A 218,379-nucleotide genomic window follows, 5' to 3' on the forward strand; every position below is an offset into this window, starting at 1 on the left:
TCCCCTCCCTCCCCCATATCCCCCCATATCCACTCCTCCTCTGTTTCCCCGCTTTAAAAAAAAAAAAAGTATCTTATTTTCCTGTTGTAATTGTGTGGGAAGCTTACTGCCTCCGTCTGCTAACCTAGGACTTATCCTGGAAGCTTCTAGCCCCCATACAATCTAATCTAGGCATACAATGTTTTCAGTCTCTCATATTTACTGTTAAAGAAACCTGTCCTTTCTAGCTCTTTCTGAACTCTGGCTGGCTGGTTCAACTCAGCTGTTCTGGCTCAAACTCCTTTCCAAGCTGACTGATTCAATCTGGCTTCTCTCTCTGCCCTGACTAAATTGTTCTGCTTGGCCTCCAAAAACTCTGGCAATAAGTTTTAATCTTCTGGCTCCTTCTCTTCTCTGTAGCATTCTGTTTTCACCTGTGTGAAGCTTGTTCTCTCTCTGCAACCTGTGTCTGTACCACTGTCCTGGTAAAGAAAGATTGTGCTCTCTGTCTCTCTGTCTCTCTGTCTCTGTCTCTGTCTCTGTCTCTGTCTCTGTCTCTCTCTCCCTCTCCCTTCTCCCCTCTCTCTTTCTCTGCACTGCTCCCTCTTATAACCTTTCTTTCCTCTCTCTTTTGGTGATAGTTAGACACATCCTATTCTGTCAAATCTTTCTCTGATTCGTCACTTTGTCTGCCACTCAATCAGACATCACTTTCAAACATGGTGCTTCCTTCTACAAACTAACTTTACCTTCATTGTTTGGAATCAAAGGTGTGTACTAAGTGTGTGTCTCTATTCCAGTTAGACTAACCATGTTGCTGGATTAAAATTCCTCTACAAATATGTGTGTGTGCATCTGTAAGTATGTGCATGTGACTGTAGGTGTGAATTCAGAAGATGGTGTCAGATCCCCTGGAGCTAGAGTTACAGGTAGTTGCGAGTCACCTGACTTGGATATTGGGAACTAAAGTCTGGTCTTCTGGAAGAGCTGTTGTAAGCTCTCTTATTCACTGAGCCATCTCTCAAGTTCTTGTAGAATTTATAGCACATTTCTTCTAATCAAATATACCAACCCTTGTGTAATTTCACAGTTCTGAAAGAGAGAAACATGGGAACATGTATATTATTTCAGGCTGGGAGATGGGAGAAAGCTTGAGGTGAGCTCCAAAGGCAAGTGTTGACCAGGTGATGAAGGAGGGTTCTAGACAGGGGATGTGGCTTAATTAAAGGGTTATGGGGCAGGAGGGAACAGGCAGAAAAAAATTCCGGCACTACCAAGTTTCATGAGGGAAATACATTTTAAGAGGTCAGACCATGATTTGTTTTTTAAAATACTCTTTAAAAGATTTATTTATTTTATGTGTGTGCTGTTTTGCCTGCCTGTATGTCTGTATACCACATGAGTGTAGTGTCCACTGAAGCCAGAGAGTGCGTTGGATCCCCTGGGACTGGAGCTACAGATTTTTGTGAGCCACCATGCAGTGCTGGGAATCAAACCCAGGTCCTCTGCAAGAGCAGTCACTGATCTTCAAATGATGCACAATTTTGATGCTAAAGAAGTCAAAGTAATTAGAAGTTATCAAAAAGTTTTGCAGCACTTGATCTCAGCCAAGAGGCATAGGAACAATCTGATGCGTTTCTCTGGGTATCCTTGGCTGGCTTCTATTCTTTCAGCACACTGAATATTTGATCCTATTGCCTTGTGATTTCCATTGGTTTTGATGGAAAAAAAATTCATCTTTTAATCTTATTAGAGTCCTTTTGTATGTATGTGAGGAGTGGCTTGGTTTTTTTTTTTCTCTTTTTCTTGATCTTTCAGTGTTTTTGCCACGATGGGTCTGCATGTGCATCTTGTTGTCTTTGTCCTGCTAGGAACCTGTTGCATTTCTTAAGTTATACAGGCCTTTGATCCTCTGCTCATTTATTTTTCATTGTTTCCCCTCTGTCTCTCCTTTTGTCATATAATCTCTATCATCCATCTCACATTTGCCAACTCATCTTCAGCTCGTTCTTATCTACCCTAATGGGCTATTAAGGCCCTCTGGTGAAACTCTAAATTCAGTCACTGTACTGCCCAAATTCAGACCTACAACTCTCCACTTGGGTCTTTTTAAACTCTCCACTGGTACTCTATTATAATATCCATCTTCATGGGACATACTTTCCTACCCTTGTTTTCTCTCTAGTATGGATACCACATGCTCTCTCTCTCTCTCTCTCTCTCTCTCTCTCTCTCTCTCACCCTCTCCCCCCCCCATGTGTGTGTGTGTGTGTGTGTGTGTCTTCGTGAGGACTTAGTACACATCTCAGACTAGTCATTTCCTCCCTCACCCGGAAGTTGTTTTTCCGGTTTAGTGACTTGCCTGGATTGTTTTAATGAGGTCAGTTTTAGTTATCGGGTGAAGCCCTTAGCCTCACTCCTCAGAGGGCTTCCAGAGCATGAACACGCGTGGTCACCATGGATGGCAGTAGCCTCTGCTGGGCTTTTGACTCTTTTCCTGATCTCTCTGTTAAGCTGCCTGCCTTTGTGAGACTCTACTAATTGCCAGCTGATTGCTTTATTGCTTTTGACAAAGCTCTGGAACATAATTTGCCTGAAAATCTAATCCAATTAAACCTCATCCTTCCGGTAGCCACTGAGTACAGTGTCTAAAGTCTGTTCTGAGCCCAAGAAGGTTCTTGTTTGCTGGTTCCTCTTCCCCTCTCCTGTAAACCACTTGGCCTGTGGTTTAGTGTTGTGTCCTATGGGACTACCAACCTTCCCTCAAATGTTTACAGCCAAAATATCCATTATTTCTGAGATATTCTTTAGGCTTGAATTTCCCCCAAACTCTTGTGAATGAGGTGGTTCCTTTGGACAGAGTGTGGGCACTTTGTCTGTCAGGACCTGCTTCCACTGGGCAAAATTTCTGAGCCCTGCTCTGAAAGTAGCCTAAGGACTAGAGACAGCCTTTTTTGAACTGACTGATACCATTCTTCTGTGCTCAGGGTGCAAGATGGGAGCAGTAGTGTCTGATCTTATATCGCTTCTCCTTCCTTGACACCTCCACCATACAAACTGAACAGAAGACTTTGAGAACCCCATCAGCATGCTATGTGTATGACAGAGCCACTACTGTAGGGGGGAGCTGGAGAGAGAAAAGAAACCTCTGAGGGCTTAGCCCCTCAGACTTTCCGGGAGCAGACTCTGCGGTTCAGGGCTGTGAGGTTAGTGACATTACTGTCCTACCACACTGGAGTGAAACCAGGGAGGTCCATTTTCTTAGGGGTGTTTGACCAAAATGGGGTTCCTGTCGCACAAATCACATGCAAAGAGAAGATGGAAAGAGCCAAGGCCCAGAATGTCTGCTGTTCTTCCTAAGACCTGGCAGACTGTCTTTATTAAATGTGTCTTCATTTTCTAGGTGTCCCTAAGACAAGTAGATGGACATTTTAATATCCCGTTTATTAGCAGTAGCAGATTCTCTGCAAAATTGCTCCTTCCTCAGAGCTATTCCAGAAGTAGAAATACTGGGTTTTAAGCATAAGGAAGGCATCCCTCTGATGGTTGGCAGTGAGGAAAGTATGTCAGTGGAAGATCTGGGTGCAAGCAGAAATGCCAGCTAAAGACACCCAGATAGCTCAGTGGGTAAAGGAGCCTGGTATGAAGCTGGATCCCGAGTTAGATCTGCAGGTCCCCGGTGGTCGGAGGAGAGAGCTGACTCCTGCAAGTTGTCCTCTGACCCCCACATGCAGGCTGGAGTCTGTATTTTTTCAGAGGGATCACCTCAACTGAGTCAGAAAAGCTTCACAGAAAGAAAACATTTCGTCAGGAGTTGAAGGGTGATGCTCATAACACTATGCAGGCAAGGAAATGAAATCTCAGACTCAGCCTACTACTAATTACTTTTCTAGACAAAAGCAACAGTTTTAATTAGTAGAATGTCTCTGAAATATTGGTTGAATTTTAACATTAATAAGTTTATCTTCATTCCTTCCGTTGGTGTCCTTAAATAGAAATCAAGGATGGAAATGAGCAGATTTGCCCAGATCTGGGCAGTCACAATGTTCTGAGAGTCTTTGCACCCATGAAGGAAAATCTGCAAGGAGAAAACCATGAAAGGAACAAAGCGCTCTCCCTGCCTGCCGTATGTTACACTTGAACCAAGACCGACCAAAGCACTTAATTAGGATCATGTGGTCATGCCCCTTTACCCTTGAACTTCATGCACATCAAACTATAGCTTAGAAAGGGACAGAGGAGAAAAAGATTTTATTGAGCAAATAATCATTAGTTTTGTCTTTGGCAAAAGTTTCAAAGTTCAGAAACATTCAAATGAACAAGCATCGACCTGGTCTCCTGACCTCTTCCTGTAGTTACTTGATTTCTAAGAACGATTTCCATTTCTTATTCCTTTTTGAAATAGATTGACTGTCCTAGGTTTTATGAAGTGTTTGGACACTACTTGATGCACATAGGAAAATGCATTTACCTGCAAAGCATCGTGTAGTGTGAGACATTACTCAAAGCTTAAGGGTCCCGGGTTCCAGACAAAATTTTGTCAGGCCTACAGTTTATAAAGGGCATTTTAAAAATTCTTATTTATTCTTCATAATTTTGAGAATGTCAGCCTTATCTGACTTGTGAAGAAATTGGGCTTTTCTTTTCACCCTTTTCAGGGAATCAAGGGGAAACGCTAAGACTCCTTCTCCCTCCAGAGTGTTAGTAACCTACTGTAGCACAAAGAAGTTGAATATAATAAAGGAAAAATCAAAGACTGGGTACTTGTCTTCCTGAGACTGAGTCTCTAAGGAGGGACCCACTTACTCCAGGAAATACGGAGTGCCAAAGGGTCCTGCCTCATCCCAACACCAGATGCTCAAAGATTATTGCTGTCCACCAAGCCTAAGAGAGAGATTTATATATATATTATTTATTTTATTTTATTTTATTTTAGTTTAGTTTAGTTTATTTTATTTTATATGTGTGGTTGTTTCTCCTGCTTGCACCTCTATGTACCACATACATGCAGTTCCACAGAGGTCAGAAGAGGGAGTTAGATACCATGGAACTGGAGTTACAGACAGATGCTGGGGATCAAATCCAGGTCCTCTCCAAGAGTAGTCAATGCACTTAAACAAATGAGTCACGACTTCAGGCCCAGATAAAATATTTTAACAAGTTAGCCCTGCTCAGACTTGCAGTCAACATTCTCGTCACGGAATTTGACAGGTTAAAAAAAATGCACCTTCTGAACTGATTTTTCAAAGGTCTTCAGTGTCTTTGAACACCCAGCATAATCGTTTCCTTTCTAGGAAAAGACCTCCGTGCTAGATTAGGCTAAAGTTCTCTGCATTTAATTGTGTATGTGTATGTGCATGGTGCAATGTTACAAAAGACTGAACTTTCGCAAATGCTTTAGTACTGAGCTATAATCATAACTCTCTTTTGGCTTGTGTATTTTCAGACAGGGTCTTCTCTCCCTACAGTGCCCAGGCTGGCTTTAAGCTTTCTAAATTGTTAGAATTAAAGGCCCCACCAGGCCCAGCCTTCACCCACACACACACACCACAAAACTAGTAGTACACATTATATATATGTGTGTGTGTGTGTGTGTGTGTGTGTGTGTGTGTGTGTGTGTATGTATATACAAACCTCAAGAACTAGAACGAAGAACCTTTAGAAATTATGGAACAGACAGAATTTCTGATGTTGGAATTATGAGACCAAAGTTATAAAATGGCTATACTTAAGACAACTGCACCTACTAATTTGTTGTTGTTGTTGTTTTCAAGTAGCTGGGAAATGAAGCATTTTAAGAAATCCCCACAGAGATGTCATTGACTGCTAGAGAAAAGTGACAAGACACAAGAAAGCACAAAAGAAATCTAACATTTTAAAAAGAATGAACGTCCCCATAAACGGAAATTACAATAGTTGAAATTAAATACTCAATAACGTATTAAACATAATTGAAGGCAGAATAATTGGAGTAAAAATAGGTTAGTTAAAATTACCCAAAATGTGACAAGAGATAAAAGTATAAAAACTATGACCACTAGGAGGCCCAAGGCTAGAATGGGAAAGTCTGTGCAGGTTCCACAGGGGACAGAGCGGCTGTAATTCCTCCCGTGTCTCTTTATTTTTATGATAAAGTTATTTAAACACACATGAAAGAAAAAAGCAAAGAATATGCTATAAAGCCCATATGTCCACTCCCCAGACACCAGTTGTAAAAGCTCTGCCACATTTGTTCATTTCCTTTCATTGTTGATGTATTTTAGAGCCGTTCCCAGAAGTCACATCATGTTGCTCTTGGAGGCGGTATTTGAATACTGAAATGCTGGAACTTTTCTAAAGCGAGCAAAAGATACCATGTACAGAGCCCTAAGCCCCAGCCTTGCCTGATCAGGGTCAGGAAAATAAAATCACATTGAAGCATCTTTTCAGAAACCTGAGAAAAATGAGAGAAACTATGACAAGAAGCCATTAACTTGCTTAAGGCTCATGGATGGCTGAATCACTTTCAGGGCTACACAGCTTCAAGCTCGCCATCTTTTTCCAGCACTAAGCCACCATAGTGAAGGCCCCTTAGTGAATTCCATTCAGAGAATTCTTAATCTTTTTTAAGTGTCTTTAACACTTTTACTTCTGTGATTGTGTGTGTGTGTGTGTGTGTGTGTGTGTGTGTGTGTGTGTGTGTGTGTGTAGGTGCATACAGAGGCCAGAAGAGGGTATTGATGGACTAGCTTGGGCATACAGGTAGCTGTAAGCTACCTGGCTTTGGTGCTGGGAACTGAGCACTGGTCCTCTATAAGAGCTCTTCACTGCTGAGCCATTTCTCCAGCCCCAAGAATTTATATCTTCATATCTTCCTTCAGAATCAGGACCAGAAAGGACTCATATCCAACCTTTTACTGTTCTATTCTTACCAAAGGATTAAGACCAAGCAGGTACCTCACAGCTTGTGGCTTTAAGTAATTATTTTTACAAATGGGAAAACCAGGCCCTCCTAAGAAAGGAGACTTAGTGAGGCTCACAGCTAGTGGGTTATACTAGTAATTTTTCTTATTGCTATGTTTAAATACCTTCTCTCCCTCTCCCCGCTGTGTGTGTGTGTGTTGGTACACACATATGGAAAATATAGATATATTTTGAGGCAGGGTTTCTTTGTGTAGCCCTGGCTGTACTGGAATTTGTTCTATAGGCCAGGCTGACCTCAAACTCACAGAGATCTGCCTGCCTCTGCCTCCTGAATATAGAAAATAAATTTAAAGGAAAAGTACCAGAAGCTACATAAGAAAGGAGATACTGAGCTGGTCCATGACTTCAGAGGGAACATTTTGTCATGGAGGGAAAAACACAGTGGCTGATGTGTCCCTACCCAACCAGGTGGGAGCAAGTGTGCCTCACATCTCGGCGGGCCAAGGTCTAGAACAAAACCCTCAGGCAGGTATGGCCATCAAGGCCCACTTATTGTGGTAGCTGAAGCCCAGGCACAAGGTTCAACAACAGGCCCAGCCACTGAGGACAAACTCCCCAAATACGCAAAACTAGAGGAGATCTTTTAGACTGAAACCATAGCAACTATTTTTGCTTAAATTTCCAGAAAGCTTCAGTTTATGGTAGAAATTGTTAGCAATTTCTAAATTTTCTGAAGTAAGATAGCTATGAGGAAGATATTTAATTTTAAAAAATTTTATTTATTATTGGCTATGACCTGATCCATGTGCCTGAGCACCATTGTGCATGCGTGGAGGTATAGGACAGTTTGCTGTGAATCAATTCTCTCCTTCCAGTATGGGCTCCAGAGATTAAACCCAGGCCATCAGACTTGTATTGCAACTCACTTCCTGGCCATGTTGTTAACCCAAGAAGTATTTGTTGTTTTTTGGTCTGATTTGTTTTTGTTGTTGTTGTTGTGGTGGTGGTGGTTGGTTGGTTGGTTGGTTTTGAGACAGGGTGTCATTATGTAGCTCTTGATCTGGAATTCAGTATGTAGACCAGTCTGGCCTTGGACTCAGTCTGTCCCTTCTTCCTGGGTGCTGATTAAAGGCATGCACCATGACATCCTGATAAGAAGTCTTTTAAATGCTAACCTCCAGGGGCTGGAGAGATGGCTGAGTGGTTGGGAGCACCAGCCCTCCGGGTGAGGACCTGGCTCCAGTTCCCAACACACACAAAATATCTCATAACCATTTGTAACTCTAGTCCCAGGGGATTCAACACCCTCCTCTGGCCTCTGGCGTCACTGCATACACATGGTGCACAGACACACATACATAACCAAAACATCCATGCACACAAAATATAATAATAATAATAATAATAATAATAATAATAATAATAATAATAATAAATGTTTTAAAATACTACATCTGACTGGAAAAAAAAGTAGGCCTCTTTAAATATTTCTTGACTGTCCTAATGACAGAAATTGGATGAACTTAAAAAAAAAAACAATCAGAGAAGCAAATGAATACCTCTCTGGTAAATTTAGGAGTTATCAGAGTTGATGGAGATAAGCCATTATTGGTTGAGGATTAAAGGGACTATGGGATGTGTACGCTGCCATTTATTTACAGCATAAACCAGAGACTGTTGGAAGGGATGAACTCAGTGACGGACGGGTCAAAGGTCACCAAAAATTACCACTTCCAAATACTTATTTTCAAATTTCTAGAAGTCACTCATAGTTACAGAATTTTTAGAAAATATATCTAATAAAAACCATCAGCAGCTAATTGTCGGCCAACATAAAGATACTACCGTTCCCTGCTCGTCTTATACCTGCCCACATAAGGGCTTTATAACCACTGTGGTAAACATCCTCACGCATCAATCTCTGCACAGAGCCTGTAATTTCCTTTGAGTAAATTTTTGTAAGTGAGGTTATAAAAAATAAGAACTTCCTAAGGCTCGTGATATATTACCAAATTGACATTCAGAAAGGTTGTAACAATTTGTATTCCTAAGAACTTTATTTAGCACAAAAAAAAATCATGAAATCCAGTGCATTGGCATTTCGTCATTCGAGACCAATTGAGCATGTGAGGATTCTCATGCAGACAGTGAGAATTATGTTTTAGAAGTATCCACAATGACCAGAGAATGCCACAATGTAGCATTCGGCTTGAAAAGTATTGTGCAAAATGGCATTATACGCAAATGAAATCTAATTTTGTATTTAAAGAAGTCCATCTATATCCAGCTCTACTCTATCTCTATATTTATATTGATCTATATTATTTTTATCTCGGGAAGCAGGAAGAGAAATTGAAAGGAAATGTACTAAATGGTTGACGATGGTCAGGAGGGGACAAGGAATACCAGCCCACAGATTTGTTAAGAGATTGGGCCTTAGCTCCCAGATTTTCAGCTTGCAGCTTTAGGCCTGCATACATATGACTTCTTTAGATCTCGGTTATCTCTTTTAGAGAAAGAATGATAAAGGGAGGATGCTAGAAAGGAGGGAAAGTGGTAGGCAGAAAGAGAAGACAACTGTGAAAATGAAGTACCTCACAGGTTCAGAATGAGGATTAGCAGGAGCAGAGGTGCACCTCCTGATACACAGTAAACGATCACCAATGGGTTGTTATTGTTTATTGTCACCTGTATACATTTAAAGATTCTGTTGTATATTGTATTAATTAAAAAGCATTTACTGGGGCTGGAGACACACTTAGTAAAGTATTTGCCATGCAAGTGTGAGCACCTGCTTGCTTACCTCCAGCTGAAAACTGGGCACAGCAGTGCAACACTGTAACCACAGAGCTCAGGAGGCAGAGGAGCAGATCAGATGCCTGGAGCTCACGGGATGGACACTTTAGACAAGTGGTGAGCTGGCTCCCTGAAAAGCACCACCTCCAAACACAAGGCAGAGAGGCTGAAGACCTGGTGTGTGGGTTGAGAGCACATACTGCTCTTGCAGAGGACCTGAGTTTGGTTTCCATGTTGGGAGGCTCACAACAGCCTGGAACTTAAGCTCGAGGACTCTGATGGCCCCTTCTAACTCCACGGGAATTTGCACTCAAAAGAGGGGGCACACATGATTCTTCTTTGAAAAGATGATAATTCTCCACTTTGAGTTTGCATTTCCCTGTTGTTGGCCTCCCAAAAGGCTCATTGGATGAAGGCTTGGATCATGAAAGCTATGACTTGCTTTGTGATTTAATCTCTTCAAGGACCCGCAATTGAACGCACTGCGGGAGGCAGAAGAACTTGTGGTTTGTGGGGTCTGATGGAAGGACTTTAAAGGATGTCTTGTTTTCTACCTCAGCTTTTCTGCCTCCTGTCCATTACAAGCTGAAAAGATTTGCTCTCAGCCAGCCTCCTACCAGCATGTTCTGTGTCACTGCATACTGGCCTAGAAGCAACAGAGCCAAGTGACCATGGGATAAAATATCTCAATCCAGGCGCCAGAAGTTGCTTTCTCAGACATTTTGGCATAGCAATGAAAAGCCAATTGGCATATCTTTGTTTATCATTCTGAAAACATAAAGAATACAGCCTTAGGAGCTTCCCTGGTTTCAAGGACTTATAGTGGAACAATAGTTTACATACAGTGAGTACTTACTGTCTACCATGAACTATGGAATGGCAATCCAAGGCAGGGGGCATAGGGGGGTGTCAATGGCTAGCCTGGGGCAAAATGGGGGGGCAGTATGGTCTGCTGAGAACTTGAAAAACAAAACAGGCATGTCTAACATCAGTTCAATAACTTGTTCAGTAACCATACACTTTAATTCAGGAAAACATGCATTATGCTAGTCAAGGTGTACAGCTATAATCCTCACTATTTGGGAGGCAGAGGCAGGGGATCATGAGTTCAGGGATTGGCTAGGCTATCTAGTGAGTTCAAGGTCATCTGAGCAGCTTGGAAAGACCCTCTGAATGGATAGATAGATAGATAGATAGATGATGGATGGATAGATACATAGATACATAGATATATACATAGATAGATATGTAGATAGGTACATAGATAGGTAGATAGATTCATAGAAATGTACATAGATAGGTACATAGATAGATAGATAGATACATAGATAGATAGATAGATAGATGTATCTCAGTGGTAGAGAATTTGCCTAGCATGTATTAATCTATGGGCTCAAATCCCACAACTGAAGAGAAAAATTGGAAAGACTGTAATTTCTAAAACTGAAATGTATTCTTTTGTGTTCGGAATGAGGACCCTATGCACCTCCATCTTCCATTCCCAGCTGATTGTGTTCTTCTAAATTGTTAATATCTTAGGAAAAGTGAAAAATGAATTAAAATGATCATGGTTGATAATAAAATTGCAAGGCCAGTGGATTAAAAGTGGTCTACAGCTCATAAGCCACTGCTGGAGGGCACACTGCTGGACCCTTGGGGGCATCCTCCCTCATCCTGAGGATGCCTGTCATTTGCAGAAGGACCCCACAGTCTGTGATTTGCAGAGCTGCTGACATCTTTCTGACTCCAGATCCCCAATGCAACTGGCACATCAGGGTGTTTGAGTTTTTTGTTTGTTTGTTTGTTTGTTTGTTTGAGTTTTTAAGAAGAAAGGAAATGAGGGAGACAGAGGCGGGGAGCTTCAGGCTCAGGCGTGCCCTGCTTGAGGAACCTTGGGTCTGAGACTGTAAGCCATCTCTACCAATATTCTTTTGAGGGACAGTCCAGGGGCCTGAATGAGCTTATGTACCCTTCTGAGGAGGCAATTTATGTTTCTTTCCCAGGAGGGAAGAATTACATTGAGCTTCTAAATAAGATGTTTTTCTTCTGTCACTTAGTCATTTTAATCCACATTTATCTTTCTTGGAAATAATATCGAGGACTAACTATCAGTGTTTGAAGAGGATGGGATGGAGGACCAAGTGGCCTGCTCACAGGTTGATCCCACAAGCATCATGTTCACACGCTATGTGTGCCTTGACATTCACCTGCGAGGCATGCTCCAGTGGTTACAGTGTTTTAAAATGTGAAACCACACAGAAGTCGCACCTCTGGCTCCCCTGCAGTAGTTTCCTTTCCTTTCCTGTGGAGTCATGAGTGAGCTGGGCTGGGCAACTGAAGATGAAGAAATCTGAGATGTCAGGGGAAGGATTGGTGAGAGGGTTGGTCAGGCTTAATCGCTGGGAGTGTTGAGAGCAGACAACTGAAGTCTCTGCTCTGGCTGCATTTCAATCAGAACCTGAGGAGAGGGAAAAACAGACAAGCAAACAAAACACACAAACACACCAATCCATGGAAGGCCTTGCGTTTCTAGGAATATATATGAATGAGACAGAAAGGGGGCAGAGAGAGGAAATGATGAGAACAGAGAATTTGGGCCAGCAAGATGGCTTCATGGCTAGAGGCACTTGTGGTCAACCCTGATGACCCGAGTTCAGCCCAGACACATGTGGTGGAAGGACAGAAGTGACGCCTTGAAGTTGTCCTCTGACTTTCACACGAATATGCCCATACTAAATAAATAACTGTAAAAGATGTTTTAAAAAGAACTGAGACTTCATCAGCTTTAAGGACATGATGTTCGTTGACAGTCCTTGTACTTTCCTCACAAACGTCTAATGAGAATCTTCTTCTTCCTCACTGAGAGGCAGGGGGATGACTTAGCAGACGAGCTAAAGGGACCCATAAGGTGGCTGAAAAATGGATACACTAACTCACCCTGGTCAATCACAGAAGTCTTAGAACCATAGGGCTGCTGTCTCCTCAAACCATAGTCAATTACACCCCAGACAGGACTATGATATTGTGAAGAGAACCGCAGTGGATAAGGGTATAGGCGCTGGGGTCTGAAGGTCTGGATTTGGATGATAGTCCTGCTGTTCTCTAGATATTAGACCAATCCGTGTACGGGAAATTCAGTCTGGATAAATTGTTACTTTTTCTTTCTTCTTTTGTCCTAAAGAAGAGGGAAGTGGACCTGGTGACTCTGAAAGGCTCCTCTCTGCCCACTGCAGTGATCCGATGTTTCTCATTCTTGCTTCTCCTCTGCCCTCAGGATGTGATAACTACATTGCCGTAAAATGTTTTTCTGATTGATCTCAGACAGGCCAGAGCAGGACAAACAGATAGGCATTTTTTTTTCTGAAAATGCAGAGATGATGGTGTGAAAACTTGACATTAGCCTCTTTTTTCCACTTTTGAAGAAGCCAAAACCAACACTGTCCAGAAGGGAGCCCGAGGAGGCTAGTGACAGTCATGAGCGGGCCCTCTGGGATGGGAAGAGCATGTCGTTTTTGCTTTAGTACTTTCTAAAACCGTGTTTTTACATGCCTACAACTAGCTGAAGTCCCGGGAGTGAGAGAGCAAAGCTGTCAGGCCAGCAGCATCTTAATTATGGAGATTAGAAATATTTTATGCAATTGACACAGACTCTTCAAAATTATATAGCATTAGGGAAAATGACTGTCTAGCACCAGTGAGAAAGGAAGAAAAGCGCTCAGAGAAAGAATAGGTGAATTTTGACAGTTTGTCCAATAAAATAATGCTAGTTAGCACAGGAAACTTTAAAAACAGACTCATGCTAGAGCTTCCGTTGCCTGACACAAATCTCTTAACAGGACTACAGGGAAGCCAGGAGTGACAGGAGCTAAGCTTCCTATTGCCAGTCCAGCCAGACCACACAGCCTCCTCCTCCAGTTCCCCTGCTTCATTCTGCAATGTCACACTCCCCCTGGGCTCCCAGCTATTGGAGCTCTTGGGAACTGAGTGACTGGGCAATTAAGTCAGGCTGGCTTTCCGGGGGAGCCTGTGCCCTTTGCTCAGGGTAAGAAATATCAGTTAGAATCCCCAAAGTGCTGCCTTGCTATGTGTTCTCAAAAAGTCTAATTACTTCCCATGACCTAGCAATTTCCTGCTGGGCACAGGAGCATCTGCTGCTGTAAGAACTGAGGCCCACTGAGAGCATCCTGGAGCCTGGATGCTTTGGTAAAGAATGTGGAGGACACCATCAATCACACTTAAGCATCCTTCTGTTGTATTGAACAGGAGCTGATGAGCAGGGTCACTGTTTCAGCACCTACTGTTTTTATTATTTAATCTCTTCTCTTTGTAGTCTTTCTTGGGGTGATATCACAGTGATTACTCTTGAGTTGCTCTGGTCAACATCATCTGGGTCCTGTTGTCCATTGAAAATGCAAATCCCATAGCCTTTAGATGTCACAGGGTCACATAGATGGATGACACTGGTTCCTGTGAGAGGACACTACCAGGGTCTACCAGGGCTGTTGGTAGAGTGTTTGCCTAGCACATACAAAGCCCTGGGTTTGATCCACCAGGTGTTATGGTACATGTGTGTAATCTGAGTTTATGGTACATGTGTATAATCTGAGTATTTGAGGAGGCAGGAGAATTAGAGGATTAAAGGTCATTCCCCACAACATAGTAAGTTTGAGGCTACCCTAATATACATGAAGTTTGGTTACAAACAAGCAAAATACTCAGTGAATACTCTTCACTCATAATCTTCACAGTTTTATGGAACATTTGAAACTCCCTTCCTTCTGTCCACATAGTGAATTCAAGGCTAGCCAGGGACACATGAGTTCATGTAGCAGTGGGGTGGTGTAGACTGAGTCAACAGGAAGACCTGAAAACATAGCTTCCCATCGCATATGTTCTTTTGACAATATGACTGTGACATTGCTTCCATCCTTTTCTTGAATCTGAACAGGCCTGTGACTGTTATAAAAAGTTATGTCATGTGCTTCCTGAGGTTATGAAAAGTAACACTGTGTCGACCTTACTCCTCCTGGAAAGCTTGTTCTTGGAACCTAGACACTGTGCCCCAAGACAGCCCAGGTCACAAGGCAAAGCCCCAAGTAGGTATTTTGGCTGATAGCCAACAGCTAGTACCAGCTGCCAGGCTTTTCTGACTGTGGAAACCTCAAGATAATTCCTGCCCTATCTGCTATCTGGTGCAGCCATGGGAGAGCTGCCCAAGTGAGATTTGCCAGGCTGAGTCTACCCAGCTGGCAGACTGCAGAAAGACAGTAACAAATGATGACTGTTGGAAGTCACTGGCCTTTAGTTTGTGGTGCAACAATGTATAACTGAGACCTTGCACGATCCTACTCACTCCTTAGCCTACATCTTTGCCTGTGTCGTTTTCTACCTAAGCAATCTTTTTTGTGCACTCCTTGCACTCTCCAGTTAGCCAAAGCTACTTGTTTAGCTTAAAGGCCGCTTCTTCCATGAGGCCTTTCTTAATCATAGGATTTAAGTGTCCTCTCTTATTTCTCTGCCTACAGGACAGTTAAATCCCTGCTTCTGCCCTCTCCAGGATCCTAGCAGTCTCACAGACATTTTATCAGAATAACTTTTGAATCATTTGAACAACAGTAGATGCTTTTGCTAAAAGTATCATCTATAGATAATTCAGGAAGTGTTGACCTGTATGATAGACTTTTCCTGGGGAGACCCAACATACTCCTGTTCTCGTCCCAGAAAGGGGAGCCTATGGCAGACCAATTGCACCAATATCTGATTTGGTGGACCAATGGGTTTTTATCAGTGTTACTAAATGGAGAACAAGCGAGGAATTACTTTCAAAGGAGCAGAAATGGCTCAAAAGCATCTGTGCCAAGCATACCCCAATGTGGGTTATTGTCTTAGTCAGAGTTTCTAGTCCTGCGCAAACATCATGACCAAGAAGCAAGCTGGGGATGAAAGGGTTTATTCAGCTTACACTTCCATGCTGCTGTTCATCACTAAAGGAAGTCAGGACTGGAACTCAAGCAGCTCAGGAAGCAGGAGCTGATGCAGAGGTCATGAAGGGATATTTCTTATTGGCTTGCTCAGCCTGCTCTCTTATAGAACCCAAGAATACCAGCCCAGGGATGGCACCACCCACAAGGGGCCCTCCTCCCTTGATCACTAATTGAGAAAATACCCCTCAGCTGGATCTCATGGAAGCACTTCCACAACTAAAGCTTCTTTCTCTGTGATAACTCCAGCCTGTGTCAAGTTGACACACAGAACCAGCCAGTACAGTGATGAACCCTCAAAATCACTACCCTGGAGATCCAGGGCTCTTGCAAGCAACGCTGTAGTGTCAACTTCTTTTTCTTTGATCAGTAGTTTGACTGGTCAGAGTATCATCCACACTAATAGGGACCTTAAGAATCTTAGGATTTTTAAAATGTATTATTATCTTTTTTAATTAAATGTTTTGTACCTCCCTTTATGTGCCGAGGCTTCTTAGGCTCCCTTTCCTTCCTGGAGCAAATGCTTCAGTTATGAGGGGATGATGCAATTAGACTGAACAGGCCTTAAAGCAATCTCCACTTTTGTCTGGTTCTGCCTTTGCCCTGGTTTATCCCTGATATTCTTTTAAGAGAGTCCCCCTGAATTCTTCTTCGGAAATGTAGTCCCTAACAGGACAATGCCAGAAGGTGGAGTCTTCTGGGAGTTGTTTATGTCATATGGGCTGTGTCCTCCTGAATGGATTCATTCCACTGAAGAGAGTGAGTTCACTCTCTCCTACTCTCTGTGGCCATGTGAGCATGCAGTATTCACTGCACTTTGCCCTTTTGCTTTCTACCATGTAAAGATGCAGAAGGAAGACTCTCACCAGATACCAATGCCATAATCTCAGACATCCCAGTCTCAGAAAATAACGAACAATAAATTCCTGTTCTAAATTAATTAGTCTCAGGTGATTCGTTATAGCAACACAAAACAGACTATTGGAAATTTCATCTCTTCTGCAAAGGCATTTACAATGAAAAGATCAGTATAAATTCCTTATGGATTCATACATACACACATGCACACACATATTTATGATGGTATCTCATCATAATACTGATTATTAACTTACTTTGATAGTTGCGGTGGTTTGAACGACAGTGGTCACCAGAAGCTTGGTCACTAGCAGGTAGAACTATTTTGAGAAAGAATTAGGAAGTGTGGGCTTGCTGGAGAAGATGTGTCATGAGGGGGTGGGCTTTGAGATTTCAAAAGGCCACAGCAGGCCTAGTTCCTCCCTCTTTGCCTACGTGTTGCAGTTAAGGGATCCATTTAAGTTCTTAGCTACTGCCCCACGGCTGTGCCTGCCTGTCTGCTGCCATGTTCTCTGCCAGGACAACCCCTCTGAAACTATAAGCACAAAATTAAATGCTTTTTAAAAAAATGTAAATTTGTTTGGTTATGGTGTCTCTTCACAGCAACAGAACAGTAACAGCAACAGTAACAGTAACAGATAATGATAGACTGCAACCATGGAGTAGGTGTATTATCATTGTACCAAGTCCGTGTCAGTGGATATGGACTGCAACATTTAGTTTGCCTTTACACTTATATAGTATTCCCTATTATTTTGGCAAATACATAACCAGTCTTTTATACTATGGAAGTTTAGGTTTTTCTCAATTTTCCTTTATTAAAAACACTGGATTGTGATGGGACATCCCCAGGGAAAAAACTGCTTAGTTAGAAGAAATGTAGCTTTTAAATTTTATATAGATTCTTAAATTCCTCTCCAGGAAGAGAGCCATATTTATACCCCCATCAATCGTGGATAGTGTGCTATGATATTCCCCGATGCTGGTTATTATTAAGCTTTTAAATCGTCACCAGTTTGTTAGGTGAGGAATGATATCCTCTAATTTTTTTAACGTACAGTTTTATGATCAGGGAGACTGAGCAGCTCTTCACATTTTATTAGTCCTTGTATTTCTTTCGCTGTGGCATGCTCTAGCTGCCTTTTCTTTTTAAATGGGAATTCATGTGCATTTCATAAACCTCTTATATGGACTCTGCTAATATTTATGTTTGTTTGTGTTCACTTGTGTTATCATTTGCATCAAGCAATGTAAAAATGTTTATGTAGTTAATTTTTAATCTATCTTTTGATAAAGTACCGGGATACATTGTTTCCCAGAGAAATGTCCTCTATTTAAAATTAGACATATTGGACTTGAGATGGTTGATATTCTGAGTGAGCCTGATCCCTAGACGCTTCATGGTGGAAGGAGGGCACTGATTCCTGGAAGTTGTCATCCATCAGGGTTCCAGATGCATTCGGAAGCCCAAATACATACACACCCACACTCTAAATAAATAAATAAATAAATAAATAAATAAATAAATAAATAAATAATAAACAAATAAAGGTAATTTTTACATTTAAAAAGGACACACTTAAAACATTTTATAGGAAAACATACTTTTAAAAAGGAAGCCTTTAAAATTTGAGAAGAGCTTCCTTTGAAGTACTTATGATATATTTTAAAAAGTATTTTTTTATTCCAAGAAACTCATTGACAAAATATTTTTATTCATAAATATTTCCAGGTGTCAAATTAGATTTTGTTATCTGGTACACCGTGGGAACATGTATGATGGAGGTAAGAATGTAAGAGTAATTAGGAAAAAAATTAATATAACAATTTCCATAGGCAAAACAAATCAATCCTCCCTCCCACTTTCATAAGGATTTCTTTTGGCTCATAGTTTTAAGGTACAGTCCTCCATGAAGGGATGGGGAGGTTGCAGGTTTCTTGAGCTAGCTGGTCACATTGCCTGGGCCCCCCACAATCAGGAAGCAGAGAGTGATGGATGTTGGCACTCCGTTCACTCTCCTTTTTATTCAGTCTGGGACCCCAGCCAGTGAAGTGTTGCTGCTTGCAGTTAAGGAGGGCTTGCTCATTTCACAGACAGGGCTAGAAACTTGATTGATTTTAAATCCCACCAAGTTGACACTTTGTATCAACCATCACAGGAAAGAAGTGTATCTTCTGGCACAGCAAACATGCTAATATTGACTTCTGTCTTCCTTTTCTTATTCCTTCTCTGTCCTGAGTTACCACTACATCACGTTTTTTCCATTATGGTAAATTGCATGTGACATAAACCTACTGCCTTAACCATCTACAGTGCACAGTTGGGAAGGCGAGGCAGTGGCTTCGGGTCATCAGCACCACCTCCTTTCATTTGTCCAACCGGAACTCCATGCCTATTACAAGCCCCACCCTGCATTTATTTTCTGTCATGGTGACTGTTCTGACAGTGTCCCGTGTATACGTGGACTTGGGTGATCTTTGCCCTTTATGACTGACTCGCTTTACTTTGCGCATTGCCCTGTTTTCTCCTGTATCTAGCGGATGTTAGAATTCCTAGTCCTGTGGAGATGGGGACCACAGTGCAAACAAGAATGGGAAAGACTGGGGTACATTCCGCGGTGGGCCTTCTCTGAGCGGCTGCAACATGCACGCTTACCCCTCTTGCTGTGTTTAAACTGTACTCTAATTCTTGTCTTAACACCACCCCCTTGCCCTTTACTAGAATGTAGGTGATTTTAAAGCCTGGGTCTTTCTCTACCTTGGAATTTGGTTATTATATAGGCTTAATAAACATATTATTAAATAAATTGTTTCCCTATTCATTAGATTGTCCCCTTCCTTTTCCGTTTAGTATTCACAACCTTGACTCTATTTCTCCTACTTTCTCACCTCACAACCCCCAATACTGCCCTACCAACAGTATACTTAGGTTAGTAACAGCTTTAATCCTAAGGGCTGATATTTTGGTCCATGCCACCTTATCAAAATCACTTACAGTTAGCTAAGAAGTCAATTTTAAAAATTGAGATATTTTGCCCCTTTAAACAAAAGTTTACAGTCAATAGTTTGTAGAGAACATATCTATGTTATCTGATCTTGCAGTAAAAAACCCAAGTGAAACAATAAATGAAATTCAGAGTTTATATTGGTATATGCTTGGCCCAGGGAGTGGCACTATTAGGAGGTGTGGTCTTGTTGGAGTAGGTGTGCCACTGTGGGTGTGGGCTTTAAGATCCTAGTTCTAGCTGCCTGGAAGCCAGTATTCTCCTAGCAGCCTTCAGATGAAGATGTAGCACTCTCAGCTCCTCCTGCACCATGCCTGCCTGGATGCTGCCATGCTCCCACCTTGATGATAAAAGGACTGAACCTCTGAACCTGTAAGCCAGCCCCAATTCAATGTTGTCCTTATAAGAGTTGCCCTGGTCATGGTGTCAGTTCATAGCAATAAAACCGTACTGAGACAGAGTTATACAGTAACACTGGAAGAACATAAACTTACCAATGTGGGCAGGTAGAGTTATGGAGCGAAGGAATTAGCAATCTCTAGACTTGTCAGAACGATGATACCCTTTTAAGTCCAAATTCAGGAGAGAGCGTCCCCAGAAGGTCTTTCACTCTTGAACTTACCTGAGAAGCTGAAATACATTTCTGAGGTCTCAAACAGAATCTGCTCTTGGCTCTCTGGTAATGAATGAACAGTTACAGCCTTCGGTTACAATTAGTTTTTGATTCAGGAGCATTTCCCAGGGGTGATCTGTGAATGCTCTTAGCGAGGTTGGTGAGGCAGACCTGGGAGCTGGAGCTCAACTGAAGGGATTGTGCTCCTGTGGGAGATAGCTGGGAACACAGCATGTTAGAATGTAACACAGCCAGATGTAACAAATGCCACATTTTTTAAATTAGAGGGTTGAGTGGGTGTCCACACACACACACACACACACACACACACACCACTCACATATACATACAAATCCATTTATATTTATGACATTCTCCCCTCCTCCACCTTAAGCCTGACCTCATGTGAACAATGAGTCAGGCTTTACTGAAATCATTGGAAAGACCATTAGTTCTGTATTTCCCTTCAGTGAGTGACCAGCGCTGTGCCTCCCTCTGAGTCTGGAAACCGTGGAACTCACACGGCCAATTATGCAATACTAGACTATTGGGAAGCATTTCCGGCTGGCTCAGCTGGTGATCTGATTTTACCCTGCAGCATCAAGATTGATAGGCCTTATAATTTTATCCTGGTTAGTGTAGATGGTGTTCTTATGTAACTCGAAAAAAAAAAATCAAACCTCCCTGTTTCTGAAAACAAAAACCCTGCACCCTTTTAGAGAGCTTTTACCTCATGATGTCTCAAGGTAGTGAGATCCGTGCCCTGAGCTTTGGCTAGGGTAAAAAAAAGAGTTTCCTCATTTCTGAATTTCCTGTAATTTAATTCCACTGAATGCTGTGTGCTGGTTTATGAGGAAGACTGAAAAGAACAGAGCAGTAAAGCTTCCCTCTAAATCACATTTTCCCCCTGGTTTGGGAGACTGAACTCAGCACTGCACTGGCTTGAGCCTCACTCTGCCCTCCTAAATCCCTGCATCCAGGAGGCTTCTCTGGGTACCAGGGGGGAGGAGAAAGAGACTTACTCTTCAAAGGTACTGAATATCAATTTAGGAGCCCTCAGTTTCTCTCCTGCTAATGAAAGAGTGTAATTTTACAGCATCACATTCATATGCATACATAATTAGTGTGTTTATGAAATACCCTGCAGAACCTCAGAAGGCCTGGTTCCACTACTTAAAGGGAGGAGCACAATGGAGTGTGCTCAGACTGGGCTATTCATCTATCATCCATGGCAGTGAAACAAACAAACAAACAAACAGCCAAACAACCAAACACACCACGGTTGGTTCTATGAAGCGCTGACGAGGCCAGCCACAGATCCAACTACTTCTACATTCCAATGATAAAATAAGCTCGAGCTACTACATGGAACAACTGTGCTAGCCAGAGATTTTTATAATCTGAGAGAAAAGCTCCCATCTTGACTTGCTAAGAGAGACAACTCCTCTTTCCTTGATTATAAAGAAGGAAGACAGATGGCTTCTTGTTTAAGACTGTAATTTCAGCATCCTCCCTCAGTTAAAAACAAGATGTCCTTTTCTGGCTTTGAGGGAAAATCTCAAGGGAGGGATTTTTATTCCTGGCTGTATTGAATAATTCAACACACACCCCAGAGAGCACAGGGAGATATACAAAGAAGAAAATACTTCCCCTTGTTCTCAGGGAGTTTACAATCTTACCGAGGAGTTTATGAACAGAATTGGGACGCACAGCAATGCATGCTTCATTTCTTCATTTCTAGCGAATGACCCAATGGTTACCCAGAGGGAAGTCACTTCGAAGTCACTCATCCTGTGCCCAGGAAAGAAGAGTCAAACGGCAGAAGACTCAAGGCTCTCCAGTAGCTGCTGAGTGCGTATTCACTGACCTATCTGCTGCTTACCCACATTATTTAATCTTACCAACACTCTGCAGCCATCCTGCTATCAGGACTGCACAGAGGAAGATGAGGTTCGGAGGAACAAGGCATCCTTACCCGCAGACCCAGGAAATGGTAATGCAGAACACCAACTAGGGACTTCTCTTTAGTCTTTTTGTCTTTTTTGGTCTCCATTCCATTCCCCTCCTACCGACTGCATTCCCTAACCCCAGCCCCATGTGTAGATTTCTCCTTTTCATCCACATATAATCACCTTCCCCTTTGAGTTTGAGTCACCTTGAAATCTGTCAGCATTTCTGGGAGTTTCACTCTGGTGTCTTTGCAAAGAAACCTTTCGCTTCCAGTCTTTGTGACACGTTGACAATATGAAATCAGACCAGAAGGTTTATGAGTGTTAGGTACAGGCACGTTTCCGTGACAGTTAACCATGACCTTGTTTATTCTCGCCATTTTTAAACTGTTCTCACTTCACACTATTTCTAAAGACTTTCTGGCATAGGAAATTTCTTAAAGGTTGTGCATGTCTAACTTGTTGCTACCCCACCGCATATTAATACAGTTTTTTTTTTTTAAATAGGAGAGTAGCAACTTTGCCTTTTATTGCCTGTTTAATTTTAGTGCCAATAAATTTCTGGACTGTAATATAGTGACTGTCTTGGTAAATGTTTTAAATATGAATTGATGCGTGTTTATCTGTGTGCTCACGCTACCTTGTGTTAGAAAGTTTAGTGAAGATCCAACATGGCTTTGACTTGGGGCCTGGAGTCCTAACCTCCCCTCGCATTTCTGGCTCTTTTGCTACAATTTCCAGTTGGGTGCTCTCACTTGTCGGCCTCCTTCAAGGCTTAGTGTCCACGTCAACAAAATGGGAACAGGTGCAACAGATTATTTTTTTCCCCCTCTTCCATCACCCATTCCTTCTCCGTGGGAGGTTTTGCATGTACTCTCTTCTGGGTAACGCAAGCAGTCGCCAGAGCCCTAAAAAGCTTCGGGTCAGTGACCTCGGTCGCGTGCCCACCCGGGAGAAGGAGCGACCCTCGGTGACCTCCCCGTGCCTCGCGCGTCCGGAAACGAGTCGGCAGCATTTCGTCTGCGAGCCCGCGGGGTCCACGGGAGCTTCGGCCTCAGACGCCCTCTTCGCCCCGAGGCAGAGCTCGGCCTCGGTGCCACCGCGAAATGGGCCCGGCGCCGCGCAGGCTCCGGCGCGCGCCCAAGGGCCCGGCCTCGTTCTGGCTGCTGTCGCCCCGCCGTCCGCGCGGCGCGGCGCTGCACTGGGGGCGGGGAGTCTGATGGGAGACGCGCGCGGCGCCGAGGAGGAGGCGGCTGCAGCCCGGGAGAGGGAGCGGGAGAGGGACTGGGCGCGGGTGGTGGGAGGCGGGGGCCAGGGGGAGGTGCCGCCGCCGCCGCCCGCCCCTTTCCGCTGGGGAGCAGCTGCAGCAGCAGGAGCGGAGCCGGAGCCGCGCAGCCGCCACCGCCGCCACCGCTGCCGCCGCCGCCGGGGGATGTGGCCGGCGCCTGCCCCGAACCGCGCCGCCTCCTGAGTTCTTGCTGCCGCCGCCGCCGCTGCCGTCGCCGCCGAGTCCTGCGGGGCCAGGCCGCGCCCTCCCCGGGCGCCAGCCGGCTCGCATGCCGAGGGGCTCCGGGGCGTAGCTGCGCGCCCGGCGCCGCCTCCGGGCTCCTCCGGCCCCGCCATGGGCTGCTGCAGCTCCGCCTCCGCCGCGCAGGTGAGGGGCTCCCGCCTCCCGGCCGCCCGCCCGGATGCCACCCCGCGCTGTGAGCGCCCGCGGAGCCGTGCCCTCCGCGCCCCTGCGGTGCCCTGCGCCCCTCTGGTCCCCGCCGATCCCTGCGCTCCGTGCCTGGCCCCCAGTGCCCGCTGCGTTCCCTCCCCCGCTTTCGCACCTGAGCGGCCCGTCCCGCCTGTCTGCAGGTAGAGGTGCCCCGGGCGCCCGATCTGCCGGGGAAGGCTTACCCTTCCCTCGCCTTGGGGCCCGTCTGCCTGCTCCCCACCTCCGCCGAGCCCCCCGTCTGCCACCCACAGACTGTTTTCCGTGTCCCCAGAAGGTGCACCCCAGATTGGGCTCTTCACCTCTCTTCCACCTTATTCCAGTTTGGGCTCCATTTAATAAGCTGCCCATTTCCCCCCGGCCTGCGGTCCCCTTGGCCGGGATCAGATGCCTCAGTGGGTCCCCGTTGCCCTTCCAGGGCCCATTTCACAGATCCCACCCGCTCGTTACCCATCCCATCCCCCCTCTGTGCCTTGACCCCGGGCACCGCGGCTTCTCGGCGCACCGAGGCCCCTGCGGGAGCGCGGAGACTGGGCTGGGAAGGAGATTGGGCACCTGGTGGGTGACGGGAGCGTTACGGAAACTCCCTCTTTGTTGCCAGTGTAACAGGAGGAAGAGGTGCCGAATTTAGTTTTTCTGTGGGCACTGGCTGGATGTTGTCGCTGAGGGCTGAGATGCAGAGATTTCTCTCAGCTGCCACCCTGCCCCCATCCAAATTTCGCCAGCCGCCTTCTTTTTCCGATCAGAGCCTTTAACCTGGGTGGAAATGTTTGGACAACTGTGTAAGGATCAGATGTAATAGAACTTGACTGCTGGCCACTAATAACTGAGAGGACCTGTTTGTAAATTACCTAATTTAGTGGATTAGTGAGTGTATTTACAAATACGATAAAAAGCAATCAGGAATACTGCATCAAACTGTCTGGTGGTGGTGTATGAAAAATAGGCTCTGACAACGCCTGGGATGTTTCTCCACAGTTTCATTAGCGTAGAATTTAACAGTAGTCTGTGATTTGTTTGTGTGGTGGTGGTGGTGGGGAGAAGTATGTGCTTGCTTCTAGAAATAAAGACTGGTTGGTTCTTGGCAAAGAAAAAAAATGCTAGTTTTGGGGGAAAATTCCTCTAGCGATGTAGCATCTGTGACACAGAAGTGTTTGGTGCTAAGTGACTATATATAACTCAGTTTTAAATAACCTGCATACTTGTTCTGAAAAATCTGAGATCTGTCACAGAAAAAACTAGAACTGGAGACAAGTGGAAGATGTTTATGGCTTATTAGACATTGATCCTGTTTGTCCAGTACTTAGGCTGACTGGTTTAGTTAGCTAAACCTTGTTCAGTTAGGATAGCAAAGAAAAACCATGCGGCTGCTGTTAAGGAAGGCTGGATCAGGGCTTTCATATTAGCGTGTAGAGGTGTAGAAAAACATACCTTTCAACTGGTTGGGGATTTAGGCAGGGGGTGGCCATCTATTAATAGTTGGGCATTGCTCGTCTGATAGTTGTTTATGTAGAGTTTTCAGCAAAAAGAGTCTTTCACTTTACCCTTCTTTTCAGAATTGGGTTACTGTGCATGCTCATTTGGTGGTGAAACGCCTTTAAGACAGCAAAGTATTGATAGTGTATGGATGGCTTGTTCAGTGCATGAAAGATCGTGCTAGTGCGGAGGGATGGGCTCTGCACCAAAAGGCCACTGTAGATGCGCAGGGGTCGTGGGGTTGTCTGCCTCCACACTGTGGTGTTACAGAATGCTTCCTCTCCCCTTCCCCCTTCTCACAGCCACTGTTTCCTGCATGTTCTACAGACAAGATTCCTGTCATGCACCTGGGGGTGTGCTTCCGCCCCCTCCCCTGTGGATTTCTGTAACCAATCAGCAGTTGTCAACATGCTTTGAGTTCAGCGTTAGGGACTTGAAGTGTTCAGTGGAGCATTGAGGCAGGTTTTTATGTTCAGGGGCTCGCCATCATTTTTTTTTTCTTCCTATTTTAGATATTTTTTCTTCCCCATCATTTTCATTTCTAAAGTGTTCTCAGTCCCCTGACGTTTCTAACACTCAGCTCTGAAGCATCAAGCATCTAGAATGCTCTTGTGTTTATGTGTGTTGTGTTGAAATAAAATAGGGGTACAACCTTAAATGTTCTCTAGATGCAAAGCTGCGCATTCCTGAGCTGATCTTAGAGGTCATGAGTGTATTTTCAGGCAGAATATGTTTGGTTCTGCTTTCTACTGAGCTGTGAGTTTCTTGAGTGTAGAATCTGCTTCCCTCCCCCGTCTTATCTTTCCATTTATGCAGTGCCTCACTGTAAGCTACAGAGCTGCTCAGCTGCAGTTGTTGAATGGACTGCATACGTAAGTTTGAACACGTGGCTAGCAAGTCACTGATTGCGAAAACCCAACCCTGATCAGTGTAATGCAGTTTCCATGGTTTGATCATCTAATTCCACCAGACTATCCTCTCCTGAACTCAAACCCCAACTTTGTGAAGTTAACATTTCCCGTGGGAGCCCACATTTATTCCTCTTCTGTCCATAGCACCCCTGGATTGTAAGATGGAGCACCGCTCCTCCTTCTCGCCTGACATTTCGCTCAGTGTGTGCATTTGCTTTAGTCGGTGCAGTGACTGTAGCATCTTAAAAGACTCCGCGTGCAAGCTCTGATGATACCCTGAATAGCCAGTCAAAATACGGGACTCAGAGGTATCACCAGGAACTTTGAAGCTAGATTTTATCAGTGTGTGTAAAGTACACTTTATTTTTGTGCACGAGCTGGGTGTCGAAGTATCGTTTCTTCCCCTCCTAGTCTTTTACTGCGTTGCAGATGCTCATAAATTAGTTTATGGTCTTCTGGACTTTGATCCTTTGTAGTCTAGATACTATTTTTTTCCCTTGGCCATAACTGGGTATCGTGATTTCCCATCAAAATAATTATTCCACTTTGAGAATTAAAATTAAATTAAAAATAAAATAATTATTGAAATATATTCTATGAGGCATTTCACTGCCAAGGAAGCAAATTATTTGCAAAATAATCTGTACAGTATTAGACATGTTTAGGGAACGTGTCTGGTAACACCGGTGCTTATAGAACTCATAGGGTAATTTTTCTCTGGCTTATGTAATAGCCATTACACATTGATGGAAATTGCTCAAAACAAGCCCAATACATGATACTCTTTGCCCAAAAGTCTGCTCGAAGGGAGCGTCAAAGTCTGGAGTTTCTGTTTACAGCATTATCCTCCATAAGAGTGTTAAAATTTCTCCCCATCTGTCCATAATTAGTTTCTTCTGCTATAACCTGCTATACATAATTTCTGTTCTTGTAATGTTAAACTTCAAAGTTCCCTTGTAAATCTTCAGATTTATTAAATGTACTTTCCCATTGACAAACCTGTGTAAATGAAGGGAGTTTGTGAAAGATTACTTAGCAAATTGCTCTGTGTCTTTGTCCTTAATGGCTAGATCATTATTTCTCACAGCAGTGCTTTAGAGGCAAGGAGATTTCTCAAGTCTTTGAGATTCTGCGTCCTCCTTCTAACCTCAGAATTGGACCAAGCTAGAGAGACAGAAAGGGAGGGGGTGGGGGGAGTAGAGGGGAGAGAGAGAGAGAGAGAGAGAGAGAGAGAGAGAGAGAGAGAGAGAGAGAGAGAGAGAGAGAGACATTCGCACAGACTTTCCAGTTGAGACTACCTGTTGTGGACCTCAGTTTAGAAAACTCTTGGTAACTGTCATGTCCTAAGCCCTTGAAACTGAGGGTGACATCTTTAACTGCCATTCCTTAATTGCTTAGCCATGCTGCCTTAAAAACAATCGGGAGTATTTACTCAGTACTATTTGACTGTCTTATAATACTTTTCTAATGCTGTATTCTCACCTGCTTTGTAGAATTTAAAGTCAGGTGATAGAAAAGAAATTGAAGGATTAGTGGAATCACTGACAGAGACTAAATTGTTCATGATCTGGGAAGTAAACTTCATTTAGAAGCATAAACAATCATGCCAGAAATATGTAAGACAAGCTGTGTCGGTGGTCAGGCCTATAATCTAAGCACTCAGAAGGCTGGAGGTTTGCTACAAATTCAGTGGCAGTGAAAATATCCAGGCCAGTCTGGGCTACATAGCAAACTCTTGCCTCTAGCAAACAGACTCCCAGTTTGTTAAAAGTTAATGTCAGAATTGTCTGGGAAATAATATTGAGGTAGTATGTTATTATTTTCAGAGTCATTTTTTTGTTCTTGTGTCCGTAGTAATTCAGATTGTTTTACCTTCCATGTTACAACTGAAGAAATGGAGACTTGGAGATTCAGAAAGTGGCTATAGTAACAGAGATGCCCATTCACTGGTTAAAACTTCTGCCAGCATTTTCTGCATCTGCCTTGTGTGCTTTTTCAGTGTTCACACACATAGTTGCTAAATCTGAAGTTGCTATGCACTTTCTTTTCTTCTTTTTTTAATCTGCAAGAAAAGGTCAACTTTGTATCAAAGAATTTCCAAGTTATGTACCACTTTGATCCACCTGCAGTTCGGAAGTGGGGAGGGCCATTGTGTGCTCAGGCCTTATCCAGCGGGAGGGAATCGGTGCAGACTTAACAAGGCCTGGTCATACTTTCTGATGTGTTAGCATTGTAATTTAAAAATGCTACGGACAAGGGAAGAGTATTGCCTATACACACTTTGCTACTGGTTTGGTCCCCTTCCCCATTGCCCCATGCTCTCTCCTCATTAGAGTATCAAGGAAGAAGGAACTCTTTGGGTTTGTAGGTTCGGGCTGCGTTTCATAGACTGCAAGAGATGCAAGACATAAAGCAGCATCACTCTCTTCTTACTCTGTTGATCCAAACTGCAACTCAGAAACATGAAGTAGTCAGGCCAGAGAACTATGTTGTGAGGTTGTTGGCTCTTTATATCTTAATTATTCTCAACTTTGACTACACATTAGAACTTGTCAATGCCTGGGGCTCACTCCTGGAGATTCAGGTTTAACTGGTTCAGTGGTGCTGCCTGGGCATCAACATTTTGAAGAGACCCAGTGGTGATTGAGAGAATCACCTTTGTCTAGGCAGTTTCATCCCCAGTGGTTTCAATTACAGCCTGTGAGGATAGTTCCCAGACTGAATCACCTCGTTGAAACAAGCCTCTTCTGACCTGTTACTAGCAACAGATTGACTGGAACATTGTGCAGATACTCAGCTCGCATATTTAACACTCGAGTTGGACTCCAGATTTGTCCGCATCCCATGAGTCACGGAATGACAACAGTAGTTGTGGGGATATGAAGCCTTAGTCACGAAGAGACCGTCTTCTGTTCTTCCAGGCCCATCACTCTATCTTGCCCGGGCTCACTGCCACCCTCCTAGCTAAGCGCCATCTCCGGGCAGTACCTTGTGACCTTTTGGGCTGCCATCTCCTCTTTCTCCATATTGTGGCCTTAATCATCTTTGAACAGTTTGAGCTGATTGGCTGTGATCCTCTCCGACTTAAAATCATTTAGTGGTTCTGATTACTCTGGGGACGAAGACTAGATTCTCCTGGCATCAACAAGATGGACGGGTGCCCTCTGTGCCTACTTTCTAGCCTCCCTCCCCTCAGTGTCTCAGACTCAGGATTCATCAGGAGGTCCTAATGCCTTACTCTCACAGCCTTTCCACCTATGCTCACTTGTGGAGAAGGCTTCTTGCTCCTCTCTCTCTGTGGCCTTTGACTGGTTATCTTCAGTTGCATCCTAAAATTCACTTTTTAGAAGACTTTTCTGATCCTTCAGTGCAGGCCATGTCTCCTCATTAAACTCTCCATTGCCTTGGATTTTTCCCTTTGACCATGTAATAGCAGTAAGCACATAATTATAGTCACTATTGATGTCTAGATTGTGCGTCTGCCTACCTTAGCCTATGGATACAGTCTGACCTGCTAACCTGTTTTTATATGGCTTGCAAGCAGAGTACGACGGTAACATTTTTTGATGAGGTGATCAAGACAAACCGGGTGAGGTGAATAAAAAGAGAAGAATATTGCTTCATGAGAAGTGTATAAAATTTGGATGTCCTTCTTCCAAAGTAAGATTTTGTTGTGACCCAGCTGGACCTCCTGTCTGCAGCTGCTTCACTGTGCTCAGTGGAGAGGACAGTGGTTCTCAGAGAGCTGCACATAGGACCAGTGTCAGTTAACTCTGGGTCCTTCACATGGAACGCTGCTGACTCTCCTCCGTCCTGGGCCGATGGAAAGATGATCGTTTCTGCCTGTGTGTCCCTGCTGGGCACTGCTGGGCTGACACTGATGCACAGAGGTTCTTGGACGTTTGTGAACAATGTGCATATGCATTCTTCCTACCAGTGGGTGGAGATAAATTACTTTACCAGCTCCACTCTTTAAATTTCAATACGGACTCTTCTTAAGAAAAATTCTTTAGAGGAAGTCCCAACACATTTCAACTGTTTCACTGGACAGGCTGTGGTAAATCCTGTGGTTCATGGCTGGCTTAAAACATAATGTCTTCCCTTTTGCTACTTTTTGTTTCTTTATTTAAAGTAGAGGATGTAAAGGTGTAAATGCGAGGTGAGGCCAGTGGACAGTGTCCAGTGTCTGCCTTTGTGCTTGACACGGTCCTCGATCGCTGGGAAAGGCTGGTGGTGTGAGCCAGCCACGGCCAGGTCAGTCCTCACTCGCTGGGAAAGGCTGGTGGTGTGAGCCAGTCACAGCACCAGCTTCTCTCCACACTTTTCACTTGGGCTTTAGGAGTTGAACTCCGCTTTTGATGCTGACAAGGCAGGCGCGTTACAGGCGAGCCCATCTCCCCATCTCATCTTATTTTCAAGGTTGCCAGCTCTATAATGAATGCAAAGCACATGTTATTCCTCTGTACATTTGTATAATGTCAAGGAAAGAAAATAGCATGAAGACAGAAAAATTGAAAAGAGCAGTAACCTTCAGGACAGACTCTTAAGTAACAGATGGGATTGCTTGCTTTATTTGTGGTACTGTGGTAACATGAGCAAGTTTCCTCATTGTAAGTCACTTAGAGTAATGTAGCCATAAGAAGTAAATAACAAATCACCCTTAAATCCAAATGCTGGAAACATTAAACAAAATGTATTCTTTCCTGTTCAGTCCGGAGAGGGGGTTGGTTCTCAGTGTGTTCAGTGGCTCCATGATGACTCCTAAAAGCAAGTAGTGAGGATGTATCTCTTTCCTTGTTTCTGTTCTGTCTCTTTGTCCCACTGGTAGTTCAGGCTGGCTTCAGACTCACACGTCTCCCTCAGCCTTCTGAGTCCTGGATTGCTGGTATGAGCAGCCACACCCTGCTTTCCCTTCTGTTGTCTTAGGGAAGGAAAGGGGTTAGGGGTTTTAGGTTAGCCCCATTTCCTGATCTGGAGATGGCTGTGTCTTTCCAGAAGGACTTTTTCTGACAATCTCCACTGGCTTTTCTTGGTGGGAATTAGGGAAGGTTATAGTTCCTATTTCTATATAGTGTCTAGTAGGGTGAAAAAAAAAAAAAAAGACACAGTAGTTGGTCCAGTCTGCAGCACACATGTCCCAGGATAGCTATGAATGGAGCACACACAAAATCATGAACTTACAGAATGCACTGTAAGATTTGTGTGTGTGTTTGATAATTGTGCAGTTCTCCAGTGTGAACTCTATAGATGGCAACAACATGTTGCAATGTCAGAAGGTTGGATATACCTGGTGGACTAACCAGAATTTCCCTTTAAGTCAGGTAGGGGCAAAGTCCCACCAGTAGGATGGACAGCTGTAAGTGGGAGGGCCCATTGTGGAGGGATGACTGGGTAAGGAGAGGAGCCTTAGGAACCCTAGGAAAGTAGCAGCTAGTAGCTCTGCTGGTCTCTTCTCTCTGTGAAATCCTTCTCATAGTGTAGTTCCAACAGACACCTCGTACAATCCCCTTCTTACCTCATCTTTGGCAGCCAGGGCTGTAGCCACTACTGAAGCCCCTTCCTTTCTCCTTTACCACGCCTGCTGCCCCTTTCTCAGCTGACAGAAGGACAGCTTCAGTCAAGAACTCCTGAGGTTGGAGTATGGTTACATAGTTGATTCCGGTTCCTCGGAGAATGGTCCCAGGAGGGCCTGAAGGTTGGAAGAGCTTCTTCCATTCCCACCCTCTCACCCTTCCGTCCCTACCCATCAGAATTCTTTCATCTGCTGCTGCACTCTAGCTTCTGTCCGATTAGGAGTCATTTTTCCTCTTTAACACTCCTGAAACTTAATTTTCCGTCTGTTTCTTTCTACTTCTCCCTGATAAACTTTAGAGCTGTGGTATTGAGCAGAAAGTAAGATTAGAGCCAGAAAGCAGAGTACCTCTTAGTATTTTATTTACCTGCCTAATTTCAGGGTTTTTTTTTCCTTCTTATCGGACCAGTGAGTATGAAGATTTATATTATTTAGAATATCCCTACAATAGAAAGTGGTCTCTCTGCACACCAAATATAGCTCTGTAATAAGTAAAATTTTGGAAATGGAAGTAAACAGCTAATGTGTAAAAATGTTCAATTTTGTTACGACTCAGGCTTTAGGAGGGGGGGCACCCCTTTATGCCAGTGACCTTGATATGAGTTAACAGAATAATATTAATTGCCTCTGTGGTTTTGACTCAAATAGACTTTATTGATTTGCTGAATAAATTGGAGTACCCCCTTGGGGTACTGCTTGACAACCCATACTAAAAGCCATTTCAGAAAGTCTTTGACCTCCCCTAGTAATCCACAGTAGTCGGGTGGCATGCAGAGGTGCTTTAGCGTTGGCGTTGGTCGCTTATTTATTTACTGTGGGTGAGTGTATGCATGTGGAGGTCAGAGACGAGCTATGGAGTCAGTCCTCCCTACCATGTGGCCTCCTCAGATTGAAGTCGGGTTGTCAGGCTTGGTGGCAGGTGCCTTAATCTGTTGAGCTATCGCATGGGTCCTATTGTGTTATTTATAATAGCAAAGGAGTTCAGGTTTAACTGTTATATTTCTGATAAAAAAACCTTTTCTTCCTTTTTAAAATATACAGTCCATTTGCATTTGGTATCTTGGACTTGGCCACTGCCCACTAAATCCTCCCTTAGTGGGTAAGTGGTGGCTGGCCTGCTTCCAAGGTTTTCATCCCTCCGCCGGGAGCCTGTGAGAACCAGAGCAGTGAGCACCATTATAAACCGGAAGGAGCATGGGGGCTGCCAGACTGCAGGCTTGGATTTCAGTCCCAAGACCGGGTCACTCTTTGGGCTGACTTCTTAGGTTATTGGTACGCTGGTCTCACCAGAAGAAGATGGAAACAAGAGTAACTTCATGGACTTATGTCAAACTATACAAATGATTAAAAAAAATCTCAGAAGTTTCCATAGTAACGTAAACTGAAAAGCCTCCTGTCCCCCATCCTCCCATTAAAAAGGCAGTCTCTGATTTGAGACGTTGGAATATGGACTCTGGATCCAGTAATATTCCATAATATTGGGGGATGAGTGCTAAGAGTAATAGACAGATTCCAGGTTGGCACTGAGGAGCTGAGGGGGTGAGGAAGCAGGGGTGAGCAGTTGGCTTCCTGAACGTGACTTTTCACCTGGCCTGGATTGAGAGGTGAGAGAAGGGAGAAGGAAGAAAGAACAGGAGTGGAAAGGAGGCTTGGGCCAGAGCGGGCGGAGAGAGCCGTGACTTCCTGCACGTCAGTATGGTGAGAGACGGCAAGGGAGGGTGCTCATGTGGGAATGGATGGGAAATGCCTCCACAGGGTATTTACAGAAGACCTGCATATGGGGGAGAAATGCAAGGCAGAGGCTGCAGAGGAAACTGAAGAGACCTTGTGGAGCTGGAGAAGGGCTTCCCTGCCTGAATAGGGACTTGAGAAGTGATAGGGCCTGTTTTGATTGGCGGTCAGAACGCCTGTGGACTGGCGTGAAGTAGTTGTGATTGATAGGTTGGGACTTGATGGGGCTAGTAAGTGGGGTAAGGAAGGACAGTTGAGTTTTGTTGGGGCTCAGTTGAAGTGGTACTGTTCTTGGCGCCTCTGGCTAGTGCATCTAGTTAACTGATGGTTTTGGAACAGCTTTACACCATGAGCAGGGAGGAGCTTCAAGTCTGGGTGGTTCCCAAGGGGCTGGGGAAGGCACTAACAGAGGAAAGGTTTGTTTTGGAAACTGTTTTGGGAGATAAAGATCTCGTGGGAGAAGGCACAGAGCCTGGGGCAGCTCGCGCTCTCTCTCTCTCTCTCTCTCTCTCTCTCTCTCTCTCTCTCTCTCTCTCTCTTTTTGCACAAAGGGAACTGGACAATAGCTTGCTTACCTCTTGATGGATCCAAGATCGCAGTCTGGAAGCAAGGCACTATCTATCCCTCAAAGATCCACCTTCAGTGACTCACCCTCAGTGACCAGTCTCTGCCTAACAGGCGCCACAGCCTTTCAGAATAGCACTCCCCTATGGGGATCAGACATTCAGACTGCCAGTTATGTCTGTATGTTGACTGAAGGGCTTAGGTTACACATTTCCTATTTTCAATTGAAGGTGGGTAGCTGAGTTAGCTGCAGTTTATAGATGTAACAGGCTCGGGAAAGGTTGGGTAGCTACCCCAGTACCACCTGGTAGTATAAAACCAAGTTCTGAGAGCATTTCCTGTTCCTTCATCTTCTCTGTACTTTGTATCAAGAATTACTACTTAGGAGGTGGATGGCTGTACCTTAGATATGCCATTCTTGTTATGTGAGCTCAGAGATTAAGCGTGCTATTTATTCTTTTGAAAATGTGGGGGGAGGGCACTGAGAGCAGGTAAAGGGACCCTGTGAACAATATCCTGAAGCACACATGGTGTGAGGAGAGAAGCAGTGCCTGCAGATTGCCTTCTGGCCTCCATCAGGTGCTGTGGCATTGCTGCCCCTCCCTCCCCTCTCCCCCCTCCCCCCCGATAAATTTAAAATATATTACATATTAAATTTTAAAAAGTGTATGTTGGGTAATGTATAAAAACTTGGAGCAGTGTCAGTGTGAGTACCTTTTATAAAACTTGAGAGCCAGTGGCTGTATTTCCTCCTGGGACTTCCGTGTTTTCTTCTGAGAACTTAGGTCTGAGAAAGTTTATCACGGAAGTAGATTTGTTACTATGACTGTGGTCTTGTATTTCCCCCAGAACTCCCTGGTTCTTTCTAGCATCCCTGCTTATTTATTTATTTATTTTTTTTAGCTTACTGGATTTTTTTCTTTTTTTTCCTTTTTTTTAGCTTACTGGATTGTTTGTGTTTTGAGACAGTTGCCACTGGTCAATAAGATTTTATTAGGAAGTTTTGGAAACACTAGTTTAAGAAGGCACTTCATTTTTAAAGTGAGTGGAATTCCAGTTTGGTGGGACTTTAAACCTTTGTAAAATACAGTTTAATTTGAGAGTAAACCAGGAACAAGTGGAAACAATTATTTCTCTTTTGTTTCTAAGAATCAACAGAGCCTGAGACTCCCAGTGCTGCTACTTAGTGTTGGCTCTTGCCAGGTAGGGGTTGTTCATATTCTGTCTGGCTCACTTAGAGATACAGATTACTTCTGCAAGAACACCCTGAGCACCCCTAACGCAGGTGCTCCTGAAGTTTGGAGGCTTCGGAGGCTTTGGAGGCTTATGCAGTGTTCCTCCACGGAGGTGTTTGCAATCAGAAAAGCTGAGAACTCCTTACTACCTCAGCCTTCTCCTTGCCCCACCCTGAGGAGTCATAGTACATGTTAACATAGTAAAAGGACATTCCCTCCCCCACTTCCCTGGTCTGCACTGGTCTTATCTATACTGTAAATACTTTTCTGTTTACACCATCCATCCTGAATCTGTAGAGTTCACTTTGAAAAACCTGATGGAGATGTTGCTTTTCAGTTCCATGATCCTGAGTAACAACAAAGATGGATGTGGTAAAGCAATAAGGAAGTTGTTGGAGGGGCTGGGGTGATGGCTCAGTGGTTAAGGGCACTGCATAGTCTTACAGAGGACGTACATGGGCAGCTGACACCATCTGTATGTAACTCCAGCTCCAGGGGACCCAATGACCTTTCCTCCAAGGGCACTGTGTGCATGTGGTACACGGGCATACACGCAAGCAAAACACCTGTATATGTGAAATAAAAACATAAAAAAAATTTAAAAGAAGAAATTCGTTGGGTCAGATAAGAGCTTCCCTCCCCTAACACACAGATTTTTAAAGTCTGAGTACATTAGATGTGACGTCACTTAAGTTCTTCTCTCCTTCCTTTTCCTCCCCATACCTTTTCTCTGTTAAACTTAATTTTCCTTTTTTTTTTTTTTTTTTTTTGTTTTGTTTTTCAAAACAGGATCCTCTCTATATACGTTGGCCACCCTGGGCTCTGTAGACTGGACTGATCTTGAATTCAGATCCACCTGCTTCTCCCTCCCAAGTGCTGGGATTAAAGCCCTGTGCCACCATGCCAGACAAAACATTTTATTGTTTTAATTTTATATGTATAGATATCTTGCCTCATGTATGTCTATGTGCCACAGGCATGCCTGGTGCCCAGGGAACTCAGAAGAGGGTGCTGGATCTCCTCGGACTGGAATTACAGATGGTTATGTGGTTGCTGGGAATTGAGCCCAGGTCCTCTGGAAGAGCAGTCCATGCTCTTAAGCGCTGAGCCATCTCTCCAGCCCTCAGTTTTAACTTTTAAACGTGTGCGGGTGGCAGACCACTTTCAGGAGTCGTCCGGCTTGCATCCGTCCGGCAGGTGTCTTTAACCACCTGAACTCTCGCCAGCCTCTCCTGCTCACACTGGTCTTGAGTTGACAGTGCTCTTGTGTGTTGGGGTGACAGGCATGGGAAAGCATGGCCCTGCCTTCATTGTTCCTTCTTTGGGTGGTTTGAGGTTTCCAGCTGTGAGTTCGATGTATTTCATTGACCAAAATATCTTTGATGGAAAAATTAAAGAGAGGTGGGAGGGTTATGATTGAGAGCTTATAGTTTTAGAGCAGTGGTTATCAACCCATGAGTCTTGACCCCTTTGGGAGTTGCATATCATACTATATATCAGATATTTACATTATGATCCATAACTAAAAAAATTACAGTTATGAAGTAACAGTGGGTTAATTTTTATGTTTTGATGTTTTGGCACAAGGCTTCTCTGTGTAGTCTTGTCTGTTCTAGAATTCACACTGTAGACCAGGCTGGCCTTGAATTCAGCACCTAAAGGTGTGCACCACCATGTCTGGCTTCTATGAATAATTGTACGGTTGGGGATCACCACAACATGAGGAACTGTATTAAAGGTCACAGCATTAGGAAGGTTTTAGAGGGTCAGTCATCATGGCTGGTATGGCAAAGCTGAACAGAGCAGTTCAGATCATGGCAGGCCGGAGGTGGAGAAAGGGGGATCTAAGTCCCTGGCCGGCCTTCCCCTACTCCACTACCAGCCCATGGGAGGTGCTCCCCACAAACATGCTGGGCCTTTTCTCTGCAAACTCACAGGCATACACAGAGGTGTGCTTTACCTAATTTTCAGGGGATTTTGAACTCCATGAAGTTTGCAATAAAGACTAACCATCACACCAAGGAAATTATGGATGGCAAGTGGGTTATAAAAGAAACCTTAACTACACAGCCTCAGAATCTAAACTGCTATGGAAGTGTCTAGGCCAGTGGTTCTCAACCTTCCTAATGCTGTGACCCTGTAATACAGTTCCTCATGTTGTATGGCCCCCGAACTATAAAATTTCCATCACTACTTCATAACTGTAATTTTGCTACTCTTATGAATCATAATATAAATATCTGTTTTCTGATGATTTTAGGAGACCCCCATGAAAGGATAGTTTGATTCCCCTGAGTTGAGAACTACTGATCTAAACCAAAAGCAGGGGTGGGGGTCTAGCTGTATGTCTTCGGGGGTTTTCTTCTTTCCTTCAGGTTTACCTCCAAGACACTAGTGGCAGTTATACTGACTAATTAACTTTGCAGATACCACCTGGAAGGGACCTGCTGATCAAAGCTCTCTCATTCTATAATGAGTGGAAGGCAGGCTTGATGTTAGATGGGCCCCAGCCAGTAATAAATTACCACGCATGTGGAGGGAGGTGAGGGTGTTTGACGACTAAAACCTTAGTTTATGATGCTAATGATATTTACCAATATGAACATTAAATATAACTTGTCAGTTGTGGAAAATGGAATGGAAGCTGAAAATTAAAATAATGAACTCTTAAGGAAGGTATTGATTATAGCCAGTGGATCTTGGGGAAGAGCAGCATATTACAGAGCCCTCTGGACCTCACCAAAACCTAGGTATAGCAGGTACATTGGCACGTGTCAGTCGTTTTAAGAATGTGGTTCTCCTTTCCCATCCCTATCAGCATGTCCTGTTCCTGGCCCACTATGCAGAAGAACATGAGGAAGCCATTTCCTCAGTACTTTTGTCTGAAGTGCCACCAACGGGGTGGGCAGCAGTAGAGTGGCAGGAATGACTTGTCTCTGATGTGGGTAGGAATAAGGAATTTCCCAGAGTAGAAAGAAGATGTGGAAGAGAAAACATCAATCAGAAATGTCATAAAATAGAAAGGAGCTTGCGAGTTGGCCGCGTGTGTTGGTTCTGCTGAGCTTTATTGACTTGTGCTGCTCGGTGGGCTCAACTAAACATCAAGACCTTTTCTCTGAAAGTAGACAGTGCTGTGTCCATGTGACTTTTTGTTGCTGGCCCTGATTCTGTTGGCGCCATTAGCCAGATACAGTGAAAAGCAGCCATTAGCCTGCAAGTGTGCCAGAGTTGCATGTGTGTACCAGTATGTGTTTGGAAATTAAAACAATCCTCAGACTGTTTCAGTACAGTAACCATTCCTGAATGCCTTTAAAGGGGATACAGCGGAGGGAAGGAGAAGGGGCCTTCGGCAGGGTTCCTGAGTTCAATCTCTGTCTTAGCTTAGCATCGTTCTGGTGTGTGTATGCGGGAGGGAACAGAATGGAGAGGAAGGGGTGCGTGATACCTTGCTTCAAGAAAATAAAAAAATAAGAGAAAAGGGAAAATTTGTTGTTATTGTTGACTAGTCTGGTCACCTTTGCTGCTTTTATCCATTTGACTGGATCACAGATCTCTGTCTTGTCACTACCAAGAGCTCAACTGCTCATGTCATGGTCCCTAAGTCTTTGGCATATTGGGTACAGTGCCTGCTTAATGATTCTGAGCCACGGAACCACAGAGTCCCGGCACCCAGTGTTTCCCACCGTTTACACTGGATACCACCTTGTCTATCTTCCTGCCACCTTCCGCTCAGACATATTCTCTCTCCTGCCTGGGTTTATACCTTGCCTGCTTCCAGGTATATATTAGGTTCTTTGGAACCACATGTAAATATATTTAGGTGAATAATCAAGAGGTGAGTATTGTTAGACATGGTGCAGAAGGAAGCAGAGGTGTACCAGGTGCCCAAGCTTCCCCTAGGAACAGTGTCTAGTCCTGTCTGGGCATGGCGCTTATTCAGAGAAAGCCGTCACATAGAAGTTTTCTACAAACATCAAACACTGGCTGGTGCTAACAGAGTTAGCACTGAGGTAGCTGTGAATTTTATATCATGTCTACTAAATGAGTTTGGTTGAGGCTCTGCATAAATTCTTCTAGCCACTGAGAACTGACTGCTTCTTGTCGGAGCAGCCAGCTCTTTTCCCAGTTATTAGAAACCCTTGTTTCATGGCCGAGCTTATGTCCTTGTAACTTTATTGTTGGCCCTGACTTTTGTCACACAGAATGACAAACTGAAACCAGCCTTGAATGTTTGCCAAGTTTTATGTGTATGTCTCTTTGTATTTTAAATGTAAAAACCTGTCATATAAAAAAGTCATGCTTCTACAGTTTTTGTTGTTCTAGACTCCCTTTTCTTTATGATCTGTTTAAAAAAATTACATAGTGATGTTATATTATTTTATATGCATATCATCTATATCTGAAAAAGACTATATACATACACATTTTAAAATACTAAGCATATTTAGTATTTGTCTTCTATTTTTAAAACTTTATTGTTTTTAATTGTGGTTATATGTGTGCTCCTGTGACGGGGTGTGTGTATGTGAGTGCAGGTGCCCAGGGAGGCCAGATGCAGTCGAGGTCCTGAGGCTGGAGTTACAAGAGGTTGTGAGTCACCTGATGTGGTGCTGGAACAGAAATCAGGTTCTCTGTGGGATCAGAACTTGCTCTTGTCTGCCGAGCCATCTCTCTATGTGCTTGTCATTTAAAGCAAGAAATGTGGCCTCTCTCCCTCCATCTTCCACTGTCCTGAGGCCATTGTTTTGAGTCCTTTGGGTCAGTTCATGCTCTGCCTCTAGCACGCATGTGCGATGCCCCCTCATTCTTCAGTTCTCAGCATCAGTGTCCCTCGGGGAGATGAAGACTGAGCACACCCTTCCTGTGGGCACCCTTGTTCTGCTGTGGAATGTTATGGCTTTGGATTAATGTTCAGTCCTTACATCATGACTAAGTAAGTGCTCTCAGCTGAATCATGGAGGATTTGGTGATTTGTTGTCCTCGGGGGTAAATGTTGTCTTGTTCTGCTCTTTGTTTGGTTGTCTTTGCACGCATGACTAATTGGCTTCTCAGTGTTCACCTAGTTGACTAACTCCGAATTCTCCAAGCTCTGGTTTTCAGGCTCTTTCTGCTTGACTTATTTCCCCACTTCCCTCATTAGAGTGATATACTGAAAATACTGGTCACCCAGTATTGTTTCTGGACCTGTCTGTCTCTTTATGTACAATAATGTTATCATTTGGTATATAAGTATTGAGAATCATTTACTACATAATCTAGGCTGGCCTGTAACTCCCTATCCTACCCAGCCTTCAGAAGAGTTAGGATAAGCACGCACCACCATGTCTCTGTGGGCTGCTTCCTCTGTTACTGTGTGGCCTTTATCTCTTCTGGCTAAGTTTGGATTGAATTGCTGGATAGGAAGATAATTACAACATGTGCTTTGAGATACCTTTTAGCTGCCACCCCCTCCCCGTCCTGTGTGTGTTTGCCAGTAAGCTGAGTTTCTTTAGAACTATTATTGAAGAATATATAATTATCATTTATTTGTCTTAAAGATTTGTTGATTTACTGAGTTGATAGTACTGGATTCTTTCCTAGTTTTTATTTATCTATTCTTTTACTCAGATGTATTCTTATGCAGCAAAACTTTTAATACTTGTACTTTTTTCTTATTTTTTTGACCCAAGGTTTCTCTCTTTTTAAAATAACATGTGCTTGTATGTGTGTGCATGAGTGTATGTGTATATGTGTGTGTTTATGTGCACCATGATCATGCAGTTGCCTTCAGAGTTCCTGGAGCTGGAGTTATGGGTGGTTGTGAACTATCTGCTGAGAACTGAACCCAGGTCCTCTGCAAAAATAAGTATTCATAATTGTTGAACTAGGTCTCCAGCTCATGTTTTATTCTTATAAGTTGCTAATATTTAAGTAAAATTCTAGGTTGTAAGTTAATTTAAAAAAAAATATGAATATGGTAGTTTGGGGCACTCAAACCTAGGACCTTAACACATGCAAAACAAGAACTGATCTTCATTCCATTTTTTCTCCCAATATTTTATGTATTATTTCATTTTCAGAGGCTAAAGAGCCAAGATTACTTAGTAAACAAATGAGCTGGAATTGTAGTGCCAATTTTTGTTATTTCATTATTTTTTAAGTGCCATGAATTCCACTTAAGATTGATGAATGGCTTACTGGGTAATTGGGGAAAAGATGTCAAATGGGTCTTCCCCATCTGTTCAGAGGAAAACAGACACAGAGTTCTGGGAGTCCTTGTAGTCCACACCTGTAAGTGGGTTACCAAAGTCAGTTGTTCCACAGCCTTACTACATCAGAGTGACTCAAGATGGTTTTATTATCTTTTATTTTCAACAGTGACATTGTCAAAGGGCCTCTTTTATATTTCCTTTGCGGTTCTAGAAATTGACCCCAGAGCTTCAAAACTGCTCAGCGTATATTCTCACTGAGCTACATACTCCAAGTCAACAGTGACAGTGCCATTTTCAATGGGGGTTTCCTGTTTGTCATAAACTATTACTGTTGGCTGATTGCGCTTAGGGTGTGAGTTCATTTCGACTGGAGTAAGAGTTATTGAGATACATTTCTAGGATGTAGTTGATGAGTTAGCGGAGGTTGGGTCTCACTGCTTAGTTTCTGGTGCAGACTGGAGAGGAATGGGCTTTGCTCTGCTCTTACTAACGCATGTGAGCTGTACTTTCCCTTTCTTGGCTTCCCAATTCTGATTTAATAGGTACCTCTGGTTTGGACAAAGAATCTATATGTCAGCTACATTGCTGGGCTCATATGCCATTTCACGGTAGACGATTTGTGTAAAATTGTGTCTGAGTGGTACCTTCACTGAATCAGGGATCTCAAAGCTTGGAGTCTATGGTTAGTAGACGCCTGGCTCTTTACCTGTAGTCACAGAGCCTGGTAGTCACACCAGTGCATATGTCCCCATAGCCTGCTCACCACTTTGGGTGTTGCTCTGCAATTATTGATTTTGTTTTGTTTTGTTTTCTTCAGGATCATGTGACTATTTTTCTTGTTCTGAGAAATAATAATACTAAGGTATCTTCCTGGTTTTGAAAGCTCCCTAGGAACCAGACAGTATTTTTTAAGTGGTGTGAACCCCTCCATCCTGTGGTGTTCAGTGTTTTATCCATGTCTACATAGCCACATGACAATGGCTAATTCTCGGAGTCCGTACTTCTGTCTGTGTCTGGCTGTGTGGTATCATGCTGACAGCCATGCTGGAGTAGGAGCACCAGCACTGGGTTAAGGGTTGTCAAGGCCGCCTCAGCAGACCCTTCACCCCTCATCAGAGCGCCGACCTCCCTTCTAAGCTGTGTAAGCTTCCTCGTAATTACTTCTATTTTGTTTAGCAATTTATCATCCTCTTCTTTCAGCATTGTATTTAAAATTCCCTCTGGATTTTGCCATCATTTTACTCATCTGATTTTTTTTTTTCTTTTAAACTAAGAAAGGACCATTCTCAGGGCATGGTGGCCTCTTCAGAAAAGCATCTGCTCCAGCCTTGCTGCTTTTAATTATGATGTCCTTATTTAGAAGGTTTCTTCATTCTATCCAAACAGTCTTCTGGTGAGTCAGCATATATCCTTTCCTCTCAGGAAACTTTAATCTGTAATCCACAGGATCTAGGATCCTGCCTAGAATGTCATAATAATACAGCCGTGTTCTGTAGGGCATGCTTTGGGGCACTTTGTGTCCCCCGTAGTGGACATGGTTCTCCGGCATGTTCATGCTTACCAGGTATCCTCTGCTGTGTGCAATGCTGTGTATTTTCTGTGTGTTATGGCCCTTCCTACCAGGGTTACAGGTAAGGAATCAAGACGCACAGGCTAAGTGAGCTGTCCACGGGCCTGTGCGAGCCTCTTTGTGGTAGGGGTAGGCCTGGCTGACAAGTTTGCCAAGCTTCAAGCAATGCTCTCTATACCCTGCCATGGTATATGCAGAAAATCGCTGCACGTCTGCCTCACACTTCTTCCTAACAACCAGGAAAATTAAGAATCTGTTTTTCTCTGAACATGGGGTCTTTCCTGAGAGAGATTCACTCGCTGCCCATGTTCATAGGTCTAGGTTGTGTGTGCCAACAACTTAAAGTTCTTGAACACAATAGTGACACAGATGTATGTTGGCCTTTTATGTGTGAAGGAGAATGGAATGGGAGTAAGGCAGAAATGATCGAGTCCCATGGGTCCACAGAAGAGATGAATGTCTCTGCTGGGAGGAGTTGGGTGGTCCTCAAAGTCACCATCTTTCTGAGACTTGACGGAAGGGTTGACATCAGAAGGAAGATTATATTTAGGGTTTCAACTTCGGAGAATGGAGCTCACATTACTCACTAGTCAGGAAACACTGGGAATCAGCCAGTGTTTCTGACGTCTCTTTATTTGATAGCACAGAACCGTAATGGTTCATTAGAAGACTTAAAAATAACAAAACCAACTGCATGCGAGTCCTTTAGCATTGTACCTAGGATATTAAAGACCCAGGAAGGATGAGTCAACATAATTTTATTAATGAGGAAGGAGCCCGAGGGAGCTTGAGAGTAGCTATTGAATTTGTGGAAGATTGAGTCCTTCGGGAACTTAGCATGTTGAATAGTGGGCTCTACCTTGAAAAGCAGATGAGAATTAGTGGCTTCAGTACATCCTTTGTCTTGCAAGATTCTGCTTTCTCTTCTTCAAAGAGTGGGGGAGTCATTAGAGTGTTGTCGATTAGGTCTAATTTTATTTCAGCAGATGTTATAGGCTGATCTCAGGGAAACTAGAGCAGAGATGAATAGGGGTTGGGGAGTCAGGGCTCTGGCCAGTGACTCAGTGGATGGGGGAGAACTGTTCATACTATGGGGGAGAACTATGCAGGAGGTGGTGGGGATGGAGATGGAGCAGGACTGTGAAAGCTTGTATGAGTAGGAGTGGTTTCCCATTCTCTCAGCTCCAGACACATTAACACCCAAATTCATTTGTTTAATCGGATTATAAAATCTTTATATACTCCTTACTAAGATTGAGAAAACAAAATAGTTACTCATAGTTCTAGCAAGTAGAGATAACTACTATACACTTTAACTTTGTTTTAGAGCCCAGTATGGTAGCGTCTAGCACTTGGGAGGCTGAGGCAGGAGGATTACCCTGACTTCGAGGTCACCTTTGGCTCCACAGTGATTTCCAAGGCACTGTGAGTTAGTGAGACCCTGTCTCAGGACAGCAATGCAAAGCAGTGCTGGTGAGGTGGCTTTGTGGGTAAAAACATTTGCTGCACGAAGCTGGCTCCGGACTCTAATCCCAGGGTCCCACAGACTTGTGAACATTGTCTTCTCACTCACACAGCGATTTGGGTGTGCCCCTCTCCTGTGATAGTAAGAATAAAATCATTAAAAATGTTTTAATAAAAAACCCAATGTCTTCCAAATTTAGAAGTCCTCCACACCCATTGTTAAGTTTAAGACATGGCTTATTCTGACTGAAAGTCTATGCATATGTAATTGTTGTTGTAAATTTGAGGCAACTTTCCTGTATTTATGCACCAGTGGGTCTATATTTTGTTGAGATAGAGAAGTGAAAGGTTTTTGTTCTTCAGATATATCTGTTTTTGGCAGTTCACACGCTGAGAAACCCTGTTTTCTGCGTTCTGTGATCTGGATTAAAGAGTTGAAATGACATTGATTTTTGTGACACTGGCTTTTCTTTAATGCTTCACCTTCAACATTTTAGTTTGGCTTCAGGATTAGAACCCTATTGTAACTTTTGCTTCCAATTCATTGCATACATACCGAGAACAAGTTAGCACACACAGTATTCCTGTGTGTGTCTTCCATCTAGCTTCTTACAGTCATTGCTGGAATGTTTACTAAAACTAAGACATTAATAGTTGGCATTCCACCGTTCACACGACTGGCCTGGAATTCGCAGTGTAGCCCAGGCTGACCTCATTCAGGACCCTCTTGGCCCTGGCTTCCTGAAAGCTAGAGTTAGAAGGGCGAGTCACCATGCAGATGTTTGATTCCTTAATAACAACCAAAACAGATTTGTGATATTATGATTTCAAAATGACTAAATAATCACTTTAGAAAGTAATTTAGTAAACTTGTCTTCTACTAAAGCACAAGTTCAGCGACTCCCATGCAAAGTCTAGCCTAGTCATAGAACATTGCTTACCAAGTGGTAACAAAGTATCATCTACAGCTATAGGGGGGATTATCAGCCAAGCATACCTTGTCTTGCCACAACTTTGGCTTAACCAGGTGGTGTCACCCTCTGGCCTTATCTCTGTCTGGGTGTCCTGGATTGTAAGCGCATTGTGAAGCTGAGTGCACAGCAGCTGCTTTAGGATAGCACCAAGCTTAGGATGCGTCTTCAGAGTGTCATGGGTACCACCTTTGTTTTGGGCCGATTTTGCTTTCAGCTCTTGCAGTTCATAAAAATCCTAACACTACCACTGTGATAAGTGCTTGGTAATTCAGCCCTGTCCCCAAGGGTTGTGCCTCAGAGGCAAACACAAACAGTAAGAGTGTGACAGTTCTTACAAAAATTAGTGGCCTTTTGAAACTGACTTCTGGGAAAGCTTTTGTTTTTCAATTCTGGGAATCCACTGGGCCTGGGGGCCTGGTTAACTGTGGGAAGTACAGTCTCTCACATGTCCAGTGCGAACCAGAATATTCAGATGTCTTGTCATGTCATGGAAGAACAATCTTGTTAGTCATCAGGGGCTCAGACAAGTCCAGCCACTCAAAGCCCTTTAATTCCAAGTGTCCTTGATCTACAGAAGCAGCTTTATAAATCTCCTGAACAAGTTTTCACAACTTAGCTGTATGTCTGGAGTAAAATAAAGCCCACTTCCACGCCTCATCTTCTTCCAGATTCTTGCTGCATTTGTTGTGATTAAGGTGACAGCCTCAAGAGGCACAGTCTTAAGCTGTCAATTCCTTCATCATCTTGTACAGTGATTCAGTGAGTAGAAATTGAGCGTCTTCATCTGCTAGGAACTATTTTACATGCTTGGGATACAGCACAGAATACCAAGGTGATCTTCCAGACTAGAAGGAGCTATGACTAGGTAAGATACCGTAATTTAGCTGACAAAGATCTGCACTGTGTGGAGAAAAGTGAGCTATGAAGAAAGAGGGTGAGAGGTTCTGTGTGCCGTGTGTGTGTGTGCGTGTGCGTGTGCGTGTGTGTGTGCGTGCGCACTCATGCACACATTTTACAGAAGGGCGTTCAGGAAAAGCCTCCCTGAAATGAAGAGACAAACTAGGTTGATAGCCAGGAAATGAAGGACAGTAAGTCAAAATTGAAGAGGCAGAACTACATTTGAGAGGAGAAAGATCAGTAAGAACGCCAGCGTGACTGGACAGCTTGAGGTACCAGGGACCTCGGATGCTTTGCATCCTATAAAAACATCATCTTTTCATGGCTGGAGAGATGTCTCAGTGGTTGAGAGCTATGATTGCTTTCAGAGGACCCACCCTGGGTGTCTCACAAGTCCCTCTGACTCTGGCTCCCAGGGATCTAAGGCTATCTTCTAGCTTTCACAGGTACTTACATGAACCTGGCATATGCACATGAAAATAAATGCTTTCTTAAGACTGAAATTTTAATGTGTTTGAATTTTTAATGACTATGGACATTTTAATGTTTTGTCTCATTATTTATCTATCTATCTATCATCTATCTATTCATCCATCTATTCATCCATCTATCTGTTTACCTATCAGATATCAGAGTACCCTGTAGTAAGCAGTAGATGGCATCAATCCAAATTGATTCTATGAGGGATTCAAATCTTTCTGCTGCCATACTATGTAGGAAAGCCTGGAATAACTCCATATGGGCAGACTCAGGCACTGGAAACAATAGGGTTGATGGGAAAATAGAGTTAGGATAGAACACTAAACCAAGAAAGTTTAAAGAAATTCCAGAAATTGCTAAAAATAAGAATGAATAAACAAGTACCGTGAGTTACCCTGTTGTTTATCAGGCTCACATTGGGGAAGTCTGTGTCCTCTTACATCATGGCATCCTGTGTCCTTTGGGAAGGAAGTCTTGCTTCTGATGCATCATGTCATAAGAGACAAAGGGCTGATCTAGTGCACAACCTTATTAGTTCAGACAGGGAGGAAGGCCTGGGCATCTTCTTTTGCATCTGCAGCCCATAATGAAAAGAAGTCAGTGGTCTGAAACCACTGAATTGGTCACCACATAAGCTACAGTAAGTCATTTCTGTAGATTTTCAGCCATCCTCCAATCCCAGGTTATCTTCTGTTGCCACGGCTTTCTCTTTAATAATTGTGAAAAAAAAACTTATCTCTGTTTGAAAGCATGAGCATGCTGGGAAAAGTCTCCTGGGAGTCAGTGTGACCTTATGACATGTGTTGCCAGTTGGGTGTGAGGCTGAAACACTGGCAGAGCCGACTGGTCAGCTGCCCTTGTTGTTTCTTAGGTCTGACCTGCAGCCAGGACCTGCTTCTTGCTGCTTTTGTTATTCCTGTTAAATAGATACTCAGGGACTGCAGATATGGTTCAGTTGTAACATACTGGTCTAGCAACTATGCACGTGACGTGGATGGGCCTGGCCTGAGTTTTATTCCTCATACTGCTCATGAAGATATATGGACAATTAGCAAGATATACCCTAATATTAGTTTAATAGTGTGAAGAGAGGTGTAATAGTGTATGTTCATAAGTCTAGCACTTGAGAGACTGAGGCAGAAGAACTGCAGGTTCAAGGCTAGCCTGGAGTATTTAAACTTCAAGACTATTCTGGGTCACTAATGACTTGATATCTCAAAACAAAACAGATGTGGAAAAAAAAAACCCAACGTCTGTTTTAAAAGCCATTTTAAAAAAATCATATCCACACCAATAGTGTTGTGTTGGGGCTGGCAGTGCTCAGCGACTTGAAGCACGGCTGCTTTTCCAGAGGACATCTCAATTCCCAGCAACCACAGTGGCAGCTCTTAACTGTCTACAATGCCAGTCCCAGGGGACCTTGTGCTCTCTGTTGGTCTCTACAGGCAGTGCACACATATGGTACACAGACAGATGTTCTCACAAACTCATACACATAACATTAAATAAATATCAAAAAATTTAAAATATCTAAAACCCATTGATACATCTTTAATAAGACCCACTTGTTAGGCAAGTTAATGTATTGGACAATGAGGACTTAGTTTACGTTAGATATTTATACTGAGATTATTACCACCATTAACATTGTTCTAGAAGATTAATTAGTGCAGTAAGCCATAAAGCCAAGAACAAGAAGAATGACTGTAAGAGATGACTTAGGAAACAAAACCAGCTACAGTTACTAATAAGCTCCTTGGAACACAGTAGTCTGCATGTGTGCTTAAGAAGGAGTTGCTTATTAAAGGAGCCATTGTGAATCCACAAACCGTTCATTAGTTATTAGATTTAGTTAAAGCCTTTTGATAAGTTAAAATGTGAATCATAGTAAGTCCTATGAAATAGACAACAGATAGAGATGGTATCAAATAGCCAAGGGACTTAAAAGCAGTGAGGGAAAAATCTGAAGTCAGACCGATTTGACTATGCAGAACTTTATTTCTACATAACAAATTGGATGGTAAAGTGAGTCACAGTATGCAATCTATTGGAGTTTTCCCAAAGGAATTAAAAAATCCAAAACTGTCAGTTGTGGTGGCTCACACACCTGTTACTCAGGCACTTAGGTCCTGGAGGCAAGATTTATTTATTTATTTTGATAGGGTTTCTCTGTGTAGCCCTGGCTGTCCTGGAGCTAGCCAGGCTGGCCTTGAACTCAGAGATCTGCCTAGCTCTGCCTCCTGGGCCACCACTGCCTGGCTGGTTATTTTGTTTGTTTTGTTCTTTTCCCCTTCCCTTTGAATTTACCTTCCATTGTGGGAAGTAGGATTCTATTGGCTTTCTGTAGAATTTATTTGCATGCTGGGTGTGATACTGCTGACGTCCTGTAATAGTTTGAAGGCTGTTCCAGGGTATCATTACTTTGGTAGTTGCTTTTAAGGGACTAATGGAGATAGATCTTAAAACAGAATGGGGTTTGTAATGGACACAGAGAGGCCTGACTGCACCCAGGGGTGGGGGGTGGTTTCCAGGGTATGAACTAGTTAGTGTCAGTGCCTGAGACTAGTTTTGGTGAGAGTCAAAAATGTCTTCTTAGGGGTGGGGCATTTTAATGACTAATTATGGAGACTGACAGCTGCTTGTATTTTTAAAGCACTTATTTACTCTAGTTTGATCTTTTGCCCCTCCCCTCTCCCCGTAATAACAGGATTAGTGCCTGTCACTTACAGGTCTATTAATTTAATGACTCAATGTTCCTCCTCACTTACTTGGGAATTTCTAGACTTTTCTTCTGGGTATGCTTTTAATCACTTTATAGATCTCTAGCTGGTTTGTACTGCAGAGCTTGTGATGTAAGCATGTATTCTCTGGGAAGCATTTATGCTGCAGAGACCAATGACTCTCAGAGCTAGGAGGGACTGAGTTGTCTTCTCATACCAGTGTTGATCTTAGGGTTTCCTTTGTCATGTTCTTTGCCTTGAGTAATCTGTTGGCTCTTGAGTCTTGGTAGTTCAATTTTAACACTAAAGGGGGCGTAAAGGTTTTGGGATAATGTGATAATATCACATCTGATAGTTCCATGACCAATCAAAATAGTCATCTTTTGGGTAGCTGGAGGCCAGCTGGTTGCCTGGTGATGAAGTATTGTTCAGAGTCAAGGTGCTCTTTGACATCAGCCTAACTTTGAGCTCCCGTGGGAAGAGGATAGTAATGTAAATAGATTCAGAGTGCATTCCTGTGTTCTCAGGGCTTCCGTCTTCAAGGGTAAGGATGTGTGTGTTGGATGTTGATGGAGAAACCGTCTGTATACAGGTACCAACTTCTCCAGCAGTTGCACAGAAGCCATTTACAACAGTCTTCCTTCAGGCAGGCATGCCCAGCCTTTTGGCATTGAAACACACCATCGTCAACCACAAGGTTCACATTTGAGGACTGCACAATTAAGTAACAAAAAGACAACCATACACATAAAGGCATCATAATGTTCTAAGTAGTTTACATGTTCGTGTTGTGCTTCATTCATAGCTGTCCTGGGATACTGCTTCTTGGCCACACACTGAGTGAGGTTTCAGGTTTACCATGCAAGGCACCAAAGGCTGTCAACAGACTTGACCAAGTGTCACTGACTTAACGATTCACCAAGCCCTGGGCATTTGAGATTCATGATTTTACTAATACACTAAGTATGCATCTATCTGTCAGTATATGCAGTCAGCATCAGAAAGTTCATGTGTCCATCCTGAAGGATAATTTATTAAAGACTTAACTAACTACAGATTAGAAAAATTTTACCTGTGAGGCCAGCATGAAGACCAAGCCAAATTACTTTAATTATTTAATCCCACTTTACCCCAGGCTTTCTCTGTGTAACACTGGCTGACCTTAAACTCACTCTGTTGACCAGGCTGCCCTCGATTTCAGAGATCCACCTGCCTCTGCCTCCCAAATTCTAAGATTAAAGGCGTGTGTCACTACTACCTGGTTCAGAATTATTTACTTTTAATTGATAGACAGTCTTGTTTGTTTGGTTCTTTTTGTCTTGTTTTTTTCCCCATGACAGGGTTTCTCTGGATGGCCCTGGCTGTCCTGAAACTCCCTCTGTAGACCAGGCTGGCCTTGAACTCCAATGGATCCACTTGCCTCTGGCTCCCAAGTGCTAGGACTAAAGGCATGTGGTACCACCTCCTGGCTTAGAATGATTTACTTTTAATTGGTAAACAGAGTTTTAAATAAAATCCAGTCTAATGAAGTCCTTCACCACCCCACCTCATGAGAGAATGAGGCTAACAACTTAGTCTGTCTCACTCCAGAGGCATTGTATAGGCATTGTCTTCTATTCTACAGTTCCATTTTCAGTAGCCCTCAGGTTTTGTTGCACACACTGTTTGTCAACTTGGGGGCAGCCAGAAGACAGGGAAAGGCTGGCTGACTACATGAAATCAAATAAAGGAGAGTAGGCTAGGTGATTCAGAGCACAGTCCAATTTTCTACAGCTGTTTAACCACCATCCAGATTTACTATGGCACATTGGCTTTTGGTCACTTTAAGATGACATTTCTAACCCTACATGGATCTATCTTTTAAATTCTTTGTAACTTTGACATCTTTTCCTCTTTGTAATGCCTACAAAGAGATTGGAGGATTCTAAGAAAATGAGCACTTTAGCTAGTAAATCTAGTAACTTAGGAGTTTTTAAAAACCCAAACCAAACCAACTAAACAATATAAGAGCTTTAAAGGTGGCTCAATGGTTAAGAGCATGTGTACTGCTGTTGTTGAAGAACTGAATTCAGTTCCTGGCACCCGGCGTCAGGTGGCTCACAACAGCCTCCTAACTCCAGTGCCAAGGGACCTGATGTTTCTGTGCCTCCATGGGCTCCAGCACAGGTACATACCCACACAAAGATTCACACTTGGAAATTAAAACTTTGAAGGGGAAGGCTTTCATCAGATGAGGCACTTCCGCTTTTATCTATGTGACATAGCTGCATGAGTAGTGCTCCCTCAAGCTCACATGTAGTCAGGACTTCACATGTTTTTTTTCTCTTCCTGAAGTGCAGACACAGAGTAGATGCTGCAAATGGCCAGGAGACAACAGTCTGCTTCCACTTGTGAAACACCACTGTAGTGTTTTCTTCAAATGACAAGAGTAATTATTTGAACTTTTGGGAATTACCTATGAAATCAAAACATAAAATGCGTTACCATGTTTTCTTGGTTAGAATCTATAGCTTTCTTATAATAAAAGATCTAGCTGTATAATATGTGATCAAGAGCTTTTTATGCATTTCCTTTCCCTGTCCCCCACACCCCACCACAATTCTGCATAGTGTATTCCACAGTCACTGGGTAGAGTAGCCATGGTTTGTCTGCTTAACAGAACAGAATGGCTGTGGGTCTGGGGTCCAAATACTTACTTTGCTGTACAGTAGAACTTACTGTGCTAAATAAGCATATTACTTAACACCCCTGTCCTTCATCAGTAAAACAGGAAATCACTGACCTTATGAGTTTGTTGTGCAGATTAAATGAGTTATTATAAAGTACTTGGCATATGAAGTATATTCATTAATACTAGCTGTAGTGTGTAAAGTTTGTATGTATGGCACTATACAGGCATGTTAATACATGTATTAAGGCAGATTACTTTGGTACTGTGTCTGATTATGTTTGATTCATGACTTTTGTCACCTCAAATAATTGTATGCATTTAGTTCTTAGTACCACAAAAGGAAAAATTATGTGCAATTTTGTCTGTCATCTTACCAGTGAGTTCTTGTGTGAACTCAAATGGATCGTGTTATAAGAAGGAAGCTGGGGAAAGGTAGGATCTAGAAATGGCTTGTTAGGAAGAGGAAAATGGCCCAAAGGCGAGGCTCACATGATGCCTTCTCTTGCTCCAGCTTAGCTCTTTTCCTGTGGTAATGATCAATCACTGACCAAAGGAATAGATTCTGAAAATCATTACATTAATTATGGGTTTCAGAATTAGTGTTTCCTTTGACTTTCATTAAAACTTTAAGACCTTCCAACATACGCACACCCCAGAGCATGACGCACACACCTACAGCTGTGCTTGTTGCTTTCTTGATCCTTAACCAGTCAGTGTAGATGGATGGGGAGTAAGATTCGGAAAGCGCTCAGCTCCCATGTTGGACATCATTTGAAAGTGGCTGTTCTTGACCGCAGTTGTCTGAACAGTTGTGCACTCATCTGTTTCTTCTTGGCTTTGCAAGCCTGAGTTTTACTTGATGTTACATCAGGGGAACATCTCCCAGGTGTTTGGGATGAGTATTTGTGGGAGTTCCCTTTCTGTGATGTCCCCTAGGGAAGTTTCCCATACTGCATTGAGAAGGGGTATCCGGAGTGATGGAGAAGTCCTGGGGAAGAGAAGCTGGAGTTTGAGCTGTGTGGGGGCCCTTTCCCTCTCGGTACCAGCTTTCTCTCCTAACATTCCTGCCCTTCATTCTCCAGGAAGAGTCTTGCTTTTGCCTAGGCTATTTTTAGCATGAAGCTTTCTAATGAACTTTGAAGTGTTCTGATCTGTCTTCAGTGTCAGGTAGATTAACTTAAACATTTCATTCTGATGGTTTTGCTGTTGTGTCTCTTTGTAGTTAACTTTTATACCAAGAAAGTAGAAAAAGACTAATCTGGAGAAGTGGGAGCCAATATTCTCTCTCTTTCTTCCATGATTAAATGGTATTAATGAATCTTGAGATGGAAAGTACATTTATAAGTCAGATCTAGTCTCCTCCTTTTCCATGACTTTCATATTTGCATTATTGTTTTACATAGCTCTCAAGCCTGAGTATAGATTGAATTTCATCCCATGTTTTTATGCAACCTTTATCATAATCATTTTTATGTTACTATGCAGATTTCTTAATTATTTTTATGATTGCTTAATATACCATTTTCATATTGAACAGTTTTCTATTGTCTAGCTAATTTCTAATTATTTCTCATAATATAACATTGCACTGAGCATATTATGCACAGCTATTATACTGTTGTAGATTATTTCATTTGGGTTCTTGAAGTATATTGCCAAATTACTTTCTGAAAGTGACTAACCAGTTCATATTACTGTGTTAACATAGCTTTTAACAATGTTGCCAGCCTTTGGTGTGAATGGTTTTCAGCAGAAGTATTTACCTAACCACAGCCCTTGTAACCATGGTTTTTAGAAATATAGTAAGACATGTGTGGACAAGAGATTCAGCAGTTAGGAGTGCCCACTGCCTTTACAGAGGACCCATGGTTAGTCCCCAGAACCCAGGCTGTATCACTCATTACCACCTGGAACTCCAGCACCAGGAGCGCTGAGTTCCTCTTCTCTCTCTCTCTCTCTCTCTCTCTCTCTCTCTCTCTCTCTCTCTCTCACACACACACACACACACACACACACATACACACACACACAAACACACAGACACACACACAAACACACACACCCCAATAACACTCCAGTATCATCATCATCATCATCATCATCATCATCATCATCATCATCATCTTTAAAAAGAAATACAGTGAGTGAGGCTATGCTGTTTTCATCCTAATTTCCCAGAGAATCTGTGACTCTGGGTGAGTTTCACTATAAAGGCTTAGAGAAGTTGTCTACAAAACCTAGACTTAGGGGGACTGAAGAGATGCGTCAGCAGTTAGGAGCACTGGCTGCTTTTCCAGAGGACCTGGATTTGATTCCTAGCACCTACCTAATGGCTCTTAACTATCTGGAACTCTAGTCCAGGGGATCTGATGCCCTTTTCTGCTCTCTGTGAGCACCAGGCACACACATGGTGCATAGTCATATATGCAGCCAAAACACATGTACTTATAAAATTTTAAAAAATTTCTAAAAAAAATCTAGACCTTATTTACCACTATTTATGAAAATCTAGACTTTATTTTCTGATATAACCATTATTGAACATGTGAGAAATGCAGCTGTAGGAAAAGGAGCCAGCCTGTGGTACAATGGGAATTATCTGCTGCTGGAGAGGCAGGGAGGACGTTTGCCTTACAACATCTCATCCTGTGTTTAAGAGATCTAGCCTTGCTGATTCATTCATTGTTACTCAGAGCCTACAATGTGACAGCCTTTCCTCCACCCATGAGGGTGTAGCAGTAAACAAAATCATCAACAAGTCCTGGCCCCACTGTGAGACAGGAAAAAAAAAATCAATGCGGATTCAGCTGTCTAAGGGAAATTCGGTACACGTTGTTTTAGACTGGGATTTTTTTTGGGGGGGGGGAAATGTTTCAGCGGATATATATATATATATATACACACACACATATATACACATATACATATATATATACATACACACACACACACACACACACACACACACATATGGCTGACTTCTGTTTGAAGCAGACATGTTGTCTGTCCTTACCCTCCAGAAACTCATAATGTACCAGGAAATAATTATATAGACTAGTAATTGCTGTGGTGGTTATGCTCTCACACAGAGATTGGTCAGAGAGAGATAAAGGAAAGGAACCTAACTTACACTCGGGTGGGGTGGTTCCTAAATTTCTTTTTCAGTATGGGAAGGATATGGTGCCTGTGTACATTCTTGTCACTGGGCCGAGCTACAGTTCTGTCCATGGCTACTGTGGACTGAAAACATCTTCATTGATTAAATGCCTAAGTTTAGCTTAAGTCGTAAATTTACTCACCTACACCTACGTGCTTTCTTATGATTATGTGATTTTTATGTTGCCTCTCATAGGTTACTGGAGCGTCCCAAAACACTTCCATTATGGATAGGAAGCACAATTGGAATAAGAATCTTTTTTTTTTAATGCCTGTGAAAAAAAAATTTTTTTTTAAGTTACAGGATAGCATGTAAACCCAGGAGTCTGGAGACGAGTCACACCATGGGTCACTTCTGGGTGACTTAAGGCTATTGAAAAACACAAGGTAGTTACAGTACAGTCCATAACAGTAGCAAAAATATAGTTATGAAGTAGTAACATAAATAATTTTATGGTTGGGGGTCGCCCATACTTGAGGACGTGTATTAAATGGCCACCGCTTTTAGGAGTGTTGCAAACCCCTGGGAGATGTTTGGTTTTATCTGTCCATCCTGGACATCATTAGCTACTGAGGAAGTTTTAATATCTGTAGGCTGTAATAGGAGTCAAATGGATCCCATAATACAATTTTAGGAGATTAACTTTACTTTTTGAACATTGCTTCAGACTGATTCAAAGGAAAGAGATGCTGGTAATAATACCACCGGAGGATTGGAGGCAGCTATGGCCTGTGGATGCTAGAGGTAGAAGGTGTGGTTAGTTAGCAGTGTTGCAGAGACCATTAACCTGGTGTCTGCCAAGCACTTATCACGTGCAAGGATGGATAGTCAACCAAGAAGGCAAGGAACAGACCCAAGGTTCTTTTTCTAAGAGGACTTGGAGGTATCATGACGTTGGTGACATACCTCCCTGAGATCTTTGTGTCACTACATACAGCTCAGAAAGTAACTCTAACTTGCCTTTTCCTTAGACACTGAGTGCTTCTGGCCTAGCATAAAGTTCATGAACTAAGAAAAGTAGTTAGACACAGATGCCCGTATCTTTCCACTCAGTGTATCTTATTACTGTTAACTGCCTGTTAAAAATCGGGCTTTGATTTTCACCTTCACAATATAAATTGCTGCTACCAGGCTTAGCAAATGAAGCAGATGTACTAAGGTAAATGTAACTAGTTACACACCCCAGGTCCTTGACCGCGCTTACCCACAGGCCAGGCAATGTCTTTCAGAAATCCTATTATGAGATTTTATTTTCAGGTGCTATGAGCACAAGGCTGAAAGCCTCCATGTGGTATTCCTCCCGACTCCATCACGCCTGCTCACCCTATTGAAAACTGCCAAAGCGATGCACATCAGTTCTTTTATTCTTTTGTTACTACTCTGTGCAAAGCAAAGCATCTTGGGGGGATTTAATGATGCAGTTCGTCCTTGGAGGGAGCTTTGGGAGAATCTGAGTACACAATTCTTTGTCTTTAATACTAGAGGCTTTTGTGTAAGGCAGATTGACAGGAGCCAGATTAAGCCCTCATAGGTAGGCTGGTATTGCCACATAAGAGCCTGAGTCACACACATTTCCTTTGTAGCAGTAACCACTGATAGCAACATCTCTGGTGTGTTTTAGGGATGTACCAAGGGGCAGTAGAAACTAGAGCAGAGCTTTGGAACTATCAGGCCATCTTGGAAATGGCTTGTTTAAGCCAGGAAATAAGGGTGATGTTCATGTTAAAATTTTAGAAAAAGTTGCAAATTACCCCGATAGCCCGGGGATCTGTGCCAGTTGAAGGCCACACCAGAGCTAGCACTGCCATCGGTAGGCATGACTGGCTTTTCACTGTAACCTGGGCAAGGCAGCAGCAGCAGATATGTGCTGTCAAGGTTAAAGCAGTAGACAGGATGGGTGGTTGTCCAGTGTGTGCTTGTCATTACATACTGCTTCAGGTATTACATACCTGCTTCAGGTATTACACACCGGCGTCATGCTCCTTGGCCTGACCTGTGTGCATCTAAGCATGTGCACATGACCACTACATGGATAACCCAGATTCTGCTTCCATCCCAAAGTTTGGGTACTTTGTTATAGGTGATGGATGTCCAAACACCTCCTGGCTGTGATTTGTCTTGTATTTCCTTGCAGGCTTAACCTCCCCTCATCCTCTAGGCTGGTGGCACTCAGTGCCAAAGAAGAGAGCTCCTGGCTTAGGTCCAGGTTGTAGCAACCCTTGATGTATGGGACCAGCCAGTACGTAATTCAGGGTTAATAGGTATCTCACCAGTGACATGTACGTGAAAATACTGTTCAGGTTGCGTGGTAAATACAGTCCTTGGCTACGGGTTAAGAAAACAGAAGCTATTTTTCCTCATTTCTAGATTCTTTTCCTAAATGAAGACAAAAACCTATAAGCATATAAAAAATCCAGAGAGATAGCCAACTTAGTGTTTCTATTTGTTTTCTACTAAACATTTGTGAGGGAAAATAAAATTCTTACTTGGCAGTGGATGGTTCTCTGTCATAGTCCACAAGAATTTTTAGTGTGTTTGGAGGTATGTGGCACATTCCGTTTCAGACGCCAAAGGATGATTTCAGGGTTTACGTCAGTATGCGAGCTGCAGAAGTTTACCAGGTGATTCCGTCAGGACACTGTCCCAGTGGCTCGCTCGCTGTCTGTGGTTTCGCATTGGCTCTCAATCCCCTCTGCGTTGGCATTGTTTGCTGTGTCCCAGTGCTTGGTTTATGCCTCTGCCACTAACCGAGAGCCCAGTAAGGGCAGGAGGTGTCTAGCCTGTCTCACAATCACAGACACAGGTGTGTAGTGTTCAGTGCTTAGGGGGAGCCATCGAAATGCGGAGGATACCATCACACGGTCAGACACAGGTTAGCTGACCTGTTGGTGGTATGTTTGCTATTTGAAACTATGCTTATAGAAACATGGCCTTTGATAAAGGGGGTTTCAGAGCCTGGAATGATATGTTATGATATTGCTTTAGGAATCTTTTGGGAAGCTTTTCATGTCTGTCCTACTTTAGGGTAAAATTTACACACAGTAGATACAATACAAATGGGGGACAGAGGACATTCGGTCTTTGTCTTTAGCTGTTACCTGGGCCTTTTCCACATGGAGAGTTTACCCTTTTTCATTCTCCATATTTGAGACCTGGTTGGCGCTTTTAAAATCCAGATTGTTGCCTCTGCCAGTCTGATCTTTTTATAGCTTCTTAATCCTTTTTGCTCTGCCTAATTCTATGAGGTAGATTCCTATCTACCAGCCCTCTCTCGGCCATGGCCTGCCCTGTTGAACCTAATGCTCTCCAGGCACTTCTGACTCTTAGTTAACCAAGCTAACTAGTTACAGCTTAGCACTTGCCAACATTTCTGTGTGTTGATGTTAGCTACAAATAAGTTCCCTGAATATATTTCTCTATGAAATAACAGTAAAAGTTGAGTTAAAACTTTATGTGGGTTGATATCTTAAAGAAAATTCATATCCTTCAAATAGCTCATCGGCTTCTTGGGAGGTGATTGGTTCAGCTCTTAGAGTTTGGGGTCAATATAGGGTCAGTCATACAGTTGTTTATAACTTTGATGTTTCTAAGAGGTACCGCAGAAACGAAAACATTAGATACCCATGCAGTATAAAATGTAGGAATGTAACATAACGGTGCCAAGCCTCATCCTTTCCTAGCTTTAAGGATATGAAACATAAATAATATGATGAATGACATCTCTGGTCTGGCATAGAAGAACATATACACCTTTTTTTATGTAGTATCTCTGTGAGTGTGCTTACACGTGCACACTTACCTGCTATGTTTGTCTTATTTGGCATAGATTTCTGACTCCTTAGATCTGTGCTTTGATTTCTTTTATTATTTTTAGAAACTTTTCAGTTACTGTGTCTTTTCCTCCCATCTTCCTTTTGTTCCTGCTCTATGTATGTTAGATCATGTCATCTTTGTCATAACCTTTGAGTGGTGTCCTTCTGATCTCTGAGTTGGAATTCTTCTCTGTTTGTGTTGAGTACCTTGACATTACTCATCACTTGCTTGGCCATATTCACTTACAGATAAACCCGACTGGGCTTATTTTAGATTGTTTTTTAAATGTTCAGTATTACTTGGAGAATTTCTCTGCATTATTCTCTCTCTGCTAGAGTTTGAGAACTCAGGGTTCAGTGAAGCTTTCCCTCAGCCTTTGTTTCCTTTCCTAAATAATAGAACAGTGGAGACTGTATAATACTGACAGGGATGTTTTGAGGATTGAAAGAGGTTGTGGGTATAGTAGGAGACTTTGCTGAGACCTTTCCTTTCTCCCTCCTGGTCTCAGCCACTCATTAAAGGGTGACTCTGCATGGTTGCTTGGTTCTGTGTAGTTCCTAAGTGGTAAGATTTTGTGAGAGGAGAAAGACCTAACATTTATGGACAGTCTATATTAGTTTCCTGTAGAATCTGATGAAAGAATAAAACTCACGTTTTAAAAGTGCGCCTGCAGCACATTTTCTGGGTCTGTACAAGATGTTAATTGGAAGAAACAGATAGCATTAAATCCAGTTGTCACTTGGCTACGTCTGTTAAAAAAATCATTAAAATTTTTCAACTGTTCGGGCTTCTTGGCTTGCTTGAGAAATTTCATGGCTCATAATATGCCTCACTCAGTTTCTCTGCACTTACAAGACGGTAACATTATCAGCCTGGTTTCTGACTATTTGCAATGAGAAGAATTGCTAATGCTACTTACTGCCTGCTAATAGGAGGATTTAGCAGTCTTACTGCAGTTGACTTTGGAGTCACGGACTTGGAATTGAAATCCTGGCTACACAACTCTGAACAAGCAACCTTGGACTGCTTATTTAATTTCAGAGGCCAACTTTGTTCATCTTTGGAGCAAGGATGGTACCTACATCAGCAAGACGAGTGTGTGTAAGGCTTTAGGTATAGGAATTTCTGCTTAATAAGAAACCAGACATTGGTAGCATTATAAATGGCAGCCAGAATGAAATATCCTGCCATTAGACCAGTCTTTCAATATAACTAAAGGGGAAAGAGACCTTTCCCCTTTATACCTTTTTATGAAAAAGGTATCCTTCTTATACCTTTTATGAAAAAAGGTCACATTGTAAACAAAGAGTAACAATTAGGAGGGTGTTAAACTGAAAAGAGAATATTGATGTGTGATAAAAATAACCAAGAATCCAGTGCTTCTGAGTGACAGACACAGCCATGAAGCCTGCTATCCTCCTCAGGGATGTCTCCTTTGTTACAGTGTGTGACCCAGCTGCCCTTTTGTGTTTTTGCTCTCCCTGGATTCTGTCACCATCTTTTCTTTGTAGCTCTTATCCGTCCTCCTCATATTTAATAGAGATTTGTTATGTATTTGGCACAGCAGTGGCTTACAACAGTTCGAACTGTTGAGTCTTTGTATTTGTTTTGTCATAGTGAAGTTTTTATGTTATAGATGGAAACTTAAGCAGTAGCAAACTGAATGTTGATCTGAAAATGAGTGCAGACGAAGAAAGTACATCAGTCTGAGGCTCTGTCCCTCCTATGCATTAGGTTTAAGACAAACAATAGTGTTTTCCAGTAGAGCTATTGCTTTCTAAATTACTATGGAGTAAATTTAGAGGAATGAATTTTGGAGGTCTCTGTGTCCATGACTAATTTTCCTGCAGTGGGCACTATTCAAGACTGAAATTATTTAATACAAAGAATCATTCTTTATTCACACAGTGAGCTGCTGTTTTCCCAAGTACAGACCACAATTCAGGCATTTGAACAACATAAGAAGAATGTTACTTTGTAGCTGTTTTTCTTGTCATCCCAAAAAGTTGCACCAAAGTACAAATCCTTAGATTTGTAGAGTTGGAAATAGCCTAAGAGATCCAGTTTCTCTTTCCCTGCCATTCAGGGAGATGAAGCAGTTTATCTGAAGTCAGCTAGTTAATAACAGAGTCAGGGAGAGGAGTCCATATCTGTAGTTCCACAGGCTGCACTCCTCTGGAGGAAACTGCCTACTCATTCCTAGGTCCCACCCCTAGTTAGAGTCCTCGGGTAAGAGTTTTTTCCATGACTAGTTTTCTTTGGTTTTCTTGTGTGGGTGTCTGGGAATAAGCTAACAGCATTTCTGTTGTAACGATTGAACAGTAAGGCATAAGGAGATGTTTGTCTTTAAAGGCAGTTATTTATTTATCCGTATGTGGCATATAATGTGTGTGGTGTTTGTGAGCATGTGAAGGTCAGAGACTAACATCTGAGGTCTTCCTCAATCACTCTGGACAACACACACACACACACACACACACACACACACACACACCATTCTTTTATGTGCATGTGCTATACACAGCATGCATGTAGCGGTCAAAGAAGACCTTGAGGGAATCAGTTCTCTCCTCACATGTGGATCCTGGGGGTTGAATTGAGTTCAGCACATGTTGTGGCAGGAACCTTTGTCCATGGGGCTCTCCATCTTATTTTCGGAGACACAGTCTCATACTGAATCTGAAAATCCCCAATTCAACAAGACTTGCTGATGGCAAGTGCCGCAGATCGTCTTGTCTTGGTCTGTCCCCCAGTAGGATTACAGGTGCACCCCGGCACACCTGGCGTTTTTTACACATGTGCTGACAATCCAACTCAGGTCTTTATGTTTGTACACAGGCACTTCACCAAAGGGTCCTTCTTTCCATCTCAGATGCGGCTATTTTTTTTTAAATATTTACTCATTTTATGTATATGAATACCTGCACGTGTGTATGTGTGCCACGTGCCCATGGAAGTCAGAAGAATGTGTTGACTCTTTTGGAACTGGAGTTAGGGATGGTTTTGAGAAACTGCATAGGTGCTGGGAGCAGAACTCAGGTCCTTGTAGGCAGCTATTTTAATGTGAGCTTCTTCACCTTGAACTCTGGATTCCTAAGAAAATCATGTTAATATGTGTGTATATTTTAAGAGAAGAATCTGGAATTTTTATCAAAGGATATATAGATTAGATTGCTAGTGTGGAACCATTAAAGGCCTCTGCCTACTTCTTTCAGGGACCTTTTCCCTGACTTGTTTTGCTTTTGTTTTTGTTTTGACGTACTGTCACTTGTATATATGTTCTCAGGGCTGACCGTTGTCTGGACAGTCCATTGGTGTGCTCTCAGGGGCAGATCCTGTCTCCTGCTGTCGGCTTTCCACAGTTGCCTGTGTGAGGCCTCCTGGCTTATTAAAGGCTGCCTTCTCCTTTCCTTCCCTGCTCCATTTTTAGGGTAAGGTATGAAATTTAGGGATGTTTGCACCTTAGAGAGTTCAGGAGAGTTAATTCTGTTGTAGTTTGATTTAAAAAGGATGTGAGGGCTGACCTAAGACTGATGTACTTAAAAAAAAAAAAAAAAGAAAAAAAAAAGAAAAAAGGAATTGGAATTCCAGTCAATACTTTGCAAATTAATGGTCAGAATGACTCTACTTCTCTAGTCAGGAACTCTCTGTTTGAACTAGAAATATTTGTATTTTCTAGGAACACTGTGAAAATCCTAGGATGGTAGTTGAGGAGTTGCTCAGGTCTATGTAGAAAAAAAAATGAATATTTCCTTCTTGAATTGTATTTAATTTAGACAAATGTACCTCTTAAGAATTTATTTAGCTGGTCAGTGGTGGTGCATGCCTTTAATCCCAGAACTTGGGAGGCAGAGGCAGGAGGATTTCTGAGTTTGAGGCCAGCCTGGTCTACAGAGTGAGTTCTAGGACAGCCAGAGCTACACAGAGAAACCCTGTCTTGGGAAAAAAAAAAAAAAAAGGTTTTTTTTGATAGGCTTTCTTCCCAAAATGGAACATAGAGAAAGCATGTTCTCATAAGTTTATTTGTCTAGCATCTGGATATAAGAAAAGCTCACACAAATGCAAGAGCATGTTCATTTGTTTGTTCATTTCAGGAAGCCCCCATTGAGAACATATTCATGTTTAGGCTTGTCTCGATTGATGGGAAAGAAGAGGTCTTATCTTTTGCTGCTCCCAGTGTGCTACAAATATAGGCTACCTAAGAATAAGGATCCCGGACTAGGCACATAGCTTAGTTGCTAGGTGATTGCCCAGTATGCACCACGCCTTGAGTTTGATCTCTAGCATCACATAAGCCAGCTGTAATTCTAACACTCAAGATACAGAAATAGAAGCAGAAGGATTAGGAATCCAAGGCCATCCTTAGCTACCTAAAGAGTCCCAAGACCAGCCTGGGCTACATTAGACATTGTTTTAAAAGAGGAATAGAAAAGAGTAACAATTCAGCATCCTAAATATTTCAGTGGAGTAGCACAGAAACTTTCCATGTTAGTTCCTTGACTGTCAGGGGGAGAAGTGGGACCAGAGCCACTGTGATGTTGGCCATAGAAGCCAGGATTGACTTCACAAAGACATTATCCAGCAAAAATTGGATAGGAATGGTGGGTAGGAACCGTGTGTTTGTTCCTTCCCAGTTTCAATGAAAACTGGCACTTACCATGTTCTCTTACTTTGTGTTTTGTATTAGAGCTCCAAACGAGAGTGGAAGCCCCTGGAGGACCGTAGCTGCACAGACATACCATGGCTGCTGCTCTTTGTTCTCTTCTGCATTGGGATGGTAAGGACACTCATGCTAACCACACCTCAACTCTGGATGCAAGGGAATGAGGGGGCGGGGCAGAGTGAGACCTTCCAATGTATCTGTGTGTGTGTGTGTGTGTGTGTGTGTGTGTATGTGTGTGTGTGTGTACCTCATTTCGTCCCTCCTGTTTATAGCCGGGATGTTGGAGGGTCTAAGGAGCCATCAAGGGGGGTTATTTTCCTTTTAATACGGGTCAGCAGTATTTGGTATCCTTTTGCTATTTTTCTTATGTTTTGTTTTATTTTATTTGTATGAAAACTGAGATGAAAATGAAGAAACCAATGGGAGTCTTAGCTCCTTCACCCAACCCTTTGTGAGAGCCGGAATCCTGAGAACCAACTCCTCCAGTCACACAAGCCTCGTGGCTGGCTATCTTTGGGCCAGTCCCTTTTTTCCCAAGGGACTTGTCATTCCTTTAGGAAAGTGAATGTTAGCTATCTGACACTTTGAACTCTCATAGTTCTGAGTTCTTCCTCCACGGAAAGAGTCTGCCCAGGGCTTTGTCCCTTCTGTCAGTCCTAGGCCCCAGCCTACCAGCCAGTGTGATGCGCGCATCTCCCTGACAGCAGTCAAGACATCTGCCGATTGTGTTCTTGGTAGAGAAGATGAGAATGGGAGTCCATGCAAGGCGACGGGTCTGTGGCACACCTGCTCTGCCTTGCCAAAATTTGGCATTCATGGATAGGGTTGCCGCCAGGGTGCTAGGCTCCAAAATAATAGACTACAGCTTTAGCACTGACTGGTGTTTGGAGCTTTGTGCGGTATAGGAATGCTCATCTGGCTGGTCACCCCCAGTTAATTGATTACAACATGAAACCTAAAGAGGAAGCAGAGAGAGGACCACCCTTAGGCCTTGTGGCAGTGAGCGGAGGAGCTGCTTACCAGCTCTGTACTTAGTGCTTTCTGTTACCTTTCTGTCTTCTGGGGAACCGCACAGCGCGTCTTTCTCCATCCCATAGTCTCTAACTCAGAATGCAGCCTCACTGTCTGCAGCAGCCCAGGTCTTAAAAGGTGCATTTTTAGTCCTGTCTTCTTACCCTTTCTATACCTGTTCCTTTTGGAAGTATTGCTTTTTGTCTGTAATAAAAGTTTTTAAGATTCTTGTCTCTCTGTATACCATCATGTAAGCTCATAGCCACAGCTGTAGTCAAGGTTCTAGCCCCCCCCAGCAGTGGAAAAGAAAACTACATTTGAATGTGATATTGATAAGCTCTGGAAAATAAGCAGTATTTATTTTAAAGATAAAAGTACATTTTCACCAAAATAAGGATACATAGGAAAGGTCAAAATGCTAACTCTGGCCTTATGAGCTATTGTTCAAGAATTTGCTTACTTTAGTAAAATGACATCAGATATTCAACATGTGTAAATATTCACAAAGAACATGGAAAGATTCTGGAACATGGAGAAACCAGCCTACAGCTTTTTCACACCTATTGTAACCCCAGGATAAATAGCAACTGACCTTCAAAATTATGTTTGTAAAAACATGTGCCATGCCACCCAAGGTGCTTTTGATTTTCTGTGCTCAAATAGCAGAGGAAAGTGCAATCATTAATGTTAATAGACTGATTTGGGAGTTACTTGAGCATTAGGAGCTATTTACTGAAATGTTTTAATGCAATGGTAATTAATATAATGTTGATTTCATCATGATGGTAATTAAGACCCACTGTGTGTGCTTTTAAATACAGGCACAGCATTATTTATTTTGGAGTGAATCTTTAAATAGGTTACTTTCTCATGGAATTGAGCTGATATCAAGTAGTGAAGGATGGATGGAAGGACTCTAAACGTTCCGCTGCCCATCTCACAAGCACGGCTAAGGTTCATAGTTTTGCTTCTGGTTCTGGATTTTGTTTTATATGGTTTTTCATTCACCCTGTTGGAATTTCATTCCATAGTAAACCATATTCCAGATGCTCAGGGTTCAAAGTGTTACCCAAATTTTAAAAACATTTGGAGGGCGATTGAGAAGGCTCAGTGGGCAAAGGAGCCCTCTGCTAAGCCTGGTGAATGAGAAAGGCCTGCAGGACTCACGTGGTAGAAGGAGAGAACTGATTCTCTCAAGCTGTCCTCTGGCCTTCTTGTGCATGTATGCAGCGTGTACAAAGAAAGGCAAAATTTTAACATGGAAATATTGGTACATATAATGTGTAAAGTACCTCTGGGATGGAACCCAAATCTAAACATAGAATTCCTTCATATTTCATATATACCTTATAGCCATACTCTGCAGTAATTTTATGTAGTTTTGGCTGCAGCTCATCAGAGGAGGTCACACGTGGAATTTTCCACGTGTCCCATGTTGGTGCTCAGAAAGCTTCAAATCTTGGTGCATTTTAGATTTTTTTAGGGTTTCAGATGGGAAATGTGTAATCTGGATTCATTTGTATTTTAATTTTTTTTGAACAATGTTCTTCACTAGTGTTAGAATTCTTCATTTATTGTTTTATTTTATTTATGTATGCTTTCCTTGCATGTATTTTGGGTACCACACATGTGCCAGGTGCTGGCAGAAATTTGAAGTGTGTCAGGTCACCTGGAGCTGGAGTTACAGATGGTTGTGAGCTCCCACATGGGTGCTGGGAGTTGACCCTCGGTCCTCTGCAAGAGCAACAAATGCTTTTTAATCCCCAGGGTTCTCTCTCTGGCCCCAGCTGGAATTTTAAAATGAACACTCAACAAGCATTTGTTGAGCATTGTTAATCTGTGTCATTCTCTGAGTTATCCAGTGAGATAGAGTTTAGACCCATGTATCCATAAGTTATATTAAATATTAGCCTGTCTACTAAGTGGCAGGGATAGGAAATTTCTAAATTCTTTTCAGCGCCTGGCCCTGCTTGCTTCTTTTGTAAACTGTTTGCTGGTTCACTTGTAGACTGGGGTTCAGACCTTAGCTTTATCTCCTTAATTGCCTGATGCATAGTGGTTTCCTGGATATTTTCACCCACCTTCATTACTAATCTTTTATTTGCATCTGCTTGTCATGATTTACTATTTGTTCTCTAGTTACAAGGTTTTTAGCGCTTGAATTGTCAAGAACATACAGTGGTTTTCAAAGTAAATTGTTATCAGTCTTCTTGAGCTGCTATCATTCATGATTTGATTTAATTTTGGGGGGGGAAGAGGGAGGTGCAAAATCTTATTGGCAGGCTGGGCCTCAATTCATAATCTTCTGGGCGTAGCTTCCTGTGTGCTGGGTTTACAGGCATGTGCTGCTGTGTCTGGCCCCTGCTGGGCTGGGATTTGCACTCCTGCTTCTGCCAGAATCTGTTACCATCATATCTGGCATAACCTTGCACTTCCAAATTCCTGTGCTTCAATTCTACCTGTACACAACAGTCATCTGGAATTTTTGTTTAGAAATCTCACCTCTCAGTAACCATTAGTAATTATGCCATAATCTCTGGGGTGCTAATGATTAGCTGAGGTGGAGGAGAGTCTGCTCTGTGCTCTGACAGTCATAGAAAGGATTTGCGAAGCTGTGACATGATTGGGGTTTAGAAGGGGGACTCTGGTTCTAGTGTTACGGTGGCTTGGAAGATGGAAGACATTGTAGGGAGAACACTTTGGAGACTAGGACAGCAGTCCAAATAAGTGACGACAAACTCAAAACGTAGTGCTTTTAAAAAAGAAGAAAAAGAAGAGATGAAAGAAGCAGGGTTGGTAAGGTCTGCCAGTTGTAACTGTGGTAAGTAGGACCAGTAACATTTACCAGTGGTAACATTTATCAGTGGTTACCATGTGCGGCAGGGAGAGTCAAGTCAGCCTGACTGAGGTTTTTGCTCTAGCGATTCTGGGTAGAACCTTTCAGTTTACATGCTAACCCATTCCCCTTAGATTCCCAATCGTGGTTTCTGTCCTTACCAAGAATAGGTACCTAATTTTATGCTTCCCAAACCATTCCTTGGTAAAAATGGCTTGGGCCAGCTAACAGGCCTGGTCGTCTTGTGAAAATACATGTGAAAGAGGGACTAGAGTCAGGAGATGAGCTTACCACAAAAGGGCAGGAACAGGAGGAGTGTCCACAGTGCAAATGAGTCATCTCTGCTTATTGTAGGGTAGACATAGTCGTGGTTGGACATATAGAAATACACGTCTGTAGAACATAGACATGTATACTATATTGATCACATCTCAGGTTTTACAGATTAAGGAAACCAAGTCACAACTCTATTCAATAAGTGATCGAAGATTTTACAGTGGCATCCTTGGTCCCAGGAGGAAAAAGGTCTTGATAGAATCACTTTGTTGCTTGGCATCAGGAACAACAGGAGATGTGTTTGTCTACAACGTGGAGCTTTGGAACAGAGTTAACTTATTTTCCAGCTGGTGTCTGACTGACTGAACAGATCAGCCATATTTCTTCCTTGACATGCACTTAGGAAGTTAGGGGTAGGGCGAGGCAGGAAGCCTGCAAGAAAGAGATCAAAGAACTTTTAATTCAAGTTTCCACATGCAGCCTGCGGATACTGTTGCTCTAGATGGAGAGCATCTAGATGCTTTCTATCACCATAGATGGTGTGTGGGGAAAGCAGAGTGACTCGGGAAACATGGAAAGAGAGCGTGGCTTTGGGACATGGAGAATTTCTGAAGAATACACCATCTTGAACTTGAGGTTCAAATTTCGGAGACAGGTCTGAGTCTGAGCTGGTATATAGGTTCTGCGGTACGGGGCCTTTAAAATTCTCTAGTATTAGTGTAGCTCCCCGGGCATGATGTCTCCACCAAGCACACTAACTGTGGGTGAGCGTGTGAGAGAAAGTCCGTGTTAATGCTGAGTTAGTTACCAGTTTGAGGCTGTTTTCGGCCAGGATCATAGAGTAAAAGACAGTTTGTAGAAAATTACTAGAGGGATTTTGGCCCAGGTGACTATCAGTTTTTGTGAAGTTCATTTTCTTTTCTATTCTTTATAAAAATAGTGTTAAACAGGCATGTAGAATATAATTCACCATTTTGATTTTGGTTTTTCTTTTACTTTTGAGACAGGATCTGTAGTCTAGGGTGGCCTTCCATTCCACAATCTTCCTGCCTCGACCCCGGAGTGCCGGAACCTGAGACTGCAAACCCGTACTGCCATGCACAGTACCACTTCAACAATTTTAAAGTGTACACTTTAGCTAAATACATTTTTTTAAATTATTTATTTATTTATTATATGTAAATACACTGTAGCTGTCTTCAGACACACCAGAAGAGGGCATCAGATCTCATTATGGATGGTTGTGAGCCACCATGTGGTTGCTGGGACTTGAACTCAGGACCTCTGGAAGAACAGACAGTGCTCTTAACCGCTGAGCCATCTCTCCAGCCCAGCTAAATACATTTTAATCTACATTTCCCCTATCTCTGTAGTGAATTATATATTAATAAATTATATTCTGCAATTAGACCTATAAGTTCCTCCGCTTCCCCCTCACCCACCTTTCTATAGCATTTGGGATGTGGAAGAACTTGGAAAAGACTTTAGTTCAGTTTTCTACACTAGTATGGACATAGGCCTGAGAATTCTGTTTCTGAGGCACTCTCGTGCTAAAGGCAGGGTCAGGACTCTGTTCCTTGTCTGGCTTTGTTGCTGATTGTTTTTCTTTTCTTCCTTTCTCTGTTTCTGTCTCTGTGAAACTTGAGTCTTAGATTGGGTTTCCATCCCTCTGCTTCCCTTGTTTTCTTTTCCTTTAAGAATATTCTGGTTCCTTTATGGTATCTTTTGCCTTTGCATATACTTAAAAAAAATGCTTATTGTGTAGAAGTTTCTGAGACTTGTCAAACATTTTTCTTCCTCTTAGAACAATGCATTCTATTAAACTTTAAAGGAATCTGCAAATTTAGTGTACCTACAAAAGCGTTGTTTGCATAAGTATGCCTTTGTACCGGGGGCCTTCTAATCTGACTTTATCTGCTAGATCCATGTATCCCTCTCAGCTCTGGGATTTTTGGAAGAGGAGGAACCGAAACCAAGTATTATCCCACTGCTTTCAAAGTGTGGTTTTGGGGAGACCAACCCGCCCTGATCGCCAGCAATAGTGTGTGGTGTTTGAGAAGAGCTGGGCGGGTGTGTGGCTGTGAACTGCGACTCATCCCTCATGCACTATTTTGGGATATTCACATTCTCCTCTTCCTCCTCACCTCAGGTTTTTGTTGAACCCCCCTCGCCCCCCACCTAGTGAAGACCATCTGCTCTGCTCAGTGGCTTAGTTAGAATGTAGGTGTGAAAACCAAACACGCACTTGACAGAAAGTTTATCCTGATGGTGCACAAGTCTAAGCAAAAATCTTATTCAAGTAACGTTAGCCCTGTGACAGGGGAGCAGTAGTTTCTTGGCTGCCAGTCGTCCTCCCTCCTTTATAGCTAGCACCCAGGTCCTGTCTGTGACGCCTGGCCCTCAGCTCTAGGCCTTTGTCTGTTTTCAGTTACCTAGTTTTGAGAGCGGTCCATCTGTGCCTCTTCATGCCCTCAGGGTAGCAGCTGCCAAAGCTCTTCAAAAGCTTGAATGTTTTCATCAGGTTCCCTTTCTTAGTAACAGTGGTTGTGTTTTGCTCCACATTGGCAAGCCTTTCTCCTCCTAAACATTCTCATCTCTGGTGTTGTTTCCTACTGCTGGACGCCTTCTCCCTCCTCTTTCTGGAACACCATTAAAGTATTGACTGTACTCTGAAAGCTTTCTCCCACCCTGTTTTAATTTCATGCACTCTGTTTCCTTTTTTCTCTTCTGAAATGATATCATTGCCCTTTGGATTTGTGTGTTTTTTTTTATAAAGAGGTGGGAGCTTCAATTAGATTTGGCCTCAGTCTGCACTGTCAGTGCGTGAGCCAAGTGGGAAGTCCTTAGGATAATGGGCGTGGTTTCCTTTATTATCTGTTGCCTCACCCTTGCAGCTTCTCATACTCTCTGCTCTAGTGCCTCTGAAAGCTTCTAAGAACTTTAAATGACCTGTGTGAAAATGTGACAGTGTCCCATTTTAGCATATATATGTGACACAGTTTATACCCAGCCGTGCCCCATAGGACACGTAAAGGGTAGGAACCCGCCCTGTGGAATATCATATGGAACTGTTCTAGAGCAATCAGGAGGGGAAATCAGAAACCATCTAGAGGAATCTGTAGCAACATTCCTATCAGATCTAGGAGAATGAAAGCTGTAAGTAACAAAAGACAAACAAAACCTTTCAGTTAGCCATTTTGCTGCTCCGGACAAGTAAAGTTTAATTGTGATCCGAAAGTGTTTTTGTATAATAACAAAAATACCAGCATTATTACTCATTTTTTTTTTGCCCCTGCCTCACAAAATTTTGTTTGTTCTGACATAAGTAACACAACGAGCGGGTTTTGTCACTTCTTGGTACTGATGTCAGCCTCTGCAGGCCACACTTACCATTCATATTTACGACTGATAGCTTCTACATATTGACCAGCTCTCATCATTATGCTGAGGGTGGATGCGCTCGCTCAGCGTTAGAGGTGAGGAGAGCAGAGTGGGAGTTGGTGCTTGCATCAAAGGTACCCAGGCAGTGAGTGTAGGGAGAGTCCAGGGATTGAGCTCATTTAGTACCTGTGTTACTCCGTGATCTTCCTTAGTGCCCTTCTGTTGTTATAACAAGTTCTTGATATAACAATGCTAAGTCTCACTTAGCATTGACTTGAAGTCCACAGTGGTTTTTTTTTTTTTGTTTGTTTGTTTGTTTTGTTTCAGTGTATAGTGGAGAGGAGAGGAGACGGAGCAGGGCAACAGGGGAGTGAAAACAAGTGGGCAACCCTCAACGCTTTGAGGGGTGTGGCACTAGCACTAGCTTTTATCTTACCTAGGCATCTACTTCCTATTATTGTCTCCATCAGCCTTTGGGTTAAGGGATTTTAATCTCAGTTAGTGGAAGGGGAAATTTAGGCTTGGAGGATTAAGCAACTTTGACCAAAGTCATATTCAACATTGATAACACAAGAGTTTGTATAACTCCAAAGTTCAGAGTCTCTCCCTTGCACATGCTCTGGCTTCTTTCTTTCTTTCTTTCTTTCTTTCTTTCTTTCTTTCTTTCTTTCTTTCTTTCTCATTCAGTAGCCATCTTTAACAAATTATCTCATTCCAGTGACACTAAAAAAAATCATTTGTTGAAAATATTGGTGCTGTTTACTATGGGCTTAAGTTAGAACAATCAATGCACGTGTTCAAATGAGCACAAGATAAAAAATATGAAAGAAAGCCTGACATCACTTGATCACGGCTCTTTGAGACATCAAACATTTATAGCTCTTTGAATCTTTATGCCCAATTTCTCTTCCTTTTTGTTTCTTTTTTTTTTGTTGTTTTTTGGATAACTTTTTTTATTAGATATTTGCTTTATTTACATTTCAAATGTTATCCCCTTTCCTTGTTTCCCTTCCAAAAACCCCCTATCCCATCCCTCCCTTGGCCTGATTATTAACCCATCCACTTCCTGTCCTGGCATTCCCCTACCCTGGGACAATGAGCCTTCACAGGTTCGAGGGCCTCTCCTCATTGATGTCTGACCAGGCCATCCTCTGGTACACATGTGGCTGGAGCCATGGGTCCCTCCATGTGTGCTCTTTGGTTGGTGGTTTAGTACCTGGGATCTCTGGGGGTACTGGTTGGTTCATACTGTTGTTCTCCTGTGGGGCTGCAAACCCCTTCAGCTCCTTGCGTCCTTTCTCCAGCTCCCCCACTGGGGACCCTGTGCTCAGTTCAATGTTGGCTGATAGCATTCCCCTCTATATTTGTCCGGCACTGGCAGAGCCTCTATGGAAACAGCTACATCAGGCTCCTGTCTGTTCTCTGGTTTCTAAAATGGTATATGAGCTGTTGATGAAGCTCTTACCATGGTGCCCTTCAAGCCCTATCCCAGCTTGAGGAGCTATATATACTCTGTGTCCACTTGTCAGGTGAGTCAATTGAGGTAGAAAGTTGATCAGACACTAGGAAATTGGGCATGGGTTCTGTTTTGAGGCCACTTTCTCACAGAGGGGTTTTAGAAGTTTCTACGGAACAGAGCTGTGTTCTAATCTCATTACCTGTACAATGGAAGTCAGAAGAGCTATCAAGAAATATGCGAGTTGTTAGAATTTTTTAAACTTTTAAGGTAAGGATTTGTAAAGGGAAAAATGCTTTCCTCTGAGGACTTGCCCGAGACTGTAGCATACACTTGTGCAGCCTGAGATCCAACAGCATCATTTAGATAATAATCACTGGTAACCATCTCTGCCTACTTAACCTGACTGAAGAGAGTAGAAACTGGCACTCTTGCTGACTAGGTCCATCCCTCCATCCCTAGTAGAGCCATTTTCCGCCATCCCTGGTCTTGCTCTTCTTCTTCCCAGTGGGCTGTGGTAGACTGCTTTACTGTGACCAGCCCCTGTCTGAGTCAGCCAGCACAGGGTAGTCCCGTCCCCAGTGTCTGCGGACTTGCCTTTGGGGCCAGGGTGAAGCCCATTCCCATTAAATGAGTGACTTTTGCAGTACTGGAAGCCAGTGCCTCCTTACCTTCTCTCCGCTCTCCAGTATTAAGAGCGAGCTTCATGGTGTAAGACTTGGGTCTTATATAGTTTTGTTGCAGGAAGAACAAAGTGTTGTGCTCACAGAGGTGATATTGGTCCAAACTGTGCATACTGTTGTTCTCTGGATTTTAACCACCATTTATCCTTTGTTGTTCATTTAGTAGATCTGCTTTATGACCATGTAAACTAAAGAATGACTACAGTTGTCTGTGATGCTCCATGATGCTCTTTACTGGCTTTTGTGGCTCTGGTTAACTTATTTAAACCTCTCCAGGCCTGAGCTTCTTCCTCAGGAGAAGGAGACACTGTATGATAAATCCCCTGTGTGCAGTCTAGCTCCGAGTGGGTGTTCAATATGGAGGCACTACCACGCATGCCACAAAATGCAAAGGCGATCCCAAGATGTGGAAGATTGGGATTGGTTTTTTTCCAATAGCAAATGGTATTCCCCTGTGGACTTCATGCTGTTCCTATGCAGTCCGGGGGGAAAGAGTGTAATGGTGTTTGCTATAAGGGAATATAGCTCTTTATCCCCTTCAGCAGACAAAAGAAACTCATTATCGTATCAAGTGGTGACTGTTGCTGTTGAAATGGTTTATTTGTGTGTGTTTCTTTTCTGTTTCTTTTCTAGGGATTTATTTGTGGCTTTTCAGTAGCAACAGGTGCAGCAGCAAGACTAGTGTCAGGATACGACAGCTATGGAAATATCTGTGGGCAGAGAAATGCAAAACTGGAAGCAATACCGAACAGTGGTTTGGACCACACCCACCGGAAGTGAGTAGACCCTTGCGTGGTCAACTGTCTGGAAGCTTTGTGGGAAGCATGGGATGGCATGATTCTTTTTGAACCTTAAATATAGTGTCTTCGGGATATTTTCATATACTTTCTATAGAGTGACTTTTTGTTTTGTTTTGCTTTTTAAATGGGTATTTAATCACTGCTGCTTTCATTTAACAAATACATTCTCCAGGAAACAAATTTAACTGCCTTGTTAAATGGTCCACCTTGTGGTTTTAGTGGATTAGAAAAAGCCTTGATTTGAAAGGGTCACTTTTGTGCTCTGTCTTCCCATTAGCCTTTAGGTTATGTTCTACTCCTTAACCCAGAAAACAAGCTAATATTCTCTATATTCAGATTATACTTAATGTAAGACAGAAGAATGAAAATGGATATCGAAGCCTTAAGGTTAGAAAGTAATATTTTGTGATGCAAGTATTTAAGTCTTTCCAGTTCTATAAAAGCTACATCTTCCTTGACAGACTGAGATAATTATTTTGGGCTCTTAGTATTCATCTTCAAGATGTCATGAAATTCCTGACCTTAATTGTCCTTACTCTTCAAGAGTTATTATTTTATTTCTAATGTCAATGGGAAGACACATTTCATCCAGTAAACACATCATATGTAGGATTGCTGTATGACTTTTCAGGCTGTGATTGTGTATACCATCAAACTTTATTACGCTATTTTAAGTCAAACCAGGTCTTCAGAATAAACAAAACTAATTGTACAGTAACAAGGTTAATTAGTCTAGCACACTTTCTAGGAAATGTCAGAGTAGATTGTAACAACTTGTGATTTTATGACTCTGTTGGTTAAATCTTGGGGCTCTTCTGTATAAGATGAATTTGATGATTTTACAAACTTGAAGAACTTTGATTAGTTATCCTTTCTTAGAGACAGTCCTTTGAATGAAGAAGAGATTGTGCAGGTCAAATAAAGTTCTATGCAACAACAAGGAGTATATGCATAGCTTCTCACAGTTGACAAGCATTTATCCCTCTGCAAGGCAGGAGTAGCAAAGGCTTAGCTAAGGTGACCCTCAAGGCCCTGTGGCTGGTGGGTGGGTAGTGGAGGATCCAGTGCAGCCTGTGAGCATCTTGTTGCCTGTGACTTTTGCTACCCTACCTAAACTCCAGAAATGGGCTGTGATACCAGCCCCCACCCAGATTACCCTGAATCCATGGATACATACATATGTTGCTCAATTTCAACTTGCCTTATTGGCTCAATTGCTGGGCATTATTGAACTCCCAAGGCTAGTGTGCCCTCCCAATACTCTTAGCTTAGCACCTTAAATCTGTCTTCAGCTTTAGTTGCTCAGTTACCTTAGTCCCAGCTCAACATCTCTAACTTTCTGCCTGTAAAAGCAGCCTGTGGCTGGTGAATTCTCCCTCCCTCTCTCTCCTATGTCTCTTGCCTGTGGGGACCCACAAGTCCCGCCTATTCCTTCCTCCCAGGAGTTGTCCAATGACTTCTTTACTAATAGATCAAGAACCAATTGGGGAACAGGACCTTAGCATCAGAACCTCCCCTACAGGTCACTTTCTGTGTCCAATAAAACAAAACCAAACCAAACCAAAAACTCTTCTTCCAGACATAAATTGAACATAATCATGTAAATTACAAAGTATGATATACAATTAACATCCTGCCCTTTATATTTGTTAATTAGATAAAGTACTCTACCATCATTCCTAACTTAACAAATTATGATTCTATCCCTGGATTATGTTTAGACTTTAGCCTGTAATGCCATCTGTAAACAATCTATCTTTTTGGTGGACTTTTTATTTTGAAATAATTTTGGCTATGTAGAAGTGGAATAGCTTCAATTTATTTTATTAGATAGCACCTGTGTCATAAGATGTTAACATTCCCAGTGCTATTAAAATGGACCGAATATATGAGACTTATCAACTGAGGGCATAGGAAAGAGAGGGTTTCTTGCTTTAATCCACTGTCCTTATGGCCTGCTTTGTGACTTGCCAGTGACTCTGCACATGTATTTACCATAGATGTGTAGGTTCGATTCACTATATTTAACCCTGTGGTGTTCATCTACCTGGTGGGAGAGGCAGATTCCAAATCTTCTGGCTAGTTAAATACACACTGGCCTCTGGCAAACAGAAATTATGCATCATTCTGAAAAAGAGTTACTTTTTTCTGAATATTTACCTTAGTCAAAAGCCATTTGTGTTTAATCGTGGGGGAAATTGTTTTTCCAAGTAGTTTTTTCTTAACTCATGTATACATATTGAACATGCATTTTGTGCACTTTTTTAAGCTTCTTGTTTATTTGTTTGTTTGTTTTGAGTCATGGTCTCACCGTGTAGGACGGGCTGGCTTCAAGTTTTCAATGTAGAGCAGGATGGCTTTGAAATCATGGAGATCCACCTGCCTTATCCTCCCTAGTGCTGGGATTCGAAGGTGTTCACCACCATACCCACTTCTGTATTTTTGGCCCCTGCTTGGTCTCCTCTGCACTATTACCTTTTCAATATAATCTAGCCAAGTATCTCTATGGATGGTAATGATTTGTGGGACTGGTAGAATTTTGGATATCCATTTTCAGGTAAGTCTACATATTGGGAATGTAAATGCAACAGTCTTCATGGAAAGCCATTCAGCAATATGCATTAATAATTTTAAAATATTCAGATCCTCCAACCCAGTAATTTTCTCCGTAGAGTGAAGTTACTTACTCTTTCACAACCACTGAATGCACTGCCTGCTTCAGCCTGACACTGAGCTGGGCTCTAACCTAGTGATGAGAAGATGGCATTCCTTGTCTGCTTTAGCTCAGCCGGTCCTCTTCTTTTTTCCTGCCATGTGTGCTGGCTGCCTCTTTCTGTAGTCCCTCCTTATCCTCATGGCTTCACTGAACTCTGGTCCTTCCACAGTTGATGCAGCACTCTCACACCTGTGTGGTGGGCTGACGCCTGGATTTTTTGTCCTAACCCTCTCCCAAGCCCGTATTACAGTGCCTGGTCCTTATTTGACCTTCATGTGCATTTGTTGAATAATGCAGCAACAAATCCTCTAAAACCCTTTCATGAATATTATTTCTTCTATTAGGATTTTTTCCTCTTTCCATTCATAACGTAGCTAAATTCTACTCATCCTTCGTCTCTCAGCAGAAAGGTCACTTCACAGAGAAGCTGTCTTTGGATTTACAAATTAAACTGTGAGTCTGACATTCTGCCTATGGAATGAAGGAGGCACCCATCACAATTTTAACTAGCCATTTAAAAGTACACTCTCCTTGTGGCCTGTAACATATATAAATATACTTTTTTCTTCTTTTAATAATTCATCAGAGGGGCAGCTCTACTAAATGCCATGAAGGCAGTGGGGTCTGTTCTTTTCAGCAGTGCATCCTTGGAGCCCAGCTCAGTGTCAGGCTGAAGCAGGCAATGCATTCAGTGGTTGCTGAATGAGTAAATAAGTTCACTCTACTGAGAGAATCACGGGGTTGGAGGATCTGAATATTTTAAGATTATTAATGTGTATTGCTGAATGGCTTTCCATGAAGACTGTTGCATTTACATTCCCACCAACAGTGTCTGAGATTGCTTTATCTTAGGCAGTATTATTAGTTTTTATTCTTTACTAATTTGATAAGCCACAGAATAGTTCTTTATAGTTTTAATTTGCATGCTTTTGGTTATTAATATGCGTGAAGTCCCCTCCTCTCCACTTGTTAGCCTCTCATGACAACTATTGTTCTTAGCGTATCTATTCTTGGTCTTCTTATCTGTAATCAGCTCTGTCCTTTCTACTGTGATAGGATTAAGTTCTTGAAAATAGGGCTTTTATTTTGCCATTTTCCTCTTCAAGAGCCTTTGCTTTCCTGCTGTGGTCTATAGTATGAAAGATGAGCCCACTCAGCCCCTGCCCTTGCAGGCCTTTAGAGAGCTGGGCCCATTTCACCTACCCAGTCCTCTCCCACTGTCCTTCAGTGTAGCGTTATTACCCTGGCATTTGATTGATGCCACTTCTGTGCTTTTGCTTCCGCCTGTGTGCTTATCTGAATCTCTGAAACACTTATGCCAGGTCTCACAGATGACCTTTTTGTGAAGTGTTTCAAAATAACACTATCCTGTTGTAAGCTTCCTTTTCTGTGATTGCCTGAACTTTCCTGCCTCGTACTCGTTATTCTATTGCTTTCAGTTAGCTCCCTAATTATATTGTGTTTCTCATCTGTCTTTTAATTACTGGTTGCTAGGTAACAGATTCATAAATTTAGTGGCTTAAAGTGAGACACATATGTCAGTGTCTGATGTTTCAGAAGTTTATATGTAGGTTGCTGTGGTGGCAGTTTATTCCATCAGAACCAATGAACAGCATCTAGAGAATCTTCTAGAACACTGGAAGCTACACCTCTATGTAGTATAATTATGCTTGCTGTGGAAATTACACTCTGTGCTGCAATTGTGGAAGTGATGGATGTCATCTTTGCCATTTTTCTGCTGGTGACACACAAATTTCAGGTCCCACTCAAACTCAAGGAAAAGAGAATTTTATAAGGACATGAACAAAAGCATCAGGATTAAGAGAGGCCTCCAGGACTTTGTCTGGTGCTCTGCTACACTCTGACTTCTGGGAATTGTAGTTTTCAGATCTGAGTATGTCTCTTCCTTGATGAGGGCTTATTTACTTGTAATTATCATGGAAGGAGGAGAGTCAGGAGAGAGATGGGTGAGGGGAACAGATCTGTTTTATTTTAACCAAATGTTTAAGGTGCCCAAGATGACTATAACAATTTTCTTATTAGCAAAGCAAAATCTATTTATTGATTTTTCTAGTTATGAATTTTCCCTCCCAAGAATACTTTGCACCTGATAGTGTATTTCTTATAGAAACAAAGTTGCACAGAGAGCTGCCTCACCATGTTTATGAGATCCAGGAAAGCCTCAACTTCAGATGGAATTAGATTAATTTCTGAGTTGCATGCTTAGGAAACTAAGACAATCCTGCATACAAGCAAAATCAGATTTTAGCCCAAGTCTGGATCAATTCAGATAAAATTTTCTGATGTAGAACCATGGAGTTCTAAAATGGGAGATTTATTTATCTAATAACAGCCTGCCAAACACTTGTGAACAGAGAGTGATTTACCTTGTAGCTAAGCTATGGTGGTGATACTACACATCATGGGTTGGGTTTAGAGCCAGACTTTTGATTGTAGGGAGTGGGTGGTGACCTGATTGGCAACTTCAAAAATAGACTTCTATATGGTCTAATTTGGCCCATAATTTTTTGATTTATAGCATATAAGCATTCTTAGACTGTATTTGAAAGTTATCGCTATCATTATTATTAAAAAGTAGGATATTAGCTTTACAGGCTGCTCTATCGCTTAGGCCTCTGGTGATGGCCAGATATCAGTGTCATCGTATTATGATGGGATATATGTTGGGAAGAGAAACATCCGACAACAGGAGTGCTGGTAGAGAGCATGCCCCTTACCTTGCGTGTCAGTGCGGGCAGAGCAGGATGCATTAGCTTTTGTCAGATACTGATACAAGGGGTCTCACTTTGCTGGCCTCTGTGAGGAGGCTTGAGGTAGTGGGGTGGGCTTGGCGCTTCCAGAACAAATATTCTCACGTCCTGGCACCCAGAGGAGAGGGGCCTGTGGCTCTTAGTGTAGGGAAGGGAGGGCATGTTCTTAGCTGTTCTGATTGAGGTATTCAGTTGTGAAAACTTTGCCTTCCTTCCTATACAAGATCTTGCTTAGTGTCAACTTGCTTTGTTATTCTAAGAAGTTGCCCCAGTGTATCTTTCTTACTAGTATTGATTTCTTTTATAGGTTCTGAAGAGGTGTTTTCTCATATATCTAATTTTCATCTTTCAGTCTTTCCTCTGAAGAAGCTATTAAAGTTCAAGTTACAGACCCCTTAATAGCCTCTCAGATTTGAGATAATCTGTGTTAACAGGGTGCAAGGAATTAAAGGTCTGAGGAGGGGTTGGCATATGTGTGTGGATTGTCAATATGGGGAAGTAAATAGGGGGAACAGCTTATTTGTTGTTGCCTTCTTCAATTTTTTTTTTGCATAATTTTATAGGAGATGGAGTGAAAACAACCAGAATGCAAGGAATTTATCTTAGTTGTGCTTCTTTTCACTGTAAGCTAGCGGCTTATCATGTCTGTGCTTGCAAAGGGCCTTGAGATCATGCAGTCTGTTCATTATATGAGTAAAGGACCTTGCATCTTGGAAATATGAGTAACTTGATGGAGACATGTAAATATACTCCTCTATATCCTCCATTGAATTGTTCCAGTTTTTGGAACATTACAACAGTAAATGTTCCATATACTCTAGCACATACTGAAACTAGTTCTGTTTACATCCTTCTTATAAATGGCAGAGTATTTGCTTATAAGCTGTGTATGTCCTTCTGTACACTTACCCATCTCTAAATTATTTATAGTGCTTTATACTAAGGAGCTATTACACTGTTGTTCAGAGAATAGTAAGAAAATTAATTCTGAATATTACAATATAGATGCATTCTATCTTTCTATCTATCCATCCATACATACATCCATACATCTGCCCACCACTACCCGACTGTCTGCCAGTCTGTCTGTCTATCTGTCTGTCTCTCTGTCTGTCTGTCTACCTACCTACCTACCTACCTACCTACCTGGTCTGTGTGTGGTTAGGCAAACATGCATGGAGACCAAGGCTCTACTCATCTTCTACCCAGTGTCCCCGTCTTAAGATTTGTTCTGTGGTGTCTTCTGTGAGCATACAGTGATTCTAGGTTTGTACCTTTTTTTCTCTCAACATTTAAAGGGAACATAGAAGGAAGCAGGTCATGTAAAGTCATAAACTTGGAGACCTTTGAAAGTGACCAACTCCATAAGGTTTTAAAGAACTTGAAGGCACTCACCAGTTCTTTATCCAAGGGAGACAATGTGAGCTGAGGTGATGGACCACATTATTTTTACTCCATACTTGGAGGGTTTTTTGTTTTACTGTTTGCATGTTTTTGTTATTTGTACAAACATATCATATGGTCCTTAAGTAGGATAGTTGTTTCATGAGTACTGTTCTTGTTTTGGAGAAATGTTATGGTTTTTGTTTTGTTTTGTTTTTTAAGGACTCTAAAGTCCACTGGTTGTCCTTAAAGATTAGATGTTCTGCATCATCTACTGCACACTCCTCCTCAGGATGTGAACTTGTGTAAAAGATTATATGGGGAGCTAGTGACAATATTCTGCTGTGTAGGATGTTTTCATTCACTAAATGATTGCATGCTTTCTGGAGCTGTACATTGTCACACACCCTTCCATTCTCCAGAGAATGGTTTTCTTTAGTAAATCAATGTGTTAAAAACATGCTTTGGTTGTTGCTGCTGTTTTGTTTCTGAGACAGTCTTGCTGTATAGGCCCGCTGACCTCATCCAGTCCCTCTGCCTCAGCCTCCCGAGTGCTGGGATTATAGTTGTGTGCCTTTTTGCCTGGTGTAATTTACATCTCTTGGGGAAACTTTATCAAGAGTTTTCAAATCTTTGTTTTTTAAAATATTTATTTATTTAGTGTATGTAAGTACACCGTTGCTGTCTTCAGACACACCAGAAGAGTGCATCTGATCCCATTACAGATGGTTGTGAGCCACCATGTGGTTGCTGGGAATTGAATTCAGGACCTCTGGAAGAACAGTCAGGGCTCTTACTGAGCCATCTCTCCAGCCTGAGTTTTCAAGTCTTGTTCACTGAAAATTATTGGCCCTATTTAAAAAAAGAAAAAAGAATACAGGTAAAATTTGATTAAAAGGGTGATTTAAAATTCAACTCTTTGTGCTTAAAACAAACACTTTTCTTCTCCGTCCCTGTTGACTTGACCTAGATTGCTGTGTACTCACGGGATTTTATTCACCTTTCTTGAAAATTCTGGCTGGGCCTAGTGGCACGAGCCCTTAATCCTAGCATGTCAGAGGCAGAGGCATGCAGATCTCTGTGAGTTCCAGGTCAGCCTGGTTACATAGTGAGCTCAGGCTAGCCACAGCTATTAGAGAGACTCTGTCTCCATCTGGTCTGCCCCACCACGGCCAAATGTCCCCCCCCCCCTTTGGGACTCTGCAGTTAAGGATTGCTCTTCCAGAGGCCCTACGTTTAATTCCTAGCACTACAACCTTCTATACCTGAAGTCCCCTGGGATCCAATGCCCTCTTCTGATGTGCAGACACACACACAGACAAAACATTTACATTTAGTAAATAAATAACTACATAAATATATGAGTGAATAACAATTTTTTTTAATTCTAGTTATTTTATTTAGCCCTTAGCCTACATTCATTGAAAATCAGTTGTGTGTTATAAGCTATTTCTAGTGATAATAAAATAGGAAGTAGCCTAAATGCCTGAAGAAAAGGAGCATTTGGTTCAATTCAATTATTTCCTGGTGAACTTTTTCTTGTTGTTTGTTTGTTTGTTTGTTTGTTTTTGTGGGGTTTGTTTTTGGCTCAGAGTCTAAATCCAGGTGTTTAAACTCTCCATATACTCTTGAGCTACATAGACATATTTTTTTATTTCATGGAAATTGTAAACTGGTGAAACTAGTAGACCTTCATAAAATCATGCAACCACAGAGGCAATTGCTGGAAGCGTAGCCAAAGGGATGTTTTAGGGCTCAGGAGCTTACAATGGGAGAACAGGTCTGAGACCCAGTGGCCCCACGTAAGGGTGGGGCTGGCCCTGTGCATGGAATGTCCATGTATAGTATTAAGGAAAAAATGTCAATTTTATATTGCATAGAGACCAGTTTTATAGATACTTGTATGAATGTACAAGTTAGTTATAGAATGACACAGAAATCTTAATGCTGTCATTGAACAATGGGTAGATTTTATTTTCTCTAAGTTATTTCTTTACACATGAAGTGTATTGTGTGCATTAAATTAACAACAGAGGCAGTCATAGCCCTATCCTTGAAGAGCTCCCATTTTAGCGAGGAAGACAAATGCAGACGTGAACAATGGCAGACACTCCATCCTGCGCCAGTGCTAGCCATCGACACCTTGTGGCTCTGCTGTCCTGGGTTCCCATCACAACTGCTGAAGAGAGGAAAGTAGGGCAGCTGGATGGAAGGAGCAGGAACACCTTTATTTCAGTTTACTTACTGCTGTTGCAATAGGACGCTGTAACCTAGTGATTGAAAGCAATGGGGTTCTATAAACCAGAAGTTGGTAGCTTTGCTGCTTCTCTATTCCGGGCTTCCTAGGCTAGACTCAAAGCCTTGCCCTTCTGGCTGATCTGGGGAATGAGTCACCTTCCCACCACATCCTCCTTCCAAGAATTCAGCTCCATGTGGCTTTAGGACTCAGGTTTTGTTTCCCTACGTATTACAATACGCAAGGAGTCATTTTCTTTCAGTGCCTACCATGAACCTGTATCTGTAGCTCATGATGCCTTGCTCCAGTGAAAGCCTTTCCATTATGAGCCTTCCCTCAGGACAGCTTCTTGGTTGTAGGTTAAAGAGCCTCAGCCAGAGATGGAGGAGGTCTTAGGAACAGGATCATTTTAATCAGATGTAGAGCCCCAGGTTCTTAGGGTGAGGTTCAGTTCAGGCTTACAGTCTGTCAGGTTGGTGTAATCACAGCCCAAGCTAATGCAAGGTGAGGGCTGGTATATATGGAGGGAACGTCCACCTATCCCTGGCGTTGAAGCAGCTTGAAGGTGAGGTGGGGTACAACTATGCCTTGTACTGGAGCTTAAGTTTTACAGGGTTCTTCAGAGCAACCCAGCAGCTTACCTGTGTGCTTTCACAGTTAGTGTAACTAGGAGGATATATTCTTAGTCTGTGATATGTTCTCAGTTTTGAGCATTTTCCTTTGCTTTGAAGGAAATCACCAACCCCATTCTCCCATCAGGATGCTTATAGATGCCAACCTTAGATGGCTGCCTCTCTCCTAGTTTAGCATAAAATGAAAAGAAACACCCTAGATAGACCTTAAATGAACCTGCATTTGTAGACTTTCTATACCACAAACATCATCAGCATTCAGAAATGGTAATACTTATGATCAAATTGAAACTTGTTTTATCATTTATGCAATTTCCCCACTCATTTCTTCTCATACAAAATGTTAGAAGTTGGAAAAATCTAGATTTTCAAAAGGCAAGTTTTGGAGGCATATTTGGAAAATAATTTTTGTTATATTTTATGATCCCATTATTTCTTAGCTTTAATTAAAAATGTAAGTTCTAGTGAGATTCTGCCCACTGTCATAATACTTGCTGTGACTAATACTGTTAGCAGTCCGGGAAGGACACCAACTATATACTTATCTTTAGGGAATGCAAGAGGTGGAAATGGAACCGTTTACAGATTCTAATTAGGAAAGTGTAAAGCTACTTAGGATTAGATTGCATGAATGCAGCTCAGTAAGGTAGGGCGGTTAGGGCCCTTTATATAAAGCAGGACTAGTGTACACACTTGCTATAGCTAAGTTAGGCAGCTGGGGTACAAGCTTCATCTGTTGGCTCCAGGTTCACTGGTACCATACGCATTTGATTTTTAAAGTAAAAAAGAAAAAATTTGAGAGACCTTTATAACATATTGGATTAATCATTAACCACTAACTAGGAGTTTCATAGACGTGGTTTTAAACCTGTCCAGGGTGTGTATGTACCTGGATCTGAATTGAGGGCACAGGGGGGGCTTAAAGGCATGCAGTATTTCCATGATGATCTGTACACATCCACACACGCCCACACACGCCCACACACGTCCACACACGTCCACATCCAGATGTGGGTGAAGAACTCACTAATTACTCCTGGGCTCAAGAATTTGCCAGAACTCACAAAAGTCACAGATAGCTACCATAGTCATGCTTCCAGTGCATTCCACATAGGGGATAGGGGGAAGCCGAGAAAAGGAGTCCGTTCTTATCTATGGAAAGAAGGGAGCAAGGTGGAGTTGAAGCACACCACTTGCCTGTTGGTGGTGTGTAAGATACGGGGCATGGGCAACTAGGAAGTTCACGTCAACCCTGGTGCTTACCATTTCCTTGTCTTTGTAGTGTAGATGACTCAGTCTTCAGGTCTTCACATGCAGGTCACATGGATACCACCTGATCCCAGTCTCCTCATCTGCAGAAAGATGTTGGTCTTTCTAGAATAATCTCTATGCTGTAGGGGTTTTACACTATTTGCCGTCATCATAAATCATCTTGTAAGGCCATGTGCCATGACCCAAGACCCAGTTAAACAAAGACACTCCTCTAAGATACAGAGACTAACTCCCAGAAACCAAGAGCAAAGTTTGGCTCTCTCTCTCTCTCTGAATAAAGTTGAATTCCTACCTACTACCAGTGCTATAGGTTAAATAGGATTTTGCAAAGAACATTTTGAAGAAGTTTTAGATATTTTATTTTATGGTTTTATTGAAGTATAATTTACATATAATAAAATAACATACCTATTTAGAATGCTGGTGAATATATACACTTAAGCTCTGTACTGGCTGGTTTTGTGTGTCAACTTCACACGGGCTGGAGTTATCACAGAGAAAGGAGCTTCAGTTGAGGAAATGCCTCCATAAGATCCAGCTGTGGGCATTTTCTCAATTAGTGATCAAGGAGGGGAGGCCTATTGTGGTGCCATCCCTGGGCTGGTAGTCTTGGGTTCTATAAGAAAGCAAGCTGAGATATTCAATTAAAAAAAAAAACTTATAAAGTATACTTTGAAAGTTAACGCATGTAGACTTCCTATTTGGGGAATGGACTTACCAGTAAATGCGAATCTATCACAAAAAAAAAAAAAAAATGAAAGAAAGAAGGAAAAGGAAAGGAAAGAAAGAAAGCTGAGCGAGCCAGTAAATAACATCAGCTCCTGCTTCCTGACCTGCTTGAGTTCCAGTCCTGACCTCCTTTGGTGATGAGCAGCAGTGTGAAGTGTAAGCTGGATAAACCCCTTCCTCCCCAACTTGCTTTTTTTTTTTTTGGTTTATTTGAGACAGGGTTTCTCTGTGCAGCCCTGGCCATCCTGGAACTCACTCTGTAGACCAGGCTGGCCTCAACTCAGAAATCCACCTGCCTCTGCCTCCCTGAGGACTGGGATTACAGGCGTGCGCCACCTCCGTTGGGCTCCCAATTTGCTTCTTGATCAAGATGTTAGTATAGGAATAGAAACCCTGACTAAGACAAGCACTGTCCACAATGATCCACATCTCTTTCATTGATAGAAAATAACTTTTTGCTCCTTTATAGTTAGCCCCTCCTCTATCCTAACTAACCACAGTGGCTGGTGATCTGCTTTTTGTCAATACAATTTTACTTTTTTTTCCCCTTTTCTTTTGTTTTCTTTTCTTTTTCTTTTTTTTTTTTTTTTGGATTCTTCAACATGAAAGCATGTGATATGTAGTGTTTGTCTATATCTTTTTTTCCTGTTTATTTTTCTTTTATCAATACAAATACCACCATACCTGGATTGCTTTTTGACTGTTTTAAACACAGCATAAAAATTTTACTAAAATTCATCCATACTTTATAAATATGCCAATAATTTATTCCTTTTAAAATTGCTAGGTGATATTTCATTGTGTGACTGTATTATATTTTATTTATTGAACTTTTTTTTAATTAAAAGCTACTCTCTTACCATCATGAGTAAATGCTGGTTTGGAAGCTTGTGGACACAGTTTTATAAGGACACATCTATATTTCAGTGCTCTTGGGTGGATGCTAGGATTTGAATGGTTCACACTATTTCAGTGGTTGCGCCATTGCATCTCTCTTAGGAAAGTGGGAGGGTTCTAATTGCTGTGTCTCCCCGAGGTGTTCTGTGTTGTCTATTTTTAGATATTCGAGTGGGTGTATAATGGTGCCTCATTGTCTTGTGGTTATAACTCCCTTTTCATTTTTCATTTTTATTTTCTGAATTCCCATACTCTTAATGACCAGTGATGCTGAACTTCTTTTAAAGCAGTGACTGACAGTTCACCTGTCTTTTGTGTAGTAGCCTTTCACACATTTTTAAAGCAATTAGGTTTTGATAAAAGAATTTCAAGAATGACATATAATCTCAATACAAGTCCTTTATGATCTGAATATATGACCTTTTCTGGTTACCTATTTTTGGTGATATTTTCTGTAGTCTGAGTTTTATTTATCCTTTTGGTTTTTGGGGAAAATTTGTGTATGTGTGTGTGTGTGTGTGTGTGTGCGCGCGCGCGCGCGCGCACACGGAGTGCTCATGCATGCACGTGTCAGATCCCATGCTGCTGAATTACAGATAGTTAGTTACCAGTTACTAGGTGTGGGCGCTAGGAGTTAAAGTTAGGTCCTCTGTAACAGCAGCAAGTGTTCTTAACCACCGAGTCATCTCTTTCCAGTGCCCTCTTTTGTTTTTTTCAATGGCATGTGTCTGGGGGGCTAGAGGTCCATCGTGGGTAGTGTTTCTCATGAGGGTTCTTTCTCCTCTCTTCTCCTTTCCTCTCCCTTCTCCTCCTCTCCTCCCCTCCCTTCCTCTCCTCCCCTCCCCTCCTCTCCTTCCCTCCCCTTCCCTTCCTCCCTCCCTTTCTTCCTTCTTCCTCTTCCTCCTCCTTTTCCTCTTCCTCCTTATTCTTATTCTCATCCTTTTTAAGATATGGTCTTTTGCTAGGGCCATTAAACTAGGGTTGAGATTGCAAGGCTTTGCTTTGCTTTGCTTTGCTTTGCTTTGCTTTGCCTTGTTTTTAGCCACTGTGAGCTGTGCTGTGGACTGATCTCAGACCTTCAGGATTGTGTGGCAGACACTTTACCCACTGAGCCATCTCCCTAGCTTTCCTAATCATATCTTTTAATAAGAAAAGGTTTTCAATTTTGATCATTTTTTTAGTGTTTTGTGCTATTTTCTGTTCTAATAATTTATTACTTTACCCCCAAATCACAAAGATTTTTCTCTGCTTTATTTAAGATCTTTTAATTAAGTTCTTATCTTTGTGGGTACTTTTAGACAATTTAGGTGGTGTGAAAAAGAGACAGGATTGATTCCCCTGCCCCAAAGAAAGATGCAGGTGTCCTAGCAGAATTTATCAGAAAGAATTGTCTTTCACATTGGCATTTTTTGTTGAAAATTCAAACTTGAAGGCATAATAGAAGTCTTGAGTAGGGGCAACTACCAAGGTTATGTAGTCTTTGCTACCAAAGTTATGTGCCATTGTTTTAAATAACTAGTTACAGCAAACACATAAAAAATAACTGGAATGTATGTACCCCATTAGAGAGAAAAATTATACAAGGGATATAATACTGTTTAGGAACTGCAACAAAACATGCCCTAAACAAGATTTTAGAATTGCAAGTTATAAAACATATGCCTAAACAAATTCAGGCATTTATTTTATTATTATGCTAAAATATAATGAAAAAATATAATGCTTATTTTTTACAGTAAAGTCTATCTGTACCATCACATATTATGCATATTTATATATTGCCAAGTGCAGAGAATTATAATATTTTAATAGAAGGAAAGCAGAACAATAATAGACATCAAATCTCCTCCTAGTGGGTAGTCTTAACACAGTAAATACAACAATACAACCAAAGTTAATTTATAGACTTAATACAGTACCGGTTTAAAACCCCAGTGAGATGGTAAATTAATCCTGGTTGATGGTATAAATCATAAAGAGCAGATAAGATTTTTCTCAAGTGAGGAATGCTTTTACAAAATTATTCTTATTCTCAAAATAATTTCAGAGCATTAAAAGAAAGTGCATATATTGTAAGACAATGGACTGGTACCTGAGAGGAAGAGATTGAGCCATGCAGGAGGTGTGTCTGAGAGGGTAGACCAGATGTCTAGGCTAAGTGTAGTTGCTGAAATTGAGTATCAAAGGAACTGTGAATTTTCTGGCTTCGAAAACAGAAAGAGAAGCTTGTGGGTTTCACTAGAGGCTAAAAACCCCAAAGCCACCAGGCAAAGATTGTAAATAACATAAATGTACTAGGTGTAAAGACCCTAGGAGATAAAGGGTACTTTGGACTCCATACATAGTGGTTTTGTGTGGCTCTAGCTCAGATATAGAATATAGGTAGAGAAGTCTTTGATAATAGGATTGTTTTTCTTTTTATGTGTATGTGTGATGTGTATATAATCATGTTCTTGGGTGGGGGACACATGTGTGAGTATGTGCATATGTATGTGTGCATACTCACACCCGTGCATGTGTACATGGAAGTCCAAGGTTGGTGTTGGGAGGGAGTCTTCCATCTTATTCTTTGAGACAAGTTCTCAGTTGAAACCAGAGTTCATTTATATAGTGTCATTAGCTTACTCTAAGAATCCTGTGTGTCTGTCTTTGAAGGGTGGAGCTATAAGTAGACTAGCATGCCTACAAGCTGTTTTATGTAGATTCCGGGATCTGAACTCTGAACTCTGGTCCTCTGACTTTTACAGCAAGACTTTAACTGTTTTGAGTCATTGCCCCAGCCCACTTTTTAACTGAGGCCAGGTAACTGTTAACAGGTTAAAGAAGAGTGAGGAGAACATAGAGGGCCTGCCAATCTTCTGATTTTTATTTTAAATGTATTTTTAGATTTATGTATATAAGTGTTTTACATAAATATATGTCTATGTATCACATGTGTGTGTGGTACCCATAGAAGTCAGGAGAAAGTGTTAGATCCCCTGAACTGGAATTATGGAGGACTGTGAGTTGCCATAGGGGTGCCTATGGTGCCTATGTCAGGTCTTCCACAAGAACAAGTACTGTTAACCTCTGAGCCATCTTTCCAGCTCTGACTTTTTTAAATGTTGGCACTTGGAGGGGTGGAGGGGTGACTCACTTACCTAGTAGGTCCAAGGCTCAAGTTCATCTCCACCCTTAGAAATAACAAAACAATCAACTGTTGGCAATTGTTGTGCTGGCCAGATAAGACATGAGACTTGAGGATTTCTCATAAAGGTTCTGTATTTATAGTTGCTATTGTTATATTCTTTCTAGGGAAGCAAAGGGTGGAGGGCTTTCTAGACAAAATCATGTTCTAAGATTACATTCTAAGAACTGTCTAATTGTAGGTCCTTACAATCATGGAGACAGAATGTGGAAGTGATATACTAAAACCCAAGAGAAGTAGAATATGTGAAAGCAAGAGTCATTTAACAACAAAAAAATTAAATTCAAAATATTGGGCTGGATATGATGAATACTACATTCAGAACTATTTTAATCTCATACCATACAAACTAAATTCCAGATGGATTAAATATTTTGAAATGATTATTGTATGTCATTGAAGAGGGGATAATTTGTACATTGTTGAAGCAATAAAGAAATTAAATCATACCAAGGTTGGCATCTTCAATTATGAAAATTTTGATTCTCTAATAAAAAAGATAAAAGCAATACAAAGGAAAGAGCATTTTCAATTTTTCTGTGATGAGTTGAATTGTTCATGCAATTGAGGGTATCTTTACAGGTAGATCCATCGGAGAGGTAATTGAGGAAGAAAGAGTTTGCCTTGTAGGAAATAGCAACAATAATTTTTTGCTCAAAAAGTCTTGTTGGTAGTATGAACATGCAGTGGTGTTGTATGAATGTTGAACGAATGTAATAGTGATTTTGAGCCTTAGCACAGTACCTGGCAAATGTTTGTTATTTGTGGTCTTCATTATCATCATCATCTTTTAAAGGAGGTTTGGAAGTTGTTGGTGCTTCTGTTTTTGATCCAGATGGGAAAGCTTTTAGCCCATGTGTATGTTGCTTACAAAGCTCTTTTCCATATCTTGCCCCATTGATTCTCACTCTAGCCCTGAGAAGTATTTCAATTTTTCTCAGTGAATGCTTTCAGGATTTACTCTTCCACAGTTACAGAGTCAGTTTGGTCTTCTCAACATCTGTAATTGCTCTCCCTATAAAATCAACTCAACTGAGTTGAAACCCCCTATTCTGGCAGCAAGCCTGTCTTCCGAGTACACACATGTTTTGCTTTGTTTCCTTGTTACATCTATTCTTCAGCCTCTGATCCTTTGCTCCTATATTGTCTTCTAAATGAGCTTTTGTCCTCTCTCATCCTTACTATTTAGCTTTTTTCTTATAGTATTTTTCATAGTATTGCAACAATATTGATTGCTCCATTATTCTCTCTTTGGTACAAATGGATAAAAGTCTGTGATGGGCAAGAGAATCAAGGGACATCTTTCCAAAGGAACTGAAAGGCAATATGCACACATAGGCTTGTGAAAGATGTTGAACACCATTAGCCATCAGCGAAATGCAAGGCAGAACTGCAAAGCAGTTACACCTTTCTCTTCCACTAGAACAGTGATAATTTAAAATTATTTCATTGTATGGCTATATAACAATTTGGTTATCCATTCATCAGTTGGTACACATTTTTAAATATGCACAAGGATTTAGAGAAATTGGAGACCCATGTATTACAATGGGAGTTTAAAATGGAATATCTGCCTTGGTAGACATGGACTATTTCTCAAAATGTCAAACATAGTTTCTCTATGGCCTAGAAAGTCTACTACTTGAAACCTACTTAAAAGAAATAAAGACATACGTACACACAGAGGCATATGTATGAATGTTGATAGCAATATAATTGATAATAGCTCTCAAAAGAGAAAAATGATGCAGATTTGCATCAACTGATGTATAGATAACAAAACTGTGGTATAGCCATACAATGGAATAGTATGCATAATCAGAATGAAATATTGAAACATACACTGAAGCATGATGAGCTTTGAACTCATGCGAAGTAGGGGTAGGCAATACAGAGAACTGAGCAATGACGGTTAGTAGATATGGAGGTTCCTTAGGGATGAAAATACTTCAGAATTAGATTTTTTTGATAAACAATTCAGTAATATATACTTAAAAACATTGACCTGGCTAAACCCAGGGGTACATGTGATAGCCCATGTGGTAGAGGTAAAGGGGGGCCATTGGGCCTCCCCATAGTCACAGACCCTAGGCCTCCCTCCCCATAGTCACAGTCTTTAGCCTACCTATAGTCACAGCAGGCTACAGGTGAGAAAGGTGAGGAGGCTTAGGTAAAAGGAGGATCCCTTGAGCCAAGGGATTTGAGAGCAGCCACTGCAACTTAGTAAGACCCTTAGTGCGTCTTAAAGGAAAGCAGAACAGTTTGCACAGGTAAAGTCTTCACTGAGAAAAAGACAAAATCCTTTGGCATTGTTGCATGACATAATAGTATTTTTTGTTGTGAGTGTTGTGAGAATTTTCCCTTCTGACCATGGTATTGACAGCAAATTTAGGTTTGGTACGTTGTTAAATGGAAAAATTATTTTTGATAGTTCTCAGGAGATGTTTTTATAAAGTATTTATTTTCTTATCCCTCTCTTTGCACATGAGACAGGTCTTGGATTTATTCTAACATGTATCCTCTCTGCTTTGTTTAGATTTATTTTGTTTCGTGTGTGCAGGTGTGCCTGTATAGCTGATGGAGGTCAGAAGAGGCCATTAGAGCCCATGGAATTAGAATAAAGGATGGTTGTAAACCACCCTGTGGGTGTTGGGAACTGCCTCTGGGTTCTCCAGCATATTTTTTCCCCTTTTTTTGGTACATGTGTAAGTAGGAGGAAGACATTGAAGCTACATAGACTTGATTTTGTCTCTGGGTTCTCCATTTGCACGTCTTTGTTGGTAACTAATATATCAAGGGCACCAAACTGGGGCTTTCTAAAGGTGGGCATAGTGTTGTTTATCCTCTGAGTTCTACATGTCTTCCTGAGTATAGTGTCCCTTTTGTCTACGACTTCTGAGACAGTCTTGCTGTGTAACTCAAACTGTTTCAGGGGTTACATTCTCCAGTCTCTACCTTTGTGAGTGCTAGGATTGTTAGCATCGACCACAGTGCTCAAGTTGTTTTGTTTTGTTTTTAGTGGAGCAGGGTTACAAACCATAATGGCCCAGCCATCCTGGTCACATTGGGATATTCTTGTCTTCCTTATCACGTCATCATGGTGTCTTTCTTGCTTCTGAGGATGAGTGAAATCCATTCTCAGCCTAACCTCATTGCTTGGTACAAATCCTTCAGCCTCCTTCCCGCCTATTAGTCACCTGTTGTTCCAGCTTCAGGATGAGCTCCACTCTCCTGCCTCTGACACCTTTAAGGCCCACCATCAAGTTGCAGCGCCCTCCTGAGCCTCTGCATCCTTCACTGCAGTCCACACCAACTGTTCCAACCTTCCGTGGTCTCTTCTCTGTGGCCAGCCACACCTGCTCTGCTTTGGCTCCCCTCCCCCCACACCTGAATGACTGGTGTTTTTTAGTTGTCTACTCTCTAGATCCCTCCCATGACATTTCAGAGACCCATTTGAACCTTCTGTGCTGGCCTCTTTGTCCTGGCGACACATTTACATTGCTTATAGCTCCTTTGTCTCTGTGCCCTGGAGGCAGGGAAGGGAGACCACTCTTTTTGTTGTTTTGGTTTGGTTTCTGAGATAGGATCTTGCTAGGCTGTCTTTGAACTTCAGACTTTCTGGCTCAACTTCCCAAGTACTGGGATTAGAAGTATGAGCCACAAGCCTGCCTAGAAAGTATGGGCATATTTATAATTATATTGTTTACTTACCTCTGTATCTGGCAGAGAGCATGTTTAAAATTTTTATGTTGAGTAATAGTATTTCGACCTTAAATATCTTCTCCTCTACTTGTTTCCACCTCATCTTTACCTAGCAAAATGTATACAACTACCATCTTTTTAGTGATTCCATAAATGATTATGGATTCCTTTTTCACTCCAGGCATTATTTACATACTGAGGATATAGAAGTGGACTAAATAGCCAACCAGCTCTGCTCTCCTAGAGTTGATTTCTAGTGGTGGAGATAGATAATAAAACAGATAAATGAGTGGAAGTATTGAGGGGCAGTTCTCTCTCTGTGTCTGTCTCTCTGTCTTTGTCTCTCTTTCTTCCCCCCCCCCCCCCCCCCGTGTGTGTGTGTGTGTGTGTGTGTGTGTGTGTGTGTGTGTGTGTGTGTGTGTGTGTGTTGGGGGGGGGCAGGGTTTCACAGTCTACTTTAGGTTGACCTAAGATTAGCACTTTCTAGTCTTAGCCCCTGCGGTTTCCTGATGCACTGCACTATCATTGGTCACCACTTAAAGCTCCTCTTCCTAATGCTGCCACAGTGATCAATCTCAAGGTGTGTTTTATTGTTATCTTTGTTTTTTAGTGTTTTTTGCTTGAGCTGAGCGGGTATTGAACCTTTGAATAGGAGCTAAGCAAGTGCTGTACATCCCTACCCTTGGACATGGAATCTTGAGGGACAGATATTGAAACTGTAGAAGTACACGTGTTTATGGGCAGAGGGGAATTGTTGCAACCATCATACAACCTCCTAGATCACTATCTATACTTAGTCACTGTGCCCAGCCAGTCTGTCTTAATTTTGAGGGGTTCCAGAATGTTAGGGGCCAGGCATGTTTTAGTTAATGGTGTGCTGTTGTAGTTAGCTTGGTTAGTTAACTTAGTTTGAGTATGCTAACTATAGTTCTGTAGGCCAAATAAGATGGCCCTCCTTGGGACACTTGGCTCCTGGCCTGGTATAATGCCTGGACTTGCCTTGCTGCAGTCTTCCCTCCCCCTACATGGAAGTAAGAGGTCTCTTTGGGCAGAACTCTTCCGAGGGTGGGTGGAGAACAGATCCTCAAGCTCTCTGTAGCCTGCATTTAGCAACAGCAGAAGGCCTGCATGGCTGTTACTTAGCAGTAGCAGAAGGCCTGCATCGCTGCTGTGTATTTCCTTTTGGTGACTTACTAAGGGCAACATGCTCCACAGAAGGGGGCTATACATTATAAACTGATTCCAGGTAATAATTGGACAAATGATCAGACTCCGTTTTTATTCCCCTCTGGGGAAGGCATGTGTCAGGACTCACTAAAGCGGAAGCCTCCGAGGGGCTTTGCTGGCCGCTTTAGTGCCGCAGTGCTTGATTAGAGAGGAGAGAAGCCAAATCTGGCAGGAGGCGGCCAGCAGACCTGGTATCTGTTTGCCACCTCTTGCTCCAAAAAAGCCTTACTGCAGAGTTGCCATGGCAGCAGGAGGCAATTTAATGGCAAGGGCTCATCTCTGGATCTGCACTGCTGTGCCCCAGCCTTTCCCTCTGGCCTTCAATTTGATCGGCTGGTTACACCAGGGCCTTACTGAGATGTGTCCTTGTAACTACACATTGCCTTATGGAGCAGTGTGCGATCCCCTGACTTCTCAGGACAGCCACCTCTTTATCCTCGCTTCTCCTTGGCACATCTCTTTGATGTTCCACCCTAGAGTCATCCCTATCCGATTATTTGCAGTCCCTTAAATATGCTCTTTCATGCTTCTGTGCTTTTAGGCATGCGGTTTCCTCTGCCCGGAGTGCTCCCTTCCCCGTCTGTCTGGAAAATTCCTACTCAGTTTCAAAATGCAGCTCGGATTCCTCCTGCCCCCACCTCCCGCGTGCTTCTCTCACCGTCTTTCCTCCTTGCAGATCTGTACAACCTCCACAGCCGTTTCAACCTCATCACACGTCAGTCACGTGGGCTTGAAATGACTGGTTGTACTCCTGCCTGTTTTTCTGTAGTCCGTAACTTATTTGCATTCTAAATTTGTGTTTTGTGGATTTTTGCATTGAAAGGGAGTAAATATGTAGCAATGTTTGTGGAATAATGGGACGCTTTTTGTGGATTAAGTCCTGTTTAATGCTTATCCTTTGAGTGCTGTTCCCTACAAGGGTAAACCACTGCATTGTGAATAGGTGGAGTTCCTTCTGCTCTGGACCTGATGGACCAGACAGCCATCAACCTGTCACTGACTGTCCGTGTCCTGTCTTTCCTGTTGGGATCAGAGAGAACAACCCTTGTGGGTCAGACTTTAGGTCTATGGGATCTCCAGTTATCACCCACCATCTGGATCCTTCTGTTGGCTGTTGAATTGCAGTGTTCTGAGGACACAGCCTCTGAGGCTTTGTGAAATACAGTACGTCATTTTCTCTACCTTGTCCTCTTCTTGGTGAGGACAGTAAAAGCCAGATAGAGGTTTAAGCTGCCTTTAAACGTGCAGCAGCATCTAATTGGGTTTCATCTTCTCGCTCCGAGCACGGCTTTTCAAGTTACCCCTTCCTTTCCTGTGGCTCTTTTCCTCTTCCTGACCTTCTGTGGTTTATCACTCGCCCTTCACTGTTGCTGTTCTCGGGTGTGGTGCACGTGTCCTCCTGTTTACTGTGCAGACACGCTGCTTTACGTGGGGATTCTTCCCTTTCTTTCCTCCTGGACAGAATTTGGTGTTGTATTTCTAGACTTTCAAGTTAAAGTAGATTGGCCTCATATCTTCCTCAAATGACCCCAGAAGCCACCAGAACTGAGCGTGTGCTTATACACCCTCCCCCACCACGGTCTCTCTACAGCTTCCTTTGTGGGGCAGCCTGAACACTTTGTGGCTTGTCTCCTGTCGCCATTGCCCTTGTTTGTTTTCGGCCTGGCCTTGAACAGCTGAGCCATCTCTCCAGCCCCCATCACACTTTTAAGTTCGAGGCTCACCCGGGTGTTTGGCAGTTCCCCTTGCCAGTGTCTTTTCTGGACCACCTACCCGAGCAGGCCGCTCGTGTGCATACTGGATGCGCCAGTGCCTGCAGGTGTCCAGGCTGTTCAGTTTCTGAAGTATTCTTCTCATTGTTTTTCGCCTTCCGCCCATCCTCATGAGTGGTATTTTATTCTAGGTCCTATAATGGATGTGAAACTTAAACAAAGCTGTTTCTAAGTTATTAATAGATTTCAGCTTCTACAACATGCCTCGTCCTCGTTCCTGACACAGGCTGCTGATGGTGGAATTAGGATGGGCTTTGAGATGGATAGTATTTTGTTGCTTCTTACCTACCCTGTGTCTCTGAAAAATACTCTCTGTAGCTGTCCGTTAACTGCAGTTTAGTTTCCCTTCTCTTCATGTTAAGCATTCTAAAATGGAATGGCAGTTCTTTGGCGCTATGGATTGCAGGGGGTTTTTTGTTTTTTATTTTGTTTTGGTATTTTATTGTACTATTGTGGGTACTATTTATTTTTTCCTATGAGTACATACCTAGAAGAAAGTTTAATTAATAAATCAGATGCAGAAAGAAACTGACAATAACTAACCATGCAATAGAGTAGCCATACCAATAACTACAATAAAAATGACTCAAAATATATATATATATTATCTATTTATGAAAGTTTCCATTTGCTGTTCCCTGACTTTGTGGCTGTTCCTGCAGCCACAGGTAGCTGACTCCACAGGAAATGAAACTGAAAAGGGAGACTACTCAAGTCCCACCTGCTGGTGCTAGCCTAATTTGTAAATAGAGTTGATAGCTTCCTTCACTGTGAAAGGGGGAGCAAGCTTTCCATCATCCAAAAGACATTAACACAGTTAGAACCTAGGGCCTGTAAGGAGCTCTTCATAGTGTGTGTATGTGTGAATTGGATCTAATATGTTCTTAGGTCGGAACTAGGGTGTGGGTGCATGCTAAGTGTGTGTCATTAGCATACATTTCTGAAGATGCTATTTAAAATTGTATTTTGCTTGTATGTGTTATAGGTTTTCAGAAACCATACTCTTACGATATAATCAGCAATATTAGTTTGATAGTGCTAAATATACATTGTAGGATTCTGCTCACCTTCTTATCCCATTTCTGGTTGCCTGACCACCTGCTCTGAGGGCTGCTTATCTTCCCAAGCCTCTTGACCCAATGGCATCTATGCAGATTTTTCTCCCAAATGAAAAGTAAATCGTAGTATTGTAGTTTTATTTTGAGGCTATCCCAGACTAAGTTGAGTGGAGTTGCTAACTATCAAATGCAGGCTTTGTAAAAGTCAGGTGTTTTCTGTGTGAAACCAACAAGAACTATCATGTACACACTGTCTGTTAATGTGTGCACCATCAGTGACCTTAAAGTAGACTAGAGAGTAAATGGCATGTAGTGTTTAAAATACAGAAACTGAGGCTAAGAAGGGAAGATGCTTTTTTTAAGTTAGGCCAAAGAAGTATTGTAGGGAGGCCTAGAAACTGAGGAGAGTGCATACCTGTGATCTCATCTGCTTGAGAGGCCAAAGCAGGTAAAAAAACAAAAACAAAACAAAATAAAAAACAACAAAACAAAAAAAACCAAACAAAAAAAACAGAACACAGGTTCAGGTCTGTATAACTAAGGCACAGTACAAGGTTGCCATCTACTCAAGTACAAATACTATGGTGTTTCAGAGGATAAACTAGGGCTGTAAAAATACAGCTAGGGCAGGTTTAGCATTGGGAAGCTGTCTATTCTCAGGAGATCATCTTTCTTAGAGCCTTGTCCCAGCTGGGAGGCCTGGCAGCCTCTGCCTTTTTTCACTTGTCTCTAGTCTAATTTCTCCTGTCATGTATTTTTCCAGATCCTTCTTAGGGCATCGTTTATCACTAAGAACTGTGTATTCAGTGACTCCTCAGCCCACATTCCGCTGCCTTCATAGAAACACACCACACTATTGTGTGAAACTAATGTGTTCACAGAGTTTTTTAGTGTGTCTGGCACATGAGTATTCATTAAACACTGGCTGCATCCATTACTGATATCATAAATGGTACTTATTATTGCCTGTGCCGGCAAGCTAGTTGATACACCCTTTTTCAGAGTCCCAAGTGTTCCCTGCCCAGAATCTAGCTTTGTGCAGTCCATTGTCTGTGGTCCTAGGAACAGACACGCTGAGTCACATGCGTGGGACAGATGGTTGGAAAATTAGTGAGAGGTTGCTTGTTCCAGCCAAGGAACCATTCTCTTCGTGCCTGCCTGTACTAACTACCTCCTTGTTTGCAGCCATGGACGTGGTCCATGAACCCTGCTTCCAAACCACATCTGCCTTCTTTGCGTTCCTTTTATCTTTTGGAACATTAGTGATTTTAGAGTCTCTAGGAGCGTGTAGATTTGTAGTGCAGCTTGTGATTCTGCTTCCTGCTGGGCCCCTGAATGGTCTTCTGGCTGCACTGTCTGTGTAGTGTTAGGGCTCCATCTGTGAGGGCCTCTCTGGAACCTTCTGCATTGTTTCCCCTACCCTGGTATTCTTAAATAGTGCCTGTTTCACCTGCACACTGACTTTATTCTTTTGCTTTTAGATTTTGTACCTAGTCCTGTTTCTTCATTAGATTGTAGCCAAAGACTGGAAAAAGTAATTACCTCATTCTTATGGTTAGTTGTATTTGGGGTGTATGTTGGGGTAGTTTGTGGGAAAGGACATTGACTTTGTAAAATTTGCCATGGACTGGGGGGGGGGGGGGATGTACCAGGGCTGTGATTAAAGAACTCTGTGCCAAATAAGACATTCCTCCTTGCACTCCCTCCACAGTGTGAAATGCTAGTCACTATTTATCTTGTTGGAGGATGTGTGGGCATCATTTTCTCTTGGACAGGTTATAATACACACCTGCTGTCCTTATCTTCTCTTTGATTCTATTTGTTAAATCCTGTGATTTCCACCTAAGCTTTGCTTTAAGAAATATTATTGTATAAAAATACCTAGGATATAATTTAGGATATATGAATTATTTTTATATAACTGCTATGATATTTTTAAAATATATAGGAAAGGTATTGTGGCTATTCCAATTAAAATGTAATCTGCATTATTTTTAGCAAACGGGAACCCTGAAAAGGAAGGACGTTTTAGAGGACTGTGATGTTGTTGTATATCTTTATAGTTTCCATTCATATCAGTGTATATTCATTAATACACTTATTTTCATTTTGATAATAATATCCATTAACCAAAGTTTGTAGTTTCCATGGCAACTGTAATGTATGTTAAATCACAACATTGGGATGTTCTAATAGTATTTGGTACGAGTTTAACAAAGCAAGAAAATGATGATTTCCAATGATGAAATCTGTACATTATAAAGTGTAAATATTAGGAAAAGAAATTGTGAAAACTATTAATTCCTTCAATTACTCCATTCTTTTTGTAAGCATTATAAGTCATTGTTTTCAAACCCTTCACTGATGGTTCTATTTGAGGATTGTGTAGGTCAGTGGAGTCTGACCTTTGTTTTGGGGCTTGGTTGAGTATGCGGTGAACCATATGTATTTTGCAAAATAATATCTTGGTTCTTTTTTCCGTGCTTTAGGTATGTGTTCTTTCTGGACCCATGCAATCTGGACTTGATAAACAGGAAGATCAAGTCTATAGCACTGTGTGTAGCAGCATGTCCCCGACAGGAGTTGAAAACCTTGAGTGACGTCCAGAAGTTTGCAGAGATCAATGGTGAGATTTTAGACTGTCCAAATTGATCACCTGGGCCCCTATGCTCACAGTTAAATGCTCTATGTCTGCATTTCAGTATACACTTGTCCTCAAACTAAATATGTTATAAAACAGCCTTAAAGAGAAAAACTAAAGCTGAAGTGATTTTAGATTTCCTAGTTTAAAATATGCGAGTACCAACTCAGGAGATTATTAACTCTAGAATTGCTGGGTATAGTGGTCGTGACTGTAATCCCAGCTTCTCGGGAGGCTGAAGCAGAAGGATTGCTTAGCCTAAGTGCAGGCTCACTTAGACAATATAGCAAAGTCTCTTGTCTTAAAAAACAAAGCAGAAATAGGTTATTTCACACCTTTGTTTAAAAAAAAAAAGAAAAAAAAAAAGGAAAACAGTAGAATGTCCCCAGGATGGGGTGATTCCCAGGGAAATTCTGAGTAGGTCCTTGGGATATGCAAATCTGTATTTTTTTAACTAAGTGCTTCAGGTGCTTTTGGTACAACCTATTGGCTACTTTTGGTTTTATTGTTTTGAGATAGGATCTTTCCTGAACTGATCACATGAACTGATGGATGATCCTCTTGTCTTAACCAGTAGAGCTGAGTGAGTGCTGAAATGTCAGGTGAATCTAAGCTTGCTGTGATGAGGTGTGCTATAGAATAACTCAGAATTATTAGTATACTCTATGTAAAGTTCAGGTTTCCCCTTCATTTCAAGTTTTGTTTAAATCTCACGATCTGTCTTTCCTCCCTTCCCCACTTAGTCAATGTTTAATCTGCAGTTAACAGTATAATATATGCATGTGTAAAGTGAATGGTGAAAGTTACAGGAAATGAATGTAAAGAACTATAATCAAGTTTCTGCCGTCGGTTCTTTTTCAGTGTGCTGGTGCACATATAATTTTATGTTCTGCTCTTAAGTTTAACGTTGCATCATGACCTTTTCTCAGAATAGTTTGGAGGATCTTTGAGGTTAAAAGACTGGGATTAGTAGCGAATACCAGCAGAGCCAGTTCACTGCACTCAGCTCTGCTCTTTGGAAATTCTCATTTCCAGGTCCTGTCCTCAATTCTGCATGGGTTGCTGCAGTTCTCTATAGAGTATTTTTAAAATTACTCTTTGTATAGCACTGCATGCTAATGCCCCCTCTGGCTCATGTTTTGAACTTCCCTGAGGTTCCGTGCTTGTGTTTTGTGTGAAGGGCTTCTTATGCCTTCCTGCTTGCCTAAATCCAAGGCTGGTGATAGGTCCCTTGAACAACTTGTTGACTCAGATATTTACCCCATGTAATGTGTAGCTGACTAAGACAGGCCTGGAGCCATAACCATGCCTATCCCAGCCTGGCTTCAGATCCTTCCAGACAGGATGCTGGTCCTCTGAAGGGAAGAAGAGGAGTGATGTTCCTGAACTACCGCCTCATGCCCTTAATATAGAGAGCCGAAAAGGCATGGAGTACTGAGGATATGGAGTCCCACTCAGATTCTGTCACTGGCTTCATAAGAAGAGATAGAAGAGCTTTCTGAGCCCAGCCGTTGGCATCCAAATAAAAGTGAGGGTGTGTGAAGAGCACTGAATACGTGGTGGGCACTGAAGACCTCAGTTTCTGTGCCCATGTCTGATCCCTTCTTTGCCTTGCTAAGCCCTGTGCCACAGTTGTCAGCCCTGTAACTTACCATACCCTGTCTTAGGTATAGAGTACTGTTCCTTAGACGCATGTACCTGGGTTCCTTAGACAGGTATAGGTGATGTAGTTCACTGGGTAAAAGTACAGGCTCTCAGGTAAATGATTTGGATTCAACTGTTGATTCTTCAACTTCGTAGCCTTGAGACTTAATATGTCGTTTGGCCTCTGCAAGCCCCATGGCTGTCATATAGGACCATGCTGTACCTACCTCATTTGGATTTTTGTGACAAATCAATAAGAAAAATATTTTAAACTTTAGCTGGTAAAATGCTGCTGACAGTTGGTGTTAGCAGCCACCCACTCCATTATCCTTCTCTCAGTGGAATGTTAGAGTCTCTCCACATCCAGTCTCCCCATCAGTTCCTTAGATACAGCTGCTATGAACAGTTACTATCAGTGCTCAGGGTTTTCAGTCAGTACTGTTCAGAACTCATCAGTGGTAAAAGATTAAGAAGTCTGTATATTTTATATGACACTTGGAGCTATGGTCTAATCTTAAACTGTCTTCCAATGTGTCCTCTCAAACATACTGGATGTGAGTTTTGGTGCCTTGAACCTGAGGTACCAGGTACTCCAGGAGTACCAAGTAAAGGCCCTCTGTGTGACCACCTCGTGTAATTTATTGAAGAGACATGCCTTGTGTCTTTCTCTGGTGTGTTTCATTTCTAGGCCAATATCCTTTTAAGTAAAAGTGATCGTGAGTGTGGTTTATTCCTATCTACCTTAAGAAGACGCTGACAGTGGAGTTGGTAGCTTTGCATCCCAGAAGTATTAATCAATAAATATTTTAGCAAATAGCAAGCACCCTTGGGCTTAGGAGCTGGTTGGTATAAAGAATGATAAAAGAATCTGGGCTTGATGTATGCCTATATTCCCAAGCCTTGAGAGGTAAGGGGTGAGGATGGTGAATTCCATGGCACGGTGGGCTACATGGTGAGCTCCTGATTCATAATATGTAACAGTAATAGTAAGAACAAACGCACGGTAGAGGATGGGGACAGCAGTAACTTTAGTTGGAAAGCATAAAAACATCATTAAAATTCCAAGAGAGGAAACTTTGGGTATACATAGCCATACCTGCTGTAATAGTGATCCCTGAATTGGAATTCCTGGATTTCTCTAAAGAGCCTACATTGTCCTTCAGATTGGTAACACAAAACTGGAGCTGACAAGTTGTAATTCATTGGTACCATCATCACCAAAGTAGTCCTCTCTCCTGTCTTGCCTTAGTACCCCCTCTTTGGTCTATTGTAATTTATACTCTTGTTGGTGTCTATGCTTCCGTAGACAATCTCTAGGAAGTAATGGCCCTTTGAGCTCTCATTTACGGACCTCAAAATTACTTTCAGAGAGGAGCTTTCTGTAAGAGATGATGCAGGTGTAAGTGAAAATTTTTCCAGTCTCTAGGAGGGAATAATTAAAGCCCGTGAAAGATCTTAGTTAAAACTGTTAGAACAAAAGTAGGCAAAGGCCTTGGGATTGGATTTCACATTACTTTCTTGAATGGATCCACATTGCACCAGAAGCATAAGAAACAAAAGAAGAAAGTAGAATAGTATGATGTGTTTTACACAACCAGACCTGGTGACGTGTGCCTGTAATCTTAGCACCTAGGGGTGCTGAGGAAGGAGGATTGGCATAGTGTAGCATGGGTTACATCGCAAAACCTTCTCAAAAAGAAAAAAAAAAGACCAAATCTCAAACTGTTATGCAAGAAGGCATAAAAATCAGCAGAGTTTAAACAGAAGAAAATATTTGCAAGTCTTCTATCTGGTCTGTGGTTCCTATCAGACCACATCACAGCTATCTCAGTGCTCAGGTTTCAGTCAGCACTACTCTATGGCCCAGAAATGCTGTATGTCTTATCTGGCACTCAGATTTATAGTTTAGTCTTGAACTTCCTTTTAATATGTCCTCTCAAATATACTGGCTATGAGCATGCATACGTGCATGCGTGCGTGCATGCGTGCGTGCGTGCCTTTAAGATCCACCATTTAAAAGACCACATCATTGATGGACTTATAGAGAAATCAGCTGTTGGCCCTGCTGATGGGGGTACAGTATAGTGTGGCTACTGTGGAAACGTGGGGTGCTCTTAAATCAGCAGTGTCCCCTTTACCTATCTATTTGAAAGAACTGAAAACAGGATCAGAAGAAATAGTTGCATAACCACGGTCCATATGTTATCCACCAGTCAAGAGGCAGAAATAGCTGGAGTGTCCACGGATGGGTTACCAGATCAAGAAAAATTTTAAGCTGAGCATGGTGTCTCATGTCTCAAAAAACAAATGAAGAAAGAGGTGTGATAATATGCATATGAAGAAACTCTTTTGCTTGAAGGGAAAAAGTAAATCCAGTCATAGGCTACAGTTGTTCATGGCCGGGCTAAGGGTGTCACGCTAAGAGAAATAAGCCCTCCGCAGGACAAACACTTGGAAAATCCACATATTTGAAACCCATAGCGTAGGCAAGTTCATCAAGGGGGGAAGTAGACTGGTTGATGGTAGGGATAGGATGGGGGGGGGTACTGTTTGATGAGCAAAGGGTTACATGTTTTCAAGAGGAAGTTGTAGGAGTGGATGGTGGAGTTGGTTGTAAACTCTGTGATTACACTGAACGTCACTGGCTGTGTAGCCACAGAGAACATTCTAATTTACACGGTATGTGCATTTTATTGTAATTTTAAAACATCTTCTTGAAAGAAAAAGATCATGTGTAAGTTACTTTTGGGATGGAGAGGTTAGAAGACAAGTCTGGAAGTAGATGGTTGTGTGGAGGAGGTACTGCTGTATTGCAGAGATCTTTAAAAGTCGGCAGAAACATCTAGATACCTGTCAAGTATACTCTCTGAAATGTAAATTGGGTAATAAATGTGTAAATGTAAATTTCTTATGGCCCGTAATTCGTATGTGACACGACTCTCACAAATACATAATGCTAGCTAAGAAAACAATTTAAAAATGGCTTTTTAAAAAATTGAAGTTACCAAAACCAGTAAGGATTCCATATTAAACCTTTGTGTTTGTTATCATGTCCTGGCAGTCCTGTGCTAATTTCCCAGGGACAGGATTGTGCCGTGTTTATCTCAGGCCCCAGTGTGTGCACCCACACCGTAGATACCCACAATGTTTTCCCAGAGAGCATGGAGCAGATTTTCCTATCTGTCTCTATTGCCACTTAATAACTTCTCATCCTCTACATCCTTGAACCTCAGCTCTGCACCCATGCGTGTTGCTGCCAGCAGGTAAATTGTTTAGCTCCAGTCTAATCAAAAGTACTGTGAAATCTGTTCTTTTGAAATTCACCTCTAAATAATTCATTTCATTCCTTTATCTCTCTTCTGCGTCCCCTCCAGGTGATCAGCCATCCCCTTTCTTCTCCTAATCCCTCTTGTTCCTTCTCTTTGCCAACCTTGTGCCCTGTGGAGAAAGCTGAGCCTGTCTGGTGAGCGCGCCCTTCCGAGCTCTTATTTCAGCAGGGTGTATGAGTTCTGTCTTGCCCCCGCTCTTCTAGCTTCTGATGAACGGGTTTCCTTTCGTCCTTATTAGAATTTTTGAAAGCACATGTACATCATAATGGGGATGAATTGTCCTTCTGACGTTAGCTTGGGTTTTCTGTGAGGTTTTTGGCTGAACCCAAGCAAAGTGTGCTAGGTGACAGGGGGGTACCAGTGCAGGCTGTGGGATTCCCCCCTCCCTCTGCACCAGGTTGGCCTGCCATCTCTAGCCCCATTGTTCAGTCTGAGCATCTGGTCTTAGTGAGTGATTAAAACTGTGAGCTTTGCTTCAGCATACCCTTTCCTGTCAGTCCCTACTCAGTGCCCTGTGCTGTGCCTGATGTATCTATGCACCTTCGCATCTTTTGCTAGCTCAGTTCTAGAAAGCAGGCTAGAAATGAACATCTTTTCTGTAATTGACAGCTGGACCATGTATCCTTGATTGTTGGGAATATTTCACATGCGACATTATCATTCTCATTACTTTAAGATATATATCATACATATATATACATATATATGTATTATGCATGTGTACACACACACACACACACACACACACACGTCTTACCTAACATAATAGCAAATTATGGCTTTATTCTTTAGAAAGATAAAAGAGAGTTTATAGTTGATAATAAAATTTAAACTAATTCATTCACACCAAGTATGCACCAGAGATAGATATGCTAGTCCCACATTGAAGAAGCATGCAGTCCATCAGGATCACACTTCTTGTCCTCACAAGACCTAGAAGTCTTGGGTGTGGATATTAAAACTTCCCTTAGCAGCTGGGAGGTGATGGTGCATACCTTTTTTCTTTGTTTACATCTCATTTATAGTATATAAAGTACTACAATTTTAAAATGCTTCTTTTATGTACAATATAGTTCATATAACAGGCTGTACTAAGGACCTGCTGTTTGGATCACAGACACATTTTGAGTACAGCAGTGTAGAGTGATGCTTTCAAAATGATCATTGTTTGCTATTAAAACTTTAGCAAATTATATGACATTTAGATAAAATTCACTGCTCGTGAATACCAATAAGCCTTTGATTGCCATTGGCTGTTAAGTTTACAGTCAATATTATATCAGTATGCTTTCCCTTCATTCAGTAACAGAATAACTTAAAGCATACAATTAGTGTAGACTTTTGTTTTTACATAGTGATACAGAAGGCTGGACCCTATAATGTATATAAATGAACACATTCTAGCAAATGACTTAATTACTTTGAAGCAGAGACCAGGATGCTTGATTCTTTAGAAAGAAAGTTTATAGTTGATAATAAAACCTTAACTAATTCCTTATACACAAAATTACTATAAATTAAGTGTACACCAAAGATACGTATGCAAGTCCCACGTTGAAGAAACTTGGAGTCCGTCAGGATCAGACTTCTTGTCCTCACAAGACCTAGAAGTTTTGGATATGGATATTCAAACTTGCCTTAGCAGCTGAGAGGTGGTGGCACATGTCTTTGATCCCAGTGATGGGAGGCAGAGGAAGGTGAATCTCTATGAGTTTGAGACCAACCTGGTCTATAGAGAGAGTTCCAGGATAGCCAACACTATACAGAGAAACCCCTGTCTCAAAACAAACAAACAAACAAATGTGGTGATGTATTTGGGGGGTTGGAGAGATAGCTCAGTAGTTAAGAGCACTGGCTGCTCTTCCAGAAAACTCAGAGTTCAACTCATAGCAGCTCACAACTATCCAACACCCCCATACAGACATACATGCAGGTAAAATACCATTATACATAAAATAAAAATAGCAAATTAAGAAAACATTCACTTAGCAAACATTTCCTGAGCATCTACCATGTAGACAAGGTAGTACCACCTGGCAAATTTCTATGCTTCTTGGGAATTATAAATATGTCCACACATTTCAGGACTTACCAGAGATTGAAACTGGAAAAGTGATTTTTATTTTGCCAGTAATTCAGGTTTTGGTTGCTCGCACTATAATGGTGCTGCCTGACAATGGTTGGCAGTGTTTGGACATATTCTGATTGTTGCTTCAATAATGGCTTGGGGAAGCTATTGGAGTCCAGTGGGGAGAAGCTAAGGGTGTTGGTAAACCCCTGTATGGAATAGGACAGCCCTTCATAACAACAATGTCTGCTGCAACATGTCATGATATCAAGACCAAGACCTAGTTTTATAACGTGTGGTGAAATGCAATGAACACTGTTTATAATCTGATGGACTAAGAACATGCACTAAGATCAGTTTCACCTATCCACTAGAAAACTGGTTATAATTTCAAAAAGCCCATATTTTGAACAAAGAAATGATAGACTGAAAATATTACCAAATAAGATGCCCTGTTCTGCAATGAAGCTAAATGAGTGAATCAGAGAAGACGTGACAGGAGGTGCTGTTTGAAATTCTGCTCAGATGTTCAAGACCTTACTCAGATCCTCGGCTGCACAGGACAGCTTGAGCAGGAGGGCAGATGCATTTAACAGCAAGGGTTGAAAGTTATGTGGAGGGGTAGGTGACGGACCCTGATAGAATATCTCTCTGGTTATGATGGTGATGAATAACACAGATGGCGTGTAAGAACAGAGAATTGTATTTGTAAACAGCTCACCAATTCTTTTATTCTTTCTCCCTTCCCTCGCTCTCCTCCTTTTCTCTCATCTGTAACTTCTAGAATGTAGTAATAGAAGACCTCGTAGGGTTGCTATGACCAAAATTGAACCAAAGAATAAATAATTGAATATTTTAAGACATTTGAAATGTCATAGAAGTTAGCCATTCTGGGGTGAGAGCAAGCATTCACCATGCGTGATAAATGTTTGCACACCCAAGTTGGCCTTCTCAGACTGTTCATTTTGATGGCTTTTGAACAGTGATGCCTGGGCTGCATGGATTGTCTCTGATGTGCTTTACATTAGCTTTGGTTTTAGTTTTGGACTTTTCATTATTCAAGTTTGGGTGTTTTTTTTTTTTTAACCTGCTTTTGCATTTAAACAGCCCTGTATGTCTAACTCCTTGGGTGCAAACCTCTTGTGGTAGGCATTGTTTATAATATTGCCGTAAAGAAAGCAAGTATCGGGTGCTGCTTTTAAAATGACCACTGAAAACGCATTCATGAATAACGTGGAAATATGACAGCTGTGAAATGTTTGCCTTGCTAGGGTTTTTTCCATGGCTTGATTGAGCCTCCTTCAGCCATCAACTCTGAGCAGGCAGCAGTGGAAAGTTCCTTACGATTGATTGTTGCCACTAACGTATTACGAAGGTCTTTTTCCCTTCAGTCTGTTTAATACAGGATCTACTTAGAACTGGCCTAAGTCCCAGAAGACCATTGGAGATAAAGCTATTATCTTTTCACTGTGCATTATTCTGGGAAAGTATTTATAAAATTGAGCCTCATTGCACCTGGTGACTTCCTTCTCTGAGGAAGGGAAGGCTGGGAGGGGTGGGGACTGTGTTCACTGAATTCAGTTGAAGCAGTGTGTTTAATGGGCAGGGGCATAACACTAACTACTTGAGTTAGCGCCTTTCAGTTTTGCACATTGACTCCATCTTGGTCTTAGAAAGACATGCGGAGTTTAGCTCAAGAGGGCTGCAGTCACATTGGGCACTCTGCTCTTGTTGGCATAGTTGCTTTTTACTTTTTTGAAAAATTAATATTTTTCAATAGAACTTGCTATTTTTAGGACTAATCTAAAATATTTGGTTGGTGTCAGGTTTCTTCCAAAGCTGCTATGAATACAAAGCTTGGTGGCATTGTCTTAAGACATGATGGTTAGGGCTAGGGTTAAGGTTAGGGTTAGGGTTACTTTCCAGGGAGTTACATACTTAATTTTTTTTCCCTTTTTCCTCCTTTAGTATTCAGGATCAAACCTAGAGCTATAAACATTTTAACCACCCAACATAGCATTAGTTTATGTGCTTAAAGTTTTTTAAAAAAATTATTGGAGGAGTTCTCTGGTGGAGTGTTTTGGGTCACTTACGTATGCTATCATGTCATCTGCAAATAGTGATAATTTGACTTCTTCCTTTCCAATTTGTATCCCTTTGACATCCTTATGTTGTCTAATTGCTCTAGCTAGAACTTCAAGTACTATATTGAAAAGATATGGAGAGAGAGGACAGCCTTGTCTCGTCCCTGATTTTAGTGGGGTTGCTTCCAGTTTCTCTCCATTTAGTTTGATGTTGGCTACCGGTTTGCTGTATATTGCTTTTACTATGTTTAGGTATGGGTCTTGAATTCCTGTTCTTTCCAAGACTTTAGGCATGAAAGGATGCTGAATTTTGTCAAATGCTTTTTCACATCCAATGAAATGACCATGTGGTTTTTTTTCTTTGAGTTTGTTTATGTAGTGGATAGCATTGATGGATTTCCTTATATTGAACCAACCCTGCATCCCTGGGATAAAGCCTACTTGATCATGGTGGATGATCGTTTTGATGTGTTCTTGGATTCAGTTGGCCAGAATTTTATTGAGTATTTTTGCATTGATATTCATAAGGGAAATTGGCCTGAAGTTCTCTTTCTTTGTTGGATCTTTGTGTGGTTTTGGTATTAGTGAAATTGTGGCTTCATAGAACGAGTTGGGTAGTGTTCCTTCTGTTTCTGTTTTTGTGGAACAGTTTGAAAAGTATTGGTGTTAGGTCTTCTTTGAAGGTCTGATAGAATTCTGCACTGAAGCCATCTGGTCCCGTGCTTTTTTTGGTTGGGAGACTATCTATGACCCCTTTTATTTCTTTAGGGGTTATGGGCCTGTTTAGATGATCTATTTGATCCTGATTTAATTTTGGTATTTGGTATCTGTCTAGGAAATTGTCCATTTCCTCTAGATTCTCCAGTTGTGTTGAGTATAGGCTTGCCCTGAAGCTCTGAATACTGAAGATACAATTAGCATATCAAATGATTCCCATGAAGAAGGAAGAAGAGGGCCCTAATCTTGGAAAGGCTTGATCCAGCATTGTAGGGGAGTACCAGGACAGAGAAAAGGGAGGGGGAAAGACAGGAGAATGGATGGAGAGAAGAGGACTTGTGGGACATATGGGCGGGGGAACTGGGAAAGGGGAAGGCTTTTAGAATGTAAACAAAGAATATAGAAAATAAATAAAAAAAATTATTGAAGACTAGCTAAAAGTCGTTTTAAAAGCTTACCTCCCTAGTAACTCTACCAAACATGGAGAACCCTTGGGAGAATAGCAAGCGCTGCATGACTAACATTTCTTTAACAACGATTTTGCATTATCTTTGTGTGAAATACTATTTATGTTTCGTGAATATGTTATTGCTACCATCCTGTTTTAAACACTTACTAGGTAGTTTGCTGGTTTCAGACATTGCTTCTGATTTGTTGTTTTTCAGAAATTTCCAAAAACCCCTTTGATTGATCAAACAAGATAAAAGTTAAATAAACTTTCTCCCAATTTTGTTCCTCTCCATTTCCCTGAGATATGATCAAGTGTTGAAGTTGGCCTCTCTGACCTCACAGTGTATTTAGAACCTGTTTTGAGTGGTACAATATCAGAGCTCAGTATTGTTTATTATTACCAACAACAGTTTCTCTGTTTATATTAATAATGGAGTATTTTGCTGACTTAGAAATCTGGTAGGAATTTCAGTTGGATGGTTTATGTGTATAACGTGGTAGGTACTCTGTAAAACCAAAGCAACACCAGTCTGCTGCTTACACACAAGCATCTGTTGTTGGAGTACAGTAAACCTTCCTGCATGGAAGTCACTATCAGAAAACATGCAGCTCAATAAAATAGTACATGCTAACTTCAGCAGAGCGTGTCATTCTGACTTTTCAGTGTTATTTAGATAAGTATTAGTCATATGATCAGAAAATCCTTTCTATAGCCAATCAAAAGTTGAATTTGAACTGTTATAAGCTGTCTGGAAATTGGAGATCACTTGCTAGTTTATGAATTTGTTCAGTGATGTAATAGTTGAGAATGATTCCTGCCTTTTAAATAAGAAAATGTGATATCCCACCTTCGTGCAATGCTGCGTGCAGTATACAGCTTTCGATCATGGAAAATACATGAGTCAGAGACAGTTATGTAGTAGAGTGCAGGGTTTGCAGTAATAGTCTGGTGCCTTACTAATCCTAGGTCTTCTACCAGCTGCCTGTGTTCTGAGCTTGTTTACCTCCTAGTTTGTGAGCTTCCTAATGCCCATTGTATAAACTTAGAGTAAGTGATGTATATATCTCTGTCATCTGGTAGAGAATCTGACATGACAGTCAATAAAGGTTTTAGTAACTTAAATTTGTGCCTAAAATACATTAAATTGTGGGTCATTTCAGAGAAAAGTGTTTTAAATGAATCATAGTATACATTAGGTCTGGTTTTTACAGAATCTATAAGGACTGCAAATGTACATGAGTATTACAAAGTTAGGGAAAACAGTTGGAGACTTTATTCAGACTGTTCCACCAACTAACCTGTGCCCTTCTTTCCACAGGCTCAGCACTATGTAGCTACAACATAAAGCCTTCTGAATACACTCTGACTTCAAAGTCCTCTGGCTTTTGCCCCAAACTACCAGTACCAGCCAGGTAAATTTTATTGTAAAGTTGTTAACTTGTAGCCTTCGTTTTCATAGGTAAACCCTACACCATGTTGTTCTGAGGAAATTGTCATTTGATGGTGCCTGTTTCTGGGGCATCCTGGATAATCATATTCTAGAAATATAACTAACTTAATAACTCTTCGTTTTTTGTTTTTTAAATCTTTATTAAAATTCACTCACAGACAACTTCTCTTATTCTCAGACATTTCAGATTTCCCTCGGGGCTCTGGTGTTTTTATTTTAATTTTCTAATTTTTAAGTATATAAAAATCTGAATCATTGTCCAATCCTCAAAAAAGTTGGATCCAAATCCCCCTGTCCCTATAGTTGCCTTGAAGTTGATCCTAGTGACTCTGTATTTTAAAAGTATGTGAATTGCCCATATGTTGTCCAGATTATAGCCTTTAGGTGTATTCTCAGTGTTAGGCTATTTGCCAAGGTTTATCCAAAATTTTATTTAGCAAATATTTATTATTAAATACTGATTGTATGAATTAGACCAAAGCTCAAGAAGTATTCTTTGGCAATGGTTCCCAGTACTTAGAAGTAAAGCAAACATTAACATGATGTATATATATTCTTAAAGGTACAGACACTCAAGTATTATAGAGTATATTCTCAAAACTACGTATATGTGTGCATACATCTATACATGCACACACTTTGAAGTATTTGATCTTTAGCAGTGTGACATGGGAAACCTCTGAAGCTGACTAGAAGTCAGTATGTTATAGGCAGCCACTAAGTGAAAATCTTGAGATTCCAGAACGTGAAAGCAGGTCATGTTGACTTTAGGATTACGGATGGCTATAACCTGTACCTTAGTAACTTGAATTTTAAATTTTCATAGGCAAAGTACAAAACAGACACATCACTTAAATTTGATTTCTAGCTCTTTTAAACCAGAATTTAAAACCTGTAGGCATAAAGGGACGGTTTTAGAAAAAAACTTGAGAAGGATTTTAAAGTTACAGCTTTAAGCCCACGGCTCAGGAGATTGCACTCATAGAAGTGAAGACAGCTAGGCCTGCCACAGCTAGGCCTGCCACAGCCGCAAAGCAAAGGCGCTTTGGATCCAGTCACTGTAGAAAAATAGAGTGATAAAAACAAGCCAGAGCCGGGCCTGGTGGTATAGGCCTAGACTCCCAAATACTTGAAAGGATGAAGCAGGAGGATCTCAAGTTCAAGGCCTGAGGTAAATAACAAGTTTGAGGTCAGCCTAGGCAACTCAGTCAACCCTGTCTTGGAGATACGGCTCAGTGGAGACAAGAAGAAGAATTTTATATGCATATCTAATCAACTGCCTAAGTTTGTTTTAAATGTATATTTCGAGGCTAATGCATACTATTAAAAAAAAAAAAAACCAAAAAAACCAAACAGCTAGAAAGCCCTAGGCATGGAATGAGGTTGCTTTGCTCCAACATAATTGTCGGTAGGTGTGGGTGTAGCTCATCACAACCCTATCCCACAGCCTGTGATCCGTCCATATGGGCCAGCATTTGTTATTTACTCTTCCATCCGTCCATCCGTCCGTCTGTCCGTCCGTCTGTCCACCCATCCATCCATCCATCCATCCATCCATCCATCCATTCATTTTGAAATTTAGACAAGAGTCTCACTATGTAGTTCTGACTGGCTTGGAACTTAGAAAGATTATCTTGCCTGTGCCTTACAAGGACTGGAATTAAAAGTGTGTATCACAATTACTAGCCCTCATCTAAATACACGTGTAGGTGTGGTAGGTTCCTGCAGAGGTCAGAAGACCATGTCTGATTCCCTGGAACTGGACTGAGCGCTCTGATGTGAATGTGGTACTTCTTTCCAGCCTCCTTTTACATCTCCTCGTCCCCCTCCTCCCAGGAACATAGCATCCTACTGGGACAAAGCAGCAGGGACTTGGGTTCAAACAAGTCATAACTTCTAAACTTGAATTTGAAATATTCTGTTGGGAAATAGAAAAGGGCACATCAGTCACATTGATTTCCAGCTCTTTCAGTCTTATTAAGCTGCTACTGAAAATCAAAATTTAAAGTCTGTGGACATGAAAATAAAGGGAATGTTTTCAGTAATGCTCAGTAAGAAAAACCTAAAATTTATAGTCTGTGGAGGACTTGTCCCATTGTTATACTTACCAGCTGGGATAAGTCTCTTATGCTGTTGTAGATCAAGTTTCTCTAGGAATAAATATGAATATGCATTTTTTAAGTTAGGGTTTCCATTGCTCTAAAAAGACACTATGACCAAGGCAACCCTTATAAAGGGAGGCATTTAATTAGGCCTGGCTCACAGGTTCAGAGGTTCAGTGCGCTATTGTTATGGCAGACAGCATTGCAGTGTGCAGGAGACAGGGTGCTGGAGAAGGAGCTGAGAGCTCTACAGCTTGGTCAGCAGGGAGCAGATGGAGACCGTCTACACAGGGTGTAGCTTGAGACTATATAAGACCTCAAAGTCCGCCTCCACAGTGTCATACTTCCTTCAACAAGGCCACACCTACTCCAGTAAGGTCATACCTTCTAATAGTACCAATCCCTGTGGTCCAAGGATTCAAGTTATTCAAACCACCACAATTCACATTCACAAAATTGTTTCACAGCTTAAGATAACAGATGTTAAATATCCATCTTTGTTCTTGGCACCCAGCTTGAGAAGTATTCTCCCTCTCTACTTCTAGAGCCCATCTATTTGCCCAGACCTTCCTGGGTGCCCAGAGGCATATAGCTGATGGCGACAGTATCAAACTTAGCAAAATCAGCTGCAGACTGCTTTGCAGTAAAATGCTAATATGCATTAAAAGTCAGATGGCCTGTGAGCTTTGGGGTTTTAAAAGAAAATGGCTAGAAAAGGCAACAGTTTACCCAAATTCATACCTCTGCAGGATGAAATGCCAAGTGGAGTAGCAATGTGGGGAATCGCCACCCTGAATGCTTGCAATGGTATCACCAACAGGGAGGGATACTACAGGGACAGAACAGACTCTTGGTCTGTTCGCTTACTTAGGTTCCTCTTGATACCAGAATGGTTGCTGGGTGCCAGTCAGTTAATAACATAATACTGAGGTGAGAAATGAATAACTGAGAAATAGTATTCCTATTCTTATTTTCAAGTGGAAGATTGATGGATGAATTGATTTACAAATCACTTCCCGTGTCTGACCAGCATCCTGTTTCTCATATGTATTCTATCACTGAACTCTCATAAAACCTGTGCAGATTTTGCCCCTGATTTGTAGGTGAAGGAAGTGGGAGATGAGAGAAAGTCAGTTACCCAAGGCCACTCAGTAATTACTGTGAGTCAGACTTTGGGCTTAGATCTTAAAGGATCTCTGCGGCAGTTGTTGCTCTTTCTAAAGTATATAAAAACAAAAGGAGAGAGGAGATGAAATATACAGAGTTCTTTATATAACTGCTAGATTCTTCGTGATTTATTTTCTGCTTTTTATACACTACAGAGATCTCTCTAGAATACTTTATTGTTTTTTTTCCTCAAAACCTCAAGCTAGAAATAATGTGTGGTTGTTTAGTTTTAGCTTGGGGTTCTGATAATATGTTTTAGATAGCAGTTGAGTTGTTCATCTCTGCCTCCGTGCATGAAGGCACATGGCCAGGTTATCATGCACTGGGACCTCCTTCACTGTGGTAGTCAGGATTCAAGAGGGAGGCAAGCAGTAGGCTTGCCTGGGTGGTTCACACTTTATCTGTGAGTGGCTCACTTTTAAAAGTATCTTTAAAAGACTATTACACATACATTTTATTCTTGTTGGCTGATATTTCAGTAATGTGAAACGCCAGGCCTTACAGGACACACACTGATTTCTTAAAGATGTGTTAGTCTGTGACCTTGAAAGAGAGAGAAACTTACTATAAAGAGAATTCTTTATGTGGGCCCTTTTCATTAAGTAATGACTATATTATATAGGCTAGACAATAGTACAGACATGATCTCATATACCAGGATCTCAGAAGTGTTTTCTCAGGGGATGTGAAATGAGATAATTCATTATGTTAAATAAGACTTAAGCATGTAAAATAAAACATAAGCATTTCGATGTAAGAATTACTCAAAAGAATTCTGTGAGAATAAACTGATTGAATGCATTTTGTCCACCTACAAACTTTTCAAAGAATAAATTTAATTGCTAAAAATTTTAAATAAATTAAGCTTTAAAATAAAATAAATTATAAAAGTCGGCAGTAGTGATGCACGCCTTTAATCCCAGCACTTGGGAACAGAGGCAGTGGACTGCTGAATTCGAGACCAATGTGGTCTACAGAGTAAGCTCTAGGACAGCCAGAGCTGCGCAGAAAAACCCTCTCAAAAAACGAAAACAAAAACAAAAAGAAAACAAAAAAAGGAAAGGAAAGGAAAGGAAAAAATGCAAAACTGAATTAGGTGGCTTATAACTAACCTATAATTTCACCACTGGGGAGTTGAGACTAGAGGACTGCTGTGAGTTTGAGGGTAGCCGAGTCTACAGAGTTAGACCATCTGTCAGAACTAAACCACAGCAGCAGGAAAATTCAAGGGGCTAAGAATATAGTTAAGTGGCAGAATCCATAGCATATGGCCCTGGGTTCAGTAGGAAGGAGAGGGGAAAAGAATGAAGAAAGGAAGGAAGGAGGGAGGGAGGAAGGGAAGGGAAGCAAAACAGGCAGGCAGATATGGAGGCCAGTGCTTTTCACATTACAGCTACCTGTTTAATTTTATTTTTGAATAACGGATCCATAAATTCTTTCTTATTTGTCTTTTATTTGTCTTAGTTCAGAGCAGATTTTGATCATTTTGACTATAGACAATGCAATTAACCAGTTTTTGGTTTTTTTTTTTTTTTTTTTTTACTTCAAAATTTAGAGCTAACGAGTATTTTCTAACTAATATACAGTAAATTATAAGGTAAAATGATACTGTTGTTTCACCCCAATTCTTTGAAGGGTATTTATAAAGGAGTTGACCAAGTGATAGTTCCGAGCAGCCTGCCTTAGCATTTCTTCCTAAGTAGATAGGAAGGATTAGGATTTTAGATCACAGTCCTTCCCCTTTCAGGCTGCTCTCTTCCTTCTGAATTCATAAGGAAGGAAACACTGCCCACACTGGCTGTGCTGGTTCTGAGAACTGGAATCACTGTCTTAGGGGCTGGCTCTTGGGTGACTGTGGTGCTGCTGGTGCCCTGAAGAGACAGGACAAAACCTGTAATGACAATTACAGGGAAGACAATGGCAATTACAGACAAGACAATGACAATTACAGGGAAGACAATGGCTTGCAACTGTGCAGTGTTAGGAGAATTAGGACTTTAGTGGATATCTGATAGGAAACAGGAAAAGAGTGTGCAGGGCTAATGAAAAAGGACTTAAGGTGGGTCCCTTTCAGGTTAACAGTGTGGGCAACTGAGTTCAGCCAGAGCTAAGTCAGAGATGACAGGCTAACATACAAAGAAGGTAGAAATGCAGGTGACTATAGACCAAAGAACGTTTGGCCATTAAAGATGCAGAGCCAGCCGTGTGTGTGTGTGTGTGTGTGTGTGTGTGTGTGTGTGTGTGTGTGTGTGTGTGTGTATGGCTTAACAGAGGTACTGACTTGACAGAAAAGGCATCTCTCTCTAGACAACATTAGGGAAAAAAATAACCTGACAGTTATAACAGTATCAGTTTAATAACTTTTGCCCCACATCAGCCTCTGTTCTTAGAGATTTATAGCTAATCCATTTTAATTCTTGTAGTGTTTCTAACTACATCTATTTCACTTAAAAGTATTATGTAATATGATACCTTTTCTCATTTTTAATGACATAATGCTGTTCAAGAAATAATTGCTCAGAATGTTCTAACCTCCTACAATTTAAAATAAGGTGTTAGGAATTTGGCATTAATCCTAGGGAGCTCATTTAAAGCCATTTTGGAAGTATACACATACAGGTACACAGATAGTAGGTTGTTAAAAATTAATATTCATGTTATATTGTTATATAATTTTTTGATACATTTTACTGAAATATACCTAAGGTAAGGCTTCATCTTTAAAATTACTTTGTTTTTGTAAAGTCTAGTAGTGTTGCTTATTACCACTAGTGTTCATTTAACAACATTTAACACATACATAGTTTACTGTTCTGATTTCAAAAAGAATTTTTTTTTTGAGGAAGGAAACAAAGATTGTATTTTGCTTCAGGTCAGTTATTATTTTTCTGAGATTAAAAGCCTTTAAGTTTGATGTGCAACCATCTAATTTTACCCACTAGTTAGACTAATATTTAAGATTAAGGACACAAAAGCATGTCTCCAGTCCGGTCTAGTGTATTAGACCTGCCACTTGTCACACAATCAACTCTAATCATGTTTGTCTAATCATGTTAGGTTTGTGTTAGGATGGGCAAATTTTAACTTAGTTTATACACGTATATTTATACATATGTATTTATATGTATGAGCTCTCCTCAAAGCTAGTGTCCTCTGGGTCACAGTGTTGCTAAAGGTTAGACATGTATATATGTGTATACTCTCTGAAGTTGAAGCAGATCCTTGGTATTACAAGCCAGATAGATTCAAGTCATACCTCATACATACCTAAGTTCTCTCACAAGTCACAGCTGTAGTACATGGGAGCTTGGATTAAATGATTAAATCAGTTTTCTTTTTTTTCTAGACACATGTCATGTATATGATATATGTATATCATATATATCATTTATATACCATATAAAAAGTCAAGAAATTTGCTGGAGTAGAGTTGAGTAGTAGAGCAGTTGTCTAGCGTGCCTGAGGTCCTCCCTGGGGTCGTTACCAAACACTGAAAAGGGAAGGAGAATGGTCCAGAACCCCATGACAAGAAATGGATCTTTCACTTTTTAGTAGAATATTTATGTGTAATCTTTTAAGTAGAGATAGCACCACTACCTTATATGTAATTTCTCCATGTATTTCTGTGTTATAAACCTTTCTGTAGATTAGTGATAATGGCTGTTTTAAGTTGTCTGTCAATGTCTTGGCATGCTTTTGTTTTAATGAGGGTGTATAAGCTTGTGCCCTTTATTAATATGAGGTTTCCTGTGATGATTTGAAAGAGGAAACATTCTATTAATGGTGGCCTGTTTCAAATAAATGCATGTGTGTATGTTTACTTTTAAGTTGCTTTTGGCAAAAGTTCCTGTTCCACCGAATAAAGTCAATGCTTGTAAGCTTCGCCATCTACCTGTGGTAGATGTGCAGGTTCGAGGGTCCCACGTGCCTGCTTTTGCTTCTGGTAGTTCTCCATGCATATATGTATGTGTGTATTTCTCTTCAGAAGGGGAGGGTAATGTCTTCTGTTGGAATGCGCACTCACCCTCTCTGATAAACTTCTGGTAAGACTGGCATCTGTACGCACAGCGGTCATCTTCATAGCGCACAGCACCTAGCTCCCATAACGAATGCGCAGGGTGGAGTGGACCGCAGCCATTCTCACCTCATTTCTGTGTTTGATGTGGCATTTATATTACGTAGGAGTAATTTTTTTTCTGATTTTTTTTTCTTGTGTCACCAGTGCACCTATTCCATTCTTCCATCGCTGTGCTCCTGTGAACATTTCCTGCTATGCCAAGTTTGCAGAGGCCCTGATCACCTTTGTCAGTGACAATAGTGTCTTACACAGGCTGATTAGTGGAGTAATGACCAGCAAAGAAATTATATTGGGACTTTGCTTGTTATCACTAGGTAATTGTTTTTCTCATTATTAGCTGTTTCATAGTACTGCAGAAGGCTGTTCTGTCTTTAGCCAAAATATGCGTACGATTGGAGATACATGTAAAATGTTTGACTACCCATGGCCAAAATAACTGTTTCAGATTACATATACTTATAATTATGTACATTAAAGAATGTATGGCATATATCTGAAACTCTTGTTGCTTCTTTTTTTTTCTTTGATTAAAGACTTGTTTCCCCACACTTGGTTACTAAGTCATGGTTGCTTATCTTTAATAATAGCAGGAGGCTCCTCTAATGATTTAGTAATCCTCTTGTTTTTAGATATCATTCCAAAGGTATACTTATACATAAAACAGAGGCTATTCTGTATAGAGAGAATATATAAGGATCTTATATAGTCTAAGGGCATAGGTTACTTTTGACTATGTAATTTTACATTTTTGCTATAGTATATAGTATTATTGCCTTGCTGGGAAAACTAGGAAATCTTCACTTGTTAGCCACAGAATTAATTATTTAGTCAATAATTAGATTCTAAAAATTAATTTTATTTTAAAAATAAAAAAACCCTACATTATTCTAAAACTATAGAAGTACATATCAGAGTTTATAAGACTTCTTACTTGGGAGATATAAGCTAGTAGGAACCAAACAGCTATTTCATTGTGTAAGTAAAATTAGTATTTATGTATGTTTAATAGCAGTTATATTCATTGGGAAGATATAAGCTGTATCTCCACCTTATCATTTTACAGTGTTTTCTTTTTACATAGTGCTATTTGACTCAAAGTAATGCTATCCACATGAAATAATAATTCTGTGATATTTGAAAGACTCACATCTGTTTTCTCATTCCTGTACATTTACTGTTAAAGTAGTACTTTAAAATTCCTACACACGGACCTAATCATTTATTTAACTTTGCAAATGGCCCAAAGAAATGTGGAAATTTTATATAAAATCACTTGGTTTTCTGAAATAGTTGATTGTTTAACCAAAAAAAAAAAGCAAACTTTAAGAATAATAATGTGAATTCATTGGACTTCTACTTTTATTAAAATATTTTATTAAAATATTTCTCTCTTGAGGCATAAGAAAAGAATATAAATTCAGAATACCTTTGCTCCTTTCTTTGTGGAATGGGCTTTTAGGTCATTAAATGTTTATAAAGTATTACTCAGAACTATATTTCTCACACAATGGTTAAGTGTCCCCCTTTTCAAGCATTTTAATTACAATTTTGGCACATCGGCATTTAGTTTGGGGTAGGTAAGAGAGTTGGCTAAGTAACTCAGCCTAATCTTTGCTCATTTCTGAGGAAAAGCTTTGCAGTGAGTTTAGAAATGAGGTTAGTGGGGATTTGGCTTTAGCAGTTTAAGGATATTATATTGTAGAGGAGGCTCATACCCTCTCTGAGTTGTAGAGTTAAATGTAAAATTCTAGACAATGTTTAAACACCATCTAGTTTGTTGAATTGGAGAAGTTTGACCTGAGGCAGTACAGGCTACTCAGGGCAGTAACTGATCTGCAGCTACATGCTATAGTTTTTGTGTGTGTGTGTGTGTTTTTGTTTTGGTCACCAACATGACATGCCATGCCCTACTCCTCTTGTGCTGATGTCTGTTTGCATGTCCGACGTCTCCCTAATGATGACTGCACAGTGGCCTTGGCTGTTGTGCAGCCAGCATTTGCATTAGCATGTATTCTTCTCTGTAGTTTAGAACCCACACCGTTAGGACCTTTGGTTTTCAGAGATGCTATTTAAGTGTGTGAATCATAATTTCAAAAGTAGCCCATTCCTTTTCAAAATTGTGGTCATGAACTAAGCCAATAGCATCAAATTATTCCTGTAGGAAAAAGCAACAGTCGTAAGTCTTTCTCTTTGTATCCTCTCGTGGTTTTCAATGATATTGTGTTCTCTGTTTTCCCTGCAGTTCTGTCCATGATTCTGATGGTGATTATCAGGTATATATCAAGAGTGCTAGTGTGGATCCTAACAATTCTGGTCATACTGGGCTCACTTGGTAAGCGATTTCCTTCTTCTTTGTTTTCATGGTACCTAATTAATTTCATGGTAGAAACTGAAATAAAAGGAAGAAAATGAAATTTTTATCTTCCCATGCTATTTCTTCTTCAGAATGAGTGTTTATTTTTGCCTTGGGAGTATCCTAATTACAGTCTCATTCCCTCATTTCACTCTGGTTAGCACTCGAAGCACATACCCTTTTCTCTGTGCATGCATATGAGCACGCAACATTTAGTTAACATTTTGAGCTCCGCTGCCTGTCTCTCCACTTATGTCTATAATCTTACTAGTGCTGGTCCTTCTGCTGTTCCCACCTGCTTTCTTATTGCCTCCTCTCTAGTGTTTCTGCATAGGCTATTTTCTGACAGGCTTCGTTGTATCCAAGCTATTTCTACTTCTGTAGTCGGTAGCCTGTGTTTATTTGTAAGGCACTGCTCAAGCCTGTGATTGTTAAAGGCAGAGATGATATGTGCTGTCCCCTTGCCTTCTCAGAGTTAGCATTTTCCTGCCTTCCTGCGTTACACACTCCCTTCTGTTCACTCATGCTTCTGAGCCTCATCAAATAACCAGAGCTTTTATATTCAAGTTATTATTACAGTTAAAGTATTATTTTTTACATACTGTGCCTTAAGAATTTATTTAGCCTTGTCTTGAAAGGCCTCGGGCTTACATTTACATTTGAGGTTAGGTTTCTTGGACTAATCTTTTGGATCCTGTGTCTATAATCCTTTCTGAATTTGTAATTTGGTTCACCTTTGTATTGACTGAATTCAAATGATTTATTCATGAGGGACTTAATAGATTCTATATTTTCTCAGTTCTTGATTATCAAATATTGTCTTTACCTTTACATGCACATTTTGGTTTCCCTGGGTAGAATCATGTTTAGGCACGTATGTTCCTTCCTACCCATGCTTTCTCCCAGAACCCTCAGAATGACCATGTTGCATTTTGTTTCTATGCCTGATTCATCCCTTAGAGGTTTTCATGTGGTTTCCTGCAGCCCAATACGATAAAGGTTTTAAAATATGAGTCTGCTTCCTATCCTCGCCTGTCGTCTTTTGGGAATGGCTCTTTCCCACCTCGGAAGAGCTGGTTTTGTTTCTATATTGGGTCATTGTTCCTGATCCAGTGGGTTGTTTTCTTCTTAAGGACATTGCTTATTCCATGATATGTTATAGTCTTCTGAACAGTCTTGCTGTTCTCCGTTACATTGGGATGAGTTGGTCAGGCTGACTCTACTTCCTCTTGGTGTTAATTTTCCCACTGTCAGTCCATGTCTGGCAATGACAGGGAAGGCCTGAAATTTGATACAGGGTTCCGTTCTATCTGTCCTTCCTCCTGTGTTTCCCTTTTGCCCGCTTGCCTTGGAGTCTGACTCATGTTCAGATATGTAGGTTTAATAATAAACCTAAATTTACCACTTACTGCACATGGTATTTCCTGTTACTTAACTTCCCTAATTTTACTTTCCTAATTTGTGAAATTAATAACAACCATTTCCTAGTCATACTGGATAAACTGGGTCACAATGGTAGAGGGATCAGCCCAGGGGTTGGCGCAGATTCAGAAGTTTCCTGCACAGCGCCTACTGTGAGTGTAAGCTGGTGTTCTCACTCCGCCCGCCTACAGCCTGAGCTCCTCTCTGAACTGGCTATTCCCGTTTGTAGGGAATGGAATTGTGTTCAATTTCTGATATGTTAGACAGTTTTCCAAGCAGCTTTCTGGTACCTTTGGACTTGAAAGGGTAAGAAATATGTTTATATACTTTTAGTTGTTTTGGTTTCCACAAGTTTTCATTAGAAGAAAAATCCACAGTTTACTATTCACCTACAAACATGATAGATAAAACTTATAGATGGAGGTCGGGTTGATAAGTGCAGATCTAAAGTCAAATTTTTATCTCCCAGACATTACTAATATTACTCTCCCCCAACTCTGCTTTGAATGGCCCTTCCTTATTGTAGCCAATAACTCCCTTACTAGGTCCATTCAGGTATCCCCCCACCATACCGCCTAGCATGTCTTTCTTGACGACTCGCTTTAGGATGAGTCCGTGGTCTTTAGGATTTGAGAAGGAACTCTCCTAGTAGTCATGGTCTTGCCTCAGCCTCCTAGACCTCTCTCTGGAATGCTTTTCCCTTAGGTAGTTTCAGAAGTTGCCCTTTCCCAGATGTTATTGTCCTGCTCAGACATGTCATCTCAGTGAGGCCCTGCTTATCGCCTTCAGGCTAGTACTGTCCTGTCTAGATTTTCCCCTTAGATTTCACATTCTCTCGTGAGTTGCTTCTGTTAGTTTCCATTTCCTCATTGCTGGACAAGCCCAGTGAGCAGAGAGGGTGAGGATCTGTTTATGACCCTGTCCTGGTGGATAGGTGCTGAGTAAACTCATTAGGGGGAAAGCCAGATATGTATGGAGGTAGGCTTGCTTTATTCTTCAGTCTTTTTATGTCTGAGCCAGTATTAGAGATAAAAGTTCTTTATCCCCAGAGCCCAGTGCATTCAGAGGTTTCCTACTTGTGTTCCCACCTTTGTCTATTCATTTATTTAATCTCTGTTCAAATATTTAATCAATTGCATGGCTGTCAGCACTAGAAGGCCTTATTGTTACCAGTTTCTCTTGGAGGTGTCTGTTGTAACTAGCTCTGACCTCAACTTCATAGTCAATGATGAATAGAACATCTAATTTGTAGATACTTAATATGAAAGCTACCTACCTTCTTATGATACCAAAGAGTTGTAACCAAATGCTTTCTAGTTAAGTGGATTGTCACTGTGTCCCAAACGGTGATAAAAAGTGTAGGTCCAGAAAGTTAAGAATATATGTCACATATTTACTTGTACTGATATTTGCAAAACCAATTGTTATGTGTCTCCAGGTGGCACTGGTGTACTGTGGTGGCTATATGCAAAGCAAAGAAGGTCCCCCAAAGAAACAGTTATTCCTGAACAGCTTCAGATAGCTGAAGACAATCTGCGGGCGCTCCTCATCTATGCCATTTCTGCTACAGTGTTCACTGTGAGTGGGGGCAAGCAGAGATCTCAGTGTTTGTGCATGTGATCCTAAGTGGAACGGACTGCCACTCTGGCCTGGGTACTGCTTCCCCATAGCGGCCTCCAGTTCAAAGGCTGGTAGATGCTGCTCTGATGAATGAGTGTTCTTTGATGCAATAGTTCATTCTGCCCCGTGTGCTTTTTGAGATAATTTTCACTTGGGATGTTATTGTCATTTGCTAATAACACATTTCTCATTGTCATAATCTAGTTACATTTTAAAGGAACAATTCTCCATGTTGCTGAATAATATATTAAGAAATAAAATGTCGTTCCTCTTGTTTATTCATTGTTTTCGCTTTTATTGAAGACTTACCTTTTAACAGTATATGTGGTATTGAAAATATAAGTGAGATGCACTCTACTTGGGCAGGTGTTTTGCATTGAAAGTCTTACCGACTAGCCTGTAGTTAAATGAGGGGTGATCTCAAGTTTCTTTTCTTGAGCATCCGTAAGACTAATAATGACAGTGATGGCGCTAAGACTCTTGGCTCCAACGATGTTCATTAATCATGCGTCTTTGACTAGAGTTCTTATGCCAGCTTCTAGAGGAAGGGGATGGAGATTGTGAGTAGCAAATGGTCATTCTGCCACGAGTCCCACCTAAGGAGTTTCAGTCAGCAAAGGAGGTGAAATACAAAGTACTGCTTCCCTTGCTTTGAGGTGGTGGCTTAGAGCTCCCCCACCATTGCTCAGGGTGATGATAGACATGTCTGTGCACACGAAGAGCCCAGTGTTGACTGACAATACATCCTGACTGGTAATCCGCGGGGGAAAGGGAAGGAAGGCCTTATAGACTGAGGAAGTTACCTTAGAGGCACGCACCACTGCTTAGAGCCCATGCTCTCCTTTCCTCCCTCCTCAGGTCATTCTCTTCCTGATCATGCTGGTTATGCGCAAGCGGGTGGCTCTCACCATCGCCTTGTTCCACGTGGCTGGCAAGGTCTTCATACACTTGCCTCTGTTAGTCTTCCAGCCCTTCTGGACGTTTTTTGCTCTCGTCTTATTTTGGGCCTACTGGATAATGACACTTCTCTTCCTTGGCACTACTGGTAAGAGGAAATGTGGTTTCTTCCTCCTGTTTATGAATCTAATTTGCACCTGCATATTTTAAGTTATACGAGAAGGTTGGGGGTGTAGCTGAGTATAGAATGCTTGCCTACATGAGTTAGGGCCTGTTGATCTTTAGTACATACCACCCACACACACACACACACATACACCAGAGATTATTCATACATTTGTTGACAAAGATCCGATAGCCATCAACTCTTAACAAGAGTGGCTATCAATAACTCATTCTCACTTGATGACTTTTAGCAGATCTTAGCAATTTGGATCTAGACCAGTTGAGCCCTAAAACTTCTCAATTTTGAGGGGGTCCTGGATTTGAAGTGAATTTTCAGGTATTTGGATCCATTTTAAAATGAATTAATAAATCCATAGCCACTGTGCCTTGCTTCCCAGTCCAGAGTCATCCTGGACTACTCTTGAGTTCCAGATAATGGGACTCAGGACCAAATGTTAAGACACAGTGTTGACTATGAGAGGTGAGGGTAATGATAGTGGCCTTGTGTGAAGTCTCTCTGTCTAGTCAGCTCACACTCAGTAAAGGAATAGGAGATTTATTTCTATGCTTAGAGAATAGTTTAGATCTATAATTACTGGATAAATAAAACCCTGGAGAGAGAGAAGTGGGGGTGGGGAGGGAAACAAAACACTGAAGTGTTTGAACATTCAGGCCCAAATAACTGATAATGGAATTAGAACTGTATTTAAATAGACTAAACACCTTTGGCAGTGCCTTAGAAGAGAACAAAATGTGTAATTGTGTCATGTTTAATTTTAAATTTATAACGATTGCATCTCTTAATGACACAGCACTAAGAGCCGGCATATTCGTGCCTGGGCCGCAGGGGTGGCATGTGTCGCAGGAAATCCTGCTGTTCTCGGTAGCCCAGTGCCTTGGTTTCCACTTTATGTGATGCTTCTTCGCTTCCCTGACATTTTCCCAGGCAGTGCTGTTCAGAATGAACAAGGTTTCGTGGAGTACAAAATTTCTGGGCCTCTGCAGTACATGTGGTGGTACCACGTGGTTGGCCTGATTTGGATCAGTGAGTTCATTCTCGCCTGTCAGCAGATGACTGTGGCAGGAGCTGTGGTAACGTACTACTTCACGAGGTGAGACGTTTTACCGGCAAGAAAACCCCAGTTCACTGAGGTAGCCATGGCTACAGGGGGAGATGGTGGGGATAAGGCTACAACTATCTCATTTCTGGTTTGTTTTACGTTACTTTTTTTTAAAAGGGGAGTTGGAAAGGGTGTGACGAATGTACAGTCAATGGCTCTGTGGTTGGTTATTCCTTCTCTCACACTTGGCTGTAATTGCCTCAAAACCAGCTTAGCAGACTCTGATGGGACCTAAGGACCTATAAGGAAGTAACCTTTGCTGAGTGTGAGGCGTAAGAGTCCGTTAGAAGGCAAGCCTCACCTGTTTCTCTCAGAACAACTGTTGCGAGACCCCTTTACTAACTTGAGGACTGAGACCTAAGGGAATAAGCCATATGGTAGTCTGTTCTCAGGAGCCACTGGCTGTAGAGGCTTGGTTTGTTTTTGATACAGCTGACCTTCCTATACAAGGTGGGCCTCAGACTCACAGAGGTTGGCCTGCCCCTGCCGACCGTCACACCTGGCCAGCTATAGACTGCTTTCTAAAATTCCATTTTCTGATGATACTGTTTATTTCTTAAATAGTCATTAACAAGAACTTTCAAAACCAGTTTGATCTAAAGTCACAGAGCATGGGAACGTCTCTGTTGGTGTTGTAGAGGTGAAGCTGGCTTTGCAACATTGTTACCACATTTCTAGTGGTTACGTTGTCAATTTGTCCTACAGCTAGTTAATATTGCCTTGATTTTTTTTTACACTGCAGTAGATCCCAGACCATATATAGTTGTGTTTTCTTCCTGTTCTAGACTTTGTTTTAATTATCTTTTTGATCATTTTTAAAAACAGGGATAAACGGAATTTGCCTTTCACACCCATTCTGGCATCAGTGAATCGTCTTATTCGTTACCACCTCGGTACTGTGGCAAAAGGATCCTTCATTATCACCCTCGTCAAAATCCCCAGGATGATCCTAATGTATATCCACAGTCAGCTCAAAGGGAAGGTAAGAGCAGCCTGTCCAGCCAGGCTTTCTCAGGGCCTACCTCAGGCCTCAGTTCTGCAGATATAAAGGATATAAACTTGTAGATGTGTGCTTCAGAGCCGGAACAAAGTGGGACCCAGTTCTTCCTCCTTGTCTCCCATCTACGCATTCCACGTGCCCTGAGAAAGAAATCTGTCTAATCACGAGTCACCAAGTCTGTTGAATCAGAAACATTTCTCTACCCTTTTTCTTAAGAACCCATAATGACTGTACATGATATGGGTGTGGCGTGTTCTGATACATGTGTAACTGTGGGATAATAAGCACTTATCACAACTCTGTGCTAAGAATGTTCATACCCGCATGTCCAGAGCAGCTCAGTTAGCCAAGGGTCCCAGTAGGAGACCGCAGAGGTCACTGAGTCAAACAGTGAGTCTCCAAGCTCTGAGCAGAAGCAGGACAGGTTGGCCTTTGGCATTGATCTGGGGAAGGATTTTTTTTCTTTTTTAAACAGAAATAATAGGCAACAAAAATGAGCCTGGAGAGTCAAGAAATCCACATAATCCGTGCATCTCATAAAGGGTTACTGTCTAACATGTACAAATTCCCTACTGACTTTGGAAATATCATGAATTTCAACATAGTTTCGCTTACAATCTACCTTTTCCTTGAAACTGGTCCAAGAATGTTCTCTTCCTGTTCTCCACCTTCACAACACAACGTCACCAATCACACTCTGACTCTAACCTTTTGCTGTTTGACATTTATTTTCTCTTGCTGGTCCTATATGTCTTCCTCTATCATATATGCAGTTGTTGGTAAATAAATGTTGTTTTGGAGTGATTTGAAAATAATTCTTTATAAAGCCATTATATTGGAAGAGGGAAGATGTAAGCATGGAGGCCTTGAAACTTGCATTTCAGCTTTAAAATTTTTATGTTTCTAGCAGTTGAAGTTGTGCTCATGATGATTGGATTTTTGCTTCTGTGTTTGTTAATTATTTTTGCCTTTTCCTTTCTCAGGAAAATGCTTGTGCACGATGCATGTTGAAATCCTGCATTTGCTGCCTTTGGTGTCTTGAAAAGTGCCTGAGCTACTTAAACCAGGTAACATACACTACGTGTGACCCACTTTCAAATAGACGTGTGTCATTCCTTCTTCCAAATTAATTAATTGAACTTCATTGAAAGACACTGTGTTTGTCTTCTGGTATTACACATTGGTCCTTGACTGAGTATGTTCACATTCTGTTCCTGTTTTTAACTAGTGTATTTGCTCCTGACAATCATTATGTTAATGTTAGTTTTGATACATGGATAAACATGTCTTTGGGTTCATCTTTCTGCAAAAATGATCTTAATTCACATCTTTTTTTTGTTTTTCATTATTTAAGTACTGTTTGAAAGCTTTACTTTAGTGGAAATCTGTTGTGGGTACTTAGTCCTTTTTAGACCCTGATTCCTCTGCACAGTCACTGTTCTTGGGAGAGATAGCTTGTTTCTTGTTTTGTTCAAACCATGAGATCTCTCCAATATTGGCCTGAGGAATATTATCAGAGAAACCGTTGTTTCTTTTCTGTCCCTGTGTCTGTGTGTCCACATGCGTGGGGCGCTGAGGTTAGTGTGTGCTTGTCTCTGTGTGGATCCACATGTGTGGAGCCCTGAGGTCTATGTGTTCATGTCTCTGTTTGAATCCACATGTGTGGAGCCGTGAAGTTAATGTGTGCCTGTCTCTGTGTGCATCCACATGTATGGAGCCCGGAGGTCGATGTCTGATACCTTTCTCTATCCTTGACTATCTGTCCTTTGAGACAGGGTCTCTCTGAACCTGGAGCTTGCTGATTTAGTTAGCTTTGCTGGCCATCAAGCCTTGGAGAGTCTCCTGTCTCCTCAGGTCTGGGATTACAAGTCATGCCTCTGTGCCCAGATTTTACCTGATTGTGAGGACTCAACTCCTCATGTATGGCAAGCCCTTTACCAACTGAGCTATTGTCCCAGCCCTAGGAAGTATTGCTTCGAAGGCTGATTGAAGAAGTTGGCACGTAGGGACACGGCTTAGGACGCCCTCTGTGTTTCTGTATCTAAACAAGTAGAACTTGCTATAGAGTTATCTTGTCCTCATTTACATTTTTTGTTTTCTGTGTGTGTGTGTGTGTGTGTGTGTGTCCTGCATAGCTAGCCATAGCTAGCATGTTTGCATCCAGAGCATCTTGTTTATTATGTGGTGTGTGTGTGTGTGTGTGTGTGTGTGTGTACTGCATAGCTAGCATGTTTGTCCCCTGAGCATCATGTTTAGTGTGTGTGTGTGTATGTGTGTGTGTATGTGTTTGTCCTGTATACCTAGCATGTTTGTCCCATGAGCATCTTGTTTACTGTGTGTGTGTGTGTGTGTATGTGTGTGTGTATGTACTACATAGCTAGCATGTTTGCCCCATGAGCATCTTGTATATGTGTGTGTGTGTATGTATGTCTGTGTGTGAATGTGTGTGTCCTGCATAGCTAACGTGTTGCCCCTGTGCATCTAACCAGCCATTCTCATTGTCTAGCTTTTGTTTACTTTCCTATTCCCTAACAATCAATTTTAATGTATTGATGCCCTCATTCAACAAGCCAAAGCAAAATTGACTTTCTTACCATTCACCTCTAAGTGATTGACTTTCCCTTCACTTACCCGTAGCCCTGTGCTCCCCATTCACTGTATATTATCCATAAGGTGGTCGTTCTGTGACACTGGTGTCGAGCATGCCTGGACTTTGTTATATTGATCGAGCTCTGTAGCTAATATGAGAAAGTGGATATAATGACTCATTTTATTCAATAAGAATATATTTAACATGCTTTTACAGATCATATTATTCTATGTGAATGTACAAGTGTTTGGAAACTCATTTAGAAATATTAATAACACCCAGAACAACCTGAAAATTCCTTAAAATTTGAACAACTGATAGGCATACTAAAAGTCATTGTCCTTAAATAGTATACTTACATAAGTAGCTTATCCTCAGGATGACAGGCTTAGATTGCCTCTCTGTGCCAGTTCCCAGCCCTGGGCCAGAAATCCATCATTGGTAAACCTTCTTGCAGTGGGCCAGCCCTCTGCTGAGCCTCAGGTCATGCTTCAGGAAGAACATTAAGGAATTGAAACTGTCTGCCACTTCTTTATCTTAACCTGTAGACTGACAGCTTCTTAACAGCAGAAATCTTGTTTGCTTGTCTTCTCAGAGGGTAGCAAAGTATCTGATGCACAGACACAGGTGGTCCTCAGATGCCTTTAGAATGAATTATTAGTTGTGCCAGTATTTATGTAGGTTCTAAAGGGCCAACCAAGTGAGTGTCAACTCCAATTCAAAAAATATCATAATGAAGCCATGCAACTACAGTGAAGAGAGGAAAAAACATGGTATGCCAAGTGGTCAGTGACCAGTGGAAGCGACCCAGCATTTCTATTATAGCTAACGTCTACAGTATGGTTATGTCATCTCAAATAAAGCACCACACATAATCACTGTGACCCAGATGCATAACAGAAACAGCTTAAGAAAGGGAAAATATTTTTTGGCTCATGGTATGTTAACTTATCATGGTAGAGTTTATGGCACCAGGACGGTCTTAACCACAGCAGACCAGGAGGCAGAAGGTGAAGCCAGAAGCAGGGACTGAGCAGAGAGTCACCTTCAGGGGCTCATCCTAATAGCCTACTTCCTCCAGCGAGGCCTTGCCTGTTGAAGGTTCCATAGCCTCTAACACAGAACCTCCAGCTATGGAGCAACCCTCCAACACATGAGCCAGCGTGGGACCTTTCAGATTCAAGTGTCAGTAGCTCAGTAGAAATTTTGTGATGTTAATGTTTCTCATACAGGAGTTGTCCGGTTTGGCTCTTCATCTGTAGACACGATAGATGAGGTTTCAGGAGATGCATTAACGTAGTAGTTGATCAAACATGAGCAAGGCTTTGTGAAGAATTCTAGACTCACACTTAGTAGTTGTGTTTGGGCGATGGAGTCCAGCTCTCTGTGGACTGATGATGTGTGGTGCTTTATTTAAGATGATGTAGCCAACCATACTGAAGGTGTTGGAGAGCGTCCTGCCCTGACAGGGACCCTCGTGTACAGCTCTCTACAGCAGAGGGTTTCAGACTTCCTGGGGGATGGTTCAGAGTGTGGTCAGTAGGCTTTGTGTGAATGTGTGAAATGCTGGGAGTCATGGCGGTGCTGAGAACGGACCTGCAGACAGCCTTCTACTGCCCTTCGAAGCACTGAGGCTTAAGAGCATCCAGGGCTAGAGTCACCTTTCTTAGTTATGTCATACATGTTATATAGATGTTTGGTGCCCTGCTGGAGATTGAGCTGTGTTAAAAGTTGTCTCACATCTTCCGATGTCGCCTCCATGAGCAATTAGGGTTCAGACTGTAAAGTTTTTCCTTTCCCTGCTCCTTGAATTGATCCCATGCTTGTAGAGCCGTGTTGAGGTGGTGCATAGCAGAGAGAGTTAAGATACTGATAGAATGCATTTCCATCTCTACGGTGGAGCTTTTGTGCAAGCTCATTGAAGCCTGTAACTCAGTTCCCTTCCTTAGTAAGCAGAGAAAAAATACATAATAGCTGTCATCACCAGGATTAAATAAGGGTGAAATTCAGTGCAGGTAAATTAACTCTTTCTTACTTGGCTCTTCGTGGCTGTCTGGTACATGTCACTTGTCCTTTGCCTTAATTATTTTCTCCTCCTTCTTCTATAATGATAAATGTATGCGTGCGTGCGTGCGTGTGTGTGTGTGTGTGTGTGTGTGTGTGTGTGTGTGACAGAGACAGAGAGTGAACGGGAGTGCTGCAGAAGCTTGAAGAGGACATTGATTGGGTCTCTCAGTTAGAGTTTCAGGTTTCCTCTTTTCTTCATTGACTAATGCTCAGGGATTTGTTCAGTTAGCTGTCCTAGGATCAGTCAGAAGTTAGCATGTCTCCCACTGTGAAGTGCCCACTTAATCACGTACTGAGGTTTTTTTCTGCTTTTTATAACATGGATGTTGTATGTAGCCCAGGCTAACCATCCACTTGTAGTAATTCTTATGCTGCTGCCTCAAGTGCTGGGATTATTAAATCATTTTTAGCACATGAGTCCATGATAGGACTTTATTTTCTCTACTCTTAATCTGCTACTATGATATTTAATTGTATTTTTGTGTTGTGTGTGTGTGTGTGTGAGTTTTTCCTAAATCACTTTGCTTATTATCTGAAAGTATCTTTAGAGTACTTGTAGAGCACAGGGAAATGGTGGTGTTGACTATAATGCTATCTGATGAGACCCAGACTCACTACCTGTCGCTGTGCCTCATGCTTTCCATGAAGAAGTCCCATTGAAGGTTCTGTTTTGCCCAGCGTTCTTTAGAAGGTGTCTGACCTCTCCTTGAGTTGGCTCATCTGAGCCTTTTGCGGTTTTTCTTGGGGTTTGTATGCAGCCTCTGAAAGCCTGGAGCACAGCCAGAAAACTCAAGCATGCCAAGGGGCAGTTGGGGCATCTAAGACAACAGACAGTGACCGAGAGTGTGAACTGGGGGACGCTGTGCCCTCTGAAGCAGGCAGTCATGATCGTGACCTGCAGTTTCCCCAGTTTTCCTAGGCAGGAAAAAATAAAAAACAAAAACCACACACACACCAAAATTCTAAAGGTTTATATTTTGTCTTCTGCTATTAAAATACTGACAGTTAATTTAGAAAACCAACCCCCTTCCCCCCAAAAACCCCCACACAACCAAAATCCAAATGAGCTTGAATAAATGGTTCTTAAGGCTACACAGTGTCAGTTATCCCTGGGCCAACAGTTTGTTGCCGCTGCTGTACAGGATTTACAGAGGAGAATTGAAATACCATTTATTATTTATAGAGTAGGTGCTAGAACTGTACAGACAAACAGTGACCTGTGAACACTCCTTGTTCATTAGTGCTGGACCCGACATGGTGGTGATGACACATCTAGTCTAACTGAGTTTGCATTGGGTGCAGAGATTGCTACAAGCAGAACATGTTTTCCTTTGGGTGTTGGACCACACTGGTCTCAGTCTCCCCTGGCACTGTTTAGCACTAGCTATTTAACACTGTGCTCTACCTGATGAGCCCTCAGAATCATAAAGCTTTTTTCTGTGAGCAGGACTCACAGCAAGTAATCTTTAGTGTGCTGCGAACCTCACCATACTAATGTAAATATAACATAAGCAAGGCACTACTTCCTGTGCTTTAGAGACAAGAACTGAGATTGGTGTGTTGTAGCAGACTGCTTGTCCTCGAGGTTGGGGAAGTGTGTAAACTGAACTTTATCCACCCTCTCCAGTAGTGTGTGTGTGTGTGTGTGTGTGTGTGCGTGTATGTGTGTGTGTGTGTGTGTATACTTAAAGAACACAAAATACATTTTTTTACAGACAGTATGCTCACAGTTTATCTAGCAAGGGTTAGGTCCTCGCTGGAGACAGCTAGAATGATGGTAACAGAGGAGATGGGGTACATGGAGCCTCTGACTCAAGGAGATCCTGGTGGAACTGGAAGGGAGAACATCATAGGTAAACCTGACTTGTTCCCAAGAACCTAATTGATTCTAATAGGTCTTCCTATTCAGGCCTGTAGCTCACCCTGTCATCCCAGCAGTTGAGAGGCTAAGACAAGATGAACAAAAGTTCAGAGATGGCCGATCCTAGGCTACAGACTGAGTTACAGACTGATATATTATAATATGTAATATTATAATATATATAATATATTATAATATACAATATTATAATATTATACATATATATATACACACACACACATATACACATATGTTTGCATATGGGTGGTGGCGGTGGCACATGCCTTTAATCCCGGCACTTGGGTTGCAGAGGCAGGTTAATCTCTGTGAGTTCAATGCAACCTAATTTACAGAGCGAGATCCAGGACAGCTAGGGCTATACAGAGAAACCTTGTCCTAAAATTAATTAGTTAATTAAAATAAATTAATAATGAATTACTCAGTTGCCCAATTTTCTTAACTCTGTACATTAAAATGATTTTTGAATTAGGGTGAATTTTATTAGATTTTTTTATTCTGTTTTATATGTATGAATGTTTTGCCTGAATATATATATATATATATACCTAGAGCCCACAAAGGCCAGCACAGGGCACAAATCCTCTGCAACTAGAATTAGGTACAGTTGTGAGTTTGTGAGCCATCACATGGGTGCTGGGAACTGAATCTTCTGGATGTGTGTGGCTATGGGAGGGTATTTTCTCCTTAAAATGTGTTAGTAACTAGTTCATTAGTCTGTGATACCTGTGAGATTAGGGCTGAGGATGTGGCTCAGTGGCAGGACTTTGCACAAGCACTAGAAACATGAATAAATAGCAGAGGAACTAAGGTTTTCTCACCAAGCAATTTACATCCCACATCACTGAAGACTGCTTCCAATAGGCATGGTTGCATGCCTATAATCTAGGCATGATGGAGGCAGAGGCAGGAGGACCAGGAGTTTAAGGCCATTCTCAAATATATAGCAAGTTTGAGACCAGCCCAAACAGCATAGCAATGCTTCTCTGGAAAACAAAATAAATAAATCAATAAAACAATTATGAAGACCTGGGCTGTAGCTTGTTAGATCACTTGCCTGGGACATTCGAGGTCTGGTTACTTCCCAGCACCATCAAGGTGGGAAAAAAAGAAACAAAAATTATAATAAAATACGCTAAAAGACTGGAAGCTGTCAAAGCCTGGAAAGCGCATTTCAGGCTCGTGTTTCAAAAACGATGGGGAAGGGGACCCTGGAGATTGTCCCCACCTTAATATTGATCCTCAGCGGTAGGGCCCAATACAGATTAGACACTTATTTCTAGAAAGAACCAGAAAGCGTCTTGGCCTTATTTATGGGCCATGTAATCTTAGTTATAAACATCTGTTTCAGCCAAACCAACAGAGCATCGTCCCAGCAAAACTTTTCTTTCCAAAGGCAGCCAACAGGCCAGGCATGCCCTTTCCAAAGGGCCCTGAGGTGGTTGCCTGGCCATCCTGCTCAGCAGTCCATGGCTAGAAGGGTATTTTTATGAGTGCTTGGGGAGCTGGTGAGCACAGGGGACCATTCTGTCTCTTTCAGAATGGGTCTGGCTGCAACAGTTGCTGTCCACAGTTTTCCAGCAGGGTGAACTGTAACACAAGTTCAAAGGATGGTTTATTTTTACTTTACTGAGGCACTGTATAGAATGTTTCAAAAGGAGCTTTTGTGCAAGACACAAAAAAATGTGGAGCACTGCAGTTAGGTCATTAATTCTTTGGTTTTTGCTATAGTCTAGCTGATAGACCATGTGGGCTGATGACCATGTAAGGAAGCAAGGAATGAATGAATGAATGAATGAATGAATGCTAAGAGAAAAGCAGTGCTCTCTCTCTTTTTTTTTAAATACTGTATCTTCTAGCTTTTGAAATAAACATGTTAAGGTAGTAAATTGTCAGACTGGAGAGATGGCTCAGTGGTTAAGTGCACTGACTGTTCTTCCAAAGGTCATGAGTTCAAATCCCAGCAACCACATGGTGGCTCACAACCACCTTTAATGAGATCTGGTGCCCTCTTCTGGTGTGTCTGAAGACAGCCACAGTGTACTTACATTAAATAAATAAATAAATAAATAAATAAATAAATAAATAAATAAATAAATCTTAAAAAAAAAAAAAAACGTAGTAAATTGTCGCAGCTTTCCTGATGAGAATCTGTATCGGAGTCCTTCTGGATTGTGGGGTCTTCTGGCTTCCGACGGGCCCCATGATGGTGACCTGGTATTCCTGTGCAGTTTTTCCCTCAGCTCTGGAATGCGCTGCATTTTGAACCAACAAATAAATGGTTATCAGGGTACCCTGGGTCTATTTATTCACAGATTTCAGACACCCAGGAAAGTTTAAATTATGCATGATTTCTGGAAGGCAGAGAGGAAGCTCATGGATGTCAGGACTTTCATGTGCGTTTTCACGAGGCCCAGGTAAGAGGCCTAGGAGGGGCTCCATTCACCGAGGCAGTTTCCACCGCCCAGCCCTCCGTCTCTGCTCATATGTTTAGTTTCCAGTCTTATTTTATACCACATGAAAGCTGTAGGTTTTACTGAAGACTTTTCACAAGATGTGTTGTAAACATACATGATTTATGCCTTTCAAAATGACATTTCTAGTGACTGGTAACCCCCCTTCCTTTTTCTTTTTCTAGAATGCATACACAGCCACAGCTATCAATAGCACCAACTTCTGCACCTCAGCAAAGGATGCCTTCGTCATTCTAGTAGAGAATGCCCTGCGAGTCGCTGCCATCAACACAGTGGGGGACTTCATGTTATTCTTAGGCAAGGTAAGGCCCCCCTTGTACTGAGACAAACCTAATGTCTGAGCAAATATACAAATTTTTTTCTTTAATTAAAAAATACAATGTAGCCTAGCACAAAACTAGAAATCAGTTACTATGTAGCAAAGATTTATGATACCTTAATATGCATTAAGTACCTCTTTATTTATTTTACAGGTGTTATGTTCATTTAATCTCCTTAATAAGTTTATGAGTTAAACTCTGTTATTCTCATTTAACAGGTGTGCAGGTTTTTTGTTTTGTTTTTAAAGAAGAAATCAGAGCCAGGCAGTGGTGGTGCAGCACTTTAATCCCAGCACTTGGGAGGCAGAGGCAGGCAGATTTCTGAGTTCAAGGACAAGCCAGGGCTACACAGAGAAACCCTGTCTCAAAACCAAACAAACAAACAAAAAAAAACCCAAAGAAATCAGGAGGGATATAGCTCAGTAAAATACTTGCCAGCTTGTGCAAAACCATGACTTCAATCCCTAGAACCACACATACAAAGAAAAAAAAAGAATATGGAAACAGTCGATGCAGTGATGAGGGTTGTCTGGGCACCCTGGTTCCTGTCAGCTTGGCACAAACCTAGACTTGTCTGTGAAGAGGGAGTCTTCATTGAGCCTCTGTAAGACTGGACTCCAGGCAAGTTTGTGGAGGCATTTCTTGACAGTGATCGATGTGGGAGGCCCAGCCCCTGGGCAGGTGTCCTGTGTTATGTAAGAAAGCAGACTAAGAAAGCATGAAGGGCAAGCTAGCTAGCAGCCCTCTCCACGGCCTCAGTTCCGGCTTCCAGGCTCTACCTTGAGCTCCTGCCTTGACTCAGTGATGGTGTGTTACCTTACAGGAAAGGGTGAGATGGGACGAACCCTTTCCTGGCATTGCCTTTTGTCTTAGCAGTAGCAGAGAACTAAGGCAGGGACAGTATTGCCCCTGGCGTCTGGGGTCTAATATTCCAGATTACACTCATGCTGCTGATTGTGGTACTGTTTATGCACTTGGTATAATAATGGGGACACATATTTAGTGTTGTGAATCTTACATTGGCTAATCACCCAGAGTATCTAGGATGATGCCTGACATAGTGTTCATTTTTTTTTTTTTTTGGTGAATGTTAGATGTTATTATATAAAAATCCTTTTAAAATAGAGCTGTTAAGGAACAAGACCTACTTTCCTTAGAGCTGAGAAAAGAGTTTATTCCATGCTATCAAAACCTTCTGAATTATAAATAGCATTATACTTAGATTCATCGCACCTGTATTTAAAACCAGAGGCTGTTTAGGAAATTTGAAAAATGAAAGAATTATACATGTTGCAGCATTGTTAGAATGACACTGCTCATGCCTGTGTCCCTCCAGTGAGGTCTCAGATGTGTGTTTCTGTGGTGGAACAGTCCCAGCATACACACCTGCAACACAGTCTTATACACCTTCCCTATGTTGCCTTGATGATCCTCACAGTTACAAACAGTAAGGTCAATACTCCATTAAACACAATTATTATACCCTGAGGTAGGGCAGCCACCGTGCCTTTAAAATATCTTTGGAAAGAACAAAAACTTGTTTTGTCTAGTGGAAGTTTTGTGTGTTTTGAAGTATGTAGCTTCCTAGAGAACTGTCATCTGAAAACAATTAAGGGTAATTACTTTGAATATCTGTAATTAAGTTTACATTATGACAGATTTGCTTGTGTCATGTTTTTATATGAGAGGACATTTATATAGTGGAGGTGAAATGCATCAGTGTTCGTTAAGAGTCAAGAGCAGGATTTGATGGTGTTACTGAATGTGTGTATGATATCTGTTGATTCAGCAAGGGCTTACGAGTCTCTGTTTTGTTTATACTGTTTTTATTTACAAATTCATAACTTATCCCTAGAGCTAAAACAGAATGAGTGCATGCGCAAGCGAGAGCACACACACACACACACACACACACACACAGAGTTATATTAACTGCCTGATCATCCCCTGGAAAGTAACCTATGACTGTTAGCTTTTTATATTCTATAGCATAGGAAACTAAAGTGTAGAGAGGTCATTTACTGGCCACATTTTGAGAACTGGGATGTGACAAGGCTGGAGTTGATATGCATGCCTGTATGATCTGACCATGTCATAATCGTTATTTCACTTCTTTCCCCCTCTCCCCAGACAGGGTTTCCCTGTATAGCCCTGGCTGTCCTGGAACTCACTCTGTAGACCAGGCTGACCTCGAACTCAGAAATTCGCCTGCATCTGCCTCCCAGAGTGCTGGGATTACAGGCATGCACCACCACAGCCCAGCTATAATCATTATTTCAACTAACATTAAATTTGTCCTTGGACTTTTACAGAGAAGCCTTTTTAATAATCATGCTGATGTCATAACTACCCCTGAAAACAGTTTTTTTTTTTTTAGTTAAGAATTTCTTTTTTTTTTCAGTGAAACTTTTATTTTTTTATTTTTTTTATTCGATATATTTTTTATTTACATTTCCAATGGTTTCCCCTTTTCTAGCCCCCCACTCCCCGAAAGTCCCATAAGCCCCCTTCTCTTCCCCTGTCCTCCCACCCACCCCTTCCCACTTCCCCGTTCTGGTTTTGCCGAATACTGTTTCACTGAGTCTTTCCAGAACCAGGGGCCCCTCCTCCGTTCTTCTTGTACCTCATTTGATGTGTGGATTATGTTTTGGGTATTCCAGCTTTCTAGGTTAATATCCACTTATTAGTGAGTGTATACCATGATTCATCTTTTGAGTCTGGGTTACCTCACTTAGTATGATGTTCTCCAGCTCCATCCATTTGCCTAAGAATTTCATGAACTCATTGTTTCTAATGGCTGAATAGTACTCCATTGTGTAGATATACCACATTTTTTGCATCCACTCTTCTGTTGAGGGATACCTGGGTTCTTTCCAGCTTCTGGCAATTATAAATAGGGCTGCTATGAACATAGTGGAACATGTATCCTTATTACATGCTGGGGAATCTTTTGGGTATATGCCCAGGAGTGGTATAGCAGGATCTTCTGGAAGTGAGGTGCCCAGTTTTCGGAGGAACCACCAGACTGATTTCCAGAGTGGTTGTACTAATTTGCAACCCCACCAGCAGTGGAGGAGTGTTCCTCTTTCTCCACATCCTCGCCAACACCTGCTGTCTCCTGAATTTTTAATCTTAGCCATTCTGACTGGTGTAAGGTGAAATCTCAGGGTTGTTTTGATTTGCATTTCCCTAATGACTAATGAAGTTGGGCATTTTTGAAGATGTTTCTCAGCCATCCGAAGTTCTTCAGGTGAGAATTCTTTGTTTAACTCTGTACCCCATTTTTAATAGGGTTGTTTGGTTTTCTGGAGTCTAACTTCTTGAGTTCTTTATATATATTGGATATTAGCCCTCTATCTGATGTAGGATTGGTGAAGATCTTTTCCCAATTTGTTGGTTGCCGATTTGTCCTTTTGATGGTGTCCTTTGCCTTACAGAAACTTTGTAATTTTATGAGGTCCCATTTGTCAATTCTTGCTCTTAGAGCATACGCTATTGGTGTTCTGTTCAGAAACTTTCTCCCTGTACCGATGTCCTCAAGGGTCTTCCCCAGTTTCTTTTCTATTAGCTTCAGAGTGTGTGGCTTTATGTGGAGGTCCTTGATCCATTTGGATTTGAGCTTAGTACAAGGTGACAAGGATGGATCAATTCGCATTCTTCTGCATGCTGACCTCCAGTTGAACCAGCACCATTTGTTGAAAAGGCTATCTTTTTTCCATTGGATATTTTCAGCCTCTTTGTCGAGGATCAAGTGGCCATAAGTGTGTGGGTTCATTTCTGGATCTTCAATCCTGTTCCATTGATCTGCCTGCCTGTCACTGTACCAATACCATGCAGTTTTTTAACACTATTGCTCTGTAGTATTGCTTGAGTTCAGGGATACTGATTCCCCCAGAATTTCTTTTGTTGCTGAGAATAGTTTTAGCTATCCTGGGTTTTTTGTTATTCCAGATGAATTTGAGAATTGCTCTTTCTAACTCTGTGAAGAATTGAGTTGGGATTTTGATGGGTATTGCATTGAATCTGTATATTGCTTTTGTCAAAATGGCCATTTTAACTACATTGATCCTGCCGATCCATGAGCATGGGAGGTTTTCCCATTTTTTGAGGTCTTCTTCCATTTCCTTCTTCAGAGTCTTGAAGTTCTTGTCATACAGATCTTTCACATGTTTGGTAAGAGTCACCCCAAGGTACTTTATACTCTTTGTGGCTATTGTGAAGGGTGTCATTTCCCTAATTTCTTTCTCAGCCTGCTTATCCTTTGAGTATAGGAAGGCCACTGATTTGCTTGAGTTGATTTTATAACCTGCCTCTTTGCTGAAGTTGTTTATCAGCTATAGGAGTTCTCTAGTGGAGATTTTTGGGTCACTTAGGTAGACTATCATGTCATCTGCAAATAATAATAGTTTGACTTCTTCCTTTCCAATTTGTATCCCTTTGACCCTGAAAACAGTTTTAAATACAACTGAATGTAGCTTTATTTATAATAGGGACCTTTTGTAAACAGTGTAATGCCAAGAACTAGAGAAATGGCTGGATTTAAAAGCTGGCCTGGTAAACCATGTTCTATTGTGAGTTTAGAATATGATGAAGAAATGTATATAATTCAGACAGTACAAAGGCTGAGTAAAAATACTGGGATGTCATATTACTGTTTTAAAAATGTGTGTTAAAGACCAGAGCTGAACCTTGGTGACAGACATGGACTGAGTATACACAAGGCCCAAAGCATGATCTCCAGCACCAAACAGAGAACTAATAAGTCTTCTTCACCTCCTTCCCCTGAGACAAAGTTTCTTTGTATAACTGCCCTGATGTCCTGGAACTCGCTTTATAGGGCTGGCCTTGAACTCAGAGAGTTCCAACTACCTCTGTCTCCCAAGTGGATTAAAGGTGTACCGCCATGCCTGACTTTAGGTGACTAATAAGTCAACTAAAATGTGCATTATAAGAATGAAAGCCAGGGCTGGAGAGATGGCTTAGCAGTCAAGAGCACTGACTGCTCTTCCAGAGGTCCTGAGTTCAATTTCCAGCAACCACATGGTGGCTCACAACCATCTGATACCCTCTTCCGGTGTATCTGAAGAAAGCGACAGTGTCCTCACATACATAAAATAGATAAAACGTTAAAAAAAAAAAAAAGAATGAAAGCTGGTATCTCAGATGTTAGTAGTGGATAACCCTACACTTCTCTTCTTGGGTCTATAAGGACACTACGTAAACATCAGAACCTTGGCTTTTAAATTGGCTTTTGGGTTTTGTTTGTAACATGCCAGTAATTAGACTTATCATATCTTTCTGTTCACTCCACAAATATAGGCTGTTTACTTTCAGTGTGCTATAGAGTGTCCTGGGTATCCTCTGTATGCTAACACAACCTAGGTGGTAGGAGAGGGGAAATCTGTGTCCTTTCTTTTTATTTGATATTATAAGCACTTCTAATTTCAGTAAGCATTTTCTAAACATGCTTATACACTTGTATCATTTCTTAACCAATCCTCTGGTATGTGTGTTTTAAAACACTTGAACTATTCTCAAGTTTTTACTAATATGTTATATTATGGTGAAACATTTTGCACAAATATACCCATATTAAATGTTGCTAGTTTAATTTAGTCTTAGAAACCTAAAACTGGAATTGATTATAGAGTTCTTAATGTGATTTCCTAAATTAATATTTTAGTAACAACATAAATGGAGGCTGGAAAGATAACTTAGGGGTTAAGAGCATTTACTGCTCTTGCAGAGGACCCAGGTTCAGCACCCAGCACCCCCCAATGGTTAACGACATCTGTAACTCCAATTGTAGACAGAAACCCTCTTCTGACTTCCATGGGCACAGGCATACATGCAGTACACATGTCAGCAAACACTCATATTTATAAAATTAAAATAAATTCTTCAATAATAGCATTACTGAAAGTTACCTTTAAAACTATAAGGTGATACTCAGTTTGCATGTATCTTCTGATGAATTTAATACTAGGTAAATACAAAAAAACCATCTGATACTTTTTTTTTAGCTTTTCCAATAAATTCTTCTATGCCTTAAAACATTAACTCTAATTATTTAAAAAAAAGAAGAAGAAAAATATCTTCTGAGTTTCTAACACAGTAAAATGAAATTCTTTATTTTCCTTTTTAAAAATATAGTTCTGAGCTGGCAGCGTAGTCAGTATTAGAAAATCCAGTCCTCGGCACTACACACAAGTACATGTATGCATGTCTGCTCACACATACACACATGCAAGTACACACAAATATAAATTCTATACATATATATCATCATTTATTAGTGGTATATGAATGATTTTACTAAAGTATTTTGAGATGTGTTTAAAATAAAATTTAAATGTAAGACACAAGGTAAATATTCTCTAAAGCATGAAGATAACTGATAGATAGGTAGATAGATAGATAGATAGATAGATAGATAGATAGATAGTTAGTTAGATAGATAGATAGATAGATAGATAGATAATATACTGAGATGTAAATATGTGGTACCAGTCTTTTCGTGTGTGTGTGTGTGTGTGTGTGTGTGTGTGTGTGTGTGTGTGTGTGTATGATTTTCTGATCACAACTTCTTATATGATCCCATGGACTTAACTACTGTAGAAATAATAACTTGAGTGAAACTTGAAGAAATACTGAGTGGGAAAACAAAATCTCAAAGATTAGTGCTGGGTGCTTCCACTGATGTGTTACTGATAGGAGACACTGTGGAATTAGAGATTTTAATAATATGATGGGTTGTGGTCCTCTGGGTAAAGATGGTGTTGGGGTAATGCAGCTGAGGGATACTCCTAAGGGCATGGTGATGGTGACAGTGTTCTGTGTCTGAACTGTGTCCACATCAGAATTCCTCATGCTATTAAACTATAGTAGCACAAAATGATGCCTTGGAGATGAGAAAGAGTACGTGGACTCACTCACAGTCATTTTTATATTTGAATGCATCATTTCCACAAATTTAAAAATTTGAAACTTTTAAAAGTAAACAAAAGGCTAACACCACAGGCCCCTTTTGTATGGGTTCTTTTTTCTCTGTAGAATGAAAGCTGAGGTACATTTGGCAAGGGTGATAGCATTCTGAGTTAATAAATTATAGCCTGTGATCACTGGCGAATAGTCTCCTAATAGAGGCTTATGAGCTATGAGTCTACATTTTTGTCTTAAGATATTTTGATATTTGTCCCAATAAAACTGTGTCCCATCAAAACGATGTGTTTACATTTCTCTTGTGTAAAATTACTTTCACTCTATTTTGTAATATGTTTCTTTAATTGGTTGTATCTTGTAATTGGCAATTTAAGAAGATGTTTTAGTATAAACACTATAACCAGGAATCCAATATTTTACTATAACCAATTTTATACTATAACCAAAACCCTCAAATTTTTATACTATCACTAAAAATCTCTCAACATATAGTATCCAAGGAAAACAATATCCTAAGTGCAGAGTTTATATTTGGGGTAGGGGTGGGGCAAGGAGGGACAGCAGTCGGGCTTCCCTTCGGGTCTTTTCAGAATGGGAACTTTACCGTCATGGAATGTATGTGCTGGTGTATCTCTTTCAGAGGTTAAGTGAACCTAGGGCAAAAAGGCAAACATTAGCTGTCCTTCACATCTGTGTCGAACTCAAATGCTGCAATTCTGTCCTCCTGACTTCTCATATCCAGACCCAGAGCCTGAGTTTCTTTCCCTGTGATCAAATATCTTATCCTCTGCATTAGAAGTCCAATCAGAAAAAAAAAAAATGCTAGAGCACAGTGTCTTTATTTACTTATTTATTTGGTTTGGGGATTGAGCCCAGAGCCGTATACATGCTATACAAACATTCCACTACTGAGCCATTAATACATCCCAGGCCCTGCAGTTATCTCTGTTTTATTAGTTATTTAACTAACCTATATATTAATTGAGGCATATTTAAAAAAATTTTAAGTGCATGAGACATATGAATTGAAGTTGAATGTTCTCTAAAGCAAGAAGGTGATGTGTACACAGCCCCGCTTCCTGACATTGGCTGTGTACTTCATCAGTACCTGGAATACTTTTGTTTGTTTTTTTCGAGATTGGGTTTCTCTGTGTAGTCCTGGCTGTCCTGGAACTCACTCTGTAGACTAGGCTGGCCTCAAACTCAGAAATCCGCCTGCATCTGCCTCCCAAGGGCTGGGGTTAAAGGTATGCGCCACCACTGCCTGGCAGTACCTGGGATACTTTTAAGATTCAGGGCTTCATCTTTGATTCAGTCAGTAGGTTCTCTGGAGTCAAAGCCCAGGAAGCTGTATTCCTAGCCTCTCTGTAGTTTAAAAACCATTAAATCAGCTCTGTTTGAAAACACACACACACACACACACACACACACACACACACACACACACAAAACATCCATCCACTAGACTTCTCTGAGTGGTCCCACACACAAGAGAGGAATGTTGTTTATCTTCTGTGCCGTTCCTGTAAGTTTGCCACTAAGTTTAAAAAGAAAATACATGACGCTCTTTAGATATATTCTGGCATCATTCCATCATTCCTACATTTGTCTTTTGAGAGGAACTATTGCATGTCCCTGGAGTTATTTCTCACAAGATACGATGTGTAGATTTCTGTCCTAACTTCTTTGTCTCAAGATCTGCTTTGCTGGAGTCACACTTTGTTTTTAATTGACCTCAACATTTCATACGTGGTTTGGGTTTTAGGGGAATGGGAAGAACATGAGGAACCCCAAATCCCACGTAGAGTGTGCAAAATTTGAAGATAATCACTAAGCAATTGTGGTACACACATTTATCTTAGAACTCAGGAAGCAGGCTAATCTCTCTGAGTTCAAGGCCAGCCTGGTCTGCAGAGTGAGTTCTAGAACATCCAGGACTACACAGAGAAAAACCCTGTCTCTAAAACCCAACCAAAGAAATCAAACAAATGGATACCACATGAATAATAGAAATAATATAGTTAACCACATATGGAAATCACCCAGTAAAGAAGCTACTGTAAGGGATGATTAATAAATCTATGGCTATAAAATTTGGAGACCTAGGTTGGCTCCATGAAAGCATGTGAAAATGATTGGTTTATAGCTGAGTCCAAGTATTGCACGCATTATAACTCAACGTTATAATGAAGGCAAAGGAGAAATGCTTTCATGTTGATACTACAAGACTCTTCCTGCCTGTTCTCAGCACTGGGTACGAAGTGATTCTAGAGATTTCTTGTTTTGTTGTTTATGCATTCATTTTTGTTTTAAAGCCTGACGGTTAAGCTAAGCAGAGAGCCAGAGAAGAGTGTGTCTAAGATTCAGAAAGTCCATTCCAAATATTTGCTGGATTTTCCTCTGTAAAGAATCGTGGGGTAGACATCATGCAGTCATTGTTTGAATGGAACCCGTTCCTTACTCCGTGACCTTGGGCAGGCTGGCTGACATTTCCAAGGGTGTCCCAAATCCAAGTAATGGGTAGATAATGTTTGCCATCAAGTATTTGTAGGACTATTAGCAACCTGATATAAAATGTGTTAAGAGAACTATAAAATATATGGGGCGAGGAAGCTTCTGAGTAGGTGGTTCTTCAGAATAAGCAAGCTGACCGTTTTGTTATTTTAACATGGATGTGGATGCATTGGGTAACTTTTGCTTCACACATAGTCCAAACCTAAAGTTCACAAAAAAATTACATTTTATTTATCATGTATCCCATAGGAAATACAATATGAAACACAGGAAAAGTTTTAAGATTAGAGGTGAATTGTAGCATATATCTGAAAACAATCTAAATCTCAAATAGTAGAAAAATGGTTAAATAAATTTTAAATCACTCATAAAATACAATTGTACAATTGAGCAAGTATTTGCAGAACATTTATAAATAATTCTCTTAAAAGATGAGGTTTTTATTGTTTTGTATACAATATGATTTCATATATGTAGGAATACTTAGGGGGAAAAACATACTAGTTCCAGCATCAGCAATATTATAAATGCAAACCAACACTTTAAAAATGCATACATTTATTTAAAATTTATTAGCAGATTATGGATGGGTGAGGATTTTTCGGGAACCGTATGACATTATCTTTAATCATGAATCATCTAATCTGTGTTCTTAAATTTTTATGCTATCCCTGCGTGAAGTTGATGTCTTGTGTGGGTCTATGTAGAGTGTACATTTTGGTTTGAGATGGATCAGCCGTATGTAACTGTCACTGATGAAGAGTTTTTAAGTCTGCAGCAATGAAGACTTGTGGCTGGCTGCTGTGGAATTTCAAGTGTGGTCTCTGCTCTCTCTGCTGCAGGTGCTGATAGTCTGCAGCACCGGTTTGGCTGGGATTATGCTTCTCAACTACCAGCAAGATTACACAGTATGGGTGCTGCCTCTGATCATCGTCTGCCTCTTTGCTTTCCTAGTCGCCCATTGCTTCCTGTCCATTTACGAAATGGTAGTGGATGTATTATTCTTGTGTTTTGCCATTGATACAAAATACAATGATGGGAGCCCTGGCCGAGAATTCTATATGGACAAAGTTTTGATGGTAAGTACCTCCAGTGCCCTCCACTACTTGAAGGAAAAAATGATAACGATGTTTCCAATATAGCCCTGTGGTTAATTCCCGCAAAGTAACACAGTATTAAAATTGTAGAACTGAATCATGAGTGAAGTTTGTCCTGGAGGAGCCGAGGTAGGTCTTCCTGGTACAGGACAGACCGTTTCAGACCCACCTACTGGAACAGTACTCTGTAATAGGTCTAACCACTCACTGTACCATCCTACCTGCCCCCTTCTCTGTGCTATATGGATTTGAATAGACTTTTAGATATGTCTTCTAGCTACTGATCAAAGTGCCCTTTTCCGAAGTAGATCTTAAAAGACAAAAGCCTTGTTCTCAGATCCTGTCTGCCTTTCTCCAGCAAGCACTTATCCAAGGCTGTTACCGTCAACCCTAGTTAAAATCCATTATCCTAAATCCCACAAGCTGGAGTGAAGGTAAATGAAGCACAGGAAACAGCCCATAAGGGTCAAAGTATTTTGTACTGACTATTCATAAGCGTTTGGCATCCACATTTTCCTCTGAGGCCTCTGAGGTTCCTCTGTATTAGAAATTCATCTAAATTTTGAAACAATTTAAAAACCATATTTAAAGGCTTTAAGGAGCTGGAGAGTGGGTCTGACATTTGTTGCTCTGGCAGAGTCAGGGATCAATCAGTTCCCCACACTCACATGGCACCTCCGCCAACTCACATGACAACCTTGTGTCCCTTCAATCCCAGGGGGCCCACAGCCTCTTCTGGCTCACGTAGCCACTGCACACACACGGCATACATACGTAATATTCAGGCGCCTACCCGTCTATATACATAAAGTTAAAAAATTTAAATATAGCTTTATCATTATTAAGTGATACTGAAATAAAGATACTTAGGGCTGAATGTGATACATTGAAATAATGAGCCATTTTGTGGGAGCACAAGGTACCCAGTTAACTCTGAAGTAAATATATGAATCAGAGAGAGACTTTTTTCCCTTCGGTAGTGAAGGTAATTGGACTCACCTATTTGATACCGCCTCTGATAGCATCATCGACTAAGTTTTGGATGCTTTCACAAGTCCTAAATGAATTCCGTCTGGTTGGTTTCATGTGGAATCGAATCTGTATTTCCGTTTCTTGTGACTATAGCGCAGTGCAAGGGGGAATTTCCATTTTTTAATACCCTGACTGATCAAATAATATACTTTTTAAAAAATAGATAAACCGTCACTGTAGCCCATGCTGACCTTGAGCCTGTGCTCTTCCTGCCTCAACCTCCCCGTGCTGGGATTGGAGGTGGGGCCCACCGTGCTCTGCTGGACAGTAGAGCGGAAGTGCTCCAGAGCTCAGCAGAGCTCAGAGCGGCAGCACAGGCCCTGGGGACGCTCCTGCTCTAACACTTCTGACCGTGGGTTCCAGCCGATGCTTCCCACATTCCTGCTTTGTGGAATGATATGTATAGCAGGGCACAGTGCTGGGAAGGAGGGGACACTGAGGCCGGGTAAATATTTTAAGGGAGTTGCCATGTGGTATGGTTTGATTTTGGTTTTTTGAGGGGGATACCTTCGAAAGTATTTTGTGCTTACTAGTTCTATTTTCAAGATCTCTGTTGTAAGTACAGGCTTGTAAGTGGAATGTGGTTGTGCGAACCTGTAATCCAAGGCTGGCGTATGAAAACTGCCATGAATTTAAAGCCAACCTGAGCCTATAGTAAGCGGCAAGCCCACAAGGGCTACATAGTGAAATCCTGTCTAAATTTTTTTTAAAAAAATAATAAAAAATATAATACAAACTAGAAGCTTTTGAAGCAACCCAGTTTGGGTTCATTTAGCCTTGATATGGAAAATAAAACAGACAAAAAATGATATTCTAAGTCTGGGGAAAGCAAACTCTTAAGAATGTTGAACAAAATTATGTCCTAGAGCCATAGTGAGATTGACAGAATGGGAAGGAAGATTTTACATCTATGAAGTGCAATCCATCCCAGCCAATCTAGACGTTTTCTTCATTCAGTACTGTTTACCACACTAAGGTTGAATCATTAAAATTCACTTATTGATGAAATCTCAGATGATCCCCAAATTAATGCCATTTGTTCCATATTTTGCAGGAGTTTGTGGAAAACAGTAGGAAAGCAATGAAAGAAGCTGGTAAGGGAGGTGCCGCGGATGCCCGAGAGCTAAAGCCGATGGTAGGTGGCGATGAGGAGGCGGCCGCCCTCCACGACTTTCCCTTTCACTTCTTCTCTGTCTGTGTCTTCACTGACTGCACGTCCTCTGGAGAAGCGTTTGTTGTCTGTATCACGCAGGACATGCTGCTCTTTCTGTTTGCCTGCTTACCCATCACTTGGATGGCAGAGGTCCTGTCACAGCTGAGACTACCATCTGTGAGAGTGAGCTGAAAGGAACAGCGCCCTGCTGACGCACAGGGGTGGCACTGCTGGCGCTCAGGGGTGGCCCTGCTGGCTCTCAGGGGTGGCCCTGCTGGCGCTCAGGGCCCGGGGTGACCGCTCGCTTGCTCGCCTCCAAGTCAAAGCTGGTTCTCTTGTTGTCAGTATTTAGTTTTCATCCCACGGAACCCATCGGGTGTCTTTGAATTTCGATCATTCTAGAAGGTGATCATGAAAGTTCCTTTCAGCTTGCTGAAGTTCATATTCCTCCTTTTTATAAAACAATATTGTTGTGTTTGCATTGCTGTCTTTTCCTCTGCGGACTTTCTCCTCTCTTGCTCAGACTGTACTTTCTTTGCTGTTGTTATTTCTGTTTGTTTATTTGGTTTTGTTTTGAGTTGTTTTTGCCTACAAACAAGGCGATTCCCATCAATATCCATGTTCTCACACCTTCATTGTAAAAGGAATCAAGTCCTCCAACCTGTCACAAATAATAAATTAGATAGGTAGATGACTAATAGACAGACAGACAGACAGACAATTAATATGTGGATGGATGGATACATAGATGATATAGATGATATAGATCTAGGTAGCCAGACAGGTTTTTATTATTAGTAGTATTATTTGGGGGATAAAAACAACTTACTCAGTTTAGCGTCCCCTGGGTTCTTTCTTGTAGACATTCTTCTGTAGTGTAATGGCACGTCTCAAACCTACACTGTGTGAACAAATCAACCGTGACATGGGAAAATGTCACTCCTACTTCCTGGTTGACCTCACTCTTTAGGAAATAAAGAATCCAAGCCTAAAGCTTTAAAGGGACAGATATAAACACCTGCGAAGGCACTAGCTCTCCTCTCCTCCCCTTGTGGAGCCTCTGCCCACTTTGGAGGTTGATACTTCCACTGAGTCAGTCTTCAGTAATAAGCATTTTAAGAAAGGTAGAAATATTTGAAGTTGAAGACCAGCCAGTTTGGCCATGGACTGGGCATGTTTTTCCATCGTGCTTCTTAGCAAGCAGTAGATGAATGGTGGTGGACCAGAATATAGGTTTCCCTTCCCTCCCAGAAATGCTAATTTATGGACACTGAAAGAATTATTCCGAGTTGCATAGCATTCTGTCAGGAGCCACAGTCTTTTCTTGACTGTGGCCCATCCCACACGCCGTGTATTAATGTCCCCCTTTAGGTTTTGCCTCCACTTTCTGTCACCCATCAGTCCATAGCTTCCCTACAAGCCCTGTCCCCAAGCACATCGTTTGTGCGTAGTATCCTGATGTGCTGGGTACCACAGCATTTGATCCCCAAGAATGTGATGGTTAAGAAGTCTCTGCACCCCTGAAGCAGTAGAGAACATGACTTAGACTACAACCCAGTTTCTTAAGCATGCCATTAAACCTTTCTTCGCATGCCCAGTAAACATGTGGGATTCATGCCTCTTGTCCCCAACCCCTTGTGACATAAAGAATTATCTGAGAGCTTCAGCACTGGAGCAAAGGTGTCACAGGAAATGAACTCCTGTTCTCATTCACTGTGCTTCTCCTCAGATGAAAGCGCTCCCCAAGAGCATCACGTCTGTTTTGTCATCCATACAGCAACACCGCTACCGTCTGTCTCCCTCCATATGGGCTGTGTCTACATTTAGGTTTTGGGTTTTTTTTTATTATTATTATAGCCTGTAAAAAAATATTTAGGAAAATGTGGTTTTTAGATTGTCCTCTTGATTGGGTATTAAACTAAATAGAAGCTGCCACTTAAATAACTAAATGAGAAGCTGCCACTTTTCTTGAACTATTTAAAAGAGCCTCACTAGTTTGAAAACCTTTTAAGATTCATGAGGTCTCTGTACAGTCCTCAAAACAGTTTGCTGACGGGATGACATGCTTCTGGAGAGAGGGCTATCTGCTTGCTGTCCAAGGACAAGGTGTGGGCTGTAGCAGTATGTTGTGTGTGTCTCACTGGTGGCCCTTAAACACAGCCTGCAGTGTCCCAGCATCCTAGGTTCAAGAGAGGAGTCTCAACCTGTTGCCCTGTTGCTGTTGTGACCATGTGTGTGTACTGATAGCATCATTTGTACCTCCTTTCAACAGGAATTTTCTAAGATTATACTCTGTGTGGCTTTGTTTTCTAGGCTTCTGGAGCAAGTTCTGCTTGAACCTAGCCGACGGTTATGGACCCCCATGACATTCCAAAACAATATATACACATAACTATGTATTTGTGTGTGTGGGTGTGTGTATATATGTATATGTATGTGTGTATATATATGTATATGTATATACACACACACACATAATCAGCCAAAATCAGAGAAAAGGAACAGGGATTTAATACCTTTTTTATGCTTATTTTTGTCAGACATGCGCTGCTTTTCATACGGGTGGCTTTTACAAGGCAACTTCCGTCATTTAATGTTTTCAATTGTTAATTGTCTTAATGGAAATGTTAGATTCATATCTGATTAACGTTTTTAATAACTAGAGGAAATTTTAACTTTAGTTACCTAACCTAGATAAAATTGTTGTACCAAATTCTCGTGTAAGTTTTTGCAGGGGTGATTTCCCTGGTGTATGTTTAAAATCAGCATCTTATTTTACTGATGCATAAGGCCTAGTGTGTTAGACTAGGCATGTGTGTTCAGACAAATAAGAGATTCCTCCAATCTGTTTTCTCCAATCAAAGAAGCCATGCCATTTTCCTTTGAGAAGCATATGAGTGGGCCCATTGTGGGAAATTTCATAATAGCTCATGCATTTGTCAGCCGACATTCAAAAGTAACCAACTCCTCAGGTATTTGTAGTTTACCCTAATGCTTCTATAGAAGAAAGTAGGAAAAATAGAGAGAAGGGGGTAGATAATCTTTATTATGCAAACTTTTTCTTGTATTTTGTCTCTTTCCTCTTTGATTTTTTTTAGTAGCATCCACCACACATTCGTGTGCCTGATCTGAACGGAAGCTGGTCACCCAGCAAGTTTAGCCTTTCTGTGTATTGATTTTCAGCTTAGGTAATTCTAGAAAAATAAGAGAGAGAAACAAGAAGCACAAAGCACTGCGAGTTCCAGTGCTCTGCTTGTTTCAGAGGCAGGTCGGGAGCTTAGGGTGAAACGGCCATCTATCCAAATGCTTGCTATAAATCCGAACACACCGGCAGGTGCTCCACTCCCTGGTTAGTCGTCGTATCCAGAGTTCTACAGTGTGTAACTGAAGAATCGGTTGCTGTTAATCCTCAAGTGTGAATGTGCTTTATGTTTGGGGGTACGTTTTGGGATTTCTTGTTTTGCTGGGTTGTTTTAGTTTTTGGGTTTTTTTTTTTTTTTTTAATTCCTAAAGCTTACCAGATATGAATGGCTAATATTCCATTGTTCTGCTTATTGTAATGGTGAATGCTTTAAGAAAAAAAGTGTAATTTGCTAAGAATAATTCATGATCTGTTTATGCGATAACTCCTTTTTGTTACAATTTTTTTAAAAAAAGCTATTTTTGTTAATGTAAAGTAAATATTTCAGAGCAAATTTTTTAAACTATTGCACTAAATACAGGCTCTGTAAGATAATAATAATGATAAAAAAAAAAAGCCTCAGCATTTATCATTCCATGGAAGGAAAATCTTTTGAAAGAAAGCATTGCCTATCAGAAGTAGACCGTGAATTAGACTGGTGTTATGGGATTGCATACAATGTCCCGAGGGCTCAGTAAGCAGCTGTTTGCTAATGTGCTTCCTTTCAAAGGGTTGGACCTTTAAATTGCTGCAAAAGGTAAATTGTATTTTCTTTTTTAAGTACTGGTGTTCTTTAATCTAGCTAGGCTAAATTTTGCTAAATGCCTTGGTTTCTTTTCAAAGCTCATGAATATTTCTGAACCTTCAGAGTATTTGCAATAAGAGTCTGGATTAAAACAACAGCAAATCATACACACAAACAATACACACACACAATTAAGAGTGCATGTCTAAGCAGGATCTGGGAAGCCAGCATTGAGAGAGCATAGCTATTGTGAAATAATAATTCGCCAGAAATTAACATCTAACATCTAGTGTTGCCAAATAGTGTCACTGTACTTTTCTATCATTTGAAATGGAATTTAATTCTGTAACTAACAACTGTCCTACTAGGTGAGAGAGAAAGATTATGTGAGAAAGTCAGAATACCATGTGACTTGTAGCCACACAGATTTTGGACATTTAGAAACACTGGGAACTAAATTTAGAATGGGCAAAGCCTGGAAGATGGGTCTCACACCAGAAGACATTCCAGGAGCTAGCCATTTTAGCAGATGTCCCTCCAGAGTAACGTGACGGTGGACGTGCCCTTGGGAATCAGGTTCTGCTCACTTGGACATCCCTGCATCGTGGACTCTTGCCGCTCCTCTTCCGTGTGCTCGCAATTCCAGCTACTGGAAGCCACCAGGAATGCTTTCTAATTATCATTTGCAACTAGAACTGTAATCAGAAAGAAAATTTGTATTTTTGTATAACTTGATTGTGTGCCATTTTATATAACAGGTCCTGTTTTACAAATAAATTTTGTTTTACTAACTTTGTGTTTAGAAATTATGCTCTGTGTGTAACCATGTCATTTGAGTTCAATTAATTTCCAGGCTGTTTTCCCCCTAAGTAAGTTTGTGTGCCATATAGTCATATGCAAATATGCCTATCTATTACACGGGTGCACACAGAGAGATATTTGATGTATGGAATATCACTCTGCCCTGAGCTCTTGTTCTTTAATTCATTTGAGAAAGCCCGGCAGAGGCTTTTTAATGATCCCTAAGTGCTTTTCTGCTTGGGTGTTCCTGCTGCCTCTCCTGTTCATTTGCAAGTCTCTCCCCTAGCTCTGGGCTGCCCCCCTGCCATCTGCTCACCCGCTCTGCTCCCGCTCCCGCTTCCATCCTCTGCTCAAGTGAGAAGAATAGACCAAGAACAAAACTGATCTGGGAAATCTGGGCACCTGAATAACTTCCTAGACCATTTGCTCTGTCTTAGGACTTCCTCCTTTTCCTGTGATGGTTTTCCAATACCACACTCAGGAGTCCTGTCTCTGGAGTTAGACTTGGGGTCGCCTTTTATAAATGCCAGCAGTTGCCACGGTGCCAAATGGTTTCCACATCCAGATAATTAAGAGCCTGGTACATGGTTTAGACCTCCTGGACTCCTGCCTCAAGAATAAGTTGTCCTTTTACTGTAATGTGGGAGGAAAAGGGTTAAATTTATTTCAGTGAGAATCCGTGAGCCCCATCTTCTAGAACAGTGTTACTGGTGGAATAATAGGAAATCATTAGCAATTTCATGAGGGTCCAGAGTTTGTATAATCCTTGTATGGATGAGCAGAACTCAACGCAGGCTGTTTTGTGAACCCATTTAATGCAGTGGTTAATGTTTAGGGTTAATGTCTTCATCCTAGCCTACAAACAATAAAGTCCTAACTGGATGCTGATTGAGTACCTTAGCTAGCTTGGTTCTTGGTTTTCTCCAGTGGAGATCCTTATTAAGTCTATTTTTAAAATATGCTTGAAATCAGTGTTTCCTCTGGTACAGATGCTCTTTTACTCTAAGAGTTTCCTTCCTTCCTTTTTTTTTTTCTTTCAATGGAAGGCATTAAGCTGATAAGTATAACCTCTGCCCAGCACCATGGACCACGATATCTGCCTTCTAAGTGCACCCTGAAGATTCCACCCTGGTAAGGTGTGGATCCCCTTATCCTGGTCCTCGGCAGCTCTAAGCTTGAATACCTCTCCTTCCTTAGAGTAACAAGGAATGCATGCTCCAGGTGTCTGCTGGCCACACAGTGCTACCACCCCACTCCATCCCCCAGCCTCAGACATCCCTGCCACGCACGATCACTGCCACCGAGTGCCCTTTCCAGAGGTTCCACGTTCAGAGCAGCTTTGCGAGATCATCTTCAAACCCAGACCTATTGGCTTTGGTGATATATATATATATATAAATTTTATTTCTTAATTTTTGGCTTCTCATGAATTGGGGTTTCTAGGAGCCTTACTGTAGTTTCTGAGGCGTTGCCTTCAAAAGGGTCTGTGAGCTTTCATCTTTTAATAAGCAAGTTCTGGGCTGCAGGGGCATATAGTTCAGTGACAGGAGCAGCTGCTTAGCATTCATAAGGCCCACCACCACCCTTCTCCCCTAAAATAGCAATGTCAGCTCAATATGGCTTTGTCTTGGCCCCTTGGAAAACAGAAACCAACAAACAAACCTCAGAAATCTGGAGGCTTCTCAGTGCAGGTGACACAGTTAATCTCTGCATTCCTTTCATGCGCGCCATCTGACAGAGAGAAGCACTTGCCTACAGTTGTTAAGATGTTTCTGTGAATATATATTAGAGAATTATGAGATCCTAAGTAAATGCACAAAGCAGAGGCTTGTGTGTTCTATATTCATAGCATAGACCGCCTTTTGCTTTAGATGCATATTCATGTAGCTGTGTATATTATGGAATTCAGGTTAGCCCTTTTGAAAAGTACACATTGTTCATCTACAGTGGCTGCTTGCAGAATTAGCTTGTCTTCATTTAGTGGCATATGGTCCAGTTTTTAAAAAGTCGGGATGTTTGAGTATGCCATGGGGAAAACGTCTAAAGTCAGTCAACTTGAAAACAAAATTAAAGCCCCATATACAATATCCAGCGAAAAGTTGGAAACGACACACGTTTCCCATCTGACTTTCATAAATTTGAGCCAATCTTATATTCCATATTTTAAGAGGACAATTTCAATTAAAATTTTAACACTTTGAAAATATCTTTCTTACTGAAAATCCTAATGCAGAATTTTTAAGCTTGTGACTTTCTGTGGAAACCTTTTCTTTTCTACAGAGCTATTGTGTCCTTTCTTCCTCCCCATTTTTGATTTCTTTGTATGTGTAACAATAGACCAACAAGGACTGTGTTTCACTCTTGCATGAACAATTGATCCTTTTGTAAATTACAAGTACAGGATTCAAGTTTGGTATTTTCTAGGGGTTCATCATTAGAGAATTTATTCAAAAGATAAGAAATGATTAGGGACCCAAATATTACACTGGTCTTCAGTTTTAATACTCAGCTTTACAACCTAAATGATTTTATTCCAGACCAGAAAACTCCAAAAAAAAAAAAAAAAGGCAAACAACAACAAAAAAAACCCAAGCACTTATTCATAATATAACCAAGATCTAGTTGATAATGAAAACATTGATTCATTTTATATGTTACAGATGTTTTTCACTTTATTTGATGGTATCCAAATTTAATATTTGAAACTCGAAGGGGATTTGAGGACCATGGTGTCCTTGGTTCTTGTGGCAGCTATGAACTGCCTCCCAGTGCATCTCAGTGACATCTGCGCATCTCGTGTTACTACAAGTGGTCAGAGCTCCCACCAACTACCCATGGGGATGATGCTAATCATCTCTGGCCTCAATCAATTTTATAACTAAAAATAGTATCTGATTTAGTTCTAGGTTTGAAAATAGAAACTACACTAGTTTAAATGAACAACATTAGATCATTACCTATCTTGGTAATGATTTCCTATCTTGGAAGTATGAGATGGAGTGTGTCCTGAGGGAATTTCTGGCAATGAATCAAATTATTTGCAGTGGAGTGGGGTGCATCCTAAAACATATTAAAAGGGCATCCTTACAATTATCCATCTACCAAGAGCTATTTTGATGGAGCTCAGATAGGACATGGGTCTTGATGTATCCGATATATAACTCTTAAAGTGCATCTGTCAACATGAGGGAAAACTTGAAGATAATATGACTTAACTGAAGTAGAGTGGATATATGATTAAAAAAAAACCAAAAACAAGCAGTGAACAGTGAACAGTTGGAGGAGCTGATGCCTGCAGTAGATGTTCAGCCTCACCCGGCACACACACACACACACACATCAACCTGGGAGGTATCGTCTGTGTACGATTCTCCCCTCCCCCACCTCCAGCCACCTCAAACACCCCCCCCCCACACACACACACAGGAGAGAGCAGGGCTAGAACATTCTCCCAATGGATCATTCCTCCACTTCCTATGTCCACTTCATGCTTTGAGGAAACCCGTGGAGTCCTTCACTCCCCCAGCTCACTGCTAGGTACATAGCAGCTCTCTAGGAAGGCTCTTTAGGCCCTTGGAAAAGCAGGCAGGAGACTGCTGAAGGTTTGACTCCAGTGGGTCCCAGTTCATAGTCAGATGCTAAACCACCGTCTATGTTGTCTGGCCTGAACAAAGGGGCAGAAATCTAACTGGCAGGTCAATGAAGAAATAATGAAAGTCGGGTCTCTATGCACCCTTAAGGCTGGAACGAACTTCCAGAGCTGCACATGGAGAGGCCACGGCTGTAAGTTTGTGTAACGGGTAGGAAAGGCTCAAATGTTAACTTGATTAGTTGCCTATGACTTAAAGGGACCTTGCTGACTTTGTCTTTGAACTTACCTACACATCCTGCTGGTTAGGAATAGCATTTGTTGCTATGTTGCTGAAGAAATGGATTTTGAATCCAGAATTAAAAGTAGGCTGTGAAAAGATTGGATAAATACATGCAGAAATAGAAGAGATTCCATGGGCTACCCTATCAGCCTCTAAAAATTGCGGTGACCCTTTCACTTACTATGTGGTGGTTGGGCCACGGCTGCCTTTGCCCCAGAAATTATGTTAGAAATATATAGTTGTGGAGGCTAGAGGTTTAAAGTCAGGGATGATGTAACACTCTCCCTGGCCTTGGGGTTTAGTACTCTGCTTAGAACTTCCTGAATTTTAATTTTCAAAGATGATTGTATGAACAAAGTCAACTCTTTTACTATGTAGCTCTATTGGTACGCTTCATCGATGTTTTCTGATCCCTCTCATCCTCAGTTGGAGTACTGAACCCCTGTAATGAGAAGAGATTTTAGTTAGTCAGACTTAGAATACTTAGGACCAGTAAACACACATCTACTAGATCGTGCATCTAATTGAGTCTGTCCATTAGGTCGTTAGCTAGTTAGATGACCTGGCACAAGGGACAGCTTCCTGACAGGGAGGAGCATGGGGGCATCTAACAAAGGGACAGAGGATCTAGAAAAACAACCAAAGACAAAAGCCTGTCTCCTGCAGATCAGTTACCTGTACTGCCTGGCCCAGCCTTCCTGAGCTTGAGTTTAGGCTAGACCTAGAATAAAGACAACCAAGTTCTGAAGACCAGTCGATACAGTAGGGACTTCCTATCACTGTCTAAGGGCCGTCTGCATAGCCCGTGTCCATTACCCAGCCCTTGTCCTGGATAATGAGAACATACACCGAGCATTCTAATGCCTCTCTGCCCTTTTGGGTTTTTTTGCCATTTGTATCTATTTCCAGAGTGGTGAAATAATTTTCTATTTCACATCTTGTCTCTTTTCATTAACAATAGAAGAATGCAATTAAGCCTTCCCCAGTTTGGGGGTCATCTACCTTCATGTTGTTTTGGATTCTTTCTATGGTGTCACTACACTATGCATGTGAGGAAACAAACATGTAGGTGCTTGAACATGCCCCACAGATGCACTTGTAGCCCTGGTATTTGTAGCTGTCGTGACCAACACAGTGCAGGCTTTACATGTGGAATGCTATGCCCTCGCAGGACTTAAGAACTGTGTGTATTAAGCAATTCACTTTCTGGAGAGATCAACTCTTGCAGGCAAATGAACTGCCTGGAGCTCTGAATGGGCTGGCTTTCCATCTGGCTTCAAAGTTAAATGAGCTTATATGAAATGGAGCTTTGAAATGTTTTACCTGTGCAGAAATACGAACTACAAAAAAAAAAAAAAAGTGCTGGTCTAATGCTAAGTTTTCTCTGTGTATAGACTCAGTTGCCAGAATTATAATGAAAACTGTATTTTAGTCTAACAAATGTATAGAGTTTTTTAATGTAATAAATAAAATTTTATAGGAAAGCATGTCATTTGTCTACTGTGTGCTAACCCTTTCCCACACCCATGGTGGTAGTTGAGAGAAGGTGAGTCTAGCTTCAGATATGGTCACCACTGTCCCGAGAGTGGAGAGAGCCTCCTAACTATGCATTCTCATCCCTCACCTGAGAATGCCCCAGGGTCTTAGATTATGAAGTATTAATATACTAAACCACTTTTCTAAAGCACAGACGATCATCCCGGCTTTGTTGCTGGAATCTGAGTGACCATGCAGCCGTATAACTGGTAAAGTTACAATCTAGAGTCCAGTCTAGGTAGAGGAGAGGGCCCTCCCGTGTGTAAGCTTTGCTGCAGAAAGCATTCAGTGCACAGGTGCAGTGGTGTGTGTGACTCCATTTGCAGGGAATGAGTAGGTGTGTGCCATTGAGGCGGGCCATTTTTAAGCAGCAGGTGTGCCCCATTGTCATGTTTTAAAAATCTAGTTTGTTCAAAACTAACCATGTTATGTCATATAAGAACTCGGGAAGGAATAGGCTTCCTACATGGGGCAGTGGCAAAGCCAGTGCATCTCTCCTTGTTTTATAAGGTGGGGTTTTTCTTGAGGCCTAAGCTTCGGAGTGGTGCCCAGATGGTCCTGGTGTGTGTGCCAGGCTACAGACTGGAGCTGTTTGGCAGTGTTGGTGAGGTGTCTTCCAATACTAGAGTTGCTTGAGATACTGAAGGACTAACCAGTCCACACTAGATATTTTTTTTTGGGGGGGGGGGTATTATTCTGATACAAAGTTACACTATAGCTCCTATATGACTAAGTAGCCTATGAAAAGCCTCATTTCCTGAACTGTACCCTGAAGTTATTCTCTGGCCATGAAAAATACACCCTGGAATAGAACTTCAAATTAAAGAAGAAAAAAAAAATCCAAGGTCACTTTGACAAGTGTCACCGAGAGGAATGTATTCTGAAAACTGCATCATTAGGCAATGCCATTATTGTGTAAGCATCTTAGAATATGTGTACACAAACTTAGATGGATATAGTATCCCTGAGTGAAATGATTTTAGAAGAGACTGCCTTTGTAAATGCAGTCCGTCACTGACAAAAATATTATGAGCGCACTCATGGATCCCAGCGTCATGCACACGGAGATTAAAATCTAGGCTGGTCAGAGAGCAGGAGAGCTCAGAGCTCTCTTGAAGGCTAAGCAGTTCACAGGAAGCCGGTGTCTTATGAGGCTTCCTGACGCCTGCCTTTCACCAGATGCCCTGGGCGGAACCCACACAGATGGGGTTCTCCCTCTTCATGCCATAGTCTGAGATGCAGTGTGTAGGATGCGGCCTTTCACTTGGTCCCATGCTTTGTGGATTGTCCAGATTCCAAGAAATATAACTTTAGGAGTTTCACTTTGGTTGAGTTTAGGTTTCTGGAAAAAGCAGAGATGGCTATCCAATGAACACCTGGCCTTATCAAATTCTTAATAGAGATCTCATTAAAGTTTTTCAGATCTCACCAAGATCCAAGACCAGGCCTGTCAGCTAGAGCTGTCAGGGAGAGGGTGGAGCCTTTAAGACAAATGGGAGCATTCAGTCTTGTCTCCTCACACTGGGAGACATGATGCTAGAGAGTTGTGGTCAGTTACTTTCTCCATCTTGCAGCAAAATAATTTTAACCAAAATCTCCCCACCCTACCCCACCCCACCCCAAAAGGAAACAAAAGAAAAATAAGAAAGGAAACTAGCCATTTAGTAAACCCTGGACTTGGGTTTGCTCAGAATAAGCTAAACTTAACCGTTTTTCTTTTCTTTCCATTCCCAGCAAAGAGAAAAAGTCAGAAGTCAAAAGGAGGACATGCATATTAAATGTTAAGTAAAAGGGACAGAAGGTTAATTGGAAGGGCCGGGCAGGCCAGGCTGTCAAAGTGATATAATAATAGTTAATGTATTAGAATAACATTCACCATTTAGATAGAAAAATGAAGGGAGGGAAAGAATGTTTTGAGCATTACTCAAGTTGGTAAATATTCTATACATTTTAAAGGTACAGTAGATGCTTTATTGATTGTGGTGACATTGATAGGCTAATTGAAACCTGCTAAGATAGTTGTTCAGGATGATTTTTTTAAATTTTGAGATATAAATATTCATTACCAATGTTTGGGGTTTTGTTTGTTTGTTTGTTTGTTTTTTGCGAAAAGGGCTTATGTAGTACGACTGGCCTTGAACTAATGATCCTACTGAATCAAACCTGAGTGATGAAATTATAGATATGACTACTCCTTGATTATTTATAGATTATTGGCTACTCTTTGATAACGGTCTATTAATTTTATGAGTCTTGAACTCCTGTAGAGTTGACTGCTTACTGATTTTGGATTAATTACCACCAGTGGATAGTGTCATTCCCAAAGAGTTGAGTTTTAAAATGGACCAAGCGTTTACCAACTGTGGTTTCAAATATTGTTATAGTTTTCTTTCCAGTGTTTGTTTATCTCCCACACATCCATGAATATTATTTTTAGCATTTTTACCTTCATTGATTCTTTCCCAGGCATTTGGTTTTTCAAAGCCTCAGTTTTCATAAAGCTGCTCTTGTCATGTTTGCATTGGTATACATAGTGTTTAAATAACTGAGCAGCCACCTCACTGGCATAATGTACATCAACAAGCACACCTGACTTCTGCCAAGAACAGACACTGATGCTAGAGCAGGCAGAGTGGGCCTCCTCCAGCAGCACGGAGTATCCTGTAGTCATCAGCCAGAATATTCCACAAAAGGCCAGAACATGTCAGTTAATCTGGCAAGATGGTTAAATGGAAGTCATTCAGTTAAAATGATAATTATGCTCCGTTAAAAACAATAATTAAGCTCTGCGTTGAGAGCTTATGGGTAATTTCAGTTTGGTTGTTTTTTCTTTGCTTTGCTTGTCTGTTTCCATAAAATATCTCTGTGGATTTTTTTTAATATGAAGACATCATGTTATATTAGAAACAAAAGGCCAGGTAAGCTAATAAAATGATAGTAACTAATCTAATGGATAGAAGGGAACATTCCCAAACAAATCCTAGTACAGGTGAGAATTTAATGGAGGATAAACATACATAGCAGTTGAATCAAGGAGAGGATTTTAAATAGAAGGCATTTAATACCATTGGCTCTCGGTTTGAAGATAAATCTAAGTCAAATCTAAATAGATTGGGAGAGGTAATTGGACAAAGGAAGAGTCAAGAACACAAGTCAGGAGTTAGAAAAATAATTTAAAAAATAAGCTGGTGAAATTCACATCATATTTGTGGAAGATGTGATGGTGAGGTCCATTTCAGATGCTTTTCCTGAGCAGGTTTGCGCCAGTTTGTCCAGTGCGGTGAGGATCCCTGAGGCCAGGTAGAGGCTCAGCCGGTGGGGGGCATAGCCAGCTGTGGCTTATGCTTACAATAAGAACGGGGGCACAGCAAGCAAAGTGTCAAGGTCACCAGGAGACTGCCCAAGTCCTGAAGGGTAGATAGGGATTATCCAAACGATGAAGTGAAGCTACACTAGTATAGCAGAGTTACAGGCTGGAGAAGATAGCGTCACCTAGACTACCATGGCAACATGAGGCGACAGCCTAAGATGTGCAGATGTGTGAATGTGGAGAAGACAAGGAGCACTTGCATGCTCCAACCTGAAATGAATTGTGGGGAGCCTATAGCAGGCTTTAAGGAAAGGAATGACCCAGGTGCTTGGAGCCCAGGAAGAGAGGGAACTATAATGGGAGACAAGGAGATGAAGAGGCTGGAGCAAGGTCTGAGGAGCTTGGGGGAAGAAGAGGGCAACAGTTCAGCAGGCATTGTAACTGTGTGTGTGTGTGTGTGTGTGTTTATATAATGTGTGTGTGGTATGTGTGCATATATAATGTGTGTGTTTATATATAATGTGTATGTAATGTTTGTGTATAATGTGTGTGTTTATATATAATTTGTGTTGTGTTTATGTATAATGTATATGTTTATGTATGGTGTGTGTGTATATATACACATACACTATACTATATATATACTATATATATATATATATATATATATACACACATTATATATATATATTGTGTGTGTGTGTGAGTATGTATGTAGACTAGAAATCCATGCCACACAGCCTTCCTATTTTTCTCTCTATATTTTTGAGACAGGGTCTCTAACATAGAGGCCCACCCCCAGGACAATGATTGCCACCTTTTTCTGGGGGGTGGGGTGGCGCTGTTGACAAATGACTAAATTCATTCAAGCTCTGGGTCTCTAAGTTATGCCAATAATAACTGGAAATGCCAATGAATCCCCTGCTCCACTGTAAAATCTCTGTAATATGTAAAGAAGTAAGACAGAGAAAAGTTGGAGGTCTTTAACCTAGTTCTCTAGGCTGGAAAGGGTGTTTCCTTGGCCCTCTGTAATCTCTGGGTTTTAGTTGAGAGTTCCCAACCTGACCTGACTTAGGTGGCTGCAGGGAGACTCCCCTGTTTGCCCCCTTAACTGTCTGTTTATTTTTACATCAAGCAGGCATAATTTACTTTAAGCATGCATATTTACATGTTTATGCTTTCCCCAGAAGGCAGCCATACAGAAAGATTATTAAACTCAAAAAACAAAAGGCAGACAGAATCTAACAGATACCTCAAACTCTAGAGCAAATATGAACACAGGTACACTAAGACATTAGATACAGTGAACTTTCCTAGCAATGTAAAAGGAAAAAAAGAACACATTAATATTTGTAGAGTTTTGTTCAGTGGCAGAACACATGAATGTTCCCTTTTAAATACATAATTTGGAACAAGTTACTTAGCCTTGTGTTTGAGACCCATTCTCCTGCCTTTCCTCCTTGAGCAATAAGTGAGACAGCACATATAGGGAAAAAATGAAAACAAACAAAACACCCTGTGAATATGAAAGTAGCATGCTCAGAGATAGCACAGTGGGTGAAAGACTTGCTTTATGAGACCTCAGTGTGGCTCCCCAGAGCTCTTGTAAAGGCAGGCTACAGCAGGAGTGCCTGTAACCTCGTGCTGGGGTCTGGGCTGGAGACAGGTGAATAGGAGATGCTTGCTGGCTAGCAGGTCTCTAGCCTAAGCAGCAAGCTTCATGTTCAGTGAGAGGCCCTGGGTTTTAAATATGGTAGAGAGGGGTGAACTGTTTAGCATCTACCTCTAGCCTTCATGTATGCACTCGTGGATGGGCACACCTTCATGAGTGCACAGACACACACATGCACATTTTTGTTTATTTTTTAAGCAAGAAGAAAAAAGAACTGCCTCATCTCTACCTTTCACAAATATAGTCTGTGTAGGACTGCAAAGGGATAAGCAGGTGATTGCATAGAGTGTGCCGGTTGCTCTAACAGAGTTAGCTCATGAGTGCAGGGAGACAGACCCACCTGAGGGTGGGTGGGATGAGAAGGTGGGGACAGGGAATAAACAAGCCTTTGGGGGGGGTTCAGCAGAAGCAATGGCATGTGTGTTTGTGTGCATGGTATGTGTGTGTGTGTGTGCGCGTGTGCGTGTGCGTGTGCGTGTGCGTGTGTGTGTGTGTGTGTGTGTGTGTGTGTAATGTGTCTAAAGTTCTGTACTAAAGACTGTGTGTGAAGACAAGAGACTGGGGAAGTCCAAAGAGGTCAGACCTCAAAGGTCCTGTGGGCCACTACAAGAGACTTGATTTTATAATGAAGAAACTGGGGACTCAGTGAGCAAAGAGAGGCTTGATGTATGCATTTGGAGGAGGGGCATATCTCTCAGTATAAGGAGTAAGGTTAGGAAAACCAGTGAGGAGCTTTTGTAATATGTTGAATGAGCAAAGATTAAGTCTTTAGCTTGGATCTCAGCAATATAAGGGAGTTATGGGTTATGTTTAAGAATGAATGAGCTGTGGAATCAGTAGGCCTGGATGTTTGAGTGGCAAAAGGGGCCCAGATGGAGATGGAAGTGGTGTGTGAATCTCCAGGTCTAGACCTCCATGCAGTCGAGCACTGGAAGAGAAAGCACCATACCAAGCTGAAAGCCCTGTGTGCATTAGTTAGAGACAAGACAGAAGAACAGAATTGAAACATCTGGATTCATCTCCAATCTTCCAATTTAACTGCAGGTTATTTGCCCTTTCTATGCTTTAGTTTCTAATACCTGTGAGAGGAAATATATTCAGCCCATGCTGTAGGATTATTTTGATAGTAAATGTAGAAGATAGGAATATACTTCAAAACCAGTTACATACAATGGAATTGGTATCTCCTTATTGTCTGATACCTAAAAGAGCCAGCATGCTGTAAAGGAGAGGGAAAGGACCTTGGAATCATAGATAAGGGATTGAATGTCTTTCTTCCACTTGTATAAACTGTATAATCTCAGGGAGCTAGGAAATCTTTTTGAGGTTCAGTGTCTTCCTTTGTAAAACAAGAATAATACTGTCTTACAGGGATTTCTATAAAATTCAGCGATAATTTTTCATTCACTTAAATCATTACATAGTGCATATTTAGAATCTCAGTGGTCTATTATGAGTGGAAAAACCAGAATTGAACAAAGCAAACTATAGTCTCTATAGAAAAGCTAATGGTGGGTGAGGTGGTAAAATGACAGATCAGGACAGTTGAAGTCTCCATGCTCCTGGAGGAATGATTAAGTTGGCAAAAACTGTCAAAGCAACTTTTGCCAGACTCCAGAAACTTACCAATACTAAGGATAATGAACAGTAACCTATAAGCAGGATAATTCTAAGTGAAGAAAATTTAATTTAAAAAATGCATTGAGGCCTTTAACTTAGCAGGGTAATATCCCCACTCACTAGCTCAGTGGCCGCTGGGGGTGTGGCAGCATGGTCGGTGCTCCTGGAGTGGCTACTGGGGCCAGGGGCCACAATGGAGCTTGCACAGGTGGGCAAGATGCAGTCAGGCAGGAAAAGCCTGAGAAGAAAGAGTCTAGGACTAGACAAGAACTAGAGAATGAAAAGTTTGAAATGCCCCTGACTGTCACCAGAAATCTTTATAGGCTACATGCATACCTCTGGTCTAGGTGCAGAAAAACATGAGGGGAAAAAAGGAAAGAAAGAAAAAAACTGAGACTGTGGGTGACTTTGAGGATGCTTGCAGGAAATGAAGGCTAAAGCAGTGTGGAAATGAATGCCCCCACACCAAAGGAATCTACAGACTGCAAAATTCTGTGTGGGGAGGCACAAGGGGTCTAGCGTTAAGAGAAGCCATCACACTACAAGCAGAGTAGACGTCAGTGACCACAGACCGAGTTTTAAGTTGAATATCATTTTTAGCAGAAAAACCAAACCAAACCATAGTTTAGAAAAATGAGTCTATAAGTAACCTCACCCACAACCAACAACAATTTAAGGAAGAGGAAGAAAGAAACCTAGGGAAGGTGGGAGACATGGCTCAGTTAGGAGAATGTTTAGCCAGACTCCTGGAACCCCAGTACTGCATAAAAACGGACATGGTTATACAGGATATAATCCCAGCACTCAGGGATGAGACAGGAATGAATCTGGAAAATCAGAAATTCAAGGTCATAGTTGGATACTTGGTGAATTCAGAGCCTGTCTGGAGTACCTGAGAACCCATCTTTAACAGATAGATATACACACCAAATCCTACACACACACACACACACACACACACCACAGACACACACCCACACACACCACAGACACACAATACACCCCAATCACCCATACAGACATACACATGGAGTACACCACACACACCATAGACACACACACACACACACACACACACACACACATACATACACACCACACCAAACATAGACACAACACACTAAACACAGACACACTATACAAACATACACCCCAAACACACACATACACACACACACACACACACACACTCACACTCACACACACACACACACACACACACACACACACACACACACACCTACCTCTATCTGGAAGAGGTAGAGTCTGATTCCAGAATTGATATATTATAACATTTAAAATGTCTTCAATAACAAAATACAAGGCACAAGAAGAAATGAAGTATTACTTACTAATAGAAAACTGTAGTAGAAATTCTGATACAGCCCAGCTATTGACCGTACAGAACCTTTAAATGAAATAAAACTAAAAAAAAAAAAAAAAAAAAAAAAAAAAAAAAAAATCTGAGGGCTGGTGAGATGGCCCAGCGGGGAAGAGCACTGACTGCTCTTCCAAAGGTCCTGAGTTCAAATCCCAGCAACCACATGGTGGCTCACAACCATCCGCAATGAGATCTGACGCCCTCTTCTGGTGTCTGAAGACTGCTACAGTGTACTTACATATAATAATAAATAAATCTTCAAAAAAAAATCTGCACATTCATGAAACTCAACAACCTTGCTGTGGAATATATTCAAAGAGAGTCACTGTAATCAAATTGTTGATAAAGACAAAGAGAACATATTGCATGCAACATGAGTTAAACAACTCATTATACATAAGCAGTTTTTAATAATAAAATTATTTCTTGATACTTATCAGGAGTTAGGACAGGCATAAGACAATGAGAGAAAATATTTATAGTGATATAGGGGAAAATGCATCAATCCAGGGTTGTTTACCCAAAAATAATGTTCTTTAAGAATAAAGGGGAAAGAAGGATACCCCGAAATGAACAAAATCAGAGGAAGTTTGTTGGCACTCAATCTACTCTTCAAAGAAAAAACATCAGAGGGCATCTTTCAGGCAGAAATGAAAAGACAGTAGATGTTTACTTTAGCCATATTCAACAGAAAAAAAGGAAGGAAGGAGGGAGGGAGGGAAGGAGGGGGAATGAAGCAAATAGCTCCACAGATAAAAAAATATAGACGCCATCGCTGCATTTTTGTCTGTATCCTTTTTTATATATGCTTACAGCAATAAGTATAAATTTATCTGAACAGGCACCCCCCCCCTGCATAGAAGTGTAGCACATGTTTTTCCTAAGCCAGCACTAAGCATGAAGTCTGTACTTTGCTTGAACACCAAGATGGTGAAGCTGAATAGTAATTAACTTCATGAGTGCAAGCTCAGCACCACTCAGATGCTAAGGGAGCCAGAGGGGCCCTTGTACTGCAGGTCTCAGCTGAGGGAACTGAACATCACAGGAGCTGATGGTGGTGACATGTGTGGCCTTTAGTGCTCAGTGAAGAGTTCTACCTAAAACCTACCTAATCGAAGCCACTGGAAGACAAGCAAATGTGTCCTCTGAGAGCCTTGTGCAAACAATCCCAGAAGGCTTGGGCCTTCCCAGGGAACGAAGGAATGAGCAAGAGAACTGGCAAGAACGTGTAGGTGACCCGGAACAAGGAGGGCACAGCAGGAAGGTCAGGGACACCATTCCTGGGCGTGCAAGAAAGTCAAGAAAACAGATCTTACTGGGGGAATGTCCTGATTTTGACTAAAACATTGTTCACTGTATTTTTTTAAAAGTAACACACATTGGCAATACCAAGGGAGAGGGTGTGGCCGCAGAAGGCTAGTGCTGCATATTATGGAAACTAAAGTACTGCTATTTCAGACTCATGCCTTGCTAGCGTGAGATGTTACTGGTAAGCACCACAGCAGCATTATGAAAGGATTTTCGGGAAAGGAAATGAAGGAACCAAAATAATAATATGGTAGAAGAACTGATTAGCCAAATATAACAGTACATGGCAGTAATCCCAGCACTTAGGAAGCTGAAACAGGAGGATGGTGAGTTTGAGGCCAGCCTAGGCTACAAGAAGACCTTATAAAAATTATAAATTGCTCCAGGCGGTAGTGACACACGCCTGTAATCCCAGCACTCTGGGAGGCAGAGGCAGGTGGATTTCTGAGTTTAAGGACAGCCTAGTCTACAGAGTGAGTTCCAGGACAGCCAGGGCTATACAGAGAAACCCTGTCTCGACAAAACCAAATCCATATATATATATATTGCTTATTTTTGACAATTTCAGATGTGTGTTGTAAATTGTGATTATTTTCACTCCTCATTGCCTTCTCTCTCTCCCTCTTTTTCCCTCTCCTCATGAAACCCTTCTCCCTTCTACTGCCCTGTCCCTTTTTAAAAGATGACTCACGAGGTTAATTAAGGTTGAACTTTGGCATGGGTCATTTACTGGAGCATGGGCAACTCACCAGTGCTTGCACCAATGAAGAGATCACATCCCAATCCCCGGTAACCACCACTGCCAATAGCTCTCAGGGAGAGGCGGAGCCTCATGAGCCCTTCACCAGTCCTTGATGGATGTTGGCAGTCTCAGTCTTGTACAGGACTTGCACGGGTCTCTCTAGCATGAATGCAGTGGTCATGTCATGCCCAGAAAACATTCCGTAGCACACTTCCTTATCCTCAAGTGCTTCCTGTCTTTCCATCAGTGTTCCCTGAGCACGCACACGTGCAATGTAGATGTCCTATGCAGGTTCAAACACTCAGCAGCCACGTATTTTCCTCATTTTTGCCAGTTATGAGTCTCTGCATTAACCCAGAACCACTGCAAATAGTAGCTTCTCTGGCCCAGGCTGAGTGCAACACTGATCCACGGGTTCAAGCAAGAAAGCAAACAACAAAACAATTGTGGTTTTGAATAAGCATGAAAGAATCTAGTAATAGGGCGTTGAAAGACATTAAAGTTCAGACATACAGAAAACAAAGGACAAAACAGCAGAAGGAATCCTTTATTTGCTGGTGATTATTTGGAGTGCAAATGGATAGAGCTTTCTAGCTAAAAGTCAGTCAGAGGGATGTGTTAAAAAGTAACATGACATCTCTAAAAGACTTGGCTTAGATCCAAAGATGCATCAATTAGGCTGAAAGTGGAAGGCAGAAAAAAAAAAAAAACTATTCTGTGCAAACAGTGGCCAAAGCAAGCTGGCTATACCAATAGCAGGCAAGCAGATATTAAGACAAAAGAGCATGTTGCAGAGAATATTTTATCACAATAAAATGATTCTGTTGATAACCTACAGCAATGATAAACATACATGCACTCAATAAGAGAACCCAAAACTCATGTGCAGGCCTGGGGAGGTAGCTAACTTAGTAAAGTGCTTACTGTACAAAGAGAAGGATCTGGGGAGAAACCACATGACAGGGGAGGCAGCGGCAGGCAGGGCCCTGGAACTTATAGTCTGCCCTGCTTTCAAGTTCTAAGTCAGTCCAAGAGCCTGTCTCAAAAAGGCAGGTGGAAGGCACCAGAGGCACACATTCAAGATTGACTTCCACAAATGTGCATTTACATATTTATATGTATACATACACACACACACACACACACACACACACACAGTTCAAGAATCAGAAACTGACAGAATTAAAGGAAGAAGTAGATGGATTAAAATGAATTAAGATGAATAGCTGGAACTTCATTCTTACTTTTCTCTCCTTTTCCCCTTTTTGTTTGTTTGTTTGTTTGTTTGTTTGTTTGTTTGTTTGTTTTCAGAGACAGAGTTTCTCTGTGTAGCCCTGGCTAGCCTGGAACTCACTCTATAGTCCAGGCTGGCCTTAAACTCAGAGGTCCACAGACTCTGCTTCCTGAGTGCTGGGATTAAAGGTATGCACCACCACTCCCAGGTTTCCATTTTCAATGTGGATAAACAACTAGATTAAAGGTCAAAAAGAAAATAGAAGAGTTAACAACACCAACCAACTAGCTAACCTATGCATCTATAGCATGCTCCACTCCACAGCACTGTCCTCAACAGGACCCAGAGATGCTGTTTAAGTCTTAAACTTAAAATGGGCCATACAAAAGGAACAGTAAGTCATAAACAATTTTACTATATATAAGTATGTTCTAGGTCAAAAAGAATGAAATTTGAAATTATTAACATGAAACTTTGGTAAGCACACTGGTCTGTGGCAAATAAACAAACCCCCCCTCCCGAAAAACCTCTTAGGATACAAGGGAAATAAGAAAATATCCAAAGATAAAGGAAATGATACAACCTACTTAAACTGATGAAAGTCCCCTAAGTCAACACCTATAGCTAACTGCCAGCATTTAAACAGATGTCAAGACATTGGTCTTAGCTGCCACCTTCATGGGCTCTGAACAAAATAAACCCAGAGCAGGCAACAGAACGAGCAGAGAGGGCGGAGCGGAAGCGATGAGAGGAGCGAGTATAGCAAAGAGCAAAACGACAGGCCTTAGAAAAAGATGGGGGCCCTGTGAAACTTTTAAGTGGCTTGAGCAAGAAAAATTAACACTGATAGTTTTTAAACTCTCTCAAAATGTAGATGAGGAACACGTGCCTTGATAGCAAAGTCAAACACATCACAAGAAAAAAAATCTATAGATCATTTAAAAACTGATCCTTGTGAATATAGACAGAGCCATTTCCAGTATAAGCAAATGAAGTCCACGGGCCTATCCCTCACCAAGCGGGGAACAGAGGGGACTTCCTCAGCCTCTGATGGGATAGCTACAAAAACGAAAGCCAATAAACATCATAGTTACTGGTGAAAGACTAAAAGATCTCTCCAGATCAAGAAGACAGAAGAATGCCATTTCTAGTCAGAATTGTACTGAGGGGTCTATGCAGGGAAGTTAAATAAGAAGAATCAGTAGGAGTCTACAACTTCTAAAGAATGATTCAGAGCCCTTTCTGTATGGCCTCATGCTATGTAAAACCATAAAGAACACATAAACACAGAAAAACTTAATACTGATAAATTAAACATTGTTGGAAGATAGAGGGTTAAACCGCACACAGGCATCTTTGTTTCTACACACCAGCAGCGAACAATCTGAAAAAAAAAAAAGTGAAAATAGTCTCATTTGCAATAACTTCAAAGGGAATAAAACAATGACAGATAAATTTAACCAAGTCGATGCAAGACACTTACACAGACGTCTACAAGCACAGAATACCACTGAAAGAAGATACCGGTAATGAGATGTCCGTGCTTACCAATTAGAAAAACTTACATGGCTGTGTCACCTACAGTAAGCTAGAGTTACTGCAGCTTCTGTCAATTTCCCTTTATTCTTTCAGAAATGAAAGTTAATGATTTGAAAATCCGTGAGGAACTACAAAGAAACCCGAATAGCTGAAACTGTCTCCAATTCCAATAGTAAGTTTAGAAAAACATCACCTTCTCATGTCGAAACCCATCAACAGGCCAACGTAAGACAGTTGGTCCTGACATAAGGCTGGCAATGGAAGGAGTTGGAGTTAAAGGGTAGGAGAAAATCTATGTGCTTATAATGAACTGATGGTAGTAAGGACCGGTGGATGGAAGAATAGTTTCTAATGTCGATAAGACATTCTAATGCCAATAAGAGATAAGTGAACTGGACTTCATCAAAACCGAAAAGTTTATGCTTCAAAAGTCGATTAATAGGACTGATCTTGGGCTCAGTTACTGAAGTATCTGCTGTACACGTGTGAGAACCTAAGTTCAGATTCCCCAGAATCCTTAGGAAAAAGCCAGGCATAGTGACACATGCCTGTAACTTCAGCACTAGAGGATTAGACATGTGGATGCTTGAAGCCTATTGGTTGGCCAGCATACCTACATTGATTAACTTCAGGTTCAAAGAGAGACTGTCTCAAAATAAATAAAATGTGTGTATGTGTAAGTGGAGTATGATTGATGAAAGACACCCAACATCTCTATGTATCTCCATGTGCACACAGCATACAGGTGCACACACATATCCACATATGTATGTGCACACTCCTACACTATCAAGAACATACACGATGCACACAGAGAGAAGAGACAACATAGGAAAACATAACCCCCACCAAACAGATGATATTTGCTCATCATGCAGTATCAGGTGTATCTAACCTGATTCTAAAAGCTACACAGATAAAGAACTCCAACAATTAACAACAGAAAGTTAACCCAAGATAAGCAAGGAACTTAAATAAACATTTCTCTAAAGATTTTTTTTATGACATGAAGAACATTAAAGATGCTAAACTTCATTACCCATCAAAACAGCCATGAGATACAACTTCATACCTATGAGACCGCTGTGGTCTCCTGACACCAGCGGTGCTGACAAGGACATGGAGCAGTGGACCCTCCCACAGTGCTGCTGGTTTGGCTGTTCTCAGTCAGTTAAACCCAGGATTGCTTATGACCCAGCACTTATAACTAGGTATATATCCAGAGTAATTGAAAACAGGCACTTAAAAGGCTGTGCAGAAGCTCTCAGGGTCACACTGTTCACACGACGCAAAAGAGTGAAACATCTCATTGTCCTCCAAATGACAGATGGGAAGATGAAGCGTCTCCATGCAGTGAGGAATGCAGCCATAGAATGGAATCGGAGGCCAGTGAGTAGGCTTAGCAGGTAAATGCAAGCTTGATGTCCTGGGTTCGGGCCCCAGAACCCCATGGTAGAAAGAAGAAAGCAGTCTCCTGTGTGTGGTCCTCTCTCTGACCTCTACACCCACACTGCGGCATGCATTGCCCCTCCCCCTCATCTTGCACACACACACACACACACACACACACACACACGACAATATTAAAACAAAAAGGAATTCATTATTGGCACATGGTATGATATGAATGAACATTGCAAACACATGAAAGAAACCAGACACAAAATGAGACCCAGTGTGTGATTCCACGTATATTGAGGGTCCCAAGGATGCCCAGTTTGTAGACTGGGAAAGCGTGGGATCAATCACTGTGATCTCTGAAGGATCTTGGGGGGTATGCATGGTAGTTACAGGGTTTTTTATGGAGAGATTAAGATATTCTGGAATGAGATGATGCCATTGGTTGTCTAACTATACATATGTATTGAATGCCACCAAATCACACTCTTTAAAATGGTAACGTTTATGTTATATGATTTTTTTTCAGAAAACATAAAAGCTAATGGCACTGTTAGCTATTTTTTTTCAAATTGCCTTGAAATAATTTGAGTTACAGAGAATTAGGATGAAAATACAAAGCATTATTCCATTTTCCTCAGGTTCCCTGAAAGTGTTTATTACATTACTCTCCTGCTCGCCCCTCCTCCCTTCGTGTTCACAGACCTTCTGTTAATTTTTATAACTTTTTCACTAAGGTCCTTTTTAATGAGAGAAAGAGACTGTTCTCATCAGTGTTCCAATCTAGATCGCATGCTGAATTAGACCTTAGCATTTTATTCACATCTTTCCATTTGGACTGGTACCTTGGTCCTTTGTCACACACATTTTTTTTTGACATTTGCTTTATAGAATCTGCTTCAATTTGAGTCGTTTTAGTTTCCTCATAATTAGATCTTGAGGCAAAGCAATTCTGCCAGCTGTGCCTCATACTGTGTCCTCGGGGCTTCCTGTCAGGAGTAACCTGCCCCCTGCCTGTCCCATTTCCAAGTCAGAATGATGTGAGCTTTGTTCACATTGTTTAAATAGATGGTCTCGGTATCTGTGCTGCAAATAAAATGTTATTCTTTTGTAACTGGTGTCTTAGTGGGAGATGTTTTGAACGTCTTAGGAGAGGACCAGTTGGTTCAGAGTTTACAGTCCAACATCCAGGGAAGACCAGGTTCAAGCAAAACTCAGGGAGGAATGCTATTTCTGGGTTCACTTTCCTCTGGCTTGCTCTACTTCCTTTGTGATGCAGCCCAGGCCTACCTGCCTAGGGATAGTGCTGCCCACAGTGGACTAGGTCTTCCCACTTCAATTAGCAATCAAGAAAATGTCCCACAGACATCTATTGATGACAATTCCTCAGTTGAGATTTCCTCTTCCCAGATAGGAAAGGAAGAGGAAATGTGTCTAGGTCTGTGTCTAGCTGACAAAAACTATGAATCTCATCTTCTGTCACCTACAGGCACTAGCATCTAAAGCATCGCTATTCAGATAGTTCTTAACAGGGAAAAACTGTGACAGTGGCTCTCTCCAGATGGTAGTTTTCTGGTTCCCTATCTTTCCTGAGTTTGTTCTGTGGTGTCCTGCTGGAAGAGCGTCCCCTTTCTCCTACTTGTTATTTGGTCACCACATGATACAGTAAACAAGCGCATGTTAGTATTTCACCTCTGTAAAATTTGGTGAAGAATCGATATCAAATCTTAGATTTCATTAGCATCACTTTTTATGCCCAAATCGTCTTACATTTGGCTAATCAGCGTTCATTCATGCTGACTCTGTCCTTCTGACCTCTCCTGCCACTCATTAGGTTCTTCCTGCTCTGCTGTGCATCCCCTCTCAGCTTGGTCATCACCCAAGTTCCCCTCAAATGGAGCTGGCATTTAGTCTCAGCTTGATGGTACAGCTCTTACTGAGAAACCAAAGCGCTGAGTCTCTGCCTAATGGAACATTGAAACCTCTTATTAAATAAACCCTTCGCTTGTTTTCCTTGTTTGTTTGGTTTTGTCCTGTGAATGAGACTCAGGGCCTTCCCCAGGCAAGTGAGTGTTCTACCATTGAGTTGAGCCCAATCTCTTTGACTATCTAGACAACTCGTGAAAACACCAGAAAGGTGCCTTTTCCTACTTCAGTACCAACTTTGTTTGACTAGTTTTACATTTTCTGACTTCATCTAATTTGTGTTACTCTAACAGGTTCCTGAAAATGCTAAGAGAGACACTTCTTATAGTTCCAAAGGCTGAGAGGTTCAAGGTCAGGCCTCTGCCTATAGTGATGGCCTTCACTGCTCCGTCATCTGGTGGAGGGAGGGAGGTGGCAAGAATGAACTCATCCTTTCTGTTTGTGTTATTAGTTTTTTTTGTTTTTTCAAGACAGGGTTTCTCTGCAAAGCTCTGGTTGTCTCGGAACTGGCTCCGTAGTCCAGGCTGGCCTCAAACTCAGAGACTCACTTACCTCAGCTTCTAGAGTCCTGAACCACCACCACACCACAAACTGCTTTTTATAAGGGATCCCTCAGTAAATGACCTCACTCCCACAGTAATGCCATTAATTTATGTCTGGACTAATAACCCAAGAGTCCTACCTCTTAACACTATTTCCAGCATATTTTTAGGCTGCCCATTAAACCTTTCCCCTCTAATCCTGCATAGGAATAAACATGTAAGTTGATCACAAATACATAGCGTATAGCTTATGTCTTCCTTTTGTCACCAGTACTAAATCATAACTGGTTCACATGCTGCTGCAAGAGCTCCCCTGTCGTCTCGACAGGGCTGGCTGGGGGCTGCCTGAGTTTCTGAGCTCTCAAGTCCTACTTCCTCTTCAAGAGAAAGTGCACCAAGTCCTACTTCCTCTTCCATATGTGTAGTAGATGGATGCTCTGGTTTTATTCCCGTTCCTGTGGTAACGTACCCTGACAAAAAGCAGTTTAGGGAAGGACAGGTTTACTTGGCTTGGCTTATGCATCTAGTCACGTCACACCGATGGTTTAGAGAAGGAGGATGGCTGACGCCTTGGGTCTCGCTTTTGTCTATCTCTGCCTCTTTCACCTTGTGCAGGACTGGGAGATGATACCAAGCACAACAGGACGGGTCTTCTCGTGTCAATGAGCAGTCCCCATAGACTTGCCCGAGTTCCAGTTTGCTCTAGATAATTCCCTCATTAAACTTTCTCCCCTGGTGAGTCTATTAGATTGTGTCAAGTTCTCAGTTAGGACTAACCAGCACAGCAAAGCCATTAGGTTTTAGCTGCAGAAACAGCCCTGAAATTCTAGAATCGGTGTTCTGTTTTGTTTTTTTACTTCAGTTGCATTTGTTCATTCAGCTACCTTCCTAAAAGTGAAATGAAAATAATTTTAAAAAAAAAAGTATTTTCCTCCCCTTTCTTCCTCCCTCTAAGCTTCCTCATTTCTTTCCTGTTTGCACACAGCTTAATGAAGTCCCACGGGCCATCAGCAAAGTAGTAAAGCAACACATGCCTGTCAGATGCTCTCTGTGGTCTGGCGCTTATATGTGTGGTGTGCACGTGGGCACTCACATTTGAGTTCTCAAAACAAACATTTGAAACCTTAGCGAGCGAGCGAGCGAGCGAGCGATCGAGCTAGACAGGAGGTAAAGGGTGTCGTCCCGGGGATCCAGAACTCACTGGTCTTTCCTGCCACAGAGCTTTGGAGCCTGCCCCCTGTTCCCGTGCTCTGCAAGGCCATGCCTTGTGTGCTGGGCTCTCCAGCTCAGACTCAGTTCCCATTCTTCTGCAAATTAAGGCTCATTCTTAGGGTCTGACCCTTTCACCCTATTTATAAAGGACGAGACTCCAAAACAGACTTAAGAAGAAATGTGGGCAAAGTAGTTGTTAATTCAAAGACCCAACCACAGGGAGCTCCGGGGAAGACAAACTCTTTATGTGTAATGAAGAATTCCAAAGGAACAGCAGCCAAAGACAAGAAATTTCTTTCCCCACATTGTCCAAAGGCGGTTCGTTGCACAGTTAATTAGGAACTTGTCCTCCAAGTGAGGCTGTGCTTCTTATGATCTCTATGACCTTGGCCGCTGGGCTCTGTTTTCTAACATATATGGTAAGATAATAGTGTCTTCAGAGAGCCTTGTGAGAGTAACTACAATATTGCTTGTAAATTACCTAAGACAGTGCATAGTATATATGAGCTATAGTAATGCACAAGAAGTATGAACTCCTGTTCTTGGCCTTGACCTTGGAGAGTTTAATATTTATTCTACTAATGTGGATAAAGAATTGGAGTTGCTAAGACAACCTGCATCTCCCAGTATCCTTTTCCTTTGTCTTTGAGAATAGCGGTCACCTGATTTCAAAAACCGCCACAGTCACCTCATACGAGGACTGCTTTTCTCAAGCTGCTTTGTAAGTAAATTGTGACCCCTGTGACTCAGTTCTAGTGGGATTGCGAGTAGCAGTGACACGTGACTGCTATGAGATGCCTTTCAAGAGCCATTGCCCTTTGATTGACTTCTCCTTTCCAGATGGCTGGGATTCAAACATGGTGGCTAGGAGTCCCGCAGCCTTCAGCAATGAAATAGCCTTGAAACTAGGCTGCATGCAAGATGAAACAGTGTGAAGGTGGAGGGCCTGGGTGCTGGCGTCCGCTGTCGGTGGCAGTCTGCTGACCTCTGTCTCTGGGAATCAGCTATTATCGGGGGAATTTCCATTGTGGCTGAGCCCCGCCCTCACCAATATCCCAAATATAACTTAATTTTGAGGTGACTTAGCAGTATGAATGCTGCTTATATAGTTCATTCAGTAACAGAACACAGGGCGCAGTGGACTACATCTGCCAAGCCTGGAGTTTAATGGTGGTAATACGTATGCTTCCTTGGGCCCATTAAAGCCAGCTCACAATGGACAAATGAGGCTGGTGTGCCCCGGGGATCTTTTGAATGGGATCAGTCTTACTAAGAAAATGGCCGAGTTCCTATCACAGAGTAGGGACTCTAGGTGGTGCGTCCCCAGCGTTCCCCATGCCTTTCCATTAAGCACTGAATGCAAGGCATACTCTGTGTGAGCTGAGAGTGAATGTCTGAGCTTGGGCAATTCTTAGGCTCTATTAATGGCACGGCAGACAGCGGGAGGAGGGGGATGAGTCTGCATTCCTTTTTGTAGGTCAGCCTGTACCTGAACATAAACAAATGGAAACACGTTCAGAGAATGCCTGGAAAAAATATCTGCTTGAAAAGGAGACAGGCTTGCGGATTGTATCTCATGGGGTGATGTGGGAAAATAAGCTGTTTCTACAGTCTTATCCCAGACCCCTAAAAGAGTCTAGTGATTACAAAGATGTATTTCTCTTTTATCTGTCAACTAACATGTTAGTCATCTGTTTTTATCTGGCTGCCATAGTGCCTGCTAATTGTCTTACCCAGTGTGGGTGATCCATGCCTTCCTCATGGGTAGAACCCAGATGTCATGCCAATGGGTCAAGTGCAACACCTTATCCTCGTTCCCTGAGGCTTGCAGTGGCCTCTGTCTAATGAGATGCAAGCTGCCCTGTAACTGTATTCCCAAGAAAGTTCTGCCTGCCTGACATAGGTGCTTCCTGTCTTGTTTTCCAGTTTGTGTTGCTGTCGTTTGGTTTTTGTTTGTTTGTATGTTTGGTTTGGTTTGTTGGCTACTGGAGGAACAACTGTAATGGCAGTAATCTCCCAACCATTTGTGAATCCCAGACATTAACAAAGAGAGTACTGAAAGGCAGGGCATCTTCACAGAGTTCCCTAGATCTGGCCTGGCTGACCTTTGGCTGGCTCCAGGAGAATTCATCCCGTTCCTCTTTAAAGTATCACAACAGGATTCTCTTTTGCACAGTTGACACCATGTCCTAACGTAGGCACTGCCCAGTCACGAGGGGAGGAAGGCTCTTCTGTAGGAGCCTTAGGCATTTTCCATTTATCAAACAGGATGTGGGGAAAACTCAGCTGGCCTGGGACTGACTTAGTTCTAGGGAGGAAATAAAGGCCCTGGCTCTGGAGAGTGCTGCAGAAGCTGGTGGCACTGGCTGCAGCTGGGACATCGTAGTATTTTTAAAAATTTTTTTTAATATTTTTATTTTCTATATTCTTTGTTTACATTCCAAATGATTTCCCCTTTTCCGGATCCCCCCTCCCCATATGTCCCATAAAACTTCTTCTCTCCATCCCTTCTCCAATCACCTCCCTCCTTTTTCTCTGTCCTTATATTCCCTTCCAACGCTAGATCAATCCTTTCCAGGATCAGGTCCCTCTCCATACTTCTTCATGGGAGTCATTTGTTATGCAATTTGTGCCTTGGGTATTCAGGGCTTCTGGGCTAATTAATATCCACTTATCAGAGACTGCATTCCATATGTATTCTTTTGTGACTGGGTTACCTCACTTAGGATGATATTTTCCAGATCAAACCATTTGCCTAAAAATTTTGTGAATTCATTGTTTCTAATTGCTGAGTAGTATTCTATTGTGTAAATATACCACATTTTCTGTATCCATTACTCCTTTGAGGGGCATCTGGATTCTTTCCAGCTTCTGGCTATTATAAATAAGGTTGCTATGAACATAATGGAGCATGTGTCTTTATTGCATGCCGGGGAATCCTTTGGGTATATGCCCAGGAGAGGTATAGCAGGGTCCTCTGGAAGTCTCATGTCCAGTTTTCTGAGGAACCTCCAGACTGATTTTCACAGTGGTTGTACCATCTTACAGCCCCACCAGCAGTGGAGGAGTGTTCCTCTTTCTCCACATCCTCGCCAACACCTGCTGTCTCCTGAGTTTTTGACCTTAGCCATTCTGACTGGTATAAGGTGAAATCTCAGGGTTGTTTTGATCTGCATTTCCCTAATGACTAATGATGTTGAGCACTTCTTAAGGTGCCTCTCAGCCATCCGAATTTCTTCAGGTGACAATTCTTTGTTTAGATCTGTACCCCATTTTTAATAGGGTTATTTGGTTCCCTGGGGTCTAACTACTTGAGTTCTTTGTATATATTGGATATTAGCCCTCTATCAGATGTGGGGTTGGTGAATATCCTTTCCCAATTTGATGGTTGCCTTTTTGTTCTTTTAACAGTGTCCTTTGCCTTACAGAAACTTTGTAATTTTATGAGGTCCCATTTGTCAATTCTTGATCTTAAAGCATAAGCTATTGGTGATCTGTTCAGGAACTTTTCCCCTGTGCCCATGTCCTCAAGGGTCTTCCCCAGTTTCTTTTCTGTTAGTTTCAGTGTGTCTGGTTTTACATGGAGGTCCTTGATCCACTTGGAGTGAAGTTTAGTACATGGAGATAAGAATGGATCAATTCACATTCTTCTGCGTGCTGACCTCCAATTGATCCAGCACCATTTGTTAAAAAGGCTATCTTTTTTCCACTGGATGTTTTTGGCTCCTTTGTCGAAGATCAAGTGACCATAGGTGTGTGGATTCATTTCTGGGTCTTCAATTCTATTCCATTGGTCCACTTGTCTGTCACTGTGCCAATACCATGCAGTTTTTAACACTATTGCTCTGTAGTATTGCTTGAAGTCAGGGATACTGATTCCCCCAGAATTTCTTTTGTTGTTAAGAATAGTTTTAGCTATCCTGGGTTTCTTGTTATTCCAGATGAATTTGAGAATTGCTTTTTCTAACTCTGTGAAGAACTGAGTTGGGATTTTGATGAGGATTGCATTGAATCTGTAGATCGCTTTTGGCAAAATGGCCATTTTAACTATATTAATCCTGCCAATCCACGAGCATGGCAGATTTTTCCATTTTCTGAGGTCTTCTTCAATTTCCTTCTTCAGAGACCTGAAGTTCTTATCATATAGATCTTTTTCTTGTTTGGTTAGAGTCACACCAAGATACTTTATATTGTTTGTGGCTATTTTGAAGGGTGTCATTTCCCTAATTTCTTTCTCAGCCTGTTTATCCTTTGAGTATAGGAAGGCAACTGATTTGCTTGAGTTGATTTTATAACAAGCCACTTTGCTGAAGTTGTTTATCAGCTGTAGGAGTTCTCTGGTGGAGGTTTTTGGGTCACTTAAGTAGACTATCATGTCATCTGCAAATAGTGATAATTTGACTTCTTCCTTTCCAATTTGTATCCTCTTGACCTCCTTATGTTGTCTAATTGCTCTAGCTAGAACTTCAAGTACTATATTGAAAAGATATGGAGAGAGAGGACAGCCTTGTCTAGTCCCTGATTTTAGTGGGATTGCTTCAAGTTTCTCTCCATTTAGTTTGATGTTGGCTACTGGTTTGCTGTATATTGCTTTAACGATGTTTAGGTATGGGACTTGAATTCCTGTTCTTTCCAATACTTTTAGCATGAAAGGATGCTGGATTTTGTCAAATGCTTTTTCTGCATCTAATGAGATGATCATATGTTTTTTTTTTCTTTGAGTTTGTTTATGTAGTGGATAGCATTGATGGATTTCCTTATATTGAACCATCCCTGCATCCCTGGGATGAAGCCTACTTGATCATGGTGGATGATCGTTTTGATGTGTTCTTGGATTCGGTTGGCAAGAATTTTATTAAGTATTTTTACATCAATATTCATAAGAGAAATTGGCCTGAAGTTCTCTTTCTTTGTTGGATCTTTGTGTGGTTTTTGTATCAGTGTAATTGTGGCTTCATAGAATGAGTTGGGTAGAGTTCCTTCTGTTTCTATTTTGTGGAATAGTTTGAAGTATTGGTGTTAGGTCTTCTATGAAGGTCTGATAGAACTCTGCACTGAAGCCATCTGGTCCCGTGCTTTTTTTGGTTGGGAGACTTTCTATGACCCCTTTTATTTCTTCAGGTGTTATGGGACTGTTTAGTTGATCTATTTGATCCTGATTTAGTTTTGGTGTCAGATAACTGTCTAGGAAACTGTCCGTTTCCTCCAGATTCTCCAGTTGTGTTGAGTATAGGCTTTTGTAATGGGATCTAATGATTTTTTTAATTTCCTCAGTTTCTGTTGTTATATCTCCCTTTTCATTTCTAAGTTTGTTAATCTGGATACTGTCTCTGTGTCCTTTGGTTAGTCTGTCTAAGGGTTTATCTATCTTGTTGATTTTCTCAAATAACCAGCTCCTGGTTTTGTTGATTCTTTGTATGGTTCTCTTTGTTTCTACTTGATTGATTTCGGCCCTGAGTTTGATGATTTCTTGCCTTCTACTCCTCCGGGGTGAAATAGCTTCTTTTTGTTCCAGGGCTTTCAGGTGTGTCATTAAGCTGTTAGTGTATGCTTTCTCCATTTTCTTTTTGGAGGCACTCAGAGCTATGAGTTTTCCTCTTAGCACTGCTTTCATTGTGTCCCAAATTTTCATTATGTTCTAAAAAGTCTTTAATTTCTTCATTTTCATTATGTTCTAAAAAGTCTTTAATTTCTTTCTTTATTTCTTCCTTGACCAAGGTATCATTGAGTAGAATATTGTTCAGTTTCCACGTGTATGTGGGTTTTCTGTTGTTTTTGTTGCTATTGAAGACCACTTTTACTCCATAGTGATCTGATAGGAGGCATGGGATTAGTTCGATCTTCTTATATTTGTTGAGGTCTGTCTTGTGACCAATTATATGGTCAATTTTGGAGAAGGTACCATGAGGTACTAAGAAAAAGGTATATTCTTTTGCTTTAGGATAGAATGTTCTATATATATATATATATCTGTTAAATCTAATTGGTCCAAAGATTCAATTAGTTTCATTGTGTCCCTGTTTAGTTTCTGTTTTCCTGATCAGTCCATTGAGGAAAGTGCAGTGTTGAAGTCACCCACAATTATTGTGTTAGGTGCAATGTGTGCTTTGAGCTTTAATAAAGTTTCTTTTATGAATGAGGGTGCTCTTGCATTTGGAGCATAGATGTTCAGGATTGAGAGTTCTTCTTGTTGTATTTTTCCTTTGACCAGCAAGAAGTGTCCCTCAGAGTCTCTTTTGATGTCTTTGGGTTGAAAGTCAATTTGATTTGATATTAATATGGCTACTCCAGCTTGTTTCCTGAGACCATTTGCTTGTAAAATTGTCTTCCAGCCTTTTACTCTAAGGTAGTGTTTGTCTTTCACCCTGAGGTGTGTTTCCTATATGCAGCAAAATGTAGGGTCCTGTTTACATATCCAGTCAGTTAGTCTATGTCTTTTTATTGGGGCATTGAGTCCATTGATGTTAAGAGAATAGTGATATTAAGGAATAGTGATTGTTACTTCCTGTCATTTTTGACGTTATTTTTTTAAATTTGATTGGTTAACTTCTTTTGGGTTTGATGAAAAGTTACTATCTTGCTTTTTCCAGGGTGAAGTTTCCCTCCTTGTATTGGTGTTTTCCTCCTATTATCCTTTGTAGGGCTTGGTTTGTGGATAGATATTGGGTAAACTTGGTTTTGTCATGGAATATCTTAGTTTCTCCATCTATGGTGATTGAGAGTTTTGCTGGATATAGTAGTTTTGGCTGGCATTTGTGTTCTCTTAGAGTCTGCATGAGATCTGCCCAGGATCTTCTAGCCTTCATAGTCTCAGGTGAAAAGTCTGCTGTGATTCTGATAGGTCTTCCTTTATATGTTACTTGGCCTTTTTCTCTTACTGCCTTTAATATTCTTTCTTTGTTTAGTACATTTGATGTTTTGATTATTATGTGATGGGAAGTATTTCTGTTCTGGTCCAGTCTATTTGGAGTTCTACAGGCTTCTTGTATATTCATGGGCATCTCTCTCTTTAGGTTGGGGAAGTTTTCTTCCATAATTTTATTGAAGATATTTGCTGGCCCTTTAAGTTGTAAATCTTCACTCTCATCTATGCCTATAATCCTTAGGTTTGGTCTTCTCATTGTGTCATGGATTTCCTGGATGTTTTGGGTTACAAGCTTTTTGCATTTTGCATTTTCTTTAACTGTTGAGTTCATGGTTTCTATGGTATCTTCAGCATCTGAGATTCTTTCCTCTATCTCTTGTATTCTGTTGTTGATATTTGCATCTATGCCCCCTGATTTCTTCCCAAGGCTTTCTATCTCCAAAGTTGTCTCCCTTTGAGTTTTCTTAGTTGTTTCTACTTCTGATTTTAGATCCTGGATGGTTTTACTTAGCTCCTTCACTTGCTTGTTTGTGCTTTCCTGTAATTCTTTAAGAGATTTTTGTGTTTCCTCTTTCATGACCTCAGCCTGTTGACCAAAGTTCTCCTGTATTTCTTTAAGAGATTTTTGTGTTTCGTCTTTCATGACCTCAGCCTGTTGACCAAAGTTCTCCTGTATGTCTTTAAGTGTTTTTTGCGTTTTCTCCTTATTGGCTTTTGTATTCTCCTGGATTTCTTTCAATGATTTTTGTGTTTCCCTTGTAAGGGCTTCTAACTTTTGATCCATTTTCTCCTGAATTTCTTTAAGTATGTCCTTCATGTGTTCCTATACCAGCATCATGACCAGTGATTTTAAATCCAAATCTTGTTTTACTGGTGTGCTGGGGTAACCAGGACATGCTGTAAAAGGAGAATTGGGTTCAGATGTTGCCATATTGCCTTGATTTCTGTTAGTGATGTTCCTGCGTTTGCCTTTTGCCATCTAGTTCTCACTGGTGTTAGTTAGTCTTGTCAATGCTGGACTCACCAGTGCAAGCTGCCTCTTCCCAGGTGGCCTCAGGTGCACAGCTTACCTCCTGCACTGCCTGGAGACAGGGTGCTGTTGCCCAGGCTGTTCAGATCCTGAAGCAGACACCTGAAGGCTCCTGCCGGGGCCCACTGGATTCACCAGAGCACACTGACTTCTCCCAGCTGGCCTCCCAGAAGCCCCTCTTGCCTCTTGCACGACCTGGAGATGTGGTGTTGCCGCCCAGGCTGATCTGGATCCGGAAGCAGAGAGATCTGAGGGCTCCCGCCAGAGGCCTCAGGACTGGAACCTAAGCTCCATGCCACTAGAGCAAGCTGTGCACTCCCAGACTGCCTCCGGGTGCACACCAGGTCTCCCGCACTTCCTGGAGACCGAGTGCTGTGGCCCGGGCTGTTCAGATCCCAAAGCAGACACCTGGAGGCTCCTCCCGGGGCCCGCTGGATTCACCAGAGCCCACTGAGTTCTCCCAGCCGGCCTCCTGGAAGCCCCTCTTGCCTCTTGCATGACCTGGAGATGTGGGGTTGTGGCCCAGGCTGGGGACATTGTAGTAATGAACACACAGTGTAAGGTCATGTCAGTGACCACAAACTCATTTTCTAAGGGTCAGGAAAATTTAAAAATGTAGGGAGCACCTTCTCAGAGACAGGGAGGAAAAGGGATGGGATGAGGAACTGTGGCTGGATTGTAAAGAAATAAATGATAATAATAATAATAATAATAATAATAATAATAATAATAATGTAGGTAGACTGAGGGCATGCTGAGTTGCTTCACTGAATAGTGGTTTTTGTCCATGGTTGGCATTCAGATACATGCTTTTTATTAAGGTTTCGAACACTGTGTTCTCTTTCATCCTCCCTGGATAGCCACATAATGGAAATTTTAAATTCCCAATGGAATTTTTGTTTGTATTTCATTTGTAGCAATGTAACTTACCTCCCACCTCTCTCTCTCTTTCTCTCTCTCTCTCTCTGTGTGTGTGTGTGTGTGTGTGTATGTGTGTGTGTGTGTGTGTGTGTGTATGTGTGTCTGTGAGTGTGCCAGAAGTCAGCTTCAGATGTTATACTTCAGAATGCCTTCCATCTGTGTTTTGAGACAGACTCTTACTGGCCTGCAACTCATCAACAGAACCTTGGAACAGGCTGACCCGAGACTCCTAGTGATCTGCCTATCTCTGCCTTTCAGCGATGAGGTTACAAGCATAGCTACCACACCCATCTCTCTGTCTCTGTCTCTGTTTCTGTGTCTCTCCCTTCCAGTGTGTGTGTGTGTGTGCGCGTGTGCGTGTGCGTGTGCGTGTGCGTGTGCGTGTGTGTGTGTGTGTGGTGTGGTGTGTGTTAGGCTTACTATTGCTATGATGAAACACCATGACCAATGACCAAAAACAAGTTGAAGAGAAAAAGGTTTCTTTGGTTCTTTGGTTATGTTTCCTCCTCCATGTTCCATCCTCAAAGTAGCTCAGGGCAGGAACTCAAACAGAGCAGGAACTAATGCAGCCGCCACAGAGGGTACTGCTTGCTGGCTTGCCCATCATGGCTTGCTCATTCTGTTTCCTTACAGAACTCAGGACCACCAGCCCACAATGAACTGGGACTTCCCTTCATCAATTACTGATTAAGAAAATGCCTTACAGGTTGTCCACGGACCAATCTTCTGGATGCATTTTCTCAATTGAGGTTCCTGCCTCTAAAATGACTATAGATGTGTCCCGTGGCATACACTTGTCCTTCACATTCTCCACCCCTCTCCCTTTCCCTCTCCCTCTCTCTCTCTCCCCCTCTCCTCTCTCAATCTCTTTCTTTTTTAAAGGATTTCCTCTTATATCAAAGTATGTATATGTGTGCGTATCTGTGAGAGAATGGGCTTGTATGCCTGAGTGGAAGTTACCACAGAATCCAGAAAGAGAGAATTGAATTCTACAGAGCTGGAGTTACAGGAGTTGTGATCTGTCTAGCCTGGGTGCTGGGAATCAAACCGAGGTCCTCTGAGGAGCAGAAGGAACTCTTTCCCACTAAGCCAACCCTCCAGCCTCTTGTAGTTCTGGGGATTCAACTCAGTCCCATGATTACACGGCAAGCACTTTACTAATTGAGCCACATCCCCAGCTCACCCCAACAGTCTAGACCAACAGAGTTATTATTTAGCTTGGATTTATAACGTTAATGTGGCAATAAAACCCAGCAACATTTTGATATTCAGATACTAACGGATATATATTTTTTTAATCTGTGTTTAAAGCCATAGTGATAAGGTTCATCCCCAACTACATTGTTACTTTCATGTCCAGGAAACTAGCCATTAAGGACCATTTTTTTGGGCAGCAATTTCTGTAAATACATGAATATTCTTTGTGGAAAAGGGACTTTTTCTTCTCTTGGTAGAAGCCAGGCTCTTTGGTGAGTAGATGTGAGAAAAGCTGGGTCTTTATTGATTTAGTGATTGATCCCTTGACCATGTCTAACTTCACAGGACGAGCAAGTGCCCAATAGTAACTGGCTACTGGTAAGGGCTCACCAGATCTTTGTTGAATGAGTGAAAGAACAAACAAGTCCCCTGGTAGCCCGACCATCATGAGTTGAGACTATGAGACTACGATGTGCAGTGTATACAGGGAGCAAATCAGTATTTATAAGCCCACATCGTAACAGGGAATGCACGAAGCACAAAGGTGATGCTGATGATGGAAATGCCTGAGGCCCGGCTAGACCTGCTCAGTCAGAGTCTCTGCAGCTGGAGGCACAGGAAACTACGTGTTAACCATCTCTGCTGCACGCACACCCGAGGCTTCTGCACAGGAAACTTTGAGAACTGGGAGGATCCACGCTAGCCATTCAGCTGCCGCCTCCACATTCAATGTGACCTTAGAATGAGCCTGGAATTGCAGCTGGAGCTGGATTTTCAGGCCATCCTTTTGCAAATGTGCTTTTGTCTGGCGACACCTGCTGGTAGAAAGTGATAAATGGACAAATTCAGTCAATGAAATTACAACTCAAAGCTTCCCCTGTGAAAATGTAGAATTCAGATTTGCATCCACTATTTACTGGCTTGGGAATAGGATGATTAGTACATACTTGGGTCTTATTCTTCCGCCACCTTAGGCTCAATTAGAACATACGTAAGGGGCATTATCCTTCAATTACCTTACCTGGGTTTGTGGGGGGGGGGTTGTTATTTTGTTTAGTTTTGTTTAATTGAATATATTCTTCATTTACATTTCAAATGTTCCCTTTCCTGGTTTCCCCCTTCCCAAAAAACCCCCAACCCATCCTCCCACCCCTGCCTCCAAAAGTTTGCCCCTCCACCCAACCCACTCCCACCTACTCCCACCACTCGATTTCCCCACGCTGGGGCCTTCATAGGACCAAGGACCTCTCCTCCCACTGATGCCCAACAAGGCCATCCTCTGCCACACTTTTGTCTGGAACCATGTGTACCCCTTGGTTGATGGCTTAGTCCCTGGAAACCTTGGGGTGTCTGGTTGGCAGACATCGTTGTTCTTCCCATGGGGCTGCAAACCCCTTCAGCTCCTCCATTGTGAACCCCACGCTCAGTCCAATGGTTGGCGGCTAGCATCTGTCTCTGTATCTATAAGGCTCTGGCAGGGCCCCTCTGGAGACATTGTTTTTTTTACAATAAATATTCCTATTCTTTCTGTAATCCTTGGGAATATTACCAACCTTTGGGTTTTCACTAACAATGCACTTAACTTTTTAACTAAGGGATTCATTCGCAAGACTTTGTTTTAGGGAAATATCAAGTCAATCTTTATTTCTTAGTAAAGATTCCAAATGAGCTAAAGAAAAACAAAAGGGAGTCCTTTGAATTCTCAGGGGTGGGAATGTGAGGGGGGTGGCAGTAGCTAAATCCTGCTGAACTGGTTGAGGCTAACTGTTGGTTAAGATTGTATTTGATAGTTGGTCATTTCACAAAGATTCAACACGAAAATTACCAGTCCTTTTAGCAAGTCTCTCGCTTTGGGGTAACTAGATGTTCTGTTTATTGTTTGTTTAAGTAATAATTAGTGATGGGTGTGTTTTCACAACAAGGTGACTTGCTCACTCAGGAGCATGTATACAATCAAGACCTCCTTTCAGGAGGATGGACAAGCTGCCCCATTTTCCCTCCTCCCTCCCATCCTGCCTGTCTTCAGCAGGATGTGTGTCTTTCATTTGCCATGGCTGGGCAGAAGCATCATAGAAATCTAACAAACTTGAGCTCGGATCTGGCTGACCCCATCCCTTTGGCAACTCACTCCCCTCTTTACCGGGGACCAGGGACCCAGTGCTGCTCTGAGGATTCCGTGGGGTGAATAACATGATAAGATGATAAGATGCCAAGTGTGAGAAGCTGGCTGAACTTGGCTCTTGGATCTCCCTTCTTCTCCCCTCCCTTGATACAGTGAATCATCAGAAGGCCAGCCAGCGCACACTTGGCCTACAACAGTTTAACTGTCACACAGTTCATGCTGTTCCCTGCCATCCTGATAGGCTTACCCTTAGGACAGATGAATTGAGTAACAACACAACTCTTTGGACCGATGCTCTGTCCCAGTCTCTCTGTAAACATTTGAAGGTCTTTCCGGAATGGAGTCTGACAGTCATTAGCCAGGCCCACTATACACCTGAGAGGACTCCAGACTGTCAATATTTACTCACCCGACCTGGGCCATGGCTCTGAAGTGATTCCTCAAAGCTAGGGTTTCCTGGCCTATGGGACAGGCTGTTCCATCTACACAGATTAGCAGCTTGTGTCTGACTGGCCTGGGCCCAAATCAGGAGAGGGTCTTTCAGCCTCTCCTTCCCAAGTGTGACCTTTTTATCAGCAGATATTGCCTAAGAGGCTATGGCTTCCTGCTCATCAGCTAAGCCTACATGACCTAATGTACAGCCTACAATACATTGTTAGGAGAGATTTAGTTCAAAGTTAATCTTTGACTTAAAGGGATCACATTTTGGGTAACACCCCAATGTAGCACCCCAACGTAGCACCACTACTGTTCTAGTTATCGACCCCAAATTTCTTGCAAATGCCAACATATTGGCAAAGTGTGACTAAACACATTTTGGCAGTGAATCTGGAAATGAAAATAGAGCCAGGAAACAAAAAGACTACAAGACACAAAAGAAAAGGCAGGTGCGGAACACTAGTGTTAGCATAAAGACACGAGTCGGGAAGCATGCTGTCCTGGAAAGTGTGCCCAGTCTGAACTATAATAAGAGAAACTCCCGTCCAAGAAAGCAGCTAGACAGATAACAATGGGCCTGGACTAAAGCCCTGACTTATTTGTCCTTGAAGGATTTTAAGATATGTTCAAAATTTAATAAGCGTTATGGGCTCAGAAGAAGGATTATGCCTTCCTCATTGTCATTGTATAAAGAGAACCTTTCAGGAAATAGAGACATCAGGAAAGAGCTTTCAGATAAACCAGCTGTCGCAAGCTTGGATGTAGAGCATTTGAACACCCTGTATGTTCCAGGAAGCTCCTTGTTTGTTTGGAAGTCTAAGTGTACAAGCAGAGATGAGCTAATTAATAACAATTAGTTTAGTAATTCCTGCCGTCCTCTTGGATGGCAGTATGTGGCTGGAGACCTAGGCCCACTGCCTTGAACCTTACACCAGTCCTTGTTGCTGTCCCCCAGCAATAGCTACATAGGGCTCCCTCCTTCAGTGCCATTCAGACACTTAACTAATGTCTACCTTGGTCTACCATCATTTAGAACAAATACATGGTCTCTAGAGCCCTACCCATCCCTAGGTCCAGGATCAGGACAAGAACATACTGTCTTGTTCTGCAGGATGTCACGGGTTGTGTAAGAAGAGAGGAAAGGGATCAAATGTCCTATTTTACTTTTTATTAGACTCCAGGAAGAGAAAAGGAGTAGAAACAGTTGATTAAATACAAGTCACAACATTCATAACTTGTGTTATTTGCAAAAGACTGGCCTCTTGTTGGGCACTGGATTCTAAAAACACAGTATTTACTTTGTCTGAAAGACATGTGTGGCGGAGTCTGAGGCAAATAAAAAGTCACACTCCTGTCACTGGGACTCATACATCCCTTTCTTCCACTCCCTGGAGCCCCAAGTCTCTCGAGGGTTAGGTGCATATTCTCTGACTGAGTTCAGATCCAGTAGTCCTCTGCTGTATATGTGTTGGGTACCTTATATCAGCTGATATATGTTGCCTGTTGGTGGTTCAGTGTCTGAGAGATCTCAGAGGTTCAGGTTAATTGAGACTGCTGGTCTTCCTGTGGGGTCTTCCTCCGACTCAGCTTCTTCCAGACTTTCTCTAATTCCACCGAAGGGGTCCCTGGCTTCTGTCCATTGGTTGGGTGTAAATATCTGCATCTGACTCTTTCAGCTGCTTGTTGGGCCTCTTGGAGGGCTGCTATGCTAGGCTCCTGTCTGTAAGCATACCATAGCATCAGTAATAGTGTCAGGCCTTGGAGCCTCCCCTTGAAATGGATCCCAATTTGGGCGGGTCACTGGACCTCCTCTCTGTCAGTCTCTTCTCCATGTCTGTCCCTGCAGTTCTTTCAGACAGGAGCAGTTCTGGGTCAGAGTTTTTGACTGTGGGATGGCAACCCCATCCCTCCACTTGATTCCCTGTCTTTCTACTGGAGGTAGATTCTACAAGTTCCCTCTGCCCACTGTTGGGCATCTAAGGACTTTCTCTCAGTCCTGACTGTCTCTCACCTCCCAGGCCTCTGGTTTGTACAATCTTTTTAATGGGCCCCAAGTTTAAGACCCATCACATGATGTCAAGTGAGAAATTTTCTTCTTTGTGGGATTATGTTGCTACTTCCAAAATTTCAGGTTTTAGAGCATTTCATATTCCATCTTTTCAGAAAAAAAAGTCAATGCTCATGCTGGACTTCATACAAAGTCAGACGTCTGACCTTAAAAAGTAATTTCACCTATTAAAATTTCTTTTTTTTTTTTTTGTTATGAAACAACACCTAAAAATGGTTCCCCTTTGGTTCAGATATGCAGTCTGTTAAATGAAATCTACTAGTATTTTGTGAACTAGATCTGTGAGACTGGTGGATATAGCTTTAGAAACCGCTAGCAGTTACTGGGCTGCATGCACTTGGTCAAAGTTACTGTGGTGAGTGCTTTATGGATGATGTCTCCTTTGATCCATGTGGTCTTGGTTGTGATCCTAGCCTTTAACAGCCGAGCCATCTCTCCAGCCCCTTTTGATCCTTATAAAAATTGTGAGATGTCTGTCTGGAGGTGGTATCCTATGATAGGACATTGCATAGCAGTCTTTGTCTATGTTCAGAAAAGAACGTAGCATTATAGAGTCTTCCTTGGATTCACAGCACCCCAGGAATCTCACTACTTTCCCAGTCTCCTTGCAGTCTGCCTCTCTGTGCTGCCTCCAGTCTTTCACTAGAAGGTGTTGAGAGGAGGTCCGTTGTTAGGTTGGACTTGAAGGGACAAAAATGCATCCTATTTGAGAAAGTCCTTATGAAATGCTGCCCTTTGCCTGAGGCCTGGCCTAAGCCCTGTGTCCTGCCTGTTGCCTGCACAAAGTTCAGATTTGTTTTTTTGTTTTTTGTCTCTCCATTCTCAGAGTGTCATCATGTGATGTAAAGAAGGAACTGTAACTTACCTGGCCTGGTGTCCCATACTAACCAGGTTTGTGAGTAGGCTGTTGAGTGCTGTTCTGTTTTTACAGAATCCTGCAGCTAAAGTAGTTCTAGGTAGAGAAAGAAGCTTGGGAGTTATGATGGCTTGTATATGCTTGGCCCAGGGAATGGTGCTATTAGGAGGTGTGGCCTTGGAGTAGATTGTGTCTCTGTAGGCGTGGGCTTTAAGACCCTGTAAGTCAGTCTTCCACTAGCAGCCTTCAGATGAAGATGTAGAACTCTCAGCTCTTCCTACACCATGTCTGCCTGGATGCAGCCATGTTCCCACCTTGATTATGGGCTGAATCTCTGAAACTGTAAGCCAGCCCAGCTAATTGTTGTCCTTTGTAAGACTTGCCTTGGTCATGGTATCTGTGCACAGCAGTAAATCCCTAACTGAGACAGGAATCACACTGCAATCAACCCCCAATTCTTTCCCCAGCCTTTCCCATGTCAGCAAACAGCACCACTGTCCAGTGGTTGCTTACACTAGCGAGCCAGATGCCTCCCACATTCTCCGCCCCATCTTTCAGCATCTTGGAGTATATAGACGGTGTTCTATAGATCCATTAACTTAAGCAGGCACCAGATACCATGGAACCTAATGTCAGTGTGTAAAGTCAAAAATGCTTTGACTTTCTTTGGCTTATTCTTTCTGACTACATAGTGTTCAGGTGTTGACTCTGCTAACTGTAGACAATGTAGCTGAGAGCCATGCAGAAATAGCACGAGGGAGAATTTGAGAACAATGACCCAGAAGTGTATATGTACTGTGCTGTATGTTTATCCCCCCCAATCCCTGCTTCGTGGATGATTTAAGACATTTTTCAAACTTAACTTTATTTATATATAGTCAGTTTCACCTCTAGGCCCTAGGTCCCCTGCCCTTGCTCCCCCTTCCTGGTCTTTAACCCCTGGGCAAGAAGGTCACAGAGCCAAGGAAACAGCTCACTCAAAAATCCAAAACCACATTCCAGAAACCCATGACCCTTGAACTCACTGCACGGCCAGATAGGTCCTGTGCACTGCCCACTAATGTCAGATACTGGCTCCGGCTGTAGTAGGCAATATGAACTGGTGGGCCCAGGTGCCCACAGAGAGTATGGAAGGGATGGGAAGACTATGGGGACAGGTCCTATAAATGCCATCCTGCCACAGAATGCATGCATATTAGCAGTTTTTGCCATCAGAACTAACCAATGCTTTGCTCCTGCATAAAATATGACTCCTTTACATCTTAAACCCAGCCATTATACCTACCCTAACCAACCCTCCATCTCATCTTTTGAATATGGAAGGTTCTTTCTCAACTGGTTCCTCAAATGCTAGCCTCCCGATCCATTTGTCAAAGCAAAGCAGGCAACAGGAGATTTGTAAGGTTTTATTTTTGTTTGTGGGAGTGCATGCCTGCCTGCCTGAGTACGTGCATGTGTGCATGTGTGTGTGTGTGTGTGTGTAAATATGTGCCCCATATGTGTGGGTGCTCTTAGAGAGCAGTAGAAGGTGTTGGATACCCTAGAGTTGAAATTACAGGCTTTTGTGAGCCACCAGATATAGATGCTGGCCACTGAATTAGGGTCTTCTGGTGGGTCAGGAGGTGCTCTTAACCACTGGGCCATCTGTGCAGCCCCATCAGGATCATTCTAAAAGAGGAGTCCTGTTACTCCCACAAATTATGAGTACGATACACTTTCCAGGGTCATGGAACCGCCACTTCATCACCAAGTGCACAGTGATCGACTTTCCGTTTCCTGCACAGCACTGAAGAATTTTCCTATCGGAAGGCTATCAACTGTGCAGCATCTCTGCCCAGCGTGCTCTACCTCAGAGTTTCAAATGTCCAAATGCTCAGCCTTCATTTTTATACTTTTAAAAAAAGGTTTGTCTTAGTTTTAATTCTGTGTAGGTGTGTGTGTGTGTGTGTGTGTGTGTGTGTGTGTGTGTGTGTTTCTGCCCGTGTGTATGTGCATGGGACTGTAGATGCCCACAGAAGTCAGAGATGTCAGTGCCCCCTGGGGCTGGCGTTACAGGCAATTGTGAGCCACCTCACGTGGGTGCTGGGAACAGAACTTGGGTGCTCTGGAAGAGCAGCAAATGCTCTTAATGGCCAAACAATCTCTCCAGCCTTTTTGTCCAGACTTTTCCCTCAGACAGACCTTCACAACCAAGTTGTTGACCCTGTCTCTTTTCATGGCATCTCATCATGGCTTGTGTCCATATAATTTCTGGTAATTCGTTTAATGTATTTCCTCTTCTCAGTTGTAAGCTCTGTGTCAAACATGTATATGCAAGCTACGTACTGTGTGAGAGAGCGGTACCAACATGCGTTCATGTTGGACATGAATTCAGCATGCATTCAGTGGACACAATGGAATGTTAGTAAACCACTAAAAACTTTCCCAAAGACAGTTGGATGAGCTATAGATTTTAAATAAAGAAGTAGATTCCATAATAATATAACCTCATGTTTACTTAAAATATCAACCTATACTACATATATTCCATAAATACGTGTGTAAAAGACTGCTCAAGTATTATAGTAATTGTCTGGTTTCAGATATTACAGCCATAGTTCATTTTCTTGTCTTTGCTTATCTCTTCAAATCCTAATTATCTAGGCTGGAAAGATGGCTCAGTGGTCTAGAACACTTTCTGCTCTTACAGAGGACTTGAGTTTTGCTCTCCACACTGACATGTCAGCTCACAACCGTGTGTACTCTAGTTCCAGGCGATCCAATGCTGTCTTCTGGCTTAGACAGACTCCTGCAGGTACACGATGAACCAACACTCACACAGGGACACCCGAACACACAGATAAACTTAAAAATGATAAATCTTTTAAAAAATGACTAATCACACATTCTATTTGTAATAGCAAAGGTTAATTTTTCAGCTAAATGTACAAAGTATCTACTTACAATAGCTATCTACAAAATATCTACAGTAATATCCGCCTAAGCAATAAGTTTCACAGCCCAGTGTCATTGTCCCTGGAAGTAGCCTGGCGGTCCAGCGCTGAGGGAGGATGGCTGAGTCAGACTGTGGCATAGCTGCTCAGTGTAAGGAGCCGCAGAAAGTCGTCACTGTGAATAAAGTGACGGCCTGGGAAACACTGCAGCGGTGTCGACCAGGAGAAGCGGAAAAGATAAAAATAACTGTAAAACAGTGTCGCTGACTTATGATGACAGAATAGTAGTCGTTATCCTCCTCTTCCTCTCCCTCCTCCTCCTCCTCGTCTTTTTAGTTAAGCTTTAAAAATAAAATCTTTCAATGTAGAAAGTGATGAGAGCCGGAGAGACGCCCGGCAGCTCAGAGCACTTGTTGCTCTTTCCGAGGACCCAGGTTCAGTTCCTAGCACCCACCTGGTGGTCCACAGCTCTAATTCCAAGGGATCCCATGACCCTATGACCTTTAATGACTTCCATGGGCACTGGGCAGACACACGCTACTCACATGTACAAGCGGGCAAAATACTCACATAAAATAAATAAATCCCCCCCAAATTTAAAAATAGATCTGTGATTAAGGCATCCACATATGATCTCACTCCACTGAAGGCATATATATTTTTAATTTTAAAGTACATCTATTTATTATGTGTGTGTGTGTGTATATGTGTGTGTGCGTGTGTGTGATGGCTTTCGTGTGATGATGGTCAGAGACTGTCTTGTGGAAGTCAGTTCTCTCTTCTCACTGGGTGGGTTCTGGGGATTGAACTCAGGTTGTCAACTTTGGCCACAGACCTCCCTACCCAGTAAATCTTCTCACTGGCTTATAAATTAGTTTCAAAATCAACTCTCCTCCTCCACGGGGTGGGTGATGTATCACTGATTCCTCTAGGTGGCAGTGTCAGTCATTAAACAGCGTTCTCTCAGTCCTGCTTTCTGTGCAATGTCAGTCTTAAGGAACATTTATATATTTTTATTTTGTCTTTGGCCTACGACGACGACGACGACATTGATACTCACTTTAATTCCGAAGAAAGCAATGTATTTTCATAACTCTCTTTGAATATTGTATTGAAACAGTTCCCCTGACCAGGACAGTGTGAAGGTCTCTGCCTGGACATTTTCAGTGCCTTGCTGCTCTAACTCCTAAGTCATTTTCTACCTGTAGACCTAACAACAGCCAAATGACACTGAGTGCTCGTTCTTGAACACATCTCATGGGTTGGCCACACTCCCGTGTCTTCGCATACATCACTCACGTACCCGTGTGGAACTGCCATTCTTCCCAGTTTGTACATGAGAACACAGACGTGCGGAAAGCAGACAGTTTGCCAAAGTGTAGTTATCCACCATAACCTGAGTCACATGCACCCTTTCTTCACAAAATCCCACGTGGATAAGTTGGGGAAATAAACAGCTATGCATGAGCAAACAAATGGGTCAAAGAAGGTGTTTTATTAATTTATGTAATAAACATACAATAATAGTTAAGATGTAGTTGAATTTGTATAAAATAATTTTAAAGTAGTGTCATTGAATTGTGATGACAGACTATAGTTATTACCTTCCTCCTCCTCCTCCTCCTCCTCTTCCACTTACATGCTCCCTCCATTTACCTGAAAATGTCATTTACAGGTAAATAATATTTCAGTGTATATGAACCATATATTCATGACCTGTCTATCCACTGACGGACATCTATATTGTTTCCACTTCCTGGTTATTGTGACTAGGGCAGCAATGACCATGGATGAGTAGGTATCTCCGTAGGAGGATCCGGAGCCCTTTAGGAATATGCCCAGGAGTGGTATACGTGGGTCTGTATTTAGCTTTTTGAAGAAACAACATGCTGATTTCCATAGTAGCTACACTAATTGTCATTTCCCCCAACAGTGCAATAAGCATTCCCTTCTCTCCCCGCCCCCATTCCTGCATTTGTTGTCTTTTTGTTTTAATCTTTGTCATTCTGACTGGGGTAACATCGAATCTTAAAGCAGTTTTAATTTCCATAATGGCTACAGATGTTGAATTTAAAAAAAGAAAGAAGAAAGAAGACCTCTTGGCGCTTTGTTCTCCTTTTGAAGATTCTGTTTAATTCCACACCCGGGCTGATTTTGTTGTCGTGGGCCTTACAACCTCAGTCACTAACCAAGAATTGCCCCATCAAATGCCCCCAGGCCAATCTGATGGAGGCGGTTCCTCAAGTGAGGGTCCCTCTTCCCAGGTGACCCTAGTCTGTGTGCTGACTGAGTGTGAAGTGGTTTTTTGTTTGTTTGTTTATTTTTTGAATATTCTGAACACTGAACCCTTTTCAGACACATGATCCTCGCGATCTGCGGACTATATATTGTTTTTACCCTTTTGATAATGTTCTTTGAAGCTTAAACATTTTTAATTTGATAAAATCAAATAGCATATCTTTTCCTTGGTTTCTTGTACTTCATTGTTACATAAATAAACAAATAAGCCGGGTGGTGGTGGCGCACGCCTGTAACCCCAGCATTCTGGGAGGCAGAGGCAGGCGAGTTTCTGAGTTCAAGGCCAGCCTGGTCTACAGAGTTAGTTCCAGGACAGCCAGGGCTATACAGAGAAACCCTGTCACGGAAAAAAAAAAAAATCCAAAGAAACCTAAATAAATAAACAAATATTTCACTTAATCCAAAGTCATGAAGATTCAGCCCTAAGTTTTCATCTGAGAATTTATGATTTTATTCGTGTTTCCATCTTTGATCTGTTTGAGTTAGCTTCTGTTTGGTGCCTAGGGGGCAGGTATCTAGCTGTCTTCTTTTCCACATAGAGACCCAGCTGTTCTGTCACTCTCTATTGAAAGACTATTCTTTTCTCCATTGAATGGTTCTTGGCACCCTGTCAAAGTGAAAGTCAAATGGCCATATGGGTACATTTCTAGATTCACAGCAGCCTTGCCCTGCTTCAAGTTTCAGGACTGGTCTTCCCATATGATGCAGTAACGTTGAGTAGGTTTTATTCTCCAGAAAGTACCCAGAGTAGAGTGGTCCCCATGCTTCTGACTGTCAACTGTCCTGAGTAGGTGCTTGACATCCTCTGCTGAGATGTAAGGGTCACAAAAAGGATATTTGTGCAGCAAGGATTATGGTTCTGGTTATCTCCAATAGGATCTATGAGACAGATGGACAGATAAGGCCCAAATGCTTAGCTCAGCTAAAAGAATTTAAATCCCAGGAATGTGTAACTGTCCGTGTCCATCTCAACACCTTCAAATGCATCTGAAATGTGTTTATCAAGGCCTGTTCTGGTTCACACTGTAAAGCAGCTTGAATTAGAAGACTTTTACTAGCATGCATCTAGCATAAACTGTGGCAAATTATCAATGGCATCAAGGTAACTGTAGAATTGTTATCTAGTTATCTAGTTAAAAATCAAACCGGTTGGCTCTGGCTTTTGAACAGTTTTTTAGTCCTTTGCTCTGTAAATAATTAGCTAGTATGCCAATTATCTCTCCAGGCCACTCCTTGGTAAAGGTAATAAATCTTATTCTTTGTGTACCATAAATGCCCTGATTGTTCTGCTTGGGTGAAGGAGACATCTACAGGGTTACAGAATCTTACATCTAATGAATGACATTAGATTATTTGGGTGGGTTTTGTTTGTTTGTTTGTTTGTTTTCAAGACAGTGTTTCTCTGTGTGGCCCTGGCTGTCCTGGAACTCACTCTGTAGACCAGGCTGGCCTCGAACTCAGAAATATGCCTGCCTCTGCCTCCCAAGTGCTGGAATTAAAGGCTTGCACCACCACCGCCCGGCCAACATTAGATTATTAACACACAGGCTCTAACATTAAAAGGGCACATAAAACATTGATTTCAGGGCTGGAAAGCTGTCTTTCAGTCATTTGAGACTGAAGCTTTACTGTGATGTGACCTGTCACAACACCTAAGGTTGGGTCTCTCATCATCTCTCTTCCTGTCTACTGGTGCCAGACATCATAGAGTAGTGTGGTACCCTTTGTGTGTGGCAATGTCCAGTGCTGATGACAGCAACACAAGGCAGTCAAACTGAACGCGGGGAACAGATGTTCACTAAACCCAAGTCTTATACAGCCTGATCTTATACAAAGATCAGAAAGGTAGCCGTCAGGATCAAAGTTCTTCTCTTAAAATTGCTTTGAGACTTCCATTTAACACAATTAAAAACTAAAATGTCTGATGATATTTCTCAAAAGAAACCATTAAAATGAGGTAGGATATAGGAAAATACTTAGATCATTGGTAAAAGGTTTATTGAAGACCCATAGAGAACATGTGCAGCTAGATTTTTTGTTTGCTTGCTTTTTCTTTTTTTGTCTTTTTGTTATTGTTGTTGTTTCTTTTTTTGTTTTTTGTTTTTGTTTTGTTTTGTTTTGTTTTGAGACAGGGTTTCTCTGTATAGCCCTTGCTGTCCTGGAACTCACTCTGTAGACAAGGCTGGACTCGAACTCAGAAATCCACCTGCCTCTGCCTCCCGAGTGCTGGGTTTAAAGGCGTGTGCCACCACTGCCTGGCTTCAGCTGAATTTTTTTTTTTTTTTAAGGCGGAGAACCTGAATTGATGGAAGATTTGAACAGGCACTTCTCCAAGGAAAATCAGTGCCCAGAGAGTGCATACAGTGATCTTAGTAGCTTCCTTCACAAGGAGACCAGCAAAGGGGATTTGCCTCACTCTAGGCAGTGGACAGTGTTAAAAATTCTTAAATCAGGGGCTGAAGGGGTAGTTCAGTCTGCAGAGTGCCCAGTCTTAACAAACACGAAGCCCCAAGTTCAGTCCCCAATGCTACATATACTGGGTGGGGTGACACATAATGTCCTGGGATATATGAGACCTTATCACAATTTTTTTTCCCTTAAACCATGGTTCCACTGTGGAATTCCAAGGTGGAGACTACTCTTAATGATCAGCACCTTCAGGATGTAAATATGTACTCCAATATTCATTTCTGTGACTAGGCATAGGCGCTGAGGGGCAACTTGACTCCATAATTATCATCTATCATCTATCAGACCTTCTCTTGCTGCCCAAACTTACTTGACAAAAAGACTTTAGGTGAAAACAACCAATCAGCCCACCTCCGTTCTTGCACCAACCACATGGAGCCTCCACAGGGGTCCTGAGACATCTATACAAGGAACAGCAGCAGATCACCCTGGCTCCTGGAGGCCCAACCCCAGTCAGAGCTATTTGAAAGTCTATGCCAGGCTGTAGAGGGTGGTTCTGATGCTTTGATCGGGAATCTGTGTTTACTGACGCTGATGATCCTTGCCCCCAGTTGGTTGTTGATCTATCAATAAAGATGCCAATAGCCAATGGCTGAGCACGGGGTGGGACTCAGAAACAGTTGAGAGGACTTGGAGAGAGGAGAAGAGGATTCAGTAGTAGTAGCAGAGTAGATAAAGCCAACCAACCATGGGAGTCCTCTTCTCCAATTGGGCCTAGGGTAGCAGGGGAAGACTTAGGAGTGCCCAGTCATTGAGTTAGCCAAACATTTTAAGAATAACTGGTGTGTGTGTGTGTGTGTGTTTTATTTACAAATCTGAGATAGCTCTTGTGCTAATAACTTGCTAAGAGCACAAAGGGGCAGCCTAAACTACACACACTACGCACAATGGTGATGCCTCAGTACCAGAAGGGAAGCACTTTTCCTGGTAGAGGAACTATGATGACATGGGTGGTGAGACCATAGTCCCTTTTGTGGCAATATGAGCAGGTTGCTTGAGTTTACTAGAGAGTGGGCTTGGGCACACTCGTCTGTGATGCCTCCTCTAATGTTGTGACATCAGGAGCAAGGAAGGCTTTTCTCCAATGGTCTTTTCTTACCTACTTTGAATACTTCAGACTAAACTGAAAAATTGCGGAGAGTGACTAGCTCTGGGTTGGGAGGGAATGGTATATGATCTCACAAGCACCAGTCAGTCCCAATGGGTACTCGGTATGCTACCCAGTGCCTGATATGAACAAGGTCTCATTTCAGGTAGTGTACTAGTCCCAAGGGTGGCTTGCCCCTTTCGGGATCGTACCATGAATCTGTATTTGGAGAATCTGTATTTGGAGATCTGTGTTGTTCAGCTCGATCTGACAGTTGCCTTGTGTCCTGCTCTGCAGCAGATTGATAGCTAAACAGTCCCAGCGGGCAGAGGGAAAGCTGGGACTGCCCAGCACAGCACACTTGTGATCTTGTCTACAACTGTTTGATAGTTGGCCTCTCAGACCATCCTGGCAACTGGCAACCAGTTTCCACTACTTAGTATTGAGTTCTAATTGACCCTATTTGTGGTCAGTATCCAGTTCCCATCTTAGAACCTCCTTGACTGTAGAAGAGGCCATGAGGTAGAGGCCTTGGAGTAGCCACTCAGCAGTAGCCATTGACAACTGACAGAGCACAGAGCAGCCAAAGTGGAAAGGAAGGGAGTGAAAGCAGAGACACGAAATCTGAGAAAGAGCTGTGAGGAACCAGAGAAGACAACCTGCAGCTCTGGACTCCACAGAGCTCCCTCACAGCTGTGAGACTCAGACCCCAAGCTGAGACGCACAGGCCACTGACAGACCCAGCGCCCCCTTGTCCGAGGCCTTCACTGGGCTGTAACAGATTGATACTTGATGCCAACTGCTGGGACTGGTGTGGCCAAACATTGAGGGAAATACAAACTTTTAGAGACCAGCAGTGAAGAACATCCGTCTGCCCACGATTTCCACCCATTTAAGTCAAGAGAGCCATTGGCCATCCGATTGGTGACAAATAAAACAAGACCCCCACCATGGTTATAGAAGGATCATTGCAGTACCCTCAAATCATTAAACAACTTGGGTGTCCAAAACAGCAGGATTAAGTGTGCTGTATTGACATGCCATTGTTGTGTTACACAGAAGAAAGACAGAATGAGCTACCTACCCTATTGCTATCTGGGTGATTATTCTCTATGTCTCTAAGACAAAGCTTAGAAACTGAAAATAGAAGAAAGATGCAAATCCCAGTCATGTGTATAGGTTGTGATGAGTTTGAGGATATCTTTTAGAAAGCAAGGCAGAAACTAGAAGACAGAGAAAAATAAAGAGGTGATTCCAAGGCCTTCAGCATTAAAGCAATACACAGTGTGGGTTGTCTGATAAGATATGGATGGAAGGAGGAGGAAGGGAGGAAGGGAGAGAGGGAGGCTGAGAGGGAGAGGGAAGAAGAGGGAGACAGATGGAGAGGGAGATGAGAGAATGACTTCAGAGTCAGGAGGAAATGTATCTGCGCTGCAGAATTCTATCTTTGGGAGCTCTGTGAGGATAGGACAACACCAGGTTGAACATGCTTGGGGTGTTTATGCCATCGCACCAGTCATACAAGGTCATAATCAAAGAGAGAGCTTCACCCTATTTCTCCTTAGTTCAAAAATAGTAATAAAAACCACCTTTATTTGAAGGTGGTTGAGTAAGAGAAGAAAGAAATCAACTACCTAAGAGAAAGCTGAGGTGGGGAGCTACCAGCATATAACCTCAGCACTTGGATGCAGGAGGGTCACAAGTTCAAGGCCAGTTTGACCTACACTGAGAACTTTGAAAACAATTTAAAGCAAGGAAATAGATGTAATAATAGTAACAACAACAAAGGAGACTAATATCTTGGAACCACTTACATTTAAACTTGCTTTTTATCCAGCAAATGTGTTCTGATTTTGTGTTTCTTGCCATCACTGTTAGAAGTTCGGAAGGTACAGTAGAAACAAGATAGAGACATAGCTTTGCCTTCATGCCACACTCTAATTTGCTTAAATAAGGATTTGCAGCTACTTCATTGGATACTTAACAATAAGAATATATTGCACAGTAGAAGTAGGGTGTGTCTGTAATGTAGTGAGAGGCAAAAAGAACAGAGTGCACACCTCAGTCGGCCACAGCGCATGCCTGTGATCCCAGAGCTGGGGAGATGGAGGCTAGTACATCTGGAATTTGAAGTCACCCTTGGCTACAGAGCAAGTTTTAAGCCAGTCTAGAGTATCTGCATGCATACACACACACATACACACACACACACACACACACACACACACACACCAAAGAGCCGAGCATTGGCCACTCAAGCAAGAGGACTTAGGTTGATTCCAGAACATACTAAAAAGGCTGTGGGAAGTGCACGCTTGACACCCAGGTGCTGGTGGGATGGAGACAGGAGGATCCCACTTTGCTGGTGAGCTTCTGGTTTGGGGAGAGACCTTGTCTCAAAAACTAAAGTTGAAGTCAACTGAAGAAGACAACCAACATTCTCAACCTCCACGTCCATGTATAACATTTGCGTATGCACCTGATCACATACATGGACCCCCCCCACACACACACACACATGTGCAGAAAAGGAAGTCGTAAACTTAAAAATAAATGTGCCAGGGTGGTTAAATTATAAATGTGTTTTTCTTTGGGAAAGCTCTTTAATTTTCTATGGGGCATTCAGACAAAGGAAGAATAAAACATGGGATTGGAAAAATTGCTCAAATTTTATTTTACACCAAGTATTTCGTCTGGAAAAAGTTACTTTTATTTTAAAATGTCTTTGTCCTTGTTTTGTTTTGTTTTTAGACAAAGCCTCACTCAGCAGCCCAGGCCACCAACCCTTGACCTGTTTGTTTCAAATCTCCTGAATGCTTGTATTAAAGATACATACCTCCAGGCCTGATATAGAACTTAGTCAAGTGAAACCTCCTTTGTTTTTAAAAAGGGGTCTCATGTTGCCCAGGCTGGAAAACAGAGTCTCATGTAGCCCAGGTCAGCCTCCAACTTGCTGATGTAGGCAATGATCACCTTAAACTTCTGATCCTCCTCCTCTCCTTCCTCCTCCTCTTTCCCCTCCACTATGCAGCCCTGGCTGGCTTGGAACTCAGTATGTAGAACAGGCTAGCCTCAGACTCACAGAGACCAACCTCTCCAGAGTGCTTGAATTAAAGGCATGTGACACTGTGCCTCGTTTAGTCTCCAATTAGCTTTCCCCTCTCTCGTTTATTTAATCAAAATTTTTATACAATGTATTAAAAAAATCACATTTTAAAATGAATTCTAATCACTTTTTTCTTCCCCTCCCCCAACTCCTCTCAGATCCTCCCAACCCCCCTTCCTGCCCAACTTTATGTTCTTTCTCCTTCTTTTAAAAAAAGTCCACAGGGGTGGGGAAAAAAAAAGTTCACAACATGAAAATCAAGACAAACAAAAAGTAAGACAAAAAAAAGTTGAATAAAACAAAAGCCACCCCCACCTCAAACACACACAAATGGATTTTATTTCGTGTTGGTTAACTACTCTTGGGCGTGGGACTTGCCCTGGAATTTGATTGATAATCCAGTGACACTCCATTGAGAAAACTGATTTTCCCTTTCTCAGCCGGGATCATTGCAAACAGCTTCTGGCTTAGGGGTAGGGCCCATGTCCACTTCCCCGCCACAGCACCGGGGCCTCGGCTAGCTTTAGTCTGCATACACGCTGCCACAGTTCCTGTGGTTCACACGTGCATCCTTCAGTTGTGTCTGGATCCATCCTCTCTGGCGCTGATAATCTTACTTCTTCTTCTGCAGAGCTCCCTGAGCCCTGAGAGGAGGGATTTGATGAAGACTTCTCATTTAGGACTGAGTGCTCCAAAGTCTTTTGCTCTCTGTACATTGTCTAGTCCTGGGTCTCTGTTGATTCCCATCTGCTGCAAGCAGCTTATCTGAGGAGAGATGAATGGGGCACTCTAGGTATAGCATATGTCTTTAGGAGTCACTTCATTGCTCTGTTCCCGTAGCAGAATAATAAATAGTATTAGACTTTCTCCTGGGTCTATGACCTATCTAGTCTCAGTTTCTTGAGTGCTTTAACAGGGTCAGGTATGGGTTCTAGCCCATGGAGTGGGTTTTAAATCCAAGTTTTAAAATGTGGTTAGTACTGGGAAGTGGTGGTACAGCCTTTTATCCTAGCACTTGGGAGGCAGAGGCAGATGGATCTCTGAGTTTGAGGACAGCCTGGTCTACAGAGAGGACAACTAGTGCTGCACTGAGAAATCCCATCTCCAAAAAACAAAAAGAAAAAGCAAAAAACAAAACAAAAACCCCAAAACATAGTTATGCCCATAGCATTTGTGCCAGTTATCACCTTCTTGTGGGTTGTAGCATTTGTAGCTGAGTGATACTGATGATTACCTCTCTCCTCCAGTGTCTTGCAAAGAACCTTCCAGGACTGTGAACAATAGGGGTAAAGATTCCATTCAGGAACCAGCTTGACTTTTTCCATATTTGATGATATAAATGAGTGTTGTCTTCATCAGTAAGGCCTTACCATCAGGTTTTTTAGAGTAACTGTCTTAGGATTTCCATTGCAGTGAAGAGACACCATGACCATGACAACTCTTACGATACAAAAGCATGTGATTACAATTTCAGAGGCTTAGTCCATTATCATCAAGGTGGGAAGCAGGGCATGCATTGTGCAGGCATACATGATCCTGGAGAAGCTGAGAGTTCCACATCTAGAGCCAAGGGCAGCAGGAGACTGAATTTTACACTAGTCAGAGCTTGAGTGTAGGATATCTCCCCCTCGGTGACATACTTCCTCTAACAAGGCCACACCTCCTAATAGTGCAATTAGGAGCCAAGCATTCATTCCTCCATTGAAGGGCATCTGGGTTCTTTCCAGCTTCTGGCTATCATAAATAAGGCTGCTATGAACATAGTGGAGCATGTGTCCTTATTGCATGCCGGGGAATCCTTTGGGTATATACTCAGGAGTAGTATAGCAGGGTCCTCCGGAAGTGTCATGCCCAGTTTTCTGAGGAACCGCCAGACTGATTTCCAGAGTGGTTGTACCAATTTGCAATCCCACCAGCAGTGGAGGAGTGTTCCTCTTTCTCCACATCCTCGCCAACACCTGCTGTCTCCTGAGTTTTTAATCTTAGCCATTCTGACTGGTGTCAGGGTTGTTTTGATTTGCATTTCCCTGATGACTAATGAAGTTGAGCATTTTTTAAGATGTTTCTCCACCATCTGAAGTTCTTCAGGTGAGAATTCTTGTTTAACTCTGTACCCCATTTTAATAGGGTTATTTGGTTTTCTGGGGTCTAACTTCTTGAGATCTTTGTATATATTGGATATTAGCCCTCTATCTGATGTAGGGTTGGTGAAGATCTTTTCCCAATTTGTTGGTTGCCGATCTGTCCTTTTGATGGTGTCCTTTGCCTTACATAAACTTTGTAATTTTATGAGGTCCCATTTGTCAATTCTTGATCTTAGAGCATTCGCTATTGATGATCTGTTCAGAAACTTTCCCCTTATACTGATGTCCTCAGGGGTCTTCCCCAGTTTCTTTTCTATTAGCTTCAGAGTGTCTGACTTTATGTGGAGGTCCTTGATCCATTTGGAGTTGAGCTTAGTACAAGGAGACAAGGATGGATCAATTCACATTCTTCTGCATGCTGCCCTCCAGTTGAACCAGCACCATTTGTTGAAAAGGCTATCTTTTTTCCATTGGATGTTTTCAGCCCCTTTGTCGAGGATCAAGTGGCCATAGGTGTGTGGGTTCATTTCTGGATCTTCAATCCTGTTCCATTGATCTGCCTGCCTGTCACTGTACCAATACCATGCAGTTTTTAACACTATTGCTCTGTAGTATTGCTTGAGGTCAGGGATACTGATTCCCCCAGAATTTCTTTTGTTGTTGAGAATAGTTTTAGCTATCCTAGGTTTTTTGTTATTCCAGATGAATTTGAGAATTGCTCTTTCTAACTCTATGAAGAACTGAGTTGGGATTTTGATGGGTATTGCATTGAATCTGTATATTGCTTTTGTCAAAATGGCCATTTTAACTATATTAATCCTGCCAATCCATGAGCATGGGAGGTTTTTCCATTTTTTGAGGTCTTCTTCTATTTCCTTCTTCAGAGTCTTGAAGTTCTTGTCATACAGATCTTTCACATGTTTGGTAAAAGTCACCCCAAGGTACTTTATACTGTTTGTGGCTATTGTAAAGGGTGTGATTTCCCTAATTTCTTTCTCAGCCTGCTTATCCTTTGAGTATAGGAAGGCTACTGATTTGCTTGAGTTGATTTTATAACCTGCCACTTTGCTGAAGTTGTTTATCAGCTGTAGGAGTTCTCTAGTGGAGTTTTTTGGGTCACTTAGGTAGACTATCATATAATCTGCAAATAATGATAGTTTGACTTCTTCCTTTCCAATTTGTATCCCTTTGACCTCTTTATGTTGTCTAATTGCCCAAGCTAGTACCTCAAGTACAATATTGAAAAGATAAGGAGAAAGGGGGCAGCCCTGTCTAGTCCCTGATTTTAGTGGGATTGCTTCAAGTTTCTCTCTATTTAGTTTGATGCTGGCTACTGGTTTGCTGTATATTGCTTTTACTATGTTTAGGTATGGGCCTTGAATTCCTGTTCTTTCCAAGACTTTAAGCATGAAAGGATGCTGAATTTTGTCAAATGCTTTTTCAGCATCCAATGAAATGACCATGTGGTTTTTTTCTTTGAGTTTGTTTATGTAGTAGATTGCATTGATGGATTTCCGTATATGCTTCTCAGCCATCCGAATTTCTTCAGGTGAAAATTCTTTGTTTGATACAGAAAATGGGTTATATTTACACAGTGGAATACTACTCAGCTATTAAAAACAATGAATTCATGAAATGTTTAGGCAAATGGTTGGAACTGGAAAATATCATCCTAAGTGAGGTAACCCAATCACAAAAGAATACACATGGAATGCAATCACTGATAAGTGGATATTAATTAGCCCAGAAGCTCTGAATACTCAAGACACAATTAGCTTATCAAATGATTCCCAAGAAGAAGGAAGGAGAGAGCCCTGGTCCTGGAAAGGCCTGATCCAGCATTGTAGGGGAGTACTAGGACAGAGAAATGGGAGGGGGGTGATTGGGGAATGGGTGGAGAGAAGAGGGCTTATGGGACATATGGGGAGGGGGGAACCGGGAAAGGGGAAAGCATTTGGAATGTAAACAAAGAATACAGGGGGAAAAAAAGGAGCCAAGCATTCAAACACGTGAGTCTATGGGGTCATAGCTATTCAAACCACCACAGTAATCCGTAGCCTTGTCAAATAGCCTGTAATATTTGGGGGTCTCCAATTCTTCATTTTCCTGCCTCTCAAGTATTGGGGTTAAAGGCATATACCACTGTGTCCAGATATTTTTGAGACTATAATTACATAATTCCTCCTTACTTTTAGTCTCTCCAAACTTTCCCATATACCTCCCCTCCTCTTGTTCCCTTTCAAATTCCCAGTTTTAAAAACAATTCCAGGAAGAGCAAAAGTTAGCAGCCAACCTAGGCTACATAGTAAATTCATGGTTAACCTGATCTACCTAGTAAATCCCTATCTCAAAATAGATAGATAGATAGATAGACATTCTTCTAAACTATATAGTAAGTAAAACTTTCTCAGGTGTTGTCACCGGTGAACTTAGCTCAATGCCCCCAGCTGAGTTGTTTGCATGGTTTCCTGAGAGCAAAACAGTAGGAGTAAGTTTAGTGGCTTAGCTTGATTCCTGTGGTAAGGACTTCCCAGGTGCCTGACCTATGGCTATAATTGTTTTTTCCTCCTGTTTTTCCTGGCCTCTAGTATATATATATTGCTGGTCCCTCGGTAAAGCTTTGGCATTCTCCTTTCAGAATGACCCTGTCGGTGTCTTCTGTCAATCCCCTAGGCCTATGCCCGATACTCGGTATTGTGGTGGCAGCGGGGGCGCCATCACTCAGGTAGCAAATTAGATAGAGCGTTGAACTCTGAATGTAAATCAAACGTTGTTCTGCCTTCCAACAGAACGTACCTTAGGCCTGCACGTTCTCATTCATTTTGGGGAAGAGGTAGACTGTGCTAGAAATCTATTCATGTTCAAGGGTATGGGAAAGATAGCATCAAAGTGTCATCAAATCATAATCAGATTATATAGTATTTTTAAGGGCGGCATATGGCTTTCTAATTATTTTAAATATAAAGAAGGCAATCTGTATGTGATGTAGTTTCCTGGATAGGTTCTTGGAATCGAAAAGGACATTAGGAAAATTGATGAATCTGAATAAATTATGGTAGGCAGTTAGCAGCTGTCTCCCAGTGCTGGATCAGGAGTTGTGACAAATGTACCACAGAGTTCTGAGATGTGACAGTGCAGAAGATTAGGTGACAGGTAATGAGAACACTTCATTATTTTTATGGATTTTTAAAAATATATTCTTAAAACTGTTCTAAAATAAAAGATTAAGCTAAAATAGTAGTAAAGTAGTTTTTTCTCACGCTCAGACAAATCACAGGTTTAGCTAAGTTTACTGTCTGTGCTGTGTGACCTTAACTAAGCACAGTATTGGATGTCAGTCTAATTATAGGAAGCATTACTCTCAGCAGTAGGGAAAGATCATGAGCGTTGAAGCTGTGCGTCCCAACCTAGAAGACCACAAGAGGAGACATTGGAGGACACAAGGAGCCTTGTGATTTCTTGGGAGAGTAACTGGGGTCACAGAAGCAGTGCTTCGGGGTTATTTGATTTTTCATTTGCCAAATACACTGATAGTGGAAAGAAATCTGAGCTGGATGCATGAGCAAAGAGGTGGCAACCGGAATGGGAAGCTGCCAACTCAAGACTGCAACCCCGAAGTGAATCAGTGGGCTGTTGTCGGTGGTGCGTCCAGCTGCCTGGGTCAGGATCTGGTGAGAAGCAGAACCTGGTGTGGAGATGTGCAGAGATCAGTGTATCCAGGGATCTTAGACGCCACCAAATGGCTGCATCTTAAAGCTATGTTCTGTCTTCTTGATCCAAGCTCGACCTCCCTGCACATGGAGGTCAGGGTTAGCTTCTCATTTCTGCCTGTCCTGCCTTAGCCCTGAATTTGCTTAAGGGTCAAGCTGAGTCCACAATTCTCAATTAGGTCTCTTTCATTGATTTATCCTAATGGATTTTAAAGACTTTTTCCCCCAGTACTATGGATAGAACCCCATTTCTTGAATATGCTAGGCTAGCAATCTACCAGACTCACATGCTCAGCCCTAAGTATTGCCAGAAATTATTTCAAACTTGTAGAGAGAGGCTCTAAGAATAAAAATGCCATACAGAACACCACGGTCCCCATTGTCACTTACTGTGCCTAGTGCGAACCATTCTTCCACCGGTAGGATCACTCTTTATCCTTTTTTATATAAACCCTCACACACACCACACAGACAATGCACACACACCATACAACACACAACACATACTATACACCCCCTTCATATACACATCACACATACCACAACACATACACCTCCCCCTTCACACACACATCACAGTCAATACACTCAAGCATCACATACACCACATGTATAACACACACACACACACACACACACACACACCACTGCAGGCACCTGTTTTCTGAATACCTTGTGCATACCTCTAGGCCTGCCCATCCTCCATCCTTCACAGTATTCCCTAAGGATAAGGTCATTCCTTTCAGCACCACAGTGGGTTTCCTCTTTTCAGTTCATTTACTCATTTTTTGTCTGACAGACTCTGGTGAACTGTGGTGACACTCCTTTTCTTGGTCTAGTGTGCCTCTCCACTAGTGGATTTACAGGCTTGAAAAGGCCACACTTTTATTTGAATTTTAGGTTTGAGTCTTTGAGGGCACCATAAACCCAGGTTTGTCAGTTTAGCTTTGAGTTTAACGCCTAGGTTTTTCTCTCAGTTCAGCTCTCCTTAGGGGAATGTAAGCACAAAGGTTAAGTAGCTTGCTCATAAATCACAGCTGATAAAGGGGTACAAGGAGAATTTGAACCCAGCCTGCTGCAGACATTCATTTTATTTATTGTCTCCTGTGTGATTATATTCAGCTTCTTTAATATTTCATAACATCTAAAGATTATCCCACATTGTTTATCTTGGATTGTTGGTTGCTTCTTCGTGTGTTTCCTTCTCCGGATAGAGAAACACTCATTCTCTTTATGTGCTTACTTTCCAGCTCAGGAAAAGGTGACCTGTCTCTGGAGACTGGAAGAATGGACTCAGAGGAGGCTGTTTACCTAAGGCTCTCCCATTCACCAGCTGTTGAGTCTGTGAGGAAGACAGGATATCTTATTACTTCAATGGCAACGATCAAGAAGGTTCTCCAACCTTGAACAGCCAAATGGATGTACTACAGTGGGACCAGCTAATTAATCATTAATCAGAAGCATTTGATAGTAATCTGCCTTGCAGCCACGTTTTCAAACTTCATGTTGCTTTCTCTTCTGGCCATGTAATATTTGAGGCAAGCCCTGCTTCTCAGCTACCGAATGCTGTCCTGAAGTCAGAACTCACAGGGGAATTCTCTGCATTTGTCCTGGGTCTGTCCTCTCTGACTCTGCTATTTATAGAGGCCATGTGGGCTGATAACTATGACTAGGGGCCTGCTGCATGCTAAGCATTAGGATGGGTGCCCAACATAACACTGAATCCTCACGAAGCCCTGTAAAGTTTCTGTGCATCATTGACATTTTGACCATGAGTAAATGAGATGCTCAGAGAGATCATGTGTTGTGGGTAAGATCACAGAGTTGATAGAATGGGTATTCCAGTTCCAGAGTCCCTCCACTATAACACCATGCTTTGCTCATTATTGCTACAGAGATAACTGCCCTATAGGAGCCCTATGGCTATCACTCCCCAGTCTCAAATTGGGGTGGGTATGGCGGTGTATGTGCATGGGAAGCGTCTTGGGGGAGGGTTATAGAAGCACAGAAGAATCACAGAATTATTTTCTAAGCAAAATAACACTGTTTGTTTATGGCCCATGGATCATAGCTCCCTGTCCCCACCTATTTTTGTAAATAAAGTTTTATGGGAACACAACCACATCCTTTATGCATTGTCTATGACTCCTTTCTTTCTGTAACAGCAGAGTTATAAAATTTTATCAAAGTCTCTGTAATCTTCAGTGCCTCAAATATTGATAACATGACCCTTGCAGGAAAGTCTGTGACCCCTGACTTAGGTGATTTTGGAAGGAAGCCCACAGTTTACATTAAGACCAATATATTACATTTTCCTTTGACTGAAAACTGAAAATTTGATAATACCTACATAATAACTCTTCTGATGATGATGGTATGTTGGTAGACATGGTAGTGAGAACTCTCTCTGGAACCCCAGTAAACTCCTCACCCCATAAGCCTCTCACTCATGAACTTCCTTTTCCTCTTGCCAAAGTAGGTCCTAAAATAGCGATTCACAGGCTTACAAGTGGCTTCCCACGTACAATGTACTCCAGTCCCGACATCCTGACTTGGAATTTGAAACGAAGACAATCTGATCTCTAGTCAGTTCTCTTCCCATCTCCCTTTGTTTCTAAGCCACGAGGAAACTATGGTAAAATTGAATGTATATTTCAAAACTAACTTAAGTCGTTCTGATTCTTGTCTATGAAAACAGAAAAAGAAAATACATAATACTTGTAGATTTTTGTGTTAGTCTGTTTAGGCTGCTATTACAAAATACTGTACATGGCACAGTTTATAAACAACAGAACCAGTTTTCCCAGTTTGTAACACTAAGAAATACAAGGTCAACAAGCTGGCTGTAGCTTCAGTGTCTGGTTGGGAGCTATTTTCTGGCCATACAGCCACCTTCTTATACATCCCCATATATTAGAAAAACACTCTTCCTCTCCTCTCCTCTCCTCTCCTCTCCTCTCCTCTCCTCTCCTCTCCTCTCCTCTCCTCTCCTCTCCTCTCCTCTCCTCTCCTCTTCTCTCCTTTCTTCTCCTTTTTTTCTTTTTCAGTCTCCTTCATAAGAGCTCTTGCCTCTGTGACCTCATCACAGACCAAAGGCTCCCCCTCCTAATCTCATCACTCTAAGGAGAAGGATTTTTACCAAATGACTTTGAGGCAGAACACAAGCATTCAGCCTGTGACAGTGTGATGTTTCCTAGCAGGCTTGGCTTTCATATGTGATGCCATGTCTCCTGAGCCAAAAGAAACAGTTGTATTGGGCTGGAGAGATGGCTCAGTGGTTAAGAGCACTGACTGCTCCTCCGAAGGTCCTGAGTTCAAATCCCAGCAACCACATGGTGGCTCACAACCATCCATAATGAGATCTGATGCCCTCTTCTGGGGCATCTGAAGACAGCTACAGTGTACTTACATATAATAAATAAATTTTAAAAAAGTGTTTAAAAAAAGAAACAGTTGTATTAATTTCATTTCTACATGTGGCATTCAATTAATTTAGAAAAACCCAGCTATTTTAAAATTATGCCACACATACTTTCTTCCACATGGTTATGTATTTTTTACAGGTAAGTTTCCATAGCTGCAGAATATTCCACTTCCTATATGTTCTAAGGTTTTCCCAACCTTTCCCCATTGTTGGGACATTAAAAGGTTCTTCCTCTCTAGTTGCCTGTCCTACATCTTTGTCTTGGCGTCACTTTTCCCACCATTCCCTATTGTGCCCACGCTGTGTCTGTGGTACAGTCAGGAACCTTTCTCCCTTCCTGTCCGCTGGTTGGTCATGGTGTGCCCCATACAACAGAGAGAAATACACTATAATTTCAAATCAAAGATTATTATTGCCTGATATATCTCACCTTCCAAGCCTCTCTCAATTTTCAAATTCAGTTGTTCTGTCATGGAAAAGTACACACTGACCTTCAGAATGAGAAAGGTATCTCAGGAGTGCTGTTTTCCCAGGAAGGACTGACCCAGTACCCTCCTAACCTGACAGTCACAGCCCTGCAGTATCAAAGGACTCGCAGAACCTGTATTTGGGAAACTGGCCATATTCAGCAAGAGAAACTGGGACTGTACTTAGGAAAATGGCTTATTTTAGGAAATAATAATAATATGTAGGTAACATGCATTATATATTTTCTATGCATTAAGCATCATTCTAAACAATTCCTATTAAGGGGCTGCTGTTAACTACAAATGAAAAAACAGAGGGTCATAGAGGATAAGAAATTGTCCTGGCCACATAGCTAGTGCTTGCAAGCTGGGATTTGTTTCCAGTTGTGGGGCACTGCAGTGTGGGTGATGAACCTGTATGTACAATCAGTCATACACTGTGTACCGTATGTCTCTAGGCTCTGCCTGGCTCATGCCATTTCAGTTTCTGCAGAGGGAGAAGAGAGCTGTTAGTGACAGCAGTGAGCCTTCCCTTTGTCCTGGGGAGACTTGGCTGGGGGCCAGCATCCTGGGGAGATTTCCTTTCATGAAGAGATGGATGGGAAGATAATTGACTTTGTCCACGGTCGTTCCCTGAACGTGAATCCAGAAGCGTGTCCAGGGCCAGACATGCGCACTGGAGACACTCATGTCTTCCCGGCTTTATCCCCAGTACCGTGTGTAAAGTAGGCCAGCATACACTGGGACACAGAAACATCTAATTGGAGCTTTTAAGATGGCCACCTCTCTTCTAGGGGTTAAGGGGGGCTCTTGGACTGGGTGGGGGTGCGGTGGGGCTAAGGAGAAGAAATTCAGAGGAGTTTCTAAAGATGAGTGCAATTAGAGTCGACTCCGAGAGGGAGTGGGTTGTTATTGGCCTGGAGTTTGTGGAACGACGGCACTCAGGCTTCACAATGATACCATGTCTACCAGGCACACTTCCAGTGCCCAGTTCCCCAACCCCCATACAGCTGTGCCAGGCAAATGCCTAGCTTCTGCTTGGAATTTGGCACTGGTGAGAATCTCCTCGCCAATAGTCTATTCTAGATCTTTGTGACTCTTTTATTATGTATTTATTTATTTTACAATTTTATACATATATAGTATGTATTGATTATTTATCCCCAAATTCCCCCCCCAGCCGCGCCGCCCCCCCCACAGGTGCCCTCTTTGTGTGCCTCACCCACCTTGGTGTGTGTGTGTGTGTGTGTGCGCCTGCATGTACATGACATCATACCAGAGGTCACTCCCCCGAGGAAACATGACTCCTCCCCTCTCAGCAACCATCAATTTCCATTAGCTCCTCAGCTAGGAGTGTAGCCTCATGAGCCTCTGTCCAGTCCATGCTGGAATCATTGACTGGCTTGATCTTGTGCAAGGAAGTGGCTGCTGTGAGTTCATGAAGGCTACAGCCATCTTGTGTTCAGAAGAAACAACTCTGGCTCTTACATCCTTTCCGTTCCACTTCCATGATGTTCCCTGAGCCTTGGGACAGGCGCACGTGTGTGTGTGTGTGTGTGTGTGTGTGCATGCGTGTGTGTGTGTGTGTGTTGCACATGTCCCACTCAGGGCTGAGTCCTCAGCAGTCACATTCTCAGCACTCTGACTACTTACAACTCTGAACTAACCGCTGCTACTGCACGAAGAGCATCTTTGACTGAGGCTGAGAGCGGCGCCAATCTGTGGGTATGCACACAAATCACTAGAAGGCAGTTTGACAACATACCTGGTTAGCAAAACACAGATATCATAGGGGTCACTGTAGGAAACCTGTAGGAAAACACAGATATCTACATTATGATTCATAACAGTAGCAGAATTAGTTATGAAGGAGCAACAAAAATAATTTTATGGTTAGGGGTCACCACAATGTGAGGAACAGTATTAAAGGGCCACAGCATTAGGAAGGCTGAGAACCGCTGCTCTGTGGTCCATGACCTCTCCAGCCATCGGATTTATCAGGTGTAGACTCTCAGGTGTACACCTTCTGTGGAGCAGGTCTCAAATCCAGTTAGCAAGTATCTGTGGGACTCTCGACATGTGGAGAGGAAACCTGTCGTCCTATAGTTTCCAGCAGCTGAGGCAGATTCTACCAGTGGGCACTAGAGAACAAGACATCTTTTTCTGTCTATCCACCCCAAGCAGACAAAAGTCACTGACTGTATCCACGCCGTGTGTTTTCTTCTAGGCTATGAGCTGGTGCTTTAACTGTGCTTCTTCGCACGCTTCGTTGGTTCTTCACCATTCAGGTTTATGCCTGCTGCTTTCCTGTGTGCCTTAGGTCTAAGTGTGAGCTAGGCCACCCCCTGCTCCGACTCTCTACCAGCCTCCTCCAGGGTATAACTAACCCCTCCTTTGTAGGAGCTGCTGTCATATACTGAGCGCCTAGGGCTTCCGGGGCTTTGGGGATGAATCTGGACTTTTGTTAGAAGGAAGCCCAAAATTAGGTGTCTATTGATGAGAAGCCCAGATGCTTTTGAGCATGTTTATCACATGGCAGACACAGCTAATCACCTGACCTGAATTGTTTCACTAATCCACTCATCAGCTGGTGCTGAAGCCCTGAGCCCTGTTTTATAGCTGAAGAAACAGAGGCTTGTCTTATCAGGCTGGGTGGTAAAAGTGAAAACCTGAGTCACATTTAATCAGGGAGTGATGGGCGAACATTTGAGGCTTCGACAAAGGGCTGCACCTGATTAGTGATGGGTATCAGGAAAAAAATGGGAATAGCAGAGAACAGGGGAGTTGGTGCGGAAACAGGTTTTCTAAGGCTCCAAGACTCAAGTGGAGAAAAAACTCTGCAAGAATAGCCTTGAAGGGTATGCTGTGTAGGAGTGTAATAATCAAAGCAGCCACCACCCACTACAGGCCCGCTAAGCCAGACATTTCCCATACACAGTCTCCTTTAATCCTCACTAAATGCAAAAGGCAAAGTACGGTCCCTATGCCAATGCCCT

The 218,379-nt window shown here is 41.8% G+C and overlaps 1 protein-coding gene across 4 annotated transcripts; it reads left to right on the forward strand.

Annotated features, from left to right (window-relative positions):
• Positions 1–19,781: 19,781 nt before the first annotated feature.
• Slc44a1 (solute carrier family 44 member 1) lies at positions 19,782–213,623 on the forward strand. 4 transcript variants are annotated; one of them, XM_052176499.1, is made up of 17 exons: positions 19,784–19,894; positions 21,877–22,128; positions 63,912–64,001; positions 74,164–74,306; positions 100,402–100,538; positions 112,165–112,258; positions 119,788–119,957; positions 121,886–121,975; positions 124,857–124,996; positions 125,897–126,083; positions 127,047–127,212; positions 128,047–128,203; positions 129,205–129,288; positions 137,396–137,533; positions 147,850–148,086; positions 150,191–150,271; positions 212,743–213,623. In XM_052176499.1, the coding sequence occupies exons 2-17, from the start codon at positions 21,880–21,882 to the stop codon at positions 212,755–212,757; spliced, it is 2,178 nt and encodes a 725-aa protein (XP_052032459.1). In that variant the 5' UTR covers positions 19,784–19,894; positions 21,877–21,879; the 3' UTR covers positions 212,758–213,623. The 4 variants fall into 4 exon arrangements, with proteins under 4 accessions (XP_052032457.1, XP_052032459.1, XP_052032458.1 ...); XM_052176498.1 differs by lacking the exon at positions 212,743–213,623 and adding an exon at positions 152,603–155,006; XM_052176497.1 differs by lacking the exon at positions 212,743–213,623 and having other exon boundaries at positions 19,782–19,894; positions 150,191–150,683.
• The last annotated feature ends 4,756 nt before the right edge of the window (positions 213,624–218,379 follow it).

This window comes from Apodemus sylvaticus, chromosome 3 (genome assembly GCF_947179515.1).
Source record: "Apodemus sylvaticus chromosome 3, mApoSyl1.1, whole genome shotgun sequence".
Lineage (NCBI taxonomy): Eukaryota > Metazoa > Chordata > Mammalia > Rodentia > Muridae > Apodemus > Apodemus sylvaticus.

Bases quoted from the DNA above. Each gene is read 5' to 3' on its own strand.
- Slc44a1 (XM_052176497.1), top strand. From the start codon at position 21,880: ATGACCCAATGGTTACCCAGAGGGAAGTCACTTCGAAGTCACTCATCC. The intron at 128,204-129,204 runs GTAAGAGCAGCC...TTCCTTTCTCAG, and splicing joins ACAGTCAGCTCAAAGGGAAG to GAAAATGCTTGTGCACGATG. The intron at 137,534-147,849 runs GTAAGGCCCCCC...TCTCTGCTGCAG, and splicing joins TCATGTTATTCTTAGGCAAG to GTGCTGATAGTCTGCAGCAC.